This window comes from Pseudonaja textilis, chromosome 4 (assembly GCF_049901715.1).
Source record: "Pseudonaja textilis isolate UNSWEBS1 chromosome 4, rPseTex1.2, whole genome shotgun sequence".
NCBI classification, from domain to species: domain Eukaryota; kingdom Metazoa; phylum Chordata; class Lepidosauria; order Squamata; family Elapidae; genus Pseudonaja; species Pseudonaja textilis.
The window spans coordinates 68,109,253-68,377,384 of NC_141993.1; the positions used below are offsets into that span (position 1 = coordinate 68,109,253).

General features: G+C 36.1%; 7 protein-coding genes across 13 annotated transcripts; 1 reads left to right on the forward strand and 6 right to left on the reverse strand.

The window, feature by feature from the left end:
- Nucleotides 1–9,880: 9,880 nt before the first annotated feature.
- MED12L (mediator complex subunit 12L) lies at nt 9,881–198,047 on the forward strand. Of its 3 annotated transcripts, XM_087933317.1 has the most exons (44): nt 9,881–10,148; nt 25,513–25,617; nt 26,172–26,363; nt 28,305–28,464; nt 33,751–33,920; nt 35,843–35,953; nt 36,945–37,214; nt 38,033–38,182; nt 39,995–40,094; nt 42,219–42,355; nt 57,439–57,570; nt 61,260–61,386; nt 61,517–61,731; nt 62,996–63,100; nt 65,316–65,498; nt 137,143–137,290; nt 137,694–137,812; nt 140,931–141,074; nt 142,589–142,752; nt 143,913–144,044; nt 150,540–150,767; nt 154,103–154,244; nt 155,094–155,214; nt 156,069–156,164; nt 156,267–156,380; nt 158,113–158,309; nt 159,427–159,615; nt 160,926–161,000; nt 161,109–161,299; nt 163,729–163,890; nt 165,235–165,346; nt 167,021–167,110; nt 169,588–169,697; nt 171,138–171,273; nt 172,566–172,727; nt 173,013–173,378; nt 175,416–175,572; nt 176,443–176,627; nt 177,715–177,807; nt 178,358–178,578; nt 182,251–182,407; nt 188,014–188,082; nt 193,282–193,363; nt 196,143–198,047. In XM_087933317.1, the coding sequence occupies exons 1-44, from the start codon at nt 10,050–10,052 to the stop codon at nt 196,193–196,195; spliced, it is 6,471 nt and encodes a 2,156-aa protein (XP_087789443.1). In that variant the 5' UTR covers nt 9,881–10,049; the 3' UTR covers nt 196,196–198,047. The 3 variants fall into 3 exon arrangements, with proteins under 3 accessions (XP_087789443.1, XP_087789444.1, XP_087789445.1); XM_087933318.1 differs by lacking the exon at nt 62,996–63,100; XM_087933319.1 differs by lacking the exons at nt 175,416–175,572; nt 176,443–176,627; nt 177,715–177,807; ... (3 more) ...; nt 193,282–193,363; nt 196,143–198,047 and adding an exon at nt 173,825–175,376.
- On the reverse strand, nt 67,513–72,263 carry GPR171 (G protein-coupled receptor 171). 2 transcript variants are annotated; one of them, XM_087933320.1, is made up of 3 exons: nt 72,041–72,263; nt 68,782–68,855; nt 67,513–68,600 (listed from the first exon to the last, which is right to left on the reverse strand). In XM_087933320.1, the coding sequence occupies exon 3, from the start codon at nt 68,552–68,554 to the stop codon at nt 67,544–67,546; it is 1,011 nt and encodes a 336-aa protein (XP_087789446.1). In that variant the 5' UTR covers nt 68,555–68,600; nt 68,782–68,855; nt 72,041–72,263; the 3' UTR covers nt 67,513–67,543. The 2 variants fall into 2 exon arrangements, with proteins under 2 accessions (XP_087789446.1, XP_026557402.2); XM_026701617.2 differs by lacking the exon at nt 68,782–68,855 and having other exon boundaries at nt 72,041–72,262.
- On the reverse strand, nt 77,461–83,236 carry P2RY14 (purinergic receptor P2Y14). Its single transcript, XM_026701616.2, has 2 exons — nt 83,049–83,236; nt 77,461–78,535 (listed from the first exon to the last, which is right to left on the reverse strand). The coding sequence occupies exon 2, from the start codon at nt 78,513–78,515 to the stop codon at nt 77,505–77,507; it is 1,011 nt and encodes a 336-aa protein (XP_026557401.1). The 5' UTR covers nt 78,516–78,535; nt 83,049–83,236; the 3' UTR covers nt 77,461–77,504.
- On the reverse strand, nt 89,657–110,432 carry GPR87 (G protein-coupled receptor 87). Its single transcript, XM_026701615.2, has 3 exons — nt 110,126–110,432; nt 93,879–94,005; nt 89,657–90,772 (listed from the first exon to the last, which is right to left on the reverse strand). The coding sequence occupies exons 2-3, from the start codon at nt 93,931–93,933 to the stop codon at nt 89,733–89,735; spliced, it is 1,095 nt and encodes a 364-aa protein (XP_026557400.1). The 5' UTR covers nt 93,934–94,005; nt 110,126–110,432; the 3' UTR covers nt 89,657–89,732.
- Nucleotides 125,969–129,972, reverse strand: P2RY13 (purinergic receptor P2Y13). Of its 2 annotated transcripts, none has more exons than XM_026701619.2 (3): nt 129,822–129,972; nt 128,127–128,378; nt 125,969–127,678 (listed from the first exon to the last, which is right to left on the reverse strand). In XM_026701619.2, the coding sequence occupies exon 3, from the start codon at nt 127,661–127,663 to the stop codon at nt 126,656–126,658; it is 1,008 nt and encodes a 335-aa protein (XP_026557404.1). In that variant the 5' UTR covers nt 127,664–127,678; nt 128,127–128,378; nt 129,822–129,972; the 3' UTR covers nt 125,969–126,655. The 2 variants fall into 2 exon arrangements, with proteins under 2 accessions (XP_026557404.1, XP_026557405.1); XM_026701620.2 differs by having other exon boundaries at nt 128,127–128,205; nt 129,822–129,845.
- Nucleotides 132,165–135,341, reverse strand: P2RY12 (purinergic receptor P2Y12). 2 transcript variants are annotated; one of them, XM_026701622.2, is made up of 2 exons: nt 135,210–135,341; nt 132,165–134,350 (listed from the first exon to the last, which is right to left on the reverse strand). In XM_026701622.2, exon 2 carries the CDS (start codon nt 134,059–134,061, stop codon nt 133,063–133,065), a length of 999 nt encoding a protein of 332 aa, XP_026557407.2. In that variant the 5' UTR covers nt 134,062–134,350; nt 135,210–135,341; the 3' UTR covers nt 132,165–133,062. The 2 variants fall into 2 exon arrangements, with proteins under 2 accessions (XP_026557407.2, XP_026557408.2); XM_026701623.2 differs by having other exon boundaries at nt 132,165–134,078; nt 135,210–135,287.
- A 4,839-nt stretch (nt 198,048–202,886) lies between the features above and the next one.
- IGSF10 (immunoglobulin superfamily member 10) lies at nt 202,887–231,855 on the reverse strand. Of its 2 annotated transcripts, XM_026701624.2 has the most exons (7): nt 231,386–231,855; nt 225,485–225,735; nt 219,717–219,846; nt 218,875–219,265; nt 212,193–216,521; nt 209,217–210,120; nt 202,887–206,469 (listed from the first exon to the last, which is right to left on the reverse strand). In XM_026701624.2, the coding sequence occupies exons 2-7, from the start codon at nt 225,703–225,705 to the stop codon at nt 204,540–204,542; spliced, it is 7,905 nt and encodes a 2,634-aa protein (XP_026557409.1). In that variant the 5' UTR covers nt 225,706–225,735; nt 231,386–231,855; the 3' UTR covers nt 202,887–204,539. The 2 variants fall into 2 exon arrangements, with proteins under 2 accessions (XP_026557409.1, XP_087789441.1); XM_087933315.1 differs by lacking the exons at nt 218,875–219,265; nt 219,717–219,846; nt 225,485–225,735; nt 231,386–231,855 and adding an exon at nt 216,941–217,697.
- Nucleotides 231,856–268,132: the final 36,277 nt, after the last annotated feature.

The following is a 268,132-nucleotide window of genomic DNA, read 5'->3' on the forward strand; positions in this document are numbered from 1 at the left end:
TCTACTGATACACGGTCTTCACCTCTAAGCAGGTTATTCATACCAACAATTTTGTTTATATGTTCAGAGCTCCAAGAATAACAGGCTGATTCAATATATTTTCATCTTTTCCCCCAAATAACTGACTAATGTTTTGAATGCATGTACACTTTTGCCTCTTAGTGATGATAGATATAGAGGAAAATTTCTATGAAGAAATTCTAAAACATTAAGAGCTATAAAGGTTACAACACATAGAAGAGAAAATAGGCAGAATCCAGTGATTGTCCATTCTATGGCTGAAAACATTTTGTTCCAGCAAAGCATTTATTTCTCTAAATTTTCTTTTTAAAATGCGGATGGAGTCTAGTGTATGTTACATGTTAATTCATTTCCAAGATCTAATTTCACATCAACCTTTTCAACTGATAGAAGAGAAAGCATAAATTTATCTTCAATTTCCAGGCTAGCATTTCAAAACCATCAAAAAGAAAAGATGCAGCCTTTCACAACTTGAATCTAAACATGGCCCTTTCACATGTCTCAGTAATCATTGTTTTATGTTATTTCCTCACAATGTTATCTTCATATGGTCCCTATCCTGCGCCAGAAGTCTTATTTCACTATTGTAGTGTTATAATAGTGCTTTTCCTCTTATGTATATCATCCTATGACCTTCGGCAATGATTTTGTTGGTAGTGTAATCAAGTGATCCCTCAAGAGTTGGGATTAATCTATTGGCCACTTTAGACTAATAAGGCCGTCCCCTTCTTCTGTCCCTTAGAGCCAAAGACACTGAGATTTAAAACTAGGAAAGCTCTTTAGGTGTACGTATCCATCATGTGTCTGAGTTGCCCTTTTGTTTGGAGACCCTAAACACAGCAGACAAGCAATAGTGATGAGGAGGAAATTCGCAGTTAAGTGAGAGAACGGGAGCATCAGTCAGAGCTATAGGTTAGACTGGGAATAAATAAGTCACTTTATTTGGTCCTGTAATCAAATTTGATGCTTTAATCAAGAAAACAACATGAAAGTATGCAAAAAGTCGCTTGGAATAAGCATATTTTTTTCCTCCATATAAACAGCAAGTGTCATAATCTACTTCTTTAATTTCAACATTTCCACAAAGTGAGAACCATTGTGTTTTTTCACGTGAAATGGCTGGCCATTTCTCCATTTAATCAAATATTTAACCAACATGCATAGTTGGTTTGGACAATATAAAATGACACTTCTGCCATGAGAAATTTCACTTAAAGTTTATGATACATGTAATTCTGAGTATGTGTGGAAAGAAATGAATACATTTACATGAAGGTATTTTGTTAGTTTTGAACCCCAAATTTAGTAACAATAATTGGCCCTAACTCTTCGTGCTGTCATAAATATTTGAAATTAAAGTCTTTGTGTTAAAACCTTAGAAGTGTTTGCACTAAGAAAATTGTTTGGACTACCTGCATGCACACAAGTGTGCGGAAATGGTAGAAAAAGAAGAAAGGAATCAATAAAATAGAAACTGATGATAATGGGATTTTAAATTGCCCTAAAATAGAGATGTTATATTGAAATATAAAATGCTACAATCCCCACTAGAGAATTAGTCAACCTAGCATTCAAGTGACTGAAACTCTGTAGGCAACCCATTCAGAGATTGAATGTACTAATTAAAAAGCTAAATGAATATTTATGTAATCTGTCAGGTGAGAAGATTTCATAGAGCTCTAAATTCAAAAAGCTATACTTCATGAACAGTAATTGCTTTCCTAAATCAAGTTTTTGCATGTAACTGTATTACAACATGATCTTAGAATATATCTATTGTTTCAAATTAAGCTTCATCATCAAGAACAGGCATTATTTTATATAATGGATTTTATTATTAATGTATTTTTACCTTTCATTATGAGAGAGTATATATATATTTAAAAAATCTATAATGTATACATAGAAGAATCTAGAGAAGAAAGATTATAGCTGATTTGCTTATATCTACTCATACTATTAACTTATAAAATTTAAACTAATATGACTATTTTTCTATGACCATCTGCAGGCACGGCTTAAGTTAAATACAGTTTTGATTGTTATCAGTAAAACTTCTTCATTCCTTCCTGGATTTCTGTTTGTAAAATATAAAGATTTTAAAAGCATATTCTTTTATGCTACAAAGATTATGATAATCTTGAAAAGATATATAAAGATTATGAACCAATTATACAATCTACCATCCGCAGAATTTATAAGAATCAGTGCAATTGCAAATTGATCTTTTCTGTTTAATATTTGAAAGGTTTTTAAAGAGGAAAATACAGAGACTTAAATTTCAGTTTAATCTTTTGCCTGCTAGCATGCTTGAGTGGCCTTCAAGCTCACAGAAAAGGTGCAAACTAGATATAGTTGAAGGTAATGTGCAAAAATACTAGTACAATATCAAAAGAAAATTCTGGTTCCAAGCAGATTATGACAGAAATGCATTGGACAAGCTGATTGAAAAGGAGGGTAGTTTACAAGTTTAGCATAGGTTACAGCAATTGAAGTAACTACCAAATGGAAGGTCAGAGGCTAGTGATATTTATAGTAAAGTTGGTCCTTTGTGAGCTGTGGGATCAAGGTGTTGTTCTGATGGACGTGACATTCCAGAAGGTGAAAACATTATTTTCTCACCTTACTGGGTATCTTGATTTTCTTGAGTGTATCTGGGGTACCACATTGTGTAATTTCAAGATTTGTGCATCCCGAAAGGGATTTATTTTTAATTATAATTAAGTTGCTGGTATTTGCTTTTCCTAAGTCAACATACTTTTATCAGTTTCAGTCTCACTGTCAATTAATGGGCCTAAAAAGCTTTTGCAACATTGTGCATTCTCTGCTTGCAATATTGTATATATCAGTTTTTACAAATGGAAAGAGTGGCTGGGCATGACCACAATTGTGTCTCCCACAACAGTAAATTATGTATCCAGGGAAACTTTTTTTGCATCATGATTACTCATGACTCTGGCTCACTGTTTCCTTAAGACCCTCTGAATACGTTAAAGTAACTGAGTTCAAAGAGAAAAATAAACCAGTTGTTGCTTTCTGGGTCACTTTAAAATGGCTATAAAAATGGCACAGAAAACTAATTTCAAAATTAAGCCCTTGCAAAGAGTATTCAAATTAAAATATGGATGGTCAGGAAGAAGCTGGGAGGGGTGATCTGCAGTGGCACACGAGCAGCATGAGGCAATTAAAAATCACATATAAGCAAAGCCAAAAGATTCCCAAATCCTATTGGATGATATATTTAATGGAGAAACTATAAAATATGATGGACCTGAAACATTCATGAATGGTAGCTATCTGGTATCTAGTTAAATATTTCAAGTGATGCACATACAACTAGCTCCTGGCATCAGCTTCTGTTGCAGAGCTGAACTGTTCTTGTCTTTAATAATTTTCGTATACATTTATCTGAAATTTCTCACTGCTTATTCTATTTCTGTCCCTTGGAGCAAGAATTCTGGTGAAGAGATCACCAGTGGTCCTCCAGACTGTCAACTCATAAAACATTTCAATGGTCTTTTTAGAGTTGCCAACAGAAAGGGGGGGGGGGGGTTTGAAAGAGCAGTGCAGCAGCTTGGAAATCGAAAGTGCATTCCATAAATAGTTTTCAAAGATAGTAACTAAGTGACTGAAGTTTCTGCCATGCAAAATTCTAACTAGAGAACATGATTGATCACTCTTGGCTATGGATGTGTCTCATTGGAGAATATGATACACCCAGGGGGTGGGGGAAAACCAGGGTCAAGGGTGATAATGAATTATGAGTCAATTACACTCAGGCAGTGCTGGACATGTTAAGTCCAATAAATCCTTTTGAAGTTTTGTAAGTTTGGCTTGAGACTCATGATTTAATTGAGGTAACTGCTGGAATCCTGACACAGACTTTATTCTGCTATTTTAATTTATTTTTTGCTTGCTCAAGTGTTTCTAAAGTTGAAACTATCCTGAATATCTTAGATGAAATTAATATTTTCATGGTCAATCTTTTCTTGAAAACCTCCAGCAATGGAAAATCCACAACTCCAAGAGGCAAGCTATTCCATTGATTGATTGTTCTCACTGTTGGGACATTTCTCCTTAGTCCCAAGTTGGCTCTCTCTTTGATGAGCTTCCTGCCCTGCCCTTGGATGCTTTGGGGAATAAGTTGACCTTTCTTCTGTGTGACAGTCCTTAAGTACCACGAGAGTGCTATCATGTCACCCCCAATCCTTCTCTTCTTTAGGCTAGCCATACTTAGTTCTTTTAACTGTTCATCGTATGGTTTAACCTGTAGATATTTTATCCTCTTTGTTCCTTTTCTCTGCACTCTTTCCAGAGTCTTAGCATCTGTTTTGTAACATGGTGACCAGAATTGGATGCAGTAATCCAAGTGTGGCTTCACTAGTGCAGTATAAAGTGGTACTATCACTTTTTTTGATCGTGATGCTATCCCTCTGTCAAGGTGCCCTTGGACTGCATTGGCTTTTTTGGCAGCTGCAGCACACTGTTGGCTCACTAGATGGTGGTCCATTAGGATACTGAGTTCTCTCTCACAGTCATTACTCTTGACTTAGTTACTGCTGATTCTATACCTGTGCATTTCTTTTCCTGCATAGTTGTGGGACCAGTGGTGGGATTCAATTTTTTTACTACCGGTTCTGTGGGCGTGGCTTGGTGGGTATGGCAGGGAAAGGATACTATAAAATTTCCAGTCAGAGGTGGTGTTTTCCGGTTTTCTGAACCACTCAAAATTTCTGCTATCAGTTCTCCAGAATTGGTCAGAATCTGCTGAATATCTCCCTGTGTGTAGGACCTCTCTTTTCACACAAAGCAACAATGACAATAATGTAGCAGCAAATGCAGAAATTGAAAATAAAAAGATGAAAACAGACGACGTATTTAATAGATGCTGCAAAATTGCTCATCCTGGTAATAAATGATGTTATGACAGAATAGCCACTTTATTCCATTGGCATCTATGCCAAACTATAATTTCTGAGTTTCTTAAATATAGTATGATGACAAAACTGAGAAAATAGTTGAAATGATGATGTTAATATTTGTGGGACTTTTGCTTATAAGCTGATCACCATCTAAAATACAACACACCAGATACAACAAAGAAAAAAAGTATTTTTTGTAGATGTGTCAATACACTAGGACAGCAGGATCAAGAAAAGAATTCAAATAAAATAAAATATAGAAAGGTAATTATCAATATAGGTAGATTATTACAAAGACATTCATTTATGTATTGATGTATTAGGTGGAATACGAGCAGATTAAATATTTATTGGTATTCAATATCTCACCTGTACTAACTGTATATGTGCTTTCCCACATTTGGTCATTTTATAATTACATTATATGGATAACTCCTAGCTTCCTGACTGGCATCTGAATTTACAAAAATACCTGTCAAAAATGTGATCATTTTTATTTTTTGTACTGTTATTCCTTGATTATGAAATAATTATATTTATAAACCCTTAATATCATCAAGCAAAGAAGTCTGCCTAACCCAGGTCCTTGGAAAGGACTGAACAGATGGATGAAATTGCCAAATCTAGTCTAAACATCTGTCTGATTGTGTGAACAACCATAATAAGAAAAGACAAACAATTCAATGTGGAATTTATATAAAATTCCACATTGAATTGTTTGTCTTTTGTGGTAGCAGCTTTTTGTGTGGCCTGCAATATGATCATTTCATATATTTTTTTTTTGAGTAACAAGATTAAATTGAAAGTGGATTTTTTTGCAGTCTATGTTGCTCGTCCAAATATATTCTGGTACTGTATAACATTATTTCAGGCATTGTTAGACTTCTTATGGTCCAAAGCTGGTACTAGAGGTTTTCACAGACAGAGATTCAAGGACATCGTTCCTGATAATCTAGTTTTATTACAGACACTAGAAATATAGTTGGTGGAGAACTTCAATTATTGGAAAATGTAAAATGCAAAACATATAAAGCAAAAGCAAGGTTTAAATCACACTTTTATTTTCTGGATCTGTGACCCTCTCATTTGGGGGCAAGTGAAGCTATGGAACATGCATTGGGATAGTAATTGTGAAGTCTAGTCTCAGGATCATTGATTCTGACTATCTGATGCAGTCCTTGCAACAGGAATGTTGGCATTTTATGACCCAGAATAATAGTTTTCTTCAGTGGGTTTTTCCCCCCCTATAATATTCAATTTCTATGAGGAGTGCATAGTTACTATTCAGTTGCACACCTCTGTATAACAATTGACTGAGAGAGGTCACCTGAGAACAGGGACTGACATCCAAGAAGCCAAGCATAGATTGGGAGTATACTTCTTCATAACCAGTTAGTATTAATTTTATGATTTGGATCATAATAAGATTATATCAGGGGTTTTCCAAAATAATAAAATTTATGATTGGTAGCATCCTATTAATTAGCTTTATTTACAGGTGATATGTAGAGCAGCTGCACTGGATTTCAATTTCCTTAAATATTAGATATATAATCATCCTGATCTAAGAAGAACATGGTTGGTTGTTCAGATGTGGACCACACATTTAGACCTACACCTGTGTAGGCAGAAGTATAAGCAGAGAGAAGGAGAACCCACTTCATTTATAATCTAGATATCTGTGCTAGGTGCATCTGTAAAAACCATTGTAATTCTCATAGAATTACAAGAGTGTAGTGTGTATATTGAGACAAATTAGGCAACTTGTGTCAGTTGCACACACAACTGTAACAAATTATAAAACTTACTGCATGCATCATGCTGTCAGTTATGTATCACATACTGCTCCTTGTAAACCTCCATGGTAAAAACTATGTGTAGGTCTCTCTGCTCATTTACATTATGAATTATTTGTGAGCAAGGAGGAAGATATTTTTTAAAAGAAAATTCTATCCAGCAAATAAGGAATTAATAGAGATTCAAAAAAAGAACAGTGGCAAGAACTCTTTGGATGACTGACTTTATTGTTGAATTGCTCTTCCTTTTCATTTGATTTAATTATGTGCTATCAAATAATTGTCTAATCTTAGCAATGACAGAAAGATTTTCTCTGTGACAATATGGCTCCAACATGATCTTTGAAGTCTTTTTATGGGACACCTTCTGCTATTATAACTGACTCCATCCTCCTCGCTGCTGGTCATCTTCTTCCCTTTCCATCCATCTTTCTCAGCATTAGAGTATTTTCTAGGGATCTCAGTCTTTGCATAATATGTAGGATAATTTAAACCTTTTCATTTGTGCCTTGAGTGAGAACTCTAGTTTGATTTGTTTGATCATTTTTTCGAGGGGCCCTAGGTGCTCTCTGAGCTCGGTTATTCTCCTGCACATGGTTCATTATTCAAACTAGGTAACATCATCAGATCATTTCTTCTCTTGGCTGTCCATGGATTTCTGAGGAGTCTTCTCCAGCACCAAATTCAAAAGAGCCAATACACTTTTTATCTGCTGCTTCAGATTCCAACTTTCATTTCCACAGAGAGAAATACCTATGTAGGTCACAGGGAATACCATTCATGATTGTGATCTTTGTAGGTAAAGACCAGGGGTTTATGAGGAGTTGAAGTCCACAAGTCTTAAAGTTACCAAGGTTGGAGACCCCTGGTATAGACGCTTCATGAGATTTGAATATCTTTTCCAAGGCTTTCACATCTATCAAGTGTTAATTTGAGGCATATTTCTTTATTGCTTCTTCCTTTTTCTGCTTATGGTTGGCCATAAAGGTGCCACCATTTCAGTGCCTTCTGTCAGTTCTTAACCTGTTTATTTCATGTCCTGTAATTTAGAATAGCAGAGAAGATACTTTTTCAAATACCTTTTCTTGTCACGGCTTAACCATGCTCTGCTTTTACAATCCTTCTGCATGATCGTATTGCTTGTCCTTCTCTGAACTTGCTCTAATTTGTCTGAATTCCTTCCCAAAACTAATCACCCAGAAACGGAGACAATATATCTGAAAGTGTAACCCACTGATGAAGATTTGGGTTCTATTCCTCCATGGTGTAATGGAAAGAATAATTATAGAAAAGTAGAATGGATGAATGTTAGGGAGGAAAAAAAACACCTCTTTCTAATTTTAAGAGAGAATTACTGAAAGGATTGGGGTGAAGGATGTTCCATCTTCTGTAACACTTGTTCTAAAAATAGTTACTTCTCCAACTATCTTTATGGCCAGGAAGCAGAAATCTTTCACCCACAGCCCAGCTGATGATTTATCATTTAGGCCTACAGGAAAATGGATGAGTTGTCTGAGTTCTCCATAGTGGGCATTAGATATATATAGGAACTGAACGGCTTCTAAATTTGGGGCCAGGCTAATAACCTATTTTCCTTTAAGCAAGCTCTAAAAACTTGGTCCTTTCCCCAGGCCTTGGAACCTGGGGCATTTGAAGGGAATGTTTGTTTATTCCCCTGGAGTCACTGTTTTGCTTTTTATATAGTGTTGCTTTCCTTTTGTTTTCTCTTAATCTTGAAGCTGCCCAGAGTTGTTTTGAAATTGGGCAACCTAGAATAGATAACAAATACATGAACGCACACTTACCAATATAAACTACCATGTTACCAAAATACACACTGGCGAGATTCTTTCTCCTTAAATTCTCCGTAATGGAATTCCATTACGGAATTATCATCCCATTTTTTCTTGATATCTTTTTTTGGAGATTTGGAGAGTACAAGGTCTTAAATCTGCAAATCAATGCTTTTGGTTATGGCACTACAAACAGGGTGTCACAGAGAGAAAGATCACCCGTAAGTCTCTTCCTTTCCCAGTTCTGGCTGATCTATGCCCATTCTCTGGGAAGTCAGTGTGAACAATGATGGAAGCTTTGCAAACTTGGTGGTGTACTGGTGTGGAGCCATGGTGGGCAGTGCATTTCTTGTGTTGCTGTTTAGAACCACTAGCCAAGGCAGCTGCAATCTGTTGGAGTGGCTGGTTGGTTGCCAAGAGAACAAATCTTTTCATTTAGGATATCCTGCATCCTGGGCATTGATTAACTATTTGATTGCATCATATATTTTTGTTGCAGTGATGTAGCAAATACAGATAACACAGGCCTCACTGGAACTTCTGTAAGTAAACACTCAAAACTGATTAACATAGTTTATGTAATATTCCTTAAATACCTTGTGTCACCTTTTGTATTTCCATTAAGTAGTTTCTCTCCACAATCTTCCAGTGTAGGGGAAAAAAAAGCAATGCTAATTTGTCATGCGCGTCCAAAAGCAACACATGCTAACACATTCCGCCAGTCAATGCATTTAATTAAGGAACGGATATGGTTGAGATATTTTGGTTAACGCAAGTTATAGTCAAGATCAATTAGACTGATTTTACTCTCTTGCCCCCAATTTATAGGAGAAAAGGGAATTCCCTTATCCCACCGTAGCAATGCTGGGCATGTAATTAGGCATGATAACCTACTTTAGGTCAGAGGTATGTGATCTTGTGCAGAGGACATTTGAACTTGTGACTTTGAAACCTCATGAGCTACTGCGACATTGGTGTCTGCTGTCATGGGAACTACATCCCTGGTTTATTTTATTTTATTTTTAAAAAGCCTTTATTTTTATTTTTTCCTGTGAAATTTGGCCTAGGGCAAGAGAAGGAAGAAATCCTACAACTATTGGGAAGGAAGGATTCATCTCTGTTTAGGGGGAGGGAAGAGGGTTCTTTTCTTCCTGGCCTCGCTATCCCTTTTCACCCAGTCGTCTGGTCCTTCTTGTCATTTCTCTCCCCGCGACATCCCCCTCGCCCTTGCCCAGCTCTCCAGGGATGTTTGTCTGCGCGTGTGGGGTGTGTGTGTGATATTTGCCTCTGTGGGCGGGTTGGGTTGCAATCCTGCCGCATCCTAGCCGCCCTTTGCTCTCCCCGCGTACGTTTCTATGTATGTCTCCCACGTAGGAAAAGAGCCAGACCCCGGGGGGGGGGGGGGAGTCTGTCTGCCAGCCAAGTGCTGCTCCCTGGTGCTCAGAGGCTGCTCCATCTCCAACTCCTCTCTCTCTCTTTCTCTCTCTCATTCATTTTGCCGGCTAACATGAGAGATCATGGCCGCCTTCGGGCTCCTCAGCTATGAGCAGAGACCTCTCAAACGGTCCCGTTTGGGGCCGCCCGACGTCTATCCTCAAGACCCCAAGCAGAAGGAGGTAAGCCCGGGGCTTCGATCACTCCGTCCGCGCACACACCTGGTCCGGGGGAGAAGTTTGACCGGCGACCCCCTGAAAGGGGGAAGGGAAGGGAAGGGAAGGGAAGGGAAGGCAGGCTAAGGCGGGTTGCGGGGGGTGGGGGGGAGAGAAGGCGCCTGCCAGCCTCAGAGCGGAGCTCCTCGCAAGGCTGTTGCGGACCCTGAGAGATTTCGTAGCGTTGAGTTATGGATTGGGAGGGGGGGCGGTGATATGCTTGCGCGCCGGGCCCTGACGTACTCCGGGGTTGTGTAGTAGAAACCCGCCCCCTCCTCTTCGTCTCTTCTAGGTGCACTTCCTCCCTCCCTCCCTCCCCAAACTTTTTGAAAGACATCAGCTAGAAAAGAAAAGGGCGCTTCCCCTCCTCCGCAACCCTGACTTGCCTTTTTGCGCATCTAAATGAAGCCCCGGGCTAGTCTTAAACCCCGGGTGACGGAGGCCATCCCACTCCCAGCAGGTGGAAACAGCTTCTATTCCCTCTCCTCTCCCCTTCCCGAGCTTTCCTTAAACGGTCCTTTTTCTGGCAGACGTTGCCAATGGACCAGTGACTTGACATTTGATCAGATGGGAGTGAAGCTGCTTCTCTTAGTCACCCCAAATCAGATGACTTTCAAAACAGTGGCACTTGGCATGTATTGTTCTAGCTAGTGGCACTGGGTTGTAACCATGACGTTATGGCACTGTGTAATTAACAGATAATTGCTGGGGGGTTGGGGGGGAAGGAAGGTTGTTATAATGCTCAGTACAATTTATCAAGGGATTCCTTCACCTGCTACTCAGTTGCCACTAATTTCTGTCCTCTGTAGGTTAAAGTTGCAAGTTACTAAGAAACTGATATTAAGGGTTTCTTTAACTGTATTACAACCTTTATGGGGGAGGCCTTAGCAGTTTGGCTGTAATGTTGGCGGACCGTTTCTTGCTTGGCTATGACCATTCCCATTGAAAGACTGTCTTTGGCCCACAGTTAAACATAGTGAACAGTTTGCACTGGCAGTCTTCATGCATGCTAAACCATAAGAAGCAACCCCCAAGTATGTCTTAGCCTGATGGCTTGGTTAGTTCAACATGCTCCAACATGTTTTGGTTGGTTACTTAATCATAGTTTACACTTTGTAGTGTTGGGTGAATTCAGGTAAAATCTGTTTTAAATCTGCTTTTTAGAAAGGGGTCCTATACTAGAACTTTGTGCTATTGGAGCAATTCTTATTTTGTGTAGTTTGAAAGTCTTATAATTCCTGTTGGAAATAATTGTTACAGTAAATGTATATATATGTGGTAATATAAAGACTTTTTTTTTAGTGCCTTCAGATCAGAGTTGACTCTTGGTGCCTTACAGATTAAGGGTCGCCAACCTTTTTATTATTTTTTATTTATTTATTTGATTTGTCAATTGCTTACAAGATAATAGGTATAGGTATATACATAGTTATGAATACATGAAATGGGTACATATAAGAAAAACAGAAGAAACAATAGGACAGGGATGGTAGGCACGTTGGTGCGCTTATGCACGCCCGCTACAGACCTCTTAGGAAAGGGGTGAGGTCAGTAGTAGACAGTCTAAGGTTAAAGTTTTTGGGGTTTGGCGAAGAAACTACAGAGTCGGGTAGAGTATTCCAGACATTGACCACTCTGTTGCTGAAGTCGTATTTCCTGCAATCAAGCTTGGTGCGGTTAACCTTGAGTTTGTATCTGTTGTGTGCTCTTGTGTTGTTATGGTTGAAGCTGAAGTATTCATTGACAGGTAGGACATTGCAATGTATGATTTTATATACCATGCTTAAATCAGACCGAAGACGGCGTAATTCAAGGTTTTCTAGTTCTAGAATTTCAAGTCTGGTGGTATATAAGGTATTCTACAACGAGTAGAGGAGTGGAGAACTCTTCTTGTGAAATATTTCTGGACTTTCTCAATTGTGCTAATATCAGATACGTAATGTGGATTCCAGACTGATGAGCTGTATTCGAGTATTGGTCTAGCAAATGTTTTGTATGCTCTAGTTAGTAGTGTGATATTACCAGAGAAAAAGCTACGTAGGGTTAGGTTAACAACTCTTAATGTCTTTTTGGCTATGTAGTTACAGTGGGCTCTAGCACTTAGATCATTAGAGATGAGTATTCCAAGGTCCTTTACAGAGCTTGGATCATCAACAAGATCTTGACTATTCAGCTTGTATTTTATTTTCTGTTTTTTTTTGCCAATATGTAAGACAGAGCATTTATTTGTTGAGATTTGAAGTTGCCATTTGTTTGACCATTCTGATACATAGTCAAGATCTTTTTGAAGGGTAGCAGTATTGTCTGTGGTATTGAACAGCTTTAGATCATCAGCGAAAAGAACGCAGTTGCTCTTAATATGATCACAGAGGTCATTTATGTAGAGTATGAAGAGAGTTGGTCCTAGAACACTGCCTTGGGGGACACCACTATTGACAGGTACAGAATTTGATAGGACACTCCCAATTTTGACCATTTGTTGTTTGTTTGACAGGAATGCTTCTATCCAGTTATGCAGGTGTCCAGAGATACCATAAGATTTTAGCTTTAGGAGTAGTTTGTCATGTACCACTGAATCAAAGTCTTTACAGAAGTCTATGTAGATCGCGACTATTGCTTTACCCTGATTGGGTTGTGTAGTCCATATGTTTTTGCAGTGTAAGAGTTGCAGATTACAGGATAGTTTTTTTCCTGAAACCAAATTGTTTATTGGAGAGTAGGTTGTTTGTCTCTAAGTGGAGGATAATGGATTGGTTAATCCTTTTGGAACTCGGGGACCACCAAACTCATAATTTTAAATCCCAGGGACCATTAACTGGTTCTGTGGGCATGGCCTAATTTGTGGCATGATGGTCATGTGACTGGCTGGGCATGGCTTGTATGTAAATATTATAAATATTTATATAAATATTGAATTTTTTATAAAAAAGAGCAACTTTTACCCAAAATCAGGCAAAGCAGGCAGGCAGATTGAGTTGCTCACAGATTCATTCAGAGATCTATCTATCTGCCATTGGCTAGCTCAGTATGTCACATAAAATTTGCTTGCTGTGAATCTGTACTGAATAATAGAACCTTCAGTCCTAAGGGTAGGTCGGCTGTGCTTAAAAGCAGAGCCGAAGATCTAAAGATTAGCTAGAAAGCAAGAAATCCAACCATTTCCTGCTTTCTAGCTAATCTAAATCTCCCTGCACAGAACATTCCCGCGGGCCATGTGGATAGCGCAGCCTTGTGTTTCTGCACAGCCTGGATTAATTGCTTTGGGGGGAGGGTGCTCTGGGTGTGAGATTTCTCTGTGGCCCACCAAAATTTTGGCCCACTGGTTGGCGACTGCTGTTACAGATAACAAATAATCAGAATTGGAAGAGACCTTATAGGTCATCTAGTCCAAACCCCCGTCCAAGTGGGGGAACCTACACCATTTCTGACAAGTGGCAGTCCAATCTCTTCTTGAAGGTCTCAACTGAGTCCCACAACTTCTGAGGGCAAGCTGTTCCATTTGTTGATTTTTCTCACTGTCAGAAAGTTTCTCCTTATTTCCAGATTGAATCTCTCCTTGTTCAGTTTCCATCCATTATTCCTTGTCTGGCCTACAGGCGCTTTAGAAAATAGCTTGACCCCTCCCTCTCTGTGGCAGCCCTTCAAATATTGGAAGACCGCTATTATGTCTCCCCTGGTCCTTCTCTTCAATAGACTAGCCAAGCCCAGTTCCTGTAACCGTTCTTCATACTTTTTCTAGAGTTTCAACATCTTTTTTATAATGTGGTGACCAAAACTGGATGCAGTACTCTAGGTGTGGTCTTACTAAGGCTTTATAAGGTGGTATTAGTACTTCCCTTGAACTTGATTGTATCCCTCTGTTAATGCAGTTTAGGATTGCATTAGTTTTTTTGGCTGCTGCTGCACACTGCTGGCTCATATTTAGCTGGTTGTCCACTAAGACTTCAAGATCCCTCTCACAGTTACTGCTATTGAGCCTGATTTCACCCAGTCTATATGGGTACATTTGGTTTTTCTTGCTTAAGTGTAGGACTTTACTTTTCTCTACATTGAATTTCATTTTTACGGCCCAGTGTTCTAGTCTGTCAAGTTCCATCTGGCAAGATGTCTGCCTGGAAAGTCCCTGCAATTTCCTTGGCAGGGTTTTAATAAGTGGTTTGCCATTGCTTCTTCCTAGGATTGAGACATAGTAACTGGTTTAAGGTCACCCAGCTGGCTTAATGCCTAATATGGGACTCATAGTTTCCTGTTTTCTGGCATGATGTCTTAACCAATAAACCAAGCTGGCTCTCATTATAGAGAGCACACGATGAAAGAGAGCAATAAAATGAGTCTCTGTGATGCAGTGGTTAGAGTGTAGTACTGCAAGCTACTTCTGGTGCAGCCAGCTCTGTACAATTTGGCAGTTCAAATCCCACCAAGCTCAAGGTTGACTCAGCCTTTCATCCTTCTGAGGTGGGTAAAATGAGGGCCCAAATTGTTGGGTGCAATATGTTGACTCTGTAAACTGCTTAGAGAGGGCTGTAAAGCAGTATAAAGTGGTATATAAGTCTAAGTGCTATTGCTATTTGGATAAAATGAAAAAAAAATATGTTCCACATAATATGTTGGAAATAAGTTAAGAATTGGATCTAGAGAAGTTATTCCAAAGGTAAAGGAAAAAGTGAAGAACTCTAGACACAAGCTGATTTAAAAATTGGATATACAATGTATTTATCTTTACAGTGATGTTGATATTATGCTATGGTAAACTACATTTCCTTTTATACTTTTTATTGATTACTTTAATTGCAGTAGTAAGTACAAACTAAACTCACAGAGAAGAGGACAAACAGAAAGAATAAAAAGTGCAAAGAAAGAAAAAAGCAAAAGAAGAAAGTAAGATAAAGAAAAGAAATATATAAAGTTATATATTTATCACAAGTATAAACAAACTTAATAACGCTTTACTCTTTTAAGGTTACAAATATGTCTTCTTTCTATAAACCACTCCTTTTCTATTTACAAATCCATAGATCATAAATATTTTGATCCTGGTTTCAGCAAAAAGTCCACAAAAGGTTACCAGAGCTTCAAACAGACACAACTTATTTTGATTTCTGTCAAACAAACTAACTGTATATACCTTTCTTCTGACAATCTTAACCTTAAATTCATTCATATAGTGTCATAGGATTTGGCCTTTCTTTGATTTTTATTTTTCCCATCTCAATGGCTTCTTTGGAGCTTTAGCAAACCTCTTTTGTAAGTACAGTAAAAAGTAATCATCCAGGTTATACTCTTGGTTTATTATAACATAATATTAATTATTATTAAAGGATGGAAGGCCTTTGAATGTTAAAATTTCAACCAAAATCTTTTGTATATCCAGTAGAAAATCTTTATCCAAATCATTCTCTTGGCTTGTCATTTGTTCTTCTGTTCCAAGCTGCCTTCTTTGTCTTACAACCCACTTTTTTTGTTTATCTAATTTTTCTGGTTCTAATATTTCTACATCAGGCAAAAATTGTTTCATATCTGTTATTACTTCATTAACATTTTTGGACCTAGTTTATAGAAACAGACGTCATTCTGACATCATAGCGACTAATTTCTGGATTAATTCTTTAAAAATCTCCTGGAATATTTTCAGTGTTTTAATGTTGTTTTGTAAATACCATACTAATCAGAAACCAGAGGCTAGTTTATACTTTTAATCCCCTTTCCTTTTTTTGTTTGGAATTTTTAATTCCCTCTGTATCCAGTTTCTGAAATCATAAAATCTCAAATCTTTCTTACCATTTAAGATAGATAAAACAATTTTCAAAAAACTGTTTATTTTATATACTTATTTCAAATTATAGTAAAAGTTTCAATATTCCAAATTCGTTTGGATTCTTAATTCATTTATAACTTTCTTGAATCAAAGTCTTATGTATTTAACTTTTTATCCTTTATTTCCAATTCTTTAAAAATTCTAAACTTATAGTTAATTTTTCTTTGGTTTATGAATGGAAGTAAACTCAGTCATGGGGCAGCTTTTCAACTCACCATTTTGAAAATCTCTAATACTATTAAGATAGTTAAATAGGCAACTGTTTAGAAAGTGAGATTGATGAACAGAGTCTCTAAGGGCCATGATGCAGTTGTAAGCATGATGGCTGGTCCCTTCATCTGTGTCATGCCCCTGTCAGAATTCGATTCCGAGGGGGAGGCTGAACAGCTGACACGGAGTGGGAGTGTGGCTCCATTGGCTGAGGAAGAAACTGGGGAAAGACACAGTCCAGCTGGGCAGAGCTAGGGAGGTAGAGCAAGGGAGAGGGAATTCGGAGGAAGACCCAAGCCCATCCCCTCTTCATCCTAGGCCACGCAGGGAGGAATGGAGAAGGGAGCAACAAGAGTTGTGTGGCTTACAGGGGAGGAAAGGGCCCTGATTCCCTTCATTAGCTGGGAACAGTGTTTAAAAGGGAAGCTGCACATAGCAAAGTTGTTGGGAGCAAATCGTGAATTATCTGGTATCATTGAGGCTTGTCTGAGTTTTTGGCATCTTGCCAACTGTGTATGTTTTACTGGGCTTTCAAGTCTGCAATTCCTTCTCCTGCCCTGTCAAGTTAATTACTGCAACATGGTTTGTGTGGATTTTTATTTACAGTTTATAAGTACCTTGTTTTTTGACTGAATTTCCTCCACTTAAAGACTGTTCTTGGGAGAGTTTTTTCTTCAGCTGAGGTAACCTGGACATTAGGGGCAAAGTTGGAGGTATTAAAGGCATGTTCCTTGCTTATTTGACTGTGTTGCCTTTGTGCCATGCCCCGGGTCATCACAATCTGATACTCAAACTGCTGACCTATAATCTTTTCATAAGGAGCAACTGTCTGGAGCATATGTAATTAATTTCTTGTCCTTTCCTTATCCAGAGTGGTTCTGAAGAATTGGTTTATCACCAGGCCTTCACTCTTTGCTACAGCCATTGTCTTCACTCTTTCAGAGATGTGCTTAGTTCCATGCCTCTCCCAGAAATCAGTATTAATTGAATCTATTATTGATACAGTCAATAGTGTTTCCTGACCCGGGCAGGAGTGTGTGTGTGTGGGTGTGTGGGTGTGTGGGTGTGTGGGTGTGTGGTTGAAGAACATAATCTCTATGGTTTCTTCAAACCTCTGTATTCTGAGATTTTAATACATATGCCAATAGTACTTAGACATATACCACTTTACAGTGCTTTATAGTCTTTTCCAAGCAGTTTACAGAATCAGCATATTTCCCCCAACAAATCTGGGTCTTCATTTTACCGATCTCGGAAGGATGGAAGGCCTTAAGCCAGTGAGCTGCTGGCAACTGGTAGTCAGCAGAAGTAGCCTGCAGTGCTGCATTCTAGCCACTGTGCCACCTGGGTTCTTGACATTATCCACTGGATATAATTTTGAAGGAACAATTTCTTTTTTAGTTAAAACTTTTTGTAAAGTAAAAATTTCAAATCTTTTTAAAATGACGTTTGTTAGTAATTTCCATTTCTGGTGATCCACAGAAAATGTATAAAAAATTTAATGTGTGGATTTAGTGGTATGTGGACCTTTGGAATGCAGAGGAGGTGCCACAACCAGGGAAATGGTTGAATAAGAGGCAGTTTAGCTAAAAAGGAATGTGGTGATAGCAAAAGTCTCAGAAGGGACCCTTTATTTTCCTGAACGGTAAAGGTGACAGAGAAAGAGATGTACAGTACTTTCAAACTTGCAATATTATGTTAATGTAATCTTACAAAAAAGTAAGTTTAATAGTTGATCAGGGCCTGCTTTCTGTCTGGACTACTTCATAAGTCTGATTGTGGGATTCTTATGACTTTTTACTTCTGGGGTTAGGAAAATTTCATCTTTGTCTTAGTACTGGCTAAAAAAGACTGGAAAATAGTGTGGGCTATAGAGAAATCTTGATGCTATTTTATAGTTTTAGTTTTACAAAACACTTTAGAATTATATTACTGAATATGTTTATTTATCTCCCCAGACTTTCTATTATTAAAAATACCCATATGGAATGTGAAAAAAAGGTTTTTTTACTTTATTTTTCAGATTTTAATAACTTTGTCTCATGTAGAGAAAAATGGACTGTTATCACAGTTAACACATACCAATTTACAGAACAATAATTTTGTGTACTATGTAATATGTCATCTGATATGTCATCTGATCAGTATATTGTTTACTGCCATTTTAAAAACTTAGGAATTGTTCTGTGGGTATATCTTATATTGATATTTGTACTGCTGTGGTCTGCATTGTAATGAATCTCTTATCCTTTAATTTGGTGTGTGTGTGTGTGTCTACACACACACATGTATCTTTAATTTGATGTATACATATACACATACACTAGTGGTATATGTATTTAGAGTATTATATTTTCATACCATCTACTTAACATTTCAGAATGTTTTAAAGAATACAACTTACAATCTTTGGTATGGAAATATGTTTCATGTTTTGATTATAAAAAACTGTTATGCTAAAGTAATAATCTTTGACCTAGCATCTCTCTTTGTAGAGATTTCAATTCAGCTGCAGTTTTATGGGCTTGAATTCCCTTGGCTCCTATTTAATCCACTTTCTATATATATTGATGATGTAAATATAAATTTCCAGAATTCCAAATTAATCTGATTTGTTCATCGCAAACAAATTTAAGATATAATGTGATTTGTTAGGTTTGGCTTAGATTGTCAAGTAAATTTAGCCATTGTGGTTTATTAAGCAATGACTCTAGTTTAATGTGATGCTTAAGCCTAGCCAATAGTCATGTATTCAGCAAAGTGTGATTAAATAAAGTAATGGTCTAGATTCATGCATTCCACAATCCAAAATGGAACAAAGCACATTATGGCTTAATAGGTTGTCTGGATCCATCCAATATATACACATTTAATAATCAACATATCTAAAATAATTGCTTTTGTTCCTTGAGCATACACTGTATATACAACCTATCCGATGGCCTTTTCTAATATGCTGAACTGATGTGTTGTTTGTATTTGTTTTGGTCTACTTTCCAGCCAATAGATTGATACATAGCAATAAATAAAATTACATATATAGTTGTGCAATACTGTACAATTAAAACATTAAGAGTTAATATAGTTTTAATAGGGACAGTTCTTCATTCAATATATGCACATTAGACTGACCTTGCCCACTTTTTCTTTTTCTTTCTTTTTTTGCATAAAAATATGCCATTAAAATAGTACTGAAATAAACTGCAATTGTAAAAGCTTCCCTGAAGAATTTTTTAGCCATAATGTAAAAGGGTCCAATTCTTCAATTTGCTGTATTGCTTGAAATTGATTTTGGTTTCTTGAAAAGATTGTATATGCTTAATGTGATCTTTACTTACTAGGGTGGTCCTTAAACTTGGGACAAAGTTTTAACATTGGAGCTAATGGGGAACAACTTGGACAAAACTTTACTTATCAAAGACAGGACAGCTGGATCCAGCCTGTCCTTTTATGATTCAAAAACTTTCACAAACTCCCGGACAATTTTATCAGGTCAACTTCACCAACAAAGTTTTGTTCAAAAAGGAAAAAACACATTGCTACCTAAATGGCAATCTTGGAGTTGTCACATGAAGTGGGAATAGGAGAGCTGTCATAGTGAGAAAGGAATGTCATCCTTATAAAGATTACCAACCTGCTTTATCTCTCTAGAGATGTGGAATGAATAGATCTTTATAAGCATTTGATGATTTGTAGCCTTAGGCTAAATAGACATGTGTGAACAGATTTCTAGATAAATTCTAGTCTGCTGACTGCCCAGGAGGGAGGGAGCTGTTTTGGGGTCATTGTATTTGACCCTCCAAGTGAGTATAGTAGTCATTGTGTAATTCTGTAATTATGTATAATTAAGATTAGTGAAACCATTTTAGACCTTATTGTATACTTTTTAGTATGTTATCTGAAAGTTCCTGTGAATATTTATGAATATGATGAAATTATACTGAGGAAGTATTTGGACATAAGCCACAAAGAAAAAGTCAGATCAATGCATCCCAGCAAATGTAAAAATTCTTACACAATGTCTATATTAATTTAATGGTGGATAATTCTGACTTTCATCCAATAGATATAGATATACTATCAACTCTGAATTGAACCTGACCAAAGCCATTTTCTGGCTGATACCTTTCTAGCTGATATACCTTTAAAGGAGAATATTTGTTGCTCAGGGTTAAAATGAGAGGTCCTTGGTGCTCTCTGAGCTTGGCTGTTTTCTTGTAGACATTTCATTATACAAACTAGGTAACATACTTAGTACTGGTTAATAGCACTTAGTCAATAGCACTGATGATGTTACCAATTTTAAGTATCCCAAGTTTTAGTTAGACAAAATGGCTTTATGTAGCTCCATACAATCATCAGGTAAAATAGTCATAATATAAAGCATAAATATTATGGGCTATACTATTTCTCTTATCTCAGTCCTGTCTAGTCCATATAGAATATATCATCAAGCAGAAGTTCAATAGAATAGCTTTTTTCCAGTTTGTGATTTTGTGAGAAGACTGGCAACATTTGTGTATATTTCAGAATCTCTTTATCCCGCTAGCTTAATGCTGGGAGAATATGTCCCCCCTCCCCTCTACTATAGAATTCTTGGGTTCACCTTTGTGGTTTTTAAAATTAACATTATGAGCAATTGGTTCTTTAATTTAGAATTCATAGGTTTAGAGTATTCTATTTTTCAATATTATATAAACATTTAGAAACAATATAACTGGTCCCGTGCTCTTTCTTTCTTGAATGTAATACTTAATTTTCTGGTATTATTAGAACTGAATGAGTTTGGATTTGATATAATTACTGATTACTGATCAAAACAAAATAAATTGAATTTACTGAACTTGTTGATATCCACATCGGGATTCAAACCAAGAAATCTTAATAATGTGATGCTCAGGATTCCTCACAGAGCAATGATATTGCAATATATGGGAATCTTTCTGACAATCAAAGCATCTCCTGAAAATATTAGTTTGTGAACATTGATTTGAAAGAACCCCTTGGAGATTTGAAATTTCTATTTCTATTTGAAATAGAAAAGATAATTTAGATAATACAAAATTCAAGAAGTGTGGAAAGGTTGCTGTTGCAAAATTATGTGTGGAACTCATTGTCTCCTTTGAGTAATTCTAATTTTTCTGCTCCCCCCCTCCAAACAATGTGGTACACTAAATGAGTATGTGCAAAACTATAAAAAAATAACTTTTTTTCTTTGAAAGAATTGGATGTGAGGCTAAGCAGTGTTTGTAGTGAATAAATCCAATAGATTTTCTCAAGGCTTTTTCAAAATAAACATGCATTTGTTGTTTGGCATATGTAGAATGTCAGGGAATTACAATTCAGGTTTGCTTTAATTATCTGCCAATAATTTCCAAGTAAAAACTTGAAAGAGAAAAAAAATTCTTCTTTTGTATAAAAACATGTTGTGATTAGGCTATTCAGGCCATTTGTGCAGTTGTGCACTGAACAGTGATTACTCTCTGAAATTGTTGTGTAATTCTGTCTCTCAAGACTGTACCGAAATGACATAAATTGAACGGAATAAAGACAATTCAGAAAAAGTAAATTTTGGGATAAAACACTGTACGTTTTTTACAAGGCTGATTTTTTAAAAAAATATAAAAAGCAACAATTGAAAATTACTAATGGAATCTCAAGCAACAATGGTCTTAAATGCTTTGCGGATTCTGTATATTGTTGTATACCATTGTAACCCTACAGATTGCATCCTAAACTAGAAACAATTTATTAGAATATGTGATTGTGCTGTCTTGCACACGTAGTTTAAATGCAGATTATGAATTTCTCCAGATTTGAGTGAGGATTTGATTGATTATGTAAAATTAGTGGTGTTGACTTTTAGCAATCACATAGATTTATAAAAGCGAAAATGAATCAGGGATTTTATTACCCTAACACATGGAACCACCTTTGAAACATTTTTTCCTTAGCAGATGTTAACTCATTTTGTTCAACCTTGGTCCTTTTTAACCATAATTTCCTTGTGAATGAATCTTAGTTTGTAGCTCTAGTGAAGAAGCAGAAGAAAGCAACTGAGGTATAAAAGAGGAGATTGTTCTCTACTTGGAAAGTATGGGTTCCTATATCATGGTAAAATAAATTTTGCTTCATTTTGTCATGTTGTCTTCTCTGAGTCCAACTACTATCATTTGTAGATTTTTGTTTATAGCTTAGGGCAGCCAATTGTGATTTAATGTGAGGAATAAACTAGGTCAGTATGTCATGTCTGAATCACTGCTGTTTTACAGCTGGTTTTAATTGCTGAATAATTCTAATAACCCCTAAAGCATCCAACAAGATCAACAAGATAGATTGCTGTTAAACCTTTAGGCATATAGAGTGGAAATATTGGGAGTTATAATCCCAATACTTCTGGATAATGAAGCTGGGCTCTCATGAAATATCAAAGAAGTGATGAGAATAGAAATCGGTGAGTATCATGTTCCATTAAGCAAGCCCAAGGATGCAGGAATTACAAGTAGTCCTGGGTTTACAAACACAAATGAACCCAACTTTTCTTTCACTAAGCTAGATAGTTGTTAAGTGAATTTTGTGCCATTTTATCAGACTTTTTGCCCCAGTTGTTAAGTAAATCATTGCAGTTGTTAAGTTAGTAATACAGTTGTTTAGTGCATCTGGCTTCTCCATTGACTTTGCTTATCAGAAGGTCACAAAAGATGATTGTCTGACCCTGAGATTCTGGAACCATTATAAATAAATGCCAATTGCCAATTGTCTGAATTTTTATCATGTAACTATGGGGATAATGCAATTATCAGTGTGAAAAACTGTCATAAATCACATTTTCCAGTGCTGTTGTAACTTTGGGTGGTCATTAAATGAAAATTTCAAATGGTCACTAAATGAGTAGTTATAAGTCAAGGTCTACCTGTAGATGATAAATAGTTGACAGAACTTTTGTTAGAGATGCCTATTCTGATAGAACATTTTTGTTACCACATCTTTTGTCTGCTGATCCTGATTGATATCTAAAATTTATCTGTGTGTCTATGGATAGTAAAAATTACTATTCCCAACAGACAACATCCAGTTCTTGGATAAAAATAAGATCTACGGTGAAAATCAATTGAATGCTTTGTGGTTGCCGTTCTTTGAAGCTGTTCATCAGGTTCATATTGTTCTGAATCAGGGACTGTGTTTGTTTGATACTGTTTGATAGGCAAACAGTGTGTGCTTTTTTGCTGCAAACATTAAGACTGGATGTCCATTTTTCTGGGAAGTGCTGGGATTACAAGCCTGAAGACTTTTTGTTCAAAAGTACCTCAGCTGGCTCAAAAAAATAAATAAATCCTTATATGCATTTTGAAATTTGACACAGGGATGTCAAACTGACAGCCCGCAGGCCAGATGCATCATGTATAGGTGCCCACCCCAGGTCCGTGAAGGGAAAAAACACCACAATATGTTGCATGACAGCAATGTGACATGGTGAGTTTGATACCCGTGTTGTACATAGTTGAACTTCATTTTTATTTTTCAATAAAACTATGACATTTGTTTATATAACATACATATTTTATAGCTTAGAGAATACATTGAAATGTAGCATTAATCTCTATCTTTTCTCCCTTAAATGGGCCTGATATATTGGACTGGGAAAAACATTATACTTTCTGATATGGGCTGTTTGATTCATTACTTCTCCACCTAGTAGCTAGGATATGCAAGATAGAAACTTAGGCAACATATACGATGGTGATTTATTGATTTGTAAATAGGAGTTAATTTCCAATGGAAAGATGATATGCTAGAGGCAGAAATATTTTAAATGCTAAGCTGTAACATTGTATGTAGTTTTCACTTTATAATTAATTTGCACATGATTGCTGTTAGAAGTTTCACAAGCATTTGTAGAAGCAAGGAAGAGGTCTTTTATCACTGAAAGATATAGTTACTAAGGAAATCTTCAAAATTACATCTGAATCTTTTAAATAGAAGTTCGGTTGGGTTACAATGATCACAGTTTCATCCGTACAGCTGTGCTATTGTTTAAACAGAAGGCTGGTTCATCTTCACTGTTGAAATGAATTAGCTTCAAAACTAATGGCAAAGATTTTGATCTCTTTTGAAATCCAGAGCGTTTTTGTTGCTAAATTTTATGAGAATGAAACAAAATAGTGCATTGTGTTAAGGCTGGCATGAGTCTTAACTAAATTAACTAGATTAACTCAAACTAGAAATCTAAATCTCTGTGGAAAATTCTCAGTCATACAGGTTATAGTTGTCTCCAAGGTACTTTTTTTCTTTTTCAAAAGGTAACTGCACTGTTTTTTCCTTGAGGAAGAAGAAAATGTTTCACTTCTCATCCCAGAAGTTTCATCAGTTCAGATGGTGGTGGGATGGAAGGATAGGTTCTGATAGAATGGAAGTGGGGTGGGGTGGGGAATTGAAAGATCGTATTACTTTGCAGCCATCTGGTCGTTAGCACTCTCTCTAAGAGCTATTGAGGTCACTTGGAGGTTTAGCTGTGTTTTCAGGGTCACCTGAATCACAACCGCAACCAATTACACCCTAGGAGGTCTAATGATTTTTTTCTGTAATGTAAAATGCTAACTGAAACAAGTAACAGAGTAAACCAAAATATTCAAACATAACAGCATGGTTTTTTTGTATTATTCATAAATCGTCTCATTCCTAAAGGCCAATCTGGATAAGATCTTTGATTATTTTTTTTCTCATTCATTCAATCAGATTCAATTCTTGAAGACTGCCTGGACAAGTTCCTGCATTTTTCTTTGCGAGATTTTTTTCGGAAGTGGTTTGCCACTGCTTCTTTCCTAGGACTGAGACAAAAACATTGGTTCAGGTTCACCCAGCTAGCTTCATGTCTAAAGTGTGACTAAGATCTCATGGTTCACTAAGTTTCTAGCTTGTTGCCTTAACTGCTACATCAGACTGGCTTTCCCGGGATATTGTTTTAGGATAAAACAAGTAGTAGAAATAGAAAAAATAATTACCTATATGTTTAAGAACCCAGTGTTTGTATCATTAATGTGTAAGATTGTCTAGACATGTTTCTTTTAAAGTATTTAGGTCAATTTGATAAGTGCCAAATTTTAATTACTTTTAGATAATATAAGAGAATTGTATAAAAATGTTTATAACAAAAAAACCATAAACAGATTTGCATTTGCAAAGAATGCATAAAATGTATACCTTATTCATAGCACAATAGAAATTTTAATTCCTTAATGAGAATCTGATCTCACGTAAATTTGGAACTTGCTGCAAAACTACGTTAACATTATACTTTATTTGTAGGATGAGCTAACTGCTGTAAATGTAAAACAAGGTTTCAGTAATCAGCCACCTTTCTCAGGAGATGAACACGGGTCTGCTAGAAATATTGTTATTAACCCATCAAAGGTATGTGTTTTTTTGTATGCTGTTTTACAATACCTTCTTTATTGATTTGGTAATGTGTGTCTTCATTTTTTAAAAACTTTTTAATCTATGTAACTTGAAAATTATGAATACATAGGTGAATGCATGCAGGGTCAAAGATGTGGATTTCCTAATGCTGAAATTCTCAATATGCCAATCAAGAATCTACTGTTACAAATGATTTTAATTGATATTTGAAAGAAGGAAAATGTCACAAATTTCAAATTTAACATTTGCCTTTTCTGGACAGGTTTTTTAACTGCAAATATGCTTTGATAATAAGTTTATTTTTATTATAGCCTAAGGGATATTTTAATGTTGAGTATCAATAACTTTTATATCCATAATATCTATACTTGAATGATAATGGGAGATCATTTTAGCTTATCAAGTTTTTGACTACTACAATAAAGAATTTAGAAGCTAATCTTATCAAGGTACTAGTTAAAGGACACTTGATCTCTTTAATCCAAGGCATTGTATATATTTAAGTTTTAGAAAATGCTTATTCTGTTTTCGTTTTCTTCTTTTATCAGATTGGTGCTTATTTTAGCAGCATATTAGCAGAGAAATTAAAACTTAATACATTCCAAGATATAGGAAAGAAGAAATTGCAAATAAATGCTAAAGACAATTACTGGCTAGTTACTGCTCGGTCCCAGAGTGCAATTCATACGTGGTTTGCGGATTTGGCAGGAAATAAACCTCTGACTTTCCTAGCAAAAAAGGTACTTGGATGACTTCTTCGCTATTTGGGAGAGAGGGAGGATTTCACGTGATTCTGATCTGAATCTAAAGTGCAATATTAACAAAATAAACAAGATGAAGGCAGCTTCCTGCAAAAGAAATTATGAGAGTTCCTGTTCCGTTTTTACCGCTAATGATCTGTATTGCTTTTTTTTCATCTCCCTTTCTTAAATTTTCTATTGCAGGGGTCTCCTACCTTGGCAACTTTAAGACTTGTGGACTTCAACTCTCAGAATTCTAGGAGTTGAAGTCCACAGGTCTTAAAAGTTGCCAAGGTTGGAGACCCCTGTTCTTTCTTATGACTGACCTGATGCTGAGCCTACTGAAAAGCATGCCAACCTAAATGATCTCTGAGGATTCATGCAAGTTTCTACAGCTGTTTGTGCAATGTATTACTTATGATCTTCTTGGTGGATGAAACAATTTTGTTCCTATTGCTATTGTGCAGCAGTAATGAGGCCAGTGAATGATACCTTAATAACTCCTTGCAAGTGATTTAAGAAAAGGGATTGGTGGATTTTTCTCCCCCATTTCCCTTGTCAGTGGAAAAACAACCACCAATCATTTTTGGTCATCTGAGATAGTGCTGAGTATTGTCAGTTTGGGTAGATGCTTAAAATGTTAAGTTTAGTTACTGGTCAAGCTGAGTAAGGGAGTTATGAGGTGGATCAGGAGAGAATGACTCATAACAAATGAATACTATCTCTAGCTAATGCTAAAAATGCTGGCAAGAAGTGACCTTTAGCAGCAGATAGAGGTAGCTAATCAATGGCCATGGAGAATATGTGTATTAGAGCAGACTTCTGGATTTTCAGAGTTATGATTGGCTTGTACATAATAGCAACAATAACTGCTATGGCCCTCTTATTGTCTATGTTGGAATGCAGTGGACAAAATGACACCTTGTTTTCCAGTGAGTTGTAAGTAATGATGATATATTGCACAAATAGATATTGAAACTTCTACAAGTCGTCAGAAACAATAAAAAGAGTAAAAACTGCTAAAAATTTATATCTGCGTGAAACTCCTGGTTGCGACCTGTGAAAAAGTTATGTTAGAATCTTGTCTTTCACTAAACTTTAAGTGCTGACTTTAGTATGAAACAATATAAGCAAGTTAGCCCTTAAAGTTGTGACCATATTGTGTGTAAACTTCTAGACTCCTATTATTTTCAGTATTTTGAAAATAATAGGAGACCTAACGACAAATGAAGGAAGCCACTTTTCAATATTTCAGGAAACCTGATAAAATCTATTTCTTGAGGGATAGAAATGTTGGCCAATTTTAGATATTGTTAAGATCAAGCCTAAATTTCACCTAAGTGTGTTCACTAAGTGCACTAGCGGAACATCTCTTTTTCACAGGACTTAGATGTAACGTTTTTGGGCTTGCACTTTTAAGATACATGACATTTTAAGGATTGGCATTTATGGGAGCTGTTAATTACATTTAGATGTAAGAGCTGCCAATGTGACAGAATATATATGTTTACCATATTTTGCCTCAAACATTTTTCCAAAGCAGCGTATTATAGCTATTATGGCTATTCAATATCCTTTGAAAAAAATGGGGAAATACTTTGATCAACAAATAAAATATTGATTTTGCCAGCAAGTGTATTTTAACTCGCTATTTAAAACCAAACAGCTTTTAATGGGAATAATACATAATTTCATTTGATCCAGATTAATTCAATATTATTTGAACCTATACATTATTTTTGACATACCAAAAAGCAACAGTTTGACTAATTTGACACTAACTTTTGCTTTCTCTAATTACTCCTGATGCTATTTTTTTTATACATGTCATTCAGTTATTACTACATCTACGTAGTTGAATTAAATTTTACAGTTGGTCATCTAACAGGTTTAGAGTTCTGTAGCCACCTTTTAAAATTCTTTCTTTGTCTTCAAATATAGGTCCCAATTCTCAGCAAAAAGGAAGATGTTTTTGCTTATTTAGCAAGATACTCTGTGCCACTCTTGCGAGCAGCATGGTTGATAAAAATGACTTGTGCCTACTACTCAGCCATCTCTGAAGCTAAAATCAAGAAACGCCAGGCAGCTGATCCAAATCTTGGTAATAAATACTGAATGTAACATCTTATTAATGCACATTTTTGCACTGTTGTGGAATTGCATTATTGTATGGAGGATATAAGTTGATAAGCTTCACTTTTTCCTGTATGCTTTATAAACTACAGTAGGTGTCAGTGCAGTTCAAAAAACCAAGAACCACAAGCTTGTTGTATCAGGAAATGACAAAATCAAGCCTCCATTTCTTTAGGTTCTCATTATTGATCAATGAAAATATATTTAAATTTTTAGTACAGCAAAAGAGCAGAATGAAAGCTGAAGCATAATTAATGACCTACAGAGAAAATGTATTAATTTGTTCTCTTCCTATCCTCAGTGAAAAAAATTGAGCAGATTCTAGACAAATAGGCTGTATCTATTAATGATATTCAGTTTTTACAGCATGTACATTATTAACACCATGTTTTCAAAAATGGTAGTTCCATCACCTAACTAGAAATTTAGTCACTCTATATTCAATTTCCCAAATGGATCACTCCTTTTATTTAAATTATTGATATTGGTAGATAATACATACCCATCATGCTATTTCCTTTGGGATAAACATGATTTGGTGTGGAGGAAAGTAGTAAAAAACAAGTCAAATAAATTAAGAAAATAGGGTAAAAATGGAAGGAAATAAAGCTAATTTACATTATATCTCTCATATCTTTCTAGCAAAGTTTATAAAGATAATAGAATTTTCTATGCCTTTTTGCCTGTATTTGCAGTCAATTTGCATCCAGATATTTTCAGATTTTTCCACATTTGTTTAAATGCCATCATGATTCATTTAAGGGGACTTGTTTTCACTAGCTTTTCCCCTTCTAATCTTGAAAGCTTACCTCACAATAAAAGTGGATTCCAGATTACCATATTTTTCAGACTATAAGATGCATCGGTCTATAAGATGCACTTAGAAACAATTTATTAACAAGAAAACATTAGTTTTTTGCCTCTGTGTGTCCTGTTTTTGCCCTCTGGTGTCCAGAAGCATTCTGTAGGCCAAAAAATGGGCCTGTTTTTGGCATCCCAAAGCCTCTGCATGTCCTGTTTTCAGCCTCCCCTGCATCCATAAGCGTACTGCAGCCAAAAAACACACCCATTTTTGGCCTTGATGCCAGGGAGGACAAAAGTGGGACCCATGGAGGCCTCTGGAAGCCAAAAATGGGCCTGTATTCACTGTATAAGAGGCACAGACATTTCCACCCACATTTTTAGGGGAAAAAGTACGTCTTATACTCTGAAAAATATGGTATCTTTCACTTCTTATGCAAAGCATTTTCCTTTTTAAGGGTAATTTACAGAGTTTAAAATAAAAGATGTATATTTAAAAAATTACACTGGTGTTGCTTTTAAATAAATATTCTGGTTGCTGCTGTTAGTTTAAAATGTTTATACCTTCATTTTTTTCACAAAGTAGATTCACTCTTGCATATTAAGCTGTTCTGTATTATTTGTGCATTTACTCAATAAGATATGCTTAGTTGAGTTTCATAACAAACATGCATATGGCTAGAGCTTTCCTTACTTTAGTGCTGATGTGACAAGTTCAGGATGCCTAATTAAACCTGCCTCACACAATAATTCTATTCAATTGCTTTTATGTTATAGATTTTTGTCTTCATAGTTATCTATTGATGCCTCTAAGCAAATTTAATTGCTTTGCAACATATGACTTGTTATATGTAAAATAGTTTTTCAACCTCATGCTTTCCAGATGTATTGAACTATAGCTCCTAAAACAACTGGAGAAGAGTAATGTAATGTAATTTCTTTCTTTCAAATTGGGCTGTTTCTGGTGAACTGGTGAAACTGGTGAAATGGATAGCATTGCTGCTGTGTAATGCAGTAAGAAAACTGTCTTTACACTACATCAAGTTGTTTAAAACATGGGTTGTTGTTCCTTTTACCTGTAATATTATGACATCTGTCATACTAAACTGAAAAGAAGTCAAATTGTGCCTTAGGTTTTATTAACTAAAGCTGAAAATCTTCGACTACTTACATCATTGTTATCAGTCAATCAGCTGTATCTGACCCTTGGCCACTCTACGGATAAGCTCTCTCCAGGCCCCTTTGTCTCATACCGCCTCCTTCAGATCCACCATTGTTATCTCAGTGTCATCTTTTATAGTGTCCACACCAGCAGGTACTAGGGCAGCCCTGTAACTCCTATTTCTACTGATCATTCCCTTCATGGTTGACTTTTTGAGTGACTCAGCTCTCATGACATGGCCAAAGTATGTTTGGCAATCTTGGCTTCAAGTGATATTTTTGATGAGGTAAATAAATCAAATACAGCACTAACTAAAATGTCAGCATACAATGTACTGTGGCATGTTTATTGATATAGCAAATAAAATGAATTATAGTTTTTTAATAGCTGTAACACTACATTTCAGAGATCTTTTATTGACTGATCTGTAGAAGTAATAAGACTAATTTATTTTATTGAGTGCCCAGAGGCATCATTTTATATCTAGGATTGTTTCATATCTACTCTGTAATATGTTGATCTCAGTGAGCATCTCAAGGCATGGATTATGATAATAGAAAGGCTCACTCAGTGGTCAGCTGGAAGTAGAATTTTGCTATAAAGGTGATATGTTGGCAGTTTGATTTGAATATTTTTCCCTTTGGCATGTTCTGTCTGTAACATTAATACAGTACTTCACAAATCTTTGATAGTGATGGAGGATTCCATTCTGAAATATCTACTGGCATAAGATTGAAATGATTTTCTTACTTTATTTCTATAATATCTCTTGAAAGAATAAAGAAACTATGTATTATTGCATCTCTAAAGAAATGGAAATGTAAAACTTATCATTTTTACATATCATTTTTATGGAAAATAAAAATGATATGTAAATTGGAAGATGGAAAACAAACTTTTGGCTTGTAGAAATTGGAAGTAATTTAGTCACTAAGACATAACCAACAATAACTCCCAAAGTGATGCAGGTAGTCAAGAAACTCTAAAGGATTATTCCAAAATGCTACTTTTCATGTTATAGAAGGGGAAAATCAATAACTATATATCCAGAGACAAATATTTTAAGCATATTTAATTTCATTTAAATTATGCAAATAAAACAAAATTTGAATTTTGTTTTGACTCTACCCATTAGTTTGAGGAGTATATCCCCCTCACTCAGATGTGTGATCCTCAGCTAATAAAAGCTGTGCCAAAATAGTTCAAAAATGAACATTGTAAAGATCATTTATGAAGCATTTGACACTAGAAATTTTCAGCTCAGTTTCCATGTATTTTAATGAATAACATCTGCCTTTGAACTCTATGAAACAAAATCAATACTATGTATTTAAATGTAACTCCATGTTATGTATTAGATAAAAAGAATACCTCTGGTTTAAAGTATGTTTGGGGATTAAAACTGCATTTTGGAAAAGATTCAACATTCCTAAGCTGCATTCTCCTTTTATAGTGCATGATATGTAGGTGGAAGTTGATTTCAGAATATAATAAGACAGACATGCAAATAAGGGAGATCAGGAGAATTAATTCTTTTATTGGATGGTAGCTATTATTGGAAGTGCATACTGTTGTCTTGAATAGCAAAATGGATTGTTCCACATTTCTTGTTGGGGAGGAACATGGACCAGTCCTGGAGTCTGGGGAAGGCTCTGACGAGTGTCTGCGTCAGAGGCAGAGATATGGCCAGGGCCGTGTGATAGTTATCAGCTGAGTTCTGAGTCAGAGATCAGTGGGGCTGAAGAACAGCTGGAGCCTTTTCCTAGTGTGCGCATGCACAGACCTGCCAGGAGAAGGGAACAGTTAAGGAACAAGGGTCGACTCAGGAGTAAGAGCACATGTGGACGGTGAACGGTCCCTCCCATAGGGAATAAAGAGGAGGGAAAGGGAAATGATGTTTGCAGGAGACAATTAGTTTAGTTCATTAGGGTGAATATCTGTTCCTGACTTCTTGCCAAGTAATTTCTGCTACAGCGTGGCATTTGGAAGATATCAGCCCAGCAACTTTCCAAGCCTGATAAAGGTCTGTAGTTGTGAAATCTCATGAAAGACTGTTGGGACTTTGCTGGAGAGGAACTCACTTTAACCTAAATAAAGTGAATTATTGGGATGAGGAGTCTACTTCATGATCTTGGGAAGCCTAGGTCAGAACACTAGTGTTGCTGTCCTTTTCTGGAAATGGTAAACTGAGTTGCTCTCAAATGCATAATTAGAATCCAGCAAAAAATAAATCCACTCACATCATGGTAAGGGTTAACAGATCTGAATTACAAATTTCAGGAAAGATTGTGACAAGATAATCTGGGTCTTTCTGCTGCCATCCAGTTTTGTAGCTCACATAATAGCCATAAGATGGTGGAAAGTGAATAGCTACAGAAACCTAAGAAAATTCAGAGGTCAACTTCTAAGCAACGGGCAGTCAGGTATTATAGTTCTACAGCCTAATGGATCTTAAATGAAACTTCTAGTTTGCTGAATGTTTCTAAAGGCAAAATGACATTTGTTTCAGTTTTGTATGCCTCTGCCTTAAAGCTCCATCCTTCAGGTCTACTCTGTGTTTAGGAGAAAAGATTGTTTCCTAAGCAGACCTGTGTGAAGGAGACAGATATATGTTCCTTGTAATTGAACAATTTCTCACTTTTCGATCCCTTAGTCATAGTTTTTGAGGTATCTGTCCCTGTTAGGGCTTAGAATCTCTCCTTGGATTCAACTGTTGAAATGTTGCAAAAGATAATCCTGCTCTGAAGTCTCTAGTTCGTGTCAGAATCAGATAAGGACTCCCCCAGAGTAAGAGAAGAATTAATATTAATTTCAAAGGTAGTTACTTATTTTACATTAAGAGTCTCTTTATGTAAAGCCTATAGTCAATTCTGAATTTAATTTCATAAAGTGATACAAAATATTTTCAGTTGATGATTGGATACCACATGGAAATGCTTGAATAATTTTTATTCTCAAATGAATTCTCAAACCTGATTCATATCAAACAACAATTTATTTCTACTTGCTCAAAATACATAAACGTGATCCATGAAATCCATCCAAGACATTTGCATAACAAACTTCCTTTAGCAAACTACAGGTATTAACTTGCATTCTTTGAAAGCATTGTGGTAAAGACTGTCATGCTAAAAGCCGTTCAAACTGGATCTCCCACTGATCACTATTTTGAGATTATGGGTGTGTAACAGCTCAGCTGAGTATAAATCAAATTGTGTTGAGTTTTTTTGGCCCAGTTTTGTCATTGAAGAAAAACAAATGTTAACAATTACTTAATTTGTGTCTCTATAGAATGGACTCAAATCTCTACCAGGTACCTAAGAGAACAATTGGTAAAAATTGCAGAATTTTATCACATGACTACAAGCCAAGGCAAAAACTCTGTAGTTGTGCCTCGTGAAGTGGAACATGCTCTAAAGCAGTGGGAATATAATGAAAAGTTGGCATTTTATATGTTCCAGGTAACCTTTCTTTTTATAATGAAGCTGTCATATTCTGTAGTTCAGGATGAAATTCTGTAAAGCAGTACAATGTACCGGTAGCAACAACAGTAACATTACAGATTTGCGTTTACTGTATGTCATTCATCATCTCATGCATTGATCAGAATCACTGCCCTGACCACAAATTATTAATCTGCATATATTTATGTGTGCAGTTATAAGAAATGTCAGGCTATAGTGAAAAAGTGCATGTTAAACATATTCAATGAAGACTTATCAGTCAGTTAATTCAAAATTAAACAGTTGCACAGAAACAGCTTACGAATTTACTGTAGTCCTTGCTTTATGACCATTCATTCAGTGACTATTCAAACTTATGATACTGCTGAACAAATGATATTTATGACTTATCTTCAGAATTATGGTGATTGCAGTGCTCTCATGGTCAGTTGATTAGAATTCAGGTGCTTGGCAGCCCATCTGCATTTACATTCACAACTTGTGCATCAACTTCTCCTACCCATTTATTTCCTTCCCATCCCTGTCCAGTTGGTTGCCCTACACTCTGCTTCTCTTGCCAGTCTGGCCTCTGCCATCCCTATGACCCTGCACTCCATTCTGCACCCTCATCCTCCTGCACCCTCTTGCCCTCACTGACTCATGAAAGGCCTTAGCAGCAGGAGAAGGAAGATGGCAAAGACAGCTGGGATGGTAGAGATGCAGGAACATTGGAATGCAGGATAGTCAAAAGGCAGAGTTGGGTGGTAGATAGATAGGTGGGAGGAATTTAAGTGGAGACAGACACAGCAGGACAGGAGAAGCATAAGATCCTCACCTAAAATGGCATGTTCCTGGCCAAGCAATTGCAACTGGGACCACCAAAACTGCTTTCACTAAGCAGTGTGGTCACATATTGTTTCATTTAAGAACTGCATCACTTAGCAGTAGAACTTCTGTTTCCAATTAGAGTTGTTAAGCAAGGACAAATGCTGTTAACTGATGTGTAATGGTATTAAAAACATCATAAATGTCAAAACTGTGCATCTTTAATGAAAAAAAAAGCTATACTAGTTGCAGAATAAATTAACCTTGTATACTTGGAAAAAGATGTACCTCTGTAGAATTATTCAATAATTCCTCCCATTCATATTCTTCCCCAGAAAACTATAGAGTTTATTTAGCATATATTTAGCATATATTTACCATATTTTGGTTACACAATCTTTACAAAGGAGAGAACAGTTAAAGTGGTAGTTCTACACAACAAACTGTAGTAGAAAGTTTCTATTCAGACTTTCAAACATTAAGTCTATTTCTTCTCCGTACATTTTTTCTGCCTCCTCTCAAAAGAGGAAGCATTCTGTTTTCCATATTAGGTATCCACTCCATATCAGGTACACTTATACCTGTAAATGCACCAAATAATTTTTCAGTGTAAGTAAGTAGTCTGAAAAATCAGGCTATAAGAGCATTAGCTTTTCTTAAATGAAAACCCTTGTCTTTTCTATTTTCTTCTTTGTTCAGCCATTCAGTTTCATTCATTTTCCCACCCAGTTGTTTTGCTTAATGCTGATCTATGAACATTGCATTTCACTGAAGTAAATCTTGGCTTGCTTTTCTGATTTTTGTTTGTGAATGGTAAGGTTTTGGCTACATAACCACCATCACAGGAAGAATTGAATTGATACTGGAGGATGGTAATGATTCTGTGCTGTCATTTCAAATGTGTTGGTAACCAGTAGGTGACTTTTAAACTATTAATTTTAAATTTTAACATTGATTTATAATATATTAAAATGTTCATATGGTTTATATGTCAGTTTTGTGACAATAAATTTTGTGGCATTTCTTAATTGGCATATTAAGCAATGAAGCAATGAAGTAATTGTTTTCTGTTGGATTTGGGAATTTCTTTACATATATTTCTAAAATTCCTTAAGGAAGGAATGCTTGAAAGACATGAATATTTAACATGGATCCTGGATGTCTTGGAAAAAATAAGACCAGCTGATGATGAACTTTTGAAACTCCTCCTACCACTAATGCTGCAGGTACAAAGGTTAATATAATTTGCCACAGTGCCAAAATACTCAGATGTTTTCAGAATTCAGTATGTTAAACTAAGTGTAGCTTGTTTATAATTGGAATGTAAGGTTTGGTGTCAGATAAAAAATCAAATAACATATATAAAGAAAGAATGGCTTCCAACTTACAGTTTATCAGCTACAATATCTCCCTCCTGTCTGTAATTTACAGTTTTACGGCTGTTGAAGAAAATCTCAAGTCTCAAACTCCTAATATCCATGGAAATATGTTGATTCTATACTAAGCTCATTCAGTTCTGGAGTTGTATCAGTACTAACTTTCACCTTAATAAGTCTTGGTACAGAGAACTCAGTAAAATTGGCAATGACCCCCAAATTGTATCAATAGATCTTGTGAGATTTCAGGCAAGTGTGTGGAAATCTTGAGATTTTATGCAACTTGTGGCCCATTTAAAACATTGCTTACATATTCCTGTATAGAAAATCCTAAGAGTGACTGAAAAGATTCCAATCATGATTTTATATTATTTAACATTTTAAACATTATTTTAGAACTCACCCTATAATTTTTGTTTACATGCCACACTACTGATTCTGTTAGTATCTTGCTTTTTTTCTTCTGAGGGTTAAGTTTTTCATCTACCCCTTATCGCTTACCAGATCTTTTTTCCCCTAAACCAGACAAAATAGACAACACAGAACCTGGCTATGGTAGGAATGATCCTGGGCAGAAGTTGGCTAAGAAATTATGTAAAAGGTGCTTGAGGTCCTGTGGCTGCCAACTCTGATTTAGGAAAGATGGGTTTAAAAAGTTGTAACTGAAAAACAAAAAATCTTGCAAACTTGATACACCAAACTTTTCCTAGTGTGAGAGAGACTAGTGTAAGATATAGCTTTGGATGTTTGGGGATGCTAAAGAAAGCAATAGCAACTGTGTGGGGAGTTTTGATATACACTCTGATGATGACTTTTTTAAAAAAAAATTAATATCTTTCAGTATTCTGAAGAGTTTGTTCAGTCAGCCTACCTGTCGCGTCGCCTTGCTTACTTCTGTGCCAGACGTGTCTCTTCGTTGATAAGTGACAGTACTAACCTCATAGCTGCCCACTCGCCTCATATTATTATTGGACCAAATAATCCTCCTTTGGCAGCTCCCAGCTCTTCGACAACTGGTACTGTAGTGAATCCTGCCCAGCTTGCCTGTTCAGATTTTCTTTCCTGCCCCCAACACCGCCCTCTTGTCTATGGCCTGAGCTGTATGCTGCAGGTAAGTGCATAGCAGAGAGGAAATTCTGAAATAACATTTATTGGCTGTGTTACTGTTGAAAAAGTACTGCATTGTGGATCTGTTTCTTTCTCCCTCCTTCCCTCCCTCTCCTCATGGAAAGCAATTGTGTATGCATTACAAATATCTCAGATAAATTTGAAATTTAATTAGGAAGAGATTGGAATTAAATAGGATCCTTCCTGAGAAATATTTGAGTGACTATTCATTACTTTCTGAGATATTTTCTAGAAAGGTCATTTTTTTTCCCCTGGCTGTGTAGAATAAACAAATAGCTATAAAATTGGAGTACAAGGTTTAGGATTGTGCTCATTCAAACTGACTTTTTCTAACGTATATGAAGATAATAGTACTAAGCGTCTACTTTTGTTTGTTCATTTACTTCACAAAAATCTCGAGTAAAAGTGGTCTACAGAAACAAATAGAAGCTCTAGGTTTTTGGGATGTATGTGTGAAATAATGATTTTCTTTTTATTCTTTTTATTTTATTTTTTAAATCCATTCTGATGGTTTGCTTCAGTTTGACAATTCAGAGCAGCAATGTTTAATTTTTAAAAGTAGCTTTTATGCACTTGTATTATGAACTGAAATATGTTATGCGTATTATTTCTTGAATTGCAATGATATTAAACCAGCCTATTTTTTAATGAACATAATGAAATAGATATAAGGACATTTTGAACAATGTGTGTGTACTTTAAAAAAACACACACCCTTTTTTGCAAAAGTGTTTTTTGCTGCTTTCTATAAAATTGAATAATCTAATTACATCATTTACATTCTTCTATTTTCTACTTCAGACTATAACTCTCTGTTGCCCAAGTGCCTTGGTCTGGAATTATTCTACAAATGAAAGTAAAAACATAAATCCTGGCTCACCTTTGGATTTACTTCAAGTTTCTCCATCCAGCTTACCAATGCCAGGAGGAAATTCTGTATTCAATCAGCAGGTAGTTTTTATTTGTATTTCAAAATATGAACAATCCATTCTGCTGAAAATTTCCATATTTCTGTCTTTTAAAAATTTCATTTTACAGCTAGCGGCTGTCTCTCCAATCATGCCTCACCTTTTCCTGCTTCTTCATTGCAGAGTTCATATATTTATATGTAAAGAGGGGGTAGGAGGTTGCTTCATGGAATGTAAAAAGTTAGAAAAAAAGAGTGTGATAAATGTGTTAGAAATGAATTTTCTGACAATGTTGGAATATTCATATAAAAGAATACACCATATAAACTTGTTTAACTTTCAAGTCTGTGAAGGTACCATTTCACCAACGTTGTACATTCATCCTGAGTCTCAAATACAATGAAATGGCTTTGATTGGTCATATGTTGGCCAATGTTCCATACAAGTTCTTTGTCCTTTTTAATATTGCCAAGAATTGTAAAATAACATATAAGCCGAACCATTTGCAAGAGATATGGACCATCTTTAATATCAGTGCAGTTGTATTCCCCATTAAAGTGAATGTAAACATCTTTGAAGATATCACCTTCTGTATTTTTTATTTATTGATTAAAGCAGTAGTCTAAATTCAAGCTATCCTGAAGCTGTTTCTGCAGTAAGGACTTTTGCTCATTCAATTTTAATGAAATAGCTCCATGACATCATCACCACCACCATCAAACTCTTGTTTTAATAGTTTTTAGGGAGACTGAAAAATTGAACAATATGCTAGATACCAGTACCTTATCATTTTTTTTTCTGTTGGAAGCATTTTAACTGTTTTTTAAAAAAAATTAAATTTAACATTTAACTTGTTCTTTTCAAATAGAAAAAAGCATTAAAAGTATTACTAACATGGTTTTGCATTAGATTATGAAGAAGGCCTGTCAATTAGCCAATATAAGTGACTTACATGTGGATCTCCTAATTTTAGCTCCTTAACATGAATTGTTTGCGGTAAGCTTCAGTAAGTGAGTGAGTGAACCCAAAGCTTCAGCAAGCTTCTTGTCTGAGCGAGGATTTAAACCTGGGTTACCTGCTCAGAGTTGAAAACAGTTACTATTTCACTGGCCCCCACATTAATACTTACTTCCACATTAATAGTTAATTGTGCATTAATAGTTAGTTACACTGAGGCAAACATTTAGAGCTCACAGCCTATCTCAAAAGATGGCTATTTTGAGGGTAAATGAATGGATATCATACATGTCTCCTTGAACTCCCAGAGAATAGGCAGAATATAAATGTAATCAATGAATAATATTCATGTTCAAATATCCCAAATATGCAGCCTTTCAAGTCATACTGCTTTGATTTTTATTTTATGCTATTTTCAGAAATATTGTAATAATTGCACAATACTGTACATTTCAAAAGATTTAAACATTGAGCAGTTGTATGGAATATTGAGATGATTAGTCCGCTCTGTCTACACAAATAGTATCCTGTCCATAATTCTGAACAGAATTCAGGAACACATTCTTTCCCTGAACTGTTGAAAATAGATTTCCTTTGTTCCTTTACAGCAGAGGAGTAATGATTGGTTAACAAAGTGTGTTTTATTTTTCAAATGCTAACAAATTTCATTAAAACTTTCAGGAAGATGAATGTTAAGGTTTTTCAGATCAAAGGACTATTTTCTTGTAACTTACAAGAGTATATTGCTTTCCTGTTTTCCTGCAGTTCATCTGTACTTATTTATTTTAAATATATATATCCTCATACTCTGGAAAAGCCAGCACTAGGTACCTAACATTTATGTGATATGTAGTACCTTATGCATGTATGTATTATACAATTGTTGCTTTCTTTACAGGTTCGTGCAAAGATTTTTGAAGTAGAACAGCAGATAAAACAAAGGGGCCGTGCTGTCGAAGTACGGTGGTCATTTGACAAGTGCCAAGAATCAACTGCAGGTAGGCACTAAAATGGATTGTAAAAGCAATGAAGCTTTATGGACTTCATCCAGTGAAATTCACTGATTTTTAAAACTAAATGATAGCTGCATTTTAGGTACCATTTATTGCTTTTCAGTCTTGGATTAAAGCCTGATTCTAAATATATTGGTATTGTCCACTTGAATGTAGATGATGAACTAATATGGAATAAGTATGTGCAAAAAAATTTGTTGATACTTTTATGTCAGTTTTTAAAATTTCTCGAAAATGTTGTCATGGGTTTGAAACAACTCCACCTAAAGATGCTGAGTCATTGGATACAAGATGGGAGGCAAATAAATTTTCTAATATATAAATAAAGATAAGCAGTGATTGCAATAGTTGAAATAATGTAGCTACTGTTATTACTATTATATACAGAACAAGGTGAAATCAACAGCTGCCAGTTCTTTAGCTTAACTTAGCCTTCATCCGCATCAAGTTCTTCCCAACTTGGGAGCTTGGGAAGTTCTACACAGTGTATATATATGGATCCAAACTATTTATAGTGAGATTTCCATGAATCTGAATATCACACTACAATAGTCTAGATGCTGATTCCAACTATTCTAGATCTGAATAATTAGAATCAATACTTAGTTTATTAGACTGTGTTATTTATTTGTGCAAAAATAATCATTATTATGATAAATCATCAACATAATCCAAATAATTTCTTTCCCATTCCTTGGCAACACATTGCCAAGAGGAAAATAACAGTGCTAATTTGTATGGTGCTTTTCAAGAGCTGCTCTTTGTCTGAGTTTGAAAGATAAGATGCCTCCGGTTAGAAACTGTTGGAGATCACAGGAAAACTATGGGATAGATTTGTCAGGTGAAAGAAAACATCTCAGGGCAAGGCTATAGAAATACTTCTATACTATTGCCAAAACTGCATGCGTGTGTGCACACCCACACCCACATATTCACATTTAGGAGTTGAGTTTCATTCAAGGCCGTCTTTCTTTTTTTCTTCTTTTGTGGGGGGAGCTTGATGCTTAAAAGTGGTAATTTTTGCTTATGTGTGTGTTGAAAAATCAGTGAAAAAATGCCTGTCTTCCAAAAAGAAAAAAACCATCTGTAAACATCTGGCCTTCTATATTTCAAAAAATTATGCTTATTGACTATTTTGCCATATTTTGGGATTCTTTTGGGAACACTATGACCAGGCTATTTTTGGAAGGATTGTTTTGATGTAAGTAAGAAGCTGCATGTACTTTGTACCTCTGAGATCCCAAGAATCAAAATCTGTCCCTAAGGAGAAAAAGAGGAGAGAAGTCTGGGAACATATCAGTTAATCTTTCTTTTTCTTCCTTTGAAAAATTATGGTTTCCTCTGGTAAGCAGGCCAACTATTTGAAGGATTCATTTTGTTTTATTGTTCCATAGTTTTATTTATCCATTTTCTCAAGAGATTTTTGTTCCAAGTTTCACTGTCGAGCCTCATGATACAATAATTTGAAAAAACTGACATTTTATATCATGTTTTAAATCTACAAAACTTTTCCATTTAAGCACATTCAAAGAAAATGTATTTTCCGCAATCAACTAAGTTTTTATCACTTAAACTGAATAGATACTCACACTCAAATATTTTTTCATTAATGCCATTTAAAGTTTTATCAGTGTTTGTGCAAGAAGCTACTCAGTTAATGTCCTTAGCATTTTTAAGGTTTGTATGCTATAGCAACTTTCCCCAATATGGGACCAGTCAGGGATCTCAGACTCCAAATCCCATTATTTGGTCATGCTGATTGGGATGTATAGCTCAAGAGATCTGTTGGACACTGGTTAGAGAAATTTACCTTATAGATTTACTAAGTGCCTAATAAACAATAACAGCTTTATAGCTATCAACACATTTCAAAATCCTATAGCAGTTAATTAGGAGATTGAGAATTCTTAGGATAAAGGTAGGGCTTGTGGGAAAGAGGTTAGTGATAAGACAATTAAAAAGTACATTATGTGGAGTGGAGATCCGTAAAACAAAACACAAGGCAGCTCCCAATCAATACCGGTTTTCTTCCAACGAATTGTAATAATTTTGATGTCACAACTTGAATGTATCATCATTATTTTTCTTTTCTGTTTTCCCTTTATCCAGGGGTTACTATCAGCCGTGTTTTGCACACTTTGGAGGTTTTGGATAGACACTGTTTTGATCGTTCAGATTCTAGCAACTCTATGGAAAGCCTTTATAACAAGATTTTCTGGGGAACCCATAATAAGGATAATCAGGAGGTATTTACATTGTTCATATTTATTTCCCCTAGTGTTTAGTCATTGTATTCTTCTTCAATATATTTGCTTCAAGACTGATTTTCAAATTGTGACTCCATGGACGTAATGTAGTCTTCAAAGCGTCAATTAAAGTCTGAAGCAATTTTTTCAGTGCTGTGCCACTTCATTTATGTTATGTCTTGTGATTCCAACTTGCTGAGAAATTACATTTTTGATTTGACAATTGTGTACAGAAATGTCAAATAAGCAGCTGTACATATAACAACACAATAAACGTGTAGTTACATTTTTCCAGAAATAATTTGATGCTAGATGCCCTCTCCCATTCCTCTGGCATTCAAAATAAATTTTATTATGCTAATTCATTGCTGAAACCAAATATTTATGTAAACAACTGTAGAAACCTTTTTTTATAACACTGCAGAGGAATATATTTTTATTTTCACATTCAGGTTAATACTAAAATTACAGGGTTGAATATTGAATTGAATACTTTCCTTTTAGTATTTGGATTTGATTGTACTTATGTAGCATATTTTGGTGGAAGGACATTTCTGGTTAGCTTTGATAAAAACAAGGCTAACAGCAGCCTCTTTTCTTTTTATCCCAAGTACGTCCCATTGAGTTCAACAAGGCTTACTGTCTGGTAGCTGTAGGATGTGCTTCTGAGAAAACAAGTGGAGATTTGATCATAGTAGAAATACAAATTCAAATATAGGATTTATCTTAAAAATATAATAAGGAAAGTGTTAATTTCTTCATATAGGTAACAGCATAATAGTTTGGAAAAAAATAAGTAAGATTAGAACTGGTTATTCCTGTGTGTGCCCTATTTCCCCAGAGATCTGTGGGCCCCAGTCCTATTTGCTTTTTGCAAGGCCTTAAATGTATAGGCATTTGGGTCAGATGAGCCTTCTTGGCTAGTTGTTTAGTCACTGCTTCAATAATTGTGTTAGAATTATATTTTTTAACCCAAGGATATAGTGTCTTATATGTGTCTCTCTTGGTGTATTTGTGTTAATTTTTAAAAATCTTTTGTACTCTCTCTATTGTAAAGTTACCTCATGAAATAGGCAGCTATTTCAGTGGTATGAATGTATGAATAAATAAATAACTAAATGGGTGGGAGGCTTCCAAAAGATCCTGAGGCTGAAAGCTAGACTGTGAAGTAAAACTTATAGTCCTCTGAAGATAAGCTCCACTCTTTACATTTATTTAGGAATGTTATTTGAATTTTTAAAATGTTCAACGTGAATTCAAAATGCTATTAATATTGACGCATGCTTATGGTTCAAAATTCTAACTTGTGTTATAACTTGATAACTGTTAAAAAAACAACAAAAAAGGATGTGTAAGTAGATATACCAAAATCCCATAGTATAATATTTACTACAGAGGTTCATTTAAACTTATTCAAGAATTGCAGTAATTAATGTTATCAAAGGAAAGAGGAAAAGAGCACTGTTTTATAGAACATGTAACCAGTAAATAGTTAGGCCACAACGTTTAGAAATCTCAGTTACTTTTATCATGTATATTTAGCTCAGTCTTGGCAAAATTGCATGTCAGTTGAAAGCTGTTCATACAGGTAATCCTCAATTTATGATCACAGTTGGGACTGGATTTTTAGTTGTGTCATGGTGGTTTTAAGTGAGTCACTACATGACTTCATTTGATTTTATGATTGTTTTTACGATAGCCACGTTGTTTTCCAAATCCAGCATTTCCATGACAAATGACAAAAACTTCAGAAATCTTGATGAAATTAGCTTGCAACTGACAGAACAAATGCTATAACTTTGTATGTGCTGATGTTGGCTTCTGGTTGCAATTGGACAAATTGCCAATTCTCAGTTACAGAGGAATAATATTTTTCCATGATATATGTGAGAACCTTAATCTCATCCAGCAAATGCAGCATTTTTTCTCTGTCTTTCATTATGTCAAATAAAATATTGATATTATATTTTGACCATAATGACCATTAAATCATGGTTCAGTTGATCATGGTTTACTGAATAAGTAAAATTAACATATTATTTTGTATATACCTAAAATTTGAAAAAACATTGCATCTGAACCACTAGATGGCAGTTTATTTCTTTATCAAAAAAGAGCAAAAATGTTACAGTGTATCTTCTTTTAAACTGGATACCATATTAGAAAGACATGTGTATCTTTCAGGCTGTTCTTTTTCAAAATAGTTTTTGTGCTTTTTTCTTCCTAGCAACTTATTGATCATAATTTTTATTCAGTTTGAACATATAAATTTTGAGCCTCTTGTGCATATACAATAGTAAAATTATTTCATGTATACAATTTAAAAAGCAGTTTAATTATTTAGACTGAAACATTGATATATTGCAGTAAAAGTCTTCAAAAACACCTGAATGACTAAATTCATTAAAAAAATAAAAGCTAGTGTTAGCTGGTGTAAATTAAAAAGTGTCATTTGGTTGATGTGGATAGCCATGGAAAAATACATAGATGAATAAAAAGTTACCTTAGCAGTATGATTTTATTTCTATTTAGTGTTTAGTTTTCTGTATCATGGAGAAAATCTATCCATGAAGACAGGAAAAGTCAACACTGGGCACATAATCACATTTTTCATAATGAAAATTGTGGTATCTTTATCTTTGTAAGTTTGTGTAAGCAAAGGCTTTGAACATAAAGTTTGTGAACAAAAAATCATTGGATTATTTTAACTTGTTAAAAGTGAATTTTAACTTTATTAATTATATAACATTTTAAAAATTATCCAGAATTCTTTAAGAACACATCAGGAAAAGCCAAGTATTTTGAGGTAATATTTATGAATTGGAGAATAAATATAAGTTGTGTCCTTTTTATTTCATGTCGTGGGAGAATAGTTTTTGGTAGCTTTTAGAAAGAAAACTTTTGGGTAAAAAAAGAAAGGGCAGAGGGAATTTACATTAACCTTTATTCCTTTCTCTGCCTGCTGAGTATTTACTCAGAACAAGCCTTTAAAGTTTTCCAGTAAAGTCCTTAATAAAAACATATCATTTAACACTAAATTATCCATGGCTAGCAAAAGGTTCAGTTCAGTCAACATCACAGTTTCATTTAGCTTTTCAAAGCCATGTTTTTACATTCTCTTACACTCTGCTACTACCCTTTGATGTTACTTTTCATCTCATTTTATGGAGAAGATACCCACTTTCCTACTTAAAGTCTGTTTTCACAGACAATACTGTCTCCTGGTCTTCCATTTGCCCCAAAACTACTTCTTTTGGAAAATCAGTTCTTAGAACTATATTTTGTTGTTAAGAAAGGAACTGATCAGAAACATTTGGCTACTTGCTTACTTTGCTTATTTTCCACTTACTTGCTGCAGTTTCTCTAGCTTTCATTATTCATGATGTGTAATATTAGTTCATGAAAGGATCTCCATATATTAAGCATAGCTCAGCCTCAGCCAGAAGATTAATCTAACCCTCTTAAACAAGCTGAGTTGGAAGAAAGATTCACATCATACATCTTGTTGTCAGAAGCTGAAATTTTTAGAAAAGTTAACAGACATTGAGTCAAAATGAAACATTTTCTTAAAAATAAATCCACCCTTTATTTTTGTCTATTTGGAGTGAAAAACTGAACTCTCACTCTTTTGGAAATGAATATGCTACCAGGAAAGCGGTTGGGCCTGTTCTAAGAAGATCTGTGCTAGAAGGATCTTCTTTAACCATTTTCATAATCAGAAAAGGGCTAACTGAATAAGGAATAATTATGGTTTACTTATTCTCTTTCCACTACTGTACTCTTAAGAACTACAAATGAAATTTAATGGAAAAAAAATACAATCCATTAATATAGATCAAACAAATAGATGTGCAGATAGGGCAGGCCAAATTATATATGCCATTGTTTGCTCATTAAAATTCATTGGCAGGTTCTATCCCTGATACCATAGTTTCCTTGATACTTTCCTTGTTAAAGATATCCCTCCCATATCTGTAGAAAAGTTAGGTTAAAAATTGAAAGTTTAATAATGGAAAATATTGATTAGAGTGGCAATTTTAATTCTGTATTAAGTTTACGTGAGACTAAATCACAGACAAAGATTGCTGCAAATTTCATTAACAAATAAATTTAATAAATAATATTAATAATTATTTCAACTACTCATAATATATAGGTACTGTATAGCTGTAAAGTCTTGCTTTGGCTAATAATCTAAAAGACCATTTACACCAGAGGTCTTCAAACCTGGAATCTTTACATCTCTCTACTTGTGGATTTCAACTCTCAGAATTCTAGGAGAATTCTATGGCTGCAACATGTGTTAGTATCAGCTATGGCTAATCTACAGTAAGCTAGCATTTCTGGTTTAACAGATAAAGTTGTCAGTTTATTGATGTATTAATGTGTTTTCAGCTGCAAAGTTTTTTTCCTTTTTTGCTTTAGTGGTTCTGTGGTGGGTGATACTTCAGTAAAAGGCCTCAACACAATCTTAATCTCTTCCTGTCGTGGGTGGTAGGAGGTTTGCTGATAATATTTGGTTGGCATAGGAAAAATATATGCTTTGGTCCATAAAAGCATTGAGGTTATTTTACAGCAGAATATTATTTAGCATACTCTAAATGGAAAATTGGAAAATTGTCTGCAAATCAGAAGACAGCATTACTAATATGCAGAACAGAATGAAGTTTGGGGAAAATTCAGAAATAAAAAGAGAATCCTATTAGTTGATTTTGCTGAAACTTGTATGAAAATTTTTTACTTAAGTAAACATTAAAATTACTAGAATTTTCAGTTGATTTCCTATTGTAAAGTTTGAACAGCAAAGGACAGTTTGTGGAGCTCAGAAGCAAAAAAAATAAATAAATGCTGAGGATTATTGTCACATATGAAGCTGCAGCTTCTGAAATTTAGTCTTTGATGTTTGGATTGACCTTTGGATTTATTTATTTTTTTTGTCAGCTAACATAACATTGAAAATTTGGTAACACACAACTTACTTAAAATCAGCAATACACATTTAGTTTATTTATAGAATTTACTATATGTTAAGAGCCAGTTTATTTTTTAAATGTAGGGTACATTTACCATCCCACAGGAAAAAAATCTGCCGTTAGCAAATGAATTTTCAAATATTAAACACTCATGTTCTGATAGCTTAAGTTAATCTACAATGCAGTAACAAATCTGGGACTAGAACAACTAATAACCAACAACACTAGACTTAACAACTGCCTCGATCTCATCTTCTGCAATAGTTTGAATTCAATTTATGGAATACAAATTAAAGAACCCTTTTCCAACAGTGACCACAACATGATTGACTTTTGTCTCAACATACATCCACACAAAAATCATCACAACGACAAAATCCCCAATTATAACTTCAAAAAAAAGGCAACTATGATCTTATAAACAATGATCTCTCATCCCTTGATTGGCCGTTTCTATTCTCTGGATGCAATACTGTAGAAGACCATTACAACATATTTTTACTGAAGTCAAAAGAGTCATCAAACTATATGTATCATTAACAACTCCCAAAACCAGAAAAAAAAACAAATTACCCCAAACAATAAGGAAGCTTCAATCCAAAAATAAATCACTTTGGTGGAAAAACAAATCTGGTCACATTGCCAACTTCAAAAGCCAATACAAAAATTTATGCCACCAGTTAAAAACTGTTGAGGTAATTCCCTGTTAGGAGAATGAGCGCATACAGGGAGTTCTTGAATAATACACACACAGCACACAGATACACTATACAATAAATGTAGGTTTTTTACTTCCAGAAACTTTTAAGCAAAGTTCAAACAAGCAGTCCAAAGTCATTCACAGGTTAAATCAGTCAGTTTTCAGTCCAGGGATAATCCAATAACAAAGTCCAGTGTCAAAAACAGTTCAGTATCAGACTTATATCAAATCCAAAAATAGCAGTCAATTAAGAGGAACGGCAAAACTCTCCAACAGAAGGAAACAGAGACTCACTGAGACTTTTTCTGAGACTAAGACTGAGACAACCTAGGTTTCTGGCTCCATCTTATGGCCGTTTGAGAAAACACACCCAATTATAGTTTTGTATTTTCTTAAAGAAACAGTATAAAAATGCCTACCCTGCTTTATATATTTCCAACCCAAATAGCTGATAGGTGACTTACATTTCTAACATTCTCCCCTTTTGGGTAGGACAATATATACAACCTTACATTCTAATTCCATAATCCTCACAGCAAGCCTTATGCTTTATGGAGCCTTGGGCCTTTGTAAAATGATCTGCTATATTGTTTTCTGACATACAGTGTTCTAGCTTAATCATTTTACGTTGCACACATTGTCTCACATTAAAATACCTTAAATCTGTGTGTTTCATTCTTGTCTTGACAGCAATATTTGAAGCCATCTGTACTGCTGAATGGTTATCTTCATAAACAACAATAGAATCTGCTACATCAATTCCCATATCAATTAGTAGTTGCTTATACAAAAGTAAATCTGTACATAGTAAAGATAAACATGAGAATTCAGATTCCATTGTTGACAAACTTAGATGTTTCTGTCTAATAGACCTCCATCCAATCAATGCTTTTCCCAATAATACTACAGTACCCCATGTAGATTTTCATGTATTTTTGTCTGTAGCAAAACTTGCATCAGCATGTGCAGTTAAATTCAGTTCATCTTTAGGCTCCAAATACAATGAATAATGCATTGTTTGTTTCAGATATCTTAACACACATTTAGCAGCTTGCCAGTGCCTTTCAGTTGGCTCAGTGTTAAATCTCTCTAATAGATTGACACTGTATGCAATATCTGGCCTTGACCAATTACTGAGATAAGATAAACTACCAATCAAGGACTGATAAATGTTCTTATCAAAAATAGGAGTTTGAACATTACTATGGCTAAACTCCTGGCTCATTGGTGTCTTAGCCGGCTTACAAAGTTCCATTTTATAACTTTTTAGTAATTGGTTAATTTTAACTGCCTGTGAGATTTTGTATCCTCCCCTAGTTCTATCTATCTTTAAACCAAGATATTGTTTGATTTCTCCTAATTGTTTTATTTTAAATTTCTTATCTAACAGTGATATTATTTTAGTAGCTTCTTGTTCAGTTTTGGTGATTAGTGCTATGTCATCAGTAAACAATAGCAACAATGAAATTACACCATTACTTTCTCTTTTAAACAAACATGGATCAGCCAAGCCAGCTACAAAACCTATCCTAGTCAATTCTTTAACTATACATTGGTTCCACTCATATCCTGATTGCTTCAAACCATAAAGACTCTTTTTCTTTTTTTTTGATATAAATTTTATTGAATTTACAATTAAAAAATAACAATCAGCTGTATTATCATTTTTGAGACCTAAAGATTTCTTTAAATAAATAGTGTGTTGCAATGGTGCATGCAGATATGCTGTCTCTACATTCAAATGATTTATAATGTATTTCTCCTTAGCTGCCCACACTAATGCTGCCCTTAATGTAGTAGCCTTCAGACTAGGTGCAAACACCTCATCATAGTCATTTGCTGTCTGATTGAACCCTTGTGCTACTAACCTGGCTTTATGGGTAACAGTTCCATCTACATCTGTCTTCAGTTTATAAATCCATTGACATTCTATGGCATGTTTACCTGGTGGTAACCTAACATTTTCGTATAACTCCATTTTTTTTTAATGATTCCAGTTCCTTATCCATTGCTTTCTGCCAAGCAGCCTGATCCTTAGTAGGGTACAGTTTTAGTTCACTATAATTACTTGGAACTGTATTCACTTGGCATACAACATCAGTCTGATATCTATCAGGTGGTCATGTTACTTGGGTTGAATGTCTTGGTAATACAGGGCTTACTGGTGGACTTTCCTGTGTCACCTGCTCCTGTTCTTCTATCTCCTCCTGTGCCTGAACTCCTACTTCCTCCTGTCCTTCCTCTTTAATGGCTATTCGTGGTTTACTGATTTTATCTTTAGGGACTATTTGGGTGTCTATAATAATATCATTGCTGGATTCCTGTTCCAGTTTATTCCACCCAATGTGCTTGAGAAATTTTGCACTAGCACTACAATAAACATGAGCTGTGCCTTGATCCCAAAATCTAAATGATCTATGGTTGGCCTCATAACCCACAAAAAATAACTTCTTAGCTTTATGTTGCCCTTTCAGTCTTACTTGTGAGGGAATATGCACCCATGCTGGAGCTCCAAATGTGTGTAAATAACTTAAATTTGGTCTTCTGCCATGCCAACGAGTGAATGGCAATTCACCAGTTGTTGTGTTAACTACATTGTTTAAAACATGATTACTGAACATTATGGCCTCACCCCACAGTGTTTCAGGCAAACCTGAATCAGATAACATAGTGCGAGCCATGGCTTGTAATGTTTGCCCTCTTCATTCTAGAAACGACTTATGTTGTGGTCTGTAAGGTGCAGAACATTTATGCTGGACACCAGCCAATTTCAACATAGTTTGGAATCTTTTGTTAACAAACTCAGTCCCTTTATCAATAACTAAAGTAATTGCTTTACTTTTTATTTTTCTCTCAGCAAACCTTAGCCAGTTAAAGAAATGTTGGAATGTTTCTGTTTTGTTTTTCATAAGATAGCAGAAACCGTATCGTGAGTAATGGTCCATAATACTCAAAATATAACAGGCACCTCCTAAACTTGGTTTCTTAGGACCAATTATGTCAGCAAAAACAACCTCTAAAGGTTCTTTAGTCTTAAACCCATTAAGTCTGTTTGCTGGAGTAACCTTATTCTTCTCTTGGCTACAAGCATTACAGTTTAAATATTTGCTACAGGGTTTCAATTTTTCTCCGTCCGACAATTCAACAGTTTGTTTGAGCATTTTGAAATTAATGTGCCCTAGACGTCTATGCAATAAATGTATATATTCATCATGTGGCTTAACATTGTTGTAAACTGAGTTAGCCATCTGCAACTGGTCTTCATGTATCACATATAAATCATTCTCTAAATTTTACTCTCTTTCTCTATTATACAGTTATCTCCCCTAAAGGTTACTACATAACCATGATTAACTAAATCCTTTACTGATAGCAAATTAAATTTCAGTTTAGGTACATATAACATAGTTAAATGTTCGTTTATACAAGAACAATATGCAGGACCTTCACCTGATGCATTAATCTTCTATCCATTTGACAATGATGCATGTTGTTTACTCATGGACATCGTTAGTAATGCACCGCGATGCTCCACTATCAACAACTCACAAATCATGGTTTACAGTTGAATTGCTAGACATAGCTAAACTAACATTCTTTTTAGCCTTCTGGTGATTACCAGTATTCTGTCTTTTTCCCTTCTTACAGAATCTAGCTATATGTCCCCTAGCCCCACAAGAAAAACATTTCCTAACAGTATAGGCAGTTGAAGACAAATCCTCTTCTTGTGGTTGTTCCTTCCTTAGTTGGTCCCTATCCAGCCGTCTTCTTGCTTCTTCTAACAATCTTCCAGTTATGTCAGTCAATGTCAGTTTATCTCTGGGCAGGACTTCCAGTGAAGATACATAATCACCATAACTTTCATCCAATGAGGAAAGAATGATGTAAACTTGATGCAGTTCTGAAAATACCATTTCTTTTTCATGTAGCTCTTGAAAAGTTCTTTTCATGAAGTTTAAATGAGCTAACATATGTCCACCTTTCAGAAGACATGCTCTAAACAGTTTACGTGTAAGTTGTATGTGTGCACCTACACTGTCACGAACATAAATCCTCTTCAAATTCTCCCAACACTTAGCAGCAGACTCTTCTCCACCAATATGGACTAGCTGCTGGTCACTCAGTGTTAGTCCAATTATACAAAGAGCTTGTTTGTTGTTCTGTTTAAAGTCAGCAAGTTTCTTGGCATCATCCTCATTATTTGGATCCCAAGCATTTACATCTGGTGAATCTTGAACTACATTCCATAAACCTTCTCTACGCAGAAATATACTGCACTTCATAGACCAGGAAGCATAGTTTGTTCCATCCAACTGGGTTATCAGTGATAGACTTGTTTAAGTGTCTTGTGCCATCTTTACCAGGATAGTAACCCACAATTAAACAGTAAACAGCTGTCTGTATACAGTACTGTGGATTCACACTAACTCTCAGTTATCTGAGCCTGGTATGGCCTGGGCCCATAACCAGTGTTGAGGTAATTCCCCGTGAGGAGAATGAGCACATACAGGGAGACGTATTTGAGAGTAGTGTTTGAATAATACACACACAGCACACAGATACACTGTCCAGTAAATGTAGGTTTTTACTTTCAGAAACTTTTAAGCTAAGTTCAAACAAGCAGTGATGAGCAGCGGTGACCGAACCGGTTCTCTCTGCCGCTCTGCTGTTGGGCCCACCTGGGCTCCCACACTCACCTTTATCCTCTGAATTTGAAGCACAGCTGCTTTGCATGGCATAGAAGAGTGCTGCATGGCAGCTGCTGAAGTGACTGGGATCATGCAGGCTTGCAGGAAGTAAGTTAGAACACCTCTGCACCTGCTCAAATGCTTTAGTGCCTGCACAAAGTACACATTTGGTATGCGCAGATGCAAAGTGTGTGCACATGCACAAAGCGTGCCCTCCAAGCCATGCCCACCGAACCGGTGGTAAAACTATTTGAATCCCACCACTGTGACAGACTCAATAATTTCTCTGTAGAACTGTATCAGCAGCTTCTTGGGCAGTTTGAGCTTTCTGAGTTGGTGCAGAAAGAACATTCTTTGTTGTGCTTTTTTGATGACGTTTTTTATGTTAGGTGTCCATTTTAGGTCTTGTGATATGAGAGAACCTAGAAATATAGCCATAAAAGGTATTGAAAATCTTCCATGTGAGACAGAATTGGGTCAAAAGGTAACCATACCAGTCTTCCCTTAAAGTTCTTGAAAGTTGGGTTAAAATGATGTATGATATGATTTCAGTCATCAATACATTTTAAAAAAACGTTATTCTACACATTTCTGACTATTTGTATTAAGCTACTGCTAAGTGTTCAAAAATTATCACACATTCCTTTTTAAACAGAAAATTTAATTTAGTTCCTGTAAACATTTACACATAGGTTGCAGAAAGTCACTGTTGTTATTCTGAGTTGCTTAAGAATGTTTAGATTTTGTGAGGCAGAACAAACTGGTTTTTCTTATTTTTGCTTTATTTATGCTGTTGTCACCCACCACCCAGTTTTCTAGATTGCTGTTAAACAAGGAAGGATTTTTTTAAAGAATAGATTTTTATTATATTTTCCACCAATACAAATCACATTCATATCTGTGACAGTGTTTTGTCATCGACACATATAGTCAACTTATAAATATTTTATACTTTATATATATCAACCAATAACTATTATCTCTACTATAATTATCTCTATCTTATATATCATTCTACTGTATCATTCTCGTAAGGTCTCTTAACTACACTAATCCATTCTTCTTATTTCTTTTATCTATTTTCTAACCATTCGTACCATTTATGCCAGACTGAGTAATATTTGGAGTTTTCCTTGTCTTTCATTTCTAGTGTAAGCATATTCATTTCCACACATTCTAGTATTTTATGTAGAACTAAGTCTTCTGGAGGGGTGTTAGGTCATTTCCACATTTGTGCAAAAGCTATCCTGGCTGCTGTTAGAATGTATAAAATAATATATTTTATCTCTTTTGGGTATTGATCCTTAATTATTCCTAATAGGAAGAGTTCCTGTTTAGGTTCAATTTGATATCCTGTAATTTCCTGCATCCAATTTTTAATTTTAATCGATAGTTCCTGGTCTCAGGACATAGCCACCACATATGATAGAAGGTACCGTCTGTTAGATGACATTTCCAACACTTTGGGCTTATGTTGGGAGATATCTTAGCCAATCTCGATGGTGCCAAATACCACCAGTAAAACATTTTATATTTATATAAATATAATTTTCCCCCTTCCTCCATCTGGTGACATAAATTCCCTTCACACAAGGAAGGAATTTTTACAGAACCAAATCCAGTCATACTTTCCTAATGAAGAGTTTATTGTGTCTTACAATGCTATGGTTTGAATTTTTGCTAGCAAGATCTTCCTTACCTCTTTGGTCAGTGATGTTAGTCTGGAACTTCACTTAGGACAAGGACTATGGGATATACCCTTTGATGCTTCTACATTGAAAGACTGGGATAGGGATAGATTGTCATGGTGAATGTAATTGCTAAGAATTATCACAATCTGTTGGCATATAATTGATCAATCAATTGTTTGTTTAAAAAGTATTCCACATCTTTTTTTATACTAATAATAGATGAAACTCTGGTACTTAATTTTGTAATCATCACTTTTAGAATCCTTCATATAAATTTAAGTTGCAAAAAAGTATTGTATAGATTAAGCAGAATCTGGAGCATGGTAGATAAATAAAAGTTGGACCAACAGACTTGTGATTCATAGAGATTCTGAAGTTTTAGGGTCCATATTTTTGGTGTAAGGCAGTAAGATACATAAGCATGATGCTACAGATATCCAGACTTTTTACAGCACCCAGCTCATTTTGTAATTTGACTCACCAGATATAGAGTGGCCTAAGGAAGGAAATTGCATTTGTGGTCACAATGCTGGTAGTGCCTAAAATAGCTCTGAGCATGCAGCACATTAGTTTTGTTCTTAATAAACCAAGACACTGTTAGTTGTAAATTTAGTTATATGCTCTGCCTACAGTCTTTACTGAGAGGAACAAGTGACATTCATGTGTGGGTGACCACCAGAAAGTTGACAATTCCTAGCATACTAGAAATTGGAGATGGTGAGCTGTGGCTTCTCCATTTCATTATCTTGGGGCTAATTGTTATACAGATGGTAAAGAAAGGGAAGGGGAAGAACAGGATGTTCTTAGCTATTTTCCCCTTCCTTCTACAAGGCCATAGTGTGTTTTGTAAGAGTTTCAGTTTCAGGTGTGTAATGAGAGCAGTTGCAGGGATTGAGATGGACACTTCCCCCCTTTATTTTAGCCTAACTTCAAATGGAAAAAAAAAACCCACATCAATTTTCTGACCTCATCCATCCTTGGAAATTCTGTGATCCAGAGAAGGAATGCTAGTGGATTGCAACCCCCAACCTACCCATTATGCAATATATATATTTAGTTTTTGTATCTGGTAACTTTCAATTATTGACTTAATGTTGCAGGTAAGACTAATTGAAGATGCACATTTCATAATTCTATAATATGTGATGAACACTAGAATGAATACATACGTACATACATATACATATATATCTCGTAGTATTCATCACATATTATAGAATGATGGAAATTGATAATTATACATGGACACACATGCACACACATGTATGTTTATGTATATATGTATAGTTTTGTTATATGTATGTGTATGTACATATATAAAATGTACAGTGCACTGAGAAGCACAGAGCCGAAGACACAAGCCTGAAGATGATGAATGAGACTTCATTGAAACATTGCCTAGATACTTCCAATCTTACGCAGGAGAAAACCCGAATAACCAAAGATCCACATACAAATACCCGCGAGAACCTCAGAAAACATATACATTATTATATATATATATACATATAAACACACACACACACACACACACATATAAATGTGTGTGTGTGTGTTTACATGTGTATATTCTTTACATACACACACACACACACACACATACACACACACACACACACTCCTGCTGTATTATTCCATTCAATTGTTTCTGATTTCAGACATTGCCTGGGCTAGATTTTTCAGAATAAGTTTGCCATTACTTCCTTCCTAAGGCTGAGAGAAGGTAACCGGCCCAAGGTTATCCAGCTGGTTTTGTGTCTAAAGCCGCACTATAATTCATAGTGTCTCGGTCACTTGTTTCCAGTTGGTTTCCAGTCTGATGCCTTAATCACTACACCAAACTGGCTCTTATGTTCTGCTATTTATTTTTAGTCAAATGTGAATGCTGTTTTGCAATTTTTGTGGATTGTGTGCAAAATCTATTTGGTAACAGTTTCGTGATTTTTATGAATTAAAACCACCAATACAATGTTCAGTAAAAGATAAAATATACAAAACTTGAAAACAAAAATGTGGAAACAGTGGAATACAATTGAAGAATATATTTAGAAACTTTGAAAGCCAGGAATAAATTAAAATATTATTAATTAGAAATAGTTGAAGGCTTTTAAAAGTAAAAAAAAAAGTAGTTTTCTTTAAAACGCTATCAAAACTAAGTTCTTAAAACATTTCCTTGCTGTTGTTACATCCTTTGTTTTTTTAAAAAAAAATCATTCACAATTCTATTCTATCTTGGATCAAAAGTAGTACTCTTGTGTTTTCATATTCTTTCTTTTTATTTTTCTCAATCTAATGGACTACTGAAAAGAAACTATGTAAAAGTTTTTCTGCTCAATCTTGCCAGGGTTCAGCTGAAGGCTGTTACAGCTCCAGTTCCACAAAGTCTCCAGGCACTGAAAAAGGAGGACATCATTAGGGGTAGAGATGTAAAGCTGAATATCACCAGCACACTGATGGTTTCTCACCCCACAGTGACAGATTATCTTATCCAGAAGCTTCAGATAGATCTTAAACAGGAGTGGAAAGAATCCTGAATCCTGTAGAACTCCACATAGTAGGGACTGAGAGTGGGACCTCTCGTTTCCGATCAAGACTCCTTTACAGGACCAACCCTGCTTACCCGGTCACCTAATCCCGTCCTCACACTATTCCATATAAGAAATTTCCTTCCTTCCTTCCTTCCTTCCTTCCTTCCTTCCTTCCTTCCTTCCTTCCCTTCCTCCCTTCCTCCCTCCTCCCTCCCTCCCTTCCTTCCTTCCTTCCCAGGGCATCTTAAGTTTTCTGAGAATGTGTTTAATTAAGAAGTTGTTCTTGAAACATACATTTTAACTCACTTCTCTGGGAAAGCTATCTTCAAGGCCTGTGAACAGTGAAGAATAAAAAGGTCAACAAATCTCAAAGAAACCAACATAAAACATGATTTAGGAGTCTTAATAAAAGTGTAAAACTCTAATAAAATATTCTAATATTATATTCTTTAAAATGTTCTAACACTAAAATGAATAACACATTTGTGTTTGTGATTTAATAGATTGCGCCTAATGATGAAGCTGTGGTAACATTGCTTTGTGAATGGGCTGTGAGTAATAAAAGATCTGGTAAGCACCGGGCAATGGCTGTAGCTAAACTATTGGAGAAGAGGCAAACTGAAATTGAGGCAGAAGTAAGTTATCTGCTAGTCTTCATTTCTAAAGGAAATTTTAGTCCACCATTTAGAAATCAAGCATGATATTCCTGATCTCCAATGCAAATCTATCTATAGAGAAACTTTAGGATAATTCTAAAGGAGCATTAGCATGCTTCTCACATTTTTGGGACAAAACAATGAAAAAACATTTACACATGGACTTTCTATAGTCCACTATGAACTATACAGGGTACATAATCAAAATTGTACAACTTAAAGAAAATATTAAACTGCAATTTTAAAGCTGCTGAAATGATTTTTCAGGCTATGGTTAAATATTCTCTTTTACTACATCATGTAAAAGAAGATTTTTAAATATAGTAGATAGATGCAATAGTTCCTTTTTATTCGTGTAACTCAGGAACCACCATAGTAATATTTTTAATTCATGGAAGCTTGCATTAATTGTTTTGTTCTCTGTAGATAGTATTTGTATAGAACCTAGAATCTCATTAATCTCATCAGTGCCTATTTACAAAAAGATTATAGAAGATGTTCCAGTGTTGAAGAGTATATATATTTATTTATTTGTTGAATGTATACCTACTGCAATGAACTGATTCATGGTGGTTTACAGCAAATGAAAGAATAAGCAGCAATAGTTATCATATTTTAAAATGTCCACAATAGAAAATAAAATGAACAAATTTATAAGATTTATAAAATTATAATTGAAGTTGAGTGACTATGGAGGAAGAAATCAATGGTTGTACCTTTGGAGCAATACCAAAAAGCTGCCTAGATACATGAAAATTTTGAATTTATTAGACCTCAATATTCTGACTTTGCAAAAAAACCCCACTCTACTTGGAACTGCCTACATGCTTTTAGGTCTTAGATGCTTTTAGGTCTTAATAGGTTATAGATCTTTGGTTAGGACTTGAGCTATTAAGTTTTTACCAGTGCCAGACTGTGAATGAAGATTAAATTGTCATCATCATCATCATCTTCATCATCATCATCAATAATAATAACAATAATATACACCGAAATCAAGAAAAAGGCTAAAAATGAATATATCCTAAGTTTGAAGAAGATCTAAAAGTCCAAACTCAGTGGAATAAATATGCAAATATGCAAGATAATGCAATTATAAACTGGGCAATTCCAATCATCAGTTGGGATAGTGAACTGGGCTCAAGTAGAAATAAAATGCCTGAATAGGAAGACCAGAAAAATGATGTCAATGAATCATGCTTTTTCACGTAATAGTGACAGACAGGAAAATAGGTGGGCATGGAATGGTGCAAGTACACCATACAGCTGAAAAAGAAAAAGGGGCATGGAAGAATATTTGGGGAACATTGTAGAAGATGCAGTGAAGCTAGTATACCATGAAGGATTACTGAAGTACCGGAGAAACCAGATTGACCTACAGGAAAGACCAAGTGAAGAATAGAAAAGAGATTTATATATATAACAGCAGAAAGTGGAGTACATTGGAAAATCTGCTAGAAATACCATTGGCCTACAATAATTGTTGGGACCACAAAATAAACAAAGCAACAGAAAGTGAAGAAGATAAAGTGCTGTGTAATTTTAGAATTTAAACAGACAAGCACCTGCCACATGACATTTCAGGCTTAACAATTGTTGATACAAATGTCAAAAAAATCTGGATAATGAACATGACAGTATTTGGACATAGCAGAATAGGAGAGAAATAACGGGGGATAAAAAATCACACAAAGACATACAAATAGAAATACTTTTATTTGTAATAGCTTACATCTTGTGATGATACCTTTAACACCATCAAACAAATTCTGTGTACCCTAGGTCCTAGGGAAAGACTCAGTCAGTGGATAAAAATGCCAAATCCAATTTAAGCATCTGACTGACTGTGCAACAAACCATAATAGTACCATCAATGCTATAAATGGCTGGGCAATACCTGTGACATGATACATTGCTGGAATTATTAACTGGATACTATATATTACATCTCTGTAGTGATATTAATAGATTATACCTGCCCTCTGGAGATGGAGGCAGAGGTTTACTTCTGGTGAAACAAACTGTCAAAAAGAAAAGCAGGCAGTGGCTATCCAAAAGTGCTTTTCCAAAAGAAACTGGGCTTTGTTTTTCCTAGAAGACATTTCGCTTCTCATTCAAGATGTTTCTTCAGTTCTGCTTGAATGGTGGAGGGTGGAAGGATTTATATTCTTCGCAGTCATCTGGTCATTAGCACTAATTCTGAGAGTCCCGGAGGCTACTTGGCCCTCAAGGTCACCTAAGTAGTGCAAATGAGTGTGGCACCTTCTTGGAACTTCTGAAAGAACTGTTGTAAAGAGGAAATAGGTGGTTTTGTACCCCCCCCTCCCGTTGAGAGAGAGCTGTTCAGTCTTAATGTAGATAGCCTCTCTGACCTCTTTTTCAAACCTCTTTTGGTTCAAACCTTTTTTGGTTTGAAAGAGGGGTCAAAGAGTCCATCTATATTAAGATTGAATATCCCTCTCTCAACAGAGGGTGGGGGATATGACACCACATGCCTCCTGCTTAGAGAAAATGAAACATTTTCAAGGAAAAACAAAGTCTAGTTGCATTTGAAAAAGCATCTTTGGGACAACCATGACCTGGATGACTGAGAAATTCCATAGGATTGGCTAATTATGTAAAAGACAGCCCAAACCAACAATTAATGCAAGTTAAAATGGGAACTTAACTAAATTTACGGGAAACAAGAAGGTGAATTTCAAAATATTGTAATAAAAAGAAGTACAGAATGCTGTCGATGAAAAACATTACATGGTTTAATTTATGCCAAAGATCAAGAGGAAAGTGATTTCAGATGAACCTCGAACATTAAAAAAAAAAGAAACTGAAGGCTTAATTTTGACTGTGCAAAACCAAGCTATTTGAAGTAATGTGAAGGGCAGAAATGAAAATCATCAAGTGATTCAAAGTGCAGATTGTGCACAGAAACAGAAAACAGTAGATTCATCTCATGGAAAAAGATCACACAAACTGATTGTAAACAACAATATAACATAGTCACCCAAATGATTCATTGGACTATCTGCAAAACCTATCACGTACTACTAATAAAAATGAGTGGAAACATAGAACTGAAAAAAATAGCTGAAAATAAACATTAAAATATTGTGGGATTGCTAAATACAAAGTATAAAGTTTTGGCTCATACCACATCAGATACAGAAAATCTGCACATTGTCAAAATTTGTTTATGTGGATTGGAAAAGGCCACACTGCTTGGATCCATACATGTACCACACTGATAAATAATAATATTCTAGTTTCTTAGGAAGAACTTGATGTATGAAGACCAACCCCAGCTAAGGAACTGGTAGCTATTACTTCATATTGTTAACAGATAATAATAATCAATAAAAGGTATCTTATAGTTTTAGTGCGTGAGAACAATGTAGGAATATCCTTTCATTTCTTTAGCAAAACAAAAACAAAAACCCACAGTGACATTTGAATGCAGTTTCTTAATCTGTATTTGTGTTTTACTAAACCAAGATTCAAGTAACTCTTAAATTAGATTTCATCATAGATTATCACATTGTCCAAATGAATTGACAAGTCATTTCTCCTTAATTTAGCTATTCTTTGTAATTTCTGGGAAAAGAGGGGGATGAAAGTAATTTTAATAGTTATGATACCACAAGTTTATTCTTTTATTTTACATACTTTTATAGAGATGTGGTGAAGTTGAAATCATGGATGAAAAGGAATCCATTTCTTCAGCATCATTTGCTGGTTCTAGCCTTCCTGTTTTCCAGAATGTTCTCCTTAGATTTTTAGATACTCAAGCCCCCTCATTACGTAAGTATTAAATTATATCTGTTCCAAATTAGGATTAAGTACATTAATTTTTTCCAGCAACTGTATTACTTTTTGTACCTGCTTGGATTATTGTGAATTTAACAACATTCAATTCTGTATTTATTGTCAGCTGATCCAAATGGTGAATATGAAAAAATTGAATTTGTGAACCTAGTGCTGCTTTTTGGTGAATTTATACGGCATGATGTTTTTTCACATGATGCTTACATGTGCACTTTAATATCACGTGGAGACTTATCTGTCACTGCAGCTTCTAGAACACGTTCACCAACTGGGGAAAACATGGATGAGCACTATTCTAAGGAACACGATGTGAAACTTGAGGTAAGGAGTCCATTGTCGCCTTATCAAGGAGATGAGTGGCAGATAAATTTAATAAATAGTGTATGTATGTAAGATTGGATTATTTAACTTCTTAATTGATATAACATTAGAAGAAATCTGAAAAAACAAGTTTAAAAGATAATTTGTGATTTGCTACAATCTTTGGGATGAAATGATAAAATGCTACTTGACTGTGACACCTATCATGTTGTAATTGTCTGGCTCCCTTAGATCAAATTGTATTTATAAAAAACAATAATAGAAATAGTAACTTTTGAAAAAAATATAAATAAATTTCTTTCATTCAAATACTTCCCAAAATATACTCCTGGTGATTTACACTAATAAAAATGAACACAACAAAGTTTAAAAGCCACAATACAAATGCAATATTAAAAAAATTAAAGAAGCACTAATAAATGCTATGGAATCATTATGCCAATACATGCTACGCAACAGCAACTTGAGATGTCCTGAAAAAGACATCTTTGAAAGATCACATTGGTTAGTGCAAGTCTATTATTCCAACACAGGAAAGAAGATATAGTTAGAATTTGTAAGCAAAATCTTGGGAACTTTTTTTTTTAACTATAGAGGATCTTGTTTCCCTTTTTGAAGTGTTTGGTAAAATCCAATAATGTCTGTGGGGCCCTTGGTGTTTTCTGAACTTGGTTTTCTTGCAAATGTTTCACTATCCAACATCATCAGTATTGGGGAAATGAGGAACCCTCAGAAACAGCTTTGACAAAAGTCTTAGAGTTGGGATATGATTGGAAGAAGGATGGAGGCCCAGTTGTGTGAGAGAAAATTTACAAACATATATTTAAAACCGCTTATTATTTGGAACTACAAGAATATTTCTTTACCACTTTTAAATACATTGTAATTTACGATGCCTTAGAGAAATTTTAATTCTCTAGAGCAGCCAAAACTGATTTGCTACACTTTTTCTTCCTCCTTGTTGAAACACCTGATCCCACAGCAGAAATACACATTTCCTGGGAGATCATTCATTTCATTGTAAACAATCTTACAGACCGACCTCCTGAGTACAGTCTACTCAAGCTTGTTAACTTTATTATTTTCAGCACAATACCAAAGATAACCTATCTTGATTGTAATGTCCATTGACTATATTCACTCTTACTGCATATAATAAGTAATTTATACTATGCTTGAATTCATATAATTTGTGATCAGTTCAATGGGTTTTCATTACACTCTGACTCACATTTTTGTTTTTTGTCTCTTTGGTGAAAATTAGGAACATAGCCTTATGGAACACATGTATATTGACTCAGGAACCACTAATATTTTTGATGATGTAGACAAGAATGACTTAAAGACAGACTTTGGTTCGGAATTTCCAGTAGGTTTAACTTCTTATTTTAAAACCACAAACAATGTATTTATTCATTCTTCCGTTTGCTACATGACATCATGGAATATGCACTGCTTATCTGCTATACATTTCTTTTCACATTTTCACATACCTTAACTTGTCTGCAGAAATCTATTTTTATTCTGCAAAACAGTATCATGTTAGGTTTTCAAACTTTTTCATCTAGTTTCACTAATGTTCAAAATGCCATTGTGGTGAATGCATCATGCACAACTTCAGGCATAACTTCATATATATATTTTTTTGAAAATCCTGAAATACAAACTCTTTCATAGACCTTTTAAGCTATGTTGGCCCTTATTTGTTACTGTAAAATGGATAGCTACATCATCTGAAAGAAATTTCAACACGTAGAGTCCCAAGATTCCAAAGAAGATGTTGAACATGGTGTGATGTGTAGAAATAAGCACTTCTGAATAATTAGTCATCAGTGGCGGACAACAAAGACGAATGTTTCCCATATTATAAAATAAGAAAAATATGTTTTACATTTCCTTGATATACAGTATTGTACAAAAGCATGCTTTAATTGTTTTCTTGCTAAAATATGAACTATTAGTTTTAGATGTTTCTAAAAAGGTTTAATCCTCCCCCACAATTTATATAAAATTAACTGTGAGCATTTAATTCAATATTAGCATGAATTTATAGGCTTTTCACCTTATTTCATGATAGGCTATTTCCAATCTTTATATCAGTAGTGTAGGGAAGAATTGAAAAAGCAGTTTTAAAGAAACTCTCTCTCTTGGGCATGCTAACTGAGGCTGCTGCTTATATGAAGTAAAAAAAAACCACACCAAAATGTTGGATTGTCCACTTGCTAAAATCCTGGACAGCTACTACTAACTGATAGTACTAAGTTAATTAGATTGGTGTGATTCAGTAGAAATCCTGCAATAAAATGATTGCAAATGTGATTGTTTCACTTTCAAATTGCAGTGAATGGATGTTTAAATATAACAAAATTCATACTAACTGAAAACTTGCAAATATCTGCATGCACATTGAACCAAACATCAGGTAGTCCTCAATTTAAACCGGTCCTTTAATGAGCCATTCCAAGTTATGGTGGCCTTGGGAAGTGTCCCAGGTGCAATGGCAGAACAACAACCTGCTGCCCAGAACAAATGGATGGAGCCCACAGCATATCTTCTACACTGGCATGGGTGGGATGGTCCAATCTCACTGGAATGAGAGAGTCCTTCAAGTAGCCTGGACTCAGTCCATGAAGGGCTTTACAGGTGATTATCAACAGCTTGAATTGTACCTGGAAGCAGACTGGCAACCAGTGTAGCTCATGGACAGTGGAGCTCATGGGCCATTCTTCAAGAACTGCCAAGAATATAATGTTTCCCCATGATCACATGACAATTGTTCAGTTGCATGGCAATGGATATTCACTTAACAACTATTGCCAATTACCCCTCCCCCCCAGTCATGTGATGGTCATTTGCAATCTTCTCCATTGGCTTCCTTAGAAAGACAGTGGGAAAGCAGGCAGGGAAGGTTTCAGGCTGCTGCCCACCTGCTGGGAAGACTTCCCTCATTTCAGGGCTGGCTGAAAGTACTGCCTACTGCCTGGAACTCAACCATTGGGTTACAGAAACTGGGCTTGCACCCCATGATTCAAGCCTTGTTTCTGCAGTCTGGAGAAGGTATTTTCTTCTGTGCATGGAGAAGAGCTCAGCCCCTGACCACTATTTATGTAGCCTGGTGGCGTTCTCATCTGCTGAAAAACTGCTGTAACTTTGAACAGTCACTTAACGAACAGTTGTAAGTTGAGAACTACCTGTACATAGACAGGTTTCTTTGGCATTAGAAACAGTTACCCTATCTTTTTACTCAAAAGCTTTGCATTTGGTCCATTTTCTTATTACTGCAACATAAAAACTAGGAGCTGGAATAGGAAGTTGTTCATTAAATTGTCTGTTGCTACTTTCATGGAATGTAGAAGGTTTGCTAGTATAGCAACTTTTATATTGTTAGTACTGAATGCTATTCCAACCTCCTCAACAACATTAGTATTCACTATTGCCTATTTCAAGATAATTCCATTGTATTCAAACTAAATCACAGATACCTTTGATTTATTTCTTGTTTCTTGTTTATTTTTTTAAAAATAACATACTATAAATCTGGAGGACATTTATGTTTATAATATTAAATATTTTAAATGGCCTAGATCTTTTCTCCAATGCCTGGGGAGTCTTGTGAAAATCTGAATTCAATACCAGTACAAAACAGAAGAGCTTCAGTAAGTAATGAAAAGTCTACAAAGAAAGAAAAAGGAAGGGAGCTGATTTTCCCATCAAATTACCATCTCCTTCGACATTTGCAGTATGCTACACATTTTCCTATACCTTTGGTAAGTAACCCTTCCCATCTTTAAGGAGTTGATGCAAAATTTTGAACAATGAGATCCACTTCATATATATTAATTAGGAAATGTGTCTGTGTAAGTTTATTCTGTTCCCAACTTATTGTTTTCTGTAGTCTACATCTCAATTTAGCTGGATGTAGACTCGCTCTTCAACTAGCTTCTGCATTATTTAAACTTCACTGAAAAGAATAACAATTTAATCATAACTAAACTTAATCTATTATATGTAACGGGACCTAATCAATTAGAAATATAACTTGGGATGGACAGAATCAACATTATGATATAATATAAAAGATTCAATTCTTACGAATGAATTTTTTTTGTTATTTCGACATTACCTTCAGAGAGTCAGTTTGGTATAATAGTTAAAAGGCATTAAGTCACAAATTGAGAGACTGAGTTCTAATCCCATCTCATGCATAAAGGCAGGTGAGTGACTTTGGGCCAGGCAGTCTCTTTCAGCTGTAGAAAGAAAGCAGTGGCAAACCACTTCTGAATATCTTGCCAAGAAAACTTCAATAACTTGGCCAGACTGTAAAAGCATTTTGTTTAGGGAAAGCACCATGGATTTTATAAATAATTTAAAATGCTGGCCTTTTGGCACTATTTAACAGGTGTGAAACATTAGGATTAGAGCCAGAGTTGGCAATCTGTGCCCCCTCAATTTCTGAAAATTGAACATCCTCCCGATTGTGCGTTTGAAAATTGTCATCAATTTAATTGTATCCAGTTACTGCCGTGCTTAGAGTACCTGTTATATATATTTGGAATGCTCCTTATTGCAAATAGGATGAAGTAATGTTTAAAGCCTACCAAAGCATTTCTTCAGATCAACCGATACCTTGTGTAATTAAGGCAGAATTAGTTTAAGTCTCTTTCACATGCTTGCCCTCTTTCTTGGACCAATGTTCTACCTCCATGTTCCTGGAGTCTGCTAGACATTATTTTGTATAGGATTAACATTTTCAGCTTTTTTAGAAGGTGTTTTCTTTAGAGAATAATAATAATGTAATAGAAAATAGTAGAGTTCCTCCTCATGAAGGAAAAGTTTGCATGAAGTTATCCAAAAGGGAAAAAGTTTCTTCTAATGAAATCCTTTGAAAACCGTCTTTTCCCCTTAGATCTATTCAAAGGTATTTAAGATTTTCATAGCTTTGAAGGTCATCAATTTGGAAATAATGACCCAACACATATCTATTCTGCTTTACGATTAGAATTGGATTAGAATCTCTCTTCCAATAGCTTATAGTTTATCTTTGTATTAAAACTAGAAAAATAAGAATTTCCTTACTGTTAAGCAGAGCATGAAAGCATGGATCTCTTTTAAGACCTTTGTGTGATCCACCACTCTCAAAATTTCTTCAATCTGAACTTTGGAAACATCTACCAGTAACAATTATTCACTGATGAAATGAAATAACCTTTGGACTAATTTTGGAGACATTTGTCAGTAACAAGTGAGAGCTAAATCTTATCCAGGCCTATTAAATGAGCTTTTTAGCCAGTTTTCATGTTTCCTGACTTTCATCTATTTTCTAGTTATCTTAATTATAGCTTTGTATGATGATGATGATCCTATATTTTTACTATTTAACTTTTACTACTTAATTATTTAATCATGATTTGTTCCGGGAGGTTCATTGCAATCAAGAGCAGAGATCCCCAACCCCTGGTCTGCGGCCTGTTGCTGGACTGTAGCCTGTTGGGAACCTGGCCATGGAAGTGGTGGAGGAGTGCGTGTGCATGAACTTGTATTTGTGAAAGTGCCCCTTGTGCACGCAAAACTGTTCCCGCTGCCCTCCAATCACCTCTGCCTCCACTGGTCCACCGAGCCGGAAAGGTTGGAGACCACTGATCTAGAGGATGAAGTATAAACTACTGTTTGGCATATCACAAAAAAGGCCCATGTTCTCCTTCTGTTCAGTCTTACCACCGCTCGCCCCCAACAGTCCCCAACCTTATTCAAACCATAGAAGTCCAAAGTATGCCAATGAAGTGGGAAGTCAAATGCATTTTTAATGTCCTGTTCATGTGGAAAGGATTGCAGTTTCATCTGAAACCTGAAACTCTGGCATTTTCTCTTCGTGCATTTCTTGATCATCTAGAGAAACATGTCTACGTTTAAAGGATACAAAATGTTTAGTCATTGTTAGTCTAAAGGTTTTTGACAGATAAAAATACAAAATGGGATCGAAGCACAGATTTGATACACCAAAGAGCAAAGTGGATTCTTTTGCTTTGTAGAGAGATTCTCTAAGGAAACAGTCTGTGATTATAATTTTGCTTTGGCTCAGCGTATATGGGATTCGAACAATATGGTAAGGAAGAAAACATATGATGTAGCTTGCGGTAACTAAAAGGATGTTTACCAGAGCTTTTTTTACACTGGGATAGTCTTCTGTACCTTTGTTTTGAAAAAGTAGTCTGATCACAAGAAAATTAGAGATGAGCACCATAGCTGAAAAATACAGAAATATTGCAGTACATATGAAATTGGTGAACACGTGCCAGTCTCTTCCCACTTTTGTTTTGAAATCAATGCATCCTACATTTGGTGATTCTTTGACCTCTGTGATTGGAATAATCATATTTGGTACCATGATGAAGAGAACCATTAACCATACCACTGCTGAAATCATCTTGGCAAAAGTAGGTTCCTGAATCCTATAGATCTTGTATCCCTTTGTTAATTGGAGGCACCGGTCCATGCTTAAAAATCCCAAGAATATGATTGATAAGTACATATTAATGTAGATCAGGCATGCTGTGACTTGACAGTGGAATATTTTCAGTTTCCATGGGGCAACTCCTAAATCTACAATTATTTTCACTGGCAGGGCAAGGGTCAGCAAAAAATCTGCTGTCAATAGGTTAATTAAGTAAACATTCATACATTTGCGATGTTTCTTGGTCTTCAGAAAGGCCCAGAGAGCAAAACAGCTGCCAATGAATCCAATAAGGAAAATCAAATAATAAAAATAAGTGAATGGCTGCATCTGAGAATAAATATTGCATTCTGAAGAATTGATTGAAGCCATCTGAAATATTTCAAAGTAGAGGCAAATTGTAGGAATCACCTTGAATCTGTGAATGAGAAAGAGAGAGAATGAGAATGAGAGGGAGAGGGAGAGGGAAAGAGGGAGGGATGGAGGGGAAGAAAGAGAAAGAGAGAGAGGGAGGGAGGGAGGGAGAGAATATTAAAAAGCTTTGAATGTCAGGATAGGAAAAGGGCAGGCATTGTGACAGGAAAAGCTCTCTTGCTTACCTATAATCTTAAAAGTAGCTTAATGTAACTAACAGTGTCTTATAGAATGTTGGCATCATGTTCAAGGTGTTAGTCTGAAACAAAAGTAGTAATTTTGTACCAGTATAAGTAGTAACAATTGTAGTAAATTGTTAAAGCATATATGCTGAATAGGAAATTGTAAAATCAATCATTTTCTCATGTACTAGCAGTTGCTACTTCTAGGAAACAGAAGCAAAGTAACTTCACCCAAATGAAAAACAATGAATTCTAAGTTTTCAATAAATATATAAAATATTACTATGAGCCTTCTCATTCTTAAAAAAGATGTAGTGTCAATAATAGATAAAGAGAAATCAGAAAAAATTATTACTTAGTTTGGGTAATAAAACATCTGCAAAAATACACCCAAGGTCAGAGAACACCAAGGACCCCTCATTTCAACCCTATAAATATAAATATCCTTCTTTATTAGTACCACATTATGATTGTCCACTACCTTCACAATCACAATCATGGGACCTTCTTTTTTGCATTTCTTCAACTATCTGGCTGTTTGTTTGTACATTCTTTTATTTCTTTGCTAATTGTTTAACCAGAAATGTGACCAGAAAAGAGAAAAAAAAAATTAAAAAGGCAACCAAAGCAAAGCAAAGAAAAAAGTAAAAAAAAAAACCCACAACCCCACGGGCTCTCCTGATCAACCTATATTTCACCAAGGGTGGGGGGTGGAGGGGGGAGAGAGAGAGAGAGAGAGAGAGAGAATGAGAGAGAAAAGCTCGGTATGCTGTTTTGTTTCAAAAGTGGTTTTGCATCCTGTTCTGTGCCTGTTATTTTACTGTTAACTGTAGAATAAACTTGTAATAATACATGATACCCAATCTAAGTAGGCATTTCAATGGTTTGAAGAGGTTTTATTAGTATAAACCTTGCCGTGAACCTTTTACATTCCTTTTGTAGTTAGTAATTTTACGATCAGGGAGAGTCACATTTTAGTCTGGCTTTTTTCTCCCACTGCTGTAAACACAACTCTTTTGGTGACTTAATTTGTTTTAACTGGTGAATAATTATAAATGTATTACAGTTAATAATTCCAAATTACTGGAATGGAACATATGTTTTCATTCTTACTGAATGGGAATCCCAGAATTCCTAAGCCATAGAAGGCATGAGAAATTTCTGGCTGTTTAAATGTTTTTTTTGAAAAACATCAGATGTGGAAGCTTCCAAATTTGATCTATGATGATTCCCTTATCCTAAAATTTTATTGACTTTGAAGAAGAGAATTTAACCTAGATGATATCCCATTATCTTTCTCTTGTCCAGAATTAAGAGCAAGCTCCCTGTTGTGGGGTGTGATCTAAGTTGCCATCATAGTACAACAGATATTGTAATTAAATTTAATCACCTACTGGTGATATTATGTACATTTTTCTCTCTGTTTGTAAAGTGACATCAGTGAAATTTTGTGAAAAAAAAAGAAATTTAAGCAATAATATCATGTATTATTTGAATGAGGTTTTCAAAGCAAGGATCATTTGACTTTCTGACTTTGGATGCCTTTATTGTGAGTTCTGTTCTATTTATAATTTATAAATTTAATAATTTACCATCTTGACATAATAGGCCAAATCTATATTTTCACTGCAAAGACTACATCTTATTTCCATTATATTGAAAATGATAATGAAATAAGGTGCATAATGCCCAGAAAAGTCAGTGGACATTATCTGGGCATTATGCACTTCATTTCAACCCTGATCTACAAAGCCCCTTTATTGGTACATTATACATCTGGCATTCATACTGTATTTGCAGCCAATACTGCCAGTATGATTTAAGACGCTTGCAGGCTGTCCCTAAAGAAGTGTGTATTTGACTTAGTTATCATTGGGATGTCGGGTTACAGAATTTACAGTAGTTTTGGGCCTTCCTTTGAAGTAATCCAATTTTCTCCTTTTAATAACATTTATAAATTATTTTTAATAGTTTAAGTATATTTGCTATTAGTTTTTTTTCTTGTTTCTAGTCTATGCTTTTTGTTTTGTATGATGGTAAATTAGCATAAGTTGCCTAAAATAAGTAATACTGCAATTACTTAAAAGAAACTATTATCAACAAGACAAATTCTTAACTCAGGGATTTTGGAATATTTGCTCATCCAAAGAATAAATGCTGGAATTCAATTGATCCCCTTGCAAAGATAGTTGTACAAAAACCAGAAGTAATTGGATATGGGTGCTAGTTTTCCATCCAGATATGTGGCATGGATGGATGTTGCCATTATTAGCATTAAAATTCTTTGACTAAAATTAACATATGAACCTGACTACAGTAGTTGTCACCTTACAACCATTCGTTTAGTGACTGTCCAAAGTTACAATAGCACTGAAAAAAGTCACTTATGAGCATTTTTCAAACTTAACAACTACTGCGGCATCTCCATAGTCAGATGATCAAAATTTGGACTGTTGGCAACTGGTTCATATTTATGATGGTTGTAGTGCCCTCGAGGTCATGTGATCATCTTTTACAACTTTCCGACAAAAAAAGTCAATGGAGAAACCAGATTCACTTAACAACTCTATTACTAGTTTAACAACTACAGTGATTCACTTAACAACTATGGCAAGAAAGGTCATAAAAAGGTAAAGCTCACTAACTTTATTACTTAACAGAAATTTGGGCTAAATTGTGATGACCTGTGCACAGTTATCCACACACACACAAACACATGAATGCACACACACACACACATACACACACAGATAGTAGAACAGGCTCATATCTTCTTGTGGGAACCTCTTGTTGAATTCTCAGCAATTTTGAGCCCTGCTGAGAGCAGCCCTGAGCTGGGATGACCAGCTGTTTTTGGTAAAGCTCATTGCATGGTGGTGGCAGTGGAGCTGGCAGAGTTGCTGTTAGAGGAAGTGTGCTGTTTTCCATATTTGCCATATTTTACTTACACCTCTACTTGTGGCTTTAAAAAAAAGTAGGTCATTCTGCTAAATCTAAAGGTCTAAATAACGTAACAAACAATTTTCTGAGGCAGTAACGGATTCCTGTACCTGTCATAGAATTACTTTAGATATTTGAAAGCACCGAACTAATTTGTTTGAATTGCCTTTCAATTTCTTACATCTTTAATTTAGCTCAGGGTAAACCCTTGGTAACTGATGAAGCTCAACATTACCCTGGAGATTTAGAAAGAAATATAACACTACATATGAAATTAAATAGTTTGACAATGATAATGAATTATATTTTAAGAGGTACATACCTGCTGTCTTATTTACTGTTGCAGAAAAACAGAAGTAGTTCTGTTTAATGTTGCCCAGTGAGTTCTTTCTTTGGTTTGTGGCTGGTGAAGTAGAATTTCCTGTGTCTTTCAAGTGTTCCAGCTGATGCATGTGAAATCAGAACTTAGTTGAAAATCTTTAATTGTGCAAGGTAACTACTTCGAAGCTGCTTAAAGAAAGATATAGAACAATATCTTATGCAAAATAAAGTTGTTGGAGAGCAGCAGAAAATCCATTCGCTGTTTTTGTAACAAGTGTTTTGTGTGGGTGGGTGGGTGGGGGGGAAGCGAAAGTAAGTAAAGTTAAGAATATGCAATAATGAATTTTAGAAAGCTAGTTTTCTTGTAGAATTTCTACAAGAATTGTGTCTCTGTTGTGTAACGATTCACCTTCCCTTCAACTGATTTAACTCAAAATTTAACTGACTTTGCTGAAGAAATGGGAGTAATGGGAGCATTGAATGTAATATACAGTATTATACAATGGTGGACTTTTTATTTTTAAGAGAAATTAATACTGAGTGTAGACAAACACTTATCTAGAACTTTTTAAAAAGGTAGGTTTTAATGAACTCAGGGCAATTCTAATAGCATTTCATGGTGGGAGCAGCTAATGAGGAAAATGCAATGGAAGGTGCTTGTGATTTTTTTTTTTAAAGAAGATAGGAAAAATTGTAAACCATTTCAATTGGGGTTGGGAGAAAGATAGCAGTAGAAAGGATCTACATGCACAAAAAAGTAAGAAAACTGAACCTATAACAAGCATATTTAGGAGATGAGTGAATTATAAATCACAAGGGAAAATAGAGCCCAAAATATAGAGATAGTATCAAGAAATGCTAAAGATTAAGATGAGGTGAGGTTGATAAAAGACACTAAGAACAACACAAAGTTATTTTTCAGATATGTGAAAAGAGAGAGAGTGGGAGGGAGAGACAGAGGGAGGGCGGAGGAAAACCAGCTCCTTAGTGAAAGTGCTAAAATGTATTGGTGCTCTCCTTTGCCCGAAGATTTTATTGCAGAGAATAGGTTAGAGAAGAAAGGCAGGGCTAATCACCTCTTAGTCTGGATCAGAAATATCCAGGTGACATGCCAGATAATTGGAGGTCAGATGTAGTCCCATTTTTTAAAAAAAAAGTGAGAAAGAAAGCTCTGAAGAACTTTGGTCTGCTTTGCATTGAAATCTAAAACAGATATTAAAGAGATCTGTTGCAGAGAAGCAAACCAGTTTGGAGAAGTCTAGGCTAGAAACTAGATGTTGTCATGAGTTTTAGTCTTGCTTTAGATGTGAAACAGCTGGATGACCTTGGGCCAGTCACATTGTCTCAACTGAAGAAGGAAGCAAGGGCAAATGATTTCTGAAATCTAGTTAAGAAAACTGGAGGGACTTGTCCATCTGGATGACAGAAGTCAGCACTGTTTCAAAGTTTCTTCCCCCCACAGCCCCAGTCCTATTCTGCTACCTTATTGTAGTGGTGGTGGTATGTTCCAGGGAGGAAGGAGTGAAGACTGTCAGGAGTGTATACTAATGTTGGGAATGTATGCCATGTGAAGGCCACCCCAACTTCTCAGCTAAAGCAAGCAGGCACCTATAAGGTGCAACAGTGATATAGGAAGATGCTGAAGGCAAATTATCACTTTAGTGATAATGGCAAAGGCATGATTTCATGATAAATAAGGTAATAATAAACCAGCCCTGTATTGTTATGAAGAAAGCAAGATGCATAGAAAATATAAATAGAAGGAAAGAGAAGAAAAAGATGACCAGCAGCAAGGTATGAGTGCACCTTTGGGAGACATGAAATAGATTGGGAGTAGATAATCTTTTGATCGCTAGGAGTTAAAAATGATAAAATGGTACATAATCAATCAATTGTAAAGAACTTGAAAACAGTACAGTATTTTTTCCCCAATGCGGTTTGGAAAGACTCTTGGGGTTTTACAGTTAATAACAAAAAAAAAACATACTAAACCCAATAATAATAAATGAATAATGAATAGTGAAGTACAATAATAATATTAATTTATTACAAAATCCAATAAAAATCATATATTGATTAATTTATATACATTGACTCTGCAACTGATCTTTGAAAGCCCTTTGCTTCAGCTGTACCTTTACCAGCTTCCAGAAGGCCATAAGAGTGGCACCCATCCTTGCCTCAAGATAGAAGCTATTTCAAAGGAGAGGAGCTCCCACAGAAGATGCCTGGTGCTGGGTTGCCTCCTGTTAGTTGCCAGTCTTCATCAGGATTTATCTGCCTCTCTGGACCAGTCAAGCACAAACCATCTGAGAAAAGCATGGGTTGTTATTATTTTAGATAGCCTTTTCAAGACATACTGGACTTTAAAGGTAGATCAGTACCTTGACTTGTATTCTGCAACATTTTGTAACCAGTATTGTTCCTATAGCAGTGGTACAGTGTAGTAATAAAATGGCTGCCAAGTAAGCATTGAGGCTATTGCATTTTGGACTAGCTAAAAAAGACTTTTTGTGAAATCTTTCTATACGATTCCATCACATATATTAAACAGATTTACAGGCTATTGAGAAAATGTCTCTGGCAACTTCTGCAAGATTCTTATTGTTGCAATTGATACTTTTACTTCCTATTCTAGTGCTTGTGACAATAGAAACATCATTCCTTTCCTGTAGTATCCTTTTATATGCCTGCTAGTTGCTGTTTTACCCCAGTATTTTTTCTACAGACGTAACCTCCCAAGTTCCTTTTGCATGCTCTTTTGATGAGTGCTATAATCTAATTTAGACATTGCTTTATAACAGTATGTGTGACATCAAAGAAAGTAACCCTAATGCAAGAAAGAAGAGGAATAATTCAAAACATAATATGCAAAGACATTATGGCACTCTCTGATTATTTTTACTCTTTAGTTAATGTTTCTCCCAGTATTGTCATATTTGTTGCTGGTGTTTGAGCACTGAGGTCTGAATTTGAAGTTGACTTCCATGGGCTATAGGCATATTAATAATGCAGATTAGAAGAGCTTTGAGGTTTCTGAAGCTAAGGAAAAATCCTAGGATGATGTCATTAGAGATATGAGTAGCAAATGACAAAAATGTAACTCAAGGAAAACTTGCTTGATTGTGGCAAATCTCTAAAACAACTGTCAGATAGCGCTAAACCTCAACTTGTTCAATCTTAATTTACTGTCTATCTGAATCAACTTCTGAACTATAATTAAGGGGCATCTGCCAATGGGGTGAATAAAAGTTAAGATGGCATGTGCAAATAATACAATTGAAACCTGGCTCCTTTGTACATGCAGACAATATTGACATATATATTGAAAGAATCAGGCTTTGATCCTTGGTCAAAATTCAAATTCTTGACTGTTTTGATCCCTCTCCAGCAGATGCCCCAACAAATGAATGCTAAGAAATACAACTTCCAGTATCATTTTGTTGAAAACCGGTAACGGTACCTTGTATATGATATAACTTAATAAGTTGCATTTTAAGCAGGTTCAAAGTTAAGATTTTTGTCTATGGGCCAGCCCCATGCAAAGAATCACATAAAGACTATGAATCTTCTTGCCTGATTCTTGTGAGAAGGAATGTCTGCCTTTTGGAGCAAATATTTCAACAAATGAGCTGTGGACAAGTTGGTGCTATGTAGCTTGGGGCTGTTATGTGAATGAAAGAAAAGTTAAGGCAACTTTGAAGAAATGAGAATCTATAACAAGGGTCTTCAAACTTGGCAAGTTTAAGACTTGTGGGCTTCAACTCCCAGAGTTCCTGAGCTAACATGACTGGAGGAGGAATTCTGGGAGTTGAAGTCCACATGTTTTAAAGCTGACAAATTTGAAAACCTCTGATCTATAACTAGGGATCTAACAGGTGCAATCATGACTTGAAAGCGAGACAAGCAAGAAAATTACCTAGTGAAAAAGAACTAAGACTACAACATTTGGAAATGACAAACCAGGAGTCAGTGAAGAAAGTTTGACGAGAGTCCTGGAATTCCAAAATGCTCAAAAAGACTTATTTTACCCTTTGCCATCCCCTTTCTAGGTTAAAAGTAAGCTTGGAAAATATGGAGTTTAGCTGTCTAACATAATGAAGATATCAAAGCATAGATACGAATACCTGTGTGAAGGAGAAGGGAGAAAAAGAAATGGTTAAGAAACTGTAAAGTTCTTTATACAAATTTATGCATGCACTATATAAACACATACTTTGCTAAGCTAAGGCCAGCATAAATCTTTAATTTGGAAAGCATGGTAAGAATAAACAGTACTGTATTTAGAGAAGTCTGTGTGTGGGTGCACGCCCTTACAAGTGTTTGTTTCTGGAAAGATCCTGTCCTTTTTTTACTGTTTGGCTTTCTGATCAACAGAGTCTCTTTCCTCTATTTGGTAATTCAACTTCATGCTGAATGTTTTATCTGCTGTCCAAAATGGCCTGCATGTCTGTCGTTTGTGCAGTTTTCATTCTGTTGAATTGGCAGGCAAGTTGATACACTTCTGCTGTATGGAATCAAAATTGAACTACATCCTGATTTTCTAAGGAAGAATCATAGCCCTCAAAAGGCAATGCTCGTTTCTCATTCCATTCCATACAGCTCTCTGCTTCAAATGAGACTGAAATTAATACCGGTTTCCAGCTTTATCTAAAAGGAAGAAAACTCTAGGACTTTTTCCTTATTGTTCATATGAAATCATTTAAAGTTCACACACCCATCAACATACTCTTGTGTGGGCTACCTGGTAGGATGTCTGATGACTGAGTTGAATTTGTGGTGATGCTAATATGGAAGAGAGTTTCTTTATAAAAGGAAAATATTGAAACAGACTGGAAATCTTGGAGAAACACAATCAATTTCTTTAGTATTTTCAATAATATTTCTAAAACCAGGTTGTTGGGCTTTTAAAAAGGTATTTGGTGGGATGTATTTATTTTGCTACACTTTAAATCATATATTATCCATATCTATGTTTTGACATCTTCATAATTAGATATATACTAAGAAAAACAGAAACCAAACAAAAACCAGGTAGTCCTTGATTTACAACTGACAATTCATTCAGTGATCATTCAAAGTTATAGAAGCCCTGGAAAAAAGGTGACTTACAACTGGTCCTCCCACTTACAATCAGTGCAGCATTCCCAGGGTCATTGAATCACCATTTGTGACCCTCCCAGCAGTCCTTTAATAAGCAAAATCAATGGGGGAAGCCAGATCAATTTAACAACTGCAGCCATTCACTTAAAAACAATGGCAAAAAGAATCCAACCTACTTAAAAATTACCTTGCTTAGCAGTGGAAATTTTGGTCCCAACTAGGGTTGTAAATTACTACTTGAGTACTACCTGAGTAATTGAGTTAGTAATCAATTCATCATGTAAGGAGGGGGTTTCTGGATAGCTATTACAGCAATGATTCAGTAGGACAAATATTCTTTATTGGTCATAAACTGTTGAAATTTATAAAATAGTAACTGCTTCCACAATAGCATTTGACTTTCTTGATTTAGAATTTTCAAACTCTTCAGATGTTTTAACCTTGAGGTGCAATTTTTGGTACAGTTTTTCCTTAAATGGTTGACAAAGGAATACATAAATAACAGGATCAAGACAAACATTTACAGCCGACAGTAGCAATGTCAGTTCTTTTAGGTGAAACAGTATATTTTTAATCTCACAGTTGTAATCAGGTTTGATTTGTTTTAATGTATATGGGGCTCTGACCAGGTGGTATGGAACAAAACAAATGATGAACACAAACATGATGGTGAAAATGTTTCTATTAGTCTTTTTCTTTGCCAGCTTGGAGTTTTTCTTAAATTTTTGGTGTGAAATATATATTTTCTTTGCAATGGAACTGTAAAAGACTATTAGGAGCAAAAACACAATCCAGAAAATTCCTAGGCATGTGTAGCTTGAAGCTGTGTGCCACTGGACTCCAAGACGGCTTTTGAGCTTCATACAGTCCTTTGAATTGTTTTCCGTAGGAGTTTGATTTGTTAAAATAATATTGGGAAAAGTGATAACAATCTGTAGCAGCCATATGATCAGGCATATAATTTTGCTACACTGGACATTATAAGCCGAAGTGCTGAATTGAGGCTTCATTACTTTAAAGCATCTGTCAAAGCCTATGAGTCCAAATAATGTTATACTAATATACATATTTAGGTAAAAGATGACAGTAGAAAAGCGGCAGACAACAACATTGAGCTGCCAATGTCCAACTTGGGAGTCCGAAAAAATTTTAAAAGGATAAGTTAAGCTCATAATAAGGTCGGCTGTGACCATGTTCTTGAGATAAACAATAAAACTTGTTTTGCTAGGAATGTGAAGAAAGATCCAAGCTGCCACTGCATTTAACAGTATTCCACCTATAAAGATGAAACCGTAGATCAATGGAATAATTTGTTGTGTAATGATTTTATTGCTATTACAGTTATTTTCTGAAGTATTGCTTGAATTGACCATGTTCAGTTCATTTTCAGTCCCTGAAAATAAAATAAAAAGATCAAGTCAAATTTAAGAAAACAATTTCCATGCATTTTTCTCTTTTAAGATATCAGAAGGTCACATGCAATTGCAAGTAAAAGGGCAACCTTCTCAAATAAAGTATTACTATTTTGAAATATAATTTCAAACAGGATCAAAGCAATTTCTTGCAAATAATCATCACAAAAGCAGCATGTGATTTTTTAAATGCTTTTATTTACTATATTTATGTAAACAACTTCATCTAATGTGGAGATGCACTAGCTAAGCAGCCCCTTGGGTACTTTCAGAGAATTGTAATTTTTAATGTGATAGAAGAAAATAATTAATTGTTTCTACTGAAATTTGAAGCTAGCCTCTGATAACAACACCTGCTTGTAGTTTTCTTAATAAGAATAAGGAATATTTTGCCATTACCTTCTTAGAAATGTTTTATTTTCAACTTGCCAATTTAGTTTAAAGCTACATTACCTGGTGGTTTCCTAGTCCAGTATTGGGCAGCAATAATTCTGCTCAATTTTTTAAATTTCTGCCAAGAAACTCACCTTTTATAAAGCAGCTTTAAACAATGTCCTATCATTTTTTAATTTTACCTACTTGTAAAAGGTATCTCAGCTCACAGAAGGAAAAACCCTCCTTAGTTTTGGGAAAAGTAAATGAGATGCTTGTAAGACCTATGCCAGCTGTTTTAGGTAATGTAGGCAACAAGCACAAATGATTAATACTAATTTACCTTTATTGTAAGTGTTACCATAAACAAATCTAGATCTAAAAATACTTTCCTTTCTCTTGAACTAGGGAAGGTCCCATCTGAGATGCTTCCCACACTCCTTTTCCTTCTGTGGACTAAGAGACCTTTTGCTTGATAGTTGTCTAAGCTTCTGTCTCCCAAAGTCATTTTCAGAAATATTAGAGATACAAATGCATCTGTAGATGCACACAAAAAATACATGCAATCTATTAACTAGAATAATTGCACAGTGGCAGATAGGGCAGCACTCCAGAGGGTTAATTTCATTGCCCAGAAGATCATTGGTAGCCCTCTCCCCTCTTCCAAAGAAAATAAAGCTCCTGCTGCCTTAAGAAAGTTCAAAACATTCTCAAAGATCCATCTCATTCTGGGCACCCCCTTTTTTTTTTTGTACTATTACCATCTGGCAGACGGTACAGAATAATAACAACAAGGACAAATAGGCTGAAAAACAGCTTCTACCCCAGCGCAGTAACTCTATTGAATTCTACTATATAGTGCAATATTAATGCAATATCAGGGGTTTTCAGTTCAATGTATAGAACGTGAAGGATGTGTGTTTATTTTCATAGTCATAATATACACTGAAGATGGTATTTAATTTAGTTGTATGAAGTGCAATGACAATAAAGTAAATGAAACTAATAACTGATCAGACTTTATGCTTCTAATGAAATGGGCCTATATTATTTTTGTAAACAGATGGTGATGTTTACTATTTTTTCCTGAAATAGCCACAGGTTCCCTGATTATGGAAATAGATTTCTTCACGTATAGAAGCCTCTTCACTATGACCAAGTATTTAGAATATAAGATCATAATGTGATATTTTTAAAAATAAAATCATATGTATAAGTATATGTATTATCCCTTGATGAATGCACAGAAAAAATATATCGCATAGCCTTCATGATTTGCGTAATCCTGTTTTAACTGGGGGAAGCATAACTGGATTAGAATTCTTGTTCAGGATACCACAATTCAAAAAAACAACCTGAAGTTACCATAATAAATGTTCCAATCCTACTTTCACTTCCCATAAATGCAGCTTTTCCTTCCGGTCTCCTTTTTAAGTTATGTAAGTCTATAAAGTCAGTTTTTTTTTTTCATTTTAGCATTTCTCCTTTTAATGAGTTGAACATGCGAAAATTATAGGCAAACTTTCTCAGTAGAAAAGTGCTATTGATAAAGATACACTAGGGCTTATTTTTCATAAGGTTTTATGGGACAAATAGGATTGCAGGAAATGTGAGAGAGAAAAAGCAGTTCATATCAGTTTTTCATATTCACTTAATGATATACTGAGAAATATGGATCTGAATATTAATGTGTTAGAACAAGGTGCAAGAAATGCAATGACTGAATCCAAATTATATATAAATGTTGAAAAATTAACATAGATGAACTTACGTTCCTTGGTAAAAGTTTGCTAAAATTGGAAAATAGAAGGATAAATTTTAAGATGTAGAAATGCTGAGGGAAAGGCAGTGAGTGCAATAACAGTCGCTGTCTTGAAGAACATGCCAAGAAGTATGTAGTGAATGAATAATGACTAAATTATAAAAATGATACATAAAACTGAGAGAAGGAACAAGACCAAGTATGCTATAGATGGTTGGAGTTAAGTTTTTCAGAAAAAAGTGAGAAGTTTAAAGAACAAAAGGCAATATATGAAGTATATGAAAATGATAGATTATATGATTATATGTGAGAAAGATATAGAGAAGTATAGCGAACAGTATTGGTATAACTAAGCTTTCTTTTCTTTTCTTTAAAATATCCTTTATTTAAATCACGCTAACAAGTTAAATGGTTGCAACTATTAAACAGGATCTATTCCCCCCCCGCCCCCAAATCCATAAATGTCTTTGTGAGGAATATTTCTGCATACATAGGAAATTTCTACTATTGTGATTTACAGCAGAAAACTTAATGAGTTGATTTAAAAATGAAGGAACAGCTAAAAGAAAAATGTGATATTTACACAATTGAACTTGACTTTGGACATGAGAAGGCCAAAGAGATTGCAGAAATAAACTCTGCAGAGGATTACATATATATTGTGTTAATGGAAACCAATGAAAAATGTATCAACTATTTTCTCTTTGAAACAATTTCAAAATTCCAGGATGCGTTTTTATGGCCTCTTAAGACAACAGCTCCATATATAGATCCATTTCCTTGAATCAAATTAAGGTGAGAGTTTTGAGACACTAATGTCATAGAACTTCTTGTGATCTTTTCAGACTGGTTGATTTCAAGGTGAGGAACACAATACCTACAGTAATTTTTATAACAGCTTAGCACAGTATGGGCCAAGAAGAAATTTGGACCCATTTCATTTCTCTGCTTGCAAACCAGAGTAGCATTTACACCAACTGTTAGCATTCAAAGTAGAATAAGCAGGAAAAGCAAAAGAAGTTACTTCCAAGAAAGAATCTATGTTCATAAAATATTGGTTCTTTTTGCTGTTTATTTCCAGAAGCCCATTGACTTTGTAGTCCTATCCTATTATTTCATAACTGTACTCTAGTGGCCCCTCTGAGTTTACTAAGCACAATTTGTTATATACCATGAAATACCTGGTTACCATTCCTTTCACATCTATATTGCATAAGCCTGTAACTCCCCTTTTCTAGAACTATATTTGCCTCCAGTGCCGTCCATACAGTAATGTAATCTATACTGGTATCCAGTTCAAACCTGTCCCTAAAAAGCACATCCAGTTCATTATAAACCAAAAGTGTTTTTCCCCTCATTTCTGTTCTGCAGAGCTTTGAAATCTCTGGATTGCTCTGATGTCAGAAACCCAAAATTATTCTGCCAAGTATGAAGTTTACAGAAAGGCAAAGATTTCTAACAATGAATTATACCTTGTTTAATAATAAAAATAACAAAGTAATAAATATAGCTTAAATATTGTAATTGTGTAATGTGCAATATTTCTGTACAAAATAGCCAGCATGGGCTATATATTCTTTGCTCAATAATGCTATATTATACGAAACATTCAAAATAAGAGGTAAGTCATTTGTTCATTAGCATTGGTTATCAAGCAAAATTTGCTTCATGTTGCAAGTGTCCAATAACATAAATAAGTCTTTTAAAAGAGTTAACTTGGCTTCTCCTTCTAATTATGGTATTGTTTGCCTTCCTGGCATTCCACATATACACACAAAACTTGTTTTCCATTTTTATTTTTCACCAAAACTTTAAAAAAAAATTAAATTCTCATTTAATCCCAGTAACTATGAGTAGATAGCTAATTATACTGATATATTTGAGATGGAAACAATCTTTAATACAAATGCAATCAGGTTTAACTTTATAGATTTTTTTAAAAAGTATCAGAGGTACAAAGATGAGATATAACTGGTTTTATAACTGCTTGAGTAACTAGTTCAGGAGAAGCTATAATTAATGCAATGTATAGCTAATAATGAACAATTAAATATTATCTTTATCTTTATTTGTAACTTACTGGTGTGTTGATTCTCATTACTAGTTTTAAATTGCATTGAGATTTAACAATAACCTTTATAACGGTGTTGGAAGTGAATGATGTACAGTCAAAAAACTACGTGTTAAAATAATATACCATGTCATATTCAGCATACATCTACTAAGTTATTGTGTTTTAAATATCTTTTCTAGTCCGCAGTTTGGAGTTATAATCCTATGGCTAGATTTGAGATTAAGCATTTTGACAAGAATACATTTTTAAAAAAATCAAAGCAAATAAATGTAAAGTAACTTCTTACCAGTATGGACTTTGGTTGTTTTTCAGATGATTCAGAAGTGAGGGTACCCTTTCAAATCCATGCTAAAATAAAGTTCCCAGTACTTCCCACACTGGTTTAGTCCCAGAGTTGTAGAGTTTGTGGCTTCCAGCTGATACTACAGCTGGCCATGAGAGGCTGATTAAATTGAAAGTGACAAATCTAAAAACCTTGCCAAAAAAAAAAAAAAAAGGAAATGTATGAAGAAGCTGAAACCATAATAGTTTTCTAGTAGCAAAAGCAACTCTTCCAAAATTCTAATTTCCTCCTCCTTCCACGCCCAGTTCTTATAAACTAGAAAATTCCCAAGAAATTGGCTTAAGCAACAAACAACATACCCAGCTTTGGTAATAAATATTCTATATGTACTTCCACATTAAGCAGAAAAAAATTATTTGACCATATTTTTTGGTTTTAACTGGTTAGATTTAATGAATGTTTTCAAAGTGATATGAGCCTTGTATGGAAACAGTGAAAATCTTTTCTAGGACTGCATTATTTTTATGGAAGAAGTGCTGGTGCTTTCCAAAAAGTTAATGTCCTTATTAGTGGAATAACTGCAAGAGCTTCTGACAAACATACTTTGTAATTATTTTCTTTTTATATTGAGTGAGAAATGAATACTGTTTAAAAATGAAAATACATGAAATCATGATGAGTAATATGTTAAAAGTCCTTGTGGGAACTGCTGTATAAAATCAGTCAGATCTCACGGAAAATTACCACCTGTTGAGACCCGCACAGGAAGAGTTCATGGTTCTAAGAAGTTGAAATTCCTGATGTAATTACGTGAAACAAAGGGGTTTTTTTAATGCTCTTTTTTATGTTTTAAAGCTAATTATATAAGGAATTAGCTCCATACCCATGCTTTGCTATGAAACTATGTGATTGGGCTTAGTTTTTTGGGAGGAAAATAAGGGAAAAATTGTGCCTCTGCCTTTCAGCATCCATCGGTATTCATCTGCTTAGCATCCTTTCATAGTGAGAGAGTTGAGGGCTACTTGGAAACTGAAGCAGTATTTGCTGTGTGAGCAAGAAGGAGACAGCAAGGAGCCTGGGCATGGTTTAGCTCAAGTGTTCTGTACTAAAGCTGGTTGCTGCTGTGAAACCAAAACTGAAACTGAAACTCCTCTCCTCTGCTTGTGTTTTGCCTTTGGAACAGATTTCTTTTGAGGTGGGGAGGGGGAGTAAAACTCCTTAGCATCAGAGAGTATTAATAATAATATATGAAATACTAATGCTCTGATGGTCATTATGAAAAATCCACCTAGCCAAGAGGAACATACGTGCCAAATTTCAAGTTTGTAGGCTTTATGGTTCTGGAGATTTTGTGATGATGCGTGAGTGGTATTTCGCTTTTATATACATAGATAACTATTTAACTCTGACATAATATTAATATTATTGAAGACAATCAAATTGCTACAGTATAAATTCTAAAGCAGGGGTCTCCAACCTTTTGGACCTCAGAGACCACCAAACTCATAATGTTAAATCCCGCAGACTATTAATATGAATTTTGACTGACAGTGGCTTGCTGACGTTGGTGTGAAAGTCGGTCCCATATTCCAGAACAGAAGTAGTCACAGGACTGATCCTTTGGTCATCCCGGAGCAGCTGCTCCTCCAGTCCATGGCAGGCCGGTGCACCCAGGTGGAGGAGCCGCTGCTCCAGGATGACCAGCTCTGGAATATGGGACTGACTTTACCACCAACATCAGCAAGCCATCCCGGGGTGGATTTCTCTCCCTCACCATTGGTCTTACCTTCCAGTTCCAGCTCGCGTGGCTCTACTCAAGATAAAGTTTCCACTCAGCTGAAGTATGGGATACAGTAGGTAGATGGGTCATGTGGGCGGCACAGCCTTGTGTTCCCGAGCAGCATGGATTAATTGCTTTGGGGGGGGGTGCATTGGGGGGGAACATTTCTCTGTGGACCACCAAAATTTTCTCACGGACCACCAGTGGTCCTGACTATTGGTTGGCGACCACTGTTATAAAGAACATGGGTGGCATGAAATGTGCCACTTGAATGAACACTTGATTCAACTGTAGATTCACTTTCTGTTGTTTAAGATTGGGAAATATCACATACCACAATGTTTGGTTTTTTTCAACATGAACTTTTAAAAAGAAAGAAGAAGTAGCGGTGCTTATATAAAACAGACTACATTGCTGATAGATAAGAATGAAATGACATAGGTGCTAGGACAATTCTTTCTGTACATATTTAAATTTCCTTAAACGTTGATATCACCCTCATAATTCCTATTGGTTATCTTTCTTTCTTACCTTCCCCACATTCTATGTTTACTTCAATTATAGATGTATTCTTGAGCATTTTTATTAAGAAGAAAGCCTAATTGGGGCTTACCATCAGATAACTCTGCATCAACTGTGTGCACACTTTCAAATCTCAAAAAACCAAGCCAGTAGAGGTGATCCTTGATTTACAATCATTTGTAAACCATTTTTACCATTATTGAAATTTGAATGGCATTGAAAAAAAGTCCTCGCACATTTTAGAGTCATCGCAGTATCTCTGTGGTTACATTTGGGCATTTGTTGTCACGACATGTATGTATGACAACTACAGTGTCCCAGGCAGTGGTGGTATTCAACCGGTTCTGCCCGGTTCTGGCAAGCCAGTAGGAGCGATGAGCAGTGTAGACCAAACTGGTTCTCTTCGCCACTCTGGACCCACCTACCCACCTGGGCTTCCATATTCACTTTTATTCTCTAAATTTGCAGCTGCTTTGCGCGGCATAGAAGAGTGCCGCATGGCAGCTGCTGAAGCGATCGGGATCATGCAGGCTTGCAAGAGGTGAATTAGATTGCCTCTGTGCCACACCCACCGAACCAGTGGCAAAAATATTTGAATCCCACCTCTGGTCCCAGGGTCATGTGATTGCTATTTATGACCTTTCCAATCTGCTTATGACAAGCAGCAACAATGGGGGAAGCTGGATTTGCTTAAAGATTGTGCAATTCACTTATAACTGCAGTGATTCAATTAACAACCATAGCAAAAAAAGGTTGTAGAAGAGGGTGCAGCTCACTTAACAATTTAGCAATGGAAATTATAGTCCCAATTGTGGATTGTAAATTGAGGACTACCTGTATGTCACTGTTATTTCTTAAGAAATTTACAAGAAAGTTTTGATGTTATTATACAGGCACGTAATACAACCATGAATAGAGTGTTCTGTGCCAAACCCTTCACAACTATATGCCATCATAAAAGTTAAAAATAACAATGTGATTAACCAGATTTATTTAAAGGAAAACAGGAGTTTGTTTATACAATCTTGCCAATTATATTTACTTTAACATCACATTTTCTCTATAGTTTGTTGAGAACAGGTTTCCTTAATTTTTCTAATTGTAGATAGTTGTCAACTTGCAACTAAATTGGGACAAGAATTTCTACTGCTAAGTAGGGCAATTATTATGTTGGTTGTGCTGGATTTTATGACCTTTTTTGCCAAGGTTATTAAATGTATCACTGCAGTTGTTAAGCAAATCCAACTTGTCCCATTGATTGTGCTTGTCAGAACAAAATTGTATGACTCAAGACACTGCAACAAAATCATAAATACCTGCTGGCTGCCACGTATCCAAATTTTGATCTCATGATCCAAATTTTGATCATGTGATGGTCATAAGTATGAAGATGGTTATAAGTGATTTATTTCAATGACATTGTAACTTTGGATGGTTGCTAAATATGGGGTTGTCAACTGAGAACTACCTGGAGGAGAGGTGGATTTTCTGGTAAGGTAGAGATGTACAATTATCATAATGTTTGGCTAGGTTGCTGGTGACACAATAATTCTAGATTAGAATAACTTCAAAATTAAAGTCATCGTGCTGATAGGCTTTCAGCCCCAATTCAAAATGCTGATTATTAAAGTCCAGTAAAATGCAGTAGTGGGATTCATCCATTATTGTCTTGCCACAACTGATTCTGCCTATGTGGTCAAATCTATAAGGTCTCTTTATAATAATAAAGTCCCCACTCCTCAAAAGCTCCACGGGACAGGTTTTTGCTGTGGAGCACCAGTCTTTGGAATATCCTGAATATATCTGTTGCTCCAACTCTTGAGTGCCTTTCACAAACAAATACAACCAATCCGCTCCTTTCTCTCTCTCTCTCTCTCTTTGGCTTTAGTTGATTGTGAATGGCTATCATAGGAATTGATGAGTATTTTTATAGAGTTTATATTATTTCTTTTTCATGTTTTTAATCCATTTTATATGTTGCTGTTAGCTGTTGAGAAAGCCTTTGAAGTAGGCCTATTTTAAAATAATGCATAATTAAATTAAAATGAATTTCAAAAAGGCTTGATGCATGTATTAAGAGAACTCTGTCATAAGATTAAAGAGTTGCAATGGATTGTGTTTAACTATACGTTAGAGACATTAAAAAAAATTTTTTGTGGGGGGCAGTGTAGGTGAAGTGGCAGAACTTGGGGGTTGAATTAAAAGAGAGATAAGCCTGGAATCCCTATACAGCCAGAAGCAAACTAAGCCCAACTTTCCTTGAATTAATGTTAGTGTGAATTTGTTAGGCATGTCAGTTTATACCTTATCAACAGTAATACATTGCTATCTTTTTGCTGTGCATATAACTGCTGTTAATAATCCTACTTTTTAAACTTCCATTTGATGAATTCAAAATTGCATCTTCACTTCTCCTGCTTATTTTAAAGATTTGCATTATGATTACCTGAGGAATTTTGTGGAGAAGTTAATACATTTCATATTTTACTTCAGGTAATGCTGTAAATATGAGTAAGTGGATTGGCTTGAATTTTAATTAGTATTTCTTTTCTTCAAGGACAAAATAGATTGGAACTGGGCTACCACTTATCTTGGCGTAGTGTGAATCCTTTCCTGATTATTTGTTTGCTATTTAAATTATTCTTGTGGTTTATGCCAGTTAACCTGACTGGAAACTAGATTGGACAAAGCTGTCCAATGATGTCTTGTGAGATGAATTAAAAGTAGCTTATTATGAGTTCTCTGTTTAAATTTGTTGTATTATAGCTTGACTTAAGTCTTACAGAATATCAGCTAGGCAACTGTGAATTCGGGCAAAGCTATACTTTCTGTTTGTCCCAGTACCAGTATAGCTACCTGTCATTTGAGTGCTGAAACCTATGACATCCTCCTTCTTCCTTTCCCAGGTTAATGGAAATAAACCTCACATCTGTATTTTATAGCTTCTGGTTTAAAAATGCTATTTTTCTGGCCTAAGCAGATGATCTTCAGGGCTTCCTTTCAATCTATTGACAGCTTAGCTTTGATTGGTCAAAACATCTTGCATGCTTCTTCCCAATGGCGGATCATGGTCCTGTGCAGCCATTTTGCTCTGTTCTATCAGGTTACAATGTCCTCCGATGCTTGACAGATGCTATTTTTTTCATAATCTCAGTTGATCCATCAGTGGCCACAGTGGTGGTATTCAAATAAAGTTGCCACACTTTGCGCAGGCGCAGGGGCATTTGCACAGGCGCAGAGGCATTCTAACTTGCCTCCTGCAAACCTGCACGATGCTGGTCGCTGCAGCAGCTGCCACGCGGCACTATTTTGCACCGCGCAAAGCAGCTGCGCTTTGAATTCTGGCCTTAAAAGTGAGTATGGGAGCCCGGGCAGGCGGGTGGGCCAAACACAAAGCAGCGAAGAGAACTGGTTCGGTCTCCACTGCTTATCGCCGCTACCGCTCTCCAGAACCAGGTAGAACTGGTCAAATATGACCACTGAGTGGCCAGTTAAGTCAGTGAACTATCCAGAAACTGATGCTCCATTCAACTCTTACCTCTCCCAGTGAACTCTCTTTTGATATCTACTGATGTTGAATGAAGTATGCACCCCCTAATTTCCTGCCCCCAAACTTGGTATTGCAAAGCTTCTCTTTGCTTTCATTTATATTTTAAACATCATCTTAAGGATGTTTAGAAATGAAGAAATGCTACAATCAGTGTTCTTTGTTGCAAAATTCCCATGGATCCTGAATGGTTTGAGTACTATAGCATCACTGCAATAATGGTACCTATAAGTCAACAAAGGAAGTCATAAGTCATCAAAAGACATTGTATGGGAAAGGTAGGTGAGGAAGGGAAATAATGGCATCCATGTGTGTGTGAATATCTGGGAAAACTAAGGAAAATATGAGGACTAGTTAGAGGGAACAATCATCAAGGCAGGGATGGGAAGGGCAAATAAAAAAGGGAATCAATCAATAAGGCCTTATGTTTATGGCTTAGCCCCTTTGCCAAATTACCAGACTGGAATTTTTGAAGTTGGCCTTAGAAACTGGGAGCAACCTGGGAGAAAAGAAACTTAGCTTACAGTTTTGAACTGTCCTTAGACACTGTTTGAACTGTTGTCATTGCATTGTATCACAACCCCGTTTTGTCCACTAGATGGCACCATATATCTTTTAAAATAATTCTAATGTAAATTAAAGAAAACCACCTCAATTGTCAAGTGGACATCTATTTTGTAATAGTGGACTGCCTACCTCCTTTTCAAACTGAAAACTATAGAAAGAATGTAAATGTTAATCATATGTTGCATGAAATTTTTAAAACAAGCAAAGTACCTTTATTTACAAATAGAAAAAAATGATACAAATAGCCATTAAAAAATGCTTAGCAATGATGTCACAAATCAGTATATTCATGATAAATCCGCACCTCTGACTTTCTGATACTCTGAAAGGATCTGATGCTTTCACTCCTTGTCCGTATGTTTGATTTTCTGAAAAGCCTCCGTGAAAACGATCTACACATAAAAAAGTAGATGATTGGATCTAGGCAGACGTTGCATGCCGATAGGAAAATAGTCACTTCCTTGCAGTAATACAAGATCTTGTGGGCTGAAGCACCTAAATAATAATCTAACTGGCACAAATTAAAAAGGATTGTGCATAGATGGTATGGCACAAAGCAAATAAAAAATACTGTCACCACCACCCTTATGCTTTGACTATGTTTCCTTTTGTGACTTGAAGAGCTAATAAACTGCTTGCTGGATTTATAGATATATTTGGATATTTCAATATAGCATCCTATTAATACAATCAGCACAATGACAAATATACCGTTATTGAAGTAAATGACAGCATTGTGCCATTTGACTCCCAACGGGGTTTTCAGTTTTAAGCAGTCACTGGTAGTTATCCTAGTTGGGTAACTATTAGTGAGGACCAGATCTGGCAAAGCTAAAAATGCCATAACAATCCAAACCACAAGTGACAGAATCTTAGTGAAAGTAATGCTATACATCCTAGAATCTCCAAATGGTTTTACCACCTTCAGATATCGATCAAGGCTAATAAGTCCAAGGAAAACAATTGTTGTATACATGCTGGCATAAAACAAAACTTTTGTATACCGGCATAGGAAAAAATGGAAATACCACGGCCCAAATCTTGAATCTTGAATAATTTTAAATGGAAATGTCAGAGTCATCAGCAAATCTGCGGCTACAATGTTTTTGAGGTATAAAATAAAGCTGGTCTTGCTTCTGACATGGAAGAAAATCCATACTGCCAAGCTATTCAGAAAGATGCTTGCCAAGAATATAAAGAGATAAAGCATAGGTAAAACAATTGTTGTAAATTCATTTTTGGTAGAATTTCCAATTAGGTCTTGTGAATAATTGGCCAAAAGATTGATGTCTTGACCCGAAGATTGATGATCTATAGAAATGATGGTTAAAAAGGTTGGTTAAAAATTGTAACTATTTCACTGTTGTTCTCAGGTAAGTATTAACAGAAATCATAATCAGATTGAAGCTGGCTTTGTATGATGGGCAGAAAAGTCTGACTCATTTCTCTTTTGATTCTAGTTCACAGGCCTAGGAATCGTAAGTCATAAGAAACTTTAGTGTGATGTGTGTCACTTTCCTTCATTATGGCAACTCAGTATTATGCTGAATTTCCCTTCTTTGCCCAATCCAAGATTCTTTTACTTTCTAGGCATCCTGTCAACCAAAAATAAATCATGTTCCTAACATCTATTCAGTACAGCAGGAGCATATGGTGCCATGAGAATCGATCAGTTTTCTACTAGGTTTATGTATATAACTTGAAATTAATCTTGATATTGTACTATTTAATTATGATTGTAGAAATACAATATAAGCTTCTAAGCCATGACAAATTATTGCTTTAACATCATGTCACTTTCATTTCACATTCCAATAAAGTAGCATCCTTTTAAAATGAATTAATTATGCAGTTAATACCAGTAAAGAGCATTTGGTTATAACTGTCTGTTAATGTATTACTATGCACATTCACACAACCTTCTGCAAATACTCAAATTCAAGTAATTGTGAACATGTTATTGAGCAATTGCCTTAGAGAGCAACACTGGAATTAGTGGGCAAAAATTATAAAAAGGCAAAGTTCAGTATTAGAAGGAACCGTGCAATAGAAGAACTGTGCAGCAGTGGAGTGTGGATATTCTTACTTATTAGTAGGAAATATTCAAGCAGAAGATATGGTTAGTAAAAAAAATAGGGCAAGCTTTCAAAAAAGCTGTAGTTGCAAGAAATTAGCACTGAGCTGCATGTTAGACTTGATGTTCATTCTCAAAGATCACTTAAGGCTCCCTTATTTTGTCACTAAAGAATGACATCAGGAAATTATCACTAAAGAATGACATCAGGAAATTATTGTTGCTTTATTCCATCTTTTTGAGTTTTTCAGAAGCTTCTGGTTGACCACTACAAGAAACAGGGAATGAGACACAATAGATTTTAGGTCAGATTTTGTAGTATTTTTCTGCAGTGGATCATATAAAGTTTGACATTTAATCCATTTGGGAAAGTTTTTCCTCTAAAGTTTCCTTTGGGCAACAAAACTGGTATTTCAAAAAAACTATACTACTGTGTTAGTATTGTATAAAAAAGAGCTTTAAACCACAGTTACAGCAATGAGGTGGCAGGGAGTACATTGTTTTAAATAATGAATATGTTTAGTGGAACAGATGAGTAAGTTCCTGCTGCATGCAAGGACTTGTTGAGCGTAATCTCTGAAGACAGGGATACAAAGAACACTGAGGAAAAAGTAACTCATGAGCACATTTGTTGTGTTCATAATTCTTAAGATCAGTTCAGCAATTGGACAAGTTCCGTAAGAAAAGTTTGAAGCCTTTTTTTAACATTTTATGTCTAAAATATGAAACTGTCCAGTAAGATACATATATGGAATCTACTGAATGGTGGTGGTGAGGAGTTATATAAGATTGGAGAAATAATTGAAGCCTAATTCTAAATTTATGGCAGTGTTGTTGCTTTTCTAAATGCAGAGATCATACAAGCATCTATACAGAATGTAATCAGCATTTTTATAGCTGATTACAAATACTGTACAATGTACCATAGTTAATATTAAACATGGTTTACACTGTTAAAAGGATGCATACAAAAAGAAGGAACAGTTTATGGAAAATTCATGGGAAAGATTTGCAATCCAGTGCTCTATGACTTTAATTTACAAAAGGGAGGAACACTTTAGATTAATAAAATGAATGATAAAGATGAAATAATCCATAGAATAACTTTATGGGGAGTTTTTAAAAACTGAATAATGTAATTGTTAAGACAATTCAACTACAACAATAATAATATGAACCATAACTAACTTTATTAGGCCAATTAAATTTTGCATAATTGTTTCAAACTTTTAGAAAACAAATTTATGAATAATTATAAAGAGGATATAGAAAAGGAAACATAGATGATACTGAGTTGGTATTAGCATAATAAAGTTACTGCCTTAATGGAATTTGGATTGAAAATAGGGCTTCTCCTGTCATGTTCAAAAGATGACTGAGATAATATTATGTTCCCAGGCTAAAACTAATATTATTTCATTGAATATTTAATTTTACACTAATATTAATGGTATCAGCATTTCAGATGTTAACATGAAATAAAGTGAGGCTTAAGCACTTAGCATCCCTTTTCTCCAATATATTTTTGGCTGTTTTAAACTTCTGAAATTTAATATAAAAAGAATGGTTATAAGAAGGAAAAAGCACTTTGCCTCCTTCAAAACAAATGAATTTCAGATGCCTTCTTTTAATACTTAATGAAATTGGGATTCACAAGAAGCTTAAAGTTTCTCCAGGAGCTTCATGAAATTTCATTGTTCTTGTGGATAGCGGAGGTGTAATTTTGTGGGAAAACATATAAAATGAAACAACTATACGGCTTAATCATAATATAATTCACATATAAAACACAATATCTTTAATAAATAGCTTCACCTAAATAAATTGGCTGCAGTGTCAATAGTTTTCCTTCAAAAGTATTTGCTTTCTCTCTACCATTAACACTACCTTTTTAAGACTGCATCAAGAATACAGATTATCCAAAGCTCTGGTAATTTATCTTAAATGTTATATGAAGATTAGAAAAAGTACTCATTATGAAACTGAAGCCAATTTGATGTGGCGGTTAAGGCATGAAGCAAGAAACAGGGAGATAGCGAGTTTTAATTTCAGTTTAGGGATGAAGCCAGCTGGGTGACTTTCAGACAGTCACTCTCTTTCATCCCTATGAAGCAGGCAATGGCAAACCACCTCCAAAAATCTTGCCAAAAAAATAGCAGGCACTCATCTGGGCAGTTGCCAGGAACCATGACTAATAATGTTGAATAGGAATGAAATAATCATAACATTTACTTGCTAAATGTTATGTGAATCTTGCAAAATTATGCTGAAAAGGCACAGGAAACCATTTAAAAGTTATAGAATTTCTTCTTTTCCCTTTTTTTCTAAAACAACAACAATTACCTGTAAGGTTCAGATATGATATATTAGACCCCATTTTTACTGTTGATTTGCACATCAAATGCTTTTCAAAAGTCGTGTTGGTGGCAACTGATCTGCAGTATATGATGGATTGTACAAATTTTAATTTCTGAAAAATATAGAAATGAAAATATTTACAGTGAGCAAATAATTCATTGTAACTATCTTATCTATAACTGAACAGGGAAAGAAGCACATGGAGATGATGGTACTTTGGGAAGAAACATGTTATAGTTATTTTCTATATTGCCATTATTTTATGCTTTGTTTCCTTATCTTATTAATGAACACAAATTGAGCTCTTGATTTGGCTGGAAATCTCAATTCAGGTAGTGTTAATATTAATTTTTTCCAAATATGACCATATTTCTAATTTGTTAGCAGAGTTTGCATTCTTCTATATGAATGCTTCCTATTTTGTTTCAGCTATTCGACTATGCCCCACTCTTCTTTTTTAACCCTTTCTTTCCCAACAGAAAAAGATCAATGTTTCAACAACTATCAGCAGTAAAGTTGCTGTAAAGTTGAAAGGCAGCAGTTTATTCAAATCATCAAACAAATAAGTATTCTTGGAAGCCTCCAGTGATGAAGTAACCACAACTTCTGAAAGTAAGCTGTTTCACTGGTTGATCGTTCTCACTGTCAAGACATTTTTCCTTAGTTCTAGATTGGATCTCTCTTTGATTAGTTTCTATCCATTGTTTCTTGTCTTGTGTCTGGATCCTTTGGAAAATAGGTTGATCCCCTCTTCTTTGAGCAGTTCCTCAAATATTGGAACACTGGTATCATATCTCTCTTGGTCCTTCTTTTCACTAGACTTTCCATACCAAATTCCTCAACGATTCATCATACGTTTTAGTCTCCTAATCATCTTTGTTGCTCTCTTCTCTACTTAGCAATGTTTTCCAATGACATGAAAGTTAAATAAAGAAACCCTATAATTATAAACAGAGGAACAAATACGATTGAATTCTTCTGTTCCTAGAATTATTTAACCAGGAAAAAAAGAAATACTAAAATGTGGAGATTATTTAGATGATGTGCAGGGATTCTTTTTATTGTTTGTGCAAGTCATCAAACCTCTCCTCAGCTAAGTTTCATCATGAAATCTTCATGGAGTGATTTTTATAGAGCTGCTTCAGATATAAACAGAAAATTTGTATATTTGGATAAGCAGAGCTAATCTTGGCTTTCTGCATGCATCATTTATCTCCACCTCATTTAGGCTGAAGTGGAGATAAATCACATAAATAAATATTTGTCAGGTTAGCCTGCATAGTGTTTTTTAATGGGCACAAACCTTTTTCTCCATTTTATCTGCACTTATGACATTTTATCTGCATTTTTGACATTTTCTGACCAGCAACATTGTTCTTGGGTACAATATATTTCTGAAAAAGATACTTTGGAACCTGTACAGAATTACTGAATACCAGATGCTCTGCTATGTTTTGGGCACTTGGAAACTTGGAAAGTATGCCTAGCATTTATGTAGTAGAAAAACGTTTATATACAACAAGTATTGCATAAATAAATCTTACTGGGATCAAACTACTTCAAACTATGGACTTGTTTGAAAATGTTTGAAGAAAATAAGATGTGTGAGAGAGACACAGGGAGTGAGAAAGACAGAAAGACAGTACCTTAACAGTATGTTCGGATTATCATATTTTATATGAAACGCTAAAATGTTGACTTTATAAAAATCACTTCAGATCTATTATCTTCTTTGCTTATCTCTATGAATGGAACAAGTAAGAAGGGAATTCAGGGATTCAGATACAAAATGAACTAAACCCAGACTGAATGTAAATATGGGAAGATACCTGGTTGGATGAATTTGGATTTATCCTAAAAATTGCAGGTGAAGGAATAACAGAGCCTGAGAGCAGAGTCAATAAGTAAATAAATAAATCAGCCTAGAGCCACTACATAGCCACAACTGGACTAAGTCTAACTTCTCTTTAATTCTGTTAACCATTATCTCATGTCAAAATTTGCCTTCCCAAATGCTGACATTAACCCTCTTTATGGCAATCCATACAATCACTGGTTGTGAGTTTCAAACAGGCATAGTTTATTCAAAATAATATAACATACTGGTAGATTATGATGCCATAAGAACTTATGTTAGAATGTTTTAACATCAAGTAACATTTAAGTAAGAGTGTATGTATAAGGATGGAGTACGAAGGAATAAAAGTCAACTAATTTATTTTGAATTTCCAAATGGGAGCTATTAAAATTTTGCTGTCCACCAGGTCTTAAAGTCATTCTGAAATTTCATGGCCAACTGAAGAGTGTTTCCAGATTTCATTTTGTCAAATGTACAGTATATGATTGTTACTTGTATATTCATAAGGAGTGACAGACACTTTGATTTCCATTGTTTGCACTATTTCATTTTGTGCATTTTTGACATTAATTTATGACAAAGCAAGTCCTCCTGCTTCATTCTTCTTAATTGCCTGTTGGTCATACACATCTGAATTTTGCTCTTTAAGGAATTTAATATGACAGTATTTAACATGTTAAAAATTCCCGCCATAGCTCAACAAAATAATCCACTGCCTTGCAGTCAATATAAATTGCTTCATATTCAAATCCAAATAATCCTAACCTGGTATGTCCAAATACATGCTTTAAAACCTTTATTAAGTGTGTTGTAAATATTTCAGGTTTGATAATTCAACTATCAACAGAGGGTTTAGTTGTCCTTTGCTAGTGCACTGTAGTTGTTTCAACAAGAATTTTAAAAGAGGAATATTTTAGCCACTAATTCTAATAGATTTTGTTATTCCATGTTGTTTTGCATCTATAAAGTTAGAGCTTATCAGATGGGATAATTGTATAAAAATTATGTACAGTGTTACAGACATTATGTAATTTGTAAGTAAAGTTGATGGACAGGTTTGGGTATAAAAGTAACAGTCTTACTCAAGAAACAAAATAATAGATTGAAGGATAATAGCTAATAATATCTGATCTATTTATATATGTTTCAAAATGAAGAATGATAGAAAATGTTGCATAAAAAGATACAAATCTCAGCCTGGATTGCAATTTCCGTTTCCATCTGTTTTGTTTGTTTCAGTGTCTGATTACAAGCAATGCAATAATTTGAATTATGTGTTTTTAGTAGTGTGATATGTAGTGTGATATGGATGCTCTTTTTTCTTGAAGCCTGTGAAATAAATATGTAGCAGGTTGACAGAAAGTCTGTTTTGTTGGAGAAGAGAGATCTCCTTCTCCACTCTAATAAAAATGAAGGAGACTGTTTGCACAGGCTGGGGACATCTACTCTTTGTATGTATGTGTGTGTGTGTGTGTGTGTGTGTATGTATGTATGTATGTATGTATGTATGATATGTGTGTGTGTGTGTATATATATATATATATATATATATTTTCTGAGGTTCTCAGGGTATTTGTATGTGGATCTTTGGTTGTTCGGGTTTTCTCCCGCGTAAGATTCAAGTATCTAGGCAACGTTTCGATGAAGTCTCATTCATCATCTTCAGGCTTCTGTCTCCGGCTCTGTGCTTCTCAGAGTAATGTGAGATTGCAGCTGCTTCCTCCTTTTAACTGCCAGTGGGAGTGGGACTTGATTGGGTGGGGGCTTGGCTGTGTTCTGATTGGGTGGGGTGTGTTCTCATTGGTAGGGGGTTTGGCTGTGTTCTGATTGGTTGGGGGTTAGCCGTGTTCTGATTGGTTGGAGGCGTGTTCTGTTCAGGTGGGGGCTTGGTTGTGCTCAGGTTAGTCTTAGTTGCTGGGGATTTGAGCTGGTGAGTTGTGATCTTGCTGTTTGGCTTCTAGTTCGTGGTCCTGCTGCATCTTCATAGTGGGTGTCGGTTTGCTTCATGTATGGCTCGGAGGGGTTTGAAGTGGGTAGTGATGCAGCTGCAGTGCAGCTTCTGGTCCATGGTCGTGTCTCATCTTCTGAGTGGGTGGGAGTCTGTTTTCTACATGGAAGTGTGGTGGTGGCATCTTGTGTGGCTCTCATGGGTGTGGGTCTGGTGTCCTTCTTCATGTTAGGTACTCGTCAACCCCAACCAATCAGAACACAGCCAAACCCCCTACCAATGAGAACACCCCCCCACCCAATCAGAACACAGCCAAGCCCCCACCCAATCAAGTTCCACCCCACTGGCAGTTAAAAGGAGGAAGCAGCTGCAATCTCCATTACTCTGAGAAGCACAGAGCTGGAGACAGAAGCCTGAAGATGATGAATGAGACTTCATCAAACTTGCCTAGATACTTGAATCTTACGCGGAGAAACCCGAACAACCACATATATAATATATCTATATATATATATATATATATATATATATATATATATATATATATATATATATACACACACACACACACACACACACACACACACACAACATACACAAATTTTATTGGTTTTTAAAAACAAACATAAACAAACAAAACATAAAACATCTTTTTTGAAAGCAGCTTGATCCCGGGTTGCATCTCTTCATACAGACACAAATTCAAATTCATGCTCATTTTATATACCATTCTACATCTTATTACCATTCTACATTTTCTATATTGCTTCTCCTCTCTTTTAAATTTCTTAATTTAATTTTGTTTATTTCATCTCAATTCAGATAATTATACTTGTATTCTTTGTCTGTCCTGTTTCCAGCTGTCTATAATCTTTTCTCATTAAACAAAATTTCTCCTGTAATCACTGATTGGAGTATGATGCCTTTATATCTTTCCCCTAAATTTATAACACTTAGTATAATACATAACTTCCATTCGGATTCTGCTTGGTACTTTCTAAAACTACACACTGTATTTTAAGAAAAGAAAAAATTATAAATGTATAATATAATTAAAACAACAATCCATACCAATTCAGTTCTATCATTAATATTAATATTCATTTAAATCTTAACATTTTACACATTACTTTTCAAACAAGTATCATACTTCTATGGGAACACTTATAAACTTTCCATAGTTATTTCCCCCCCCCACTTCACTTGTATTTTAAAACATTATGTCATTAAAATGTTCCCATTCCTTCCTAACTCAATTCTCCCATTTATTTCATTACATTTCTTTTATTCACAAAAGTTTCACTGAATTACACTAAGTATTTTATCCCACTTTGTAATCATATGTTATTTCTAATACAAATATAACAATACAATCTTATGTACCATTGCAGAATCACCTTTTCAGTTAAATTTTTACCCATTATCTCTAAATAAATCCTGTTTCTTTACATCTTGCTCCACACCTTTGTAGCTTCTTATCCTTTCCTTCCTCCCTTGCTTCTTCTCTCTGCCCTTTTTTCCCCCTTGTCTCTCCACCTCCATTTCCCTCTTCTGTGTTCCCCTTTTCTGTTGCTTTCTAACATTATATCCACTTTTCACCTTATTTTTCCTTTTTTGGGGTTGTTTTTTTAGGTCTTAAAGTCTCCATTTTCTTTCCCTCCTTTCCCTTTTCTTCCCCAAGTAAAGTTACTTGTTTGTTAAAGATGGCTTCTTCTTTGTCCCAATCTTCTTGTTGTGCAGTCTTTTCTTGTAGTTTTTTGTAGGTACAGATCGCCATTTCTAAGAATTGAAAAACAGAGCCAAAAGAGTGCTTCCCTTCTTGTTCCTCTTCTTTGTATTTTTTAAATTCCATTTTCAGTTCATCCACAAGTGATGCCATTATAAAAAAATTTCCAAACAACCACCCAAGTGTTTTAGTCATTCAAATATAATTTACAAAAGTCCCAAAGTCATCAAGCAATCTAAATACATACAAGCTGTTTCTTTTAATACTTCCTTCTTTTTTCACTTTCTCTTCCTGGGCTTACTGTTTAGTTACAAAGTTCCAGTTAAAATGTATCTTTTAGAAGTCTTGTTAGGATTTAATCAAATTCTTTTAAATTCAGGCAGTCTCCTCCTTCCAAATCCTGCTCTTATTCTTTTTCTCTCCCTTCCCACTTACAGCAAAGAAAAAAAAGTTTTTTTTAGTGTTCAGAAATCCTTATTATCCCCTTGACATTTAATTATCCAGTTTAATTACCTATTGATGCCAAAGTGGGATTTTCTGATTTCTCATTCATCTCTGTTCACTGTCAACGTAAGGAAGGAGAGTGAAAAAAAAACAAACCTTTCCCTTTTCACTTTCATTCGCTGTTTCCGAACCTTCTTTGGGAGCGATGCATCTTTTTTAAAAATTTAAATTCCAGGATGCCTTAGTTATTGCTTCTTATCCTGGTCAGCCAAAACTTTCACTTCTTAACTTCCTCCTGCACTTTCTTTTCCGGATGAGTGCTTCTTTGAGGCGGCCATTTCTGACCGCCGCTCTGCCGCCTTCGGGAAAGGGAGTTTAGCCAGCTGGGGAGGAAAGATGCAGCTTCCCTCAACCCTGCTGGGATCTCCTCCCTCTTCGCCACCTCTATGGGGTAGCTTAGCCCCAAAGCCAACTGGCCCGGGATGCTCCAGCATCGAGCCCAGGCAGAAACCACGCATGATCGCGGATTCCTGCCTGCCGCTGAAGTCCTACAAACCGGAAGTCCACTACTCTTTGTATATTTTTGTTGAACTTCATAAGAGGAGATTTTGTGTCCATAGTTGTTACAAGTTTTTATTTTAGTAGATTAATGTGATGCTAGGTTTTTGCAGATATGTATACTAGAGCAAATATGGAATATATACTAGAATAGTGGTAGCTAATCTTTTTGGGCTCCCATGCCGAAAATTGTGTGTGTGGTTGTGCACTCTTGCACTCACATGCCAGCACCCAGAAGGCAATGCACATGGCCCCCCATACCCCTTGCACATGGCATGTGACCCCCTCACGCATGGTGCGCATCTCTGCACATATGCACATGATCCCCTGTGCCCTGCATCTCTGCAGGATCCCCCTGTGCACACCGCAAATCTCTGCGCATGCATGCGTATCCCTCCCGCCCCCACGCATGCATGCCAGATATCCAACAATCAGCTGGCGGGTGGGCAGCACATGCATATGTGCAGTGGGACCCTTTTGGGTGACCTCTCACATGCCGGCAGAAGTGGCTCTGCGTGCCACTTCTGGCACATGTGCCATAGGTTTGCCATCATGAATAAATCAGTTTGGTGAACATAATTGTGCATCTTTTTATACATATCTTCAATCAAAGCAAACATCACTGTTTGACTAGACTATACTGTAGCTAAAACATCATCTCTACCCAGTGGATCTATTATATCAATGTTTTTTTTAAATGCGTGTCAGAACTTCATTACTTTAACTTAATTCTTTTCTTTTTAATAACACATAAATTTATAAAAATTGAGAAGAATGCTAGTAGCTGTCTCCTGCAACCTAAGATCTACTAGAGTCATTTGATTAATGATTATTCAACTTTTCAGGATTGCCAGCAAAGGACCCCTTCTTGTCATAGCCTGGCTGATACAGGCTTGCACAGTCAGGACATTCCTTCTGACATTTAGACTGATCTACTTCCTTGTACTTTTGCATATCACACAAAATGACATTGGGTGGCTAATATTTTAAAGGAGATTCATTCATCTTCCTTATCATGCCATTGATGATGAATGCAATATAGAAAGCAATATAGATTACTGCAACCATTAGCAAATAAAAACTTTTTTGAGAGCCAGATAAAATATGTGCACAATATTAACCTAATCTACTAAAATAATGATTTGGTTGAAGAAAATAACTTGACATGATTCATTAGAAATTAAACTTTGCTAGCTCCTCTTAATTGTAATATGCCTCTCTAAGTGTTCACATACATGGTGCTTAATAATCTATTGGAGGTTTATTATTTGTCAATAATCCTTGACAAATCTATATTTATGGGGTCCCATCTATTTTTGAAGCTGGGGATAACATTTGTTGCCTTCTAGTCTCCTGGCAACTCACCCATCTAGCAGTTCTCAAAGATTATAGACAGCAATTCTGTTTTCACTTCTGCTAGTTTCATCATTGACATTAGCTAAGATCTCTCTTAATCCTTCCCTGTTTATTAAACATCTTCCAATGGCATAACAATTACTAACTAGGTTCTGCTTTCATTTTGAAAGAAGAGAAATGCAAAAGAGTCTTAAGAACTATTATCTTCTCAACATCAGCCGTTACTAGTTCATCACTTTCTTCTCACCCTACACCTTCTGGCACTCTCTTTTTGTCTCTCATGTACCAAACGGTCATTCTGTTATATAAATTTCAGTTCAATTTTAGCTTAAAACTTTTTTATATTATTCCTACTAATTTCTGAAGACTTCATAATCTTTGTATTCTTCATCCATCTTCCCTTTTTCTTTTCAGCATATTAGAGAGATCCAAGTTTGTCTCTTAGTTTTCCTTTTTTTTCCTTGGTGTACAAAATATTCATGATAGCTCCTTTAGTATCACATTTTATAGAATTTCTCATTTTCCCCAGATACTTTTCAATATTTAAACAATAGGTTCTGACTTATCTATTCATAAGAATCCACTTTTGTGAAGTATGCAAGAATTCAGGAATTCTTGTAGTTCCTTTTCCTCTGGTTATACTGAACTCAATGATAACAGGGTTTTTATTTCTCAAGGTACAAGTCACTTTGATTTTTCTTAACAAATTGATGAGAATTAGATTGAGGAAAGCAGATCACCCTGCTGTTTCTTCCACCATCTTCCATACAATGTTATCAGCAAGAGAGAACATGGATTTATTAGAGGTCAAGCTTGCCAGAATAAGATTCTTAGCAGATATCTGGATAATTGAATAACTAAAATCTCCCATTATCACTATCACATGACACAGACTTGTCATCTGACACAAGGCCTAATGTGAATCTTTTCACTCTCCAATCTCCTTGGACAATGTCATTTTTGCTTCTCTCCTCTTCATTTACACAAACTCTTAACAGAGTTTCCATGTGCAGATTCCTCTTTTTTTTGGCAAGTATATTTTCTTTATGTCAAGTTCAAGACTATGCATCCATGATGTTTGACTGAGGTAATTTTGTATTTCTGTATCTTCAGTCTTCTGCTCAGTTACACTGGCTATTGTTGAAGCCAAGAAAATATCAGAGAAAAGACCATAGGAGAGCAACCCGTGTGGTTTCAAATCAATCTGGCAGGCAGATCTTTCAGTCTCTGGCTGAAAAGATCCTCCCCTGCACAGGGAGTAGAGGAAGGAACTGCTTCACTGTCCAGCCAAAAGAAGACATGTCCTGTTCAGCCCACCCAGAGAAGGAATGTACAGACAGTGAAAGAATTGTTGAAGGAGGGCAGGCTGCTCCTTCACTCACTTCATGGGAGTGAACTTCTTTGGGCTGACCTAATGGGGCTTCGCTTAGCTAAGGAATTTCCTCCTTTGCAGAAAACTCCTTCTGTGGATGGGCTAAATTTCCTGCATCCAGTGAAGGAATTCTTTTTGCAAACAGAGTAAAAGAACTGCCTCTCCTTCTTTGGCAGGCAGCTATTTTGCTTTATTCACTTATTGACCCATACAGTCACTTAATTACTGCAACTGCAAGAATGACGTGATTACATGGGTTTCTCATTTAACAATTGCAAACTATGACCCGATAATATTGGGCTCGATTGTGGTAACTAAGTGAGGAATACTAGTGTTGATTTTTTATTATTACCATTCATAGCCATTCTACAAGATGATAATGTCTATATAAGAAAGCAAAATTCAAAAATCTAATAGCTTAAACATTATTAGCATAAACATAAATTAATAAAGCTAATTAGCTTATTAAACCAAAGCAACATCTGCATTATTTCAGTTGCTTTGCATTTATTTGCCAGAGCATTGACCTTCCAAACATAAGGAAGCTGTTTAAACTACAAGCAATGAGACACCAATTTAGCAAGATTAGCTAATGTTGAAGGTTGAGTACATGTTGAAAGCAGAAGTAAACTAGGGTTTTCCCCATAACAACAATACATTAAATACTTTCAGAAATGGATTAATCCTGAACAAATGGCATAGAATATTTGTACTTCACCAGAGTACATTCATGGTCAGCCTGGTGGATAGTGAGTCTATTAATTATATTCTTGTCAGGCATGAAAGACCAGGACCACACTTTAAGTTCCAATGAAACCAATTTAATCTTACTCATGCCTATGCATAGGAATCTACTCAACCAATGGTTAGCACTATTTTGGTGCTAGATATGGATTAGTTGTATTTAAGAAAGGTTGATGTTTGTGGCTATGTAGAGATTCTAGGCTGATTTCTTTTTTTGACTCCAACCCTTCTCCTACAATTCTATAGATTGTCATCCCAAATTATACAAGTGTTAATATAGCCTGTCACTCAAATTGTATCACAATTATGCTTTTTCTTCCAATCATGAAGTGTACATAATTTATAAAATTCCCTAAAATCATTTACAAAGCAACATAATTCATGTTCACTTCAAAATATGAAGTATTATAATTGAGAAAGCAAAATTACTTTCTTTATTTTACATATACTGAAATTATGAAACAGATGTTTACAGTCAAAATGTTTTGTTTAACACTGAATAAAAAGGAGAAGGTTACAAGAGTTGAAAAAGCAACAGGTGTGTCAACTGTGGTATATAATCAACTTATGCATCTGTTATACTGGTTTATTACCAGATAGTAAAGAATTGTGTTTCATTGTAAATTTACTTTGGCAAATTGATAAAATAGCCTATTCTGGGACTGCAACAACAAATTAAAAAGTTATTCAAATTCCTGCTGTGATCCTGTTCCAAGATAGCCTGCACCTGCCCAATGATGCTGTGGCCTATCTGTCTATGTAGTTTACATTGAAAGAAATAATTAACATAATTTTAGCCCTAAATAAGTAATTCTATACACACAGTAAGAAGTCCCAGCAATAGCTGGAGTAGAAGTCTACACTTTTCATTCCTCTATATGTTCTTTATATTGACTCTCTGACTAAATATTTAATTTAACCATCTTAATTTAGGGTTATCAGATAAAACTAACTGTATTGCTTTATTTTACTGAACCTGTTCTAAAACTAAGAAAAAAAATTGCCCTAATTCCCAAGATACACTTATATCAGGTCAGGCTGAGACCGTGTTATCTTTTTTCTCAAGAAGGATTTTTGTCTTCTTGCCAGATGCATGAGAAATATCACATAGAAATTAAAACAGTGAAGGAATTCCAAGGAGGCTTTGTACTTAAATGCATACCAGGTAGTTAATTAGGCCTGTAATTAAAATTTATATAAGTTTATTGTATGTTATTAAAATATAAATATAACTGTATATTTAACTGTAACAATAAAAGTCCATTTAGATGGAAAAGGAGTACTATGTCTGTGTCTCTGTATTAGCTGTCATTTTCTTATCCTCTGTTAGCTATGCTAGAAACCACAATATTTCAGACTGAAGGCAGTGCTAGATATATGCTTGAAATTTTGAGAAGATATTACAGCAACTATCATGGTTGACTTTCTTATTCATAAGATGAATTGCCATGATGAAATACAAAACATCAATTTATCAGTAAATAAAGCCTAATCTTTCAACAATGGAGTGTAAAGGTTTTTGTCAGTCTTGGAAGCCGTATTTTACTTAGAAGCTTTGAGGCTGCCACATTTTTGTGCCTGGGAATTTGGGAGGAGGGATTTCATAGAGAGGAAGAATATTAGACTCAACAACATTATTCTCAAAAGTCAAGGACAATTTACCCTGTACTTGGAGAGGAGTGTCTGGAAAAATGTCTCCAGTTGGAATGATGGTTGATTGGATCATGTGATGGTTGGTGCAGGGGATGGGCTTTGATTTTGAATTGGGAAAGAAAAACCTGGAACTTTCAGATTTGGGTTTTCCCAGATGTACCAATATAACTAATTAAACAAATTCTTACTTTGATGAACTTTTTTTCTGAGTGCTGAATGAAATGGGAAGTTCCATTGGAATGCTGACAATTTTCCTACTGGTAACAAAGAAATGATGTGCTGTGCTAGTGCTATCCAACTATTAAAAAAGAATATCCAAAAATGGCATACAGAAAAACTTGGGGGCATGAAAGGAGACCTACAATTACCAAGCTTGCATTGAGGCATGACCAAGTTCAAAAATTTATTGATTCCCTGTAGTTTGGATGTCCCAGAGGTGCTTTTTGAAAAGGCAACTTGACTTTCTTGTTTTTCTTTGACGACATTTCTCTTCTCATCCAAGAGCTTCTTCAGCTCCTAGGATCATCTCCTTTTGTTTTGATTAATTCTTTGTAAAGAAATTTGTGCCATATGCATATGCATCTTCTACCACTTTGTCATGTATAGTGTGCCTTTTAGAAGAGAATATTTCTAGCTTGGGATAGAACTATAGGGTCTTTAGTGCTTTGAGCTTGGTTGTATTTTTGGAGATGTTCCATTATCCAACTAGGTAACATCATCAGTGCTACACTATGCTAGCAATGATGAAGTTACCTAATTGGGTAAACATGTGCAAGAAAATAACAAATAACAAGGGACCACCAAGACTCCTCAATGCACTTTTTATCTATAAACTAGAAATCTGTGTTTGTGTTTTTTAATTTACTGAAGCATAGTCTTTTAAACCTTTCTGGCTGATGTCATTATGCTTGTGATGAAAATAAGGATTTTTTGAATGTATTAGTTGTTAGATATTTATAATTAAATATATATCCTACCTTGCTGTTTATACCAAAAGAAATGTGCTTAAAGCAGTATCAATATCAGTGAGAGATGAGATGGGCTCATTGTTGTATGCATACTAAGTTAACATTCTAGCTAGTGATCTCCAGATAAGTTGGGATGAGAATTGCCAGGATGCACAATTAATATGACTTTGCTAATTGGAAATTCCAAATGTTGGATGTGGAGCGTGAAAAATTGTTCCAAGTTGTCAAAAATGTTATCTACTTTATCCTAAAGCAGGAGTGTCAGACTGGATTTCTTCAAGGACTGGATCAGCATTGAAGTTCTTCTCTGTGGGCCTGTGATGGGGAGGGATGGAGGGGCAGGATAGATGCCTTCTGCAGCAACCTGCTGGCCAAAACGGGGTGCAGGGGGTATGCACAGACCCTCCCTGCACCTTGCTTCAATGGCCTCCTGCAGCAGGCTGCTGGCTGAAAACGGGCCAAGTGGCCCATTTTCAGGTTGTTTTTCAGCCATTTGGGGCCCATTTTTCAGCCAATTTACAGCCCATTTTTGGCCCATTTTAGCTCATTTTTCAGCCCAGTTTCGGTCTGGTTTCTGGCCTGGTTTTGGCCAGTAGAATGCTGCAGGAGGCCATGGAGGGTGAAAATGAGGCATGGGGGGAACTGCACGTGACCCGTTGTAACCACCAGAGGCACTGTGGGCTGGTCCCTTGATATTTCCAGGCTTGCCCCGTGGACCAGAATTAAGCACCCGATGGACCGGATACAGTCTGCAGGCCTTGAGTTTGACACCCCTGTCCTAAAGCAATAAAAGCGTACTTCTACAACACATTAATGTAACACTCATTTTACACACATACTGGAATTCTATTTAAAGAATCTTCTTGACTATTTCTAGGAAGGACAATTCTGTGCCTGAACCTTGCAAAATAATCAAAAAGCAGAGTAAGACAATGCTTGGTTTAAGAAACAATAGGGATGATAATTTTATCTGCAGTTAATGTTTTTTATTATGTTACCAACTGACCAGGTTTCCTTTTAAATCAATCTGCAATCTTAATGTTGTCAAGGTTGAAAAACACTGCTTTATATAAAATTGCATAAAAATAAAAATTGAAATGCATGATATATTTCTTTGTCAATCAAGAAAGTGGTAATATTCCACCGGTTCGCCCCAGTTCTGTTGTACTGGTAGTGCCGAAGATCAGCGGACACCGAACCGGTCCTCTCTTTAGATTTTTTACAGTGAGGTTTGGAAATAATAAAAACTCAACATGGTAATAATGCCACATGATACGATCAAGAAAACCACAAGCACTGGCCCTATGGCTGTTTAGGGGACCACCTTATGATCCTGGGCATATACCCATAGCATTTTTTTTTTATTTCTTCTTCCAAAGTCAAGATTGTCCAGTATTTCAAATCTTGGAACCTCTACTCATGCCTTCTTTCACTGGTCTGTTTTTTCCTCATTTGATTTCTAATTGTGGACCAAAGTAGGACAATTTTTGCTTAATGTCCTAGCATGCATCAAACTATGAATAAAAGAGATGAGATTATTTTCATAGCTCTCATAATTTTTTTCTTGTGAATTGGGTAACATTTCTATAAATACATTTTACTTTTTAATGCACATGGAACTTTTACCTCTGTTTTCTAGACTTTTAGGAATTTAAGATTGAGTGTAGGTTAGAACAAAATAGGATAAACATTTGTATTATTTCAAAATAGTAAAAGAGAAATAGTAAAAGAGAAATTAATGGATAAATAACATTGCATTTATTAAGTAATCAACCTACTGCAGGTACAGTATATCCTGCTTTGGAAACAGCCTTCTATTTATATGTCTTCTATTTATACATAAAGGAATCTGATATCTGAGAATTGCTTCAAGTAGGCCATTTAATCATCATATCATGGCAAATAGCATCTGACGACAGTCTTAAAATGAAGTATTTCAAATAACAAGGTCTCATCATTAATTGACTTGGTTGCAAAAATAATCCATTCTTATTCCATCATTTCTGTAGTTATTTTTATTTAACTTTGTAAGCAATTTAAAAAATACTAAAAAACAAACAGTAAACATAAGACAACTAATGCTTAATCTAAGTTCCTCTGATTTCTCAGTTCCCATCTTCTTTAATCTGTCTGCTTAAAATAAGTTCTGTAAATGGAAGAGAACTATTCTATTCTGGGGCAAATTAAAGTATAGACAAAATTAGTTCCACTAATCATTACAAGCTTGCCTTTAATCATATAGCATTTCACAGCCTTTTCTGCTTTTTTCTTGGTATAAATGCCTGCAGAATAGGTTGTAAGACTGTACTGAGTACTATAATACCTTTATGAATTTGAAGAGCATATTGTAGAGAACAACATGTTCTAATTTGCCTAACATTTTAGAAGTGGAATAAATCCAGAGAATACTGCATGCTATTACTTGCACAAGAAATTGTATAGGTGAGTGACTTCACTCGGTCCACAGTTCCTTTAGGGTTGGGAGTGGAGGAAAGGCAATCATAATTAAAGAATGGAGACAGTGAAAGATGATTTCTATGTAATGGGGAAAGTTGTAGATGAAAGGAAATCAGAAAGCACAGGCTGAGAATGTTCAGAACTCGTGCACCATCCCTATGGTTCCTCTCATATGCCCACTGTGAGTCAAAAATGTTTATTGACTCTCCACACATTCACGTAATTTTTGGCAACTAACAAGGAGATCTGTTCTCATGACCTTACTTGAAAACCACAGAATGAACAAATAAGTTATAAAGAAAGGCACTTTGGTTCTGCTTTTGAAGGAATCAACAAATTATGTTTACATATTGAATAATTCTACATATTTAATAAGTCTGGATGTAAAGAATACTTAATTTAGTAAAAAAAGAAATGCCCCAAAATTCCTGCAATGTTTGTAAAATTATTCAGAATCCTTAACAGAAGTGTTACATCTATATATAAAAAGGCAAAATATTAAATAAAAGTGAAGTAGGGAAACTTCAATATGTTACAGGATTTATTTATAAATTTTCTGAAAATTCAAATTACCTAACTTTAAGATAAATTGTCCATTAGAGTTTACAGCACTGTCCTGTTTTTTTGTCTTTTATTCCTAAGAGTGAAAGCTTAGCAACTACATTTATGGTATTTAAAAATGTGGAATGTTAATACTTTTGTTTATGGTAGTTTCTAAAGATTTCTAATCTGGCATGTGCTAGCATGATTTCAGAACTCCTTCTGTATCCTTAGTACAGTTAAGAGAGTTAAAATCCAATGTTGTTTTTCTTGAACAAGAGCAAGCATTTCTAACAGCATTTTTTACTTTTTTTTTTTAAAAAATGGAACATACAAATTTTACAATAGAATGCTACGCTGTATTCTACTTTAAAGTAAAGCAATTTTTAACTTTATCCTCTTTTACATATGGAACAACTTATTTTTCTTTCTGTATAATTAACTCAACAAAAATCATTATAGATTTCTACATTCAGAAGCACTTTCCTTCTCACTAATTGTACTTCACTCCAAATTACATTCCTTTTTGAACAAGAAGATCATGAAATAACACAAAATTCAATCAGTGTCCATAGAATCCCTATCTGAGAATCCCTTTTAAACATTACCTGTCATTTTTCTTTCTTCATTTTCCTCCCTCTGCTTTCAGGTTGCATTGTGTTCTTTCCCAAAACAACAACAATAACAAAAATCTTGCTACTTTGAACCACGGCAAAAAAGATAAACATATATCCTGAATAGAAATATGTAAAATCTCTTTGAATGACCTGGATTTGTTAATAAGAAGGGGTAGCATCTAAGACTTGATGAATATCCTTTAGGTCTTCTATGCGTGAAATGTTCCAAATAGCTTCAGCAAGGAAGAGGTTGAGCAACTGGCTGATCGGTACCTGGAGATGACTCACAAACTAGTGTAGGTGAGATTTGAAAATTAGGACTATTTTTTCTGAGTCAAGGGTAAAATTAAAGTGACAGGCTGCATAGAAAAAAATGGGGAAAGCGTGTTTTGCCAATATAAATTTTATGTAAAAGATGTTTACTTTTCATTTGAGATATGTACAAGGAGCAGCAATGCTGTTTAAAAAATATCCATGCTTCACAGAAAAACTAGTTTGAAGGAACAGCGGCAAAATAATTTATATTCATTTGTGGTATGTTATCAGTGAATTAAAGCAATTAACATTTTTATGCTGTCTTTTTGATATTGTGCTGTACCAGGATGCTGGGAGGGTTGTCTGAAGGAGAGATCATGTTTAGACCGACTTTAATTCAGAAGAGACACAAATGCAAATAAAACATTACCGGATCATTACTTTTATCTGCAAAGATTTGGAGAAAAAGCCTGAACTTGCGTCTCTGCTTGTTCAAAGACTGTCATATTTTGCCAGTTGAGCTTTCCTAAGAAAAGAAAATTTGCATGTGGTAAACTTTACCATTCACCAGAATGCAGGTAGTCCTTATTTAGCAAATGCAGTTGGGACAGGCACTTAAGTGAAGTAGTCATTATGTGAACTTGTGATTGTGTTTATGATCTTACTTCAGCTTACAGGTTTGCTTACAGACCTGCAAAGATTGTAAATGTGAGGGCTGATTGTAAAGATGTTTTCATCACTGTCATAATTGCAGTCAATAATGTGCCAGTCTCTAATTGACAACTACCTGAATAGTTCTGTAAAATCCAGAATGAAAGCATTTTCTAAAGTGCCTTTTACATCCTGTGAAATATGACGATCTATTTCTGTCTAAATGTCATTGTTATTTAATTAAAGCTTCAGTTTCTTTCATGAAAATAATACTAAATTAGAGCTAATTTTTTGCATATTGCTGATAAATTGGTTTATTTTAATTTATATTAACTTACATATTATTGTTATGTGTATTGTATTCAGCCTACAAGGGTCTTTTTAATTTCCTTTTATTGTTATGCGTATTGTATCTGGCCTACAAGAATATTTTTAATTTCCTTGCTGCCATCTAGTGATCTATGGGACGCAGTGACTCAGTGGTTAGGACGCTGAGTCTTAAACCATTAAAAGTCTATAGCTCAGCAATTCAAGACCCAAGGGCTACAAGATGGAATGAGCTCCCATCACTTGCCCCAGCTCCTTCCAAATAAGCAATTTGAAAGCATATAAAAACAAGTAGATGAATAGGTACTGCATGTAAGCATATGGGAAATTAATAGAGTTCCGTGTTTTGCCATACATTCTGTGCTGTGGTATGATGTCATGCTGGGCAGATGACCACAGAAGCATCTTTGGGCAACTTGACTTTTTGGTTGAAGAAACAGAGATGAGCTCTTCCCCTTAAGGTTGGTCATAAATAGCAGAGTAAAACCCTTAGGGACACCTTTACCTTTACTTTTTTCTATATCTGGTGATTTTCCCAATTTTTAGGGCCCAGAAATTGTAGGACTAATATTGTGGAAACATAGACACAACATATAGTTGAATTGGTACATTCAAAAAGGTTGGGTGGGTTAACACAGTTATTGTACTGTGATAGTTGAAATTGAGCTTTGGTTTGCTTCTAACATGAACATTTTTTGTCAGCTCAACAAGCTAAGGCTTGTTAAACTCAATCAGCAGATAATGGAAAATCTCATGACATTAGTAACAAAAATTGAGCCAAATACAAAGTAGATAGTTCAGAATCTATATAGAGTATTATTTCATTTCTATTACAATTATATTAACAAGAATTCTGTAATAAATAATAGCCTGGGAATGAACAGGGAAGAGATATTATCGAGTGTAGAGGTAATACTTAAAAACAAATGTGTTGGTTTTGCACGTATTGGATGAAAAGCCAGACAAACTTGTATCAAGATGGCATTTTCAGCCTCTAAAATCTTGTTTGTTACTTACAGGTTGTTTTAGTAATATGTTTGCAAGAATTAATGTTCAGATCAGTTAAATCCCAGATGTGAAACTGCAATCTTGGCAACTTGAGAAGGGACATGGATTCTATCAATCGGTCATGTCCACTATCTTGCCTTTTTTGACCACCCCCCATAAGATAATTCTGCAAACCTCCCACTCTTGCAATGCGTTCCTTCACAAAGTGTGTAAAAGCTGGTTTGGCCACTGAGCCATTTGTGACCATTGCCAGAGCAAGGTGCCCCTAAGCAACATTGACCGATGACTCCATATTCTGCTGATATGAAGATTAAAACTTTGTAATGATTTAGATGAAGTGGTGATTTCATAGATTTAGATTTTGGCATGTTAAGCCAGTGCCTGTTTGGCTTTGGCCTAAAGATGAACTTGCTTATGACAAAAATTTTTATATTTTATAATTGTAACAATATTAAGGAGATTTATTACAAGTTTGTTTATATGGATTACTTATCCTCATTTTCATAGTTCCTTTATTTATTATAACCAACTTATTTCTTCTCTTTCTCTTTCTGAAATAGAACTCTCACTTAGTTTTTAAACCCTACCACTGTTGACTCAATCAGTCTCTTTATCATTTATTTTCCCAAGTTGTATAAACTTCACATTTGTTCTTGCAGGACAAAATACTTTAATCATTCAACTTCTTTTGCAGTTTTATCCTATCATTCTTTTATATTCTAAATGAGATTTATTTGTTCCTATCAGGGGTGATTACAGGTAATACTTGACTTAACAAGCATTTGTTAAGTGACTGTTCAAAGCTACATTAGCACTTTTACAACTGTTGCAGAATCCTCATGGTCACATGATTAAAATTCAGACATTTCCAACTATTAACTGTATTTAGGCTGGTTGCAGTGTCCAGGCTCATGTGATTACCCTTTGTGACCTTCTAACAAGCAAAATCAATTCAGAAGCCAGTTTCACTTAACAACCTTGTTATCAACTTAACAATTGCAGTGATTCACTAAACAACTTTTTAGTGAAGAAAATTGTAAAATAGGACAAAACTCACTAAACAAATGTCTCACATCGTAACAGACATTGTGGGCTCAATTGTGTTCATAAGTTGAGAAGTACTGGTTATGCATTATAATTTGCTAGCATATATTTACAAGGTATCATTCATATGTTGTTCATCACATGGAATTGGTTCTCAGTATGGATCACCGTAAGGGATGCTATGGCTTAGTGGCTAAGATGCTAAGCTTGTCAATCAGAAAGGTCAGCAGTTCAGCGGTTCAGATCCCTAGCACCACATAATGGAGTGAGCTTCTGTAACTTGTAGTCCTCCTGTTACTTTGCCAACCTAGCAGTTGGAAAGCATGTAAAAATGAAAATAGAAAAATAGGAACCACTTTGGTGGGAAGGTAACAGCATTCCATGAGCCTTCGGTGTATAGTTATGCCAGCCACATGACCACAGAGACGTCTTCAGACAGCACTGGCTCTTTGGCTTTGTAATGGGGATGAGCCAGAAATGACTAGCATGTATGTGTGAGGGGAACCTTTACCCTTATGGGTCTTTTGGCTGTGTCCTCAACTAAAAGGGTATGGCTACCTTAAATTCCCAATTTCCTAATATAAGATCAACAATAGATGAGACAATTGATATTCAGCCAACCCTTTCAATCCACAAATGTAACATGGAATGGAAGGCTTTTGTCATTGACTAGACATTGAAGGAGATCTGCTTACATCAGCAAAGGCCACTGCCAGCATTTGCAAGGGTAGTATCAAATCCATGTAAAATGTAGGTAAGGCGTAATTCTAATTCAGTGGCTACATAATTTGCCTTCTTCTACAACTTATTATTCAGCAATATCCTCTTTCTTTCTTAGTCATACTGTTGTAGGGGTTATTCATAGTTAATATTTGTGCATGTATTAATACAAAGGCCTGATGGTATTTGTCAATAATTTTTCATATATTCCTTCCTGAAACACCAACTCTTTTTAATTATCCTTTCAGATTTCTGAAATCTTTAAATGTATGAACAATGCATATTATGTACAGTACAAGTGATATACTGAAGATACCTAGTTTGTTTACAATAATTTCTGTTTTGATGGTAAAATGTTTCAGCATTAGTTTATCTTCATGCTGATAATGGAGGAATTAAAAGTTCATATTTGGTACTTTTGCATTTATTTCAATAGGCTGCTTGCCCAGATTGTTTCTGATTACATAACCATATTGCTATAGGAATTTGCATTAATATGAATGAACACATAATTATACAAAATAAATTCACAGCTTTATTGTTTTGATAACATGATACGTTGGAGAGAACTTATAGCATAAAGAAGACTTATAGTTTTAATAAATTCTTTAAGGAACAACCTTGCAGTAGCACATCTGTTTTTATAAAAATTCAAAAGAAGCAATGTATGCTATTGTGAAATAGGTCATACCATCTGGAATTTTTGTGTTAACTCAGCATACTTTTTGCATTGTAATTTGAATTAACTGGTGTGCAATACTTAAGTTATGCAATGGAGAGGCATTCACCGTGGGAATGTCCAACTAGTTTGAGGTTTTATTCTAGTTTAAAAGAAAAAAAGTTCAAACAAGCTGCACTCTTGCAAATGTGAATGTGATGAACGGAACAAGAATGAAAGAGAATAAAGTGCCTCACCCCTTGTTCTTGCCAAAGCTCTGGAGGCTAAAGATGATTTATTTTTTCCTTCAGAACAAACCAAAGATAGGACTGCTTTTGAAAAGGAAGGAAATCTTCTTGCAGGGTTTGAAATTGACACCATCTAAAAATAGAGCAAAAGAGATGTTTTCTCTGATTATTTTTGGATTTACAACCTTCATCCTAGCATCAGAATTTTGATTTTTTTCGTTTTATAAAAAATGCTGCAGAATTCTTTGATTTCCTGAAAAGAATGAAAGAAATAAAAAAGCTTAACTAACAGCATAATCTGTTTTGGCTTTTAATGCTAAACTAATTTTGAACTCATAAATATGCAATAATATTTCTGATAATAAATTAGGATTATGTCTTCATTTATCTGTGAAGCTCTTTGTTGTAAATACAGTATGACTGCCATTCTGAAAAGCTGATTTTTTCCTTTTTTTTTTTGGTAAGCATTTTTGAAAATGAGAAACAGTACTGATTTCTTTGTAAAGAGGAAAGAGACTAACAAAACATTAAGATGCAGAAAATTTAGTTGCAATTAATTACTTTTGAAAGTAGCAAATGTTAACAAATTACATATCTCCTATATCTGTAATTTTTGTGTGTGTTTCCTTAGTGATGGCTCCATATGCCTCTGTTAAATTGCAGTTATTTTTAAGTCCATTTCTCTAATTTATCCAGATGGTTTCACATTTTATTTCTTTTAATATATTCACTAACTCGAACTGAGTCAGCTGCAGTGCTCATAAGCATTTCCTCCACTTCAACCAAATTATTAACTGTATGGAAAAGCACTAGGCCCAGGACCCAACAATAATAATTTACTATTTATCCCATTGCTTTCATGATTGGCGTATGATTATTACCATACTGTTTTCACAGAGGTATAATATAGAATTACACAAATAAATACACTGCTCAGAAAATAAAGGGAACACTTAAACAACACAATGTAACTCCAAATCAATCACACTTCTATGAAATCAAACTGTCCACTTAGGTAGCAACACTGATTGACAATCAATTTCACAAGCTGTTGTGCAAATGGAATAGACAACAGATGGAAAGCATAGGCAGTTAGCAAGACATCCCAATAAAGGAGTGGTTCTGCAGGTGGTGACCACAGACCACTTCTCAGTTCCTATGCTTTCTGGCTGATGGTTTGGTCACTTTTGAATGCTGGCGGTGCTTTCACTCTAGTGGTAGCATGAGACGGAATCTACAACCCACACAAGTGGCTCAGGTACTGCAGCTCATCTAGGATGGCACATCAATGCGAGCTGTGGCAAGAAGGTTTGCTGTGTCTGTCAGCGTAGTGTCCAGAGCATGGAGGCACTACCAGGAGACAGGCCAGTACATCAGGAGGCATGGAGGAGGCCATAGGAGGGCAACAACCCAGCATCAGGACCGCTACCTCCGCCTTTGTGCAAGGAGAGACAGGAAGAGCACTGCCAGAGCCCTGCAAAATGACCTCCAGCGGGCCACAAATGTGCCTGTGGCTGCACAAACGGTCAGAAACAGACTCCATGATGATGGTATGAGGGCCCGATGTCCACAGGTGGGGGTTGGGCTTATAGCCCAACACCATGCAGGATGTTTGGCATTTGCCAGAGAACACCAAGATTGGCAAATTTGCCACTGGCACCCCGTGCTCTTCACAGATGAAAGCAGGTTCGTACTGAGCACATGTGACAGACTTGACACAGGTCTGGAGATGCTGTGGAGAACATTCTGCTGCCTGCAACATCCTCCAGCTTGACCAGTTTGGCAGTGGGTCAGTAATGCTGTGGAGTGGCATTTCTTTAGAGGGCCACACAGCCCTCCATGTGCTCGCCAGAGGTAGATTGACTGCCATTAAGTATGAGATGAGATCCTCAGACCCCTTGTGAGACCATATGCTGGTGCAGTTGGCCCTGCGTTCCTCCTAAAGCACGACAATGCTAGACCTCATGTGGCTGGAATGTGTCAGCAGTTCCTGCAAGACGAAGGCATTGATGCTATGGACTGGCCCGCTCCCCAGACCTGAATCCAATTGAGCACATCTGGGACATCATGTCTCGCTCCATCCACCAATGCCATGTTGTACCATAGACTGTCCAGGAGTTGGGAGATGCTTTAGTCCAGGTGTGGGAGGAGATCCCTCAGGAGACCATCTGCCACTTCATCAGGAGCATACCCAGGCATTGTAGGGAGGTCATACAGGCACGTGGAGACCACACACACTACTGAGCTTCATTTTGACTTGTTTGAAAGACATTACATCAAAGTTGGATCAGCCTGTAGTGTTTTTTTCCACTTTAATTTTGAGTGTAACTCCAAATCTAGACCTCCATGGGTTGCTAAATTTGATTTCCATTGATATTTTTTGTGTGATTTTGTTGTCAGCACATTCAACTATTTAATGAACAAAGTATTTAATAAGAATATTTCATTCATTCAGAACTAGGATGTCTTATTTTTGTGTTCCCTTTATTTTTTTGAGCAGTGTAATAGGTTATTTTAATAGTAAGTTTAAATTTACATCAATTTGGACTTTGAAAGAATAAAAAATGCAGTCTCCCTTTCTTCTGAATCAAACTTCCTATAAATTGATCACTGATATAAATTATTTGTAGGCATTGCCTAAAAGATTTATCTATTAAAAAATGTTTTCATTGTTTGCTTCACTAATATCAATTTAGTCAGAATTCTAGCTTTCTTGTTTCCAACTGTGGCTAAGTATTCTTCCTTGGTTTTCTCTACTTTTCATTTTCTATACATCTCCTTTTTTATTTTCAATTTTTACTTAATCAGTCAGGCATAGAATTGGCATAATAAAATTTTTTAAGGGTTTACATAGATCTTTGCATGACTTTAAAACTTTTCTAAACAGCATGATGTTCTTTAAATAAGAATAGCAATGTAACAATAGCAACAACAACAATAATATACTATTTGTCATTTTATTATTCAAGTTCATATTTCAAGTTCACTAAAATAAAAATGTTATCTCTTATCAGTATAATATATTGCAATGGCAGAAGGTAACTTCTAAGAAGATTTTGCTTTTCTTTCCTGGAACAATGGTTTTAAAAGATTGATTGTCTGTCAAATTAATGAGACTAACTGTTGTAGTTGAGCAATGAGAGGCTAGACCAGGGCATGGATGCAACAAGACTTTATTGGAGCAATAAAGGACTGAACGTGTTAGCCTTGCCTGGAGCAGGCTCACAACGAACAGCGACTGGCCGGACCCTGCAGCCGGCTTTTATAGCCGGCTGTCGAGGGAGGCCAGCCAATGAGGGGCAGCAAACGCCCCGCAGCATGAACGGACCTGGGTGGGGACTTTGGTAAGTTCCAGGGACATAACACCCCTTCCCCCAGATGCGAACACGCATAGTCATTTAAATAAGCGGGCGGTCTGTGCTGGCGCCGAGCGTCGTAACTCGGTGAGTTACCAAGTGTCTCAGTGTTAAAGGAAACCGGTAGGGTTGGTGATGGGGTGCAGCCTCGCTCTGCGGTTTGCGCTGGTACCGGTACGGTGCTTCTGGTCGGTGATGTCGTGGCCCCGTCTGCTGGTTCAAGTGGAGGACCCATCGGGCAGTCCTGGTCTACTGCCTGCTCCCTTGGTCTGGGTGGTGGTGGCGAAGGAATCCTGGCACGGTCTTCGATAAGCGTTTGGTGTGGCACCTGGGGTCTACCTGAGCCCACGATCCGGCACTGGCGAAGGTGCCCTGTCGCTTCCTTAGCTGGTCCAGGTGTCTCCTCCAGATGCGGCCGTCTTCCAGCTGGACGCGGTACGACCTGGGACCGGTGATGGCTACTATCACTCCAGGAATCCAAAGCGGGTCTCCGGCATAGTTTCTTGCGAAGACATGTTCCTGCAAGACAAAATCTCTGACCCCGTCATTGAAGCGAGAGGGGTATCAGGGCAATAGTGAGGGTGGAGCCTATCCAATACAGTCCTTAGGCGTCTACCCATCAGAAGTTCAGCTGGGGATTTGTTGGTGACCGTGCAAGGGGTTGAGTGTTGGCTTAGCAAGAAACGGGAGAGTCTGTGATGCCAATCTTCCTTGCTGAATCTGGCTAATGCTTCTTTTGTGGATCTAACGGCTCTCTCTGCCAGCCCGTTGCTGGCAGGATGAAAGGGGGCCGTGAAGATGTGTCGGATGCCAAGATTGGTGGTGAAATGACTAAATTCTGTTGAGGCAAACTGGGGGCCGTTATCCGAAACTAAGGTATCAGGCCGTGCATTACGAATAGGCGGGTCAGAGCCTTGGTAACCGCTTGCGTGGTGGTCGTGGATAGTTGGGCCACATCGATCCACTTAGAGTATGAATCTACGACCACCAAGAAGGTTTTGCCGTGTATGGGACCCGCTAGGTCAATGTGTAGCCTTGACCAAGGCGCGTTGGCGCTCTCCCACTTTGTGGGGGTGGTGACTGGAGGGGATGGTCTGGATTCCTGACAGGGTTGGCATGAGCTTACCCACTTGATGATGTCGTCGTCCAATCCAGGCCACCAGACGTAACTCCGAGCCAACGCCTTCATCCGGACGATGCCCGGGTGGCCCTCGTGTAGTGCCTCTAAGACTGGTGTGCGAAGTGAGGCCGGAATGACCACCCGGGTGCCCCACAACAGGCAGCCCTGTAAGCTAGATAGTTCCTGTTGACGGGTCTTAAAAGGTGTGAATTCGGCTGCGAGGTTAGAGCCCGGCCACCCCCTCCTCACCCAGTCCAGTACCTGGGCGATAGTTTTGTCCGTCTTGGATTTGGTGGCGATGTCGAGGGCGGTGACAGGGAGGTCAAGCTCGGTGACATCGAAGATGGCATGGACCGGGCAGGTCTTCAGCTGGAGCTGGCAGGGGCAGCGGCTGAGGGCGTCTGCGTGGCTTAATGGTTTTCCTGGGCAGTGGATGAGCTTGACGAATAGGCCGCCAGGAACAAGGTCCACCTCGTCATTCTGGGAGACAACACTTGTGGAGTCTGCTTGTCTCCAGATAGGAGACCCAGGAGAGGCTTGTGATCCGTGATTAGTTCAAGTTGTGGCCAAAAAGGAACTCATGAAATTTCTTAACAGCGGCCACTGCGGCTAAAGCCTCCTTGTCGATTTGACTATAGTTACGCTCTGTTGCTGAGAGCGTTCTGGAAAAGAAAGCGATTGGTGCCTCGGAGCCGTTGGGTAGTCTATGGCTTAGTACGGCTCCAATCCCAAAAGGGGATGCATCTGCAGCCAGTACCAATGGGAGGTGTGGGTCAAATTGAATAAGGACCGCGTCTGATGTGAGCAGTGATTTGACTGCGCGAAAGCGGTGTCTTCCTTGTGTCCCCAGTGCCAAGGTGATTTTTTTATCTAAGAGCCTGTGTAAGGGCTCTGCTACTGATGCCTTGTGAGGTAGAAATGATGCATAAAAGTTCAATAATCCCAAAAAGGCTTGCAGCTCGGCTTTAGTGGTTGGCGTGGGTGCCTCATGAATTGCCTTGACCTTGGATTCTAGGGGGTGAATGCCTGAGGCGTCAATTCTATAGCCCAGAAAGTCCACCTGTTTAGTGGCAATGGCACATTTCTCCCGTTTTAATTTGAGGCCATGCTGTCTGAACCTGTCTAACACTGCTCTGACTCTCTGGAAGAGCTGGGGCCTGTCCCTGGCCGAGACCAATATGTCGTCGAAGTAGGGCACTATGCCAGGGAGGCCCTGAAGTATGCGCTCCATGAGGGATTGGAAAATGCCCAGGGCCACACTTACGCCAAACTGGAGACGCCTGCACCGGAAGGCACCCCTGTGGGTCACAATGGTCTGCAGTTCGGCTGTTTGGTTGTCAACAGGGAACTGTTGATACGCTTGTGACATGTCCAATTTGGCAAAAATGTTGCCAGGTTCAAATGTATGCAATAAATGTTGAATGACCGGGACTGGGTACGCGCTAACTTGTAGAAAGCGGTTAATTGTTGTTTTGTAATCCGAACAAATTCTCAGGCTGCCATCTTTTTAAGGGGTGTGACAATTGGCGTCTCCCATTTGGCGAAGTCTGTCGGCTCAATGACCCCTTGCTTTAATAATTTATCCAGCTCTGCGTCCAGTTTAGGCCGAATGGCGAATGGGACTCTACGAGGTTTCAGCCGTACTGGGACCGCTTGGGGTCAACCGTAAATGAGATGGGGTACCATTATAACACCCCAACTCATCGCTGAATACGTCTGAGTAGTCAGTGAATAAGGAGTCAGTGTCAGAAGCTGAGACAGCATGGACTCCTGTTAACCCTAGGCCGAGGTAGGGGAACCAATCAAGCCCCAGAAGACTAGGGAGGTTGCCGTTAACTCCACTAGAGGCAGGTGGCCTTTGAAAGCTTTAAAATTAACAAGGAACTTGCCTTTGCCGAGTACTGGAATGTCCTTTCCTGATAATCCCTCAAGGTGATCTGGCACTTCTGGAGCTGGTTTCTGGATAGTCTGGGCTGGATTTTCTTGAGGGTGCTCCAAGAGATGATTGAGAGCGCTGACCCGTGTCAACCTCCATACGACAAGGTTTACCTTCTAATAAAATGGAGAGTGTTATTTTACTAATAGAGTGACAGGTGTGGTTAGCATGGTAGCAAGTGTGACAATTTAGAACTTGCCTTTGTGGCCCAGAATGGGAAAAAGGAGGAACCTTTTGTGCTGAGTTGTGCCCGGCCTGGCAGACTCTGGCGATGTGGCCCTTTTGTGGCAATTGTTGCAGATGGCACCTTGAATTTGCACGAAGCTCTCGAGTGAGGTCCGCCACAGGATAGGCACAGGGTGATGTGTTTGGGTGTGCTGATGCCTTCTTGCCTGGTTCCTGCCTGTGGTTGTTTGGCATGAGCGAGACGGTGGATGTCTGTTTGATCGTTGGGATCATCTTCGTTGACTACCTCTTCTGAATGAACGGTGGCACAGCTTTGTTTGGGAACGGGACCTTGAATTTCGGTGGCTGACTGTGTTGCCAGTTCTGCTGCCAAGGCTTCCTCGATGGCCTGGGAGAGGTTGAGGTCCTTCTTGGCGAGTAGTCGCCTTTGGAGGTGAAGGTCTTTGACCCCGCAGACGAGCTGGTCGAGGAGCATGTCATCAAGATAGTTCCCGAACCCGCAATGAAGGGCTGCAGTCCTCAAGGCGGCCATATACTGGTTGACGGTTTCCTTTTCCGCTTGCTTCCTCATCCGGAAGGTGAAACGCCTCGCGATTTGTGAGGGTTTGGGGAAGTAATGATTGGTGAGGATCTCTAGCAATTCTGCCCAGGGGACATTCTTTAACTCACGTGGTGCAACGAGTGCTGTGGCAGTATCAAAAACGATGGCTCCGCAATAACTGAGGAAGAATGACTTTTTTCTGTGCTCCCCAGCATCAGCCAGACCAATGGCATCGATATAGTGATTAAAACGATTTTTGTATGACTCCCATTTTTCTTCATCCGGCTTGAACGGTGGGAAAGCTGGGTTGGAGTTCATGATGAGGACTTCTGCTGGTTAGGCTGCTGTGAAATCTCTCTGGGACAACAAAATGGCACTTTGTGCTCTTGATAGGTTAGTGATTACAGCTCTGGAGAGGCTCCACAGAACCTCTCTGCTCTCTCTCTCTGGGCTAACAATGTGGTAAGGCTGCAATGGCTGTTGGCAGCGCTTTGAATTTCACGCTCCTGGGGAGCGTAGGTGGTAATGGCTAGCCGCCTCTGATAGCGCTTTAAAATTCGTGCCTGTGTAGGCGTCAGTGACTCGGAATAACAGCACCGCGCTGTATTCCGTCAAGAAATTCAAACGACAGCCGTTTGAATTTCGCGCTCTTTCGTGTTGAGCGGCTGCGCTCGCAGCGCTCCACTTTCGCCTGTAGCTTGCTAACCAAGCGGCTACAGACGCTATTACTTTCGCTCTTGCTGACCGGAGCTCTCCAACGGCGCGGCTGCGGTTCAGCGATTTTAGTGATTTCAGCTGTTGCGGGTTGCCTCTGGTAGCCATCCCATCCTCGTCGCCAGTGTTGTAGTTGAGCAATGAGAGGCTAGACCAGGGCATGGATGCAACAAGACTTTATTGGAGCAATAAAGGACTGAACGTGTTAGCCTTGCCTGGAGCAGGCTCACAACGAACAGCGGCTGGCCGGACCCTGCAGCCGGCTTTTATAGCCGGCTGTCGAGGGAGGCCAGCCAATGAGGGGCAGCAAACGCCCCCGCAGCATGAACAGACCTGGGTGGGGACTTTGGTAAGTTCCAGGGACATAACACTAACTGTCCTTAATTTTCACTCATTAGGATCTCCGATAATGGAGACCTCATTCTAAATTGCAGCTGCTTACGTCTGTAGAACATGACCATAGATTTTGGCTTAATGTGCAAGGTACCACTTGTTTAATATTATGCCAAGTACAGTATATTACTAAGCAGAATTCACCAAATAGGAGCATATATGTTTTGATCTGAAAAGATTAGATGCACATATTAAGTTACCCAATTCATTGAAAGTATCAAATGCAGTGCAAAATGGAGGAAGCAAATACTAACAAATGTATTTGAAAATTATATTTCTAATTAGAAAATTAGAAAGCAAAAGTTCAGCTTTTTTATAAAATACATACTGCATAAATATTATATAATTATAAAACACATTGTGCTATATTTTAAATATACTGCAAAGTTCTCCATAGTTTTGAAGATCTAGAAATTCTTGCAGAAAATCTGGAAAACATAGTAAAGACTTTTTCACAAAGGCTTCTTTCAAAATGCATAGTACACTACAAAGTACTTAAATATAAGATGGCCTGAAACAGAAGTACAGAATAACTCAGTAATGTATTAGAGTTATATTTCTGAAGGGTTAATCTTCAGATGTCATATTGAGAGAATTGGAAAAGGCTATTAACACTTGTGAACACATGCTTACCATCTTCTGATGATTATGGATCTGGTTTGGAGATGTCAAAAGTTAGCATTCTAATGGTATGCCTTGGTAAGACCACACTTGGAATATTGCATCCAGTTTTGGTTGCTATACAAAAAGATGTTGAGATTCCCCAAACCGTGGGTCATGGCCCACTTCTGGGCTGTTGGCACAGATCCATTCTCTCTCCCTCCCTCCCACTGCCATTTCACAACGCCAGAAATATTGGGAAACTCTGCTCTAGAAAGAATGCAGAGAAGTATAATAAAGATGACTAAGAAGACTGGAGACTAAAACATATGAAGAATGGCTGCAAGAATTGGGTATGTCTAGTCTAATGAAAAAAAACACCTAAGGATGATTCTTATGATTCTTGATGAATTTATTTTATTTTTTATTTTTATTTTTTCTTTATGTACACTGAGAGCTTATGCACCAAAGACAAATTCCTTGTGTGTCTAATCACATTTTGCCAATAAAGAATTATATTCTGTTCTGTCCTGTCCTGTCCTATCCTATCCTATCCTATCCTATCCTATCCTATCCTATCCTATGATAGCAGTGTTCCAATATTTGAGGGGCTGCCATGAAGAAGAGGGAGCCAATGCATTCTTCAAAGCACTGAAGGCAGGACAAATGGATGGAAACTAAGCAAGGAAAGAGCCAACCTAGAGATAAGGAAGTATTTCCTAACAGAACAATTAATCCCTGGAATAGCTTGCCTTCAGTAGTTGCAGTTGCTCCATCACTGCACATTTTAAAGAAGAGATTGGATAATAATTTGTCTGGAATGGTATAGAGTATCCTGCTTGAGCAGGGGATTGGTCTAGAAGGTCTCCAAGGTCTAGCTCTGTTATTTTTTTTATATCTGCTGTCCTTTTAATCTGTTCCCTCATTTGAAGTCAGCTTTTTCATTTTCCAGTAAAAAAACAACCAGTAGAATCATTCTAAGCTACAATGGACCTCCTCCTTACCAGTCATTCTTGCAATTACAACAGTCATATCCTCCGTGGTCACATGATTATATTCTAGATGTTCGGCAATCAGTTAACCTTTATAACCATTTACAACATCTTGCAGTCACCTGGCCACAATTTGCAACATTTTTGGCCGATTTCCAGCATTTATTTCAAAGTTTCCAGCAAAAAATGCATTGGAGAAAATGACTGCAGCATTTCATTTAATGACCATTATTAAAAATGCAGCTGTAATTTTGAAGTTGGTCACTTGGTGCTTCAATTTATAGCTGCAATGATTTATGACCATAATTCCAGGGTCAGTTTGGTTGTAAATTGAGGATTACCTTTAATACAGTTTACACACTGCATTTTTCAGTAAAATAGCAGTTATATTACATTAAACCCCAAATTCCCACCTACATAGACTTTATTAAGAATTTTTGGAGTAGTAATGGTACTGCTGTTATATAATTTTATAGGTCTATGTTTTTTTGCTTATTGAATATTTGTAATCTCTATTAAACAGAAAATTTACGGTAATAAGTAGGCCAGATATAATACTTATTTATGTCAAAATTATGCATTCTATATTGTTTAAAGCAGATTTATTTGTAATAGAAAAAAACCCAATAATTATAATTTGTTAGCTATCTGATCACTTATTAAAAATGCATATAATGATGATAATTATTAGACTTTCTTTCAGCAATCTTTATGGAAATAAAGAAATGGATTTGCATCAGTTTGTAATTACTGGTTTCTAGACATTTCTTTAGGCTTCATCTAAAAGCTTGAACTACTTCATGGCTTTCTACATAGCATTAAAAAGTATAATAAAACAGATAAAATCAGTATAAATAATAAAGGGGAATTATGATGACTAAAAGCAACCTCTTAAAAATACTATTCAATGAAAGGGAGGGGGAGAAAAGAGCTTTACAAAGATCCAGTGGAAACTCATTCCAAATTGGAGGGTGATTATTGAAAAAAAAAAGCCCTCATGTTGTATGCATAACCTGAAGGGTCAGGAATGCTTGTAGCAAGTCAAAAGGACTTTTCTCAAGAAAAATAACATTGGGACTCATTGGTATAGGTAAATATAACCTTTTATGTAATCTGAATCAAGTTCATTGCAACATTAAAGATTAAAATCATAACCAATTTAGAAATGCAATATTACCAACTAGGCACATCTTGGGTGATAGCAGAAATACATGCAGATTGTTTCCAAAATAGAATTGAGAAGAATCAGAATATGTATATTTTTTCAAAATTTATTCAGTTCATACCATTCTCTAGCTGGTTTATATAATATCATAAGATGTATGCAATATGTACTAATAGAGAATAGGAAAATTATTTTTTTAAAGCTTGAGAGAATACTGAATTATTTATCTGCTACCAAAATGATTACATCAAAAAAAATCCCAGTCAAAATACCATTTAATATGAATGAATTGATAGTAACCAAAATGGCCAAAGAAAGTACACAGTCTAAAGCCAAAGCTTTGGAGTAGAGATCTGTATTCTGTTGTGGAGCAAAGTATGGCACTAAACAAAGCTAGTCTCTATTTTTCAATTTAAGAAAAAAATGTTCCTCAAAGAAATGTACTGTGATCTTCCTTCTGAAATACTGCAGATAACAAGCATAGTTCTATTTTCCCACATAAGAAAATACATAACTCAAGTAATTAAGATACAATGACATATTAGCCAAGCATAGAGGAACATTATTTAATCTTTTTCTATTAATAACTTGCATCTACAGAGAACATCTATGTAGATATTCCAGTATCCAATGCCAGGGTTGCACTTTCTTGAATTATATACCTGGAATTTTTAAATTTAAAACAAAATGCTTTTTCTATAAATTTACGGCATAAGAACACATATATTAATGGATCCATACATATATTTGCAGTAGCTAACCAGAGAGTGCTTTCTTTGGCTATGAATAATTGATTCTGTTTAGCACAACTCATATTCTGCCCACTTTGGCTAAGAGTATAAGGTACCCGAACAAAATGAAAAGGGGCAAAACAGATGAAAAAAACCGTTACAATTATAAACACCTTACTTTTGGCTCTTTGTTTAATTTTACAGTCTGCTATCTTGGTTCTTTTATAAGAGCTATAAATCTTTTTAGCAATAATTACATAAAATAGGAGCATCAAAATCAGCACAGTATAGAAGACAATTTGACAGATGTAATTGACAGCTGCATGCCATTTCTTTCCCAAGTCACTTTTCAATGAAGCACACTTCCTCACTGAGAGAGATGTTGTCTCGCGGTCTGTCAAAATCACATTGGGCAGGGAGAGGATGATGAAGAAGAACCAGACAGACCATGAAACCACTTTAGCTGAAGTGATCTTATGCAACCAGAACTTCCCAAAGGGCTGAATGATCTTGAGAAACCTATCTAAGGAAATAAGCCCAAGCAGCACAATACTTATGTACATGGTCTGGTAAAATATTACAGCTGAAAAACGACAAACAAATGCTTTAAGCTGCCAGAATCCTAGTTCTGAGTCCGTTAGAATCTTGAAAGGTAGCATAAGAGTCATGATGGAATCGGAGACCACGGTGTTCTTAAGATACACAATGAAACTTGAAGTGGTTGGAATCTGGAAAAAAGCAACTACAGCCACGCTATTCAGTAGAAATCCCACAAGGAAAAGAATGCTGTACAAAATTGGAAATACAACATGAGATGTCCTGGTATCTCGGGGGCATTGCCCAGAGAGGGGTGTCCAGTTGGAAGTATTGATACTTCTATTCATGGTTTAAGCAGGAATCTGGGGAAAATAATATTTATAGAAAGTAAGTACGCATAAAAAAAAGTCCAAAAGTAAGAAGACTGGAAAGCATCTAGACTTTACAACAAAATAGAACCATTTTGGATTCCCGATAGCAATATTATGACATATATTTTGATAGCATATATGACATTACATCATTTGGGATTTTTCATATATAGAAAAGAGGTTAAGTTTTCTATGTGGTTAAGAATTGTGTGAACCTGGTTCTACACTTTGGTGCAAAATAGAAGGATGGGTGAATTTGCTCACATGGGAAAAATGATCTGAGTTTTTTCCCTACAGATATTCCAGAACCATAGAAAGCAAAGCAATTAACATTATTTCTTTGACTAACATTACTTACAGACTAACATATACATTCAACTCCAGGAATAGAAAATAGATTACTTAAGATACAAAAAATAATAATTAAAAAATTACTCACCAGTTTAAAAAAGCATAAAAGTAATGCTGGAAAGGCCTTTTCACTTATGATTATATGCTGGGTTTCATTTGGCAGAGACCTTGAAAAAAAAGGTGCACAAGAAAATCCCGGAGTTTAGGTTAAGTTCTTGTGGAAAGAGACATTCTTCCAGTTAGGTAGTTCTCTGAGCTGGAAAACTGCTTAAAGCTCAGAGCCAGCAGTTTGGCTGAAGAAATGAACTGGCTGCACATTTTGTTTGGCTGTTTTTGTTTCCTGGAAAAGGAAGTTAAAAAGCCAAAGGTTTTGGTGGAAATTGTGGTAATCCAACTTAATGAATTCACTTTAACAAAAGACAGGATGGAAACTGCACGCATACATTTGGACAGCTGCTAATGTTACACACATGCCAAATTGGAAGGAGAAAAATGTGTTTGCCATATTTCTTAACCCATAGTCCCCCACCCCCCAAAAAATACAGGCATGCATTTGTGATACAAATATAATTTTTTGTGTTAAACATACACTTTAAAGTTCAGGTAGAGCCAGTGAAAGACTAAGGAAAACAAAAGCAATAAAACAATTCCATTCCATTTCTGAATGCAACCTTTCCTTCTTTATAAGTGATTTCTGAGATTTTGTTGTACATATTTGTAAATTCCATTCTGAGAAGGTTCAAGATTGCTGGAAAAGCAATCCATCTGAAGCAGAGAGCAGGATCTGTGCCTTTTCTCTAAACAGTAACCTCCTGAAGAACACTGTGCTGCATTCATGTGCTGTGTTCATTATGTATATGATAGGATACAGTTGTTGGTTAAAAATTTGGTTAGTTTTCCCTATGAATTAGTGTGTTATGGGAACCCAGCCTTTACAATTAGTTCAAGTTCAATGTTATATGTGAGTCAAAAAATGGGTTAACATTAAATGGTGAATGTAATGTCTCTTTCACATCTGGCTATATAGTCTTTTATAAACAGCAGCATTTTTTTCTGTGGAAAGTCAGTGGGATTGAAGTTCTTGGATTAGTTGGGTTTGTATCATATTCCTACTTCAAACAGTAAATTAGATGATTAAATTGGTCAGCTTAGATAGCTCAGTATTGTGTTTTATTACTTGCTTTTGGATTTTTACTGTGTTCCAAGTATGACATAAGTACTTTAAGAAACTTCCTCTTTTGTAAAAAGACAAAGATTCTGCTCTGTGCTTCACACCAGATGTCTTCTTTGGAGCAGAGTTATTGATTTCTTGGGTGGCCTTAAAATTGTCACATTCTTTATTTTCTTCCACATCCTCTCTCCCTAACCTATCCAGTTGGGACTGTTGTCACCATAAGTGAACAGAGAACACTATAAATTCCCTTCAATTCCCTGAAGAAGTAAAATAAGAATAAATAATAAATATGATTTAGCCAACTAATCCTGATTTTGTCCAAATTATAAGAAATGCCTTTCCTTGAAATCTTACTGAATTGTATGTAGAAGTAGTTCACATATGGACTGACCAGCAGTCTATTAGTATTTTCTCAACTGAAAAATCTCACAAGAGATGTTAAATCGCATTCCAAATAAGTAACATGGCTAAAATTAATGAAATATTTCATATGGAAATAATACATTTGAAAACTCTGAAAAATTTTATGACCTCAGGTATTTCTCTCTGTAGCTTGATAATAATAATATTGATGTTAGTGATCCATAAGCCAAGAATAAAATTGCTTACCTCTTTGTGAAGAAGTACTGGACTGGCATTAGACTTGAAAATGTAGAACATAAAAACTTAGTTTCGTAAGCAGTTTTGCTGCAGGTTTGTTCCTCATTTTTCATAAGCCTGGCTTCTCTCTTTCCAAAACACCCTCCCCACTTCCCCCTATCTAGATCAAAGGCTACAAATCTCAAGAAAAATATTCACATACCAAATATTGGGAGCTATCTTATTTAATACAAAGCTTTACAGAAAAAGGAACACAGTTTGCATGAAACATGGAAATGAGTTTGGCTAAACTTAACAAACCAAAAAAAGGATGCTGGGAAAAACTGATAACATGGGTAGAAAATACGGAAATAAGAAAAAAATTGCAGGATAATATCAACTGTATGTGTATGTCTGTGTTTTCAATTATTATTTTTAATTAGTAGTTTTGAGAATTCCAAATAATGTAAGAAGTCTGTAGTGCAGTGGATGTTGAGTGGCAGTTTGTATTCCATACAGTTGTAATGGTTAATGTACACAGAGAGACTCAATTTTCTTATTATTCTTTTCTGCTTGCCTTTATTTTTTTCAGTTCTGTACAAAGATTCTTATTTTGCATGACAGAAGATAATAAATGTTTCCATCAAAATACCTCCGACTGAAGTTATTTACAAAATGACAGTGACCAAGTTTTCTTTCTAGGTCATGTAAAAATGTTTATGGAAATAAGTGGAAGTGTTGGTGGCACTCTAGAAAATATTATTTTCATTGACTAGATCCAGAAAGTGAAAGTCCTGTTCTGGACTTTCAGTATTCTGGATAGAAGAAAGAGATGTAGTGATGACTGAAGTACATTTTCAATTGTCACCATTAATTGGTTCTAGGAGGTGTCATTAGTACCAAAAATGACGGGTACCAAACGAATTTTTCCCATAAGGAATAATGTAGTGAGTCACAAGCCAACTAGCATTGACATGTTCTACCTTGTTCATGGGTACCAAACAAATGATAAGTACTGGGAAAAATTTTTTGCATCAAAATGCATTGAGTAACAAATTCAATAAGTTTCAAAGCATTTGAGTACCACTGTATTTTTATGAGATTTTTAAATTTGTAAGCCATTGTGGGACAGATGAAAGCATGGTCAAATTAAAGCAGATAGTGAAGATAACCTCTGTCCCACAGCATCAATGAAAGAAAATTAGGTACAACATTTAGACTAAACAGAACTATTGTGCATTGAGTGGATACAAATACAGTATCTAGCATGATGAACAAGTCTTTAGTGAATGACTGAGTTGTATTCATTAGGATTTTTGAAGAATTTACTAAGGGGGATATTAAATGTAATAATTCTCCTAATGTTTTCTTTAATTGATGTTTTTGCAAAGATTTTGCATTTCAGTTTCTTCTTGATAAAAGTGAAACTATGTTTCCTTTGCATATTAATCAATGAAATAGGTATTTCAGTACTTACAGATCAAGCAACATATATTATAATGCATGTATTATTCAGGTTAGAAAACAACTACTGTGTCCTTGCAATATGTTTCACCCTAAATGAACTTGTCCAGATGTTTGTTTATACCAATATTTCTATTCAAATAAGGTGGATTACAACCAGAGTTAGGACTGCTTAGCTGACATCGAGCTTCAAACTTTGACATCTATCATATTGTGATTAGGTTTTCATGTCTGTTTTTTAATTGGTTCCACTTGTGTCTTATTTTCTTTTGGATGTTTTTTTTTAAATATATAAACCACAACCGAGAACTGCTTTCATTTCCCATTTATTTAATTCCCTAATTCCTCTACCATTATCCTAGCAATTTCTTCAAGCAAAACAATGGTCCAAACTGTTCTCTAGTAATTTGTGAATTTGATGAAATAATTGCCCATCATGCAAACATATTATGCAAGATTTCTAAATCAGCTTCATACTGTGACTTGAGATTTGGTGCTTGTGACTTTTGCAATTGTAGTTTGCCACGATTGTCTTACTTACAATTTACTACTTCACAGTTTTTTTCAGTAATTAGCTAGCATTGATTTTCATCTCAGTAAAATTCAGTTTTATATTGTTTGTTATATTGTTTGTTATCCATACCAAAATTATAATTAATTTATATATTTAAAAAATGAAATTGAGGAACTTGAAGGCATTTATTTATCTTAAGAAAGCAATTTAGAAAAAGGCTTACTAAGCAGATATTTTTTTCTTTCTTTCAAAGGCATATTTTCTGTTATGCAGGTATCCCCTCCTCCAAATATTACACCATTTAACAAAGATAAATTGTATAGGACATTATTTTATTTCTTAAATTATTTTTTGAAGGCACTCAATGATTTATAAGATGTTTATTGATACAAAATCCTGGAAAAAAATCTACGTGGTCACTAAATATCATCAATTTGATGGTACAGTTCATAATCAGACAACAATATTCAGCAAATAAAATCTTATTCTAATGTAAAAAACAATGGTATGGCCTTATAACATAATATTATAAAGTAATGCTTATAGTAATGCTTATTCTGTGTTCTTAAATACTTGTGGTAGTAGATTGTTATAAACAAAACTAGGTGCTTCTTTTCCACAATCTGGGGGAAAATTATTTGTGATGAATAACTGCCAGCATTGTTTAGTTTTGTTAATTAAACAAACTTCCAAGTTATATATTGCTTGGTAAAGTTTACATAAGTAATCCAAGAAAGGCAGACTTCCAATTATTCCAGAAACAAGGGCCCCAAGGTTCTTTGAAAAAAAATTGATGCATAAATTTATTGATGCATAAATAGTTTTGTCTTTCTGAAGGTAAAGGGAGTTGAAGGTATTGATTATTAGAGTGTCTGGGAACTAGACCTTAAAAAGATGTAAAATTACTAATAGCAATTTCTGGGTTGAAGATTTTGAAACACCTTTTTCTTTCTAAATCTATAGGATTTCTGAGTGATGTCTACTTATCACTATTACTGGACTTCTTAATAGTCTTTTATTTTTTTTGTATACTTAGTGCTCCCTGCCTTCCTCTAAAGAGCCTTTTTCAGAATTTTTGTTACTGTCCAGTTAATTTTTTCTTAGTGTGAATCAATCTTTGTAGCTGTGATATTAAAAGAAAATGTAGCAGTGATAATTCTGTAGTTGGTTGTTGGTATCATGGGCTATGTGTGATTCCTGATTTATCTAAAACCAAGAATGACGAATTTCTAATAGAAAATATAACTTGCCTCAGAGTGATACAAACTATATTTGGCTGGATTTCTTGTTTATCTACATTGGTGTCTCCTCATCTGTAGTTTCTTTACTATGAACCTCTCTTGTTTTCCTTAAACATTTGTACAAATTATTTAAAAGAGACTTTCTAAATGATTTGCAGAGGGCAAAATAAATGAATGGGTCTAAGCATGCATTCAAGGAAGTCAACCACAAAGTGGTCTCTTTTATGTAAAACAAAATATTCTGGGTTGAACACAGAAAACCATCTCTGGTTTGGCTCAGAGTATAAGGAATTCTAGCAAAATGGAAAGGAACAAAGCAGACAAAAAACACACCAATAATTATGAAAATCTTGATATTCACAGTCTTCTTGTTTGCCTTTCCCAAACGTCTTGTTCTTTTGTAGGACTTGTACAGTTCCTGGCTAATGAGTATGTAGCATACAACTATGATAACAAAATTAATCCAGAAAATAAACTGGCAAATATATGTAACAATTTCATGCCATAGTAGTCCAAAGGAAGATTTTAGGTCAGCACATTTCTTCACATTCTCATATGTTGGCTTCTTGTCTGTCAAAATCATGTTTGGGAGGGAAACAGAAAACATGAAAACCCAGATAATTACAGACAAAATCTTGGCTCCTGATGCTTTGTTAATTCTTGATGATTTGAAAGGTTTGATAGTCTTCAAATATCGATCAATTGTTATAAGTCCAAAAAAAATAATGCTGATGTACATGGTGAAGTAAAATGTGACCTGGGTCACCTTGCAAACAAACCCTCTCAATTTCCAGGAAGTCAGTTTTGCATCACTGAGAATTTTGAATGGAAAGGTTAATACCATCAGAATGTCAGAAATCACTATGTTCTTGAGAAAGACAATGAAATTCGATTTGCTGGGGATCTGGAAAAAAACTCCCATGGCCAAGCCATTCATGATTATACCAATAAAGAAGATAATAGTATATAACAAAGGAAAGAGAACTTGATTCATCTTGCTGTCTTTGGTGCAGTTGCTGCTGTTTTCAGGAGGGCTATAGTCTAGTCCCATTGCAGTTTAATTGCTTTCTACCAAAACAAAACAAGTGCATCAGTCATAAATGTCAGCTATTTTAATTAATGCTTCAATCCAGTGTTTTAAAATCCTCTCTGAATACAAGTAACAGCATGAATACTTTTTCATATAGAACTTATGGTTATAAAACGGTTTTTCAAAGTGATGATCGGATCACTATGTGAGCAGCAGACCTGTCCTGAAACGATGTCCTTCAAATGATTCAAGGTGCAGCTACCAGAAATGCCAGCCAGGACTCAGCCATGCTTGTTATGAATTCTAGGAACTGAAAATCCAAGCCACATGGGAAGCATTAGTTTGGGAAAGGCATTGCTGAAAACAATCTGTATGTTTAGGAATTGCAAAGTTCAAGAAGACCTTGCAAATAAATAATTGGCATCTTAGGTTTACACCTAGGTTTATCTAGAGGATAAGCATATAAAATACATTCTGTTTCAAGAATCCACATAACAGATACTAAATGAAAAACTTCAACCAGTTTTATTGTTATAAATCTGTCACTCAGAAAGTAATGCACTCACATGGAAGAACAATATAATTAACTTGAAGGAATGTCAGTATAGTCAAAAAATAAAGAAATTATGATTGCAATATTTAATAAGAATCCTAATGCTGCATCTCTCCCATAAAACCAAAACAAACAGATTTTGGTCAGCTTAAGAAATTTTTTCCAGCTGTTTTGTATACTTTACTTTGATAGGAAAAGTTAGTTAATGCAAGTGTAACTGGACATACACAAATACATGTGAATGCTGTTTTTCCATTTATTTCAAACACTCATATTTAAGACATGTTTACATTTAAGATGCATCTTAAGTACATGTTTGAAACCTCCGGTTTTATATGTCTTGTCCAAAATAAACTCAAGTAAAATGTGTTTACTCAAAGAAGATGTAGAGTGAATTGTTGTTGGACTTCAGAACAGCAGAAATGTCTGTTGTAGCTAGGATTTTACTTTCAACATTACAGAATTGCAGCAAAACAAAACGAAACATCAATAATCTGAGTGTTTTAAAAGATTAAAATGTATATACTGAACTGTTTGCTTCTGCAAATCATACAAAAACATCTATTGAACAGAATGGAAATGCATACTAAAATTACAATGGAAGATATGAAATTACCTTAAGTATCTGGATTGTCCTTCGTTGGAAAGTTATCTTCCTTGGAAACAAGGATTTCCTAATCTGTTTTCCTCTCTCTTTTATTTTGGATTGATTGTTTGCTCCAAAATAAGCTTATATAGCAAACTCTACCAGCAGATCTTTCTTGAAAAACAGAAGTGATAGAACTGAGTGAGTCAGAGCATTTTGGGAAGTAAAGGGCTTAATTTTACTTTTTTTCCTTTAAACAGCTGGAATATAATCAATTAGAAACCCGATGGGGGGTTTCAACTTTCTACATTTGCTGTCCTGCATATCATAATAGAAGGTTTTCTGATTAAGAAAATAATTTAGTAGCCCAGTCTCATTATTCCTTTAGACTCAACTAGAAGAGCAGCTCATATAAGCTAGCAGAGTCTGGCACTAATCTTTTGATGCAAATCAAATTAAATAATTCATCTGAAAAACAACCAAAAATACTCACCATAATATAATTTAAAAGCTTTTTGGCAGGAACTATGCTGGGTAGCTCAACTACATTAATGAAATGAGTGGCTTTCTGATTAGTAAAAGATAAGAGTACCACTTTTCAGAATGGATTCAATACTGTATTCTTTGTGCATCTTTTATTATTGTGAAGCCTTGTTTTAGGATATAATCTGTTGTGCCAATTTGTAAACCCTGCAAATGATCTACTAATATTTTATATATATATTATATTATTATCAAGATGAATTTTCAAATTTTAATTGAAATGAAGAAAATTTGTGCATGGCCGACCATTATTATGTTGGTTGGGATTGTTGGAAGTTGTACATAGGAAGCTTTATGATGAAATATATGAAATATATACATTCTGAAGAACCCTCCCAATCAGATTAAGAGTAGCCCCAGGTTGGGTTCACAAAATGTTCAATGCAGGATTTTTTTCTAAATAGTTATTTTCTTTGAAATAGTATTTAAAGACTACTGCTTCTATACATAGAGGTCTTCACTTTTGTGTTCATGATATTTTTGAAGCTTGTCCTCTCCTCCCCTCCCCTTCTCTCCTCATATTCAATCCTGAGTCCTGGTGACTTCATGGACAGATCTATGCAGTTTTCTTGGAAAGATTTCAGAAATGCTTTTCCATTACTTTCTTGTACAACCAAAAATAACCCATCTGGCTCCTATGCTTAACGAAGGACTAGAACCTGTGCCTTCCTCGCTTCTGTTCTATCATCAGTAGCAGATTGCATGCCTTACTATATTATACTCTTCATTGGTTTTAATATGCATGAACTGAACATAAAGATTTACTTGTGTATTTAATAGTGATGGTGCTGGATTTGTACCTTTGCCCTGAGCATTTTTGGTTGATTTCCTCTTTCATTGTGGTCTTCTACATTGGTTGAAGCATCCTGAAGATTTTGGGAATGTTCTAGGGCAGGGTCTTAACCCCTAGTCCATGGCCCAATACCAGTACACAGCCTATTGGGAACCAGGCCATGAAAGATGGTGGATGAGCGTGCAAACATCCACTTGCACATATCACAGGATTAGGTTACAAGAACAAAATCATCCGGTCCCTACCCACACCAGTGCTGCTGCCACCACTCCCAGTCTATGAAGCCAGAAAGGTTGGGACCACTGTTCTAAGGAAAATAAGGAACTTGTTTAAAATTACGTCTTTCTCCTGCCTTTCATTAAAGTATTCAGTGGATCAGAACTTCCATTACTGAAATAATGTCAAATCCAATATAATAGCTATTTTAAAGTAGTTACAGTAATTACTTTTAGGAAAGGGTCTGGTTTGCTATTTTAGTACTGCAGATGGAGCTTACTTCCATAATTCCCAGACAGTTTGTTCTTCGTAGAAAAGCCACACAGAAATACTCTTTTGTAATAATTCATTAGAGAAGCGACCGTACTTTATTTATTTGTCAATACCTTTTGTTTCTTTTCTGACTAAAAGGATGAATCATCAAGTCATGAATATAACCAGCGCATGATACTTCTTTATGGAGTTGGAAAGGAACGTGAAGAGGCCAGGCATCAACTGAAGAAGATTACCCGAGATATTCTGAAAATCCTAAATAAGAAAAGCACTTCTGAAATGAGTGGTAATTAACTAGCTGTTGATGCTTATTTTGCAGTGCATAGAATAGCACAGTTGTGGGTTGAGAAGGGGCATCTTAATAAAGTTCGCAAGTTTTTAATGACAATTATGCTTTTGAGAATAACTGTTTTAAGACTGCTGTGAAGCATAACATGTAAAGCAATTATAAGTAGCTTGCACCAATATGAACTGATACGAACTTTGTAAGATTGTAAATTGAAACACATGGTTTTTTTAAAAGAAGTGGAGGGTTTTCCACACCAGATTGCAATGTAATTTCATCTTCTTGAATATTCTTCTGAAATATATTTAAATAGAGATTTTTTTAAAAAAAAGAAAATAAAATTTGCTTTTTACATAATATATGACTTTTATTTACTACAAAGCATAACAAATATATGTTTTAGGTGGTGACGAAGGTCAAAAAATCCGGAAGAACAGGCAAGAGGCATTTCCAACTTTAGAGACTGTATTTACAAAACTTCAGCAGCTCTCATACTTTGACCAGCATCAAGTGACAAGTCAGGTACTTCTATGCTGCCATTGATGACAGAAATTGCATTGAATTTAGAGTGAAATATAAAATACATACAGTATAAAGTGGAAGTTGTGGAGAGAAAAAAATCACTAGATGAACTGCTAGATGAGTACAACAGGGCTAAATTTATGAAAGCAAATGTGTGTGTGTGTGTTTCTGGGTATACAAAAAGGATTGGACTATAAGAAGATGCTGGAAAGTGGATTTTAGATGAGTGGATAGTAAAAAAGAAAACATTCCAGACTAACTTACTAAACTTACTAACTTTTGAATCACATTTAATCATTAGTTCATTTAGAATACTTTAAATGGCGTTTTCCTATGTCATTTTAAATCACAGTTGTTAGGAACTTAGAGTCTTGATTCATATTATAATCATCATTAGAAAATTAGCCATAGCTTGCATGTTTCGTGAATAGCTGGAGGTGTTTGCTTTGATGCCAAACACAAAAGAAAAGAGATATAGCAGCATTGCAAGCTATTTCTGTAATATGTTAATTGTATTTCAGAAATGCAATAGAGTGTAAATCAGACATTCTCACCACATAAAATCTTTATGGTGATGTTGAAACAAATTAAAAGAGTTTAAAACTGTTCTGGGGTTGAGCTAGGAAGAATGCCAGTGCTGGTACATTTCTGTCTTTTTGGACAAAAGATGGAAAGTGAAATTTTGTACTGACTGCAAAACTTAACTTGAGGAAAGTATGGCAGGCTGGAAGAAGAAACTGCTTAAATTTGGAAGATGCCATTGTTAAACTTCATGTGAGTTAAGATTCATGTTTTCCACTAAATGCCATGAGAAAAGCACATAGGATGACAACTGAGTTAGCAATTATGCAGGAATGTTACAAAATTACAAGGAATGATGAATGAATTTCTAATTGCAGACCAAGAATGTAGGAGTTTGCAGGTTAACTTTAACTTTAAAATCTGCTTTTTAATAAAGTCATTAATTATTATTGTTTTGGGTAGATAGAATTAGGTAACATTTGTACTCATGTTTTTACTTACAGCAAGAAAAAATTTCACACAAATGTGAAGTAAAAGTAGACTCCTACTTTTTGGATTTGTAAGAAGTAAACCCATGAATTATGGCAAATCACTTCTATATTATGTTAGGAAAATGTATACATGTATTCATTAAATCACCAGGAGTTTAGCTTTATTTGAAAATTTGAAGTAATAATAATATGATCTGTAGCAAGAAATCTGTTTAATTTCAGAGACTTGATTAGAATTATTTTGTTACTTTGGAAATAACGTTACTTTTTTAGAATACGACTATTGTGTGCTCATCATTTAGATGACTTTTCTAAATATAAATGACCATTTCCCACCTACTGCAAGCATTTTGATTTATAGATAAACTTTAAAATTTAACAGTTTCCTTATGTCCATCATATACTGCAATGGATTATCTATCTATATCTATATCTATCTATCTATCTATCTATCTATCTATCTATCTATCTATCTATCTATCTATCTATATTGATTTATCATACAACTCCAGGCAGGGTTGAAAATATATATTCAAATCTCCTATAACATAGAATAAAACTCCCATCTCCCAACCTCATTAAAATACAGTATATTAAAAAACAAATAGCAGCAGCTGAATGACCAGGGTCCAGAACCTTCTTGGGAGGAAAGTATACCAAAATATTGGGGACTTCTAAAGAGTAGGCCTAACTTTTAGTCTGTTTCCCCCTTTCTCATAATAGCTTATCAAGCAATACAATCATAATAAAATGACCACAAAACATTGAATATTTGCATAACTGAACTTGCCAAGTGATATCCCTTTCAAGCAGAATGCTCACAACTACAATATGTATTTTTTCATGCATATATGTATGATTTTGAGTCTTGGCTCTTAGTGACATTTTAGAGCAGTGGTCACCAATCAGTGGGCCGCAGACCACTGTTGTTTTGCAAGAAAATTTTGGTGGTCTGCAGAGAAATGTCCACCCAAAACACCCCCAAAAAGCAATTAATCCAATCTGTATGGGATCACAAGACTGTGCCACTCACATGGCCCACCCATCCACTGGCTCCCACACTTTGGACGAGTGCAAACCTTGCCTTGAGTAGAGCTATGTGAGCTGGAACTGGAAGGTAAGACCATTGATGTGTGGAGGGGAATCTGCCCCAGGGTGGCTTGCTGACATTGGTGGGAAAGTCGGTCCCATATTCCAGAAATTCAGTACTCACGGACTGACCCTTTGATCATCTTGGAGCAGCTGCTCCTCCACCCAGATGCACCAGCCTGCCATGGACTGGAAGAGGTGCTCCGGGATGACCAAAGGGCCAGTCCTGTGATTACTGCAGCTCTGGAATATGGGGCCAACTTTCCCACCAATGTCAGCAAGCCACCATCATTCAAAATTCATATTAGTGGTCCATGGGATTTAAAATTATGAGTTTGGTGGTCCCTGAAGTCCAAAAGGTTGGCGATCCCTGTTCTAGAGAAGGACCTGCAGTTTTCTTTGCAACAATTTTCAGAACTGGTTTGTTATTCCCTACTTCCTAGGGCAAAGAGAGAGTCACTGCCCCTAGATCACAGCTGGTTTTCTCTATGAAGCAGAACTAAAATCTACAGTGCTTTATTTTTTTAGCCCAGTGCTTTTAACCATTATATCAATCTGATTGTCATTTGAATTATTTAGATGAAAGTATACATTTCTATTTCCTATGAAATAATTCTGTGGAAATAAGTGTTATGTCCTGCAGTTTCATATTTTCTCCAAGAAGATAGCATAGTTTATTATATCATGTGATATTATCTGGAAGTCATTTCATCAATAAACAGAATCCATTAAAATATACACTGTAGAAATAGATTTCTTTTTAATGCATCCAGCATCCATCTTTTTCCAGAGGTTCAAAACATCAACTCATTCATGAACCCTAATTTTAAGATACAGACTTTTTGTAGAGGTTCAGTTTCACCTTGGGCTACAATTTGAAGGTCTGAATTAATTTCTCTAACTTTATACCTGCATCCCACTCCTTACAGTTATGTGTACGTGTGCTTGCTAATTCTTTGCTATACTGGTTCCCACAATGCTTCACTTTGCTAATGGGTCTGTTTGTTTTTAAACAGATCTCCAACAATGTTCTGGAGCAGATTACTAGTTTTGCATCAGGAACATCATATCATCTTCCACTAGCTCATCACATAGAATTTATCTTTGATCTAATGGAACCTGCTTTAAATATTAATGGACTTATTGACTTTGCTGTTCAGGTACCTGAAATGAAATTTATATATACATCTTTATTTAAATTATTTTATTCCAACTTTAAGACCTTTTAAGAGAAGTACAAAATATTTAAAACAATACTTTCAACAATTGGATAGAGACTTGGTAAATTCCATCATCCCATTTTATTAATATGGAAGTCTCTCTCTCTCTCCTCCTGTGCTCCTAGCCAGTTTTAAAGGAATAAATGCAAGATATTTCATGATCCATAGAATGTCCACTTCCCAATCAGCAGAATTTTATTCTACATTAACCACATTAGGATCTTGTAAAATAATTAGATGTTAAAAGATAGAAGAAAAGTATTCATTCCAAATTCAGCTGGTCAGCTTCAGACACTATAGCCCTAGGTACCTGTGTCCATGGGGAGAGAGTGGGATCCAAAAAGGCAAGATAATAGTTGTTGCAGCAGCATGATTGAAGTCCTCCACTTTGCATGTTCATGTGACATCAACCACATACTAATGTAGTGGGCTTTTTTTTTTTGCCTCTTCCTGTGAATGCCAGTGGTATTGTGATAGTGACTTTAGCAATAAATTTGCAAATGCCAGTGTGCATGCATTTCAATGGCATGATAGCTTATTTCCATTCTCAGCTAAAATAAGGCAAGGTTTCTAGTACCTTTCAAATGGTTTTCGCTCCTGAAGCCAGGAAACTGTATAGTGTTTAAGAGTAATAATTACAATACTAGGCTCTATCCAACTCCAGTAATACAATTTTTCATGCTAAGAAATACCTAAATCTAGAATTTGTTTCTTAGAGTTGAAGTATTTTAGATTCACTTCACTTTTACATACTTTAATGATTAGGAAATATTTTTTGAAAGAGAATAAATAGAAGTTTGTTCCAGATATAGAACTTTGAAAGAAAAGTCAAAGTCTTCTCAGCTGAGGGAAGATCCTTGTAAATTACTGACTCGCCTGAGGGTATTGATATTCCTGTTCAAAATCTATTACATTTTTAATGCATCTCTTTGAAGGAAAAGGGATTGCAACATTGTATGAGCATTTGTATATCACAGGAAGCCAGAATTATGGCCTTCTAAATTATAAGCAATGAATATCAGTGCAGGAATGTCAAATCAGTGTGATGATGCTTTCTGACTCCCAAGTGATAATGGGAATATCTAAAACACACAATAATATAGATCCATATAAATCCATGTTATATGAATGGCTTCAGCTGTGGTTTCTTGAACATGTCATTTAGATCAATAATTAAGTCTTTGTTGTTCTTGGTTGAGGTAATATTCTAAATAAATTACGTATACAACTATATATAAAAGAAGGCCAGCACACTTCCTTTAGTGGATGTGATCAAATTAGTGTGCCGTGGGTACCTTTTGATTAGGATTTGATTAGGAAGCCAGATTTTTCGCTCTGTGAAACTACTCTATATCTATTTAAATAGTTCAGCAATGACAAACAACTACAATGCAATTCTGTGGAATTTAGATTTAGAGAGGAATCCTAAAGCGATATTTAACCTTTTATTTTAGCTGCTGAATGAGCTGAGTGTGGTGGAAGCTGAACTACTACTGAAGTCATCCAGCCTGGCAGGAAATTACACAACTGGACTGTGTGTTTGCATTGTAGCTGTGCTAAGGCATTATCATGCTTGCCTCATTTTGAATCCAGATCAAACTGCTCAGGTTTTTGAAGGGTTTGTAGTAGTTTTTCAAACACTACTTAGTTTTATAATGTTAGTATGGTCAGTTTGTAATTAGGATGCAGTATTATTTGAGAGTTCAATGGGAAATTTAACCCCTTCATGTAATCAGAAAGACAGAAACTTAATAGAATTAGATTCAAATACTCATTGTTTTCTTAATCTAATAGATTTTAAAGTGCCTGAGATAGCCTTATCTCTCAGCTAATGACTTCTTCCAAGATAGGCAGTGATCTGAGAAGGAATATCTGAATTCTAGTTTAATAGATACATTTACAATGTTTTGGACAGAATACATTTCCACATATATGAATTCTTGGTTTTATATATTTGAATTCATTTTTGTGATTCTATAAATGTTACTTTTATTACTTTTTATTAGTCTTAAAAATAATATATAGATAGATAGATAAAATCAAAAGATATAGATAGATATAGATATTCTTTTTAGTTATCAGATTAGTCTTAACTAAATTTATTGAAGAGACTGTGTATTATGGGTTTCTGAGTTGATTGATTTGCTTATCAGCTATTATAGCTTAGAGCAGGGCTGTCAAATTCCCAGGCTAGATATGTCATGCACTGGCCACATCCACGCCCAGTTTAGCAAAGGGGAAAAAAGTTCCGATATGTCACGTGACACCATTGTGAGTATGTGAGTTTGACACCCCTGGCTTAGAGATTATTAAAACATTTGTAATATAGACAGATCCATAACATAACTATGCTGGGTATACAGAACCTTGTTTTAGGCTAAGGTTGTATCTAGCTTTAGAGTTAAGTTCCAACAAGCCAATATAAATCTAAAGTTGAGTTATATAATAATTATTAAGTAATGATATACACTTGATTTCATTACTTCCCATGCACTTGATTATTTACCCTATCATCACGTTTACAGTTATAATTTGCTGGCAACCTTTGAAAAGGCTTTACAATAGAGGGTCATAGATAGCTCCAGACACATAAATTGCAGATTCTTCATCTGTTTTGTACACAACTGTATTTCTAGAATTAAATATAAATATTATTCCTTGTTTTGGAAAGTCATAGTAGTTTTTAAGACCGTATTCAATTCCATAGTTTTAAATCATGTGAAAGGACAGTACTATGACTGACTTCTAATTTTTAATAATGAATTTATCTTTCTATAGATTATGTGGTGTTGTCAAACACATAGTCAATCCATCAGAATGCTCTTCTCCTGAAAGGTGTATTTTAGCCTATCTGTATGATCTCTATGGATCCTGTAGCCATCTTAGAAGCAAATTTGGAGATCTTTTCAGGTTAGTAGTAACAACTTTGCTTTATATTCCAACTAACCTTCATGCAATAATCCTTCACCAGTCTGATATCTTTCAGATGTACTGGATCTACAGCTCTGGGAATTGGAATTAATAAAATCAATCACAACACACCTGAATGTTAAGAATTATATTCAGATATAGCATATAGGCACTTCCACACAAAACATTTTATATGTTTTCAGTAACAATTTCCTATTACTGACATTTTTATACATTTTGCTGAGTCTTTACTAACACATTTTATATGTATTTTCCTAATACCTATATTTTGTATGTACATACACTTACCTGTTTTAATGTGTGTTCTTACAAATAAATTGTTTCTAAGATATAACAGAAATATTTCTGTCTGGCATTTGATACACCTATTCCTGTGTTCTGCTATGGATACTTTTATTCCATCCTTGTTTATCAATTGACCTTACAGTAAGAAGAAAGCAGTAAATGATTTTTTTAAAAAATGGTTAGAAAGAGACAGAATTTTGGAATTTTCTGTTTAATATTCTTGACATATTTTTCTATTACTTGAAACTTTCTCCCAAAAGTTGCCCACTGGATTTCTTAGGATTTCAGTTCTATACATTTCCAGGCAAATTTCTCATTATGAACTGTGAAACCTGTATAGAACTTGGAGAAGGGAACTGTAGTATAAGACAAGTTACATTATTAAAGAAAGGATTGCATAGCATCATAATTGATTTCAGTTAATATTTTACTTCAACCTTTTTCTGTTTTCTAATAGATTCACAAATAGGACTGATTTCTCTAAGATGTTTGCTCATAATTAAATGTATAGCTATCCTAATATTAATATGTAGCCATCCCACATAAAATAATTCACTTCTGAAAAAGGGAATATGAACTAAGAAATTGTTTTTTAGAGTTTTAGCCTTGCATCTGTTGACCGCAGTAAGGCAAGTCAACCTTACTTTTTAAAAATGACTAAGGTCACCTCAAATCTACTTTAATATATATAGTTTTATATTAACTGACAATTTAATTATAAAAAGACTGGTTATCTTGCTCTGAAGTTTTAATTTCCTGGGAAAGTATTATTTAACACCCACCTCAAACAAGAGGGGGTATCGAAGTGAACAGGTATATTGCTTTTGCTATATCACACAGATTAGTTTTTTCAATAAACTTATAATGTACAGCTCAAAGTAAACATTTTACAATTTTTTTAAATGTAGAATCTGATGATCTAATAACAATTTTTCAAATGAAGTTCTTACCTCTGTTTTCCTTGAAGCATATGCAGTTTTTATACAATTCAGAACTTAAAATTCTATGACTGCCTATATATTCTATTATTCATTTTGATCGAAGTTCCTTTTTTTAAAAAAGAGCTCATTTTGGAAATGAGTTATATTATCTACACTTTCTAAAGCTTCTGGTCATATTATGAAAAGCCAAGCATGATCTTGTAGTGCCTGTCTGCTGTGCTGAATAATACTTCTGCAAATCTCTTAAACCTTCCACTATGGACAGGTTGCTTAAAGGAAACTTAAAAGTATTTCCTAAAAGTTTGCATGTATTGAGAAACCAAGTGTTAACTTTTTCCTATTGCTTTAAAAAAATGCTCTAAAGTTGTGTGGAAGGTATTTACTGTGGGTCTTTTAATTATTATTCACTTATTATAGTTCTAAGTAGTACGAAGGGACAAAATATTTTTTATTTAGGGCAATATTAATTCTTAGCACAGCTTCAAAGTCAAAGTCAACACTATAATCCCAAATTATTTTGTGGCATGAAGTGGAATTAAATGTCTCCATCCCAAGTTTTTTATATATATATTTCTTTTCTTCATCTGTCCACCATTATTACCCTGTACTATATAAGGTAATCACTCCTAAAAATTAATGAATGTATAATAATGGTTTTCAGATCTTACCTGCCTTTCTATATTGTTTTGTTGGGCTTCATAAATTACAAAGATCAACTTTGTAAACAAATGCTATAAATGATAGTGTCCCCACAAAAAAATTATGAAAAGCAAGTCAGAACTGTTGTAAGTTGAAAAGACTAGAAATATTGATGCTATATCTAGAGAAAAATTAATGTATTGATCCAATTTGTTTAAGGAATAGCGGTGTGACTTCTTTTACATATGTGTGAAGAATGTGCTTCTACCTCACAAAAGAATGACATTATCATGCATTGGAATGTTGCTGTTTGTCAGCTTATTGAGAGATGTATGAATGTGAAAAAGACTTTTGATTGTTGATTTAGAATGTATGATTATGTAAATAAATGTTTGAATTGTGTTTAGTTATGAAGGTTGATAACTGAATATTTCTGAGAATCACTGAAATGTTTAGAAAGTGGCTCAATATGGAACAGGAAGTAAGATAAGGCTGTATGATGTCTTTTTCATTGTTTAATATAGTGATGAAAAAAATGTTGGTGGATATATCATAGGTGTTTGTAAACAAGCCTATTTATTTACTCAATATGTAATTAATTTCATGGTATTATTTGATAAGCTGAATGATTTGTAGTGACTATTATGCTACAAGTGTATGGATCTAAAAATCTATCATAGATAAAAGCAGTTTTATTTGACCCAGGAAATTAAACGAACAACTAAACATTATACATAAATGGCAGAAAGCTAAAACAAATAGAAATAGAAATGTAGTGGATAGTAATTGGTCTATTGAAAGGAATAGATATTTATTGGAATAAATGCAAGTAGTTGTGTGTAAGCATATATTTCTTCCAACTTTATTATAGGAAAGTGAGAATTTGGCAAATGCGGTTGGGATGATTTGCTTAGGAAGTGTGTATAGTAAAAGAAGAAGAGATAGGGTCTGTAATGCTGAATGAATGTGGACTAAATACAAAAATGAATGACTAGTATGAAACAGGTGCTGGAGATCTGGTAACAGAAAAGAATAAATAAGGATCAATTACAAAACAAATCTGCTCATTTATGGAAAATAATTAATATGGTTGTCCATCTTGTAATACAATTCTGGGCATCTAACAGCGGTACCATATATATAACAATAAAACAATGAAAGAAAGAAAAAAATAAGAAAAAACAGGTACTAAATCAAACAGCTAAAGAAAATCGCACAGGACTGAACTTTACTATCCAAGTCATAGATGTCAGATTATGCACCAGCTGTCTATGGGGAAAAGCTATCAAGAGAGTCAAAGATAAAATGTCAGCCAGCCCAAGAGCTAAACCCCAAACCATTTTTGTTTGTTAGAGTTTAGTTAGAGCCAGTTCCTTTTGACCCAGACCCCACAGCCTCCAGGTACTGGATAAACCCTGGAATTGTAACATTTGCCCTGCCAGGAGTAGGTATCATCTGAATACTGATTATACCTAACTCTGTACTATTTTATGATTTTAGTGAGCAATTTCATGTAAATATTAACAAGGAGTGGTGAGAAGCCCAAAGCCTAAGGCAACATTCTGCATAGGGCTGACTCCTCGTTCTACCAATTGGTAGTGGCCACAGGGGAAGGAGGAGAACCGCTGCAGAAAAGGGCCTTTGACATTTTCTGTAGTCAGTCCAGAAAGATACCATTGTTAATGCTACTGAAAGCTGCTAAGACATCCAGGTCAGATGCACCATCTCCATCTCAAGCTGTCCGAAGACCATCCACAATCACAACCAATGTTCTTCCATATGATACCCTAGCTTGAACCCAGATTGAAAAGGGTTCAGATTTTTTATCCAGGTATCTCTACAGCTGAAACCAATTTCTATCTCAACAATCTTCCATAAAAAGAGGTTAGAGAATAGATCATGTGTTTTCCAATACAGTTGGTCCAAGGATAGCTTCTTAAGGAGTGGGTGTACTACCAAGGATATATAAGGGTGAAGAGAAAGGGGAAGACCAAGGATTGGGATAATCAAAAAGAGAGGGATGAAAACTTTAAATAATAAAAGGCAATATATGAAGCAGTGTATGGATGATTCATAAAGATGATAACCATGAGAAGGTGTTAATATGATCTAGATTTAGCTAGATTCGTCTTGTCTCATACCTTTAACTTTTCTTTTCTTACAGCTTTTATTCCTCTTCTGTTCTCTACTTAATGTTAGTAATCCTAAAATCCTAAAAGGGAATAGTGTATATAGTGTACTTTATGTGTATACATAAGGTTCATGCTCCCTTTTCTAGTGATCGAGAAATATTCTCTGTGCTTATACAGGAGAATTCTATACCTGTTTCAAATCATTAATATTTTAAAACTCTCTTTGCATCACTGCCACATATTATAGTACTGTGAGAGTTCTGTTATGCATAGTATACACAGAGTAATAGATAAGTTTCCTTCTGAGTTCTGGAAGGAGAACTTTATAGAGATTTGTACCATTATTTTATGGTTATTAGCATCACAGCACTGAAGTTTTGTAATCACAGAAACAACTAATCTGCCTGCTTTCAGAAAATGTGTTGTAGTCAAGGGTAGAAAAAGTAAAAGCTTGAAAAAATAAATAAAAAGATTGGTATGTGTTTATAAGCATCAGAATAATGTCATCCAATTTGGAATGCATTTTGAATCATACAGCTGCATTCATAATAAACATTTAACCAAGAATATTTCTGAAATGGCCAGATGTTAAGTAGGATCTGTAAAAGGCTCCAAGGGGTCTTTTAAATATCCAGGGGTTGAATGTTCATTTGAAATACTTTCTTTTACTAATTAGAGCAGTGGTCCCCAACCTTTTTGTACCAGGGACCAGTTTCACGTAGAAACACTTTTTCAAGGACTGGCGGGGGGGGGGGAGACACTTTTTCAAGGAGGGGAGGGGAGGACTCCGAGTTTGGTGGTTTGCTTGCAGATGCTTCATTGCTAGATGTTGTTACCTAGTCGGGTAATAAAACGTCTGCCAGCAAACCACCAAGTGCAGGGAGGCTCAGGACAAGTCCCTGCAGGATGGCTGAGAAGCCCCGCCTCTCAGCCCTGCCTCCCTCAGCCTCATCCCTCAGGTGTCTGCCTCGTTCCTCTCTCAGTCGCTCTCTCGCTCCTCCACCAGCCCAGGAAGAAACTGCTTCAAAGAAGCCGGCAGGGTGGCTTTTCCTGTCGGCACAGCTCCTCCGAAGTGCCCGTTCACCCCCACCCCTCCGCCCGCAGTTCAATCCAGTGCTCCGTTCTGCCTGCCTGCCTGCCTGCCTGCCTGCCTGCCTTCGTTTCTGGTTGTTTCGGAGCAGCTTCGGCTGAGTAAAAGAGGCGAATAGTTATTATTCTCAGCCAAAGCTGCTCCGAAACAACCAGAAACGAAGGCAGGCAGGCAGGCAGGCAGAACAGAGCACTGGATTGAACCGCGGGCGGCTGTGTGGGGGTGAACGGGCGCTTCGGAGGAGCTGCGCCGACAGGAAAAGCCACCCTGCCGGCTTCTTTGAAGCAGTTTCTTCCTGGGCTGGTGGAGGAGCGAGAGAGCGACTGAGAGAGGAACGAGGTGGGAGGAAACCAAAGCCGCTGAGCCAGAGAGCAGGACAGGCTTTGGTTGCTTCCTCCCTCCCCTTCTTTCATTTGTGTCCTTGATCCCTGATCCCAGCAGCATTCACTGAAGGCGAAGAAAGCAACCATTTTTATTTTATTTTTATTTTCTTTGCGGCCTGGTACCAAATGATCCATGGACCGGTACTGGTCCGCGGCCCGGTGGTTGGGGACCCCTGAATTAGAGGATTCTGTTAACGTTGATGTGATTCCCCCAGTATATCTGGTATGGGGAAATTTCCATCCTTCTAAAACCTCTGCAGCAAGATTTTGCCTACATTTGCAGCCCCTCTTATTTCTAGTATGACAATGTTCAAGTTGTTTGTTAGAGAGAATACAAAGCAGATAGACAACTTCATGTATGAAATCATACCTCAGCCATGTAGTCATACAATCCTTTGACACTTGATTTAGGTATATTTGCTATGGATTTTTTTTCTTGAATTAACATGGGTCATATGTTATTTTCCTGCTTTTGAACTTGCTATTGAAAAGTCTTCTTACATTTTCCCTTGTTGTACTGCAACATCTTAATCCATCACTCAGGAATTGACCAGGATTTACTTGAGTTTGAGATTCATTGTTATTCATGTTTAGTAGACAATATACTGCAAGTGTCTTTAACCCTCAGTTTGTGAACCGGTACCAATTGGGAAGAGGGTCACAACAGTGGCAGGCGAGTGTATGAAGCTCCATTTGTGCAAGTGGCACATGCATAAAACCATCTTCTACCCACCTGCCACTGCTGCTGATCCATGGAGCTGGAAAGGTTGGGGACCAATGATATACCTTTGCAATCATGCAGTTTTGGCTGGTTCAACTATATATTTTGTGACATCTTTGAAAACTGGAGTTTCAATTCTTCTCAGTTATTTTATATGTACAATGCTTTAAGAGCAAGTGTTGCAAAGTAAATTGTACACAGTGCTAATTAACTGCATAACTTTGTTTTGTATGAAATTGTTGTTTTCCTTGCTTGATTATTTCTGTTTCCTTTCTTATTTTAGTAGTGCCTGTTCAAAAGTAAAGCAGACCATATATAGCAATGTTCAACCTTCAAATTCCAATTTGTTATGGGATCCTGAATTCATGTTGGATTTTATTGAGAATCCCTCCATTCGCAGCCTTAAATATTCAATGTTGGGCAAGATTCTGAGTGACAATGCACCAAGTCGCTATAGCTTTGTGTGCAATGCACTAATGAATGTCTGCATGGGCCATCAAGATACAGACAGGTAAGGCTATTTTCAAACATAAAGCTTCTTATTTAGGAAAATTTCACAGGCACTTACCCATTGGGGTCTGCAATGAAATCAAAACAAGAAAGATAGATAAAGCTACACAAAACTAGATGTGCTTCTTTCATTTGTCATTGCATTTGTTCATACAAGAACCTGACATCTTGCTCTTGTCCTTCAAGGATGATGATTACTCTCTTACCAGCAGGTTTTCTTGCCATGGGCTCCCTTCCTTAATCTCTGTTGTTATAAGATGTGCTGACAATACTTTCTATAAAAATACAGCAAAAACAAAATTGCATATGAATAATTTTGACATAGGAATTCAATCCTATAAATTTTATTTCAAAGATTAAAAAAACGATGAAAGCAGACTGATTGGGCTAAGAGATTGCACCTCATTGGATGGACCAGGTGCAGGTTTGATAGTTGGGAGCACTGTGCTATGGTGGTCTTCTTCTTCCTCAGAGGCTGAGTCCAGTCAGTGTTGACAATGGAGGGAGAACTGGTCATGCCCTTGGCCACTGAAATGGTATGTGAGAATGACCTTAGGAAAGGAGAGGAAGAGTTGCAGCCTAGACAACTATCATGCAAAAAGTATCTCAGCTCAGAGAATGAAGAGGGGTGTGTGAAGTGTCTTGAAAGGGAACCTAGAGATTTAGTTTTCTGGAAAGTAAAAGTAGAGGAAGAAGAAGCATTTACAATGTACTATTAGTGTAATGTTATAATAAATGTGGTGTGGAGACAATAACGTGGTCCTCAACACCAATAAGACCAAGGAGCTTATAGTGGACTATAGAAGGAACAGATCAGACATCCAGTCCTTGCTTATCAATGGAGACTGAGTGGAGCAAGTGGCCCGTTTTAAGTTTCTGGGTGTTACCCTAAAAGAGGAACTGACCTGAGGTGCCCACATTGCAGCCCTAGTTCAAAGGGTCCAGCAGAGATTATACTACCTGAGACTTTTCAGAAAACAACTGAATGAAAAACTGCTGGTGACCTTCTACCGCTGCACCATAGAGAGCTTTTTAACATGCACCTGTGTATGGTTTGCCAATTGCACAGTAGCAAATAGGAAAGCATTCCAGAGGGTTAATGTCATTGCCCAGAAAATCATTGGTTGCCCACTCACCTCTTTGGAAGAGCTTTATAGCTCCCACTGCCTTAAGAAAGTTAAAACATTCTCAAAGATCCATCTCATCCTGGGAACCCTTTTTTTGAACTATTAGCATCTGGCAGACCGTACAGAATAATAAAAACAAGGACAAATAGGTTGAAAAACTGACTCTATCCCAGGGCAGTAGCTCTTTTGAATTCTGCCGTATAGTGCAGTGTTGGTGTGGTGTCGGGGGTTTCTAGTTCAATGTGTGAAGAGTGAAGGATGTGTGTTTGTTTATTTTCATAGTCATGGTCATGATGTGCACTAAAGATGGTGTTTGATTTCGTTGTACGAGGTGCAATGACAATAAAGTAAACTAAACTAAATGTATTATTAGTACTCATGGTTTGTGCTTTTTGTCTGGACCACCCCAAAGGGCTGACAGGTCTTCATGATGGAGTGCCCCAGGACTCTGTCCCTTTCTTTTTAATAGCTACATGAATTGGGTGAGGTCATCAGTCAGTTTGGGTTCTGGTATCATTAATATGTGTATGTACACTTCAAATCCAGGCCACCAGGTGATGCTTCAGTGCTTTGTCCCAGTGCCAAGGTTTGCAGCTCTGAATGGAAAGGAACAGATTTAGACTTAGTCCTGCCAAGGCTAAGTTGCTGTGGATTGTTTGGGCTCTTGGATCTAGGGATTTTCCATGTTTATTCTTGGATAGAGTTCCCCTTCCCACATTCAACACTGTTGCACAATCTAGGGAGTATATTGACCTCACAGCTTTTGTTTAAATGGCAAGGACTCCTGTGGCTAAGAAGAACTTTGCATAACTTAAGTTTCATGTGGTCTGTTAGTTCTGTCTATTCCTGAATCAGTAGGTTGTTTAGTCAGTTATTCATGCCCTTATCACTTCACAATTAGGCTGTTGTAATGCACTGTAATGGGGCTGCCCTTGAAGACCACTTAGAAGCTGCAGCTAGTTCAGAATGCAGTAGTACAAGCAGTCACCCATGTGATATAACTCCAAGCTGAACTGATTGCCAATAGCTTCTGAATATAGTTCAGGGTGCCCATAAAGCCCTTCAAAGCATAAGTCGAGGGTATCTCTTGTGGTCTCTGCCCATTTGGTATCTGTTGATTTCCTCAATTAAATGATGCCATTTATTGAGGACCAGAAGGTATGACTACTCTGTCATGGTGTCTGCCATCTGGAATGATATTCCCTGAGAGATGTTTATATCCCACTCTGATGGTGTTTAAAAGTCTTTAAAAACCTGGGTCTTCTCACAGGACTTAGAATAGGGTGTTTGTGAAGCTTTGGCTGACTGGTTGTACAGCTTGTCCAGATGTTTAGGTTATTTTGTTTTTCTATTTTAAATGTAAGTTGCACAGAGTTATTCTGGAGTCAGATGGGTTCTAAATCTGCCAAATACATAAATACATAAGTAATAGTTTTGACATTCTTTCCTCCAAATTCAAAATTGTGTAATCAATATATTACAGTATAATATAATGGTACATTTGCTTTTTCTATATAAATATCTTTTTGAAAGAAAATCATGCATGGAAAATGTCCCTCATGATGTAAAGTTTTCCAACAATTCCATCACCGAATGGGTCCATAAATTGCCCTAAATTCTAATGTGCTTTGTGTGCCTTAGCTAACCATGAGGAAGGAACCAAGCATGTCCTATGGGTTAATTTGATATGTGAAGCCAATCACTATAAGTCATTCAACCAACATTTTTAAAACAAAACTGTGTCTTAGCATGCTGCTAAGAAATTGACATAGAGCAGATGCTGGAAATTGCAATTTTACTTAAAGCTCATGTATCTTCCTATAAGGTATTCTGGTATCACCATTGGAAGATATCAGATTGTTTAGCAACATTGCAATCTCTTGAATTTCAGAAATTTCTGAATTTTTTTAGATAATCCATCTATTTGATAATTGAGTGGTAATATTTTAAGAAGACTCTTTTAAATAGCTGATACCCAGAATTAACTTAAAATTATATATTTTAATTCCAATATTTTACATTGACACAAGGAGAGAGTCATTTTTCTCTTCTCCTTCATTGCACATTTATTTTATCTAAATATGTTAATAAAAAGAAAATGTGTTTGGTTGCAGACCATTGGACATGGTAAATATTTGACTGCCGTGAAACTGTTGCCTTTTACTTTGTTACTTTGTTAGGTTTTTAAAATTTATTTTTTGTTTCCTAGAATTAATGATATTGCAAACTTGTGTGCAGAATTAACTGCTTGCTGTACAGTCCTAAGTTCAGAGTGGTTAGGAGTCTTGAAAGCCCTTTGCTGTTCTTCAAATCATGTCTGGGGATTTAATGATCTTCTCTGCAGCGTGGATGTAAGTGCAAAAGATGCACTTAAGACGATAAGTCTGATTTTTATTTTGCATGGTGAATATTTGTAGCTTTCTTGTATAATAAAAAGGCAAATGATTATTTGATGTTATGCTTCTTACACATTACACAATATTAGTTGTTAATTTACATGAATCATTTCTCCAATGTTTTGAGTTTTCATGAGAGATTTCAGGAGAGATTTTACCTGATACCAGAGTATAAGGGAAAGCTGAAGTTTAAGAAACCTGCAACTGTTCATTGAAGTCCAGGACTTTTCTCCATAGAACTTTTTTTTAAAACACTGAATGAATTAACAACATTTAGTAGAAATAGTGGAATGATTACAGTTGAACTGAAATAGCATTTTATGAACACCTTTATTCTCCTGGTTAGGAGATAATTTCCCATTGACAAGGTAACTTGTCTTGACATAATGCTATAATAAAGCTATTTCAGTGCAGTAGAACACGTATAGTCTGATGGCAGCTGGATGTGTCTACCTGTCATGTTAATTATGATGTAAGTTACCTTAGCTGCTGAACGCTATTACTTTGTATTGTTACTTTGTATCTGAGTTGTATTACCTCTGTACATCAATAGTGACTTCACACTTTCAGACCTCTGACTTGCTGGGATCAAAGCAAGTTAAAAACCAGCAACTGATATATTGTAGCACAGAATCAGGGAAAAGTAGATCAATCAATAGAAAGAAATAGAAAACCATACAAAAGAAAATCACACTTCTATAAAATTAGATCTGTGTAAAAGTATCATGTTTCTGTACTATCAAGTGAACCAACAGAAATGTTAACTCTGAGTTTTTCTTTTTCTCTTTTTCTTTTTCCTTTAAGGTGAGTGATCTTTCATTCCATGATTCATTAGCTACCTTTGTTGCAATACTGATAGCTCGTCAATGTTTTTTCCTTGAGGATGTTGTTCAACATGTAGCTCTTCCTTCTTTACTTACAGCAGGTAAGGTTTAAAAGTGTATTAAAATAATAAGAGTCCCTGCTTCTTGGGGAGAAAGATTTGCTAAGATTGTTCATAGAACAACCCATTTGTCCATGAACTATCTCTTAGTGCTAGAAATCAAACCACTTTTTTTTTGCATTTATAAATTGAACATTTATTTTTATTATTCTTTTATCTGGGATGTCCTATTTATGCCATCAAATACTAATTTTGCTTTGGGCTTTGTTAAACTGTGTTGCACAACTATTGATTTCATTCTCACGGTACTGTTCCTTCTGAATTTTAAATAAAATGATCCGATCTTAGATCTTGCATTATGTTTACTTGAAGCCGCTTCTTAAGTCTCACACAAATTCAAATTTGGCTTTTAAAATACTTTTTACACATCTATTCTGTATCTTTCAGTTCCTCCATTGTTATTTCCCATAATATTTCTTCATTGTTACATCCAACCTTTGTGTCTTTTTACAAAACATTTTTTTTCAATCATATATTTCACATTCATCATTTTTCTTCATAAATTGTCTTGTCAGTATCTATCAAATCTTCAAAATGCATTCAACATGTTAAATAATAGTTCAAATCTTTAGTTATTCTATATAAAGTTGAAATATTAAACTGGAAAAATAGGTAACCAAACAGTATTAAATATATTTATGAAATTTTTTTTTTATTAAAAAAACCCCTTTTATTTTGCAGAACATTTTATTTAGGAAGAATTTTCCTCAGCGATAATATGTGAAAACATTTTTTTTATTGATTCAATTGTTTAAAATTAGTTTTAAGAGGTTTTTTCCCAGTTGCAGTGATGCTGACAATTTTGATATAATAATAAAATGGTACTCTTTTCTTAGCTTGTGGAGATCCAGATGCTGAACCAGGGGCACGGATGACTTGCCGTCTTCTTCTACATCTCTTCCAAACACCCAATATTTCCTTATTGTCCAATGGTAAGAACTCCAAATTTATTTCCTTTCTTAAAGTACAATAGCTTTTGTGCCACTGAAACAGAAATTAGTATTCCTAAAGAATATTGTTTTCTTTTTGTACAGAAAAATGTTTTCCTGGAATTCGGTCATCTTGTGATCGCCGCCTTTTAAGTGCTGCTCACAACAGCATAGAAGTAGGAGCAGTATTTGCTGTTTTGAAAGCAATTCTTATGCTTGGTATGATCATACTTTAAAGTTCTTCATTGTACGTGTTTACTTTGAAGATAGGCCTATGGTCCTTGGAGGGATAGAGAATTCTTTATTGGCCAAGTGCGATTGGATACACAAAGAATTTGTGTCTGGTACATAGGCTCTCAGTGTACATACAAATATACAGTGTACATACAAACATAAGCTCTCAGTTTACATACATAAGCTTTCAGTGTACATACAAACAACGAAGTGATAAATCATAAGATACAATCATAAATCAAAAGAAACAAACAACAAAGTTATAAATCAAAAGGTAACCAATAGGATAAGATAATAGGAAAGATTAGAAGGATAATAGCAATACAACTATTGCTATTACTACATAGATAAATATTCTTAGGCAGGAACAGTGGTGGGATTCACCCTTTTTTTATTACCGGTTCTATGAGAGCGCACTTCACTTCGTGCATGTGGGCAGTGTCCATAAACCACTGATTTTAAGCTTCAAAACTGACCTTGTATTCAGCACTGGTGAGTAAAACAACTGAGGTACAGCAATCCGTCTGCCACACGAATCAGCTGAGCTCACAAACAAGGAAATAAAGCACGGGAAAGGGCAGGTGTGGGATGGCAGGGACAACTGCTTACCAATGCTGCTAGTTTGCTAGAACTGGTGCGAACTGGCAGCATCCCACCACTGGGCAGGGAAATAGGTGTTTAGCAGAATAATGACATGGGGGAAAACTATCTTTGTATTTAGTTACTTGGGCATGCAATAGCCAAACAGGTATACATTCAGATATTTAGTAAAATACTGATAAACTTGAAACTTTTCTAGAAAGTGAATCGCAGTGCAAGAAACATCTTCCAGGATGAATCATAGGTTAATAAAAGTACAAATGGGAGATAGTATAGGGTACTGTATGAGATGATCTGGAAGGTACTAGTTAAAATATTTGGCAAGAAGAGCTGGGAGCAGAGTTAAATCAGCTTAAAATCCTTACCTTGCCACAAATGATGCAAGTCCAGCCCCCCTTGAATTCTATTGACCCTTATCTAGCACCAATTTAGTGCTGAGCATTAGTTTACTAGATTCTTGTGCATAGGCCTAAATAAATCTTCTGTCCTTCAACCTCCAATCAGGTATGCTCCTGATCCTTTGCACTTGACACAGGCCAATGGAGACCAAGTTGAAGCCCCATTTGCCCATAGATCTCAGTGTTGGCTTTGAGCCAAACACTACTTCTCAGCTCAGCCTAAGAATTAAGTTATTGTACTGGGTAAAAACAAAGAGGTATCCTCCATTTACATTTAAGCTCCTAGAAAAAAAGACAGGATGTAAAATTAATAGCTAAAAACATAATGTCTACCAATCAGTATTCTTCCTCTGCAGTAATATAAATTTACCTTTAACGTGTTTGCTTATTAAAGTATGTAACTTTGGTGTTATATGACATTATTTCTTATTTGCTTTAATGTAAAATTTAAAAATGTTTATCTTACTTGTTAGAACTTAGTGTGGTAACAAATTACATCATACCATAGTGTATGTAATTGAAAAAATGTTAATTAGACTAACTTTTCTAAAAGAGTAGCCAGAAATTCTCATGTATTAAAATAATATATCAACAACTTCTAAAACTGGAAATAACATTAAGCATAAATAAATTAGGAGGACCCTTAGGTAAAAACCAAACTATATTAAAGGACTAATACACATTTTCATCTTTTTTTTTTTTTACTATTCCTACAATAGGTGATGCTGAAATTGGAAGCAACAATATTCCCTCCTTGAAAAATTCAGATTACCCTGTACAAAGTTTATTGGGAGATCTAAATGATGATGAGATCTGGAAAGCTACCTCAAAGTCTTTGTATGGAAAAACCATTTCCATAGAAACTGCTACTCTCAGTGAATATGCTAGATATGTACTAAGAAGCATTTGTCAGCAGGTAACAATGGTCTTCATTTTCCTTTATTATTGTGCTTATAGATATAATTTTGCAAAAGTGACAGTATTGCCTTATTCCAGGGATTGTGAAAGTTGGTGACTGCATTGGTTTGGGTGTCCATGTGAAATTGAATCTGTTACCCTTGTCCGTGTAGAGTAACTGTGGAGTAGGACAAAGACAATCAAGATTGGTTTCCAATCTCTATTCAGCCATGTCCAGTCTTTATCTTAAAGCTTGCACTGGAGCTAAGAGTATTATTATGATAAAATGCCAGTGATAACATATGCAGTTTTACTCTTGCAAAGAATAGTTGAGATATGAATATATTACATGTAATAACTACAACACTGAAAAGTGGTATTTTTTTCAAAATTATTTCAAATCATGTATACAGTAGAAATGACCTCTACAATATTTGTGTTCAAGTCATTTTCAGTACAAGTATTGAAGTTACAGTGCAAAATGAAGTTAGACTCATCTTTTGTCATAAAGAAGTAACACCTAGTATGAATTTAATTCTTTTTGAAAAAGGCTGTGTTTTTGTTATACAGATAAACAGATAACAGATAATCAGAGTTGGAAGGGACCTTGTAGGTCATCTAGTCCAACCTCTCGCCCAAGCGGGAGACCCTACACCATTTCTGACAAATGGCAGTCCAATCTCTTCTTGAAAGTCTCAAGTGATGGCACTCCCACAACTTCTGAGGGCAAGCTGTTCCATTGGTTGATTGTTCTCACTGTCAGAAAGTTTCTCCTTATTTCCAGGTTAAATCTCTCTTTGTTCAGTTTCCATCCATTATTCCTTGTCTGGCCTACAGGCACTTTAGAAAATAGCTTGACCCCTTCCTTCCTGTGGCAGCCCTTCAAATATTGGAAGACCACTATCAGGATAATTGAAGTCTCCCATTACTATTGTTGTGTGTTTCCTGCATATGTTTGTTAGTTGGCTGGCAAAAAGGACTTCTATTTTTTCTGCTTGATTGGGTGTTCTATTATACACCTGTGGCCATGTCATTCTTTTTTTCTTTTATACATTCGAGTTACGTTCAAGTTAAACATTTAAGTTTGGCTTTAACTTTTGTATTGATGCCTTTTCTCTATCTAATTCTTTTGGTAGGAATGGGTGGGGGAACACTGCTTGAAAGAACCCGAGAGGCTATGTACTGACAAAGATCTTATCCTGGATCCAGTTCTCTCCAACAAACAAGCACAGAAACTGTTGCAGCTTATCTGTTACCCTTACAGTATTAAAGAATGCACAGAAGGGGACAATCCTCAGAGGCAACACATCAAGCGCATTCTTCAGGTAACCACATTTAAACTGAAATTATTTAAGTTTAGATACGAAAAGTTTGTATTTGATTTGCTTTTTTCATTGCATTGTTGTTGCTTGCTTTTTTCTAAATGAAGTAAATGTTTGGAATATAGTTTCATATTTATTGAAAGAACTTAGTCTTATTTACTGCTTCATAATGCTTTACAGCACTCTGTGGATGATTTACAGAGTCGGGATATTGCCCCCAACAATCTGGGTCATCATTTTACCAACTTCAAAAGGATGGAGGACTGAGTCAACCTTTAGCCAATCAGGATCAAACTCCAGGCTGTGGACAGAGTTAGCCTGCAATACTGCATTCTAACTATTGCACCATCAGGATTTGTTAAATAGAAACAATGTGCAATTATAAAGATGGAATAATTGATTCATAGAATGGAATCAATTCTAATTGATTGGGGATTATCTAATCAAATTGCCTGAGAATCTGTTATTATAGACTTCCTGACTGTCGTGCTCTGGCCTCTATTTAAATACTTCTTATATTTAGGACAATTATTGGACAATCTTCTACCACTTTTTGATTGTTGGTTTTTTGATGCAATTACGTTTGTCAATGTCTTTGCTAAACTTTCAGTGTTCAGAACTATACACTATATTCTAAAAATAGCCTGATATGAAGGATAGCTGCATTACACTTTTGTTGTGAAGAAAGCTATGATTTATCTTTTACTCATATAATATGGTCTACAATTATCCTCGGATGTATCATGGATCAAGTTGGAAAATTATGTTGAGCAGCATACTACTACAAAGCTATTTTCTAGGCCCAGTGCTATTCCACATATTTATATATAACTTGGATTAAGAAATAGAAGATAAGATCAATGCATTTACAAGGATCATTGTGCGGGTCGGGAGACAAACAACATTTGAGAAAAGTATACAACTCAAGAGAATCATAAAAGATTGAAACAATTAGAAGAAACTAGCAAGTTGAATTTTCACTTAGAGAAATGCAAAGTCCTAGATTGGAATATGGAAACTCAAAACCATCTGTACAGATGGCATTCCTATTCTTAAACTAGATTTGAACAGAAGACAAACTTCGATCAAGTGTATATTGCTATAAGATTATATTCCCTTTCTCTCACCCTGCTTTCTCAATTTAATCCACTCACAGGATTCCACCAGCAAGAATGAATAAAATTAGCTATATTCAATATACATTTATAACAAAATATTTCATCTCATATAATAAAACTATATATCAACTTTATTAATGAGAATAATAATTTTAGAAATGTTATGAAGAAAAATTTTCTCCTTTTTTAATACAGAATATAGATCAGTGGACTCTTAGACAGTCATGGCTGGAACTTCAGCTAATGATCAAACAGTGTCTGAAGGAACCTGTGAGTATTTCTTCCTTTGTTTTTAATTAATCATATACCTTTACAAAATAACTTAGTGTATGAGCAAACATAACATGAATGCGCTAGTTTACTTATGTTTTACTGTAGGGTTCTGGGTCTGTGGCTGAAATGAACAGCTTGTTGGATAATATTGCAAAGGCGACAATAGAAGTTTTTCAGCAATCCGCTGACCTAAACAATAACTCTTCTAACTCTGGTATAGGCCTCTTCAATCCAAACTCTCTTGGAAATGCTGACACACATATTACAAGGCAGAACTGTAAAAAGACATTCCTAAGGTAATGTAATCAATCTGAATTGATAATGATGAAATTGTGTGCACTTTTTTAAAAAAATAGAAGCCCCTGAGAGTGGTCTACTCACAAAGACTGCTGCTGAATAATTGTGGTTTTAACTCTGAGAAATATAGTGCGCGGAACCAGAAATCTTCAGACAGTACTAATTTCTTCTGCATGCAAAAACTATTTCCTCCAAGGAGTAGCTGGGCATTTAAGAATGTCTTCATTCTCTTGATTGTTTACTAAATACACACTAAAGAAGATAAACACAATGTTATCTGCAGACTAAATAAATACTTTGAGTCAATGAATTAAGAATTTGATAATCTTTCTCTGATTTGGAAATAAAATACATTGCTGAAATTAATAAAATATTGTTTGAAAGGAACCTAAGCTTCAAATCATACCTGAATCCTTGGTGAACTCTACTTTTTTTTTTTATTTTAAGGAAAATAGTTGTTAGTTTAATATGAGATATAATTTCTTTTTCATTTCTAACAAGTTTACTCTTAATGGGAAGAAATAGGAATTTTCTATCTAAACAGAGTACATCCAGAGTGTTATATCAGGATATTATATTAACTAAATAATACATAGTTAAACTGAATTTCATTCATTCATTCATTCCATTTTTATAGCTGCCCATCTCAATTAATGCCTTTGGGCAGCTTACAATTGAAAAATTAGTTGTAAACTATAACACTATATCCAGTATATATATTGCCTTTTCTCCCAAAGCATAAAGTAGCATACATAGCATTGTCTCTTTTAGTTTTTCTTCTTCAAAACAAAGCATGACTGGCCAAAATCATACAGTGATCATCCACCATGGCTGAGGGTTAACTTGGATCTGACTCTCTCCATCATATTCTAACACCACATACCTGATACCACACCAGTTCTCAGTTTAATCTAGATTTATTTAATCTTTATTTAACCTTTATTTATAATACTGGGGGCACTGAACCTTTCTGGTTGTGGTGTCCATTTGGGAGGCATCTCCAGGGAAGGAGGGGGCGTAGGATGCTGCTGCAGGAAGACATCCTCATGTTTCTTTCTGGTGCGAAGCCAGCTCGCCCTGTGGCACACCTTGGAAAGCATTTTCTTCAACAGAACTAATGAAACAATGCCATATGATGATGATGATAATGATGACAAGAAGAAATATAATATGAAATATAATAATAATAATAATAATAATAATAATAATAATAATAATATATACATATAATAACAATAATGATGATGATGCATGGACAGCACTTGAAAAACACTGAAGGAAAATTTGAATGCAACTTGATATGGGCATGGCTTAAGATGGGAACCATCAAGAAAGAAATTGAAATTTTATACTTGCTGCTCAAGAACAAGTACTACAAACTAATGCAATGACAAAGTTGAAACTGTGTGACACTTAATATATGAATGCAGCAAAATTGCACAAACTGATTACAAAGCTAGACATGACTGAATTGCTGAATCAATCCACTGGTCATTATGTTAAAAATAAGACTTACGTGTATCCGAAAAGTCATGGGAACATGAAGTGGAAAAAGTTCTCAAAAATGAGAAGATGAAGATCTGGTGGGACTTTCGAATACAGACAGATCATCATTTGGATTCAGAACACAAAACGCCAGATATCACAGTTGTTGAAAATCGACACGTGCAATTTATTGATATCACAGTATCAGGAGACAACAGAGTCGAAGAAAAAGAACTGGAAAAAAAATCACAAAATATCAAGACCTGGCCATTGAAATTACGTGATTATGGATGAAACATGTAACAGTGACACCCATTGTCATTGGGGCATTAGGTACTGTGTCCAAGAATTTTATAAAATAAATCAAGAAATTTCAGCTTCTTGCAAGAAACCAGCGGAATTGCAAAAAACTGTGCTACTCGGAACATCGTACATCTTAAGAAGGTACTTGGTTGATACCTAAGATGCTGGCAGCAACCCATATCAACCATTAGCACCAGTCAATGGTATTTGTGATGCATTTTTGAATGTTCAGTTGACTGAGTTCCATGTTTAATGAATAATAATAATAATAATAATAATAATAATAATAATAATAATAATAATAATAATAATATTACCTGAATACCTTGATTCTACAAAAAACCACCCTACTTGTAATAGCTTATATCCTCCGACGCTACCTTAACAGTTCCTAGGTCCTTGGTTAGGACTTTGGTTAGGAGCTGTTGACCTACCAACCAGCCCCAAAAGGCTGTTAATCTCAACAAAGATTAACAACAACAATAACAATAATAACAGCAATAATAATAATATCCTGTGCAGAACTATGTGCCTTATTTTTTTTTTACTAAAAGCTCTTGTTTATATATATATTCAAATGTGAAAAAAGTACTGAATATATTGATTCTGCTCAAAAATCTTATTTGTTTCATGTCTTTAGCTCTTCTGAAAGACAAGGTGTCTGGTTAGTGGCTCCCCTGATTGCAAAGCTGCCAACATCTGTTCAAGGCCGAGTCTTGAAAGCAGCTGGAGAAGAACTAGAGAAGGGCCAGCACTTGGGATCATGTTCAAAGAAGGAGAGAGACAGGCAAAAACAGAAGAGGTAGAAGATACTGGAAAATATGGCTGTATTTTAAACATCTCTGCTGCAAAGATGAGCTGTAGAATTTGATTCTTCTTTAAAGAAATAAGTAGAAACCAGATTTTGTTTTGGGAAAGAAAACCTAACTGTGGCATATTAATTTTTAAGAAAGTGAACACAGTAAATTCTTAAATAAAATGAAGTCTATAAAATGAAGTTGGGTGCTCATTTTTACTAGAAATATTGTGTTTTGAAAACTAAACTAAATATTTATGCTGAAGACTAAGAAAAGAGAATCAAAGTAACTTATTTTTTCCTTAATTTACATATGAAGCTAATTCTTTTACAGTAGATCTACTTACAACAAATATATTTTTCTTTTTTAAGTAAATGTTAGGATTGTGCTTAGGAGTTTGGACATACTAAGTTGTCTGTCTTTTACTGCAAAATATTCCACTAATTATACCAATTCATATTATGGGTGTTTGTCTAAATTTGGAATTTTCTCTTTCTTTTCTATTATTATCCACATCTAATTTCATATTTCAAAATTAAATTTATGCCAGTAATTAGTATTAATTTGTCTTGAACTAGTTGATAAAAAAGAATTAAATAACACTTTTTTACCAAGATGAGAAAATGCTCCTTGCTAAATGTTCTTTGAGTTGCTTGGTAACCTAAATAGCCTCAGAAATTGCATACTATTTTGTCACCAGGAAAGTAAAATACAAAATGAAAGAACAGGAAAAACAAGAATGTTATAATTCTTTATCTTGTCTCTAATAGGATGAACTTCTCAAAGTACAAGACAAAAGTACAAAGTACAATTTGAGATGCTTATATTTCAAGAGGAAAAGAAGTGTTACGCATCTTTCATTATTAGACAATATTAAATTATTTGCCTAAACAAGCAGTTTTGTGCTTGCTATCCTGAAGAATCCTATGTAAATTGATTTATAGATCACTGCAGAAAAAATTAAAAACAATCTTTCTAAGATGCATTTTTCGATAGCGGGAATGTGTACTTCTATAAATTATTATTTTCAGAAGCTGTTTATCAATGTTTTGAAGAAGCTTCCTATTCTTAGAACATTTTATTTATTTATTTATCACATTTACAAACTGACTATCTGCTTTGCAGAATGACTCATAAGAGAAGCTCTTTTTGCCTGTCCACTTGACAAACCATTCTGGTCACATGCATGAGTGAAGTCAGGAACAATTTTGTGGTTTTTAAATAGTGATGAGAGTTTATAAAGAAATCTTTTTAGAGAAATACTGAAAAGGGGAAGGAAGAATTTGAGTAGAGGAAGTATCAGGAAAAAAACATCTAATTCAGTGTCCACTCTGTGTGTTTTTTTAAAGTATGTCTCTTCTGAGTCAGCAACCATTCCTGTCTTTGGTACTCACTTGTCTCAAGGGACAGGATGAACAGCGTGAAGGGCTTCTAACATCTCTGCAAAATCAAATTAATCAGGTAAAAACCAGATAATGCTGTGGTCTGCATCTGTTAAAGACCAGTTAAAGTAATGGACAGAGGCAGATGGGAAACCATATCTCAAACTACATTTGTAGCAAAATCAGTGAAATCAATTCATTTATAAATCTTGTTTATCTGATTTCCTTCCAATTTTAGTATTCTACAAAATGTGCTGAATTTCTCAGAATTAAAAATAGTCATCAGACCAACAATAAGCTATTCCTTGAATTATAGTAGTAGTCTTGTTCCATTTCAGTAAGGCCTTCCAGATCTTCTATAGGAATAATATGAAATTCAAATGAACTCCTACATTTAGATGAACTTGGTGAGGTATTTCATTATTTTTCATTGTAATCTCCTATAACACTTGTCTTTGTACTAATGGAAGCTTATATGGCAAGGAGAATTGGCTTTTGAGGCACTAAGACACAATTTCCACAGGAGCCCAGCAGGTGTGCAACTATCTATTAAAACCTGGCCTATACATTAAAGTAAATGAGACAGTAGAATTAAAAATCCCTTTTGTATTGGATTTGGAACATGTATTAATGTTGAATGTTGTGTAAGAAAAAATTAGTGCATCAAAATTTAATCCATCCTACTTTCAAAGTATTTTCTATAACTCCTTGACTTGTGTCCTACTTGAAAAAGGGGGCATGCCACCCAGATCAAAAGTTCCTATGGTTGTTCTTCCACCCAGTCATGTGACCACATTTTGGGTGCTTGGAAACACAGCCACATTTATATCCATTTACAGAATGCCACAGTCAAGGGGCCATGTTTTACGCTGGTTTTGTAAAAACCCAGCATTTCCAGTTTTCAGCAAAATGAACCATGGGTTTGTTTAACAATTGTGGCATTTGCATTTATGATTGTCGCATTTACTTAATGGCCACCACAAAAAAGTTGTAAAGTTACGTAGTAAAGTTACCAGTATTATGACTCATGGCCATAATCTGTACACTCCGTTATGGCCATTACACGAGGACTACCTATATATGGATAGGGCAGGTAAAAAGATTATTAGCTTATGTTCCCCCCCCCAAAAAAAAAACCCAAACAAACTTATATTTTCTAGGAAGGATAGTTCCCCTTTATCTTGTTAATATGGGATTTTCATATAGATATTACTAAAGAGAAAGCCAGTTTGGTACAGTGATTAAGACACTGGGTTAGAAATCAGGAGCCCATATGTTCTAGTTTCACCTTAGGTACAAAGCCAGTTGGATCCTTGGGCCTGTCTTTTTGTCTCAGCCCTAGGAAAGAAGCAATGATTAACCTCTTCTGAAATTTTGCTACAAAATGTAAATAATTATTCTTTTAACTGACCGAATATTTTCCTTTGAAGAATTTAAAAACAAAAATTATAATAGGAAATAATACTGTAGTTTTCCATATGTGTAGCATTATGTTTAAAGGGATGAGACAGAACAAATAAAGCAAGCAGAAGTGCAACAGTGATCAAATAGGAAGAGAAGTGTACAGATAAATTCTGCGGAAAATAACAGAATAACAGAATTGGAAGGGATATTAAAGGCCTTCTAGTCCAACCCCCTGCTCAAATGGAAATCCTATAATATTTTAAGCCCATAATGTATTAAAAAGACATATTATGTTATACAGATCTAGATAAATAAAGCAGATCAGTGCGAACCATATTTTTTATCCTAGATATTAAGCAACTGGAGGGAAGAACGATACCAAGATGATGTTAAAGCAAGACAAATGATGCATGAAGCATTACAGCTTCGTCTTAATTTGGTAAGAAAGAAGAATATTTATTTACCTAAGGGGATATTAGTTTATTTATAATAATGCTGGGCCTCTTCTCAGAGTGATCTTCCAGGCTGCTTGAAGCAGAAAGGGACTTATAAGGTTTCTTGAATTAATTATTGATCCTTATCCTCTCTAAATCCTGTATTACAATTTAGATCCATCCATCCATCGATCCATCCATCCATCCATCCATCCATCCATCCATCCATTCAATTTCTTAACTTAATTTTGCATCTTTGACGATATTAAACTAGTGGCATTACAAATATAAGGGTTAAATAAGGATGACAACAAATAATGTGATAAATCAAACATCAGAATATAACTGGACAGAAGTCAAACAATAATATTTTGCAGAAAAAGTAAAAACAATTCCTACAGCTTTCTTCCCGTGGATCACAAAAAATCCAGGAGAATGGGGTGGGGGAAGTCTATCAGATATTACCGTGTTTCTCCAACAATACGGCCTCCCCCAATAGGAAGTTCCAGCATGTTTCATAGGCATAAAATCAAATTAAGCTCCTCCCCCCAAATTAAGGCGTATATTAAACATGCGAAATGGAGCGGAATGGCGGCGGGGGGGGGCTTGCTGTTAGGAAGTACTTTGGTTGCATACCCGGATATGGTGCTGCCTGTGTTGACTTCAGCATTGGTGGGGCACTTCGTATCGGGAGATCTTCTGCCACCGTTGCTTTCCCTTCTCCCTATGCTGCCGCGGTGTTTAGAGCAACGCCGTAGTTTGGCGCAGCCACGCACAGCCAGCAAGGGCTTCTCCCTGCAACGGGAGCCTGGTGGAGGCACTTGGCTTTAGGCACTCCTGTCGCCGCCTTCCCTTCGCCTTCGAAGGCAAAGCCAATTCTTTTAAAAACCCTACTACCGGTACGACAAAGCCTCCCCTGCCCGAGAGGGCAGCACAACCCCACACGGGGAGGCAAATCTCCTGGGGCTGCAGTGCAGGATCGGCCCACCCTGAGAGAAGCGCCCAGCCGCCATCCCTGCCTGGCACCGGGCAGAGTGCAAAGAGCTTTGCCTGGGGTGCCCAGCGCAGCTGACAGGCAGGCCCTCCTGCCCGGCAGCGGAGGTCTCACCAAGGCAGCAAGCGCCTCCCCACCGGGCCCTCTGCTCATCCTGCCAGGAGTGCACCAGAGCTGGGCAGAGCTGGGAAAGCGAGCCGTGGGTGCCTGCCAAGCGAAAGAGCCAGGCTGACTCAAGCTTGGCTTCCTTCCCAAGTCCCTCCAGCCCGAACCCGAAGGGGCCACCGGGTGAGGCTGCCCAAGGCAATGATAGCGCCCACCCATCCACGGACAGGGAGGCGAAGTGATGGCAGCGCTGCTTCCCTGGCCGGCGGGTCCGGCAGAAAGAGCCCGAAGCTGCCCGTTCTTTCCACCCCTCACCCAGCTAGTCCCCATCTCCAAATGCACCAGCAGCTCCAAACGCTGCAGCGGCATGGGCATTGGGCAGAGGCACTCACTCGGCAGGGCTCAGCTCGGAGGAGGATGCGGCGCAGCCATCGCCTTGCCTCCCTGTCCACAGATGGGTAGGCACTATCACTGCCTCGGGCAGCCTCTCCCGCTGTCCCCTTTGGGTTCAGGCTGGAAGGAGTTGGGAAGGAAGCCAAGCTCGGGTCGTCCCGGCAATTTCACTTGGCAGGTAGGTGCACACCTGCAGCTTGCTTTCCCGGCTCTGCCCTGCCCGCACGGTTCTGGCGCAGCCCTGGCAGGATAAATGGAGGGCCCGGCGGGGAGGCACTCACTGCCTTGGCGAGAGCTCCGCTGCTGGGCAGGAGGGCCTGCCTATTAGCTGTGCTGGGTGCCCCGGGCGAAGCTCTTCACACTCTGCCCGGCGCCAGGTAGGGATTGTGGCTGGGCGCTGTGGCCCCGGGAGATTTGCCTCCCCACATGGAGTTGGGCTGCGCTCTCAGGCAGGGGAGGCTTTGTCATACTGGTAGTAGGGTGTCGCTTTTAAAAGAATTGGCTTTGCCTTCAAAGGCGAAGGGAAGGCAGTGAGTGCCTAAAGTCAAGTGTCTTTGCCGGGCTCCGGTTGCTGCGCCAAACGACGGCATTGCTCTAAACGCCGTGGCAGCACGGGGACAAGGGAAAGCAATGGTGGCAGAAGATCTCCCAATACGAAGTGCCCCACCAATGCCGAGGTCAACATCCAAGCCATCGCCGCCCACCCATCTGAGGATGCAAGGGGAGGGAATTAAGTCACCCCCCCCAAAAAAGACGGCCTAGCCATTTTTTCGGGGGTCAAAAAAAAAAAAAAAGGCCCAGCCTTATTTTGTGAGAAACATGGTAATTGCTCTTAGGGGGATCCTTCATAGTCATATTTTCAGCCCCTACCTAAGCTGCTTGGAGTTCTGTACACAACCCAATATTGCAGTCTAAATAGTTAGAAAATAAAGATTGTACAGTACATTTGGTTTACTTTTTTATTCATTTTTTTCAATGCTTCAATTCTAGGTTGGTGGAATGTTTGATACGGTGCAAAGAAGTACTCAGTGGACCACAGACTGGGCACTTCTACTCCTTCAGATAATAACATCAGGGACTGTTGACATGCAAACCAATAAGTATGTGTATTCTAATGCATATTATATATTATGGATCTTAGTACTTTGAGTAACAATATTATTTGTAAAGCAAAAATTGCCATTCATTTTGCACAAATTGAAATATTTATTTATTTATTACATTTATATGTCACTATTTCACTATCAAATAACTCTGGGCAGAATATAAATTTAGTAAGTAAATAATAATGGTTCTAATTGTATTTTTCTTCTAAACTAATTTCAAAAGTAAATTCTCCAAGGTCTATTCATGAGATTTCTTAAAGTAAGTATAACTTCACTACCTTGGATTCAGCCAAGGATTTGAATGTGGATTGGCTAGTGCTGGTTACTGTTTTAGAACAAGGTAAATATGGTAACGTTTGTGTTGACAATGTAGGGTTGGCTGCTCCTCAACATTCATAAATAGAGTAAAATGGAGTGTGGAAGATGGATATTACTCCACAATCTGATTTGAAATATTACACAAAGTTCATGGTGTCACATTGTATAACAATAACAGTCACAGATGCCTTTCCTTTTTTAAAACATAAACTTTGTCCGTACATTCCTGCATGTGACATTCCGATCCAAGTTTAAAAATGTGGGCCTTGTGTGTCATGATACACATGTCACGATGTCATAACATCTTTTCCTTTATGTATACTGAGAGTATTTACACCAAGACAAATTCCTTGTGTGTCCAATCACACTTGGCCAATAAAGTATTGTATTTTATTGTATTGTATTGTATTGTATTGTATTGTATTGTATTGTATTCTATTCTATTCTATTCTATTCTATTCTATTCTATTACACACAACTAAGATGATTAAAGGTCTGGAGACTAAAATATATGAAGAACGGTTGCAGGATGTGGGTTTGTCTAGTCTAGAGAAAAGAAGAACTAGGGAGAATAAGATAACAGTATTCCACTATTTGAGAGGCTGCCACAAAGAAGGGCAGGGCAAGAAACAATGGATGGAAACTAATCAAGGAGAGGAGCAAAGTGGAATTAAGGGAAAACTTCCTAACAGTTGCCTTCAAAAGTTGTAGATGCTTCATCACTAGAAGTTTTTTTTTTAAAGACTGGACAGCCACCTACCTGAAATGGTATAGGGCTTGAGCATGGGGCTGGACTAAGGGACCTCTGAAGTCCCTTCCAATTCTATTCTGATTAATGTCATCAGTTTGGCATCTTTGTGTCTAGTTGCCAACAGACAACTTGCAATGATTTAAAATTATGTATATAATATAGCATTTGTGTGATGGTTTTGTTGCACATGTGTAATTATTGGCATTATCTTGGTTTGGTGTAGGACATGGCTATTTCCTCATCCTTAAGTTGATGTAAAAGTGGATTATTTGATACTCTAGAAAGAAATATTAAGCTTCTGCTTTACTATAGGTATTAGAACTGCTCTTCAAAATATAATTTGTCTTTTTCTTTTCCCTTTTTAGTGAATTATTTACAACAGTACTTGATATGTTGAGTGTGTTGATCAATGGAACTTTAGCTTCTGACCTCTCAATTGCATCTCAAATGGGATCTGAAGAGAACAAGAGAGCATACATGAATTTGGTGAAAAAACTCAAAGTGTGTTTTTATCTGACCCTTGAATTCTGTAAAATGTTTAGTGACTAAGGTGTGGGTTAGAAACCAGGAGACTGTGAGTTCTAGTCCTCCATAGGGCTCAAAAATTGTTCGGTGATGTTGGGCTTATCATTCCCTATCATCCTTACCCATTCAAAAGCTTTTTATTGTGGGGAAATTAGGAGTCAGGAGCCATCTATCTTCGAATTGTCGAAAGGTGGAATAAGATAGATAGATAGATAGATAGATAGATAGATAGATAGATAGATAGATAGATAGATAGCTGGCAGGCAGGCAGATAGACAGATGCCATACTGAATGAGGAAATCCGAGATTGTAGTGACCCCACACATTTGAGAGATTTCAAATTGGGGAAGACTGGAACTAAATATCAGCTACCTCTGTGAAATTACTAGGAGAACGTTTATATTTTGATACCTCATTTTCCAAATTTTAACTTGTCTGGACTCAGCTGCAATCCAGCAGATTGTAGTGTTTTGTAACTGCCAGCTGTAGAACCCTTTTAATAACAAATTAGCAAACAAACACACAGTAGCAATATACTAACTTGATTAATTAAGAGGAAGCATACACAAACAATGTGATTTAAATCAAAGTTGTAAATATAACATTTCCTTTCTTTCAAAAGGCCACTTCCTCAGATGGATTAGCTGTGCTCAATGTGAAAAAGCGTATGCTTATTCTATAGATAGAAAAAAAAACCATTCAGTTTGAATTTCTCTGACTTTTTGTCAAAGACAATTCCTGCCTTCCCATTCAAAAGGAGGACCAAGTAGGATGTGATGAAAAAAATTGTAGTTGAAACCTTGGTGATTTTTTTCAGAGTATAAAATAGTCAGCTATATGGACATGCTAATACCTTCCTGTATTTCTGTGAGAAATATCAAGATGCTCATCAAGTAATATTGGTATATGGAAGTAGCATTAAGCATATCTTAGAAACAAAAGAGCCTGATCCTTTACATTAGTACTTTAAAAATCCTTGGTAGCAAATGGTAGGAAAAACTTCTGCATGAAACATTGGAAAGATTATGCTTTTCAGAATACTTAATCCTGATATGGTGATGAGAGACAGGGGGGCGGGCGGGAGATCCTGGAAATTATTTTTTGTCCTAGGAAAAGAAAAGCTTATGAAGCACTTTTCAAAAACTGTGCTACATAACTTGAATAAAAATAGTAAAAGTACAAGGATATGATTCATCTGAAACTTCTCTGAGTTGGAGCTCCGAAATTTATTTTTAACATTTTTTTTTTGCATTTTTGTCCTCTTGTAGAAAGAACTGGGAGATAAAAGTTCAGAAAGTATTGACAAAGTTCGCCAGCTCTTGCCATTGCCAAAGCAGATGTGTGACCTTATTGCATGTGAGCCTATGGGATCACTGATTGATACGAAGGGAAACAAAATTGCTGGATTTGACTCCATAGATAAGAAACAGGCAAGGATAAGCATTTTCTTCAACCCTTTCTCTTGAACATAATTTTGCAGAAACTTCAATAAATTTCTTTGTTTAATCTCATGTTTATATATATTTCAATCCAACACATAAAATATCATTCAATTAATTGTATCATTATGTACATTATATTACTGATATTTTTCTCTGGTGATTATATGCATCACTATTTTAATAGTAAGTTCATAAGCTGCAATTAAAGGTATTCGGAAATTAGAAGAAAATTGTGATCAAGCAAACTGTCATTTTACACTTTTTTGGGAACAGGGGCTCCAAGTCTCAATGAAACAGAAAGTATCTCCATGGGATTTACTGGAAGGCAATAAGAATCCAGCTCCATTGTCTTGGGCTTGGTTTGGAACTGTTCGCATTGATAGGAAAGTCATAAAATATGAGGAACAGCAACACCTTCTCCTTTACCACACACACCCTAAACCTAAGCCACGAAGCTACTACCTCGAACCTTTACCTCTTCCTCCTGAGGAGGACGAGGAGGAAGAAGAGCCTACCACTCCTGCATCTCAGGAACCAGAAAGAAAGTCAGAGCTTTCAGATCAGGGAAAACCTTCAGCAGATGAAGAAAGAAAGGGGAAAGGCAGAAAAAGAAAGTCAAAAGCAGCTTCCAAAACTGATGTAAGTAGCTAAAAGGTCTAAAAAAGTGTTTTAAAAAGTGGTCCTGCGTGAATTGCCCTTCCTGTCAGGTCCTGGTAACCTTCAGATGATTTCATGTGAGTTAGCAGACATGAAAGAAATAACATAAAATTTTGAAACAATTACATTAAATATTATAAGTTCTGTATACATGAACAAATATACAGTATCTCATGAGATTAGTTGGTTTTATGAGAAGGGAAATGTAGGAGATGACCAGGCTGAGCCTGAAGGAGGCATCAAATGTCTCGAGTCCCTTCGTGCTCACAAGAGATCTAAGTCCAACCACCTTGAATTCCGTTGACTTATTTACCACCCATTTCCTTTAACTGTTAGTAGTTCAGGTTCTTGTAGAAAGCTTAGGCTTACAATAAACCTTTATGTGCATTTGAACTGACTACGATTTCCTGATGTCCCATGCTTGACAGGAAAGGTGTTTTGGAGATTTGGAAGAGAGATGAGTTGCTTTCTGCACTCTTAAAAATGGACTGATAAGATTTTCATCTTGGTCCTTTCTAGTAATGTTATTGCATCACTAGGTGACATCTTGCAGCACTTTGGAAGAAAAAGAGACCAAACTGTACTACTCAATCCCTCCAATATCTCCCATTCTATGGGGCATTATAGAAGCTACATTGCCAACCTTTACTTTATAGTAGAAGCATATTGTTTACTCTATTTTTGGATAATTTTTTTTTTGAATTAATTGCTTTTTGGATAAGGGTGATAGCTGTTCAGTACTAGCAAGTGTAACTTTCATCGTAAATAATTGGCTTGTGGAGCCATCATAAACTTCATAAGGGTCATTCCTTTCATGATTAATTGCTTAATCATTTGGCAGTTACAAGTACAGCACTTAGTCATCTCTGCTGATTTAGCAGAACAGTCTGTGTACCTTTCTAAGACTTTTAGAGAACTGCTTGCTTCCTTCCTCAAGGCTGAGACAGCACTGCTTTTTGAGATTGGGGTGGTGGTAAAACCATTGGATAGACCACCAGATTCAATTCTACAGATGGCTCTCATGATTCTTGAAATATTTTTTAAAATTCTCACATATTGTGGGAAAGCAAGGCAAAGTTACAGGAGATGTTTCAGGTTAAATCCCATCCTATCAATGAAATTGAAAGGAGAAAATATCAAATATATAAAACTCCAAAATTAATTTATAGAACTGACTATAATGTGGTAACCTATAAATTAATTGAATATTAATTCTGTTGATTTGAGCTCTGAGCTTGGCAATTTGGTTGCAAATGTTTCATCACCATTCAAGGTGATGTTTTCTTGAATGGTGACAAAACATTTGCAACCAAATTGCCAAGCTTGGAGCTCAAACCAACAGCCTAACTACCAAGCTACTAATATTTAAACACATTACAAAATATGTATTTATTTATTTAACTTTTCCTGACCATTCTGAGAACTTCTGTCTTTGCACCCTTTACACTTGATTTTAGCTTGTATTACAAGTTATTGTCCCTCAGTGAAACTATCGATAATGGACAATTTTCTCAATATTATGAAAATGCAACGTCACATTTTGAAATATATTTGAAGAAAATATATTGTTCAGAGAAGCCCAACAAACCTAAACAGTGATACATACTCATCACATACATCTTAGGGCATACTCAAGAGTCCTTGACAATGCACAGGGATTTATGTGTTATTAAAACAAATGTTTTAATTTCCTGAAGTTAAAATTTTTTGAAAGCTTCATTTTAAAAGTTTGAATTTATTGGCTGTTTACCTAATTCCTTCCTGTAATTTCCTTCTCAGGGTGTTTCTAATTGCCTAAATAATGGTGCTTTGGTATAATTATGTGTGCAGTTAGTAGATAATGGTATTTCAGAAAATTAGTAGAAAACTAAGCATCATGAGACAGCCAAATAATATTTGAAATAAAGCCTAATTGTAACAGTCATAAATGGTCTAATAATTCATCAGGAAAAATGACTTATTTATAAATTGGTATCATTTGAATGTCAGTAATGTTTAATATTTCCTATTTTGCTCAAGGAATATCCTCAGAACAATGGATGTAGAATGGCTCCTAATTTCTCACCACTTTATTCCCAAATGTTGCATCATCCTCAATCTGCTTTGTGGGGCTACAATGTTATAGGACAGCCCCAACAGTCAGGTTACTTTGTCCAAAACCAGCCTCTTCCACCAGGTAAAGCAGTGAAATCTGTCACAGAAAATAATTATTTTAAAGTATTACTATTTTCTTTGTAAGTACTCATACTGGACGAATATGCTTAAATTAATTGGAAGTTTATTTGTAGTTGATGTATCATTCCAATGAAATGGTTGAAAAGTGCTTAAATATAGCTTGTTTTTGCTTTCTGTAAGAAATAGGAAGAAGATTTATTAGGAAGAAGTTTTAGATCAGGGGTGTCAAACTCGCGCCCCCTGTGCCGGATGCGTCATGTGCTGGCCCCGCTCCCACCCATTTTAGCAAAGGGGGAAAAAGTCCTGATACAACATGTGATGATGCCGTGATGACGCAAGTTTGACACCCCTCATTTAGATTTATATATATCCCACTAAGTTCCCATAATTTACATGACAATTTCCCCCACATAATTTAGAGCAGGGCTGTCAAATTCCTGGCCCACAGGCCGGATACATCATGTGCTGGCCACAACCATGCCCAGTTTACCAAAGGGAGAAAAAGTGCTGATACATCATGTGATGCCCCCATGATGTGAGTTTGACACCCCTGCTCCAGAGGAAGTAAAACAGAAAAACTTTAGAGTCTGAAGGTTAATAATCTATACTCTAGCATACTATACACCTACTATACCACTATAGTATTTAGTGATAGATTTCAGATACATCCAACAATATTGTTGTTCTACCATATTATCTTTACCTTTAAAATATATATTATGTGTCCAGGAAACCTTTGCTGGTTCACAGTTAAAAAGTGTAATGACTATATAAATAACCTGATTAAAGTGGGGTAGTCAGCTTGATTCCCAACCTGTAGTATCACATCTGGAGCAGGCTTAGTGATCCTATAATCATTCTGTTAATTAAGGTGGTTCCAGATTGGATCCCACAGGCTCCTTTGTGCCAAGCAACACAAAACAAGTGCTCTCAAACATGCTGCAGAGACGTTCCAACAATGTGATGCAGCCCCCAGCAATTCACACTATTTCTTCTCATCATCATCAGCAGCAACAATTTCTTCAACAACAGCGGATTCTAAGGCACCAGAGCCAGGCAAGGCCTTTCAAACTGTGTTATCTTATATTTAGAAGTGGGATAGATGGGCCATGATTTATTTCAGCTTTTCTTCATTTAGAACAATAAAGCAAAGGAAATAATGATGATATTCAAAGTAAGCTTAGTGTATATATACAGGACCAGAACTGGTTAATTGTATTTTGCTACCTAAGGTAGGAAACAAAATAGTATCTCTCATTCCACATCCAAAAATTCACTGGACTGGAATACCGGAAAATAATCCAATTTTAAGAATACCAAATAGATTATTTACATGCATTAATATCCCAATGTTCACTGCTATAGTCTGCCCATTGCCATCTGCCATTTATCTCAACTATTGGCAGGCTGATCTGTGCACAGACAACTGGACAGCACTTAAGGAGACAGAATTTAGAGATATTATAATCTGCCCACAAAAACAATCTCATTTTAAAAAGATATTCTAGTCCAACCAGTATTTTAAGAAACTGGCAGTACTTGCAATAAATTGCATGTCAATCTAGCAGCCACGTGCACCAAGAGCCATGGTGCAGTGATTAGAATCCAGTACTGTAGGCTAATTCACTATCAGGAGTTCAATCCTGACTGACTCAAGTCTGAATCAGCCTTTCATCCTTTCAAGGTTGGTAAAATGAGGACCTAGAATGTTGGGGCAATATGCTGACTCTGTAAATCATTTAGAGAGAGGGCTGTAAAGCATGATGAAGTAGTATATAAATCTAAGTGTTATTGCTGTTGTACCTATTGCTGTTACTATTTATTTTAGATGTTTTTTATTCATTATTTTTATAACTAATTTAAGCCAGCAAACATACCTAATACTATTTCCTTCTCCTGTGCTGAGCTAAGACAGAATGACTGATCCAAAGTAACCCAGTTGACTTTGATGCCTGAGGCAAACTCACCATCTACTGATTTCTAGCTTAGTACCTTAACTACTAGATCAAATTGGTCAAAATGAGCATATTTAGATTGGCAAACATTTAATATAGAGCAAGCAGCATTTATTTTATTTAGATTGGCAAACATTTAATATACAGTATAGCAAGCAGCATTTATTTTTATTGGTGAACTTTTACAGGGTCCAATAATTGAACAGGCTTCCATTTTTGCTCAACAAGTCCGCCCCTCATCTTCTCAGCTAACACAGTATCCAGGGATACAGCCATCACAGGTAGAGCATCCCTTTAAAAAAATTGGTTCAGTGGGATTCAGGGAAATATGGTGGATATGGTAAACTTGGTTTTATAATGTTTGAAAAATATGAGAGTCCTGAAAGTAGCCAGTCTCTTTCATAAGTCTCCCTTTCATGAACAGCCTTGCCCAGTTGTTGTAGACAAGCAATAACTACCAGTAGATATTATTTGTGGGAATTAATATTTTTATACCAAAGCTATAGGTTACACAACTGTAGAAACTGAAAAATATTACTCTAACCATAGATAGTCTACCCATTTTCACCTAAATTGTGCTATAAGGAAACATCTATTTCTCTACCTTTAATTTCTTTCATATCATCGAGACTTCCTGCTAAACAAATAAACAAAAAATGAAGTTGACATGAGAACTATATGAATAGCTGGAACACTCAATTGAGCCTAAGAAAGAAAATGAGATGCAAGGTTCCTATTTCAAGCTGCCATATTTTTAAAACCAGTAAAATGGATAGATTTTTAGAAAACTAAAAAGTCAAAATTGTGTGTTTTGAACTGTTTTCCACACAGACAATTCCTCATGGCTATACAATGTATAGTACTCAGATGTCATTGCCATCTCAACAGACTGGGGGCATAGTTCTTTCACCTACCTACAATCCTAGATCATTTCAAGCAACTCATTCCAGTCCAGTTTTAATGGAAAGGTTAAGGCAGATGCAACAGCAGCCAAGCGGGTACATTCATCAGCAAGCAGCTGCCTACCTTCAGCCTTTAGCAGGCAATCAGCGGTAAGATTCCTATAATTCCAGAACTTTGTTAACCTGATGCTTTGTACTTTTCTGGGTGTTCTGACCCATGCCCTTTTCCAACAAATCAAATACAATCCAAAGGAAACAGAAACTGCAAAATAATTAGCTGTGATAAACACAAGCCTTGCCAAACTGTGTGAGACTTGCCAAAAGATAACAGACCAGAAATAATTTGCAATACAAGAATCTTCAAATACAAACTCAGGATACTAGAATGTCCATGAGGCTGGAGTTTCAAAATGTCTTTGCCTTCTGCAAAGTACGTTCATTCACAGCTGGCTTTTATCTTCTTGAAGGAGGGGCCATTACCTTGCAGCCTTACACCTGGGTCACCCGTGCTGTTGTAACTGCTCTTTTCTGTGAGCAATCCTGTGCACACACGCACTTGGCAAGGCTCCTCAGAAACCTCCTCATCGCTGCAACCAGCCCACACAATCTCTGAAGGTAGCAGTCCACTCCCTAATGGTCCTGGCCCCTCCTCAGCCTGCTGCTGGCTAACCACAACACGTGGGTGGGGGAATGAAAACAATGCATTTCACATGCATTCTGACTCAGCCAATCTAATTCCTTCCAAATCCTTTGGGTTTCCAATTTAGCTTGAAGGACAAAACAAATTAGAATTGAAACTTTAAACACCTGAAGATCAGATTGGGGAAAACTGATATGAGCAGTTAGCCCTAGACAGATAAGTTATTTCTATGCTATTGCCCAAGCCTTCAGTCATTTTATTACTCAGACTAGATAGAATTAAAACAATGCTAAATACATTTGTATCATAAAACATTGTATCATAAAACATCTGTATACAGGATAGGTGGCATAATTTAATAAACACAGCATTGTGTAATTTCTATTTATTTAATGTATGAGTTTTAGAGCTTTTAAATGAACTTTTTGAAATTATAGACCAAGTGTTTCTAAAATTTGCTAACAAAATATCCTATTAATTTATTCAGTTATTCAAAAGTATAATATTTTTAAGTGTCTAATTCCACAGACCATCTTTCTAAAGTCTTTCAATATCTCAGGGGCTGCCACAAAGAAGAGGGAGGTCAAGCTATTCTGCAAAGCACCTGAGGTCAGGACAAGAAGCAATGGGTGAAACCTAATCAAGGAGAGAAGCAACTTAGGAGAAATTTCTCCTTAACTAAGGAGAAATTTCCTGACAGTTAGAACAATTAATCAGTGGAACAACTTACCTCCAGAGGTTGTGAATGCTCCAACACTAGAAATTTTTTAAGAAGTGTTTGGATAACCATTTGTCTGAAGTGGTGTAGGGTTTCCTGCCTAAGCAGGGGGTTGGAGTAGAAGACCTCCGAAGTCCCTTCCAACTCTGTAACTCTATTCTATTCTATTCTATTCTATTCTATTCTATTCTATTCTATTCTATTCTATTCCATTCCATTCCATTCCATTCCATTATTCTAAAGCTGTAATTTCTATTTTTAAACATCTGTTTTTCTCTGTTTTACTTTTTTTGACAGCAATCCTGGGGCAGTAAAACAGATATTTCATTTCTGTGTTTATTAAAATAGTCTTTCTAGCACCATTTGAACCCACATTTAACTATGGATGACAAGGCAGTCTATTCAAACTCTTCTCTGTTGTAAATCCTTTTGTGACAGGCACTTCAAGTAAAGCACATGACTGAGTTTAAATGGATCGAATAGAGGCATCTAATCTCTATTCTTCCCCTACCAAAGGAACTGATAGGCAAGGATAAGTTCAGCTATTCCACTGAGGAATGGCAACTGTTGAACCTGTTTCTGCACAAATTTCATCATTTGAGGGTATCATGGAAAGCATGTTGCAATCTTAACCCTTCATGGTGAATAGGAAAAAATGGTTTATTTAACCAAAGAAAGCACATGTCTTCTCAGCTGCAAGTTTCATCTAAATCATATTACTGCCTATTTTTTTTGTATCTATTTTTAAAATCTTCTGCTAAATAGAATACTAAGTTCTTGTAGCATTATTGGAACTTTCTCTTGGAATGGTGTTTAAAGCACTGCCTCCGGAATTTCCTGTTATTCACATTAAATGTTTTTGCAAGCTGTAAAATGAAAATTGCACATCTTTGTCTTAGAGTTCAATTTACTAATTAATACTTGCCCATCCATATTACATATAGGCAATAAATATAAATTATAATTGGCTGTACTTGAAAAAATATCTCCATTTTCCAATTCTTTTCTATACAAGTCATAAATATTATTTTAACAAATTAATTTTAACAAGGCAATGTTAAAATCTTGTTTCTCTGGCAGTAGCTGAAGCATTATGTGTGCAGAAGTATACATGTGAAGCTTTAAAAAAATTCTGATCATTTTGGAAGTGGTACAAATCTCTTAAGACCTCAATATAACATGAGACTAATATTTTTAATATATCATTCAGCTCTCAGCTATCTACATTTCTAGACAAACTGATTTATATTTCTATCTTTAGAAGATAATATTTGTATTACAGTGAGCTATGAACTGTGGGGTCCTTGGTGCTCTCTGAGCTTGGTGATTTTCTAGCAGACCTGATGTTATCTAGTTTGCTAATGAAACCTCTACAAGAAAACCAAATTCAGAGAGCATCAGGACCTCACATTTTCATCTTTAATATGAATATCAGAGTAAGGAATTGTTGAGTAAAAAAATGCATGTAAAACACGTATATTGCGAAGAAAAAAAAGTGCAGACACTATGTGTGTATACTTTAAAACAAATTTGCAGACCGATGTGGAAATTGGATAGAAAAGACCTCCACGGTGGAATAATTTTCTATCTTATCATGCAGTCTACTATATATATTTTTTGTAAAAATTTTTTGATATGAATAGGAGTTGCATACAATATCAGCTCTATTTTAAGCCAGAACCTTTATAATTAGTATTGTAGAGAGCTACACATTGGGGTATTTTTTGGTTAGAAGCAAAGCTGTGAAAGGGATAATTTCCTTTTCAGTTAATCTTGAAAATGGCACTATATGTAGAAATGTAAGGTGTGTGTGTGTGTATGTGTATTGGTTGTATTTATAAGTATATCTAGCCTTTTCTGAGAGAGCTAGTATATATAAAAGTCAGCTCTAACTTTTCTCTATAATTCTTTAGTAAGGTAAATTGGGCTGAAAAAGTTTGATTTCCCCTGGAATTTTCTATCTAAACTCAGTGAAGCTTAATCTCTTCTTTCTAGTCTGCCATCTTAATCTAAGCTGCAACTAAATTACTGTTCCGCTTAGAGTTCACAACTTTACAGTCTCATATGTATCAATATCTTTTCTGATCTGTGTGTATTGATTTATTTGCAAATTTTATTATATTACAGATCAATATTTATTCATATCCATATATTGCTTTTTGTTAGTGATATTCCATTGAAATTGTTTCATCACTTATAGAATATTTTATTTATTTATTTTACAATCAGAAGTAATGCATAAGGAAAGCAATATAATTAATGACCATGTTAAATCTATAATTATAACCCATGTATGTTCAGATGTATCTTCAGTATCTTCAAACTTCAACTATCTTCAGTAATCCTACAGGCAAAAATAAAATGGATTGTTTCTGAAATAAAATGGTCTATTTCACTAATTTGATTTTTTAATTTAATTTTTCATACCTGAAAACTATGTATTTAATTTTTTTATGTCTCTCAGTTCAGTTCACCAGTCTTTGCAGCAGAATCACCTAGTTGGAGGGCCTCTAGATCCAGTATCAGCCACATCTTCCCAGGCAAATCTTTACTCTGTCCAGATATCTCAGGAACAAATGAGACAGAGGCAACAGCAAATTCGGCAACAAAGATTCCTTCAGGTTTGGGGTCTTTAATTTTGTTGGTTAGAAATGATTATTTTTATTATGATGATCACAGTGTTTATATGACAATGTATGAGCGGGTAATGTTCTTTTATTTATTTTATTTAGCCTAAGGCAAATACATGGACTTATAGTAGTTCAAATGTTCAAAATGGATATTTTGTCAAGGAGCACCACAGTCACACTGAGGGGTAGAGACAAGACCCCACTTAAACAATGAATCCTGGCAGACACTATGTTGGGTATGGATCCTGTTCAGAGTTAACCAATGCTGGCAAGGAAGGTCAAAATCTGGCACCTTTTGTGTTGGGCCATCTACGTAATGCTCTATTATGTCAGTATACATAGTCCAGTCTGAAATGCCTATTAAGAATGGTAATGGCCCTCCTCTTTCTAAAAGAGCACTACCTTGTATTACTTATATTTGTAATTCTTCATAAAAGTAAATTGTAGAAGCCTGGGATCACAGCAAAGGATTATTTATTTTATTTTTTATTTATTTTTATTTGTCAATTGCTTACAAGATAATAGGAATAAGTAAAAACATAGCTATGAATACATGGATACAAATAAGAAAAATATTAAAAAAATATAAAAGAAACAATAGGACAGGGATGGTAGGCACGTTGGTGTGCTTATGCACGCCCCCTACAGACCTCTTAGGAAAGGGGTGAGGTCAATAGTAGACAGTCTAAGGTTAAAGTTTTTGGGGTTCGGGGAAAAAAACCACAGAGTCAGGTAGAGTATTCCAGACATTGACCACTCTGTTGCTGAAGTCGTATTTCCTGCAAACAAGTTTGGTGCAATTAACCTTGAGTTTGTATCTATTGTTTGCTCTTGTGTTGTTATGGTTGAAGCTGAAGTATTCATTGACAGGCAGGACATTGCAATGTATGATTTTATATACTATACTTAGATCGGACCAAAGGCACCATAGTTCTAGGTTTTCTAGGTCTACAATTTCGAGTCTGGTGGCATAAGGTATTCTGCAACGAGTAGAGGAGTGGAGAACTCTTCTTGTGAAATATTTCTGGACTTTCTCAACTGTGTTAGTATCAGATACATAATGTGGGTTCCAGACTGATGAGCTGTATTCGAGTATTTGTCTAGCAAATGTTTTGTATGCTCTAGTTATTAGTGTAATATTACCAGAGAAAAAACTATGTAAAATTAGGTAAACAACTCTTAACGCCTTTTTGGCTATGTAGGATCTTCAACAAGGTCTTGACTATTCAGCCTGTATTTTATTTTCTGATTTTTTTTTTTTGCCAATATGTAAGACAGACCATTTATTTGTTGAGATTTGAAGTTGCCATTTGTTTGACCATTCTGATACATAGTTAAGGTCTTTTTGAAGGGTAGCAGTATTGTCTGTGGTGTTGAATAGTTTTACATCATCAGCAAAGAGAACGCAGTTGCTCTTGATATGATCACAGAGGTCATTTATGTAGAGTATGAAAAGAGTTGGTCCTAGAACACTGCCTTGGGGGACACCACTGTTGACAGGTACAGAATTTGATAGGACCCTCCCAATTTTGACCATTTGTTGTCTGTTTGACAGGAATGCTTCTATCTAGTAATACAGGTGTCCAGAGATACCATAAGATTTTAGTTTTAGGAGTAGTTTGTCGTGTACCACTGAATCAAAGGCTTTACAGAAGTCTATGTAGATTGCATCTATTGCTTTGCCCTGAGTTGTGTAGTCCATATGTTTTTGCAGCGTAAGAGTTGCAGATTACATGATAGTTTTTTCCTGAAACCAAATTATTATTAGAGAGTAGGTTGTTTGTTTCTAAGTGGAGGATGATGGATTGGTTAATAATTGATTCCATGACTTTACAGGTGACTCAGCATGAAGAGATTGGTCTGTAATTTTCAACTAGGCTGGGGTCTGCCTTTTTGAAGATGGGGATGACCATGGCTTGTGTCCATAGTTTTGGCAAGGAGCTGATCCTGAAAGATTTTTCAAAGATTATGCTTAGAGGTTCGGCTATGGCAGTGGGTAGCTTTTTTACGAAGTAGGCAGATATTCCGTCTGGTCCAATAGATAGAGATGGTTTTAGATTGTGCAATGTTTTTTCAACAATGTCTTCTGTAAAATCGATATGTATTAGATCATTGTAGTTATCTGTGGTTCGACTAGGAAATACTGGGCATGATCCATTGGTGTTTACAAATACTGAGCCAAAGAATGTATTAAAGAGGTTGGCTTTAATAGTTAAAAGCCCTTACTAAATTAAATTAAATTAAATTAAAGCCCTTACTAAATCTACTTTAGCCTTTCAGTAGTATAGTTTGTAAAAATTATAGAAACACTACAATAAATTACAGTTATAGCCTTTTTGTGGATTCAGTTTCTCGATCTGGTCTACTTCGTAGGCTTGAGTATACTAATAACCTATTCCCAGGACAGTCCATGCTGTCAAACATCAAATTGGCCATTTTGGAAAAATTGAAGCTTAACATAAATCTTAAGGAAGATATTGGTAGATACATATGTATCCAAAGTTTTCAGACAATCTCTAAAGATCCTAATAAATATAATGTGTTTTTAATACATTGCAATTATTAATTGACAAGCTCATAGTAATCTGATTTAAACTACATGTAATCTGCATCTGCATAACCAATCTGTCTCCTCCTCCTCCATCTCAGTTTAAACCCTTTATCAGTCTAGCCATCTGATTGTGATCTACAACTCACAAAAGCTAATTCCTTTTAATAAAAATCTGTTAGCTGAAAATGTTCTACCCAACTTCTGACTTTTTGCCTCCCATAAGCTACCATATCTTTTCTTCTGCAATGTATGTAAAGCTCAGGACCTGATTCATTGAACTATATAGTTCTTCCTATATGTACATCTACATAAGCTTCAAGAATTTCCATTTTCTAACTTCTCCTATCTCCAGAGGGATCTTTATTAGTATTACAAGTTTAACAATCTAAGGTGGTGGAAATTTATAGATGATTTAATTAGAACAACTAGACAAAGACTGGTGAATTAAATCTGAACATTTGGGCAGAAATTTATTAAGCACCACAAAGGTGAGAGCTAGAAGGAATTCTACAATGCAAAATTACAATTTGCAATTACAACTCATAAAAAGCAATGTTTCCTAGAGCAGAATGTTACTGCAGTATATGCTCTCAAACTTGGTGGGGTGGAGGTTAATCTGGGCATGCGGCTCTCAGTCTAATGTCAAAAGTCTTCTGTAAATGATCAATCCAACTGAAAAAAAAATGACATTCTAGCTTCAACCAGTTTATTTATTGATCAACTACAAGATTTCTCATCCTCTGAAAGTTGGCACTATTCTTGCCTTTCTATTGCAATAGGAGTTGAAAACGCAATCCAAGACAATTTCCATACTGTTACCATGGGGCCCTGTATTAGCAGACTTTTTACACACATAAATAACACCTGCCACATCCCAGATGGGTGGAAGATGGCATTAGTTGTCCCCATATATAAAAAAGGGAATAAAAAGGATCGTAGTAATTATAGGCCCATCAGCCTGATTGACATTGTAGCAAAAATATATGCTAGGTAGGTTTGAACAGAATTGAAATCTGGGTAAAGGAAAACAACATCCTCACAGAAAAACAAGCAGGTTTTAGACAAGGCAGATCTACTCTTGATTACTGCTTGTCTTGAATCAACTAATTGCCAAATATGCCTATAAGAGAAGACCCCCCGTTCGCTGCTTTCATAGACCTTACATTAGCATTTGATATGGTAAATAGAGATGTACTATGGAGTAAACTGATCTCTCTTAAAATAGAACCCTGGCTTTGATTAAAGCCCTTTACATAAGTACCTGCTTTAGGATGCAGTATGGGATTAACGGGGCCCTGACTAAGAGGATTTGCACAAATAAAAGGATAAGAAAAGGGTGTATCCTGGCCCCCTTATTATTTAAGTTATACATCAATGACTTGCCAGAATTAATGAAAGATACCATGGTACACATGCCATTGATCTTAAACATTTACTGAAACAGCTTGCTTTATGCTGATGATATGATTTTATTATCATACACACAAGTAGAATTATGTAGGCTATTAAGAAGATTTAGCTCTTATTGCCAGGATAACTCTCTAATCATTAGTAAATCTAAATCAAAAATAATGGTGTTTGGAAGAAACCATCAGAGACATAGGTGGCAATTGGATGGTGAACTAATTGCACAGGTTAATTCCTTTGTATATTTGGGCTTAACTTTTCCCAAGACTGGATCTTGGGCCTGCCATCATCAATGGAGTACATTTAGAGCAAAAGCCCATTTGGATTTATTGCTCAAACTAAAAAACCATAGTTATCCAGGGTCCCTAGTCCCATTAATCAAGGTTTATAAGGCTAAGTTACCATAATACTCTTGTATGGAGTAGAAATTTGGGGTCTTTACTCAACCACAGCCCTAGAACAAACACAGTCCCAGCATTTGAGATGTATTTTGGGTGTAGACCCAAGAACATCTGCTGCAGCAGTTAGAGCTGAATTGGGAATTTATACAATTCAGGCATTATCTAAAATTAGAGCTTATAACTACTGGTGCAAAGTTAATGAATTGGAGACAAATAGACTATCCAAATTATGCCTAGTAGAGCAAATAAAACTACAATCACAAACCTCCTGGATCACTAAACTAACAAATTTTGTAAGAAGCTGTGGTCTTTCTATCTCTTGTGTAACAGGAGAACAATCTAAACAAAGAGTTGCCCAAAGAATTAAGGATATAGATGCACAAACTGATACAGCTACCCTTAGTAAGGTAGGTAACTTGAAATGGTTGAGTAAATACAAATGTACTTTCCAAGTAGATAGCTACTTGAAGTCACAACTCGTAAAACATCTTAGGGAGATATTCACGAGAGTGAGATTTGAACAGCTTGACACAATGGTTAGATATGGGAGATTTCATGCAATACCGTACAATGAGCGTCTCTGCATTTGCGGAGCGGCAAAGGTAGAGGACCTGGCTCACATCCTATTTGACTGTTGCCTGTATAAGAGGATGAGAGACAGGTATCCTGGTCTATATATCAGACGAATGACCCATTGGGATACCCATATCAAAATAACTTATCTTATGTCTGGCTAGAACTTGAAAATAACATTTAATGTAGCATAGTATTTAAACAAAATGATTCGGTTGAGATCTGCGTATGTGAAATTGATTGGGATAGATTGAAAGGGCGACTCTGAAATATAATGTTATTATATTTTATCCATATCTTAAATTATTATACATTACTACAATTTTATTTTGGATTGTATTTTATTACTATTTTATCTTAAATCATATTTTGTCTAGATTCCATTTTAAATTGTATTTTACCAAGTTCCATTTTAAATAGTATTTTATCAAATTTCATTCTGAATTGCTTTTATTAAATTTTAGTAACAAATTGTTGCTGGAACTTTGCATTTTGATATAGCCCAAGGGCTAATCAATAAAGATTTATTATCATATTGTTACCAGGAAAATGGATACATTAACATGTTTAGTAGAATGAAGTTTCACTTTAAGAAAGACTTATAGCTTCTTCTTTTTAAACAAAAAAGATAAACAGAATTGCAATCATTTTCCTTTTTTTTCCAGCTTCAGCATCAGCAGAATCAACAACAAATCATTAACCTTCAAGCAATGCAGCCTCAACAACAATCTTTCGTAAGAAAAATATTCATAATAAACCATATTCTGGAGGTCTTTCAAAATATAGAAAGTCATGGGGTTTCAATTGGCATATCCTGCTAATTACTGCTATTAATTTCCATGTTCTTGGAGAATGCTGAAAGTGATATCAAAATAATAAGAGTGAAGTGGCTTTGAATGTCTATTTCACAGTCTCATAGGCTAACTACAGTATGTGTTCTGTAAATTTTCTAATAGGGTAATTATTGTTTGAAATATTACCCATATAATACTTCCCATATTTAAGAGATAGATATTTTTTCTGAAACATTGTGATAATATATATATGTGTGTGTGTGTGTGTGTGTGTTTTCTGAGGTTCTTGTGGGTATTTGTATGTGGATCTTTGGTTATTCGGGTTTTCTCCCACGTAAGATTGGAAATATCTAGGCAACGTTTCAATGAAGTCTCATTCATCATCTTCCGGCTTGTGAGAAGCACAGAGCCGAAGACACAAGCCTGAAGATGATGAATGAGACTTCATCGAAACGTTGCCTAGATACTTCCAATCTTATGCGGGAGAAAACCCGAATAACCAAAGATCCATATATATGTATGTATGTATGTATGTATGTATGTATATGTATATGTATATGTGTGTGTGTGTGTGTTTTCTTAAGTTTTCGCGGGTACTTACATGTATGGTATTCAGCTTTGTTCAGGTATTTTCCCACATCATTATTGTTGTGCTTTTAAAGTTGGAGCAATGTTTCAGCAGAATCTCATCTGCCATCATTAGGCTTCTGTATTGTGTTCTCACAGACTCACAGATGAACACAATACAGAAGCCTGATGATGGCAGATGAGATGCTGCTGAAAATTGCTTGTACAAATACTCCATCTAGTGGATTAGGTATCAATGAATTTCACTACTAGTCTGCTTAAATCAAATGTATAGCTGCTAAAAATGTGTTTGATTTGAACTGTGATTATCAACCTCTTGATGAACTATGTTATAATACTGCTGCCTTCTGCCCTCTATGCTTAATAATTTTTACTTCCACTGAAAAAGACTTATTTGTACTACTTCTTTTAGAGGATTAGATTAATTTATTTAAAAGTTCTCAGGGGAGGCGTAGGAGACCTTGCCAGAAGAAGTCTATTTGCTTTTCACTGTATAAATGTTCCACGGCCCTTATTATTGAGAGTAAAGTCATTATTGTTCCTACAACTTTAGCACTTTATAGAATAAATAGCACAATGTTACAATGTTTATGTGATCACCTAGCTATACCAAGAAGAATAGATCCAATATAGAAAGAAATAAAAGCTTACAATTCATGCTCCAAATAGTTAGGGAACATTTTTAAAGATCCATTCTTTTTAGCCCAAAGTGTGCAGCAGCCTCCAACTTTTTCCATCTATTGAGAATGTCTTTGATTCACTTTGCTTTGACTTTCTCACAGAGATCTAAACAAACGAATTTAGCTGCTGTGTTAATACATTTTATTTATTTTGATTTAGACAATCAGTTGAGAAGCATTTCATGTATGCTTCTGTATAAGAAAAGGTAATTTAGCTATAAAAATCATGACTTTGTTTTTATTTTGCCAAAATACACATCTGGGAACAGTTGCTCAATTTCTAAAGAAAGAGAAAAATATCCAACTTAACATATTGCCTTCACATTTCATAAATGGCCAGAGATTTTATTTTTGAACTTTCCAAAGAAATAACGTTTAGAACTCTAGTTTTAGTCTATTGGAATGAAGTCAGAAAATACTTGCACGATGGAAACATTAATGTTTCAAAGAGAGAATATCGTGTAGAATAGACCACAAGTGGATAAGCACATCATTTAGATGTTAGTCCTAATATTGCCAGAAAAGATAGTAGATCAGAGCCTCTCTTTTCTGTGCAAAGCTGATAATGAGGTTGAGCGAAAAACAGTACTTACTGTCAAACAGATGGCTAAACACATCACTAACCATCTATTAAAACTTGGCTCTTCTCCAGCCACAGTCCATGTTAAGGGCCATGATTGATGGAGGGTTTTTTTTTTTCACCAGTAGTTAAATGAGCTATGCAGAAAACAGGAGAGAATCACTTCTGGTCTTCTTATTGAGGCACAATAGAGACCACCTATGTAGACAGAGGAAACCATGCCAGCATATTATGTGCTGCCTCATAGATCAGGAAAACATGTTAAATAGGCAATCTGGATGGACTCTTATAAATTGTAACAAAAATTGAAGAAAGCATTGATCTCCCAAATCCTCATCCTGCCACCCAAGTTCTGAATGTTCAAATGTTGCACCTTCTGCATATATTGAATGTTAAAGATAATTTCTTTAGTATCTAGATACTTCTGAGTTTCACACTGAGTTATGAGATACCACATGTTCTGTCACACAAAACATTAATCATTCACATCCTAGAATAATGAATATCAAAGGTCGCAATATTTATTTTTGCTAGGCTCATTTAAATGCCTGACAGTTCTAGTCAAATTCAAATTTCCATAACTAACAACTTCAGGTAACTTTATGTTAAAATATGGCTTTAAAGTACACAATTCAAGTATGAAACATAAACTGCAGTTTTTCAAGAATTTTCTTCTTTCACGATTTTATTCTTTGTACTAGTCAAACTTTTCAGCTAGTTGTGTTGGCTTAGTATCCTTATACACTAAATTTAGTGGATTTTGCTTTGTTTGAAAATACTAATGTGCTTTGGTGGGTAAGAAATTAAAATCAAACCAATACATCCTTGGGGACTTTTTAGACATTTGAACTGGAATCTTGTCCCTGTGAGCAAGTTATTTTTTCCCTATTTTTTCTGAGACCATAACATAATTGCATTTGATTTAAATTAGAAGATTATATATTATTTTCATTTAACTTAATTCTTCTATTATTTAAATACTTCATTTTAATTATCTAGATTTTTATAGCTAAGCATGATCACTAGAAGTATGTGTTTGTGTGTACATAGAATCAACTTTCTGTTATATCAGTTTTAATTTGACTCTTTTTTTACAACTTATTGTATATACATACATACATACACACACACACACGCACATATATTTTTATATATGACTAATTAAACTATTGGTGTTAATATTTAAGAGAAACTATTGAAATACGGCTGAATAGCTTGGATTATTAAAATGCTTTAACCATTTAACAGGGGATCTGACATAAAGATAAAAAAGAAGAGAAAAAACAAAATTGAAAATTTTTCTGACTTGTACACCTAATAACTTATCTCAAAATGTTTAATACTTTTTTTCCTATCACAATGTCTATCACTCTGAAAGCACATTTTGGTTAATCTATTTTAAACTCTTCTTGATCATACAAATCTATCAGCCTAGATTTCTTAGCATTTTAAAGCATTTTTTCCAGGATTTTATGAGTTTAGTTTTAGTCTTTAAAGTGCATTTGGCTTTAGTGAATGTAGACAAGTCCAAAATGAGTTGGCTTGAACATTTCAGGATTTCGTGTTCATTTTCAGTCTTGCGCATGAGGACAGTTCTGACTTACAGTTAATAAGTGCTGCTATTCTATCTCATGATCCGTAATATATTGGCCTGATTCATATAGTCATTAAGACACTAATACAAATTGAATGTTTTACCATTTAACACTGGGTTAACATCCCACAGGCTACATGCACTCCGCCCAAATTGTGAAATGGCAATAATTTACATAAGACATAGCTTCACTGAACAGTTTAGACTGCATGCATTAGCAGCATTGAAAACATATGAATGGGTGTCATGATTAGTATATGGTTTGGATTATTGTTAATTTATGGTACTTTTTATAAACAATTAAAAATTATTCAGATAAATATCAATTATTTATGAGAATTCTAGCATAAAGAATACCCATTCTAACAAATTAATGGTTAAGAAATTCAAATGATATGAACTCTGTTTCTTAATATCTTGAGATGAGTTTAATGTATCAAAAAAACTCTATTAAAAACTCTATATTAAAATATTATTGAGATAATATTTTATAAGAGTTACTTGTCCATTTCATTATGTTGGAAAAGTAAAGCCCGGGTAGTCATTGACTTATGATCACTATGGGGTCCAGAATTGTTGTTGTTAGTGATGCAGCTGTCAAGTGAGATATCATGTGAATGCATCATTTAGCAATCACAAATTCTGGTTGCTGTTCTTAGGCAAGAATTGTGGATTGTTAACTGAGTATCACCTTGAACAAATGGGACTATCTGTTGGCTTCTGCTCTTTGCAATTGTGGTGACAACATATGTGCACCTTTCCTTTGTGTCCTGATCTGGGTACATTTGAAGACATAATGGCAGCATGAAAGAACACAATTAATAACCTGTCATGGTCACATGACTATATTTTATGATGAATGTGCCAGAACGTGATACTTGTCTCCATTTTTATTTATTTGTTTATTTATATCCCACCTTTATTATTTTCACAAATAATTCAAGACAGCAAACATATCCATATTTCTAGCCAGGCGCCTTAACCATTAGACCAAAACTGGCTCTTTGTTTTATAATATTGTGTGTGTGTGTGTGTGTGTGTGTGTGTATTAATTATAATGTTTTCAACAAAAACCATTGGTTTATTTAACAACTACTATATTTTTATATGACCACCACAAAAAAAGGTTATAAAATTGTACTGTTCAACATGTTTTACAACTGTCACAGATGCAGTTCCATTATGGTCATAAATCAAAGAATACCTGTATTTGTACCACACTTACTTGTCCTATACTGCTACATCCCTTATCCTTACTTCAACATTCCGTATCTGTGTAACTGAGATATTGAGACGTTGTGTTATTTATGTTATTTTATTACCTGTTTGTAGTCGTGATGGTGAATGAGAATGAGCAAAACTGGAAAGTTTGACTCTGTTCAATTGGTCATCTGTTTAATAAATGATCTGACTTAAGAAGAAAAATTATAATATCCATTAAAATACTTTGGTTAACTTGAAAACATTAAAGAATTCTAAATCTAAAAATTCAAGTCTTCAAAATCTTTGAAAGCCTTTGAAGAGAATCTTTAATGGAGAAAAAATAATTTGGTTAGGGATACATATTTGCCATAGAAAAAGCCCATAGGAAATGAGCACTTTTTCCTTACTTTCACAAGAGATATTTTCTGAGATTAGAAAGACAATATTCACTGTGAGTAATTTGCTTTTTTTTTTTCTGATGCTGAATATTGCAGTTCCCAAGACAAGGTTTGCAGCAGACCCAGCAGCAACAACAGACAGCTGCTCTTGTCAGACAACTCCAAAAACAGCTGTCAAGTAAGTATGTAGCATTAGATAAAGGTTCTTTCCTGCTTCTTTCCATCTGGGCTTTTGCATATTTGGAAAACAGTTACTGCCAACTCATTATGGTTAAATAATAAATCTGGCTATCATTGCTTGAGAGTAAAGGAATGTCGCTAGTGATAAAGGCCATATCTTAAAAACTTCAACATGTATGCACACACTGCTGTTTAGTAAGAATGTTTTAAATATTGTATTTCATCTTATTTGCCATGGATTGGGGGGTCAACCTACTTGTATCAAAATATTTTTAATGTGATTATGAAAAAAGATGAATGACCTACACTTGTATATTCAAGATTATGTAGCTAACTAACAAATAATATAAGCAACTAACATATTTATTACAGATACTGACCTATTACAAGGCTCCGGACCAGTGATGGCTAATTTTTTCCACATTGTGTGCCAAAAGTGTGCTCACGTGCCTGCACCCATGATGCAATATGTGCACGACTCACCCCACCCCCTGCGAATGTGTGCACAATCCCCTGCGTGTGCACCATGCACCTCTATGCATGCGCATGCAACCCCCGTACATGCGCATGCAACCCCCACATGCCGCATGCCTCTGCACATGCACACACATTTTCCATGTGCATGACTCCCACGTGTGCATCTCCCATGTGCACATCTCCTATGTGCACATGCTCGGCAGATATCCGACAATCAGCTGGCAGGAGTGCATGCGCATGTGCAGAAGGGGCTCTTCTGGGCAACCTCTCGTGTGCCAGCAGAAGTGGCTCTGCATGCCACTTCTGGCACATGTGGCATAGGTTCACCATCACGGTTCTAGACAGTTTAAAGAAGTAAAATTTCCAATAAAACAATCTGTTACTAAACCCAACAAGACAAAATCTTTTCAGTTCAAATCCAAAACATCAGTAGATTCTAAATGCCTGTCTATATAAGATCATTTTTACCACTTTGCAGAACTCCAATAGGCTAAAAGTTGATCTATCTTAGGGTCAAGTTATTGCATAATTCTGGAGCTGCCACTTGAAATATGTGTTTCTAGGCTCATACTTCCTTGACTCATTGTGACACAGAGACCCCAAATATCTTCTGTCAGAATGTTTCTACAGGATTGACAGATTTTGATCAGGGCAGACATTAAGTCAAGATATATAAATGACATATGTGTTAACACTAGTATTTTAGACTTGGAGAATCTATTGGCAATTAATCCTGTGATGCAAGTGTAGCAGAATTCATAAGCAGCCTTATTATAAACCAAGTTTCCATTGTTGTTTCCAAATAGTTTCAAAGGTAGTCCCAAGTAAAGAGCAATACAGTAGTCTAAGTATGAGATGAGAAAGTCATTAGATGAAGGTGCCAAGGCTTTTTTGGTCCAAGAAAAATCATTACTATACATCAGGCAAAGCTGAATAATGTCCCTCTCACAAGCATTAGGCTTTACCTGTTGTTTGAATAAAACCATAGTGAACCGTCAAGTTATAGATTCATCTTTTGATGACACCCATCAAAACCCAACATACTTGGCTGTTTATACATGAACAGAATTTACTGTAAATAGTTGTGTATATCATCATCATATTGATGATAGCTTCACCTCATACTACTGGATGATCTCACTCAAGCATATATTTTCATATAGAAGTTTAATAATATATTAGAAAATGTTAAGTCCTATTGCACTTATCATGGAGAAATCAAAGACTGGACTATCCTTTCCCCATTGGTCTATTGGAAACCATCAGTGTTCACAACTCTTATGGGTGTTTCAGAAGGATAAAATGATTAATGTTATTGAGTCCCATAAGATTAGAGAGAGTACATTCCAACCAGATACCAATGAAGGTCAACCATGAGAGTAACAATGCAGCTTCAGTCCCAAGTTCAAATTTGAATCTGAAGGAAATGATTCAGATGGTGCATTTCATCAAGAATCCTTTGAAGCTGATACCTTACCATTTTTTTCAAAATCAGCTTCAGAGTAGGTGGAGGAGGCATGAATGGCCATGTGATGGAACTACCTACCAATCAATTGGGGGAGGAAAATTCTCAACGACTGAAAGCCCAGGATTGTCAGAATTATAATATGCCAGGGGTGAGCCATTTAAATTAGTTCTCCATCCTTTCAGAAATGAAAGACTCTAATCATTCATATGTTGACCAGAAAATGACCAGACCATGATAAAGGTCTTTCATCTTCATGCCTCATCTATTCTGAAATACAGACAAGAAGCAGTATATGACCCTCTGTATGCATTGGAACAGAGATCACCTTAGCCAAAGCCATGAAATATCGATTCCATTCAAAAACAACTTTCACCTTGCAAAATTCCAACAGAAGGATCATACCATGATCTTATTCATGCAATTTAAATACACTCACACTCGATCCGCTGGAGAACAACACCTTTGGTTATTGCCAAAGGTTTTCATATTTTGCTTTTAGTCTTACTTATTAATCATTATTTTCCCATAGCCTTAAGTGACAGGATATGAGTTGCATGAAGATTTTATGAGGTGAGTGGAACCAGAACATTGAAATTCTTTAAAAAAATAAACTAAAATTAAAAAGAGCTTAATAAAAAAATCCATTTTGAGTATGTGTATGTATATGTTGTTTTTCTTAAATATGCAAAATCTATATCAGAGGTCTCCAAACTTGGCAACTTTAAGACTTGTAGACTTGAACTCCCTTTAAGACTTGTGGACTTCAACTCCCCAAATTTTCCAGCCAGCATGGGATTTGATATTACAGCATTTTTTTATTTTTGCTCCTTAGGTAACCAGCCCCAGCAAGGTGTGAATCCGTACAGTCATCTTCCACACTTCTGAATCTGAAAGATGTCAGGAAGAGAAAGTATTTGCACTGAAGAACAGGGAGAGAAGAATTTGTTGCACTAATTACTCCCCCCATTTGTGTGCGTGTGTGTTGCCAATAATGTGAATATGTAGGAAATAGATGATTTTATGTTATTCTTTTGTCTGTAGAAAATTACAGAAATATAAATTATGTGGGACTTAACTTGTGGCTGCAAAATATATGGATTTGGTGCTTTAAGAGTTTTTTTTCCCAAGAGGGTAAAAAGTCCTGAATTATTATTTTTTTGTGCAAAAAGAGTCTTTTTTAAAAACAAACTAACAAAATCCTTAATACTGTGCGGGACCAAATGCTGACTAAAAAGACACCCTTATTTATTTGTTTGTTCATTTATATATTTATTATTTAGTTTTCCCCATTTGCTAATTTTTGGTCATCTGTATATTTATATAAGAATGCCATAATTTTTGTGTGTGTCCTGTGCTAAGCACATTTGGCTACAAACATATTCCACAGTTCTTGATCTGCAGCCATAATTAACCCTAATACAATTGCTAAGTTTAATTTTCAATGCAAAATCTATGACAACATGCAAAGAATCAAAAAGTCATTTCAAAGCCTAAATTATCACTGTTCATCTTACTTTGAGGGAGAAAAATGTTAGCTGGTGTTGGAGATGTCACAACTGATTTCAGGCTGTAACCTAGCAAAGGTATTGCCATCCATACCCTTTCAAAGCAACATTTGTGCGATGTAAATTATGCCCTTTTTTCAAAGAATTACAGCTTGCACTTTTAGATAGATAAGAAGCATTGTGTCTTTCAGATTGCTTCCTCTGTCTTCAGAAACATTAGCAGAGACATTCTCCTAGGATTTTCTCTAGATATTTCCCTAGATATTAAGATGGCCTTTTGCTATTTCATAGTCTTTGAATGATCCAAATTATTTCAAAAATTATTTCAATTTTTCAATAGGTAATACAAATGATTCTAATATGAAGAGATCTGTTAGGATTAATGCTTTCTCTTGCAATCTAGCGCTCAACATGCCAGAGAATGTATACATGTGTTTGTGTATAAAGCATGCATGCATGCATGCATATGTGCACATGTGGACATATGCATGTATTTGTGTGTATGTGTGAAGGTATATATCTAAATGCATGTTTCCATAGATGAGAAATATTCTATAAATAAGAGCCCTTTAACATGTCATAGGTTGTTGGTATAAGAGAAAGAGTAGAGATTCAGACAGATTTGGAAGGGACCTTGAAGCTCTTCTAATCCACTCTGTGCTCAAGCAGGAAACCTTATACCATTTCAGACAAATAGTTGCCCAATTTCTTCTTAAAAACCTCCAGGGATGGAGCAACCACAACTTCTGGAGGAAAATTGTTTCACTAATTCATTAAGTGCAGATCCAAAGGAAAACCAATAACTGATGATATTTATTGCAGGTAGGGCTTTCATTATAAAATGTCTCAAATGGGAGAGTTTAAAAAAAAGCCGCTATATCAAGGGTGTCAAATTGGTGGCCCGTGGGCCAGATGCATCATGCACAGGCTACATCCACCCCTGTGAAGGGGGGAAATGTGATATGTCATAGGACGGCAATGTGACACCATGAGTTTGACACCTGTTGCTATATAATGGCACTAATACATTAAGGAGGCATATCTATAGTGTTAGCTTTGTGAGGAGGTGCATTTTGTAATGAATCATCAAGTAGAAACTGATGTTATACTGTAGAATTCAGGTTTGATTATCTCAGTGGTAGAATCTAATATTTATCACCTTATCAATTGTAACAACTCGGCTTTAGTTTCCGAGTCTTAGAATAATGGCTTTTCCTTTTGTAAGATAGGTATTCAGAAATTAAAAACATTGATTTTATTTATGTAAATACATCTGTATTTATACATTTGCTGCACAAGCACAACTATATTATTCAACAAATTTATATCTGAAATAGAAACTATTTTAACTTTGTGGAAGTGATATTTGCTCATATTTGGGTAAAGACTAAATAGAAGAAACTGTTTTTGTGAATTTTGAGTATTTTTAGAGTTAGATGAACAACTTTTTGAATGTGTTTCATGTAGGGCATATTTAAAATATTTGAGACTATTTTGCCACGTATTCTGTCATAACTATACATTTCCTTGTGATAGAATTACAGTAAGGATTATTACGGATGAAATAATATCTATTAAGCAAATCAATCCATTGATGTAGAATAAAATTTGAACTGCAACACCAAGCCAATGCATTTCTATTTTCTCATAATGATATGAGAATATTTAAGGTAATAAATACTTCTGTGAGCTACTGTACACTGTGAAAACATTTAGGTTGCACATTGTGAAAAAAAACTTTTGAAATTTCTTGTAATTTGAATGTATAACATTATTTACCTTTTAAATGAAATCATGCCTATTTTCCTTATTATATACTTTGTTTTCTTAAAAATAATTAACAGTTGTAAATATATTTAAAAAATATTTGGTATTGCAACAAATTGCTGATTCGAGTTTATATTCTTTATTATCACTGTTCAATTATAACAAATGCAGAATAGCATTCATTTCTGTGCTCTATTAGTTGCTGGTTAAATATATAACGTGTAAAAGATGGCACATCCCAGCACTATGGGGTTGGTGGTTCAGGTCTCTAGTTTTGCTCATTTCATGTTTCATTTGGTGACAATCCATCAAACCTGGAGATCAACAGCTAGTTCTGAGATTTTACCATTGGATGGAGTCTGGCTTACCACCAGGTGAAATTGCTAAAAATGTATATCTGAATTAATAGTATTCAAAAATATGACTAATTGACATAGAAAATCTGGTAAAAATCCAAACCCTTTTTAAAATGTAGAATTTGAAATATGAAACTAAAGAATTGTCTGGAGGTTTCAAAGAAAGGCCTATTTTTTTAGATTCTGTTTCCTGTAATAGTTATTCTGGAAGCTCTTGGACTGAATGATAGTGAAAATCTTTTTGTTACCAGTGCCTGATAAGTATCTGAAAAAGTTACAAAAATATTGATAACTTTATTTTTATAACTTGTGAAGCCAAATATGGCTGCTTGAGTCCTTATGAAACTTCAGTTAGAATGATTCAACTATTCCCACTCTGAACATATTCCAGATGTGTATGCAGCCTTCCAAATTTATCAGCAGTAGCCATGCGGACAAGCAATTCATGGAGACCATATCCATGCATCTGGAAGGCACTCAGGCTACAAAAGATTGAAGTTATACTTCTGAAAAGTGGATTGGCATAGAGAACATCTGCCAGGGGAAGAGACAAATTCAGATTACTGAATTACTGAATAGATTGTGCATCATACTGAAAATTCTGTTTTAATTTTAAGGTGTGGTTTTAACATGGCATTTCCTTTTTGTTTCAGCTCTGCCAATTCTGATATTGGAAATACAGAGTTCCTGTTATTTCATGAAACAAGCGCTGTTAGCTGGGTCTATGACAAGGGTGTCAAACTCATGTCATCACAGCAGCATCACATGACGTATTGGGACTATTTTCCCCTTTGCTAAACTGTGGGCATGGCCAGTGTGTGATGCATCTGCCCCCTGGGCCGGGAGTTTGACAGTCCTGGTCTATGGCAAAATTGTAAAGAGCTTATTAAGAGTCTGTATTTAATAATATAGATTTAAATAAGTCAGTATCTATCAGTATTTTATTACATAATTCCATGAGAGAACAGGTGTTCCAGGCAAGTCACAACAACCTCTGATTTTGCTCTCCCCTTATATTCACATGCAGGTGAACTAAATCATGATTATAGAACATTTGTTCAAAATTTGGCATTTTAAATCATCTCATTCAAGAGGTCAGCTTCTTTTTCATACTAGGAAATCATTTTTTAAGTGTAAACTGTAAATTTTTTTAAGAGAATCTTGAAATATTGATTTTCTCCTGTTGTTACAGATAACAACATTAATGATGTCAAGTAAATGGTTGAATTTAGCCATATGTGTTTATTTTTTCTCATCTTTTTTTCTTACCTAGGAATGAAAAGTAGGCAATTCCAGTCGTTCAGCAGCTAACATATTGAGGAGAAAAATATGTTGGACTCCAAGAGCAAGCACTATAGATTTAGGGAAATTAGGATACCCACACATACAAACACCCACACCATACTCCTGGTAAGGCAAACTCAGCAAAAATGAATTATATCCTCCAAAGTTAAAGAAAAATAAGATACATAGTCTATATAGCAAGAATCTTGGTTCAGGATTGAAGCTCATGATTAGGTAACAAAGTTATCTTACTCTCCTTGCAAGTGGATAGGTTAAAATATACAAAATTTACTTCAACTATAGCCACCATTTATAGAGGCATAACACTGGAGGGACCACTGAGTTCCATCTCTTGCCCAGGTTTTTCCTAGTTATTATCATCTGCTTGAAGTCTTTTAGTGAACCTTGCATAAATAAACCTACAAATAGTGATTACTATTTGGTAATTGCTTCCACTGCTGAATTACATGATTAAGAAGATTTTTCTAACATCCAACTGCAAACTGTCTTTTTGTAATTTTAATCAATTTTTCTTACTCTTCTTTTGTGACACACTGTTTTCATTGTTTGAAAAATTATCATTTTTTCCTCTGAAAGCTAAACATGCCAGTTACTTTGTTCTCTCTTAAAGGGGTTTAATTCCTAGTCTTCTGTATCTTGCTGCCATTTTTAAAATTGGAAATTTAGTTTCTCTGAATTATTCTTAGGGTATGTTGCCCAGAATTGGACATACCGGTAGTACCATCAATAGAATCCAATCAAGTAATTTATCTAAAAAAAAAAGCGTGAGAAAAATTGTTCTTGATGAATAAATTGCAGATTGGCTGTGTAAAGAATGAAGATGTGCTAGAAACAACTACTACGTTAACATAAATTAGGTGTCTTTAAAGGTCATCTGGTGAATGGCAGGTGACCATGAATTTAGAAAGAGAAAAAACCATATTAAATATAAGTCCTGGAGCATAGGCCTATAAATGAGTTTGATTCTTGTGTATTGCATTGGACAATCTCTGCTTACATGGCTCCATTCTTATCTGCAATAAGGAGACTAATCATGTTGAAGCCTGTCTTACAAGACTTCCACCAAATAAGACAATTCCTGAATAAGAGGTTACCTGAGATTTATCGTCATGCCTGCCTGAAGCTTATAGCAACTATTCTTTTTCATTCCTTCCTTCCTTCCCATGCACTAGCAACTGTAGAAGTTGAATCCATGCATGCTGCTGAGAATTAGCAGAGGTCTTCTTTCTGAACAAAGCTGAAATGTTGCATTCAAGATGTCTACCTATATTTGGGAGATTCTGGCCATTTTGTCCTATAAAGATTGCCCTCTCTTTCAAAGCATTGACAAAAGGTTGCGTTTGTGAGGAAGGCGGGGAGGGCAATTTGTAGATGGATACTTAATATGCTATAGACCTGGTTGCTTGTAAATTAAGGAATTCCAGCTTTTAGTGACTGATACTGAAACAACCACAAATTAAATGGAGTCCAAACAGCAATTCATGTTAGTATGCCCATTGAGATTGGCCCTGAAGTACAATTGCAACTCTAAATTCTGGCGTTATAGCAACTATCTTGAAACCTCTAGCATGCACAGGTAGGATCTCTTTAGTTTGCCTATGTAGACTACTAGCCAGTACGTACAATGAGGATTCATCACAAAGTCACTGACAACTGTTACTCATCATCAGCACTCAACTTTATCCATGTTCCCTGTTACATTTTCCAATAGGCTTGGAAATGAACTGTATTCACAATCCAAACCTTCACTGACACAATGATGTCATCCCCTTTGTTCACAGGGATTTAAGAATTTCTGCCTATAGAACTCAACCTCCACCACTGATAATCCAGTAACAAGTATACTTTCATACTTTTCAGTATAAATATGCAAAATATGCAGACTATGTTAAGGTATTTAGAAAGGGAGAAGCATAATCCCTTCTCACCCTCAATTCTTTATATAATCTCATCCCCATGAAATGCCATTACACAATGCAGACTTATCCTGTCTGATGGATTAAAACTATCAAGTGCAGAGTCATCCTATCTGATCAGTATAAGAACATATTTCTTAGCATCCAATAGTGTAATCTATGGTTTCTGTCTCTTCCCCATCTAACCAAAAGGGATCTTACTCTATTCCCATTATTTCTGAAATCTTGGGACACTGCTGAGGCCATATGCTTTTTATTAAGATTATATTTAAGATTATATATTATTTATATATAATCTGATTAATATGAAAGAGGATCAGGAATATTTAAGTACCCTTGATTCTTGTTATGAGAAGTTTGAATAATGTCTTTCAGCCTCCAACCTGATTGATTTATAGTATATTACACTTTTCATTCAGTGTACTGGAATGAGTCGACGTATGTGCATATTGTTATTCAACAAATTCAGTGGGATAGGTAGGTAGTCATTAGTTATCCTAATGACTTCAACAATTTTTAAAACATACTTGTCATGATTTTAACTTACACTGCAATAATACATCCACACTGATCAAGTTCTTTAACGTCTTTATGATAGTTTATGCTGAGCTGTAGTATCGACTTAACCTGTATTAGATATTATACATATTTTCTTAAAATATTTCAGATAAATCAAGCTAAAGAAAATTCATTTTCTTGTGCATTCCTGCTCCCCAATCAAAGACCCAGACTGCCTTATAGGATCTGTCAATTTTTAGTATGAATTTATTCTTAATTTGGATCTTATCAGGCAAGAGGTTTCTTTTAAGTAGCCAACAAGCTATAGGCATTCATTTCTCAATCCATCAACCATCATTCACATTCCACTGAAATTTGTATTGTGAAGGCTGATGTTTTAAAATTTTATTTTGGGAACTATAGTTTTATAATCCACTGCAGAGTTTGATAACAATCCCCTCCCATAAGCATTCCTTTCTAGAGATCTCTGTCCATCTTAAAAGGATCTACTGTGTTTTTAACTGGGCATTTTTAGCTATCAAGGACGTTCTTCAGCATTCGCCCATCTTCTAAGAGGTGCTGAATAGCCATATTGAAGAATTTGGAAAACTCACATAGCACCAGATCAGATGGTCACAGTTGTTTTTCTTTCATTTTCACTTTCATAATTATTACATTTCCTCAATAGGTTATGTAGGTTTACTTTGCTGTTTTCCATTTGCTGGTCATTGGAATTATTTGTAATTGTTCTTTTAGTACACCCCGCTTTTAAAGAAATTCTTACAATTTTTAAGCTTTCTCATTACTTTCTCCCTAACACAAAACCATTTTTGTAATCACTAACTTTATTAAAATCTGACTTTTTAAAAGTTGAATATACATATTTATTCTATTCAGGTTTAGTTTCCTTTCGAATCAGTATCTCCAATCTTACATGGTAACTTTTTTCTGATGTTCTTGCTATTTCAACTTTGTCAGCTAACTTTTCCCTATTAGTTAGTAATTATGTTCTTTCTTGCATATTTTAAAAATTTGCCCTGAGAAGAGAATTTAAGAACAATATGCATGTGTTTAGTACATAATATGTAAAGTACTAGGACAATACTTTTGGACATACTTATTTTGATTGTTTTAAGAGCATTCAGGATCATATTGATTTCACGTGCCCATAAAGAGAAACACTGTTTCTTGCCTTTCAATAAAGTATACTGGTAATAAATAGTATGCTTTAAAAACCTATGATATATAAAAGTATTTCTTCACATACAATAATTGGCAATATAATTAATATTTACATTTTAATTTCTTCAGATGCAGTTTGGATAGCACTTGTAGAAAAATAATGCAAGCTTTATTTTAAAAAAAATTAAACAATTATTTCTTATTTGTTCTTCCACTGCCCCTCAAAGGGACTTCTTCACAAAAGAAGTATTGTAGTATTACAAACAAATCCATATTCTTTGTTTTAAAATATTTGAAACAATCAAAAATTAAAAAATGGTCATTCGCATCAATTATAAATGAAACCAGCAATCATATTTTTTCAATAGCTTTACAATGTTTATACAGTACTATCAAGTGGGAAATAAGAACTAGCATTTAAAAAATCCATTATTGTGCTAAATATTTTGTATTGCAAGTATCTTTAGAGAATATGTTGTCATTTTCACTGTTATTTTTGTTGGAAACTTAAGTGCCTTAAGTTTTTAAGGTTACTTTTTAATATTGTCTTAAAATCAACACTAGGTCATAATGCAAAATCTTCTCAAACCTAAATGTCTTTTAGCTTGATAACTGTAAAGTTAGAATTGTAATAGCACCAAAATTGAAATGTCTTTTGACTGGTTTTGATTAAACATCTTTGAAAGCCAAACAGTCCATTTTAGACTTTATTCCCAATTGTAATAACTTGAACATATGTCACTGTGGAATCCCTGCCAAACTGATTCTTAGCCACACATTTATAAATGCCTGAATTTGATGAATTTGGATTGTGAATTATTAATGTTCCTCGTGGATGAAGAATCTGACTTCCAGATAGTTGACCTTTGATGCCTGTGAGAAATAATGAATGGTTAGGCAGCTCCCATGTAATTTCTGGATCTGGTATCCCAAATGCCATACAATGAAGCCGAATCGCCAACCCAGACACAGTGTGAATATTCCTTGGGGGTCGTTTTGTAATCCTTGGTGAATGTCCCACAACTGTTACAAAAACAACTACCCTTGAATCACCAATATAGTTCTGAGCTTTGCACATATAATTTCCTCTATCATGAATATTGGTTTCTCTAATAAGTAAGGTACCGTTCTCCAGTAACGTATACTTTCCATTAATTTGAGGCCGGTCTAAGAGAAAGCCACTGGGAAGTGTCCATATAATGTTTGGCTTGGGACTTCCAGCAGCAAGACAGTGAAGCAATAAAGATTCCCCATTCATGCTTTTTATTGTCCCTCCTGAGTGGAAAACAATTGTGGGTGTTTCACCAGTTTCCAATATGATCAACTTTTCAATGTAGCCTACTTGATTTTTAGCTGTACACCTGTATTTTCCTGCATCTGCTTTTGAAAGTCTATTGATGACAAGAGTGCCATTGCTTCCCAAATAAAACCGGAGTGTTCTAATACCAACATAGAACCGTGTACCATTTGGTAATATCCAAATTATCTCAGGATGTGGGTTTCCATCAACAGAACAATTCAAGAACATGGTTTTTCCAGGTTTTGCTATGACTTTCTCATTAAATGGGTTCCTGAAAACCGGGCGCCTTAGGATCTCAAGCACTTCCAAATGGACTACCAGCATGCTTTCTCCCCCATCATTACGTGCTATGCAAATAAACTCTGCTGTATCTGAAGATCTTACATTGCGAATTTCAAGAGTCCCATTTCTATGTACAGTTATCCGACTTCCATAGTATGGGGCTGTTAAGAAAATATTGTCAGGCATAATCCACATAATCTGGGGCACAGGATCTCCTTCAGCATTACAAACTATTTGTTTTTTTGAGTGTTTTATAGCTGTTGCTTTAATGACAGTCCTGTTAGAGTACAGACCATTGATCAGAGGTGGTTTAGAGATTACATCCAGTTTATAAACCTTGGTATCATCTCCACCAGGATTGCGTGCCACACATATATATTCTCCAGCATCTAAAAGCCTTACTTTAATGATTGACAATGACCCATTGATATGGAGAATATATCTCTGAGTAGAAGAAGCTAAAATCATATTGTTAGAAGGCAACAGCCAAAATATTTTTGGCTTAGGTTCCCCTATAGCATCACAGTCAAAGAACGCATCATCTCCTGTTTTTATCTTTGCATAGGCCTTTAAATTCTGCTTGATACGAGGTGCAGCTGCAACCACTTTTATCTGTACTTTCATCTCATCTTTTCCCAGTGTATTTTGAGCATGGCAGGTATAATCCCCCTCTTCCATCATTCCAACCTTATTGAAATATAGAGTCCCATTGTCAAACAGAGTATACTTCTTCAGTGTATGTCCACTATCATCGGCTTGCATTGCATTATTGATTGTTGTACCATCTGGCAAACTCCAAGTTATTTCTGGCTCAGGAGATCCTGAAGCTTTACAATCCACTTTGAAGTCTTTTCCATAAGGTACCAGTTTCTTAAAATACTGTTTGTGATCAATTTTTGCAGGCTTCATTGTCACACTGACTTTCAAAAGAATCAAATCATCGCCCATTCTGTTTCGTGCTACACAAATATAATTGCCTGCATCCTTTTCTGTGATTGACTCAACAGCTAATGATCCATTGGGATACACATGGATTCGGTTTCCCATTCTGGAAAAAAAAAAGGGTGGGGAGGAAGAATCATTTATTTTGGGCTGTATGTCAAATTCCAAAGTTGTTGATTCTCATAGTAACTGCAGATTTTTTTAAAAAAAAAACTATTCTAGAATTATAGGATTGGAAGGAATCCAACTCAAACTCCCTTCTTGGTACAGGAATCCAAATTGAAGCATTCCTAAATACTTCATCTAAGCTTACCCACTGCCAGAAAATTTTTCTAATTAGCTGTCAGGGTCAGTGCTGATGAAATATAATGTATATTAATGGGGTCCTAAAAGTGAAAGGAGTAGATTTCTATGCAATACAATGGCTGCTAAAGAAAATTTTGCAACTCTCCTAAAGTTATTTATTTGTTTAGTTCTATGGCTGCCCATCTCAGTCAAGTACTGTGTTTCTCCAACAATACAGCCTCCACCAATAGGAAGGCCCAGCATGATTTCTAGGCATGACGTGAAATTAAGCCCCGCCCGCCAAATTTAGACCCATTTAAACCATGCATTTCCCCGCTATTTCTCACATTGTTTGTTAGAACTACATGAGGTGAAGAGAAATGGGGGGAAGGGGGGGAGAAAACTTGCCTTTAGGAGGACCCTGCAGGTAGCCTAGAGTAGAATACCCTGATTTACTACTGACAGAACATCGGCAGATAGAAGCTCCCTGAAGGCAGAGTCACCAACCATTTCTATCGGCTGGCAGAAGCGGCCTTGGGGCGACTGCTCACATGCAATCCCCTCACCACAAAGCTGTTTCTATTGGCCGATGGAAGCTCCCCAAAGGCAGAGTCACTAGCCGCTTCTATCAGACGGTAAAAGTAGCCTCGGGGCGAGTGCTCACACGTACTTCCCTCACCACCAGGCCATTTCTATCGGCTGATGGAAGCTCCTCAAAGGCAGAGTCACCAGTCATTTCTATTGGCCAATGGAAGTGGCCTTGGGGCAAGCGCTCACACGCACTCGCTTCACCATGAGGCCCGAATCCAGTAGTGGACTGTGGACTGGAGGTTAGGGACCTCTGCTGTATGTAATACCTGTTTGGTACTAGAAAAATATCTACCTCGAATCATATTTTCTCAAGATTATACAACATATGTATATGTATATGTATATGTATATATATGTGTGTGTGTGTGTGTGTGTGTGTGTGTGTGTATGTGTGTGTGTGTGTATGTATGTATGTATGTGTATATATATTCTCAGAGAAGCACAGAGCCGGAGACAGAAGCCTGAAGATGATGAATGAGACTTCATCGAAACGTTGCCTAGATACTTCGAATCTTACGCGGGAGAAAACCCGAACAACCAAAGATCCATATATATATATTCTTAAGTTTTCGCGGGTACTTACATGTATGGCATTCAGCTTTGTTCGTTTATTTTCCCATGTTATTGTAGTTGTGCTTTTAATTGCCATATATATATATATATATAATACATATATACATCATATACATATACATATATATATATAGCATTCAGCTTTGTTCGGTATTCTGCCGAAACGTTGCTACAAGTTTAAAAGCACAACTACAATGACGTGGGAAAATACCTGAACAAAGTTGAATGCCATACATTTAAGTACCCGCAAAAACTTAAGAATATATATATGTATACACACACACACACACACACACACACACACACACACATATGCATGGTATTCAGCTTTGTTCGGGTGTTTTCCCACGTCATTGTAGTTGTGCTTTTAAAGTTGTAGCAATGTTTCAGCAGAATCTCATCTGCCAGCATCAGGCTTCTGTATTGTGTTCATCTGTGAGTCAGACTTTCAAAGCCTTTTCTGTTTTAAATTTGGTGCTGGTGTTTCTAATATCTTCTGTCTGTTTTGCAGCTTTTTTTTTTGTCTTGATTGGCTGGCAACATTTTCCTATTTTGGAGGCTTTTAGTGCAGTTTGGCTCCGAGTAAATGGACGGCCATCATTTATTAGGAAGCTAGGTTTCATCAGACAGACAGAAGATACTAGAAACACCAATCGAGCAGAACACAGCGAACTCCAAGACCAATAAACACAGACCAATACTCCCAACCAATCAGGATGAAGAAAAAAACATTCTGGCACAGCAGTAAGCTAGCTCCAAATTTAAAACAGAAACAGCTGTGAAAGTCTGACTCACAGACGAATGCAATACAGAAGCCTGATGATGGCAGATGAGATTCTGCCGAAACGTTGCTACAACTTTAAAAGCACAACTATAATGAGGTGGAAAATACCCGAACAAAACGGAATACTATACATATAAATACCCACGAAAACTTAAGAAAACAAATATACACATACATACATACATGTAGAGTTTCATGTAACAGGAGCAAGTTTGCTCTACAAATCAGGTATGATACTTTCTCTCCAAAATTGCAGAAGGTAAGACAAAAAAGGAGGCTAAAGAAAAAGCTGTGCTGTGAGACATGTGCATCAGAGTCCCACAACCATTCTCTCTTTGTGAATCGGCAGGGGAGAGGGGAGAGAGGGGATGGTTCCATGATATTGGCTGGCAACTGTGTGCATGCTATTCTTTTCTTGTGAATGGAGTGCACGCATGCATATTTGCCTGCTGCTGACACAAATGGGGTTGTGCCAGAGGTGATATTCAGCAGGTTCTGACCAGTTCTGGACAACCGGTAGCAGAAATTTTGAGTAGTTCAGAGAACCAGCAAATACCACCTTAGACCGGAGATTTTACAGTATCCAAAAACTGTTATAAATTAGTTCCAAAAGCCCCTACCTGTGCCATTGGTCAACAACAGCTTTGGAAGGTAATCTCCACATTATCCTGGGTTTTGGCTCCCCTATAGCTGAGCAATTCAGAAGTAACCGATTCCCAAAATTCAGCTGAGTCCATCTTTGGGATGTAGCAGCAATTTGGGGTATTATATCTCGGTGTTCCACTTGAAGTAGCACTACTCTCCTTTCTGAACCAGTGGAGCTTGTAGCTATACATTCATATTTACCACTGTCAGAAGGAACTATATTTTTGATAAGAAGCGTTCCATTGGGAAACAAAAAAACCTTGTCACTTAGATAGTGCAGTGGTTTCACCTCTGTTCCATCAGGGAAAACCCAGTGAACAGTTGGATGAGGGTCTCCTTTGACAGTGCAAGGAAACTTCAAACTTCTCCCCATAGTTTCTAGTACAAATTGCTTCTTATCTTCCAGTATAATGGGTGGTGGAGCAATAACTTGCAACCGTATTGCCGTAGTATCTGAGCCAATTGGATTATCTGCTCTGCAGGTATATATTCCTCTGTCATAAACACTAACTTTCTTGATGAGTAAAGTGCCATCTGAGTGTAGAGAAACAGCCTCATTTTCTATTGAAAATGCAGAAATATGAGTTTTGTTTGCAAGGATCCAAGTTATAGAAGGAATGGGATGGCCTTCGGAGGCACACTTCATAACTGCTGACTTGCCAGAGTGAACTGTAATGATCTTGGAACTTTTCCCTAGAATTCTTGGTGGATAGGTAACCACAGACAAAGTGACCAGAAGCTTGTCTGAACCTTGTTGATTGGCAGCCATACACAAGTACTGTCCACGATCCTGGATGTTGACATTCTGAATGGAGAGTGTACCATTGGGAAGAATCTCAAATCTGTTATTGGCATATCTGTTTTTTGATGCATCAGCTCCTGTTTAAACAAAATGAAACTAATGTTAGATTTATTAAAATGTTGCCTTTTGCATATTTGTTAGAGCATTAATTTGAAAATAAGATTCTGAATTTCTTCACAAAATTCCCTTTGAATTAATTTGTTCACTTAGCCCTTTTCCCTTAAAACAACTATAGGCAGCAAATTAAATATCTCAATTAATTTCATATGCTGATTATTGAGCAATACTTCTTATACCCATTAATCAGGCATGTATTTGCGTGCTTTAAATTCAGAGCTTACATATATATTGGAAATATTTTGTTGTTTTTGCCTTGGTCGAATATATGATTGCATTCATATATTAATCCAAGAATCTCGGTCTAACTAGCATGAACAATAATGTGATGTTTCTCTCATTAATAAAGTAGATAAAAAGAAACACTTGCAATAGCATCATATAAACAGCCAATCATGGTTTATTGTAAAACTGCAAAAATTAGCTTTAAGATGATTTATGATTATGATTTATTTGAATTACTCGAGTCTATTATTCCAGGGTTTTTATATCATGTGATGCTATTCCTTCTTAGATTATTTACCCATTTTGATCAAGAAATGGAAACATAATGAACTGTGCTCAAGGCCTGTTTATATTGAGGTTTATAGGACAAGATTCCTCGCTTTAAGTAGTTTTTTATAGTTTATTTGGAAAGATTCTTGTTGGCTCTATATCTTCAGTATTTATACACTAGTGTTTTTATCAAGTTAAGAAAAAGCATAAATATTATTTCCTCATGGGATGAATTATATTATTTTGGACCAGAGAAAACATACTACAGTTTAATGCTTTTTTATGGAAAGCTGGTGCTTTAGGTGTCCAAATAATGTACTCATAGACAACATAACTCTGGGACAAGCAGATTCCTCAAAGACCAGTTTATTGGATATTTCATATTGGCACAACTGGTGAAAGCCCACTCTGAATTTTCCCATGGCTTTCACCTAACTAAAAGTAAATGTTTCCCTTCTCCCTCAAGTCACTGGTCACACTGTCCAACCCAGGTGCTTGCCAGTCACTTGGTTACTTGCTTCTCCTCTGGCCACCTGAGAATGTCCTTGGTTCCCACAGGAAAACTTTATTGTTTTGGCCACAAAATCCCATCTAACTAATTCCCCCCTCCCACCATTGTGTGGCAATCCTGAAGCCTCCAAGATGGCTTCAGCCAGGTTCACATCAGGTTGACATTACGTTTTGCACAATATGCCAGTTTGGTGTGTTAATTAAGGCACTGGCTAGAAACGGGGAGACTGAGTTTCCCCTTTTAGGTACAAAACCAGCAGGATGATCTTAGGCCAGTCATTTTCTCAGCTGTAGGAAGAATGCAATGGCAAGGCACTTCCCAAAAAACTTTGCCAAGAAAACTTCAGGGATTCATTAAACAGTTGCCAGAGTCAACACTGCCTTAAAACTCCACCTTACTGCATGAAGCGTATACTTTATATACTATTCTCTTAAAATACTCTAGCTCAGAGGTGTCAAACTCCCATTGCCACAGCGGTGTCACATGACGTATTGGGATTTCTTCCCACTTCAGTAAACCTGGTGGGGGCAGCATGTGACACATCCGGCCCATGGGCTATGAGTTTGACATCTCTGCTCTCGCTTAATTAACCTCCCAGATAAAAATAAGTATAGCTGTTCAATCTAATACTTCATAATTATTTCAGAATCATTCTGAATATCCTGAGTATGAGCAACAATACTGTATCACACCATTACTTTCTGTGCTTAGAGAAAATATAACTAAAATCTGGATTATTATTGTTTTCTTTATATCCATTTATTTTTCTGGAACATGTAATTCTTTTCCATTTTATGAAAAATTTTACTTAGATTTGAGACTGGTCATTAGCAAATTTCACAGCTGGTTTTAAAATCTGACTTTAATCCTAATCTAACACCATATCACATTGTGGTTATTCTTTCATAATTTAATTCTAGGACTATAAACATACATAAAAATTAATTTTGTATGCTTTACTTCTTAAGTCACATCTTGTTTATAATAAAAGAGAACAAATGTAAAATATTAATTTGAAAAGCTTACCTGCTGATATCTTGGTCCAATGAATGGTTGGTTTAGGATTACCACTGGCTTCACATGGAATGAAAGCATCTGAATTAGCCAGGACAGTAAACATTGCAAATTTTCCTCCACTTATTCTGGGTTTTGCCAATCTGATCTGATAGAATGAATTTAAATCTTCTGGATTGGTAGTGATGGCTGCCTGGCCTGTTCTTTCAGACCAGTTTCTGATGTAATTGTTTTTATCTGTCTTCCGTAAAGGAGTATACAGGGTGGAGCTTTGAGGTGATTTTAACACTGTGAATGTGTCCATTATGAGTGGTTTTCCAATATCTCTGATTTTAGAAAATGGAAACTGCTGTGAAATTTTATCCCATCTGGGAGATGAAGTGGTTTGTGTAGTTTGGATGAGCCTTGCTTGGGATAGTACTGGACTAGTGGTCATGTAAATTGCATTAGTAGGAATCTGTGGATTTATTTCATTTTTCACATGAAGAGCTGTTTTTGCTATTTGTGTTTTTGGAATTGCAGTTAGCCTCACATACTGGTAAGATTCCTTATCTGCTTGTCTAGTAGTTTGAGCTACTTTAGTAAACTTCGGTCCAGTTGTTACCAAGGTTGCATCTGGTAATGCTGGGCTTATCTTTGTTGTATCCCATGACATTTCAAACTGTGGAGTTGTAGATGAATGTTTCTCAGATAACAGTTCCATTGGTGGTTTAATGGTGTAAGCATTTCCAAGAGATTCCTGAGCAATATTTAAGAATGTGTTGTCTTTTTTTGTATCTGCTGTGCTAAGAACTGGTGATTGTGCTGTAACTGTAACTATATCCATAGTGGTGAATTTTGAAAACAATTCAGTCAGTTTGAGATTAGGAGGTTCAGTTACATTTTTCATAACAGAAGAAGGAATAATTTTTTTAAACGGTGTGACAAATTCTTTATTGACCAAAATGATTCTATGGAAAGGTATTGTCTTCTGCAAAGGTCTTCTCCTCCTTTGACCCTTCTTTCTATGTCGTCGAAATGTTCTGAGTTTGGAAATCTTGTTTGCAACAGTGGTAGTAAGAGTATGAATCTGTTGGATAGTTGTAGTATCAGTTCTTTTATTAACATCAGTAATAAAGTTGTACATAGGGGCTAGAGATGGTGATTCTATAGTACTGAGTGATACTATTGGATTGTCTTCTAGTAATGATATGTTCTCACTGATACGTTTAATTAAGTCTATAGGAACATTGGCTTGATTGTCACTTTTGGAAACTTCAGTTTCATATATTGATGAATTTTTGTAAGTTGGTCCTGAGATGTGAAAATCTGTAGCAGATATTTCAGATGTGGGGTTTGTTTGTATTATGGATTGCTTCTGCAGTAGCTCTTTTTGAACATAATTGGTAACAAAAGAATTATGTGAAGGTATTTCTCCATTTGAAACACTAGAAGAGACATCATGGATACTAAAGGACGGAATAGTGGATTTGATCATGAAAGGTGATATATTAGCTTTGGTAAATGTACTTATCATGTTAAACTTTGATTTATGGATATTGGTTGTGAATTGAACGTTAGCTGATGGATCTATATCAGGAATTGTTTGATGTGTATCTGATTTTATTTTTCTTTGTGGTGCAACTTGGGTGCTTTTAGAGTAGAAGGGAATAATTGTAGAAGCTTCATACACCTCATCTGTATCTATCTTGTTACTTGAGGATATCACAGTGTGACTTGAAATTGTTGATTTTGGATACTGAGGTTTGACTGATGTATACATAAATGTTTGTGGGGTAAATGATTCAACAGAAGTAGTTGGTATGCTTATTTCTGCAGGGAATGTAAGACTTGAGCTTTCTGGAACAAACCCTGATCTAGGAAAAGCAAATCTATGCCCTGCATTACTGGGAATACGGTCAGGTCTAATTATTCGTCTTCTTCCAAAGGTTTTTCTTCGTCTGCTAAACCATCTGGGGAATGGACTATGAGTTGCAGAATCCTTCACTACCTCAATCTGTTGATGGGCAAGAATGGCTGAACCTGGAGATACCTGAAATGTTATCTTTTTTCCATTATAAATATAGCCACTGTCATTAGACAAACTGATTGCTGCTGAGGGCACTTGATGGCTTGATTTTTCTGATGCTTTCTCAGCATTTTCTGCCAATAAGTCAGGTTTTTCAATAATTTTGTGTGAAATTATAAGTTTGCTATTATTAGTAATAGCTAATGTTGGTGTTACTGTTGGTTTGCTTTTAAAATAGACATTAACGTCTTCAGATGTTACCAATCTCTGAAAAGAATTTGAAGTGTTTGCTGCACTGTTGGGTTCTTTAAACAATAAGGGCATTGTTACTTCCATCAGGGTTGGTGGTGTAGGAAGTGTCTGATATCTTTCAAGACTTATTCCTTTCATTTCAGGTTTTGGTTTATTTAGCCAATTCTGGTTTGTAGGTGTCTCAGAGTGCATAACCATAGAACTGGTTGCTGAAGGTTCTGATTCTGTAACTATGATATGTGTTGCAAAAGAGCTGTAATTATCTGATATACTTCCAAGTTTTGCTGTCACTACATTTCCTGATGCTTCTCTCAAAGTGTATTTTGAAGGTCTTCTAGTTGCTAGAAACATAAGTTCTTCCTCAGCTAATATGCCATCCCCAGATATCTCTTTTTCATTTCCTGAGCTCCTTGAAGACAGAAATAACTTTTCTGTTGGTTTTACTGTTATATTTTCTTGTCTTCTTAACAATGTGATATTTCTTGTTTTTTCTAAAAATGTCGCCCAGTGCAATGGATTGATTCTCTTGGTAGAGAGACCAAATCTCTTTTGTCCTCTGAACCTTCTGCTAATCTTGCCTCTATTGATGCTGTAGACTTCTTTGTACATGTTTTTGGTTTTATTTTGTATGAAATAATTTGTAAATGAATTTTGCATGGATGCTTGGTTGGTTACCTCAGCAGGAACAGTAGAAGGAAAAATTGTAATTTGCCCATTAAAGTCATGTTCTTGGTTGCCAGATCCTTCTGTTGCTTCACTATGTACCTGAGTATCTTTTTTTGTGAGTTGTGACTTGCTCAAATTCCTTTTAACAAGTACTTGGTAAACTAAATAATCTATACCATATTTATTGGCTGTTATACACATGAAATGGCCATTGTCTTGTCCTGCTATTGGTTGTATTTTTAATGTGCCATTGTGAAACAGAAGTTTATTTTTAAAAGAACTATGAAGAATTATGTTTCCTGGTATGACCCAATTAATAGAGGCATCTGGTACACCTGTAGAAAGGCAGGGAAGATCAACAATTTCACCTAAAAACACTGAAAGTTGTGGTCCATTTAAAAGGTTGTGCTTCAAATTTGAATCTATTACAGTAATTCTAAAAGTAAAGATATCGGCATCTTCATAGTTGGTTCCTATACAGTGATAAAGTCCAGTGTCAAAATGATCTGCTGAATGTAGTAAGAGCTTACCAGATTTTTCTATCATTATTCTTCCATCTTCACTTATATATGGAGCCTTAACTTTGGTCCCATCAGGTAACAGCCACTCAATTACAGGGGCAGGGTCTCCAATTGCTTGGCAATCCAATTCTACAGAACCATTGACTAAAACAGAATATTCAGTTTTGGAATTCTTCTCTCGTAAGATCATGGCCCATGTTTGTTTGGTGGGCTTTGGGACATCATCAGGAAGAATGATTTGAGCATCTATTGAATATTGGATATGCAGCATATTGAGTGTAGTTGCAGTCCTATCCAATTGCATTGATACTTGACTCTGCATCAACCAAGGAGGCTCAGCTGTCAGTTCAGCTTCTATGTCAGTGAAAAGTTCTTCATTTTTAGAGGCTGTTTGTTTGTACTTGTAACTAGTATAAGGCATTTCTGTTAATAAGTGTTCCCTTCTCAATTTTAGTGGAGAATCACTATAAAGAGCAAGAATGCTCCACAATTGATGAATATGATTGTGGTCAATGCTACACTTAAGAAAAGTTGACAATGATATTTCAAGTAGTGTGTTGTTATCATTTTTTGTAAATATAACTGGAGACATTTTTGAAGGTTTCTGTACATTACAAGCTATATTTGCTCGATTTCCTGTTTGGTCTATTAAGTTTAATGACATAGATCCTATAGGAGCCATAAAATCTTTGGGAGACACTGAAGTGAATTCTCCATCATCTATTATAGTTACAGTTTTCAATTTTAAATCTGTGTTTATACTTGGTTTACTACAATTAAATGAAGACAGTGGAATTTTAGTTAAGTGTTTCTCTTTAGAAATCCTGGGGTTAGAGCACAATGGACATTGCAGTGCATCTGTGGCCTCTTTGCCTTTTTTGCATTTTACAACATCTAGAAAAGAAGAGATCAGAAAAAGTAAATTGATGTTCTATTGTTTTTGTAGAAATATATTTTTTCAGTTGAAATATATTTTTTGAACTTGCAATGCAAGCATTTGGTCACCATTACAAAACAGAATTGGAAGAAGCAAAGTAAGCCCTTAAACCCAAACTTCTGATCTGTGAAATAATCCAAATTAAAGTTTTGTTTAAAAATTATGGGAAGCCTTTGCAGTTTAACTGATTGCCTATCTATCATATACCTGTCTACCGACCACCTTTGTATGTCATTTTATCATAAGACTCTGCTTTCAATGGCTATGGCAGAATATATTTTAAAGAAACTAACATGAGAAAATAGTAATTGGGAAATGAAGGATGTTTGATACAGATATCTGAAGGAAAACATAGGACTGGGCAAACTTTACTGACCTTATCTGTATTTTATTCTGAAGTTAGAACTAATAAGTTTCCATCTTACTCCAGTGCTCTTGTTCTTGTCCTAGTTCTTCACATAAATAATTATGTTATATAGAAGAGTGGAAACAATGGAAAAACTGAAAAACAAATGGCACTATTATTCTGAAGTTTGAGGTCATGAGTGCTTTAAATCTTTCTCCACAACCTATCTCTTCTCAGTTGATTGATGGAGAAAAAGAAGCCGGGTTGAATTTACAATTTTGGATGTATAGGACAATTATGCCACTGTTAAACACTTTCAAGCAACGCATATCCAGATTCTTGAAAACATCCAACAATGTGTGTATCAGTGTGTGTGTATTCTGTATTCTTTCCTCAAAGCAATTATTTTGAATTAGTTCTTTCCCATTTTTTGAAAGCATACTTGAACTATTCCAGTCAAAAACCATTATTCCTCCCCATTTTACAGTCACTTTTAACTGTTGGGTCAGCCCAAATGTCTTATGTTGCAGGTGAACAGCATACCAAGTTACCCTACTGACATTTCATAGCCATATATTCAAATCTCAGTAATATATTTTGTTCTTTTGCTCCTCCTCCTCTGAGTAGGATAGGGTAAAAAAATAAATGGGAAACTTCTGCTGCCTTCTTAACCCTCACAAATCCCAAACTGTCCCCCAAATAGCAAATTGGATTGTTGTTACAGGTTTTCAAGAATTGGAACTACAAGTTGTGTCATAACATTTTTTGTTCTCAATTTTTTTCCTTTAAACACATTTTTATTTGTCTCTTCAGTACCTCCTAAACTGTCTGACAAGTTTTGTCCCCGCTGCTTTTGTTGTCACCACATTCCCCGATGGTTTCTTTCATCACCATCATCATTATCCCTGGAAAGTTAAGACTGAGTTGTGACTCAAACATTGCCCAGTTCTGCTTTATTATAGCAGAGTCAAGTACATTTTCTCTTTTTTCCCTGAGTGAAGAACCTTCTACATGGCTCAGCTAAGTATCATTGTAGTATTTTCAATTCATTTTCATCTCATGTTGATTTATACGGTAATAGATTTCTCACTTAGTTTTGTGTTATCCAATAAGATTTCCTCTACTTCATTACCCAAGTCATTAATAAAAATTTGAAGAAAATGAGACCAGTATTCTGTGACATCCCACCAGGTGCTCTCTCCAGCTGTGCAAGCAGACTTTAAGAATCTTATTTTTGTGGAATACTTGATGCTCTCTCTATGCTTATTTGTTTGCAGATATTTCATTGCTTGACTATGTAACATCATAAATGCAGGTGATTGTGGGGTTTGCTCTTACTTATATACTATAGCCTGCTCTACTAGTGTTGGTAGTGGTGTAGTTTTTTTCCTTGGTAGTTTCTTGAATAGGATATTATTTTCTGGTGTTATCTGATGTTAATGCCTGCAAATTTTGATATTTGTCTGCTAGAAAGGTTCTGTTTTGATTTTTTATTTCCTTCTTTTTTCTTTTTCTTTTTGAATAATGTATAAATATGATTTATCTCTATGTGTTTGTTGATGGCTGGTTTGTCTTAATGACAAATTTCCAGGAATTCTCAAGTGTTTTTACTTTTAGCCAGTCTGCAAGAAAACAATATCCTAATCAGTGAACTACCAAAGAAGAAACCATAGCACACTAACAATGGCAGAGAAAGCTACTATGGCCTGTCGAGCAAATCCCATACTCATTAGTACTGATATTACCTAATTGGGTAATGAAAGATCTGCAAGCAAACAGCCAAGCTCAGAGAGCACTAAGAATTCCATAGTTCAACCATGAATTACATATATTCTCTTCTACTCGAATATATTTTAAAGTATAATGTATTCTCTGTGCATCCTGTCAATTACTGCAATCTTTGTGAATAAGACCAGCAGATATTTGAGGTTTATTCTTGCAATTTATAAAAAGACAATAAATACCTGAATGTCTTTCTGCCCATTTGGCAAACCATTTCAAAGAGCAATCACAAGTCCAAGGGTTTCCATGAAGATAGAGACTTTCTAGTTCAGACATATATGAGAAAATGTCTTGTGGCAGAGAAGTCAGGAAGTTGTCTGAAAGGTAGATATGCTTTATGGCAGATGTTCTGAACACTTTGAGGTACCACAAAGTGACAAACGTATCTGGATGAAGTTGTTTAAGTAAATTTCCTTCCAAATGCACTAACTTCAGCGATGTGAGACCATAGAAAGCTTTTGGGTTTACAAATTCAATTTTATTATGATCCAGGTGCAAACGCACTAAAGCCATGAGACCATGAAATGTGTCTGCTTGAATAACTTTGATTTGATTATAGCTCATCTTTAAGATCTGTTGATAAAAAAGAGAATAAGAAAAGGAATCTAAGCTGAAGTTACATGTAATTCAAATACTTCTAAAAATGATTTTCAGACTAACACAATAGAATATGATCTCAATTCACACATTATACTAAATGGTGTGGTTTCATTGATTTTGAATTTAGTATGTTGTATTTCCCAACATTGTGGTTATTCAATAAATTGTGGTTAAACCATATTTAACCTATGCATGAACCTGTAATTACTATCAGTGAGTCTTTTTTTTATTAAATATGTTTAGGATTGTAGCCATTTATTCAACGAGAAGAGTGATGAAAATGAAAGGTGAATAGAGTGTAATAAACTTACATCTTACACTCCTCAGAACCACTGTATTTTTTCCACCTAACAACAGGTTTGATGGCAAAACTTTGCCAACTCTAAACAAAATCAGTCATGGACAATTTCCAGCTTAATCTTACCTTTAACAAATGTAAATCAGAGAATGTCTTGTCTTGAATTGTATGTATCTGATTACTGTGCAACATCAACAATTCCAGTTTCTCCAGGCCAGAAAAATCTGTCTCAGTCAGTTTAACCAAATTGTTGTAACTGTAACAAATATTTCATTCCATATCTGGGTTTAGTTAGTCAGCTATAGTTTAAACGTTAAACAGACAAAAATAGAATAGCTGTTCTGAAGGTGTTTAAGCAGACTGTAATTAAATTTTCTCATTTAAAATTGAAAATACTTTGATCAAAACAATAATAAATGAAAAAAATGGCTCATTATCATGCATTTGGGTATGACCTAATCAGTGTTAAATCTATACAATTTCTCTATCATTCCTCTCAACGTGTTCTGATAATAAAAACAATGAAACACTGCACATATAATACATTTATGAAATTACATTACAACAAAGTACCATCAGACCATCATGAACACAACACGTATAAATGGAAGAGTTAGAAAAAGGCTTAGAACCGAACCTCTTAATGCTCTTTAATACAGGAAGTCCTTGACTTACAATTCATTTAATGACTGTTTGAAGTTACAATGGCATTGAGAAAAAATGACTTATGACTGTTTTTCATGCAACCATTGTGGTATCCCCATGGTCACATGATCAGAATTCAAACCCTTGGCAACTGGTTCATATTTATGACAGTTACAGTGTTCTGGGGTCATAAGATCCTATTTTGCAACCTGACAAGCAAAGTCAATGGGAAAGGCAGATTCACTTAGCAATTGTGTTATTTACTTAACTACTACAATGATTCACTTAACAGCTGTGGCAAGAAAGGTCATAAAATGGGGCAAAATTCATGTAACAAATATCTCATTTAGCAACAGGAGTTTTGGGCTCAGTCGTGGTCCTTAAGTCAAGGACTACCTGTATTCAAAATCAGGGTGTTTCCAGATGGTGAGGGTTCAATCACTCATTTATGGCTGTCATAGATTAGCATAATAGTGAGGATTTAATGAGGCTGAGATTGATCAATAGTAGCAAAACACAACGGAAACTGACAATATTATACTATGACAATATAAATAAAATAATTAAAATGTATTTTACAAGATAATAAAAACACCAAGGCATGCTAAAATGTTATTTCAAACTGAACATATTTAAAGACAAAAAAAATCAATTTATATTGATTTATAAAATCAATTTATAACAGCTTTTTAACATGCTGTTATTAAAAGCAAAACTTTTCTCCACTGGAGAATTAGATGGGAGTTCCAGAGTAGAGGAACAATTTCCTCTGGAATGATAAAAGACTTTTCCAGTTTCAAGTCTACGTAATTACAGTTATTGGGAATCATGAATAATAAAAATTTAATAAATAATAATTTGGATTTCTTGCAGGTACAGCTGTCAGCTTGTTCCTATGGTTTCTTGTTGATGGGAATACCTGCATACAAACAGATCATCTATCTTGAAAGAGATTCTTATAAGCAACAACAAATCATAGGCTCTGGAACTCCCCACCCCCCACAAGTACTGGATACTGTCTGTTCCAAAAATCCCTTTTATAAATAATGAGGCATAACACATGGGAGAATTCCATACATTCTATGCATTATATACAGATTCAGAGTTATGTTTCTATATTATTTGTGAAATGAAAAGATGAGGAATAAGCCTATTCAGAAGTCAGGAAAACCTATTCCTTTCCTGACTTCTCTGCATTGTAGGAAATAGGAATTATTCAATACACAATAAACACCAAAGGCATGCATGAACAGTAATCATCTATCTTTCTTGCTGTTGCTTCATGTTTGTAAATTCCAGCAGACCTCCAAAAGCTTGAATATTTGTTCGCTGCCAAAGTCTCAGAGAATTTGAGTGACCAATAAAATATAGCTGATTATCAAAGCAGCCTCAATTTATGGTTCACTGACAAAGATGATTTTGCTAGCTGATTTGCATATGTAAGTTTTAAACAGATGCTATAACTGCTTTGATCTGAAAATGTTAACTATAACATTGCAACAGTGTGGGAGATGATGGGCTTTAGATTTCCCTTGGTCAATATTTTTAAAATGTTATATACAAATATTTTAAAATGTTTTATACAAAATGTAAGCTTACATTATCGCATACTAAATTTGAATCAACATTCTATAGGATCTACTAAAAATGTTCCATCATTATCTTCCTTCCTTCCTTCCTTCCTTCCTTCCTTCCTTCCTTCCTTCCTCCCTCCCTCCCTCCCTCCCTCCCATCCATTGTATGAGATGGCTCCAGCTAAAATTTGAACAGCCACATTCAATATAGCTAGGATAACATGAACATCATGAAAACTATTGTTACCAGAATTCACAGCTTAAATTGATGTGTAGAAGTATTCTGATATTGTCTTCTTTCTCAAAAGCAAAATAAATGGTTCAGCTCATGGCTTAGAATGCATACTTCTTCCAAACAAATATGGTTTATCTTAACTGGCTACATGTCATCAGCACTTTGGCTTTTAATTATACTGTTTCACCATTTAAATTCTTATGAGACTTACCTGTGAATGATTGAGTTCAAGCTTCATAAATCAGAATCAGTAATAAAAACTAAACCCAGAGTCAAGAAGCTGTAGCTTTCAAGATGTATGTAGCTAATCTACAACTGACAACTCCATCCTACTTAAGTTACGCTAGCTGGGGTTGCTAGAATTGTGGTTCACAATATTTAAACAGTTTCTCACCTACTCCTACTAAACTCTAGATAATTTTAATCTGGTTTGTTTCCTAAACTATCCCACACAAGCCAGAAATTAGAGTAAAAACAAACCAGCAAGCAAAATAAATTTATTTTAATTTCACATGGTACAGCACAGGATTTATTCGTTAATACATGTGTTTAGGATATTGTTCATCTTAATTACTGAAAATTTATTTACACAAATAAAACATTATTTAAAGAATTTTGCAAAGCTAAAACTTTGCAAATTTTTAAATCTGAGCTGATACAATAGTTATTTCAATAGTTAAAAGCAGAAACAAAAATAATTCCTTCTGTCTGTTTACCCACATCTTCATTGATGACCAACCTCAGAAGCCTTCTGTCTTATTACGGATCTTATGAACATAAAGTATGTTACTACTACTTCTTCTCCACTTGTTTATATCAGAGTGGCATACCTATTAATATAATCTTAGGTTTCCTATGTAAATTATTGACTAGCAGTTCACTTTTTGCATTTTCTTTTTCATCTTCAACAACAGATTCCTTAGGCTTCCCTCATTTCCAGCCATCAAACTGGTATCACCAGCATAGATGAAGTTGTTGGCATTTCTGCAAGCAAATTTCACACCAATTTGTAGTCCTTCTAGTCCAACATTTTTCATGATATAGTCTTCATGAAAAGTTAAGTAAATAAGGTGACAGTATACAACCTCGGAACATTTCTTGCCCAATTCTGAAACGTTTAGTTGCTCCATATTCTGTTCCTTTGCTTCTTGATCAATAGGTGAATGGTTCAATAAGTAGATGAGGTGACCCCAGCACTCTCATATTTTAAGAGCCACCTACAATTTGTGGATAGCATTGTCAAAAGCATTCATATAATTAATAGAGGGGAAAAAAGCTTTTGGAGGTCCTTGGCTTTTCTATTATGCACCAGATGTTTGAAAACTTGGGAGCCTTTGCATCTTCTAAATCTAGTTTATATACTTGATTTATATACTTGACAGTTTGATTCCATGTAGTGTTGTAATCTGAATTTCAAAATTTCAAGCATTATTTTACCAGCATCTGAATTAAGAAAACCAAGTGCCTCACACATCGGATCCATGAAACAGATGACTATATTTCTATGCCATGCTTGGAACTATATCCACTCACCCAGAAAAAAGACAAAGAATAACTGGATTGATGATAATCTTTGAGCAGGAGAAGGTGGAAATCAACAAACTTAGTTTTTTCCCAGTGTTCAGTGACTGTCACACACATTATGGTAATAATTTTGTGAATAGCCAGTAATCATAATTTGCAAAGGTATATACAAAATATTATCAACTTTTAAAATTTCAACTTGTCTAAAAATCCTTTATCATGAAAGGCATAAAAAAGAATTTGAATGCATGTGTTTTAATTTATCACAATAGGAAAATTAATCAATTCTAGATTAGTACCAGGAGGCTTTTTGCTCTGAAAAAGTTTTATAACAGTGAACATGTTAGTCTGTTCTCATTACTATTTCCTACTGCCATGCAGTCATAATTTTGTTCCTATCAATTATCACTAAAAGAGATGAACAAGATGCTGTTTCTAATTTTTCCAAGACAAAGAAAACTGATGAATTTTTTTAAAAAAGAGAGTTTTATGTCCCTCCACTGTTCAATATCCAAAATAGGACAAGATCTGACTGTCTGCATTTGACAATTCATAGTAAGGATGAAACCAATCACATACTGCCTCTTAGTGTGTGACAGTATGAATATAATAACTAACTGCTTTCTTTTAAAACAGTTGTGACTTTTTAGATAACAAGATTGCACTTTTCAGTTACCACATTTTCCCATAAAAAACAGCTACTTTCGTGGTTTCTAATGGTGCTTGTTTCTCCTGCAGGTTTCAAAACCATCCTCTTATAATGTAATTGGAAACATTATTATTTAGTTAAAAGGTTCCATTATCTCTCTAGCAATCTGAGCCTCCTTCAATTAAAGTAGGCAACTACTCTAGAAGATATAATATGATGAGTAGGGTAAGAATGATGGATGATAGAAAAGAAAATAGCAATAGCACTTAGACTTACACTGCTCCATAGTGCTTTATAGCACTCTCTCTTTACAAATGTCAGCATATTGTCCCCAACAATCTGGGTCCTCATTTTACTAACTTTGGAAGTTGGAAGGCTGAGTCAACCTTAAGATGGTCAGGATCAAACTCCTGGCACTGACAGAGTTAGCCTGCAGTATTACATTCTAATCACTGTGCCACCACAGTTTCTAACATACAATACTATCAAAGAGTATGAAGTAAGCTCAAAAATATTAAGAGAGCCCATTTAGTCTAATAGTTATGGCACCAGACTAGAAAGTGGGTGAGTGTAAGTTCAAGTCCCATCCCAGACACAAAAACCAGCTGGGTGACCTTGAGCCAGTCACTTTCTGTCAGCCAACCTAGCTCATAGATTGTTGGGAGTAAAATAAGAGGAGAAATTTGTTGGGACATATTCACCACCTCAATATATTTGTAAAAATAATAAAGGTGGGATAAAGTAAAGGTTCCTCTCACACCTACGTGCTAGTTGTTTCCACCTCTAGGGGACAGTGCTCATCTCTGTTACAAAGCTGAAGAGCCAGCGCTATCCGGAGACATCTCCATGGTCACGTGGCCGGCATGACTAAAAGCCAAAGGCACATGGAATGCTGTTGCCTTCCCACCAAAGTGGTCCCTATTTTTCTACTTGCATTTCTACATACTTTCGAACTGCTAGGTTGGCAGAAGCTGGGACAAATAACAGGAGCTCACTTCATTATGCAGTGCTAGGGATTAGAACCACTGAACTGACAACATTTCTCATTGACAAGCTCTACATCTTAGCCATTGAGCCACTGCATCCTTAAAGGTGGGGTAGATACAAATAAATAAATAAAAATTGAAGTAAATTTTTAAGAAGCTTGAAAAAAAGTAGAAAAAGAGAAGCCCCTTTCACAGGAGAAGGGAAATTCTGAGAAACTGCAAAATAAATTTTAGCACAGCATTACTAACGTCAGGATTTCAGCATTATCATGCAAACCTACCCTAAATTGATGCGTTCCACATTTTGGGAGATCTGCAATGGGATGGTAGTAAGATACCGGAAGGTGCAGTGGACTTCAGTCGGTACATAGCAGGCACAAAACTTAGGACAGGCACTACTGCCAGGAAAGACAGCCAAGAGGAACCCAAAGAGGACTCCTACTGCATAGGGATGGTTTCCTCTTCTTTTCATCTTGTGTGACAAAAGTTTTAAACCGACCATCCTTCCAGTCAAGTGTGAACAAAGAATACTCTAGAAAATAACACAACAGAAAACATCAGGAGCTTGTGACTTTGAGCAGGCTGCTTGGACTTAGTTTTTTCTTAGCAGTTCTACAGAAAAGCTACTACACATTTAACCTTCAGCCTTCAAATGTTTTGGATTGCAACTGTTCCCATTCCCAGCCAGAATGGGGATTACCATCTGGACAAATGGGGAGGTTCAGTCCCACACACCTAAAGAACAGCAGATTGGAGAAGGCTGCCATAAGGGTTACTTCTACAAGGTAAAAAAAACCAAAACAGCAGTTTAAATACCCATAAGCATTAGTCTTCAATGATGATGGTAATTGGAAACCAAGCAGAGGTGGTATTCAACAGGTTGGACCAGTTCTGGAGAACCGGTAGCGGAAATTTTTAGTTCAGAGAACAGGCAAACACCATCTCTGACTGGCCCCATCCCCATTGATTCTCTGTCTCCCAAGTCCCAGCTGATCTGCTGGGTCTTCTTTTAGAGGACCCAGCCCTGCATGAGGAGGGCTCATGGGAAGCAAATTAGTGGGGTGGGGTGGGGAATGGGATTTTGCAGTATCCTTTCCCTGCCACACCCACAAAACCACGCCCACAAAACCGGCACTTCCCCCACAACCAGCACTTCGCCCACAACCGGACTTCCGGTTTGAAGGGCTTCGGTGACAGACAGAAATCCACGATCGTGCATGGTTTCAATATGGGCTTGCTGCTGGAGTGCCCGAGCCAGCTGGTTTTGGGGCTAAGCCAACCCGTAGAGGTGGTGAAGAGTGGGGAGATTGCCAGCAGGGTCGAGAAAAGCTGCATCTCTGCTCCTCAGCTAGCCATTACTCCCTTTCCTGAAGGCGGTTGCAGCGGTGGTCAAAAATGGCCACCACAAAGAAGAACTCGACTGGAAAAGAATGTGCAGGAGGAAGATAAGAAGTGAAAGTTTTGGATGACCGGGTTAAATTGTAAAAGCAACAACCAAGGTACCCTGGAATTTAAACTTACAAAAAATAACATCGCTCCCAAAGAAGAGTTGGAAGCAGCAAAGGAAAGTGAAAAGGGAAAGGTTTGGCTTTTTTCCCCCTTCTCTCTCCTTCCCTATACTGACAACTAAGAGACTTAAATAAGAAATCAGAAAAATCCACCTTGCCATCAATAGGCAATTAAGCTGAAAATAAAACAAAATGCCAAAGGGATAATAAAGATTTCTGGACATTAAAAACTTTCTTTTTCATAAGCAGGAAGGGAGAGAAAAAGAATAAGGACAGGATCTGGAGGAGGGAGGAGACTGCCTGGAATTAAAAAGAATCTACACTAAAACTTCAACAAGACTTCTAAAAGATACATTTTAACTGAAACTTTGCAACTAAATAGTAACCCCGGGAAGAGAAAGTGAAAAAAAAGAGCAAAAAAGAAACAGCTTGCATGTATTTGGATTATTTGGTGATCTTTGGATTCTGGTTATTATATTTGAATGACTAAAATATTGGGTGGTTGTTTAAAAATTTATACAATGGCACTACTTCTGGATGAATTGAAAATGGAACTTAAAAAGTACAAAGAAGGTGCACAAGAAGGGAAGGGTTCTTTTGGCTTCGTTTTTCAATTCTTAGAAATGGAGATTTGGAACTACGAGAAACAACAAGAAAAGACTGCAAAACAAGAAGACTGGGACAAAAAAGAAGCCATCTTTAATGAACAAGTAATTTTATGTGGGGAAGAAAAAGGAAAGGGGGGAAAGAGGATGGAGAATTTAAGACTTAAAGAAACAACCAAAGAAAAGAAAAATAATTCGAAAAATAAGTATAATACTGGGAAGCAACAGAACAGGGGAATACAGAAGAGAGAAATAGAGGTAGAGAGACAAGAGGGTAAAAAGGGGAGAGAGAAGAAGAGAGGGAAGAAGGAAAGGAAAAGAAGTTACAAAGGACTGGAGCAAGATATAGAGAAACAGGACCTATTTAGAGATAATGGGTGAAAATCTAACTGAAAAAGGGATTCTGTAAAGGTACATAAGATTGTATTGTTATATTAATAATAGAAATAACTTTAGAAAATTGGAAACAATGTATGATTAAAATGAGGGATAAAATAGTGTAATTTAGTGAAATGTTTGTGAATAAAATAAGTGAAATAAAATAAATGAGAAAATTGAATTAGGAAGGAACAGGAACATTTTAATTAGTTAATGTTTTATAAAATATAAGTGGGGGGGGAAATTAATTATGGAAAGCTTATAATTGTTCCCATTCCCATTAATGAATATTAATATTAATGATAGAATTGAATTGGAATGGAATGTTGTTTTAATTATATACATTTATAATTTTTTCTTTTTTTTTAAAGAATACAGTGTGTATTTTAAGAATGTACCAAGCAGAATCCGAATGGAAGTTATGTATTATATTGAACGTTACAACTTTAGGGAAAAGATATAAAGGCGTCATACTCCAATCAGTAACTACAGGAGAAATTTTGTTTAATGAGAAAAGATAATAGATAATTGAAACAGGACAGACAAAAATATAAATACAATGGTTTGAATTGAGATGAAATAATTAAAATAAAATTGGGAAAATTAAAAGAGGGGAGAAGCTATGCAGAAAATGTAAAATAGTAATAAGATATGGAATAGAATATAAAAATGAGCATGAACCTGAATTTGTGTCTGTACGAAGAAATGTAACCCGGGATTATGCTGCTTTCAAAAAAGATGTTTTATTTGTATTTTTTTTTCCTCTTTGTGAAAACTCAAATAAAATTTACAAAAAAACCCACGCCCAACTGGTAGTAATTTTTTTTCAATCCCACCACTGAACCCAAGTAAGTGATATCGTTCTAAAGCATGTCACATGACCATATTGCTTAGTGATGGCAATTCCAGCAGTCCTTAGGCAAGGACTCATCCCAGTCCAAGCCATTTCCAGCTTGGTCTCTCCCAGCCCTAAGCCTCACAAAAGATTCCTCTTCAACCCATCTGCCCCTTTGGCCATCCTGTGCTTCGCTTGTCCTTCTGCCCTTGATATACTCTCCTTGCCACTCCGAACTCCCTATGACCCTGCAGGTCATACATAACTTAGACAAGGCCCCACGTGGCCTTGGGAAAAAGGACTGGCATGGCAGTCTCACTAAGTATCAGGCCATGTATAAGCAGTCTGAGAAAGATGGTGAAGATGTTGGGAACTGCAAGTGGAGTGTAGGGCCAGAAGAGGGCAAGGCAGCAGGTTGAATGGAGCATAAGGAAGCTACAGTGCAGAGTGCAGAGTGGCCAAAGGAGGGGAAATGGGGGAGGAGATAGGTGGATGGGGGAAGCGCCCTTGCACCCAATAATAAGCACAGGTGGGCTGCCAAGCACACAGGCTTTGACCATTTAGCCAAGGAGGTGCTGCAATTACTATATCTTTGGGGTCCAGGGATAAATACTGTTTGTTCAGTTCAGTAAATTTGAATGGTGGCTGAAGGAATGGTCATTAACCAAGGACCAGTTATACTTCCACTTTCCTTTAAACATTCCTAGCAAGGTTTTTGCTTTTAGTGAATATGTAGCAGGGAATAGAAGAAGAATATTAAATATCTGGAATAGTATTAAATAGTATTTAAAATAGTATTAAATATTGGGAATAGTATTAAAATCTGGAATTTGACATACTACTAAAACTGGAATTTGAACATTCTGCTTGATGAACCACAGTTTTATTTTTAAAGTAATCATAAATCTGCATGCAATTTGTTTTTTTGCTGACAAATACATCAATCTTTCTAAGAAAATTAAGCCTCAAAGAATTAGGAGTTTAAGAAGAGAACTGTCCTGGTGAAGAAGCAACAGCAACAGTGAAAACAGTGAAAACAGTGAAACATACTTTCCTCTACCTTTATAGGGAACGAAAGCTATGCCTGATCTTGTTCCTGACAACTTCTGTTTCATTCTGGTTTGTCTTTTTTGTTTTTATAATGCTACTTAAGTAGATTAGAATTAGCTTAATGGAAAATAAGAGTGCAATAAACTATTATATTGAAAATCTCCATGTTCTGTTTGGATGAGTTATTTTCTTGATACAAGTATTTTAAAAACTAGACCTTGCAATTCTATGACATCAAAGAGCTTAATGTCATTCTGGGGCCATTTGTGCCTTAATCAAACAGAACAGGCAGATTAAGAATCTTAGCCTTCATTTCTTTAGAATGTTTGCTTTGTTGATTTCCCTCTTACTAATGTCAATGAGATGTATTTATTAAAACAATAACAATTTCTTTAAAAAATGTAAATGCACCTTCAGTTCCAGGTACAATAATATGCAAGGTGCAGAAGCTGTGATTTCTTCCTTCCTTCCAAACTATAGGATTGAGGGGTCCTTGGTGCTCTCTGAGTGTTCTTGTTTTCTTCATTACCCTAACTAGGTAACATTATCAGCGCTAGTAAGGAGTGCTGTTTGCTGAAGGATTATAGGATTCTTTTCCTAATAGTATTTTGAAACTTAAATTAGTTAAAATAGTAAAAAAACAACAACCTGGATTTCTCATCAAGATCCTGAATAGGAGCTTTCAAATTCTTGGTAGTTCTTATTTAAGAGTTATATGAGCCTGGAATGATGCAGGATTAGAATGTTGGTGTAGTTGTAAAAGAACAGACCTCTGGTCCCTTTTGAAGTCTCTGGATTGACTGGGCTGTCATGAAAAGGAATGTTTATTTCACTCCAAGTTATTTGGAAAAGTGGTACTAAATAAATAAAAGTTCTAATAATTATTTTTAGCCTCAATTTTTCTTCCCCAACCCAAAACCTTAGATACCATATCATGAAATGCAGAAGTTATTTAAATTGGTGATTCTCTGATTTTCATGTCTTGCATTATAAAGCACTCATTTGATGTCATATTTGTCGTTAATAGATGACAAATCTTTTTACAGATGACCGGCATGTGTGAATATTTTAAATTCATTCTTAATTTATCGCCCCCTTCATTTATCAGGACTGTCACATGGCACAGCTGATGATGGTTCCACAAAAGATGGTCTTAGGGGATGAAAAATGAAAGATAAAGGTAGTTTCAGATATCCTTTGAAGTTACTGTAGAGTTGTTTAGAAATTGCTCTTCTGTCCACTTGGATCTTTGGAGAGATCTATATTTTTTTAAAAAATGCAACAAGCCATAACGAAATAAAGATCCCCCTTTGAAGAAATCCAGAGAAGTCCAAATTTAATTTAAAAAAAGGTTCTGTTCAGGGTATTTTGTTTTTAAAGTTCTTGTCAATTCATTTCAATGAATCTGACGCCTGCCAAGACATTACAGCAATGTAGTTAAGCTCCTTACTGACAAGAATTAAAGTCTGCATTGTAAAAAATAGCCTTGCGGTTGACACCGGGAAATGCCTCATTCATGTCAGCTCAGAAATAGTTTTCATTCTCTTGCAACCAAACCAACGGAGTTTCTGCAATATCTTGAAAGACCGAACGTTATACATTTATTACTATGGCATATCTTCACGGATTGGCGCCTACCACAGACGGAGCAAAGAATCAGGTGGCATTTTGCAAAGCAGGTAGTTTTCATTTTTTAAACAGTCCTCAAACCAAGATTGGGCTGGCGAGGGGGAAAAAAAAGACAGAAAGAGGGCTTTCCAACACATCGTTCCAGGAAATTAAAAGAAATAAAACGTAAAAACGTACCTGAATCTTATTACTTTTCCTCTCTAGCTGGATCCGCGTGAACGTCTCCTTACACTCCTAGGTGTCACACATCAATAGCCGAGCTTGCATGGAGGACCCGAAAGATGCGCGGCATGTGAGGGAGCCGCTGAACGGGGCAGGGGTGGTTCCCAGTTTGGGAGGATCAAAACACGCCCCTCGGATCCGGAGCAGGCGGGGTGGGGAGCCGAAGTCTCCACGTGTGCTCTCCTTCTAACGCCGCTTCAGTTCTCTTGCCCGGTCGCCTTTCGTGGGAAGCTTTCCGGCTTCCCCGGATCACCCAGCGTTTCAGAAAGTCTTAGCCGGGGGTGGAGGTCGCACCGACGACCCCTTCACTTCCCTTAGACATCCGCTTGGTCTCTTGAGTTTGGTTAGACGCGCTTTTCCCACTCTCCTGGAAGAAGAAAGGGGAGGAGGCGCAGTTGAGGGACCGCCTGGATTGGCAGGTTCTCCAGCTGGCCTGGGGAACTTGGCGAAGACTCGGACTCCTGTCTGGTCTTACCAAAAGTGCTTTTTCAAAAGGCAACTGGACTTGTGGTTTTTTTCTTCTTTTCCTTGAAGCCATTTTGCTTCTCATCCAAGATCTTGTTCTTGTGTGAGAAGCGAAACGTCTTCAAAAAAAATAAAAAAATAAAAAAAATCCAGGTGCCTTTTAACAAAGCACCTTTGGGACAACCATGACCAAACTTGGCAACTTTAAGACGTGTGGACTTCAAGTCCCAGAATTCCCCATCCTGCCCTAGATGGAGCGGCAAACTTCATAGGCTTCAAAGTGGCACCATTTCGCCAGTGTGGTGTGGTAGTCCCTTTCTTGGAGCTTTCCATTCCTTCACAGAGCGCGCGAAGCTGATAGTAGAGTTGCAAGACTGAGAAAGTAGGAAGTACAAGGTGTGCATTTCCTTCCTGGCGAACAATAGACAAAGGTTCCAAAGCATCAAATGTTCAAGTACAGGCTGGAGGAAAAGCTAAGCTGGTCTTCAACTCAGCATTCTCAGCTAGCCCTTGCAAATCCCGGGCTTTGATACATCTCTATGGTGCTAAACTGGGGAAAGCTGGGTGGGGGTGGGGTGGGGAGACATTGGCCTGAAATGGGTGGATACATTCTAATATTTTTCTGAATGTCCCCCATCACTTCCAACAAAACTCTAGTATTATCTTTTCCATTAGTAAAGACAGTGCTTTGCGACAAAGTCTTAAATCCAAGACACCTTTCTTAAAACTACTAAATTGCAAGGATTTCTGGTTCTAAAAATGTTACATCAGGCAAGATGCATGAATCACACTTTCCTCTTCCAAATTATTTCCCATTTTTCCCAAGGCATAGACCTCCTATATTTAGACTTCGGAACTTTGAATATAAATCCTGTTGGAACACTGTTAGTTTGTTGATCCAACTCTGTTGCTTTTATATAACTTGGCCATTCTCATTTCAACAATTTAATTATCCCTACTTAGCCAACAAATATTGATTTTTTTCCCTTCTTAAAAGCCAGAAATGACTCCAGACATTAAGCAAAGTCACTTATTTATATTGTCAACATATAAAATTTTATTTTGGCTTTCTCTTTGATGTGCCAAATATTTTTCAACCACTCTTTTCAAACTGTGGTCTACACTATTGCAGTTATTGCAAGAATGTTTATTGTGATATTTCCATTGGTTGTTTGCTTGTATTTGTTTGTAATTTTATTAGAAACTTATGGTTGAGGTATGAAAAGGATGTTCCCCTAATGAGAAATCAGGTTATTTTGAATTCGTAGTAGGTGTTTCTCTCTTTGGTGAATAATAACAATAATCTATAAACTTTACATCCTGCAACATTACCTATAACACGATCAAAGAACATTTGCCTATTCCAGGTCCTTGGAAGGGGCTTAATAGGTGGATTAAAATGCCAAATCCAATCTAAACATTTGGCTGACTCTGCAATGAACCATTTTTAAATTGCCACATCCAGTCTAAACATCTGGCTGACTGTGCAATGAACCATAATTGCAGTACCTGGAGACAGCAAAAGAGAAAAACTGGATAAAAACTACAAAATACAAAGGCCTGCTAATAAAAGGAGAACAACTATAACAAAATGCCATTATAAATAGGCAGCTAGGGTGCAATACTAAAAAAATGAAGTACCAGTTGAACACCATCAAGGTTGATGAAATCACTGTCAGACAATTGTAAAAGGCAGTTTTCACTGAAACAGCTTACATCCTACGACACATTTACTACCATCAAACAACAACATCTTCCTATTGTAGGTCTTTGGGAAGGCCTCAATAAATGGATAAAATATCAAATCCAGACTAAATATGTAGCTGACTGTTGACCAACCATAATAATGATATAGTAGCTTCTTAAAAAGCCATGGGTTTACTCATTCTCCTTGTTCAATTTATTTACTTAATGTTTTTGAATCTCAAGTGGTGCCATCAAATTGATTCTTCTTTTTAAAGAGATCAAGTCCTTTTGTATTGTGTTGGAGAAGGCACTGGAAATAAAATGGAGGCTGATTGGAAAGAAGGACACTGTTAATTGATCAGCAAAACTGACAACAGCATGCAGTTCTGGGACAGCTGACAAAATGGTTGAATGGATTTTTATAGGTTTCTATGACTTTGAAAGTTTGAACTGTTCTTGGGATTGGGCAATGAAGACACTTTTGTGTCTTTTGCAATTTCAATGGTAGTGGGTTAATCTTATTATGTCCTAAAGGTCATGTCCTGTTCTTAGAATTTGGATGGGTATGTGTGTAAATTTTAATCCCATCACCTCAAACCTTCTGCACATTTTGTTTATGAATAGACTGGCCCAGTCTTTCTTAATGGGCACACAATATCCATCTCTAATGACTTGAGGCTTCTGCCGGAAGCTGTTGTGGATTCTTTCTGCCTTTGTTAAGATTTTTTTCCATTTCTCCTTTGAGGAAATATGATATTCTGACTCTTTTAATATTCCCCAAAATATTTCATTGTCCAGGGTGGTACAGTGTATTTGGATATATTGTTTTACTAAATTCCATGTTATATTACTCTTAGTTACTGCATTTGAAATGGGTCCTTTCAAAAATCAATCAAGCTGTATTGTCAGTTATCATATATATCGAGTCGAGTTGAGTTGAATAGAATAGAATAGAATAGAATAGAATAGAATAGAATAGAATAGAATAGAATAGAAAGAACAGAAAGAGCAGAACAGAACAGAACAGAACAGAATAGAATAGAATAGAATAGAATTCTTTATTGACCAGGTGTGATTGGACACACAAGGAATTTGTCTTGGTGCATATGTTCTCAGTGTACATAAAAGAAAAGATACATTCGTCACGAGTCAAAAATCATAAGATACAACACTTAATAATAGTCATAGGGTACAATAAGCAATCAAATCATACTAGGAAACAGTCAGTATAAATCATTAGGGTATAAGCAACAAGGCTACGGTCATACAGTCATACGTGGGAGGAGATGGGTGAAAGGAAGGATGAGAGATTAATAGTAATACTAATAGCAGTGCAGACTTAGATAGTTTGACAGTGTTGAGGGAATTACTTGTTTAGCAGAGTGATGGTGTTTGGGAAAAAAACCTGCACTTGTGTCTAGTTGTTCTGGTGTGCAGTGCTCTATAGCATTGTTTTGAGGGTTGGAGTTGAAACAGTTTATGTCTGGGATGTGAAGCGTCCGTTTTTTGACTCGTGCAGTATACAGATCCTCAATGGAAGGCAGGTTGGTAGTAAAATGTGGATAGAAGGATAGGGTTATCATGCATACAGAGAACTGTTTAGGGCAGTTTTTCCTCAGTAGAAATCGGCTAGGACAACCCTTTAAGATAAGGCTGCACAATTTAGCAGAGTTGCTAGATGGAAGCCAGGACAAAGACACATACTTAATTTCTTTCAACGTGTTTTCCATTCAAAATTTGCAGAAAGAGAGAAACTGTTCAGATTAATTCTGTTAAATGATGCTGAAAAATATAATGAGGAGCCATCCATAATCCATGCAGGTGAAACATTCCTCATCAGTTATGACAGCAGAATGCAAGGATGCAGAATGATATGTAGGGGCTATTCAGATACACTTTTGCAGGCATCTGAGAACCATGTGTAATTCATTTGCTGAGAGGTTTTTTTTTCTGACTTGCCTGCTTTGCTGAACTCAGACCTAGAAGGACAAACAATGTCCTTTCTTTTACCTTAGACTCCTACTGCAACTTTTTACTGAAGTTTAATACTCATATACTGAATGTGTGTTGTAGAAATTATATCATCAATTATGAATCAGATTACCAAAGAAAGAGGACATAAATTACTTTATCTAAAGAGACAAAATATATAACATATGCTAATGCTGGAGTCAATAAAGACTTTGTATTTTAAATAAAGATACTTTACATAGATATTTACTCTGACAGAACATGTTTCCTAAGGAATATTGCTTTGGCTGTAATAATTCAAATTTAATGATATGTAGATTACATGTTACCATACCTTTGAAAATAACCCAGAGATTTTCTCTGAAGTACTTCATTTTGTTCATCTAAAATTGCATCAGAAGTCTAGGTATACCTGATCAAATCGTATTTTCCAATAAATTTATAAGAAAACAAAATTTGACACAGTATGGTATAGTAGCAAGTTAAATGCTACATCTTTCAGCAAAATGATAGCTCATCTGAGAATTCAACTGTTTCATGCAACAGATCATGAAATGGCAACTCTCCTATGTCCATTAGTCAAGCTTTCTGGTTTCTATATCAAGTAATATAGCTGTTAAGGCTGTTATTTATATCATGTTTATTTGATAATATTTCCTGTTTGCTTTAAGAACCCATTGGATACCTTTTTTAAAGTTTTGAATTCATATTGAAGAAAGTAATGTCTTTGCTTAAATTTTATATGGTGGATTTCAGTTTTCATGTTAGGGTATATCTTAACATGCCTATAATTAGATCTTCTCAAAGCCCATTTTCACTCATCTTTCTGGCTGTCATTTCTTGCTTAGTTATCTTCATTCATTTCTACCTGCTGTCTTTTACTGGTATAAGTTTCCAAGAGTTATAGCTAATTCCATTACTTAGATTAGCTCTTTCAAAATGACTGTGAATTTTGGACATACTCCTTTAAGTAAAGAGGAAGCAATCCACATCCCACTTTCCTAAGATCCCATTTACAACTCCCAAAAATTCTAGGGACACCATTCTTGGTGATTTTAAATGAATTTTTAATTGACCATTGAGACTTAAGACACCAACCTTGTCCCCAAAACACTCATATTCTCCCAAACTCTTCAAAGATAAAAAAAAAAAGTTCACCCAGTCCAGTGCTGTCACAAAACCTCTAAGCATGTTCCAGCGGTCTTGAGGCAGAATAAGGGAAAAAATGGCTTATTTCAGCCTTAAGCCAAGGTCTATAGGCATCACTGAAATTTATGTGTAATTTCCCTGTCTCTTTCTACATGGTTGTTTTCCCTGGGCTGAATTTTGAATTTTGAATCTCTTGGCTTTTGGACTACAAACTCCTTGGCATAGGAACTATCCTTATGTATTTTGGCTTCATATAGAATAATGATGTGGAATTATTTCAACATGTTTCAATACAAGAAACCAGACTAGTAAGCAAGTTGGTAGGGATGTTCTAGCCCCTAAAAACAATGACCCTTTGAAGAAGTATCTTCTTTCCTCTCCCAAAAGTGATTCAGGCAAAGGGTTCCAGTAGAAACTTTGCATGGATCACTTATTAATTCTTGGGTTTCAGTGGAAAGAAGTAAAACTCCATCCATCATTGGGTGGTCTCTTTATAACCAGCCATGTTTCCAGTTGCTTCAAGATTATTAGTGGTTACTGGAGAAAATGGACTGTTGAGTGTTTTGGTCTGTGGGCCAGTTATTGGTACTGCTGGGCCTCTCTATAAGGAAATCTGCCTTGTATGTACAAAAATCATGAATGAAAAAATAATTGGATATAGCAGAAAACTAAGTTGTAGTTCTTATAGAATCAAATGATTTAAAAGAGTAAAAGCCATCATTAAGAAGAGCTCTTTCAAAATCATGTGCTATGACTATGATTGAAATGTAATGAAGTGATTCTTTGAAATCACAAATGCTTTTAGACAAGCCCACGCTAGTGCACACTACTTGCCAGCAAATCTTGGCGCATTTTAGCTATTAAACAATTGTGATTTGGATGGGATTTATTACTAAATAGAGGGAAGGGAATTTTCTGTGTGAAATTAAACTGTGCTTTGGCTGGGATGATTGGCCGGGATGATCTTTGTCTATTCAAAATAAAAAGAAAAGAAAGGCAGAGGCTTTATATGTATTTCTGCAATGTGTGTGTATATATATATATATATATATATATATATATATATATATATATATATATATATATACAAGAAAAAGAGAGAGGCAGTGTAAATCATTGGATTTTATGAATGATTGGTGAATGTTGGATTTATGTGGAAGAAGGAAATCAAATATAATCTACTGGTAGTAATGAAACTATTTTGTTGGTGATAATGAGTTTCTGGTCATATGCCAAGTGGAGGTTGGAATATCTATTCTTAAATAAAAAATATGGAAGCCAATGTTCACCCTAATCTATGTGTCAAAAGTCAGGTTTTTAGCATAGGGGAATCCAGATGCATGGCAAGATGAAAGGCTGTCGTAGAAAAATCGCAAAGGTTCATACATCATACTAAGCCATCTTGTTGACTGATTAGTTATTTAGCATGTTTTGTGAACTCTACTGCTATGACCTATGACTTCATAAAGTCATAGGTCAGCTCCCTCACCAAACCATGATTAAACAAACCATATCTTTCCACACTGTGAAAATCTAGAAATTTTATTTCTAGCAATCAGGAGCCTAGAATTGAAGCATTTATTCGAAGTTCCAACTATGGCTCATCTGCAGATCATTATAGAAACTCTTCTAAAGTTTCCATTCTTGAACAAAGTTTTACTTCAAGAAGCATCTCTACTTACTGTTTTCTTTTCCTTCTTAAATGTGTAGTTGTATATTTGGCAGCCAACCTAACCTACTTCTTTGGCTGTACTCCCTAATATTGAATGGGACCACTATTGTTTTCTTGGAAATGGCAGAGATCAGTGGTGGGATTCAGCTGGTTTGCACTGGTTCAGGAAAATTGGTTGTTAAATTTCCCACCTGCCCCACCCCTCTTGTCCCTCCCCTCCACTCACTCCTTATCATGCCTTACCCGCCTTGGGCAGTGCCTAGACTCACGTCCGCGGCATAGCTGTTGCAGCTCTTTGGTTCCCTTGCTTGCTTAACCATGCAGCTCAGATGATTTTGGCCTAGTGGTGAGCCTTCCATCACTGATCTCCGGTCCTCACCCAGCTGCCTCCTATGTGGCCACTCTTCACCTGGCCCGAGAAGGTAATGCTGATAGCAGGGGATGGAGCCCACCATGTTCATCCAAAGGGCTGTGGGGGGATGACACAATGAGGCTTGGCTGACTTTCAGGGGAAGGCTCTGGGGGGGAGGCCCAAGAGAAAGCATCTGGTCCAGGCATGCAGCATCTCAGTGTGGTGCTCTCCTTGAGGGTTGCTCACCCGCTGCCCAGAAGTGGTGAGTTACCCCGTCATGGGTTGGATACAGAACCCAAGTTGGAGGGAAGGATGAGCAGGCCACAGCTGAGAGGCCGGCCCAAAAGAGACCAAGCCTTGCCATGTTGCCCCAAGGCAGCCCTTCAGCCAAATGCGCAGGCCTGGAGCGAGTCTCCAATACCATGGTATGCCACTTTCCACATTTAATTTTGGAGCTGCTCAGGTGAATGCAGCCCAGCATATCCAGGCCCAGCGGCACCCCCCCAACCAGTGATTCCTGCCACCATGTGAGCCAGCCAGTCCAGCCTGAGTCCACTGGGTGCTCCTGGCCAGTCTGCTGTGGACTGCAAGCAAAAGAATGATCACCCTCTGCCAGCTGGCCCTAGCCCGCCCACCTGGTAAGGATGTGGGAGTGCCTGGCCTCCCAGCCATCCCCAGCACTCTGCAATGGCGGCAGCAGCAGCGGCAGCAGCAGCTCTCCTTGCCCCAGAAACACTATAAGGCCCCTGCGGCCTCATATTGTGCTACCTGGCTGCTTTGGGAGTGAGGGGGAATAAAGAGGCCAGCCGGCAGTCTGAAGCATCACTTGCTTTGCTGTCCCGCCTCTACTCTTGCAAGCTTCACTGTCTTTTCTCTTGCCATGAGGCCCTACTATGTTTGATACTGCAGCATCTCCCTAAATGAGAAAGCTGGCTACAACACAAGGGGAGCTGAGAGAGGGGAGCGGAGGTGGGAGAGCAAAGCAAGTGAGTGGATCTTTGCCTGCCAGCTGGCCTTTTTATTCCCCCTCACTCCTGAGGCAGCCATTGGAACAGCAGTGGCAGCACATGCCACACAATCTTTGAGCCTGCGGCTCAAATGGTGCTGTGGTGACAAGGGGGTAGCGGTGCAGGTAGCAATGGCTGAAGCCTTAGTGTAGGCCAAAGAAGCGGTAGCAATGGCTGAAGCCTTAGTGTGCAGGAGCAAAGCGCAACTTGCCTTTGCGCTGCCCATTCTACCTTTGTCATGGTACATTTGCACCAGCTGGTGGCACCCAAAGCAGCCCTCGGTTCCCACTACTTCAGCTTGGAGCTGGTCAGTCCTAGTTTTGCTATCCATCTCAGCTAGGAATCTCAAATAAAGCCGAGAATGAATGCTTGTGCTATCCAGGTGCTAGATAGGCAGGCACAGGCCCCCTGCAAACTCCGTCATCTGCCTGGCTGAAGTTTTGCTTGCTGGAGCACCAGGACTCCTGATGACAGGATGGGATTTAGGGACTTAGCTTGGCCACCTGTTAGCTCCAGCCCCTCAGAAAAGGTTATCACGTGACTTTGGGACATTGTAAATGTCAAGTATAAGTCAGTTGCCAAGCATCTGAATTTTGGTCATATGACATACTACAATGGCTTTAAGTGTGAAAAATGATCATAAGCCATTTTTTGCAGTGCTGTTGTAACTTTGAATGGTCACCTAATGAATTGCTGTAAGTTGAAGACTACCTGTACAATAGAATATATTTTCTCTTTTTACTGATGGCTTAGGAACCCTTAGGGATTGTATTTGGTGGTGAGACAGAATTGATTGACAAGATTATAAGATATACATATATAATATCTCCCCCTTTTTCTATAGACCCTCATCTCCCACATATATATTGGTATTTCGCTATTTGCATTACACAGCTGCTGAGTGTTGTTTATCTGCCTGAAGGAATCTTAACATGTTTAGACTTTTACTGTAAATCCATTGAAAAAGACCATTTTTTCGAACCATTGGGAAAAACATCTGTTTTTAATCATAAATTACTTTAATGTGATCTCTGTATTTTCCAACAAAATCTGATGTCTAATTGTAAGTTTTTGCATTAAATAAAACTAGGCAAGCCCCTTTGAAGTTATTATAAATGCTGTGCAGTGAAGGCTGATTCTTGGAAAATGAATCACAAAAAGAAGAAGCATGCAGCTTTTAAAGAAGATGCACTTATAGTAATTATATGCTTGAAAGATAAAATCAAGGGTGGGGAATTTTCCCATTTAGTTCTAGCCTGTGACCTTTCTCCATATGTCATTAAATCTTGTTTCTGCATTGCTCTTTAATTTAAAAATGTTCCAAATCTACATTTACATTTTGACTTTTGGGAAAGATCTCATTGGATGTTATATATTTTCTGATATTCTTTCTATGCACTTTAGATGTGCATGCCTGTGAGGAAGAGAGGAAGAAATAATAATTTATAGGTTTACAGTGTGAAAAACTACTCCACTGTTCCTAGGAATTAAAAGAAAGTCCAATTTCTAATATAGGCAGTTAGAATAGGCTTAAAGAAATGTCATCAAGATCAGTGCATGGAAATACATGTGTGGGTGGAATATTAGGGAAATATTTATATTTGGTTTCATGAATTGTCTCCTTTTTTAACCATTTTGTTGTACTGTTTATTGTTATTGTAAAATGTTAACAAATGCAGGTAATCCTCCACTGATGATCACAAATGGAATCAGAATTTCCATTGCTAAGCCAGGTGGTGGTTGAATGATTTGTGTCTGATTTCATGACCTATTTTTCCTCATGGTTGTTAGGCAAATCAGTGCAGTTGTTAAGTAAATCACACGGTCATTAAGCAAATCTGGATTCTCCACTGACTTTGCTTGACAGAAGTCAGCTGGAGCAGATGGCTGTGATGTAGCATTCTGGGTTTTGGTCCAGACCAAAACCCAGAATGCTACATCACAGCCACCCACTCAGGATATCACATCAGAAAACTCAAGAAATTATACCACAAGAACTCAAGAAGTTGCAACACAGCAAATGACCCAAGAAATCACAGCACAAGACCAAGGATACCACAGCAATAAAACTCACAAGGTCATCACACAACCCATTACCCAAGCCATTACAACACAGGAGGCTAATGGAAAAGAGATCAAAACACAAACAACCCAGGAGATCACAATGCAGGACCCAGGATATCACAACAAAAGAACTTGCAAGGCCATCACACAATCCATTACCCAAGCCGTTAGAACATGGGAGGCTAATGGAAAAAAGATCACTACAAAACAAATGATCCAAGAGATTACAGCACAAGATCCAGGATATCTCCACAACAAAACTTACAAGGCCATCACACAGCCCATTATACCAACATCAACTCCATCAACCAATCATTAGGCAGCATCACACACTGCTTGCACTGGCACAAAGCAGAAAGCATCAGCCTGAGGATGGCGAGTGGGACCTTGCTGAAATGTCGCCAAAATACTTATAATCTTACACGGGAAAAGACCCGAACATATCTAGACCTACATACCTGTACCCGTGAAAATCTACAAATATTCTGTACACACACACACACACACACACACACACACACGGTGGCTTACAGACATAAAAAAATACATCTACCTTGAAACAATAAATTAAAACCAGGATTAAAATCAAGGACATATGGGGAGGATGACAGAATGGGATCTATTATTGCTCAATCAACCACCTCTGTGTGCTGTTCCTCCATTAGGGCCACAGGCCAACTGACAGAATGAGGTCTTTAGGCCCTTATGAAAAGATAGGGAGACTGGGGCCAACCTTGCTTTGGGGCAGGGGAGGCAAGATGTTCCAGAGGGCAGGAGCAAGAGTAGAGAAGGCCCTTCTCTGGAACCCACTGCTGGAATAATTGGGCTGATGGAACTCATAGCATGCTGCCTCTGCCTATATGAGCAGAAAAGGCCAATTCCAGTGGGGGGACCTTATTTATATCAAGTAAGCTTATTTAAAGAAGCTTATCTAAAGAAGAGAAGATTTAAGAGATATGTGATGAGTCGGGACAAGGCACGAAGGCAACATAACTAGCTATAGTTCAAACTCTCCTTTATTGCTCCAATTGCTCTCGAAAAGCTTCCATGTTTATGGCAAGTCCCGGAGCAAAGTGCTCTCTCTCACACACACAGCACCATCTGGCTGCAAGTAGTCCAGCAAAACATTGTTAGTAAGTGTTTTGTTAGGCTTCAAAGCAAGAAATCCAGCAAGGCAAGGAACAAGGTAATGAATCCACAAAGCAAGGAACAAGACAATGAGTCCACGAAGTAAGGAATAAGGCAATGAGTCCACAAAACAAAGAAGACAAGAAGTCCTGCAAACTACAGACATTGGCAAAAAACTCCATTAATTCCATTTTTGTTCATGACAAACACTCTCTCCACAGCGTCTCCTTAAGTCTCAGTTTCCAGTGTGCCTTGTGAAGAGGGGCAGGGAGCTCTCCTCTTGAGTTGTCAGGTTGGCCTGCACTGTTCCCACCTCCTCTCCACTCTCCATGCTCAGGAATCAGGAGGGGGCAGTCTTTGCTCATTGCCTGAGCTCCCTCACTCCTCATTTCTCCTGCCTACCCTCTTTCGGTCATCTTGCCCCTGTTCCTCCCTGTTGACAAGCCATCTCAAGCCTGAGTGGCCCAGGGCTGCCTTGTCCTGTTCCTTCCCGCATTCCTCCGAAACCACTGAGGTTGCCCCCTCGATCTCCCTTAGCCCCAGCTCTGACTTATCTTCCACGGATTCAGGTCTGACAGGAGCATGACAGATATTTCATCAACCTTCCAGGATTTAAAAGGCTGATCCACTGGTGCAGACAAAGTTCATTCCAGTGAATTTAAAAAACAGAACCACATGGAAGGGTCTCATAAGATGATAGATTTTGGTCGACATTATAAGAAAATTCTTACGATGATGCAAATGAACTTAAAGGGATGGTAGGATCTTCACTAAATACAGCAGGTGTGGCCAAAGTGATGCCCATGGGCAAGCGATGCCTTTCTTTGGCATGCACTATCAGGGCTCTGGGACATATTAAACCAATCTTTGAGGTTTCAGATGTCTTTCCCAGTTTTAAGACAGCTTGTTTTAAAAGGAAATGTTGGATATTATTAGTTGCTTGAAGTATCTTAAAGGGATTTTGCTTTTGCTGGCTTTTCAGAAAACTGTCTCTCTACCACCACAGATATAGTGAACATGTATAACATGTATTCAATAAATCTAAGGAGAACTTGATTAGATTCATTTTACACATTTCCCAAACATTGTACTAGAGCTCATATACATTAGAGTAAATCTAGAAACAGTAGCACTGCTAGGACTCTAGAGATCAGTTTTATTGGAATGTTTCACAAGATAAGTATAAAGCACCATATAGCAGACTTTCTGAAGAAAAGCAACCGATTATAGCTTAATAACATTTTTATTAGTTTGTTTTATAGTTAAGTCCCTAGTGATACAAATCTCGAGAAGAAAAAAAACTCAGGCCTTTCTCAGGGTTTCTGTTTCTTAAAAAGTCATAAATCATAATTTGCTGAACTTTTCAAAGGAATGGAGGGTTTTTTTGTTTGAATGAAAGTGATGTAAGTGAAATTTTCCATGAAATGCTTCGTTTTATTTAAAACATTTTATACTAGCTTGTACAAATAGGATTGTTGTTAAATATAATAGTGTACCAAAAAGAAAAAGAAAAACTCAGAGAAAATTCTTCTTATATGTGGATTACTGTATTCCCAGGAGAAGCATGGTGATTTTCAATGTGTAAAATAAAATTAAACTAATTGTGTTGGCATACAATCCACTAACCGCAGCTTTTGGTGTGTATACCAGCTCTGTTTAGATCTTCATTTCATTCAGTTATGTCAAGAATACAGTATACAATTACTAATTCATTTTTAAATCCGGAATAAATTAATGTAACTGGGCTTGCAGGCATAAACCACATTAGAGTTCTAAGTCTTTGGATTCTAATGAAGTTCATCTCATTTGCTTTTATTGTGTCAACATCATAGTTTATACAGTACATTGATGCAGCTTAGTAACTTTGATTTTCAAGGAATCAAATGTAAGGGTAGATTCCTGAAGTTGGACAATAAGGAAACTTCTTGTTACTAGAATATTTCAAAAAGAATGAAAGTCACGGAAGTCCTATGGTGACTTGGTACTACTCATGACCTGTTAGCCTATCTCACAAGGTAGTAATTATTAAGAAAAGTGAATAAGATATTGTTTTGTATGTTGTCCTGAGCTTGGAAGGAAATGCAAATTTGTTAATGTATTAACAAATTAATAAATACTACAAAAGAGGTAGTGGATTAAATATATCAGAAACAGGGAAGGCAGATACCTTGCTCCACTACATTTCTATTTGCTGCCCAATTTGTACCATATCTTCAACAAATCTGATTGTACGGCGTATAGCTGTAAAGTATCTGGATGACCACTAGAGAGCAACAATATACAAGTGGTTTGTCACTGACCTCTTCTGGGGTGATGAGGGTGATATTTTACTTCTCAAGCTAATTTACCACCCTGGAATGCCGTGATGCTTTCCCATCAGAACACTGATTCTGCTTAACGTTTTTAAGATCAGTAAATATTGTCTAGATGTTAAATATTTTTGATAAAGCTAGGAAAGTACCACATGATTTCCATTTATCAGACCTTGTTGTCTGCGATGAGCAAATAGTCTGATCAGTATAAGACAGACCCCTATGTTTTCAATGGCATGAGCAGTTCTAAGCATCCCTAGGACGACCCATGTAACACTTCTGCTACGTGAGTTACAAAGGGTTTTGTTTGTTTCCATAGCTAATTCAAGGTGTTGGTTATCAGCTTTAAAGCCCTCATGGCATGGGATCAGGGTATTTGTCCCAATTATATCGACATGTCCCACCCAGTCAAGCAGTGAAGCAAGGCTGTGAATCCTGTCAGTGAAAGAAATACAGCTGGTGGAATCTAAGAAGAGGACCTTCTCTGCTGTTGACACCATCCTTTGGACCATCTAATTCCAGAGGCAAGAAGCCCTTACTCTTCTGGTTTTCCAGTGTTAAGACCTGGTTCTGCCATTTTGTACAGGGGTCTAAGAGTGAATGTGATGCAACCTTAAAGATGGCTGATGGCTTGATTGCAATTTTTCCAACTTGTTAATCTTTTAGCCTTTAAGTTTTTTAACTTTAATTTTCATATTTAACTTTTAAATTTTAACCTTTGTAATTTTGTTTTTAAGAGTCCATCGACATGGCACACATTGATCCACCAAGGCTGTCAGACATTTGAAGACAGAAGAACAACCATAGCACAAGAGAAGTGAGCACTCCATAAAGCCAGAGCTGCAAATTTTGCAACCATGGTGCCCACAGATTCAGCAGAACATTTTGTGCCCATATAGGCCTTACCAGCTGCCTGCAGACACACTGTGGACAGCCTACAACCTGTTAGATGTCAAAGTCCTCTTCCAACACGATGGATGAACAGCATCATTTAATAGTTTTTTAGTTGCTTTATATTGTTTTACTATGTTGTTTCTAAACAGCCCAGAATCACAATAGTTTTCTCCACTATCTAAGGAAATATGGCTTTTGCAAAAAGAAAGGAAGAAAGGAATGCAATTTGGGGAAAATATGTCGGTTTATAACTATGCATACCATTTTACTTTTGCCTAAAAGTAGAACAGCAGCCACATGTGAACTTCAAATTTGGAATGTGTTGCTTTGTGTTGTAAACTGTGTTCCAGTTTTGTGGTAATGGCTGTTATTTGTGATGATGGTATATTACCTCTAATATGCAAGGTAATTTTCCAGCTCATAGGCAATACAAGGTGAAGGATGTTATTGTTCTTAAGCCTTACTTATATTACAAAAAACAACAACAATGAAATTATAGATGGACCTGCATTTAAACTAGCAAAGTTTTTCTTGGAAAATTCTTTAGAATTTGGATACTGAAAAGAGAAGAGATCAATGGCTTCATTTAAATAAGTTCGTTTATTCAAATGGCATTGTTACTGTTTAGCATAGATGGGCACTGAATATATTTAATTTTGAAATGGCAGAAATAATCTTGAATCATGTCCCTGTTGCACTGTTTGACTTCAGAGAAAATATTTTGATGCCGTATCTGTCCAATTTCTCCTTACATTTTCATGAAAAAAGGCCTATTTCACAATTCAGCAGCTTAAAACGTTGAAGCTAAAACACCACATTTTAAACCACATGCACTGAATTCAAAATAAGTTTGCAAGCAATTAGTCACACTCCAATTTTTCCAATACCATGGAAACCAAATAACTAGTACTAAACATTTTATCTTTGATTTATTATGTGCACATATGGCATGCAATGATTTTTGGAACCTCAACACAATGAATATTTCACTTGAGAGTTCTTCAGACAATCTAACCATATAATGCTTCATTTGCATTAGTTATTTCCTTGTCCCGAGTTGGATGGGATATCGATTTGCCCACTGTCTCCATAATGGTTTCTCCCCAGTTTTCAGTCTTGATTATGTTTCCTGGAAAATCTATGATACAGCAAGTACCATTCTGTTGAGCCATGGCATCTCCCTGGTTCTTTGTGTATCCTTGCATCCATCTACATTGGGCAGGCTTCCTGTGTGGTATCTTATTGAGAAGTTACTTGGAAAAGAGGACAGTTTAGATGCTAATTGGATATAGTGCTAATCAGAAGAGGGAAGGGTATCAAATGCTGAATTGGCAAAAACTCTGTGGTGTGTGTGTGTATGTGTGCTTGTGTGTCTTTGTGTGTGTGTGTGCAGATACAGTATTAAGATACAGTGGAGTTTTGAAAGCTTAGGGTGATTCTGCTAATATCAGAGAGTATTCTGGGGGGAAAGACTAGGCAATGCAGGTAGTAATAGCAATAGTACTCAAACTTATACACCATTCATTGTGCTTTACAGCACTCTCTAAGCAGTCAGCACATTGTCCCCAACAATCCAGCTTCTTATTTTACTGACTTTAGATGGATGGAAGACTGAGTCAATCTTGAGCCGGCTAGGATTGAACTCCTGACAATGAGTTGAATTAGCCTGCAATACTGCATTCTAATCACTATGCCATCACGGCTCCTACATAAAGGTGCTATAATGGTTTATGTGACCTTAAAAAGCCAACACAGATTAAATGGTACAGTGGCTGATTTGACTATGTCCTGCAGTTTCTATCTTAATAGAATAGAATAGAATAGAATAGAATAGAATAGAATAGAATAGGATAGAATAGAATAGAATAGAATAGAATAACAGAGTTGGAAGGGACCTTGGAGCAGGGGTGGGATTTAAATTTTTAACAACCAGTTCTTTGGGCATGGCTTAGGTGGTGGGCGTGGCTTGGTGGTCATGTGACTGGGTGGACATGGCTTGGGGGTCATGTTATTGGCTGGGTGTGGCCAACTCAATATCACTCACATCGAGGCATGCATCTCCTCGCCTGGCCTCTCATGACTGTGGGGATGCTGCAACAGTCGTAAGTGTGAAAAATGGTCATAAGTCACTTTTTTCAGTGCCATTGTAACTTTGAATGGTCACTCCACACAAGCAAAGTACCAGCAAAGGAGCGGGGAAAAACTCCAGAGACGTTCCTGAGACAGGAAGTCTAGTACTGCCAAGAATATAATAAGGGTTAATAGAGAAGCAGTTTCTGTAAGCAACACCAGAATGTTTCCTTCCTGCCTTCCTTACAGGATTAGGCCAGTAATTTCTTCTAACAACCGGTTCTCCGAACTGCTTAGAATGTTAATAACCGATTCTAGTGAATAGGTGTAAACTGGTAGAATCCCACCCCTGCCTTGGAGGCCTTCTAGTCCAACCCCCTGCTCAGTCAGGAAACTATACCATTTCAGACAAATAGTTGACCAATATCTTCTTAAAAGCTTCCAGTGTTGGAACATTCACAACTTCTGAAGGCAAGTCTTTCCACTGTTTAATTGTTCTAACTGTCCAGAAATTTCTTCTTAGTTCTAGATTGCTTCTCTCCTTTATTAGTTTCCATCCATTGTTTCTTGTCCTGTCTTCAGGTGCTTTGGAGAATAAAGTTACTTCCTCTTCTTTGTGGCAGCCCCTGAGATATTGGAACACTGCTACCATGTCACCCCTAGTCCTTCTTTTCATTAAACTAGACATACCCAATTGTAGCAACTGTTCTTTATATGTTTAGAGTCTTCAGTCCCCCTAATCATCTTCATTGCTCTTCTTTCTAGAGTCTCAACATCTTTTTTACATCATGGTGATCATAACTGGATGTAGTACTCCAAGTCTGGCCATTAAAAAGACATTATAAAGTGGTATTAACACATCACGTGATTTTGAAAAAGATAAGGTGTTAAATCTAACATGATTGTATTACTAAGATTTTCTGGGATTAAATCAGTTTTACTCCTGAACACTGCTCGAACAAGTCCATGTAATTTTCATGGCAATATATATTTTTTGGAAATGCACCCGTACCTTTTTCCTAGCCTGAGGAAGGAGTACTGGCCCAAAGTCACCTGGCTGACTTCATGGCTGAAGCAAGTCTAAAACTCCCATTCTTTCATGCTTTAGCCCAGTGTTTTTAATCACGATTTTCAAACTGGCTGTCAGGTTTAATTTAAAACTTTTCCTCACATCTTTCTTTTCAAAATAGCAATTCTCTGTTTTTGATTCTTCCCACTCCTGTCTTTTCTCTTTCTGTCTGCTACTGGTCTCCTAAAGAATTATACTACATGAGTGGAAAAGCTAGGTCAGGTATGAAAGGAAGGCAGATAGACTGAAGTAAAAGCTAGCAAAATACAATACATGCACAGTAGCAGCAGAATACGATTCTTTGCCAACAATCAGCTTGGCTCCATTTTAACTGTAATGGAGAGACTGTAATACACATAATCCTCTCTTAACCCAATTTTAAAGAAGTGTTCCAGGGCCTCCTTCTTTACCAGGAGCTGTGAGCCAAACCACTGATGAGTCTAATTTCTTCTACAGATCAATAAGAATTTGAACAAACACTAAGAAAAGTAGAAATGACCTCCCTCTTCTGTTAGAATTGGCATTGCTGAAACAGCGACTGGGTAAAAATTATTCTTTGACAGAGATTTAGATTCATCATCAACAAATGTGTCTTTGATTTAATTGTTTTTTTAAAAAAACTGCTGAACACAAAAATAACTGTGGTAAATGTATTTGTGCCAATACTGTAACATATTGAAGATTTGTGATATGACATATTCTCCGTCTTTAAATTACTGTAAAATATTTTTCTTTTATTTGCAAAATGCCAGACCAGTTTTCCACACCTAAGCTGTCAAAGCAACAACATTTAAACCTTGTCACCTTTTAAATATTGAATGTTTGAAAAACAGCTGAAACTGAGGCAATCCCTATTCAGCAATGTTTCTTGGTCGCAGAAACTACAGTGAGCATTCAGCTCCAGCTTGATAAAATAATAAGTTCTTTAAACTACTTCATTTCCTGGACTACTAATGGGTGCCCTGGGCTGACCGTTCGGTAGCCTGATGTAGCGGCAGGGTTCTCCCTGCCAAGCTTCAGCAAAAGCACTGGCCAACATAATCCTACCAATAGTTTGAACTTTACATCTTTTGATGCAAACAGTCACCTGGTCTTACAATCAAAACAGGTGGCCCTCATCATTAATCCCATTAATGGCAACTTACCTCACTGGGGATCAACACAGCTGGCAAGGGGCCATATATTATAGTTATTGGGGCTAAAAGCTGATGATTTGAAGAAGGTTGAACTTTTACCCTCTCCTGAACACTGCACGAGAGTGCTACTCAGTTTTAACAACTCTAACACCCCAAAACAGATTGGGTTTAAAGCGGGCTGTGCCACACTGGACCACTGGTTTGTCTTAGTGCACCTGGTCGATAAATATACTACCATACCAGGTGGCAAACTTTTTACTGCTTTTATCGACCTAAAGTCAGCATTTGACTCAGTCCCTAGGGGAGCACTTCTGTGGTCAGAAGTGCTCAAAAGTTCTATAGATAGACGTCTTCTGTTCTTAATTAGACCCTTGTACAACCAGACCTCTAGTCAGGTCAGGTGCTGTCTGCAGGGAGAACTTCCTGATTAAGAACGGAGTAAGGCAGGGTTGTGTTCTGGCTCCTCTTTTGTTTAATTTATTCTTATCTGACTTGGCCTTTCACATTGGACGTATTGAGTCCCACGCCCCTAAGTTGTCAACTACGAAGATCCTTCCGGCTTGTGGCGCTTCGGTGCAGGCAGGATTCCGTGACTCTGCACGGGTTCTGCCTGTGTTCACTGCCTGAGTGCCTCGAGCCATTTGGCTTCGGGGCTAAGCCACCTTTGTAGAAGGTGGTGAAGACTGGGGGGTTCTGGCAGGGACGAGAGACATCACATCTCTCTTCCCTAGCCGGCTAAATCTCCCTCTCCGATGGCAACTGAACGGCGGTCTCATGGCCGCCATTTAGAAGAGCCCAGCCGGGAAAAGGAATGTGCTGGAGGGGTTTGTGAAGAAATGAAACTGATTTTGCTGACCGGGACAAAGGAACAGTGAAAGTATCCTGGTATTTAACACCTACTAAAGACACATTGCTCCCAGACTGAGTAAGCAGCGAATGGATATCAAAGGGAAAACTTTTTTTCTTTTCACTCTCCTTCCAAACGGAACAGCTTTGAGAGAAATCGGAAACCCGCATTGAAGGTATGTTAAATGCTAAAGACTATGCTAATGCCAAAGGGATATGGATTTCTAAATATTTAAAGAAAATTTTTTCTTCTGCTGTGAGTGGGAAGGGAGAGGAAAAAAATTGAAGTAGAAATTGAAAATAAGGAGCAGACTGCCTAGAATTTTAAAGAGCCATTTGAACATTAATAAGACTTCAAAAGACATACTATAATTGGAATTTTGTGATTTAATAGCAACCCCAGAAAAAGAAATGGAAGAAGAGAAAAAGTGCTAAATGAAATAGTCTATCTGGATTGTTCGGTGACTTTGCATCTTTTGGGAGACTTTTTTTCTTGTTTAAAAACACTCGGGTGGTTGTTTTGGGAAAAATTTCTCCTCTTTATAATGGCACCACTTTTGGATGAATTTAAAACTGAATATCTAAAATATAAAAAGGAAGAACAAGACTGGAAAGATACCTTGGACATTCTTTTTCAATCTCTAGAAATGGCGGTGCATTCCTATGGAGAATTGATTGCGCAGCAGGATAATTGGGACAAAGAAGGAACCATTTTTGATGAACATGTGACCCTATTGGGGAGAAGAAGGAGGAAGAGGAAAAGGAAAAGGGATTTTAAAACCTAAAAAACAACCAAAAAGATAAAAATGAGTTGAAGGGTAGATATAAGGTTAGAAAACAACAAGAAGGGGGAAAGCACAAGGAGAAAAGGGAGGTGGAAAGGCAAAGGGGGAAAAAGGGTAAGGAAAAGAATAAGCAAGGGAGAAAGGAAGGGGTGAGAAGTCTCAATGATGGGAAGCAAGATCTGAAGAAACAAAATTTATTCAGAGACAATGGGTAAACTTAATTGAAAAAGGGATTCTGTAAAGTACATAAGATTGTGTTATTATAGGCATTTATAGAACAAAATGTTTAAGATATAAATATAAAAATAAGTATCAATAGGTACGATTAAAATGGTTTTGACAGGGGTACTACCTATATTATATATCTATAAATTTCTTTGTTGTTGTCGTTCTTTCTTTTTTCTTTTTCTTTTTATATAATATATGGTGTGACTTTAGGATGTGCTAAACAGAATCCCAATATAAGTTATGTGTGATATTAAGTATTATTAGGTATGGGGAAAGAGTTAAAGGTGTCATACTCTAATTAGTGTACAGGAGAGGTTTTGTTTAAAGAGAAAAAATGAATGGATAGCTGAGAACAGACAAAGAATGTTAAATATTATGACTTGAACTGAGATAAGTAGAATAAAACTAAGAGAGTTAAAAAAAGGAAGAAGCTATATAGAAATTGGGAAACGGTAATAAGATATGGAATGATATATAAAAGGAACATGATTTTTGAAGAGGTGTCTGTACGATGAGTTTTAACCCGGGATCAAGCAACTTTCAGAAAAGATGTTTATGTTTTTATGTTTTATGTCTTGTTTGTTTTTTTTATTGGAAGAGAATAATGAAAATGTATAAGACAGATGGATATAAAAAATGTACACAATCTAAAGTTAAAGAGATATAATTTGAATAAATAGAAGGAAAGGAAGTAATAAAGAGAAGTTTGGGATAAGATATGAAGATGAACAGATAAGGTAAATATATATATCAAATTGTGCTTGTTTGGAAATGTGATAACTTGGAATAATTCTGTCTTTAAATAAGATGTTGTATTGGCTTTTTAAGAAAGAAAAACTCTTATGTCATTATATTCTATGTTTTGTTTGTCTGTGTATTGTTTTGGAAAATCAATAAAATTTGTTCAAAAAAAAAAAAAGCCAAAACTTTGGCTCAAACTCTTTATGGAATTCCCATATGGATACGGGTTTCAAGGATTGTATTGAAAGAACCCAGGCTGTCTTTTTTAGAAAACTTCTGGGTCTTCCTCCTTGTGTTGGTTTTGCTCCGATGTACCTGGAACTGAGCACTCAATCAGTCAAATGTATGGCATGGATTAACACCTTTAAATAGTGGTTTTGGGTGCTCTTTCTGGCAGTTCCTGGTAGCTACCTCTCCCTGGCGTTTGCTGACTCTCGTATTTCTCTTTGGGAGAGGGAGCTGATGAAGAAATTATACCTGCTAGTTTTTATGGGGGATGCAAAAAAAATATGCAATACAAACAGATAAATAGGTACCACTGCAGTGGGAAGGTAACAGCACTCCATGACATCACATGACCATTGAAATGTCTTTGGCAGCATTGGCTTAATGGCCTGGAAATGAAAATGAGCACTGCCCTCTATAGTTGGTAACAAGTAGCAAAATAAAATCCACAGAGACTTCTTTATCTAACATATACCAGAAGGTTTTCATGTAGCATCTTAAATCAAGAGTAGCAGGCTACAATCAATCACTTCAGAGTGTGCTTAATTTCCATTAGATTTGGTCCTTGTGAATTAAAACAAATGCTTACTCATTTGCACTATAAATATGTGCTTTATATAGGTTGGTCACATTGGCTGCCAATATGCTTCAATTCAAGGTGCTGATAGTTACCTTTTAAGCCCTTCATGGCTTGGTGCTGAAGGTTAGAGCAAAGAGTGTCTATGGGATATCAAAACAAAACAAACTATGAGATAAGTGAATGCATGGTTTTCATGAAGTGGAAAATTTGAAATTGTCTGGGGAAAAATGTGCCTACTTGCAAAATTGATTTATTCCAGATCATCCCTTCCACTGCACTTTCCTGGAAGAAAAAAAACTCATTTCAGAGTGCTAACTCTCAAGACATTCTACAAAAGAGAACGTAATAGAGTTTTTGAAACTACAAAAAGGTGTCCATCACAGCAGAGATCTAAGTGTGCCATTCTAGAGGGACACATAATTGTCTTGCCACGACATTCTGCACCAGCTGAAGACATTCTGCACCAGCTGAAGGTACTCTTCAAAGGCAGTTTCAGGTAGAGCACATTACATAATGAATTGTAATTTGAGAGTTACTCAAATTAACATAAATAACTGGCCAGGCTGTTTCATCTCTTCTGCTTAGCTACTGTTACCACTGTTTGGAGAACTGTTGCTAAAATAGCATTTGTGTTTTATTCTTGTCACAACTAATTAAAGCAGGCTTATTAGGAGGTGGAAAGAGGAATAAAAATATCCCTCTGTTTTTTACAATCTGTAAATGTTCAATCTTATTTTTCATGTTTATTACATTACGTATCTGATATTAACACAGTTGACAAAGTCCAGAATTATTTAACAAGAAGAGTTCTCCACTCCTCTACTCATTGCAGAATACCTTATGCCACCAGACTTGAAATTCTAGACCTAGAAAATCTAGAACTACGCTGCCTTCAGTCCGATCTAAGTATAGTATATAAAATCATACATTGCAATGTCCTACCTGTCAATGAATACTTCAGCTTCAACTATAACAACATAAGAGCAAACAATAGATACAAGGTTAATCTCACCAAACTTGATTGCAGAAAATACGACTTCAGCAACAGAGTGGTCAAGGTCTGGAATACTCTACCTGACTCTGTGGTTTGTTCCCCAAACCCCAAAAACTTTAACCTTAGACTTTCAACTATTGACCTCATCCCTTTCCTAAGAGGTCTGTAGGGGGCGTGCATAAGAGTACCAGCGTGCCTACCGTCCCTCTCCTATTGTTTCTTTTATTTTTCTTATATGCATTCATTTATTCATAACTATGTTTTTGCTTATACCTATTATCTTGTAAGCAAATGACAAACCAAATAAAATAAAAATAAATAAAACTTTGGTTCCCTTTAGTCTCTGTGTTTGTTTTGTCCACAGTTATAGCTTTGTAACTCTTATCTCCTTGCCCCCAGTATTTTAAAAATCCAATTTTCTTCCTTCTATTTATCCCTCTCTCATTCCTGAACTGAGTAAGTCTTTCACTGAATGAAATCAAAGATTGTGTACTTTTTGTTACAATGATTGTGTATAATTCCAACTATTTCTGTCTGTCATATTATATAACACCTATAATAGTAATAACACAATCATATTTTTTCTCATATTTCTTGTTTTAAAATGTTGCAAAGTCTACATATAATGTTCTATTTCCAGAAGAGACTAACTTTACCAGTCAGCCATGCCAATAAGACTGCTAGCTCAATTTTCTACTGTGGAAACAGGGTTCTGAATAGATTAATGGCATGATCCTAAATTCTCTTATGTTCTTATTTTCCTTTCTTGAATAGTTCACAATAGTTTGGTGGGTTCCTTCATGCTATGAAGCACATTCCAGTGGTCACTGAAGATTCCTTCACTATGACTAATGCTGATATCTTCTGAAATATATAGAAAGTATGTTAATAGAGTATTATAAAAAATAACTTATCTTTTCTCAATTTAAAGAGATGTCCTTAGACAAGAATAATCAAATATATATCCTGGATCCATTCTTTTACTCAGACACTAATCCAGGAACAACCTGCTCCTATAAATACATAACTAATATGTCAGACATAGTTATCTCTGATTTTATAGTTGGGCTTTCACAATTAGATAGAAATCATGTATACTCATTGCATAAAAGAACATTGACTAGAAATCCTGATTTTGAAGCAAATATTCTTCAAAAACCCTTTCCAAGGGCTAGTTGGTAATGTGTTTTTTACCTTTCAACTAAAGTTTTAAAATTGGGAAAGCTATTAAAAACCAATAAAGTTGGGTTTAGAGACTTCTATTGCCTATGGGTTGCCAATTGAACATCACTTGTCTCATCTGAATAGCCAAATCTGATTTATTCATGACTGCTGCCACAAAGAAGTTATGAATTTCATCGTTCAAAGCCACACCAGATTTTCATGAAGATTCCATTAATAAGATTCCATCACATCATAACAACACACAAGCTATATCCAAGTCTCTGCGGCCTTCTTGTGTAATTTCGAAGGTATAGAAATCTTTAAATTTTTAAAAGGAACAAGAATAGTTTCTTCTTCACTTGTGAGAATACTAGGATGGGATCATGATATGCATATGGGAAGGTTCCTCCAAAATGTATATGGGTCTTCCCTATTTCAAAATGCAAATTAATTCCCTCCTCCTCATAGTGAAAAATGAAAAAGGACGTAACAAATTACTGTATTTTCCGGACTATAAGCCGCTATTTTTTTCCCCACACTTTGAACCTTGTGGCTTGTACAACAATGCAGCTAATCTATAGATTTTTCTTTGCTAACTGCCATCAGGGTGTGCAAAAACGTGACAGACACAAGAGGTCAATGCAAAGAAGATGCTACCAGTAGTTTTTGGCACGCTCAATGCAAGCAGCACGACACTCACGAACGCAAAATATTTTTCACACCCTCATCATGGAAAGTACATAAAGAAAAGCATATGATACAGCTTTTAAGTTGAAAGCAATCAATCTGTCTATCCAGGAAGGAAATAGAGCTGCTGCACGTAAGCTTGGCATTAATGAATCAATGGTGAGACATTGGAGACGTCTGGCCGCATGCGAAGAGCATTCTTCTCTTTCTGTGTAAATATCTCATTTCACAACATATATATCTGCGGCTTATATTCTGGTGCGGCTAATATATGTAAAAATATTTTTTTCTTTTAAAATTTAGTGGGTGTGGCTTATATTCCAATGCTCTCTATAGTCTGGATAATACAGTAATAAGAAGGAATAGAATTCAATCATTTCATAGGTATTAACCCCACCAAAATTGAAGATTTAATTTAATTTCAGAGAAATAAAATGGGTTTTATCTATTCAGAATGTAATATATAATTTTTATCTGAATCTTTATAGCACTTGCCATTAAATGAAAAGTTCTATTATTAATAAGAAACACAGATTGAAGTTTTTGGGTAGCCTTACAAGCTTTGCCTGATTGGGTCTGACTAGACAGGGAAGTCAAAAAAATTCCTGGAAAAAGGCAATGGTAAACAACTTCTGTATTGCTGCCAAGAAAATGGAATGACTATTGTCTAACTGCCAAAATTCAAGGTCAACCTTTCCCATTTATTCTAATTGTTGCCAAAAATGTAATGAAAAAAAATAGACACTTGACTTCTTGTGAAAGAATTAGATGTTTAGCAACTGGAGATTCAATTTTCAAACAAAATGTTGAGAATTATATATTGAATATACTGTTTGTGTGTATATGTGTATGTGTATGTGTATGTGTATGTGTATGTGTGTGTGTGTGTATATATATATATATATTTGTTTTCTGAGGTTCTCGCGAGTATTTGTATGTGGATCTTTGGTTGTTCGGGTTTTCTCCCGCGTAAGATTCGAAGTATCTAGGCAACGTTTCGATGAAGTCTCATTCATCATCTTCAGGCTTCTGTCTCCGGCTCTGTGCTTCTCAGAGTAATGTGAGATTGCAGCTGCTTCCTCCTTTTAACTGCCAGTGGGGTGGGACTTGATTGGGTGGGGGCTTGGCTGTGTTCTGATTGGGTGGGGGGTGTTCTCATTGGTAGGGGTTTGGCTGTGTTCTGATTGGTTGGGGGTTAGCCGTGTTCTGATTGGTTGGAGGCGTGTTCTGTTCAGGTGGGGGCTTGGTTGTGCTCAGGTTAGTCTTAGTTGCTGGGGGATTTGAGCTGGTGAGTTGTGATCTTGCTGTTTGGCTTCGAGTTCGTGGTCGTGCTGCATCTTCATAGTGGGTGTCGGTTTGCTTCATGTATGGCTCGGAGGGGTTTGAAGTGGGTAGTGATGCAGCTGCAGTGCAGCTTATGGTCCATGGTCGTGTCTCATCTTCTGAGTGGGTGGGAGTCTGTTTTCTACATGGAAGTGTGGTGGCGGCATCTTGTGTGGCTCTCATGGGTGTGGGTCTGGTGTCCTTCTTCATGTTAGGTACTCGTCTGTTCATGAGGGCGGGTTTCCAAATGGCTGGAAGGCGGGAGGTGTCATCTCGTTTGTTCATGCTGTGTGGGCATTTTTCTATCTCTATGGCTTCTCTGATTATTCTGCTGTTGAAGTGTTCGGTTTTGGCGATGGTTCTGGTATTTTTAAAATCAATTTCATGTCCTGTGGCTTTGAGGTGTTGGACCAGGGAAGAGGTCGTTTCTTCTTTTTTGATTGAGTTCTTATGTTCTTCAATGCGTGCACTTATTCTTCTGTTAGTTTGTCCAATGTATGTGGTAGGGCAGGCAGTGCAGGGATTTCGTATACTCCTTGGTTTTCTAATTCGTTTTTGTCTTTGGGGTTTCTTAGGATGGTGGATATTTTTCTGTTTGTGCAGAATGCTGTTTTGATGTTGTGTTTTTGGAGGATCTTGCTAATTTTGTCTGTAGTGCCTTTTATATATGGGAGGAGGGCTTTGCCGTTTTCTTGTTCTCTGTCTTGGATTTGGGTTGGGGTTTCTTTTTGGATTAGGTGGGTAATCTTCTTTCTTTGGAATCCATTGGCTGTAAGTACGTTGGTGAGAGTGTGTAGTTCGGTTTTTGGTGTTGTTCATCGGCTAAGCATTTTGTTCTGGAGATGAGTGTCTTGGCTACGGAATTGATCTGTGCTGGGTGGTGGTGTGAGAGTGCATGTAGATAGCGGTTAGTATGTGTTTTCTTCTGGTAGATGGTGTGTCCTAGGGAGCCATTGGATCTTTTGTATACCAAGACATCTAGGAAAGGAAGTTGATTGTTGGCTTCTGTTTCCACGGTGAATTGTATTTTGGGGTGTAGGCTGTTGAGGTGTGTGAGGAAGTTGTTCAGTTTTTCTTTCCCGTATATATATATATATATATATATATATATATATATATATATATATATTTGTTTTCTGAGGTTCTCGCGGGTATTTGTATGTGGATCTTTGGTTGTTCGGGTTTTCTCCCGTGTAAGATGTAAGGTGTAAGGTTTTCTCCCGTGAGATGGAAGAAGCAGCTGCAATCTCACATCAGTCTGAGAAGCAAGAGCCAAAGACAGAAGCCTGAAGATGATGAATGAGACTTCATCGAAACGTTGCCTAGATACTTCGAATCTTACGCGGAGAAAACCCGAACAACCAAAGATATATATATATATATATATATATTTGTTTTCTGAGGTTCTCATGGGTATTTATATGTGGATCTTTGGTTGTTCGGGTTTTCTCGCGTAAGATTCAAGTATCTAGGCAGCGTTTGATGAAGTCTCATTCATCATCTTCAGCTTCTGTCTCGGCTCTGTGCTTTTCAGAGTAATGTGAGATTGCAGCTGCTTCCTCCTTTAACTGCCAGTGGGGGTGGGACTTGATTGGGTGGGGGCTTGGCTGTGTTCTGATTGGGTGGGGTGTGTTCTCATTGGTAGGGGTTTGGTTGTGTTCTGATTGGTTGGGGTTAGCCGTGTTCTGATTGGTTGGGCGTGTTCTGTTCAGGTGGGGGCTTGGCTGTGCTCGGTTAGTCTTAGTTGCTGGGGATTTGAGCTGGTGAGTTGTGATCTTGCTGTTTGGCTTCTAGTTCGTGGTCTGTTGCATCTTCATAGTGGGTGTCGGTTTGCTTCATGTATGGCTCGGAGGGGTTTGAAGTGGGTAGTGATGCAGCTGTAGTGCAGCTTCTGGTCCATGGTCGTGTCTCATCTTCTGAGTGGGTGAGAGTCTGTTTCTACATGGAAGTACCACCACCACACTTCCATGTAGAAACAGACTCTCACCCACTCAGAAGATGAGACACGACCATGGACCAGAAGCTGCACTACAGCTGCATCACTACCCACTTCAAACCCTCCGAGCCATACATGAAGCAAACCGACACCCACTATGAAGATGCAACAGGACCACGAACTAGAAGCCAAACAGCAAGATCACAACTCACCAGCTCAAATCCCCAGCAACTAAGACTAACCGGAGCACAGCCAAGCCCCCACCTGAACAGAACACGCCTCCAACCAATCAGAACACGGCTAACCCCCAACCAATCAGAACACAACCAAACCCCTACCAATGAGAACACACCCCACCCAATCAGAACACAGCCAAGCCCCCACCCAATCAAGTCCCACCCCACTGGCAGTTAAAAGGAGGAAGCAGCTGCAATCTCACATTACTCTGAAAAGCACAGAGCCGGAGACAGAAGCCTGAAGATGATGAATGAGACTTCATCGAAACGTTGCCTAGATACTTCGAATCTTACGCGGGAGAAAACCGAACAACCAAAGATCACATATATATATATATATATATATATATATATATATATATATATATATATATATATATATATATATATATATATATATATATATATATAAAACATACACAATAATGTTAACTGGATCCCAAAATACCACCTTAACATCAATATAACACAGTGGTGTGACTCTACCAGTTTCCCTACCAGTTCAGTGATCACACACTTTGCACGTACGCACACACATGCACCTAACACACACACAGCTTTCCAAACACCAGCTGAGTCTCTGCCGCACCAATCAGCTGAGAGGATAAAGAGCAGAAAAGTGCTGGGGTGGGTGGGAGGACCGATCCTGTACGTTTTTCTTTTTTTTTTCTTCTCAGCTGATCATCAGAGATTTTTTTTTACTACTGGTTCAGTTGAATCAGTCCAAACTGATAGCATTTCACCACTGATATAACAGTATAAGAGCTAAATCAACTTTGGTACCAGTAGTGGGATTCAAATTTTTTTACTACCGGTTCTGTGGGCATGGCTGGGTGGGTGTGGCAGGGGAAGGATACTGTAAAATCTCCAGTCAGGGGTGGCATTTGCCGGTTCTCCAAACTACTCAAAATTTCCACTACCGGTTCTCCAGAACTGGTCAGAACCTGCTGAATACCACTTCTGTTTGGTACAATATTGTCTGTGACAATGTATTACCACTGACTGCACCAATAAAAATCTAGGTTAAGAAATTCAAGAGTTGCCATTTCTAATAAATTTGTCTCTATTGTCTCTTTATTTCACAATCTAGCATTGCTAGAATAACAGGATGTCATTGTTAATGCTATCTGGTTTTCAATGAAAAATAGAGGGAGGATTGTTGGAGTGAATATATGCTTTAGTACTATTCCCAAATCAATCTTAATTAGGAAACTGTATTTTTATTTCCCTTGGAAAAGCTATATTAAAGAGGCGAGGTTACTTTTCTGGAAAAAAAGTTAGAAGCTCCAACATTTCGTATTCATTTTATACAGGATGATAGTTTTCATAGAAAGTATTATATCTTAGAACACTAGCAGTATTTATGATATATTGTCCTTAGAGTTGTATCCATTCCATATGGATTTGTTTTTAAAAATCAGCAACCTGCTTGTCCACAGGTTGTCCCTTTTTCCATTCTTCCAAAATAGCTATCCACAATTGTAAGAATAGCTCTTATACTCAAGAAAGCTCTCTACCCATCAATAGTTAATATTTTCAAACAGCTCCTGAGTTGCTGGGATGTGATTGTTGACATTGCAAGTCAGTAGAATTCTTTAGAGACTCCTGGCATAAGTCGGTGCAATTCGGTTTCAGGCTTTCAGCTGTAGCTTATTTCAGACTTAATGTATTAGCCAAGGAAGCTGAATGATATTACTGATAACTCATTTACTTTCCTGGCTATGATGGCAGAACATGTTCTCTTTTCTGACTCCTTTCAGTGGTGGTTAGAAAACTGGAAGAAAATATTGCTGATGCTGCAAAAGCATTGAGCTATGTAGGTCTTGTTGGATTGGCTGTATGGAAAGCTGTCAGGTTAGTACCATCTCAAAAACACATGTGTGTTAGACTGAGTTTATCCTAGGTATTCTTCACAGTTTAATCACTTGCAGGACTATGTATATAAGAATTGTGGGAGAGGGATTGTAAGAAATAATGAACAATTGTCACATCTTGCTAATTAGTAAGATACATTGAATGATGATCAGAAAGTGTTTGCAATAAATAGGATTGAATGGTTCTTTTTCTACAATTCCAATAATTGCTGAACATACATTATTTAGCAAAAATACTTTCAGGCTATTGCTTATTCTTGTTTATTAAATATAAAATAAGAATAAGCAATAACCTGAAAGACTAGGTTAAAAACAAAATCTATTAATGTGGTTGCTAGGAGTTGAGACCTGATTTAATGGCACAAAATTAATCAAAAGACAGAGGTTAATGGAAATGGGGAAAACCTTTTCTGCATAATTCTGACTTGTGGAATTTATTTAGCCTTGATATGGGATAAGATCTTTTCAAATTTACTAACAACTATTAGCTATGAAAGCTGAATTTAATGGCAGTGAGTATTTATTGCAGGATGCAATCAATGAAAATAAACATTACAAATGTAGTGTGTTTGTGGAAAGTACCTAGTAGGCCATTTCTAGTATATAAAGAATAACAAACTTGGCGAGCTTCAAAATGATCTGGTAAGGCAGAAGTGGGGCTCATGTTCCTTTACTCCTCCTTTATGTCTTATGGGAGGGGACAATCATCTCCAAGACTTACTCCTGAGTTGCCCCTATTGTCTTAACTGTTCTTACCTTCTGGCAGCTCTGCACAAGTGTGCACTGGACCAGGCTCCTCCTGTTCCTCTGCCTCATTGGTGTCAGATTCTGGAGGCTCCGGAGTCAACACATAACTCTCAGATGGCTCTGGCCCCATCTCTGTGTCGGTTGCAGATCCCTCATCCGAGCCCTCCCCAGACTCCAGGACTGGCACATGTTCCTCCCACTGCCTGACTCTGCTGCCAGCTCCACATGCTGCTGGTGGACCACAACACACACATATATATACAGTAACGATGAGTAAAATTTCTGTGGGCTTATGGCAGTGGCCTCATAACTGGATGTACAATTCAGCTATCCAGGTGATCATCTATGTCAAGGCTGTCAAATTCCTGGCCTGCAGCTGGATGCATCATGTGCTGGCCAAGTCCATGCCCGGTTTAGCAAAGGGGAAAAAAATCCTGATACATCATGTGATGCCACCATGACAATGTATTTTGACACCCCTGACCTATGGCATTGCTTCATGCAGATATTCTAGAGAACCAGAGAATGCACATCATGGGCAATCTTGTATAATATGTGTAATAGTTTGCATATCAGCACCACAATCACAACAAGGGAAAGTTTTATGGTAAGAACATCTCACTAAGTTGTCCTACTTTACCTCTGAACTTTTCATGTTCTAAGCTTCTTAATATCTATCATCTGCTTTCCTCATTAAGAATGTTCTGCTTAAATATTTTATGGCAGACATTTCAGCCTTATTTTTTTACCTAATATTATCCCATTTGGATTCCTTATTTGTTTGTTTGCCTGCCTGCCAGGTCTAAGAAAGGAGTTTATAAAAGTTCTGAATGTATCACCAAATGGTCACTTTACAAACATACAGAATTTTATGTAGTTTTAGACATTTAGTCTCCTATATTTTACACCTCTTGTCAAATAATTCTTAACCTCTCAAAACAACAAAATCTTGATAACTGAGGAATTAATTTGTCTCTGTTACTAATAAAATAGAAAGATATGTGTGTCTCTATGACCTAGACTTTATAATTGTCTTCAAAATAAATTTGCTATAACAAAAGCCAGCAGTTTTCCTTTTTTCTAGGCCAAAAAATAAACTTGTCTCTGGAAAAAATAACAGTTGTTTCATACAGTGCAAAATACTGAGGGTGCACATGCATACATACTACAAACCTATCCAAAACCATCACAATTTTTCATGAATGTATTTTCCATTTAGTAAGAAGGGAAGGGCATAATATTTACATGTTGCTGGATTTCAAATAAATCATTTTAAAGGCCAATTTTCCACTTTACTGTTTTCATTTTTTAGAATAGTTTTTTTAATCTTTCCTCCAAAATACAAACACCATTTTCTAGTACAATTGTTTTAAGTGTTTTTAGCAACACTGAAAAAAAAGATCATCTTACTTGACATACTACACTTTGTGTGCTGCCAATATCTGACACATTGACCAATAATTAAATCTAACTAATGAATCTTTTCTGAGTCAAAACAAGTTATTCACTTAGGTACTAACTAGTTCACATCTTCTGCTAAAGGGTAAAGCCACATATGGTAAAAAAACACTGTGGCATTACTGTGCTATTGCGATTGAATGCATAAAGATAGATGATACTTTGCCCATTTTACTGGAAGAAACCAGATTGGGAGAGACTGCTGGAACTGCATGGAAAACCTGAATGGAAAAAATAATCATTGTTTGTTTCCAGCTTTGCATTGTCATACTGATGTATGGGTAAACTATGCTGCTAAATGAACTATTAGATATTTTGCTGTAGAGTTTAGCTGTGCAGTTCTCTATAATCAAAGAATCAACATTCGAATATTCCAGTGGGAGCACATAGAAATTGTTAGGAATATAAGTCACCTAACAGGTATTTGGGTTAGAAATATATAAACCAGGATAAACATTTTAGTACTATGTTTTTAAGAGATTGCAAAAACTGCAATTGGGTATGGTTTCTCAAACAGCCATAAGATGGAGCCAGAAACCTGGATTGTTTAGTCTTAATCTCAGAAGAGAGTATGTCTCCGTCTCTGTTTCCTTCTGTTGGAAAGTATTGCCGTTGCTCCATTTCTTCTAATTGACTGATATTCCTGGATTTAATGTAAGTCTGATACTGAACTGTTTTTTCACACCGGACTTTGATATTTGGATTATCCCTGGATTGAAAAACTGACTGATTTACTTGTGAATGACTATGGACTGCTTATTTTGCACTTTGCTTAAACCTTTCTGGAAGTAAAAACCTACATTTACTGTACAGTGTATCTGTGTGCTCTGTGTGTATTATTCCAACACTACTCTCTATACATCTCCCTGTATGCACTCATTTTTCTAACAGGGAATTACCTTAACAGAAATGATTTATTTCAGAGACAGGGTCAATACTGCAACAATAAGATGTACAATATAATTTTAGAGAGAAAGAGTAAGAGGTAGATTCAGGTGATATGAGAGATAGTTCCAGTGGAGTGGGAGCTGGTATGATAGACTATAGTTAAGTGGCAATTTGCTCGGAAGGAGGAAGCGCAGTGGTGGTATTGAGACAAAAAGCAATTTATAGTCTGGAATTGCCTAGGAAGCAGAGAAGAGAGTAAGGGTAGCCACTCCCTTGGATCTCCCAGGTTAGAAGAGATCTTTTAGGGTCAGAGTAGTAAGAGTTTAATCTGGCAAGATTCTGTCTATTCCCATTCTCTACTAAGTCTTCGCCATTTTCCATCCAAGGGCCTCTGGATTGCACCATTTTTTTCTCAATCAGGAGTCTGAGGCTCCTGATTGATGGTGTTGTTCCTGTGAATATTTGCTCATTTGATGAATATTTGTAATTCATTCACATTGTAATTAATATTGAAATAATCTCCTTGTAGGTAATGGCAGATCCTCCCTTTACAGCCTGATATAATATTGTTTGTACTGTTCTTGACATTCTTTATTCTTCTGATGTCTGATGTCTCAATCCTAAACACAGTTATCAGATGTATCAAAGTTGGAATCACAGCATGAAATGCAGACACATACTGTATATAATAACATGTAATCAACACATAACATGAATATTATTCAAATGAATTATATAAGACACAAGTATTACAATATCTTCTAAAAACACAAGCCAGGATTTCCAAACAAATAGCAAAAATCAAAGCATCTTCGACTACAACTTTTGTAATGAGGAAAAGCAGATGAAAGCCTACTGTTAATTTTCACTTTCTATTCAGGAGACATATGTAAATGTGGACTGGATATATTCATTCTTTAGGGATACCAATTTTAGCTAGAATACTAAACATAAGTTGCATATAATTTTTGTCAGACTTTTTCAATATCCCAAGATATAACTGCAACATTATCATCTTTACTGTGATTTGCAGTTATTGTGTTGTGGTCATTTTGTTTTGTACTCTGTATTGGCAAAAAGATTATAATCTCTGACATTATCATTATCATAGCCATCATCATTGCAGCTAACTGCTTTTATCCACTGGGATTCTACATTCTCTTTAATATGTAAAATGGATGCTCTTATTTCCTCTGAGAAAAGCTGTATTAGTGATTGTTAGATAGACTTCTTGTAGCAATGCATCTCGGTAAATCCAATGTAAATATGTCAAGATCTTTTCCCCTGCAGTCTATGTACAGTTTTACTGCATTAGATATATAATTTTTGATATTTTAGGGCAGAATGCTTATTTTATTACTACAACTGATTTTTATTAATCCTGGTGTTTAATGTGAAATGCTTTTATTCTATGAACCACTTAAAAGGAACTTTATTTCCTAAAAGGCTGCATAAAGATACCTAGATATTAATAAACCTCTCATTGCATTTCTGTTGTCTATTTATACCCTCAAGTTAGCCTGAATGTTCATTATAATGCAACATTATAATGCAACAATTTTTGAATCAATGTATCTAAACTCCACTAATTTAAAGGGTTTGTAAAATATCCAGGACCCATTATTCCTGTGCAATTGAAGTTTTCACAATATTTAGACCACTTTTATTTGCAAAGTTGTAGTATCCCCATGGTAATGTGATAGTGATATCCAATGTTCCCTCATAGATTTTTACAAGCAAAGTCAATGGGAAAGTTTGCAGGAAGTTTATTTATTTATTTATTATTAAATTTATTTGTCACCTGTCTCACTGCAAGGGAGAGTTAGAAGTCATTCTCAGTCCCGCTCCTCTTTTGTCTAGCCATGGTGTTTCTTTTTATTTTTTTAGTAAATAAATGTTGAAATTTTTTTGATACTACAATTATTTTACTATTTATGATATTCATTGTTAGATGATCGTTGGACTGTCTAATTAAGATTAAAAATATGGTCAGCCTAATATTTAATATTTATTTTGGTCACATCAGAGTGCACCTTTTTCTCAAATGATGGCCCAATGGGTCACAGGGTTTCCTTATTTTAAATGAAAATGACTCCTTGTGTAATATATGAGCTAAGGTGCGTTATCTGACACACTATCTGCCAAAGATAACACAGTTTTAATAAAAAGCAAATAAACCAAGATGTTTGGGACTATCCTAGTCATTATAAATAATGATAATACACTCCATGTGGCTTTTTCTGGACCTTTCATCATGCAGTTCTTGCACCTTCCTTAAAATAGCTTGTACATCCTTAAAAATCAATCCACTCACCAGTGGATTGTACCAGAAAAGTGTTGATGACTTTAAGTCGTCTTATTTGAATCATTTTCTACTTCTGCATCATGTGGCAATTGAAGTTATTTATCATTGTAAGAATTAATAATTCCACAACTTTCCACATATTGCTGGGAAATCTATAGGCGGACAGACTATAGAAGCAAAAAAATTCTCATGAAATTAAGCACTAAGTTCACCTTAGAGTTATTTCCCTATAAAATGAAATAAGTCATTTCAAATGTATGGAAAGATCATATAGGGTCACTAAAGGTTCTGTATTAATATAATCTGTATGCAACATACACAAGCATGTTCTTTTTGATCCTTAAGAATTGCAAAGTTAGCAGATGTTTATAATTTAAAGAGAATGTGACATTGCTTTGATATTATATGAGTTGCATAATTATGGTTTATACCTAAAAACAAGGCATACTTTCATTGCCTTTTGGAATAATGATGCTCCGTTCTTTTAAAGGCCAGTGCACAAATGAGTTAAGAGGAGCACCTAGACTGTAGTGGATCTATATACATAAATTCTGCTTTTTATTGTGGTAGGGAGAGAGGTTATTAGCACACTAGGCTATATGTCTACATACAAGCTCCCTTTTTATAACCCTGTGTAATCACTTAATTTGGGGTAAAATCAGGGTGACTGGATGAAGCTGAAGGTTTACTGGCTGGATGCCCTTCCTGAT

What these genes read in the sequence shown, in the direction of transcription:
- MED12L (XM_087933317.1), top strand. Translation starts at nt 10,050, where the DNA reads ATGGCCGCCTTCGGGCTCCTCAGCTATGAGCAGAGACCTCTCAAACGG. An exon ending in AACACGATGTGAAACTTGAG is followed by an intron (nt 61,732 to 62,995) that starts GTAAGGAGTCCA and finishes GGTGAAAATTAG; the next exon opens with GAACATAGCCTTATGGAACA. An exon ending in TTCTAAGGCACCAGAGCCAG is followed by an intron (nt 176,628 to 177,714) that starts GCAAGGCCTTTC and finishes GAACTTTTACAG; the next exon opens with GGTCCAATAATTGAACAGGC.
- GPR171 (XM_087933320.1), bottom strand. Translation starts at nt 68,554, where the DNA reads ATGGCTTCAATCAATTCTTCAGAATGCAATATTTATTCTCAGATGCAG.
- P2RY14 (XM_026701616.2), bottom strand. Translation starts at nt 78,515, where the DNA reads ATGGTCAATTCAAGCAATACTTCAGAAAATAACTGTAATAGCAATAAA.
- P2RY12 (XM_026701622.2), bottom strand. Translation starts at nt 134,061, where the DNA reads ATGGGACTAGACTATAGCCCTCCTGAAAACAGCAGCAACTGCACCAAA.
- P2RY13 (XM_026701619.2), bottom strand. Translation starts at nt 127,663, where the DNA reads ATGAATAGAAGTATCAATACTTCCAACTGGACACCCCTCTCTGGGCAA.
- GPR87 (XM_026701615.2), bottom strand. Translation starts at nt 93,933, where the DNA reads ATGTGCAAATCAACAGTAAAAATGGGGTCTAATATATCATATCTGAAC. An exon ending in ATCATATCTGAACCTTACAG is followed by an intron (nt 90,773 to 93,878) that starts GTAATTGTTGTT and finishes TCATTTCTATAG; the next exon opens with ATCATCAATCTTCGGGTCAA.
- IGSF10 (XM_026701624.2), bottom strand. Translation starts at nt 225,705, where the DNA reads ATGGTCGGTTTAAAACTTTTGTCACACAAGATGAAAAGAAGAGGAAAC. An exon ending in TTGGACCAAGATATCAGCAG is followed by an intron (nt 210,121 to 212,192) that starts GTAAGCTTTTCA and finishes TTGTTTAAACAG; the next exon opens with GAGCTGATGCATCAAAAAAC. An exon ending in GTTGTTGACCAATGGCACAG is followed by an intron (nt 206,470 to 209,216) that starts GTAGGGGCTTTT and finishes TTTTTTTTCCAG; the next exon opens with AATGGGAAACCGAATCCATG.